Below are 288,358 nucleotides of genomic sequence, written 5' to 3'. Positions count from 1 at the left end.
CACGCTTCCATCCAGGGATGGGGGAGAGGAGGTGCCCTGAGTTGCGTCTATTGAATAAGAGAGCAGAAGAAGAGAGAAGAAAAGCGGGTGATAAGAGTTAGTAGTGAAAGGTAAGGAGGGTTGTTAAAGGTAATGAATCTATAGTGCTGTGTCTGAGCACTATTGTTGCACATAATTGCTGTGGTGTTCTATCTATCTATGGCTAGTCTCTCTCTCTCTCTCTCTCTCTCTCTCTCTCTCATCCACTTTATCCCGCTCGCCCAGAGAGGGGGCCACTCACGCGCCAGCGCCAAGCTGCTGATATTAAACTGACACTATGATGCTAATTAAAATGGAAGAAAGCCTTCATTCAGCCCAAATCAGAGGGAGATAATAACGGTCGCCGCATGCGGGCGCGGGAATAAACCGCAGCCTTTTGTGCACCCTCATGCCGCCTTTTACGGCCTGTTTACATCACAATGGCGTGATTGGGATCGTCACTCAAAATGTAATGTCGCTTTATTGTTCCGTTTGTCTCAGGTGGTGGATCTCCTTGTGCCCACGTTTCAATAGAAGATCAAGATGGTCACGTGATCAAAAGTCACACTGACACGTGAGTTCATGCAGAAAAACTTACTGTTTGTGCTTGCGCTGCCTCTTACGAACATATCTCTGTGCTGGCGTAACTCCAGTTAACCCTTTAAGTACTCAGTCCCCATATAATGGCTTATTAATTCTCGTATCTTTACATACAAAACTGAACATGTGGGCTGCGTTCTGTGAGCACTGATGATCTGTGACCCTCTTGTAGGCTCCAGAAAATGTACAAGTGCTGAAAATCCAGATTAACAGAGAAATGTTGAACCAAAAGGGGGGTGTTTTTCAACGCCAATTGACTCATTGTTGGAAAATCCATTAACAGTAAAATCCAGAAATCAGATATGAGATTGAGATTAAAGAATCAAGTAGAACGAATAACTGAATTAATGAATAAAGTTACACTTATATAGCGACTTTCTAGAAATGTACCAATACATTAGAGGTGTGCCAAAAAATCGATTCACATAAGAATCTTGATTCTCATTTACTACGATTCAGAATCGATTTAAAATGTCCCAAAATCGATTCTGAGGGGCGGGTTTTAGACTGATTTTGGGCTGGGTATTTTTGTTGGACCTGGCAACCCTGGGGATAGCGCTTGTCCTTTCAAACGGAGATCTTCCAGACACACACAGAGCGTAGGTGTTTGAGAATCACCGGTAAGATGGCAGAACAAGCACTATATTACATTAGATTAACGTGTAGTTTCAATGTTTTATGGCAGAATGCTTCATAACAAGCATAAAAAAGATCGCTAGTAGTTAGTTTCAGTAACTGTTAGCTAGCTAACTAGCTAACTTTCCAGTTCCACCTTAAATAACGCTACAGGTGGCAGCGGGCTGCAGCATTTAAGGCGGAACGGAAAAATACAATAAGCTAATCAGAGCTAATTTCAGCTCCTCATCACAGAGGAATTAAGGAATGGACCATATGAATTAATTTCTCCACCTCCTGCCCCCTTTCTGAAGAAATACAACGACCTTAAATTAACTAGTTAATCAGCAGCTGCTCCTGAACTTTAGCGCTCCACTGCTATCATCACATCAGCCCAGCAGCGTCACCTACACACCACCGCTAGTAGCCTGGTAATAAAGCAGTGTTATTTATTATTTATTTATTGTTCATTAACGTCATTGTGATATCCCAGTGATTCCTCTGTCACTGAGGACCCACATTCCTGCACATTTTATTGTTTTTGTAACACATTACCTGCTCCAGGACCAGTGTATATTATGGAGGGTTTTGTTTCAATAAGATTCATAAGCCAGAAGCAGAAATTTTTATAATTCAAATCGTTTTGAATCAAAAATCGATTTTGAATCGAATCGTGGCCCCCAAAATCGGAATCGAATCGAATCGTGAGATAGTAAACGATTCCCACCCCTACAATACATACATAAACAAAACAATTTCAAGTATTCATCTGTATCTCCATGTTTTTGGACTGTGAGAGAAAACCAGAGTCCCTGGAGGAAACTAACGCAGACACAGACGCAGACACAGGGAGAACCTGGAAACTCCACCCAGAAAGGGACTTAAACCCAAGACCCCAGTGCTGGAAGGAGAACGTGTTAACCACTAAGCCACCGTGCCGCCCAGAATGGCAAATGAGTCAGTCTGAACCAGTAAAAAGACAACTTTTTAGCTAAGAAAACTTTACCCCCAAGTAAAAACCCCTGGACTAGAGTATGACCAACACAATATTTTTGATCTACAAGGTGGAGCAGCTAGGTAGGAGTGTCTAATAGAGTGGAGGACAGTGAGTGACACAGTGTTTAAGAACTCCAGCAGCACTGCTGTGTCTGATTAATTGCCAGTACAAGACACACCTAAAGCTGGTTTATACTTATGCATCAATTTAATGCATTGCGGCTTCTATGACTCTGCGTTCATGCTTCAGTGCAAACCCGAGGCACAGCGGACCAATCACAGCTGCTCATTTCTGAGGTGTAGTTATATTTTTGTGAAGGTGTGCATCAGGATACAGCATATGGTACACAGCTACATTCAGGGTATGCAGTTACATATAGGCTAAGCTGTATGTTTGAAGCAGAAGTATAAAGTGGCCTTAACATAACACTAGCATGTCAGTGCAGTCACTGCAGTGCTGAGAATAACACAACACCCAAATAATAATATCTGCTCTGTGGTGGTCTCTCCTGTGGGGTCCTGACCACCGAAGAACAGGTTGAAATGAGGATAATATGGATAATATAATAAGTATAATACCATAATACATATATATATATATATATATATATATATATATATATATATATATATATATATATATATATATATATATATAAGAGGATAATATAATAAGTATGCAGAGAAACAGAAAAAATACAGTTTGTTATTGTCATGTCCTGGCCCTGTTTCCTGTCTGTCCTCATGCCTGTGTGTGTCCCACGTGACCTGTGCCCCTGTGTTCTGTCTCAGTAGTTTTCCACCTGTGTTAATTTGTAGCTCCGCCCCCTAGCCCCAGGTGTTTCCACTTCCCGTGTGTTTTAAATAGGCCTCCTGTGTCAGTGTCTGCTGTCGGTCTTTCTGTCAGAATTACTCAGGCAGGGAGACGAGGAGGCGGACGCAAGTGCAGGTAAGGGCGTAAGAAACAATAATTTATTAAATAAATAACAAAGAAACAAACAAAGAACAAGAAAACAAACCAGTGAAACAAGAGAACATAAACTAAACAAACAAGAGATAATAATAATTAGAAACTAAAACATGACAGAATAAACTAACAAGTAGGCAAACGAAGGAAACTAATAACTATAGCTAGATAAACAAAACAAAACAGCTCAGGGATATATATGTTTAAATATATATATATATATATATATATATATATATATATATATATATATATATATATACAAGGAGACACAGGAAACTAGAAAATAACAAGGATAACTTGGAACTAGGGCTATGAAATACAAGGAAACGCGGAATATAAACGAGGAAACGCAGAGAGACAAAACATGGGAAGGTGCAAAGACCGACGAAGGACAAGTGACAAAGGAAGGCTTTATAACACAGGTGGAAAACTACTGAGACAGAACACAGGGACACACACAGGCACGAGGACAGACAGGAAACAGGGCCAGGACATGACAGTTATTATAGAACTACCAAATGTCTTTTATAATCAATAAAGCTCATAAGGTGGACAATGAGCGTAGAAACAAGAAGGTGGTCATAATATTCTGACAGAACTGCTTCGATAGTATGAGTTAAACCTGATCTTAAAGAGTAACGCATGTGCTGTAGGCTCCAGAAAAACAGTCTACCATTGAGAGTGCCAACAAGAGAGAGAGAGAGAGAGAGAGAGAGAGAGAGAGAGAGAGAGAGCAGGCAAAAAAATGTTATGTTGCGTTTGGTCGCAAAATGCACCTGCTTGCAATTACTACTGCATAGCAGAAAAATGTGAAAATACCAGAGCACTCTCTTTCTCTCTCTCTCTCTCTCTCTCTCTCTCACCCCAGGCTCTCTAATTAAAGCTCAGAAACCTGAGGAGCTGTCAGGATCAATCTGAACTCCGTACACGGCAAAACACAGCCAGGCATTTGTTTACATTGCAAACACTGGCCTGCTACCTTGCACACACTCTCACTCTCACACTCTCTCACACACACACACTGCAGATCTCATTTATTAATGTGTGTGTGTGTGTGTGTGCCAATCATACAGCTCTCTTTAATTACCTCCTCCTCCTGTCCGCTCTGGGAGAAATTGGCGGTTACTGTAAATATTATTCCTCAAAGGAGCGATCACTGTGTAGAGCCTGTAACACTTCAGCGTAGCGGCTAGTTCTGCTGTACTGCTGATACTCAGTGCACTTATTAAAAACACACAGTGTTCTCTATAGCACTGAAAAAAATTGTTCTTTGTAGGGATGCATTAAATATTTGGCAACCAAGCATATTCCGCTAGTAAGTAAAAAGTCCAAATAATTTATATTGAGTTATAATGACTCATTTATTGTAGTTATACTGTAGTGTTTAGCAGAGGGGGCAGACTCGGACAACCCTGACCCCCAGCAGTACTGGTTTAAGTTCATTTTTTAAAACATAAATGACACTAAATAAAGCATTCACATCACTTATCACACTTTTCTTTTTTTACCAAATGACTGACTGACTTTCTGCTAGCTCTTTAGCAATCGGACTGTAGTCTGCGTGTTAACTAGCGATGCAAAGGTTCTCTGTATTTTATCGAATCGTTCGGTTCGGCCTGTTTGGTTCGATACAAATGAATGGTCAGGGGGAGGGGCTGCTGAGCGCGTGCTGTTGGGGGGCGGCGGTTGGTAGTTGCAGTGAGTGCTCCTCCTTCTCCACACCACTAATTGTCACCAAAATGATCAACTATGAGTGAGTGCGAGAGAGAGAAAGACAGAGAGAGAGAGAAAGAGAGATATTTATTTTCTCATATTCTAATCCCATTCTGCAGCTTCTCCGTTTTTTCTGACGTTATTTTCAGCTAGCGCGAAAGCTATAAACAAGAACTAACGCCACGGACCACAAGGTGCCGCCGCGCTGCTGCCGAATCCGGCTCCACTTCATGAGCAGAAAAAATGCTGTATAACTGCTGGAGTGGAAACAGCGCTTATAAATAAATGATCAAACACAAAAATGAACGTAATTTTAGTTCGTTTTAGTTTGTTTTATAAACTCTCTATACAGTTCCAGTTAGTTACCTTTTTTTCTTTTAATTACCGTTTTTATTAGTTTCAGTAAATGTGAATTTTGTATTTAATGATAATACTTGTTTTTTTGGCTATATTGTGATTACCACGCCTTAATTAATTTCTAAAAAAAAATTTTAAACATTAAAAAACAGGTGCCTATGTCACAGACTATTTTTCGGGTTAGGGCAGAGAATCTAAGCTTTATATTGATATATATCGAAACCGAACCGATACCGTGGCTCAAGAACCATGCTACAAACCGAACCGTGGCCACACTGTACCGTTGCATCCCTACTGTTTATCATGTTAAAACATGCGCTATAGCTGATAGCAACCTGGCTTAACAGAACACTATGAGTTCCTCAGTGTAGAGCTGTCAGGAGGCATTTCCTAGCGCTAGACGCTGCTAACTACAACTAGCACTGCTGCTATCCACGCTAAAATACTGGAAATCTAAGCTTATTGTAAATAAACAGAAACGCTTTACTCACCCACACAAACAGTTTTCAGGGGGAAAATCTGTGTAGATTAACATGCAGCGCTCGTTTGACTTTGAAAGAAAATTATTTTTATTTTTTATTTTTTTTAGGATTACTGTTTTGTTTACTTAGGTATACCCACCTAGCAAAAAACCTGCTGAATAAGAAGGGAAACATGGCGACACCATTGTTCCTTACTAGTGTCTCTTTAAATGCACCTTACAATACAGTGCCTTATAGTGCGTGAAATGCTGTACGATAAAGATAAATGTTATTGCATAATCACAGTAATTTTGAATAGTGTAGCAGAATGATAGCAATACCTGAACTCTTTTATGGGTGAGGGGTTTTAAGATTAATCCCATTATTTGCATTTTGGACTTGATTTTAGTGGAATATAAGAAATTAAAAAATGAAAAAAAAAAACTTCTATTTTTTTTCAGTCTCTCAGAAATGCATAAATAAATGAGAAGTAAAGAAAAAAAAAACTACACATTTACGGTTGTTAAATAACGGCCCATTTTTTCTGAGGATCTTTTATGTTTTTGGGATTTTTAGAGCTGGCAATAGCCGGATCACAGATCAGCAGGAAATGAGTTTTAGCGGGATTTGGTTGGAGGATTTAAATGTTTGATGGGTTTACTGGTCAGGATGAGAGGGGAAAGTGCTGCTGCATGAATTACTGAGATGTTCTGAAGCAGAGCATGCTGGGATAGAGTGTGTGCTGGATCAGGCCTTCCTTTTTAAAAGAAACAATCAACTTGTTGCATGTGCTTGATTTAATTATTCTAGATATTTTCATTGGATAAAATACATTTGAGACAGCATACACAGACTGTGTTACCTCATCATACAAAGGCATGTAAATAGTTATACCAGCTGAAAAAGACCAGTGTCTGCTGATTTTGGAAAATCTAAGCTGGCCTTTGACGGTCAAGCATCCAGCTCTCAAACAGCTCTTTACAAACATAATATATGTTGAATTAGATTTTGGTCATGATTGGCCGATCTGGACATGCTGGTCAAAAAGCTTGGATTTGTTGGTGATGCTGGTCATGATGATCGACCAGGTTGGTCATGCTGCTCAACCAGCTTGTTCTCAATGATTATACTGATCAACCAGCTTGTTATTCTAGGTCATGTTGTTCAACCAGCCTGTGTTGGTCAAATTTGTGGAATTCTGAACACTACTGGGTCAGTTGTAAAAAATAGTCTGAAGCTCTGTAATGTCCCATTGTACAGTGTTTTTCCACGGACGTGGAACTGGCATCGTTTTGGTTTGTGAACCTAATTTTACCTAATTTTTACACCAGCAAAAGTAGGTTCTGGAACCAGGAAGGTTTTTCAGCACAAACTGTGACAGTTTCTGCCCTCTGTTAATGACGTATGATGTGACGATTTGGCGGTTCCACTAAAACTGGTGGAAACACTGGCTGGTTTGCTGAGAAGCACCACGGTTCTTATAAGCCCACATGGAACTGGTTCAAGAATCAGGGCGTTTTCACACCAGCACTGTTTGGTCCGGTTAAAACGAACTCTGGTCCGTTTGTAACTTTAGTGCGGTTTGATTGAGCAGGTGTGAAAACAGTAATCGAACTCGGGTGCGGATCAAACGAACCGGACCGAGACTTGCTAGAGGAGGTGGTCTCGGTCCGGTACCAAACGAACTCTGGAGCGGTTCACTTGTGTTGAGAACATAATCCGGTCTCGATCCGACCCAGCTATCAAATATACTCCATTTATCTGAGCTAAACTGCTGATAAAGTGTAGTTTAAACTGATGTATTAGCCAGATAACGCTGATTACCACGGCTATAAACAAAAGCTGTGTCCATGCACATGCGTGGTCTGTGCTGCGTTCACTGCTCACAGCCGCGTGACTCAGTTTACTATGTGTACATCTGCGCTGCATGTAGAAACACTGTGTTTAAAAGCGCAGCATTCAGCGTTCAGTGTTAAAGCACAGATATACACGCTGGAACACACAATCTTCTGGCTATATTTACTTTTTTCCTATATTTATATTTACTCCCACGCCAGACAACTCTGACCAATCAGAGGACACAGCCTGCTTGCGTGGTTTGCGTGGTTGGTGCGTATTTTGGTGCATTTAGGTTTATGTCTGTGTGAAACCAAACCAAACAGAGGAAGAAAACTCTTCAAGTAAACAAACTCATCAACTGATTCAGACCAGGTAAATAACTACAGGTGTGAAAACACCCTTAGAGTTCTTTCGGTGGAAAAGTGCTCACTGTGTCAGTTTTAGAATTTGCTAGTGAACCCAGTGAGGGCCTTTATGGCATATCTGAACACTTACAGTACATATCTGTACTGTAGATTTAATAACCCCCTGTTGTACGTAGGTGTGGGCAGTGTGGATAATGTTAACCCTAGTGTTAGCATTAGCCTGGTTAATGGATGTGGATGGTGAGACACCCTAATAAGCAGCTAATTAAAGCTAATAAGAGGAATTATAACAGCAGCGGCTGTGTGGCAAACACAGCGTGTATGTGTGTGTGTGTTTTCTTGCTTTCTGTCCTTTTCTTTCTGTTCTCTCTCTGTTCTTTTTTCTTAGTTTCATTCTTACTTTCATTCTTATTCTTTTTTTTCTTCTCTCCCTGTTTTTACTGTCTTTCTCTCCTTTCTCTTAATATTCCTGTTTTTCTCCCTCAATTTCTTTATTGATTAGATTCTCAGATCAGATCTGTTGAGATTAGTGTCCACAGTGTTTTTCACTATAAGTGATCAGATCAGATTTGCATAGTCGGACATCATAAGCATATCTGCATGGGTTTCTGTGATATCAGGACCCCTGCACTTTTGTCATTCTGGATCTGATGAGGATAATGTTTTTTTTAGACGTGATGAAATATTATTACAAATCTGACTTAAACCACATTTGGATGTGATTTGCAGAAATCGGATTTCATGTAGTTTCTGGCTGTCCAAACTATCAAAAATAAATCTGGATACAATTTAGATAAGTCTGAACATAGTCTTTATCACTCTCTCCTTTCTAGCAGTGTATCCTTTCTCTCTTACTCATTCTCTCTTCATATCTTTTTCTTTGTCTTTTTCTTTCATTCTTTCTCTGCTTTTCTTTATTTCTCTAAACATTCTCCGACCCACTCAGAGATTTTCTCTACATACCTATTTTAGCTTCTCTCTCTTCACTCTTTTCACATCCTTATCCTGATTTTTTTCTTCTCCTCCGTTTGTCTGTCTGTGTGTCTGTTGTGTTTACTATATTGAGTTTGTGATTGGGGGAGGGGTTTCTGGGGTATTGTCACCTGATGCTCGGAGGTAATTTAGTTGCAGCTGCTGAGACAAACTGCACATTCTACAGAACACACACACACACACACACACTCAGACGTACACAGTAAATTATCTTATGCTATAAAGCCATTAATTGTTTACAGCAGCAGCAGCAGCAGCTAAAAGCTTCGCTAGCCGCAGCCGCTGCGAGCGCGAGCAGCGTAATCAGGATTCACGGCAGCGGATCAGGCGCAGGCGTGACGGGGTGGTTATTGATTTAGTGTCAGCGAATGGGTCGTGCGTGTGTCTGAGCGAGGGCGTTATTGAAATGTAGCATGCGGGGTAATTGCATTAGACACCTCCTAACGCTGCTTTATGCACATAACGAGCATGTAATCAGACTGGGTGGCAGCGGCAGAGATCTGCTGAGTCATGCTTAGTGTCGATGATGTCATGTCTCAGAGCACCGAGGACATGTGAAGGCTTCCACAGGGCTGCACAACCGTGTGTGTGTGTAGTGTAGTGTGTGTCTTTAGGGAGCAGGTGGAACTATCAGGATAATTAAATGGAAAATAGAACAGAAGTGATGCCGCTGCACAGTACCTCTACATACACAAGAGTTCCCACTGATTTCTGGAGTGTCTGAAGGTGGCACAGGGTGGGCAGAACAAACTTTTTTATTGGGTTTTGCTAGAAGAGTACAGAGATAACAGGGTGGTTGTAGATGCCGTACCTGAACAAATCAATGCTTTTTAAGAGTGGTGTCAGCTAAATAATTTTAAAATCAACTATACTAAAGAGACTGTACTGTGTTATTGTGCTAATAGCTACTCTCTTTTAATGTGCTCCTTTCAAGACACATGCCAGTCCTGCTTAAATTTTTTCAAAACAATTTCAAACTGTTAAAAATGCTTTTATTATAACAAAGAGACGTTAAAACGATGATGCCAGATGACGTCGTTTTTACCAGCATCTTCCGCACGTTCAATATTGATGTCCCCCAGACCTTTAGATAAGGGATCAATCTAGTCCAAATTAAGTTGTTGCAGACCTCTTTTCTACGTAGAAAAGACGTCTGCAACGACTTAATTTGGACTAGAATTAGCCCTTATATGACATTATAGCCCATATATGAAATCACATTAATTACCCCTATCGTACCACTGTGTTGATTTTAAATGGACTCCTCTAAAACAGCACATTTTAATTATGGGCAATGTTTAGCTATCCTTAGCTAGCTAGCTCGTTAGCTAGTTCGCTAGCTAGCTGCCTAGGAAAAGAGGCAATAACAACAAGGTTGATAAATTAATATAAAAATAATAAATATATTCTTTAATAATGTATGTCCCCAGGACGTTCAAATGTTTAACTGCATATTGACGTCCAATTAGGGTCATATTTAGATGTCCAAATAGCGGACCTAGTTTGCACGGCGTGTAGAAGTGCAGAATTGGTATTGGACCGACGGACGCAATATAGACATGATTTGCACGTCTATAAGACGTCTAATGTTTAGTGGGCTCTGCGGCGCCCTCACAGGTTCAACTGTGCTATACGTGAGGATGGCTTGTCGGTGTACTTTGGTACTCGGACACATCACAATATGCAAATTAGTCAAACAATGATATCACCCCCCTTGTGACATTAAACCATCTGTGACTCGCCGCTGTCAAGTGGCACACTGCTGCTGCTGCTGATGATGCAGAAGGAATATCTGCGCTGACGTAGGCAGCTAGATTAGCAAAGATAGCCATTTCGCTAGCTAGTTAGATTAATTAAGAATAATGTTTATTCTTTTAATTTTTGTTATTTAAATAGCTAGCATGATCAGCCTGCATCCCAGGTGTGCAGTTTGCTGAGATGATCAAATCCTTAAACATACAGTATAATTTAATACAGACTTCAGAGGTTCAGAGGTGAGTATTATCATCCTGCAACCTGCTGCTAACACCGGCAAGCACTGCTGGAGCAGCATTTGCATCATCCGCTAACTGCGCTTAGCACTAGCTCTTTCGCTGCTTAGAGGTGAGTATTATCAACCTGTAGCCTCCTCTTTTACCATGTTAAAGTAAGCTATTTGGGACTAATCGCAAGCTAATATCGCCTGGGCTTACAGGTACCCTCAAGGTTAATCAGTGTAGCATAACTGCGGCTAGCTCTAGCAGTTAGCTGCTAATGCTAATACACCATGCCTTAGTGGAAATCTAATCTTACTGTAATTAAACGGAAGTGCTTTACTCACCCAGCTAAACCGTTTTTAAGAGAGAAATCTGTGTAGATTAACATCCAGTGCTCCTTTGACTTTAAACACTTACTTACTAGTGTTGCGTAATGCGCCCTTATAATCCAGTGCGCTCTCAACATTAGAATAAGCCTTTGGTTCTTTTCCTTCTTTGATTTACAAATCGTTAATATTAGTCACTCATCCGTGTTATTTGTTACTTGAAATACAATTTTTCCTTGGTTGCATGAGTTTCTGTTTTTCACACACTTGCGCTGGTCAAAGCAGAACCAAGTTCATCATGGTAAGTGTTACAACACTTTTGGAGTGGGGGTCAGCGTACAGCGCTGTGGCTAACACGTTTTTACATTACATTACATTACATTTCATTTGGCAGACGCTTTTGTCCAAAGCGACTTACAATAATGAAGTACAAAAGTAATAGGAATTTAGATAACCCATTTTTAGATAGGGCTTAAAGGAGGTCGAAGGGAAATAAAGGGATAGAGAAGTGAAGGAGGGGAAGAAGGAAATGGGGTTAGAAGTAGTTAGTGTGTTAGAGGTGTTAGGAGAGTAAGTGCTCTTTGAAGAGCTCTGTCTTCAGGAGTCTCTTAAAGATAGCGAGAGATTCTCCTGATCTGGTAGTGGAAGGTAGTTTGTTCCACCATTGGGGAACTCTGTATGAGAACAGTCTGGATTGCTTTATGTGAGTGTTTGGCAAAGCGAGGCGACGTTCATTGGAGGAGTGCAGCGGCCGGGAGGTAGCGTAAGCCTTCAGGAGTGAGTGCAGGTAGGAAGGAGCCTGTTCTGTCATCACCTTGTAGGCGATTGTAAGAGTTTTGAGTTTGATGCGAGCATCAACTGGTAGCCAGTGGAGCTCAATGAGCAGCGGGGTGACATGTGCCCATTTTGGTTGGTTGAAGACCAGACATTCTGCATCATTTGGAGTGGTTTTACTACGCAGGCCGGGAGGCCAGTTAGCAGGGCATTGCAGTAGTCGAGGCGTGAGATGACGACTGCTTGTACCAGGAGTTGGGTGGCCTGTTGCGTCAGGAACTGTCTAATTTTCCTGATGTTATAAAGCGTGAAGCGGCAGGATCGAGCAACCGAGGCCACATGGTGCGTGAAGGAGAGCTGGTCATCAACCATAACACCCAGGTTCCTAGCAACCTTTGTCGGTGAGAGAGAGAGAGAGAGAGTCGATGCTTATAGAGAAGTTGTGTTGAAAAGATGGTTTTGCTGGTATGACCAGAAGTTCAGTCTTTGAGAGATTTAATTGAAGGTGATGCTCCTTCATCCAAGAGGATATGTCAGAGAGACACGACGATATCCGTGCAGAGATTGAGTTATCTTCAGGTGAGAATGACAGGTATAGCTGGGTGTCATCAGCAAAGCAATGGTAGGAAAAGCCATGTGAGTGGATAACCTGACCAAGAGAGGCAGTGTATATTGAGAAGAGAAGGGGACCCAGTACCGAACCCTGGGGAACCCCAGTGGATAGGGAGTGGGCTGAGGACAGCTGTCCTTGCCATGACACCTTGAACGAGCGCCCAGTGAGGTATGATCTAAACCATGACAGTACATTGTCTGAGATCCCCATGTTTGAAAGTATAGTTAGGTTTGAAAGTATAAGTAACGTTTAATCTGAACAGGGCTCAAGGCTAATGATTGGTGAATCTAAAAACGTGTAGTCAGAAACTGCAAATAAACTATAAATATAGTGGCTATTAATGAGTGTCTGAACCTCTATAGGTCCATCTAGAGGTTGAAACATGAAATGCTCCTGTGACTATGGAGATCCTGCAATGAGCCTCACACAGTGCTGTTGTAATCCTTAACTGCCTAGGATGACAGGATAAATTAGATCTTACAATATCGTACAAATATTTCGGCTGAAAAATTGGCCACTAGCTTTTAACCAAAAATTGTCAAATCCTCAAAGCGTCTACTTAGGACATTCTGCCTCTCTCTCTCTCTCTCTCTCTCTCTCTCTCTCTCTCACTCTCTCTCTCTCTCAGACCAGGCTGTGTCGGGGATGAATCCTCCTCTGAAGGGTACAGAAGAGACCATAAAGGAGTGTGGAGAATCTTCCAGGCGTCCTCTAAACTGGATCAGTCAGCAAATCCTGTGCTTGAGGCTGAGGGGTTGAGGATAAGGTGTGTGTGTGTGTGTGTTCCACATATCTTCCCCAGGTGCAGAGCAGACAGTTGGCCTCCTCTCCCTCATAACCCCCCCCCCCCATCCACCCACCTGGGGTGTTGTGGGCAGGCTGTATGGGTTTGGATGCCAGGTGTGATGGGACCCCCCCAAACCTCTCGTCCCACAGAGCTCAGCAGGGCAGCAGTGAGGGGCAGAGCTCCAGAGCAGCAGGAGGGAGAGAGCGTGTGTGTGTGTGTGTGTGTGCGTGTGTGCGTGTTGGGGGAATGGCGGGCGGTCAGTGGTGTGGAACATTAGAGGAGAGGTCAGGGTCAGTGACCCCTTAAACAGCAGCCTTTAAATACAGCCATTCACCTTCCGCCTGGCCAAACACCGGCCATGTGCTCAGGGACCAGAGACATGAACAAACACTGCAGTCGCTTATATATTAGCATCCCAGCTATTAGCATCAACCTCTATTTGATGACCCAAGTAGCTCCATGGTTGTAAAAGCATCACAAAAGTACACTTTGCTATATATATATATATATATATATATATATATATATATATATATATATATATATATATATATATATATATATATAAATATACATATAAAAACAGTTATGTGTACTGAATAATCCAATCACAAACTATTTCCAAAACGCAAAGCTGTTCAAACCTAAATGTGTAATCTAATATTGCTTGTACTTATATTGTAAATAATGTCCACTGGAGAACCTACTTCCTCTGGTGAAACTGTTACTTTTATTTTCTTACTGTGATCTTTATCCGACATTGATTAGATTGGTCTGAACAGTTCACGCTCCTAAACTGATGATCACGCACTAAAGAGCAAAGCTCTTAGTTTCAGTTTCAACTTCACAAGCGCTATCAAGCAGTTGCAGTGTCTACAGTTAGGCTTATCACCAAGAATGTCCACCTTCTTAAGAACAATTTATACTTCTGCGTCGAACCTATGTCGTAGCCTACACGTATCCAACGAGAATGTGCTACACAGCAGAGTGCATTTATACTTCTGCGTATGCGTCTCTGCGTCACTCTGCAGTTTAAACTGCGAAAGTCAAAAAGTGTGGGTGGGAACAAGAGGCTTGGAGGACCAATCACAGCTGCAGCTTTCTGTGTTATGTAGTTACATTTCCAGGGAGGTGCGCTTCACGCTACGGTGTAGGGCAGGGGTGTCCAAACTTTTTTTGTTGGGGGCCAGAAGGAGAAACATATTTGAAGTCACGGGCCACAGACTCTTTAATAAAACAAATAATGAAATATACCAATTTAAATAATACTTTTTTCTAATTATTTCATTTACACACCATTTTACTTGACTTACTATCTTTATCTTTGACAGTGTTGTGTAAACTAAGATTTTTCAAACTGATGTTTAATTTCATGATGTCTCTTAATATTAAACTCCTTAATTACGGCAACTTTTACACTCTTTGGCCCGTTTTTCTGAAAAGCGCACTCTCTCCACTTTTAGACTCTTTGGCAGTTTTTTTGCGCTAGAAACGCGCACTCTCTCCGCTTTTAGACTCTTTGGCAGTTTTTTTGCGCTAGAAACGCGCACTCTCTCCGCTTTTAGACTCTTTGGCAGTTTTTGTTTGCGCCAAAACTTCACTCTCACCTCTTTTAGACTCTTTGTCCCGTTTCTGACACCTAGCGTTCAAACTTTGAATCTCACATTATAAAAACCTGCTTAACAGCGGGCCAACTTACATTCTATTTCTAAAATACCTCGCGGGCCGCTCCAAAAAAGGAAACGGGCCGCAAATGGCCTGCGGGCCGTAGTTTGGACACCCCTGGCGTAGGGTAAGCGGTGACACGTAGGCCAAGGCAGAGGTTCAACACAGAAGTATAAATTGGCCTTCAGTTTGCATCTTTGATTACTTAATACTCCTATTTTTCAAAAAAAAAATATTTTCTTTAGATGCTGCAGTAACTCCTCCTGTGGACATTGGGTCATTTCATTAATAACGCAGAGTGGTTGCAACAGGAACTTCCTAATATTATTGGAACAGAGACATCAATCCAAATATTAACCAGCTCTGTCACCTTACTATCCCACCACTGAACCCCTCATCCACTGCTGTTGTTCATTTTTCCTTCTACTTCCTTCTACTACTGCATTTTTTAATTTAAACATTACAATGATTTTGACCTGGAGGTTCAGACTAACTGACATTGTGATGAAACTGAAGATATCTGAATTGTGTTCTCTCCCTAATTAGAAGCACATTTGGCTGCATATTTGTAAGGTTAGACAATGCTGGGCTTTTTATGGGATAAACCAGCTTCTGCTTTCCCTCAGTCTCACTCTACCTGTTCCAACGTCCACACAGAATAGGAGCTTCTTGGCTGTGACACAGTTCTTTTAAACCGATGAGAAATGCTGTCAGAGAGAGAGAGAGAGAGAGAGAGATAGAAAGTACAAGCCTAGATCTGCTGTCTGTCCCCACATTTCTCCACAGCAGTTGTTTCTCCCTTGTTCACCCCAAACCAGGTAAAGTTGGTAGCCATCCCTCAGTCCAGCTGTTCTCTACTGAGACAGATAATAGCCTCAATATGTTTTTGTATTGTGGACATAGACTTTTTATGTAAATGAATTCCCATAATATTTGGCCCTTTTGGTGGAGCCAAGGTTTATTGCAAATTTAGCTCTGGAAAAAAATTAAGAGACCAGAGAGAAGTTTTTTTTTAGTTTCTGAATCAGTTTCTCTGATTTTGCTATTTTTAGGTTTATGTTTGAGTAAAATGAACACTGTTCTTTATTCTATAAACTACTGACAACATTTCTCCCAAATTACAAATTAAAATATTGTTATTTAGAGCATTTATTTGCAGAAAATGAGAAATGGCTGAAATAAAAAAGATGCAAAGCTTTCAGACCTCAAATAATCCAAACAAGTTTATATTCATTAAAATATAAGAGTTCAGAAATCAATATTTGATGGAATAACCCTGGTTTTTAATCACAGTTTTCATGCATCTTGGCATGCCCTCCTCCACCACTCTTACACACTGCTTTTGGATAACTTTATGACACTCCTGGTGCAAAAAGCCAAGCATTTGGTCAAATCAAAGAAACTCATTGTTTATAAGTGGTCTCTTATTTTTTTCCTGAGCTATATGTGCATTAATACATGCTCAATATCAACATAACATGCCTTTCATGTGTTTGTAGCATATTTGCTTAAATTTCATGCAAACCCTGTGTAACATTATATTTTTCAATATTTACTCAGAATATGCACATTATTACACATATAGCGGGATGTCAACTTTCATTTTGAAGAACCTTTTGAACTTCATACAGTTTTAATTGATGTGGGGAGTTCATTTTTTCACGTCTACAGTGCAGCTCAAAGTTAAATAGTCCTGTGGGTAAATTACATATTTTGAAAACAAAAATGATATTTTCTTAACGTTTTGAAGATGTTTTATTTTTTCAATCATTTATGCATTTCAATTATTCACTTAAAAAAATATGAAGCTACTTAAATGTTCAAGGATTCAGATGTGACATGATTCTCTGTCCACCCTGTGATTTTGGAATAAATGCCCAGATAAGAAAGTAACCATTTAAATCAGTGGCCTCACAACATGCACACTGTAATATTTTATGTTACAGAGTGAAGAGTCTTTCTGCTAAGCGATTAATAAAAATGTATAATAGTTCTTTATATATTGTTCACATACTTAGCTATCCACTCTATCATGATAAAATATGACAGTAATTAAAATATTTGTACTTTTATAAATTAAAAAAAATTTATAAACTAAAATTGTCCACCCTGCCATGCAGCCTACCATAACAATAAATACAAAAAATATATACAAAGTGATTAAGATGGGAAAATATGATTTCTCCAGACAAATTTAGTTAAAATCTTAAGTTATGTTTTAGTTATGAGACTTTAAAATTTTCTGATAATGACCTACACAGCAATTGTGTAAAAGCTAGATTAGGCTATATTAAGGAAGTAAGTGTAAGTTTTTTTTATATTAACTTTAATTATAGATACGTATATTATACCACCCATCCTACCCATACCCCTCCCACCTCACCACAAACGCTGTCTTTCTTATGTTCATTTGTTGTCAGTTGTCAGCCTTATTTATGCTTTGCACCAGCCATAAGCGATAAACTTAAATGCATTAACTTGTTATTATAACAGAACTTTTTTTTTTGTTAAATAAAAGGGCTAAATTAAGGTACCCATCATCTGCCAAACTGACCAAACAGGTGCTCATAAACAGCAGAAATGAACAAACGCTGCAGCCGTTTAGCATCTTAGCGGAGCAGCTATTACCAAGCCGAGGTTACGCGCTAGTTTGGAGAAGTGAATACGGTACACGTGTTGCAGAAAAACGGCCCATTTCTACAGTACCGTCTCATTATCTCATCTCGGTTCCTTTATTGCTAGGCTTTGTTCGTAGAACGGCGCAATTAAAAGAGTCCATACAGGTAGAAAGGGCCTTTGAGCCTTCACTGTCAGTCACCCGGCGGCGGCAGCGCTGTGTGGTCTATCGCAATGTAAAGCGAGGCTGACTGGGCTTTGTGAGTGTTAGCGGGCTGCTGTCAGCGTGATGCTACTGGTGAAATCATCATTATGAGGCATGAAGCGACTCTGACTCACTCTCAGCTACTAATTAATTGCAGGTTCGGTGCGGAGCGAGGAGGAGGAGGCTGGATGACACTGCAACTTGATATGTGGCCTACACGCTACAGATTTAACGCAACAGTGGCAGCGATAACGCAGAGGTGGGCGGGAGACGGAGCCTGGATGCATTAACTGTACGCGAGAGCGTTTGGCTGCGTGCGGAGCGGCGGCGCCACCGTCACGGCCTTCAGCGCATTTGTCACAGGTTGTCCTTCAGACGATTTAACAAAAGCTTAAACACAAGAAGGCAGCTAGGCAGGCCATCTTCCACTCATACTAACACACACACACACACACACTCACACTCGCAGCAGCTCACGCACAGCGAGTGAAATCACCGTAATCAAATCGGCATCCTACCTGTTTGTCTTGATGAGAGGTGACAATATGAAGATTTAATCAAGGTTATAATAACGTACGCTCTCTGATTAAAAGGACAGACCATCAACACACTCGCCTCACCTTTTAATCACTTACACAAACAAGCCCGGCTTCTGTCTCAGAGCTAATTATTGTACAAAAAAAAAAACCTCAGTCTTCTCTATTCTTCTCTTTTTATTGTTTTATATGCATGGCTTCTCCACTGTAATAAAAAACATATCAATACTGTAAAGCAGCTCTTATTTACAGGACATTTTCACTTATTAAATGACCTCTTAAGTGTGTTTTACAACTGACTGCTGATTAAGAAGCATTGAAATATATTTTGTTTTTATATGTTATATATTATTTGTTTCATTCATTCTAATTTTAAATGAATGAAGTTTATCTTATATAGGGCTTTTCTAGAAACCTTTTCTAGAAAGGACGCTTTACAATCCACATGTTTTACACACAAGCACATTTCACATCAACACACCGGTGAGACGCGGCAGCCAATAGCGCACAGCGTACTCTCAACCGGAAACGACCGTCCACCTGGAGGACTGCAAGGAGCACTGTGCCAATCCATATCTGGGCACAGTCATACATACATTTACACACACACATATACAGTGCAGGCCAAAAGTTTGGGCACACCTTCTCTTTTTCAATGCGTTTTCTTTATTTTCATGATTATTTACATTGTAGATTCTCACTGAAGCCATCAAAACTAAGAGTTTTGTAATTAACAAAAAAGGTCAAATAACTGAAAAAATGTTTTATATTCTAGTTTCTTCAAAACAGCCACCCTTTGCTCTGATTACTGCTTTGCACCCCAAACCATCTGGATTGGGTTCAGGTCAGGTGACTGTGGAGGCCAGGTCATTTTTTTGTTAAGTACATAAAACTCCACATGTGTTCATGCATAGTTTTGATGTCTTCAGTGAGAATCTACAATGTAAATAATCATGAAAATAAAGAAAACCCATTGAATGAGAAGGTGTGTCCAAACTGTTGGCCTGAAGTGTTTTACATATTCTAATTTTATTAATGTTTTATAGTTGTATTTTATCCAAAAATGCAGGTTAAAGCTGTAGAAGGTCACCAGCATCCAGGACTGGCCGTCAGCCATCTCCCTTGCACACTGGATTTGGTAATATTATGGGCTGTAGATGGTGGTATATTCAATGTCTTTGCAATTTTATGTTGAAAAAAAAAAACATTCTTCTAAAATTCTTCCACAGTTTGTATACAGTAAATACTTTTTGGGCCATCTTTGCTTCTGAGAGACTCTGCCTGTGTAAAATTCTCTTTTTATAACCAGTCCTGTGAGTTTTTGTTTCTATTAGTAAAACTTACGTTTCCTGCCTTTTGTCACCCCATCCCAACTTTTTGGATTATATTTTGAGATGTTATAGATATGTTATAGATACATACAATGGTGTTACATTGCACAAGTGATGCATAATCATAAAATCTCTCTCTCTCTCTCTTTCTCTCTCACACTTTCTCTCTCTCTCTCTCTCTTTATCCCCCTCTCTCTCTCTTCCTCTCTATGGTTGTTACCTGGAGGAGGGTCTAGGCCAGGTGAATGATGACACCGTGTCAGCCGCAGCTCATTAGGGGAGCTGTCAATCACGGGCTGGCTGGGGGGAATGAAGCGATTGCGGAGGGGTCAGTCATGAAGATGTTCATTTTCTATTCATCCATCAGCGTCTTCTCCCCACCGAATCAATTTACAACACTCGAGCCTCTCCTGCCCAGACAACACCGCCGCCGCCTCAGTGATTATAAAAAAAAAACAAAGCTAAATAAAAAGAATCAGACATTCTGTTTGGAAAGGAGATAAAGAAATCTACCGACTACTGATCACAGATGATAAACACTCCTTCACTAAAATACATACTTCAGACCTACTACAGCGTGTATTGTATGTATATATGCTATGCTCTATATATATATATATATATATATATATATATATATAGCTATGTTTCACATCTATTGTTGTATGTGACTGAGGGGTTGAATAATGTATTTAATGAGCAAATTACAGAAAAGGACATCTGTTGGTATATATTAGAAAAAATATTGTTGTAATTTAAGTTTCATTAGTCTATTATATAAGTCATTTGTTTAATCTGATAGAAAAATAAATGAATGTTAAACTTGCTAAAACACTTTACTGCAATGGAGGTTGTATCATTTTGACCACAACTTTATATACATACACAAGTCGAAAGACTGACATGCTTTATATAGAAACAAAATGTGCTCGCTTTCAAGACACAGGCCTCTTACCCATTACTTGCTGGGATATTTAGGTCATTTTCTCTTTTACTTTGTTTTCCTTTCTGTTCTAAAATAAAAAGGGTTTCCTGTGACGTATGCAACTTACCCTGTATATACAGGGGTTGGACAATGAAATGGAAACACCTGGTTTTAGCCCACAATAATTTATTGTCCCGACAGACAGTTCTGGTGGAAACAGGAGAGATGAGGTGTAGATTGAATTCTGCCGTGTTTTTTTGGATACAAAAAAAAATTATCTTTTAGACAGCTTCCTCTTACAGCGTCCACAGTTAATCCTGTTGGATGTGGTTCGCCCTTCTTGGTGGTATGCTGACATTACCCTGGATACCGTGGCTCTTGATACATCACAAAGACTTGCTTGTCTTGGTCACAGATGCTCCAGCAAGACGTGCACCAAATATTTGTCCTCTATTGAACTCTGGTATGTCACCCATAATGTTGTGTGCATTGCAATATTTTGAGTAAAACTGTGCTCTTATCATGCTAATTGATTCTTCACACTCTGCTTTTACTGCCACCAGCCACCAGGCTGCTCCAATTTAGCCATGAAACCTCCCACACTGAAATGACAAGTGTTTCGGGTTCATTGTCCAATCCCTGTATATATATATATACATATATATATATATATTTTTTTTTTTTTTTTTTTTTGATGCAATAACTACAAGATGACAGTCAATCACCTCATGGGGTAAGGATGATTCTGCACTGGCACTTACCATCCACAAAGGGGGGCCCAAATAAAATAAGTTTGAGAACCACTGATCTATACTGTAATGTGAAGTGTTATTGTATTACAGTACAGAGAACACTGTTGGATTACACACCTGTTTGAATTATTGATCTTGTAGCATTCAGCTGCATCCTTTTACCAGCCAATGCCATTGTAACATACAGCTATGGCGCTTATTTTATCTGGAACACGCCCACAAACTTCCCTTCATTAATAAAAATCATGATTGACTTCACTGTTAATCATAAATTCAGGAGATATTTACATCTAGATATTTACATCTATTTAAGTCTAACAGAAATGTATAAAAATCAGCTTCACAGGTCCTGATGACAGGTTTAACTCTTTTAAATGTAAGGACTTGCACAGTGAACTAATGGCTAGATGTTCTGTTGGGTGGGACAGTTCAGTTGAGTGAATTGTATAATACATTGTGATCTACAGGACAGAAGTGGTTGATCATTTGGGAAACAGCAGACAGTTGTACAATCATTTACAAATTTATTATCTTTATTATCTTTTTTGCTGTTTGTATAAAATGAATGAGAAATGTCTTCTGTGATTCTGTGCACACAAGTGAATAAATAAAGTTAAACAAATAGTTTTGAGAAATTCTTATCTGAATTCTTATCTGAGAAACGCTTCAAAGTAACCAAGAAAAACTGTGTTTATTGCCGAACTAACAGAAAAAAAAACAGCATGTGATGTCACTGATGTCACTGTTACTTTCTTAAAAGGTACGATAATTGTAAGATGATAGGGTGGACAGGGAATTTGTTAATTACCTTGATATATATATATATTTTTTTTTAAGTTTGCTAAATGTATTGAATAACAAAAATACCTAAATCATCTTTAAAACTTATGTAATTCGTAAAAATTTACCCATTTTTTTTATAATTATCCAACTTAATCAGGCAGCATTGCTAACATAACTGACAAAAACCTGACCACCCACATCAAACACAACTGTATAAAATGTATAACAGGTCTTTAAAGTGAAGGTTAACTTTCCTCTTTATGTGTGATAATATGTTAATTCAGAGAAAATGTTAAACTATGTATTGTTACACAGTGTTTCAATGAAAACTTGTATAATGCAACAGTTCTTGTGGAAAGAAAAAAATCTGATTCAATCTGGCTAATCTGCAATGTCATAAATCTGACAATGCTTTATCATGGCTTAATTTGAAAATGTATCACTCCTTTTTTATTCTTTGTCCTCTGGTGATCTGGCTCAAACCAGATTCTCAAGTGTCTGTGAGAGATTTTAAAGAATGCCTAGTTTTCCCACTAAGATTACAGGATCTTTGTTATTCTAATATTCCTACTATGTGTAGTAGATAAATAGCTTATTTTCTCTCAGTCTGGTGCATTGTTGAAAAGCTTCCTAAATGTTAAATTCCATGACTCAAACAGTCTCTATTTTAAGACACTCTCTGCTAATCTGCCATTTAGCATAGCATCTTGGCAACAGGAAGGAATACATGTGTTGGATGACGTGTTTGGTCTTCCTGGCTTCTCATTTTTTCTTTATCTTCACCTTGGATCTTCCATGCATGCTTATGGTGTCCCATGGCATAATGCTATACCTATTTACCCCTGCCACAGTTTTTGAATAACTCTGGTACAAAAGGACTGGTTTCTGTAGTTTGTTCTCTGTTCCTCTGGGTTTTTATAAACCTCTTACAATCCAATAAGTGGGCAGATTGTATGGAAGAACACTGCAGACGCATACATTCAGAAACCCAGCCACCAGCTTATTCATATTAATTTTATCCACAGTGTTTAGAATCTTTCTCTACAGCACTCACAATATTTTTCTCATCAACTGCTGTGAGTTTCCTTTGGTCGTCCTGTTCAACATCTTTTACTTAGTACACCAGTGACGACTTTCTTCTTCAGGATATTCCATAGAGTTGTACTGGCTATGGACTGGTTTCTGTAGTTTATCTTATGTTTACTCTGGGCTTCCTATACACCTCTAGTGTTAGAAACCTCTAAAAAAAAACTCTTTGGGTAGATTGTATGGATAGACACTACATCTGCAAATCCATACATCCAAAAACCCAGCCACCAGCTAATTCATTTTAATTTTATTCTCAGGTTTTACCTAACTCTATAAAAGTGGTCTTTTAAGCATCTTTACTCCGTTTATTTATGTTTATTTTTATTCTGGTGACAAAGTTGGTACATTTCTGCATATGTATTGGGAAGGCTCTGATATGTCTTGTCTGTGGTCACACATATCAGATATTCTTGAAAAGAATTCACTTCAAGTTCTTCTTTTAAAAGACGACTATTTAGAGTATTTTCTTCTCTGGGTGTAATGTGTTCAGGTGGTATGTTGGTGGGTGAAGGTATTTTGGCTTGGAGAAGTTATGAATAATATCCTTGTATCCTTAATCCTTCTTTAAAAAAAAATACTTGATCACAAAATAAACTCTGCTGCGTAACAAAATGCACATTATATTAAAACTGACCTGTATAACATAATAACTAAATATTAACCTAATTCTACAGTGGTAAGCTTGGTTTTAGAGTGCAGTGGTTTTCTTTGTGCACACTTCAGCAGCAGAGTCTATAGCTACTGGGACTAGAAGAGTGTAGTCTCTCTCTCTCTTTCTCTCTCTCTCTCTCTCTCTCTCTCCCTCTCTCCCTCTCTCTCCGAGCTGTCTTGGCTTCTTATGTATTCTCTTTGAGATGCCGTGTCTGACAGTAGGAAGGCTCCTACTTGATATGTGCTGCACGCATTAATTTAGTTGTTGGGTTCCTGCAGATGTCAGCACAGTGGTTCATTAACGCTGTTTGTTTTATATAAAAAAAAAGAGGAGAAGATTTTTTTTTTGTTGTAAAAACGCAAACGCACACACACACACATGCAAACAAATCAAAAAGGAAACTCGGTAGGAGAGAAACAGGATAAACTGCAGAGTTAAAATGACCACGCTGACTCTAAACCGCAGAGACGGCTGCTGAAAGTGGGAAATTATTTAACCTTTTTGAGGATAAAAAACAGTTTATTGAAACATTTTAACCAGAAAATCAAGATAGATAGATAGATAGATAGATAGATAGATAGATAGATAGATAGAGGGTGAGAAAGAGATGGGGTGTGGTTTCATTCCAGAAGATGTCATGCTGTCGGACAGGGCCGTGCAGGGGCTTCTTCCCTCTGCACCCGTGTGTGCCAGCCTCACCCGGCAGATGCCCCTCCATCTCCAGCCTCCCAGACAGCCGCCGCCGTGCCAGCAGAATGGATGGATGGCAGAGACGGATATACAGAGAGGGCACAGGCTTCTGCAGAGATGCCAAATATAGCGGCGACTCTCGCCATGCCGCCGCTCGCTCTCCGAGAGAAACAGACGCACTTGCCTCTCCACGGCACTGACACCCCCGCAGGCTTTCTGGAATATTCCAATCCCTCTCTCCACTGCCATTATCTGGAGAACATGTGACATGTGAATTGTAATTAGTAGCTGTGGGGTGAACGGCAGAGCGAGGCCTCCGCACACTTGGGGGGCTTACATGACAACTCCATGAGAGTGGAGACTCCCTCCAAAAACTCCCCATCCAATTCAGACACCCCCCAACCCGGCAAAAACTCAGCCATTTAACAATGTCCAGACCCCTTTTTCAAATTAACCCCTTTGCTTTTGTTGATTTTCCATTAACTAGCAGCCCTACCTTTTTGGAAACTCAAGTCAGGTTCACTATTCCAACATGACAATTTCAAGAGCTTGCCTTTATACCCACCAACCCGGCAAAGAGCCAGCCGTTTACCAATATACAGTACAGACCTGTACTTTTTTATGGTGGCCCTGAAGGGCAAAAACACGTTTAAAAAAAATAGCAAGAAAATAAAAAAGAGGTGCACTTAATAAAAGGAGTGATTAGAAAAATATCTTTTCTTTTATTGCTGCTCTTTTTCTATAAGTGTCAGATTTTTATTTTATTGCTGCTCTTTTTTTTATAAAAGTGTGTCAGTTTTTTTTTATTTTATTGCTCATCTTTTTTATAAAAGTGAGTCAGTTTTTTTATTTTATTGCTGCTCTTTTTTTAAAGTGTCAGATTCTTATTTTATTGCTCCTCTTTTTTATAAAAGTGTGTAATTTTTTTTATTTTATTGCTGCTTTTTTTTAAAGTGTCAGATTCTTATTTTATTGCTCATCTTTTTTATAAAAGTGTGTATTTTTTTTATTTTATTGCTGTTTTTTTTAAGTGTCAGATTCTTATTTTATTGCTCCTCTTTTTTATAAAAGTGTGTACATTTTTTATTTTATTGCTGCTTTTTTTAAAGTGTCAGATTCTTATTTTATTGCTGCTCTTTTTTTAAAGTGTCAGATTTTTATTTTATTGCTGCTCTTTTTTATAAAAGTGTGTCCGTTTTTTATTTTATTCCTCATCTTTTTATAAAAGTGTCAGTTTTTTTTATTCATGCTCTTTTTTTGTTTGTGCGCTCCTTTTATTAAGTGCACCTCTTGTGTTTGTGTTTTTGCACTTCAGGGCCACCGTAGTTTTTTAACTAACCACTTTGCTTTTATAGCTTGGATGGCCTGGGCCTTCAATGCACATTCCACACTATACCAACAGCACAATGCTCGTCTACATACTGCTGCTGCCTCAAGAACTTTCCGTGAAGACAGATGCTATACCACGGCCAGCTGCTTCACCAAACCTATCCCTGATATTATGGGCAGTTTCTTCATTAGGGCTCAGGTGATCAGGTGATCACCAGCAAAGGGCGAGGGGGGTGGTGGAATGTGTCTACCACATTTGACTAGTGCTACACATATGTATTAAAATAACCGCTCCTGCTTTATAGTCCAATCAGCGTTGAGTTGTGTTCCCATAGATGTGTTCACTTTTTTTGAGTAATTTGAGGCTGATTAAAATCTGATTCAAATCAGAGTTATTTGATGGGGTTCTGGGTGGGATTGCACATGTATGCTTTTGTCCACAGACGTAATTTGTGGTGGGGGGGCGAGGGGGACATGTCCCCTGCACTTTTTCAAAAGCCACTTTTGGTCCCCTGCAGTTTTTACAGTTAAAAATAAGTGTCCAAGCAGAAAACCAAGCAGAAAACGGAAGCCAGTTTCCCTTTAGAATTAATTAAGACTTGACCCTCCCCCCTAAAAAAGGGGGTAAAAAAACAGACACCTTTATTTATCTTTTTCACGTAAAATGTTAAATATATCAATAAATGTAAAGTATTTAAAAACTTGTATTATGATTTTAAAACACCCCGAAAGTGGATCATACCATTCTTTCTTACCTATCCTCTGTCGGTCTCACTTATATTATTGGTTCAGTCTTTACTCTACTAGAACCAGCACAAGCCTCAGAACTAAAGTAGCTGCTATCTAACTTTCATACATACACTTTATTGTCTTCAGTACATCACTCACATGAAGATGTTCGATTGTTTGCGTTTACCATTCTACCTTAATGCTGCTAATTTACCATTCCACTTTAAATGCTGCCAATTTACATACTTACATGCATCTCACAAATCCTGAAACATATACGTATATATATATATATATATATATATATATTGTGGCGCGCCCCTGGGGATGGGGGCGTGACCACTGTGACCCGGCAGCAGGAAGCGCAGATAGACACACAGACACGAGGAGTGAATTAACTCAGAACATACCTTTATTTCGGCTTTAAAATGCCCTCCACCACACCCAAAACAAACTTAAATAAACATGGCCCAGTGGGGCTCTAGAGTTTATTCGTTTCTTCTTCTTTTTAGAGTCTGTGCAGCCTCAGCCCTCTCAGCTCTCCAGTGCAGTCTCTCGTGCCGTTCCTCCCGAGTGAGCTCAGGCTGAGTTGATATGCCTGTCCCGGCTGATCTGCTAATCAGTCCGGACCGCAGATCAGCTGGGGACAGGCAGAACTGAGCGTGTTGGCGTGGGCGGACCAACTCCCCCGCCTCCTCACGCCACAGTCCCTCCCCCTAAGCTTCCAGCCACCAGGGTCGAAGGTGAGGCGTGACCTGGTGACTGGAGCGAACGAAGAGAGGCAGGGTGAGGAGAGCGGGGGACGCAGTTCGTTCGCTAGGGCCCCCCTCTCCAGAAAGGGGCCCGGGGAGATGGCAGCCCACCTCCCAGCCTCTGAGCCAAAGGCTCGCGCCGCGGTAGGAGGAGCGGCGGCTTTGGGCGCCGTGACAGGCGCAGCGGCGGCTCGTGGCACCGGGACGGGTGGAGCGGCTGCTCGTGGCACCGGGACGGGTGGAGCGGCTGCTCGCGGCACGGGGACGGGTGGAGCGGCTGCTTGCGGCACGGGGACGGGTGGAGCGGCTGCTCGCGGCACCGGAACGGGTGGAGCGGCGGCTCTCGGCAGCGCCGTGGCGGGAGGTGAGGCGGCTCTCGGCAGCCCCGCGGCGGGAGGTGAGGCGGCTCTCGGCAGCCCCGCGGCGGGAGGTGAGGCGGCTCTCGGCAGCCCCGCGGCGGGAGGTGAGGCGGCTCTCGGCAGCCCCGCGGCGGGAGGTGAGGCGGCTCTCGGCAGCCCCGCGGTGGGAGGTGAGGCGGCTCTCGGCAGCCCCGCGGCGGGAGGTGAGGCGGCTCTCGGTAGCTCCGGGGCTGGATGAGCGGCGGCTCTCGGTAGCTCCGGGGCTGGATGAGCGGCGGCTCTCGGTAGCTCCGGGGCTGGATGAGCGGCGGCTCTCGGTAGCTCCGGGACGGGTGGAGCGGCAGCTCTTCGTGGGCAGGCTCGCGGGGCCGGGCTGGGAGCAGCGGCGGCTCTCTGTAGCGCCCAGGCAGGCGGCTGAGCGATGGCTCGCGGGGCCGGTCTGGGAGCAGCGGTGGCTCTCTGTAGCCCCAGGGCAGGAGGCTGAGCGGCGGCTCGCGGGGCCGGGCTGGGAGCAGCGGCGGCTCTCTGTAGGGCCCAGGCAGGCGGCTGAGCGATGGCTCGCGGGGCCGGTCTGGGAGCAGCGGCGGCTCTCTGTAGCGCCCAGGCAGGCGGCTGAGCGAAGGTTCGCGGGGCCGGGCTGGGAGCGGCGGTGGCTCTCTGTAGCGCCAGGGCAGGAGGCTGAGCGGTGGCTCGCGGCTCTGGGTCGGCCTTGTGGCCGTTCTCCCTCCTCCACGACTCCGTCTCGGCCGCCGGCGGGTCCCGCCGGAGAGGCAGGGCGGAGTCAGGCCTCCGCCCGGGCAGAGAGTCGCAGAGCTCGTCCTCCTCCTCCGGGAAGACGCAGCAGCAGCAGAAGTCCGGGCCGGTGTGAGCGCAGTCCGCCTCTCGGTGTCTGGGTTGAGGACACCACTCACACCAGCCGAGTTCGGGGCGAGGCGTCCACTGCCGCTGCCATCGCTCCTCACGGCCCTCCTCAAGGCGCTGGTGGAGCCACTCCGAGAACCCCGCTGCCATTTCCCTCGGCACGGGCTCCTCCTCGAGTAGGAGGAAGGCGAAGGGGAAATCCCCTGCGTCTCCGGAGCAGAGTGGTGAGTAGCCGGGGGCGGGCTTCCCTCTCTTTCTCCCGCGAGGCATTTTTTTTTTTTTTTTTTTTTTGAATTAAATGGCAAAACAAAAACTGCGGGGTGGCTTCGGGCGGCCAAACAAAGGTATGACCTGAGCTCAACACAACCCCGCGCCGTGCTCCACTCCGCGGCTTCCTGCCCACCGGGTCATTGGACCCCGCCCAAAAGGGGCGGTTCCCGCATTCTCCACCAATGTGGCGCGCCCCTGGGGATGGGGGCGTGACCACTGTGACCCGGCAGCAGGAAGCGCAGATAGACACACAGACACGAGGAGTGAATTAACTCAGAACATACCTTTATTTCGGCTTTAAAATGCCCTCCACCACACCCAAAACAAACTTAAATAAACATGGCCCAGTGGGGCTCTAGAGTTTATTCGTTTCTTCTTCTTTTTAGAGTCTGTGCAGCCTCAGCCCTCTCAGCTCTCCAGTGCAGTCTCTCGTGCCGTTCCTCCCGAGTGAGCTCAGGCTGAGTTGATATGCCTGTCCCGGCTGATCTGCTAATCAGTCCGGACCGCAGATCAGCTGGGGACAGGCAGAACTGAGCGTGTTGGCGTGGGCGGACCAACTCCCCCGCCTCCTCACGCCACAATATATATATATATATATATATTTGGGATGCAACATTTTGGGGTATTTTATAAACCTTTCGATTCCACCTGTTCGGTTCAATTCTGCATGACCAGGGGTGGGGCCACTTTACTCGCCATGGCTGTTGCCACAGATGAACACAAATAAAAACACATATCGTCTTCTCAACTCAATAGCTCAGCTATGCCTCTATATATAAACATAAACCTTAAATGGGTAGAAAGACAGCCTACAATTTCCGTGATTCCGGGATCTGTGATTAATCCATTGTAGAATACACTCAGAAAAATAAGAGCTCCTTCAAAATGTATTTCAAAGTATCTTTTTGTGATTCATTTACTGCTTTATTTCAGTTTCTGTCACAAACAGGCAGTGTTGGGCACGTTACTTTGAAAAAGTAATTAGTTATAGTTACTCGTTACTTTTTCAAAAAAGTAACTGAGTTACTAACGGAGTTACTCCACTATAAAAGTAATTCGTAACCAGTAAAAGTAACTATAGCGTTACTTTTTATTATTCGCCCATCAAAAAAAAAAAAAAAGGAAATCAATTATGCATTTACTATTATTATTAGAAAAATAACAAACGAAAATAAACCCAAAATGTTGACAAAAATATAATCTAACAAATTTCAAAAAAATAAAACGAAATTCTCCACACAGCCAAAGAAAATTACTAAAACTTGTAATACTGAAAAAAGCGGAAAAACGCTTCTGGGGATGAAATTAAACAAACCAAGCCACACTCAAAGGAAATATGTATATAAATAAAAAAACAAAATAAAATGGTATTAATATAACAGCTTCACCAAAAGAGAGTAGAGCTTAGATCGTGCTCAAAAAATCCGACCCGACCCAGCCCTAGCCCGTGCACATTCTGCCCGAGCCCGACTCAACCCAAACCATGAACTGTCATTATGAGCCCGACCCGATCCGCCCCATAAACTGTCTGTTTTCGGGCTGTTTAAATGAGCGAAATATGATTAGAATTATGTTAATTAACACGGTAACATAAAAGCATATTATAACTATTATTTAATTTAAATGATTTTTAAGAACAGCAACACACAGTGCTGCAAGTCAAACGCGGAGGCGTTCACGTGCGCCTAGAGCCATGTGATTCCATTTTTCATTTTTATTATAGTTTAATTTGATTTTGTTTTTATTTTTTCTGTTCAGTAAGTTTTTAGGGTGGGCTTGCTAGTTTTTATTAGTTTTTACACATCTCATCAGAGAGATCAATCTAAGAAACGTGAGAGAGAAAGGGAGAGAGAGAGAAAGAGAGAGAAAGACAGAGAGAGAGAGAGAGAGATTTGCGTGTTCTGGTGTATGAGCTACTCACAGGTAAATGTTCTCACACACTGTATCTCCTGTTTCTCTTTCATCTGCCTGGCGCTCATATTGTAATCCCATTCATAATTCTGCAGTTTCTCAGTATTTTTTTGTCGTATTTTGCGGCTATAGCGCGAGCACTTTACACAAGAACTAACGGACCATGAGGTGCCGCGCACTCGGCACAACACCGCCCGCTCCGCTGTACAACAGCACTTATAAATAAATTAAACACGAAAATGAGGGTATTCTATCAGTAATTTCAGTTCGTTTTTGTTAGTTTTATAAACACAAAATACCGTTTGAGATGTTTTTTCCTTTTAATTACCGTTTTTATTAGATTCAGTTAACACAAATGTTTTTTCACTTTCAGTTTTCGCTGTTTCGTTCGCTTTAGTGAACAGTAATAATTGGTTACTTACCAACATTGAGATTATCACACCAGAGCTTTATATAAAATAAAAATAGGAGCCTGATTTCGGGTCGGTCCTCGGGTCAGGTCGGGTTCGGGCAGAGAATCTAAGCTCTAAAATAGAAAGCAGCAGCACCACAAAAACCGGAGCAGCTAAAAAGAGCTTAACGTCCTTAATTCGGAACTTGGGCTGTCCACGGCAATCACTGAATTGATTAGAGCACGCAAATCGTCACAATTTTGCCTCACTTCACCACGCCAAACCACAGGCACAGCGGCCAGAAGCTCAAGTTCACCGGAAAGAGGAGGGGTTAAACAGGGCAAAGCGAAGTAAAAAAAAAAAAAAGTTTATAGAGCAGCTAAAGTAACGCGCATTAACGGGGTGTTTTGTAAACAATATTTTAAATCATTTAACTGAGTTCCATGATCCAAATAATTTATGATTCTGATTATTACCCACAGCATCGTGTAAGTGTCCAAACATTACACAGATCACATGATAATTCAATAAAATTTCAGCCAATTTAATGTTTATATGCCCCTCCAGCTTTTAAATTACTTATTTTCTGTTTTCCTCTGTCATTCAATGATCGAGTTAATAAAAATAACTCTGTCTCACAATAAATCTAAGCTTTGATCCCCAACAGGAGCCTTCAGGATTGACGACATCACTTGGGAGGGGTTTTTTCAGCTTTCAGAGACAAACTGACAATATTTGATAAAACATGGGCTGATTAATCCAAAAAACAGTTTTACAGTTTTGTTTTAGGCGCAATAAAGACATATTTAAGGAGCCTTGGGTTTCTTGAAAATAACAATATCTGACATGTGACTTTCTCCTATAAAACCTTTGTAATTTCTAGGAGTTTTAGGGTTATTAGTTCATACTGCACCTGCTGTGTGTTGGGCGATATCAGGACTGTTTAGGACCCAGAGGATGTGTTTTCTATGTAGTTCTGCACAGTGTGTCGCTCCACAACCATGCAACAACCAATCAAAATTTCCCTGAAATTCACAAGAGCCAATCAGCGCTCTGAATGCAGACGCTGGGAATGTGAGATAAAACTACACTTTGCCAGTTACTAGGCCTTTAGTTGCATGATCATGGTAATTGAAGGCAAGACAAAGAAAAAAAAGAAAGAAATTTAAAGAGGCACCCTCACCTAATAATTTTACTGTGTGGGTCAGTTTGGCAAAGCATGGTGTGCTGACAATATGTGATGTTTAAATTAATTAAATAATGTTCATGTTTGCATTTTACATTATTTTATACTGCACTTTATTATATGTATTATTCACTGTTTTTGACAGAGGGCAAGAATAAGGAATCGTTTTTTTTTTTTATAATAAACTGTGAGATTGACTTATCTGTGTCCTTTTTACATTTAATATTGAATATTTTCTCTGTAAAGTGTGAGTAGAAGCACCTTGTTGATTTGAAATAGAAAGGGCAAATAACCCACTGTATATTAGAGCTAAGATAATATTGATTTATCAAAACTGAGCAGTTACCATAGCCAACAAAACGTGATACAAACTGAACCGGGGACACACTGTACTGCTGCATCCCTGACTTCCACGAGTACTCTACAGTATGTAACTGCATTTTTATATTGCCATGCAGTGATTTCTGGCAGTAAACTGTTAATTTACCTATTGAACAGCTCACTGTAACAATTTATCATCATAACATTTGAGAGATTTTAGTAATTCTTGCCTTGGTTACTCAGAATAGAATTCTCACCAGTTTTATTTCAGTCATATGATGAATATAACCAGCTCACATTGAGAGTGAGTCAGGTTCTGGTACAGCTGAAACCAGAAGTTTACATACTCTATATAAAAAAGACACATAGCATGTTTTTCTCTCTGTCTGACATGAAATCAGAACAAACCTTTCCGGTTTTAGGTCAATTAGTATTACCAAAATGATTTATATTTGCCAAATGCCAGTATAATGAGAGAGAGAGCATTTTCTTTTTTTAGTACTTTCTACCAAAAGTCAAAAGTTTATATACATTTCATTAATATTTGGTACCAGTGTTCATAGGCTAAACTGTATGGCTTGGGTTAAACATTTTGAATATCTTTGTTACTGGTTTAATGAAGTCATGTTTGTAAGTCGCCTTGCTTATACCTGCCTTTTCAGATTTGCCCATTTTTTAAAATAGGATTAAGATCAGGGCTTTGTGATGGCCACTCAAAAATTGACTTTGTTATCCTTAAGCCACTTTGTAACCAGTTTGGCAGTATTCTTCGGGTTATCCATTGTCCATTTGGAAGACCTATTTGCATCCAAGCTTTATCTTCCTGGCCGACGTCTTGAGATGTTGCTTCAGTAATGCCACATAATGTTCTTTCCTCATGATGCCATCTATTTTGTGAAGTGCACCAGTCCCTCCTGCAGCAAAACCACCACAAAAGATGATGCTGCCACCCCCGTGTTTCACAGTTGGGATGGTTTTCTTAGGCTTGCAAGCTTCTCTCTTTCCCTTTTCTGGTCATTATTGGCAAACAGTTTAATTTTAGTTTCGGCAGACCCCAGGACGTCTTCAAAAATGAAGGTCTCTGCCCCTGTGTGCATTTGCAAACATTAGTCTGGCTTTTTTATGTGTCTTTTTCGAGTAATGGCTTTTTCCTGTAATCCTAGTAATCTTAGTGTAGCAGATTACTGTGACATACTGCATAGTTCAAATTTTAAAAAATACTGTCTGAAGCTCTACTGACAAGAGCTGCTAGTGGTTAAACTCAGCATGTTTCTTTAATATCTGATAATGTTATGAGTTACTATAGAAAGAAAATGTTCTTAATGCTCCTTTAATATTGAACAGATATGAGTGTTTTGGGCTCCTTTAACTGCATATTGTCCTTTTTTGGAGTTCCTCCTCTGCTGCTTGTAGATGTACTTCACCAGGGCTGCCTCCAGAAACTCTTGCTACTCCTCCTCTTCTCCTCAATCCTTCCTACTGCTCCTCTTCTAACCCGGAAGCAGGTATATGAATCAAGGAGAGTGGTAGGAGGAATCGAGGAGAGGAGCAGTAGGACAGGGACAGAGAAGAAGTAATTGGGGAAATGAGACAGCTGATCCATTTTTATTATGATGTGGACTTGGGTTGCAATGGTACAGTTTTCGGCCCACAGTTTGGTCTGCATCACAATTTAAATGGAAAAAAAGCACGGATGAAGTCAAATCAAAAAATTTGTTATACAAAAAAGGACCTCTTATTCTTGCCATGTCAAAAACAGGAAGTATTAAATAAAATGCAGTATAAAGTAATGTGAAACGTGAAACTTGAACATTATTCAATTAACTCAAACAGCAGATATTGTCAGTACACTGTGATTTGTCCCTGTGATTTTTCCTTGCTCATCAAACTGTTCCCACACGGTGGATTTATAAGATGATGGAGCCGCTTCAAACTTTCTTTTTTCCTGTTTAATGTTTAATTTTTTTTTGTTTCTCCTCATATCTTCAGCGTCTGCATTCAGAGCACTGATTGACTCCTAGGAATTTCAGGAGAATTTTTATTGGTTTTTGGATGATTGTGGAGAGATACACTGTGCAAAAATACATAGAAAACACATATTCTGGGTCCTAAAGAGTCCTGATATCGCCCAACACACAGAACATGTGCAGTGTGAACTAATAACCATGTATTAACCCCTAAATTCTCCTAAATATTACAGAGTATTTATAGGAGAAAGTCACATGCCAGATACGGTTATTTTCAAGAGATCCTAGGCTACTCAAATATGTCTTCATTTCACCTGTAAATATAAAAAAATGGTTTGGTGTGCATTAAGTTGCACACAAAGAGATTGAATTTTTTAACAAAAAAAATCAGTTTCCTGTCATTTTTTTCCCCTGAAAATGTATGAAAAGAAACACACACACACATTTTGAGGATTATTGAAGAGGCGTGTGTGTGTATATGTGTGTGTGTGGGCAAAAAAAAAAAGTATGTGTGTAGGTGCACACTGACTAGAACTAGGAAGTGTGTGGGGTGTGTGTATGTGGTGTGAGTGTGTGTATAAGCCCCACAAAAGCCGAGGCAGGGCATCTCTTATCGATAACCCTGCGGTGAGCTCTACAGAGCAGCGTGATGGGGCCAGACTTCAGGGACTGCAGATAATGGGATGGCGCTGGTACTTAAATCTCAGTGAACCAGCGCCGAACAAGTAATTAGCAGCAAGGCTCCACACTGGAGGTGCTAATCACGGCTGCTGCTGGCCACGGCTAACCTACAGACCAGGGAAGCCGTCCCCGCCGTCCGCCCTTCAGAGCCGCATCACACGCGGAGAGACGGCCAGGACACCATCCTCCCCTAGATCCCTCCGGAAAAAGAGAGAGAGAGAGAGAGAGAGAGAGAAGAATAGAATTCTAATTTAGCTGTGGTGTCGAAGGACAAAGATGGAGTTCTGTCCTGTCATTGAAGGTTCATTAGAGGAACAATAGTGTCCTGACGATTTCATTAGCAGAGGTTAATAAGCAGGAGTGGGGCAATTCATTACCCAGGATGCTCTCTGTTGTGGGGAGACGGGGCCAGGAGGTCGCAGCTTCAGACGGTGCCGGCCGCCTCCTCTTGCCTCCTTCACCGGGGGCAGATTCACACTGATACTCACACAGCTACGTTTAACCCTTGTGAGGTGTTAATATTTTTGTTACTCGTTTACTTTGTTACTTGTATTTAATTCAGCAAAATTAAGCAATTTTACATTAAAATGCTTTACACATGCTTGCTTCACCTAAATTGCAAGCAATATAAACAGCTTACATGGTTAATATTTGCCCTTTACCTTTCTTATGTTACATTTCTTTTAAAAAGTGCTACTCTTTTTTTTATTAGTTTTTTAATAAAATGTAAAAGAAAATGAATTAAACTCAAGATATGAGTAGAAAATTTGTTTAGTTTCAAATTTACAAATGAAGCAATGTATATTAGCCCTTGGCCAAACATACTGTATGTAATATAAATGTGTGTGCTGTACAGTGTGTGGTTATCGAAAATGTGTTTTGATCTATGTTTTTCACAAAAAATGAGCCAATGCCAATGAGTTTGAGTTAGAAAAAATATTTTTTTTGTATCATTTGATGAAAAATGAAAAACGAGTCCCACAGACCCGAACACCACACAAGGGTTAAATAGTCTGTTTAAGCAGCACATTTAGATTTAGATGTGGGTGTCAGAATTATTGTCTAAGCACATTCTAAGGGCAACCAAACTGAGGTTCATGTGTTTGCTACCTTGTAGACATTGGAGACTGTATTTAGTCTGGTTAATTTGGGTTTCACACTGTAGTTAGTGACTGAGCATGCTGAAGTATTTTACTACATCCTGCCATTATCACCTTTATAAACAATTAACCTGACCAAGCTATGTAACCAAACGACCAAGCTGGTTGACCAGCATGATTATCATGACCATGCTGGCAGTTATATTTTTGGTTTTGTTTATTTAATCGTTTATCTTTATTTTAAATGTGTGAAAAAAAATCAGTTCCTATGAACTTCCCTAAAGCTTTAAAGGAACCATTAGTAATAAAAGCGAGTGAGTGTGTGAAATGGCTACACACTCCAAACACTGGATAGAGCTGGATAGATTCTGCCTCACCTTCTCCTCCCCAGAAGTGAAGCGTAAGCAGGTTGCAAGATTGACACACTTTGACACATGACGAGTCTGATTCTGTATATATATATATATATATATATATATATATATATATATATATATATATATATATATATATATATATGTTTTAAGGGTTGGAGGCTACATCCCAGACAGATTACTGTGACATATCACATAGTTCAAACAAAAAAATACTGTCCAAAGCTCTGCTGACAAGAGCTGCTAGTGGTTAAACTCAGCATGTTTCTTTAATATCTGATAATGTCATGAGTTACTACAGAAAGAAAATGTTCTTAATGCTCCTTTAATATTGAACAGATATGAGTGTTTTGGGCTCATTTAAGTGTATATTGTCCTTTTTTAGAGTTCCTCCTCTGCTGCTTGTAGGTGTGCTTTTACCATAGGCTGCCTCCAGAAGCTCTTGCTACTCCTCTTCTTCTCCCCAATCCCTTCTTACTGCTCCTCTACTACCCTGGAAGCAGGTATAGGAATCAAGGAGAGTGGTAGGAGGAATCGAGGAGAGGGGCATGAGGACTTATTATGATGTTGACTCGGTTGCAATGGTACAGTTTTCGGCCCACAGTTTGGTTTGGAAAAAAGGCACATTTGAAGTGAAATCACAAAATTTGTTATACAAAAAAGGACCTTTTATTCTTGCCATGTCAAAAACAGGAAGTATTAAATAAAATGCAGTATATAGTAATGTGAAACGTGAAACTTGAACATTATTCAATTATTGTCAGATATTGTCAGTACACTGTGATTTGTCCCTGACAGTCGTTTTTCCTTGCTCATCAAACTCAACACTGAAGACAAACTGTTCCCACACAGTGGATTTATAAGATGATGGAGCTTCAAACTTCCTTTTCCCTGTTTAACGTTTAAGTTTTTATTGTTTCTCCTTATATCTCCAGCATTTTCATTCAGAGCACTGATTGGCTCCTAGGAATTTCAGGAGAATTTTGATTGTTTTTTTGAGACACACTGCGCAGAAATACTTAGAAAACACATCCTCTGAGTACTAAACAGTCCTGATATCACCCAACACACAGAATATGTGCAGTGTGAACAATAACCACGTATTAACCCCTAAATTCTCCTAAATATTACAGAGTATTTATAGGAGAAAGTCACATGCCAGATTTAACTAGTCAGGTATTAAGGAGCAGGTATTAAAGCCACTTCACTGAAGTACAGTGTTATAAAGGAGTTTCAGTTTGGTTCTCCAGCACCAGGGCTGGAGTAGCATTAGCATTAGCCGCTAAGTGCTATTTCCCCATTTAGATCAACTAGTACTGCTGGAACGGCATTGGTATTACCCGCTAACCGCGCTAGCTCTTTAATCGTTAAGAGGTGAGTATTATCAGCCTGTAGCCTGCTTCTAACCCCAGCTAGCACTGCTGGAGTTGAATTAGCATTATACGCTAACCGCATTCTCTATTTTCCCGTTCAGAAGTGAGTATTATCAGTCTGTAGCCTGCTCCTAACAGCATTACCCGCTAACTGTGCTAGCTATTTCCCCGTACAAAGGTGAGTATTATCGGTCTGTAGCCTGCTCCTTACCCACCTAGCACTGCTGCCTTATAGTGGAAAAAAAACAATAATTGGTGTCAATTGCCTTAATGTTTTTAATTGCCAATTGTTTAATACTGAAGACAGTAAAGCTCTTAGAAACACATATGTAATTATTTAGTGAACATAAAGCATCTTAAGCAAACAAGAATATGTTTTATAATTTAGATTATATATGCGCTTCTAGGAGCAGTCTTGCAGCCCCAGGCCATAATGCTACCACCACCATGCTTGACTGTAAGCAGGTGACATTTGGCTTGGTACTCCACATGAGGGCGATGCCACACATGCTAGACACTATCTAAGCCAAACAAGTTTATCTTGGTCTCATCAGACCACAGGAGATCGTTCCAGTAATCCATGCTCTTGAACTGCTTCAGCAAACGGTTTGTGGGCATTTTTGTGCATCAGCTTTAGAAGAGGCCCCCTTCTAGGACAGTGCCATGCAGACAGAGTTGATACAGAGTTTAGCATATGGTCTAAGCTCTGCAGTAATGCTGGCAGCACTCATATGTCTATAATTTAAAGCCAACCTCTGGTTATTATGTTAACGGAGGCCTGTTTTGTACTGGAAAACTGTTGAATGATCTTGGCCATTGTGCTGTATCTCAGCTTTAGGGTGTTATCAAACTTCTTATCGCTTAGGCTGTCTCTGTGAAAGCAACTATTATGTTTCTCACATCCTCAGACAGTTTTCTAACCATGAAGAGCCATGTTGAATATCCATTGGCAAAATATGAGAGGACTGGACCCAAAACACAAAATTTACACCTGAGTTCCTGTAACACCAATGTGTCACATGACACCAGTGAGGGGAAATTAATAATTGATAATTTGGACATTTTCACTTAATGGTGTATACTCACTTTTGTTGCCAGCGGTTTAAACATTAATGGCTGTGTGTTGAGTTATTTTGAGGACAGCAAATTTACACTGTTATACAAGCTGACTATTTGTCATATTTTCAGTGTTGTCCAATTAAAAGGTGATGAATTAAAATAAAATATATAAAAAAAAATTGCGAGTACTCACTTTTGTGAGATACTATATATATATATATATATATATATATATATATATATATATATAGGAAATACCACAGTTGCACTTGAAACAATTCTCTGTCATATCTAAGCTACATTATGTGTCCTCTCTTGAAAGTGTGTGTGTGTGTGGTGTGTACTGAATAATGGTGTCATTACCATTACTCTCTCTCTCTCTCTCTCTCTCTCTCTCTCTGTCTTGCTCGTTTTGGACCTGGGAAAATGATTGTGTGCATGTTATGTCATTTCCGCGCTCGCTGAGGACGGCTTCTGTAATTTAGTTGTTTTAAAACAACAGAGAGACAGGGCATTAGTATTCTCCTGATCTGTGTGGAAAGGTTGCTGCTTTACTAGCCGAATATCAATGATGTGGACACACACACACACACACACACACACACACACACAGAAACGTGTACGCTCTAAGGGACCTGAGACAGCTCTTTGATGGTGACAGCCAGGCTGGAGTAATAATAGTGATGGCGTTGGATGTAAAAACAGGCCATGAAAGGGCTAAAATTCAGAATACTGACCACAACAGTGTACACTCCTCACAAACACAAACAACAGAAGAACTGCTGCACTCTGTGCTTTATAATCATTATAACCCCAGTGCATTTAATGTAACTTCAAAACAAAATCAGTGTGCAGAGGTCTGTGTACACTCACAACTATATCATCCATCCTTCACTCCGTCAGTGTGTGATTGTTTTTCATACAGCGCTGCAACCAGTCACAAATATAAAATATTTTTATAAGTAGTATAAGTGTAATTATAATTTCAGTCTATATGAGAAATTGCAGCTGGCAGTATTTTCCAGTACCTTTTCTGTGTGTAACAACATATATACATAATCGAGTGGAAGATGGATGAGCACAAGCCATCAAATCAAGCTAAACTGCTTGAATTTGTGCACCAGGAGTGAGCAGAATAAAGTTATCCAAAAGCAGTATGTAAGACTGGTGGAGGAGAACATGATGCCAAGATGCATAAAAAATGTGATAAAAACAGGGTTATTCCACCAAATATTGATTTCTGAACGCTTAAAACTTTATGAATATGAACTTGTTTTCTTTTCATTATTTGAGGTGTGAAAGTTCTGCATCTTTTGTGTTATTTCAACCATTTCTCATTTTCTGCAAATAAATGCTTTAAATGACAATATTTTTATTTGGGAGAAGTGTTGTCTGTAGTTAAAAAAAAACGTTAATTTTACTGAAACATCTACCTATAAATAGCAGAATCGGAGAAACTGATTAAAAAACAGAATATATATATATATATATATATATATATATATATATATATATATATATATATATATATATGGAAGTGGTTTTGTTTCTGGACAAATGACACTGAGTTTTGTGTTCATTATATTTTAGAAACATCGTAATTAAAGAAGCAGCATTACAACTTTATCTCTTATTCTCAAACAATATTATGCAATGTGGTTTATTTAAGTGAAATACCATCATGATCGAGATGCAAGTTTTCTTATATATTGTCCAGCCCTAATCAGCATTTAAAGCTGCACATCTGATTTGTTCGTTGTTTTATTGTGTCAAGGTTTATTAATTTATTTTTTATTTTATTTATGTGTTTATTATATGTACATTAACCTTTTATATTCTCATTTGTATTACTTGTGTAGGTATTGACCAAGCTTATTGTCTATTCCATACATGAAACTGTTGGCTTGTGTGTTTCTGAAGAACTGCTATGTATCTATGGTGTATATGATGTAGTTATAATTACGTTTTTTATGGTGTTTAGGGTCTAAAGGGTTAACTCTGCCTCCTAACAGGACTGACACATCTGAGAAGCCGATAGTCAAACATGCTCCTCTTTTCTCACCCAACCAACCAAACACTGCCAACTTTCCTCATTCAGCTCTGACTGACAGCGTTTCTGCCGTGTCCCGTTCTGCCGGCGTCAGAGCCGCCGCTGGTTTGTTGTGTACTGAAATCAGAAGTGTGGAGGAAACAGCAGCGTTTTGTCTGTTGTCGCGAGCTGGGTTTGATATGCTGCGTTTTTCCTTTCAACCTATTTCTTACTCAATTTCCCTCCAGTTTACTGTTTCTCACAATGCATTTCATACACAGAGCGAGAGCTGAGAAATGTAGCAGTACAGACGACGGGGGTGGAGGAGGCTACGAGGGGAACGGGAGGAACGGAGGGGGGTGAGTAGAGAGAAAGGGGTACAGCAGCAAAATGAATGAATGAATGAATAAATAAAGACTTCTCACACTCTGGAGAGTTTAACCTGAAAACAATAAAAACAACTAATTATCAAAAATGCATTAAAAGTTAAAGAGAAAAAAAATATGCTTTTTATGGTTAGTATACGTTTTTGAGTACTATAGTATAGAAAAAGTTAAAGAGAAAAAAATATGCTTTTTTTTTTATTTAGCACGTTTTTGAGGGTTAAAGCAGCAGAGTGGCTGAGTAGTGGGGGGTGCAGAGGTTACTTGTCTGCGGATGGATGTTATAAAGTTTGTTTTGTGTTGATTTTTAGCTCTACTGGATGTTTAAAGCTGCTATATTTATGCTAATAAAACTTTGAAACTTTTATTTTGTTGCAATTGTATGCTCTTGAGATTAAATTAAATAGTAAATATTTGTGTAAAATATCATTATCAAAAAAATACCCTGAAATATATATATATATATATATATATATATATATATACCAGGAGTAGTTTTAGATCTGACTGAGGGTACAGCAGTAGAACGAATAGCAAGTAAAGTTAGAGGATGTTGGTGCAGCAATACTTAATAATACTATTATTATCTTACATAAATATTATAACCTACATTTTTTCTTTTAAAAAGATAAGGTCTTTTTAATGCGTTTCTATTGGTCTATTAATCTTGAAATTACACATAAAGTGAAGGACTGGTGCTGTGTTTAAAGAATGTTGTCAAAAGTCAAAAGCTAGCACTTTACCAATGTAAATAAATAATAAATTAATGTAATAAAATAAATAAATTACAAGAAAATGCATTCAAATGTGAAAATGGTACATTTTCAATATTATATTACAGCATTAGAATGAATGAACAGCAGGATTGAGGGTCTTGTGTTGTAATAACGTGTTCTCATTTGCTGATATTATGTTTTTATATTATGTATTTTCTTCATTCATTTTCTCGTCTGACCATGAGACACAAATCAGGACAAGTTAGAAAGTGTTGAGAGTTAAAACACAGGGATAGATGGTGAGGGAGAGGGTGAGTGGGAGGTGAGTTGGGGGTGGTGGGTGTAGCAGTAGGGTGGGAGGGTGATAGAGAGGTGGAGAAAGAGGGAATAAAGAGGAGAAAAGAGAGAGAGGGAGGCTTTGTGTCAGGTGGCGCTGAAGTGGGCAGCTGCACTGTACACAGCCTGCGTTATTACCCCCCTCCACACATACACACACACACTCTCACAAACACACACACACACACACACACACACACACACACACACACACACAAATACACACACACACACACACACGCACAAATACACTCACACACACACAATCGCACACACCAATCCATTTACTCCACAACTTGGATTATTACTGTAATCAAGACTCACATCTTTCACTCTCTTGTATCTGTGTGTGTGTGTGTGTGTGTGTGTGTGTGTGTGTTACAGATAGGGCTGAGCAGTGTGGCCAAAAGCCCCAGCACGATATACTTTTTAAAATAATTATTGTAGAAATTATTATATTTTATCATTCATTATGTATTATTAGCCATATCAATTATCAACTTTACCCAGAAAAAAAAAATCTTCTCAACTTTCATTAGAAGTCAATGTAAAAAGATTTACTTTCAAGTCATTCGTGTGCATTTCTGTTGGTCCACATGTACAGTATAAAACAACAGCTGTATTTAAATGATGCAGTAAACTAAAAATATACAAATTGTGTTAAATATTTACAAAACATATATATAATAAAAAAAATAGAACACTGGTTCATATTTACCCTACATAACTACAATAGCTTATAATTATAACCATCATCAACTAGTGATCCTAGTGCAGAAGCTATTGGGAATGGGGGAGTTCCACAGGGTTCTATTGAAGGGCCTGTGAAGAACTGATATGTCTCTACCAGATTAACCAGCAAGCACACACAAATATAATGGTTCAAATAAAACCTTGATTTAAAACTAGATTTTAATCATTTTGTGCTTGCAGTAAATCATTCTGGTATATTACATTGGGATGTTTTGTGTTCCACAGTTTGAGAGACACTGTAATAGATAGATGATTTTATTATTTAATATTTTGCTGAAGTACTGAGTCACTGAATCACTAGATCATTCTGTTTTTGTAAATACATTTAGTTTATTTACCTAATAAAAATTTTTAAAACCTTTTTTCTATTTTTCTTTTTTAAAAAACAATTGATCATAAACAAGTTAAACTTATTTTTTAAAGTTTCTCAGCAGATCCCTTGTTACACCAGTACATTACAGCTAAGTGTGAGAAATCTGTCTGATTTTAATGAAAGGTATATTATCTATATATGTTACACATGTCTTCAAATAATCAGACTCAAATCTGATTGCTGTGGAGGCAGACTATGCAAATTTGGTCACTGAGTAGCTATTTTTTTTAGCTGTACTGGTTGTTAAATATGTTTAAAAGAGTCAGATGTGTTTATACTGTTTAAATATGTCTTAGACCTGGTTTGAGTGATCAGTGATTTCCCAAAATGTCCGTAAGGCTAAAACCTCGTGCTGAAGAAGTTCTTATAATTATTATTATTTTATAGTTAAAATGATCACTTATAATCACAATCTGACCTGCTGATAATGTGAAAAATGTCAGGTGTTGCCAAAGACACTTTTCTGCGCATGGTGTGTACATATAGAAAACACACATTCATTGCAAAACCTTTTCCCAAAACTGTCCTTTCTTTGTTGGGACTATTTTAGTTTAGATTAGAACTATTTTGATTTAAAATATTATCAGACATGTTTGGCCAGACATAGCACAGCTGGTCACAGCAGCAGTTATGCAAAAATGATAAATAATGCATTCTGCGTATATTTCAAATTGTTTAAAGGTATTGTTTTAATGTATGAAAATAAGGAAACATTGGTAACACTTTCTATGAATGTCATCTCTATAAGACTCTATAAACATACTCGTAACACATTATAATGCATTCATAAGGCATTATAAACATGGCTATACATATTTATAAAAATGTATCATTTATCATAGCCGTGTTTATTATCCCTCATGAACTGTGATTATAATACGTGAATAGCTGTGTTTATAACATGTTATACGTCAATACCAAGAAACTCTTGCAGACTGTATTATGACTAAAAAAAGCTTCCAACTTACAAACACACCCTCAATAATCCTATAAATATACAACTTGTGAATTATACTTGCCTTGAATATAATATTACTTATAGTAAATTATAATGTATTATAACAGGTTTTTGTGCGCTCTAAGTAAAATGACAGACTTTCATTGTGGGACTTGATTATTAACGATAGATATATATTATTTTAAGATATATATTATAAGCACAGCTTATAGTATATTATGATCAGAAGTCATAATGCTTAATAAATATGGCTATAGTGAGTTTTTTATAGATATCTATAGCCATGTTTATAGTGCCTTATGAATGCATTATAGTATATGATAAATGTGGTTATAAAGTCTAATAGAGATGACATTCATAGAAAGTGTTACCGAAACATTCTATACATTTCAAATATATTTGGTATGGAGCCAAAATAATATACTTTTTCAGCTTTCAGACGTCTTCATGTTCCAGCATAGATGACGTAATCAGCAGGAACTGAGTTTCTAACAGCAGGTCTACATCTGTAGCTGGAAGGACTCAGCTAAACCGTGGTGGTTGCAAAGGTTTGATGGAACTACAGTTTTGGGAAACACCTAGTAGTTTAAGGACAGTTTGCACAATGTCAGTTACTAACGTGTACTAATCCTCCATAGTTCCAACTACACTATTATGAAATACCTGCATCACAACTGCATTGTTCTGGCTATATAAATTGCTAACACACTTAGCAACTACACTTTTGGCAAGCGCATCTCAGAACAGCAGAGACGGTCGTTTCATTATTAATTCTAAATTAAATCTTTAAATAATAAACTGCTAAGCAGATACAGCCATAAAATAAACAGCACCAACAAAATAACATAACAGCAGCATAATAAGGAACAATCAGGATCAAATCCAACGCTCAAATCTATGCATTCCAGACATTTAGAAGATTTATAGGCTACTATTTAGCTTTTTGAGCATTTGCATGTAAAGAACCAGTCAAACATTTGGGCACGCCATCATAGTCAATGTTTGTTTTAAAATTTATTTATTAATTGATTTATTACAGTTATTTTTTACATTGTATATTATTTTTTTAATAAAGATATTAAAACAATTAAATGACACAAATAATATTACCTATTAAACAGTAAAAAAAAACGTGTTAATCCTACACAATCCCCGATCTAAACCTGATGAACTGAGATGGTGATTTGAGGTGATTTAATTGGGATGAGCTGAAGCTTCACAGCGTGAAGGAAAAGCAGCAGTAACTATTGTTCAGCACCTCCAGAAACTCCTTCCTTCAATACGCTGAGAAAACTATTCCAGGTGACTCTCCCTCATGAAGACACTGAGATTAAAATACCAAGAGTGTGCAGATCTGTCCTCAAAGAGAAATGTGCTACTTAGAAGAATCTAAACAAAATAAAACATATTCTGGTTTGTTTAACACTTATTTTTTTAGTTTTTAATGTCTTTAATATTAAATTTAAAATATAAAAAATGATAAATTTGACACTTGACATTAAAATGCTTGTACAGCCAAAATAATCGAATTTTTCAGCTTTCTGGCTTTAATTCCAGCATAGATTACGTAATCAGCAGGAATTAAGCTTCTAACAGCAGGTCTACATCTGTAGTTGGAACGAAGGTTTTGGGAAACACTTTTTAAGTTTAAGGATAGTTTGCACAATGTCAGTTACTAACATGGTTTTACTCTGTAGTTCCAAGTATACTTTTATGAAACACCTGCATCACAAGAGCATTTTTCTGTATTAGGCTATATTAGATTAAAATACTAAGAGTGTGCAGATCTGTCCTCAAATATAAACGTGCTACTTCTAAAAATCTAAAGTATAAAACATATTGTGCTTTGTTTAACACTTGTTTGTGTTTTTGTATAGTTTTAATGTCTTCAATATTGTGTTCAATCGTTTAAAATATAAAAAAATATATAAAAAGAAAGAAAAAGAGGTGTGTCCGAGCAGTCCGAATGGTACTGTAAAAAATTAAAATAACTTCCACTCTGTGGTGGCATTTTTTTTTTTTTTTGTAATACCTGTTATTGAAACATTTATCTGTTATTGGTCTTTATAAAGAACATTTCCCCAATGATACTTTTGTGTAAATTGTAAATGTAAATTGGTGTTTCAGAATTGGTAGTCCACAGAACTTGGGAGACTAAGAAAGTGTTTGGGAAACAGGATTCTTTCTTAAATTAGTTTGTAAATCACTAACATCATGTGAGTGATCAGATTTGTATCTGTTTTTTGTGTATTGGGTGTGTTTTCACTTGTATTTGACTGTGATTTGGTCTTATCTAGATATAATTATACTACTGCAGATATGTTGTATAATTTGTATTAACACCCAAATTCAGGATATTATAGTTATAAAAAAATGCACTATTCCATAGAAAACACTTTCCTAGTACACGTGAGTGACAAACCTCCTTTATATACAACTCCACTGGATCCCCTGGGCTTTTATCCGAAAGCAAACTCAATAATAGAATCAACAATAGAAGATGAAAGGTGGACTGATGTGGATAAGAAAACAGTTCAGACCTTTTTCCAGTCTGATTGCTGTGCGCCGTAAAACCCCAGTATACCCAGTATGATGAGGAGATCTCTATTCTTGTTGTTGTGTTGTGTTTGCCAGTGTCAGTGTACCAGTCTGTGTAGGACAAGATGGGATGCTCCACAGTCCTGCTGCCACTCCCCCCAACCGCAGGGGCAGACCACAAACCTGCAGCGCCATCTAGTGACCACCACTACATCATCTGCTGTGACTCCTACCGGTTCCATGACCAAGACTGTACAGTGAGTACATCAGTACTGCCATCAAAACTGCCACAAAAGCAGAAGCTCAGAAATTACGCTTTTAGTTTTCCAGAGAGAGATCAGGCCTAGTTTTAGACTGCACAGCACTGTGAATGAAGATTTACCATTAATCTAGCTCTAGGCTTAATCATAGTCTGAGAATCGAATATATAATTGTTTAAAAATATATATAAATAAATATTACAGAAAAGCTGAAGAGATGCTGCAAAAGAATGAAACTGTATTAGTGTAGTGATGCATGAATATACAATTTACAATCACATTTAAAACTACACTGAAAATAAAAACTAAAAACTAAAAACTATACTGGCTGTCATTTACTTTACACAAATGTGAAGTACATCACTTCCATGTGTATATCATCACTGTCCAATGAAAAAATAAACAATTATATCCAAAACCAATCACCAAAACCAACTTTACAGGAGAGAGAGAAAAAAAACCTTCTAAACTTTCAATGGAAGTCAATGTAAAAAGAGTTTATTTAAGATTATTTTAAAGTATTTCTATTGGTCAAGAAATTTTGGCACAGTGTAAGAGACAGCTTAAAAATAATTAAAATAATGTAGTAAACTAAAAATCGACAAAATGAGAAAAGGAGATACTTGTTTTCCATTGGAAAGTGCCAATATAATATACCACATCAACACAGTTTGGTCCGACAGTCAGCTTTCAGTGAGCAAGTGTATTAAACAAAAAATTTGGTAACACTTTATAATAACTTTCATTAATATATATTTTAACCAATGATCAGTAGATTTAAAAATAGTATTAACATATGCTCACAGATGTCACTTATTTATCAACATGGATATTTATATTAAAAATGTTAGCAAATCATTAGCTCATCAGAATTTGAACATTAATAAATTGCTAGTAAATACGAATTTTAAACCAGGCAAATGTTTATCAAATGTATTTACAAATGTGATAGCAACTTTTTAGTTTTTTAAAACATGATAAATAACAGTTATTAATAATTAATTAATGGAATATTAATGATATTAATGATTATTATAAACGTGTTACCAAAAACTATAAAATTTTTGACTGGATAGTCCAATGATAAAAGCACGTTGCTACATGTAAAATTTCTTATCAGGTGAATTTATTACATTTATATTTTTTGGTGTTAAGATGAATATTGCAGTTCTTCTGGAATGGATTTTTTGCACAATGCACATTAACCAACATCTATAACCAAATAGCTGAGAAAAACAGTCCATTATTCACAACACACTATTTAAATATTAAATTAATTGAACACCAATTATTATAGAAATTACAACACATAACATGAATAGATGCTATGCTGATAAAGTTATGTGTTCAGTAACAGAAGTTTTTTTTTTTTTTTGAGAAAAAAATAATTGTCTAGTGATAAAAGGACATGGAAGGAAAAATCTGCCTAACCAGAAACACTTTTCCTCAATGGTGCTTTTCTGTCAGCCGCCTCCTATAGTCAACCTAGTAGATTTATTTGTGCCTTTACACAAAAATCTTCTAGCACTGGAGAGCACTAAATGATTTGAAATGGCCCAGCTTAACATATTTTACTATGCCAATAAAGTACAATGATAGTGATGATTTAATTACATTATTTTCTACTGAATAATAAAAAAGATATGTTTTACATTTAAAAGGTTATTTTGCTGTGCTGCCTTCAAAAATTAAAACAAAAAATGTTAATATAACAACAATCTATATTTAAAATTTTGTTATATTATTATTTGTAGTTTAGTAATCATTTTTGAAGTTAAAGCAATTTTTTTTATGTACAAAAGAGCTCTGTATCTAAAATTAATTTAATTTTTTTTTTTACTTTTTTTAACAATCTGAGGTTTAATGTTTTATTGCCCCTATTTATTTATGTATTTTCCACAATCTAAAACACTATTTATTTCAGTGAACAAAATTGTAAAAGTGCATAATTATAATGCTGTAATCTACTTACAATATGAATAGAAATTTAACAGACGAATAATTAATTAGGGATGGGTGATTTGGCCCTAAAATAATATCACAATATTTCATGTTTTTTTTTTTTTTTTGATAATGATAGTCTTGGCAATATGAGAAAACACTGAATAAAAAAAAATAATATTTAAAGAATACACTACTGCAACAAAATGAAAATTACATTTTATTATTGCATACGATAAGATATGGCACAGCCGTAACTGAAAGATAAAAAAAGAATACAAAAATTTTATCAGATTTGTAACAGAAGTCAATGATCTGGAATGTCATGATACTAATAATAATGCACTCCAAATATCTCCATATATCCAGGATTAAAGTAAAATAAATGATACTGGACAGATATTATCTGTCACTAGTATATATATATATATATATATATATATATATATATATATATATATATATATATATATATATATATAATGGGAAATAAGAAAAGCATGGTTTTTGTTTTGTTTTGTTTTTGCTTAAAACAGCAATAATTAATTACCCAGATGTGATAATTAGGGGTGGGTGTTATGGCACAATATATCAGGGTATAATATCGTTCACGGTATATAAAAATGTTGGTGATATAAATGCGTATGATACAATATAGCACACCACTACTTCAATTGCTCTCAATAGCCTTAATATTTTAAATCCTCTTTGTGAATTAAAACTTTTTTTTATAATTTTGGCAGAGTCAAAAATTGTGAAAGAGTGGTCATTCTTTCCTTGGTAGCACATTTTGTTAATTATAATTTTTCTGACTCATATTAGAAATGTATTGTTGCTCAGATGATTGTTAAAATACTTAAATAAATATATAAAAAATATAAAAAATAGTAATTAAATACTTTTTCTAAGTTTGTTTCAGATTGAACTATATATATACATATATGTATATATGGTGAGTCTATATGTTAGCATGAATGTCCGCATGTGTGGTGTGTTTAGGGTTTATGCCAGCCTGAGTGTGTGTGACCCCGTCCGTATGGCTGCTGAGGGCTCACAGCACAGCAGCATGCAGCGCATGCTAGTGTTTATGTATTAATGTGTGTATGTGTGTGTGTGTGTGTGTGTGTGTGTGTGTGTGTGTGTGTGTGTGTGTGCCCCTCACCTCTCAGTAATGAAATCATGCGGGTCAGTGGGAGCAGGCAGGCATGGCATTCGGGCAGGTCACCCACCGACTCGGAACTAAGCTGCTCTGACCCAGCCTGGTACTGCCTGCCAAACAAACACACACATACATGCACAGGTTCCAGGCCACTACCTAACACAGCCGCCACAACGTAAAGAGATTTGTGTTTTAGTTAATAATACACATCATATTATCAGTATAATCAGTTTACAAATCATATACATTCATATTTGAGTCAGAAATGTTGTTTTCCATATTACTGCATTATATCAGTGTGAATCTGCAACATTACAGAGAATTTTTGCATTGCTAATATAATTACTTTGCAACAAATGGATTTAATAGTAAAATTGCCTCAGCGAACCACCCCGAAATGACTCTGAGCACTTCAACATGCAAAACATGCTTATTAATATTTCATGAATGTTTTACTAATGTGAGCAACAAAGAAGCAATAAGATAATTTATTGTCATTTTAATTTCATATAATTATAGACAGTGCTACAGTTCATAAAACCTAAAGAAAACATTAAAAAAAAGCTTAGCATACATGCAATAATAAAGTCATGATTCTTATTATCATCGTTATTTTTTTTATAATATTATTGCTTTTGTTATTGTTAATGTAAAAATAATATTAATAGCATTAGACGTATGTGAATCATCTATTATGTGTGCGTGTGTGTATATATATATTATTAATTAAAATAGTCTAATGCTATTAATACAGATGATACATAGATGATTTACATATGTCTAATGCTATTTATATATATATATATATATATATATATATATATATATATATATATATATATATATATATATATATCATATTTTTTGTGATGGTGTTTAAGTTATATTTATTATCATATTAATTGTTACATTGATTTTGCGTGTTGTATGTCAAACAGTACAGATATAATAAACTAATTCATTTTGTACTGGAAAGTGGCGTCTCCCAGTAATAGAATCATGTGGATATCAGACATCACCGAGGTTATGTTTGTCTTTAATTATAAATCCATGCACAGCAGTTTAAACGCACAGACGTGCACCCAGTAATCCACCCAGTGACTCCCACCCAACCACCCTGCGCTGTGTTGCGGTTAAATGAGATGCATGAAGCGTTCAGCTATTTACAGCACAGTAATGATTAGCTATTGATGAGCTGGTTTTCATGGACACAGCAGATCAATGGGTAAGCGCTACTGTCCTGCTGGATAATCCATCACTGCGGTCAGAACTGCGGTCAGAGGCGTAATTAATACGGATGAGGGGAGGCCGGCACTGACGGGACCCTCTGCTCCAGTATGTGAGCTGGGTGGGTTTCCCCCGGTGATGCTGGTGGAGAGGGCGGAGACGGGCGAGGGCCAGATTACGTACACAGATATTACTAACGCAGTTGTCTGAACACGGGCCGGGCGGCGGTTTGGAAATTGACTTTTTGATTATTCAGTTAGTACCGTAATTAAATATTCCACGCCCAGGGTTCCCAAAGCCACTGAACCAGCAGGATATTTAACAGGGCCTGACAGATGTTTTAAATAATGTTTATTTATCAATACAAATATACACAGCAAAAAAAAAATGGAGCACTTCAGGCCGTGGCCCATCGGGCCTGCTGCACTTTTACATGCATTTTATGCAAAAATTTATTTGTGAAAATTTGCAATGTAAAAGCAGAAAAGTAATAGTAAGACACACAAAAGTAAAAAGAGGTAACAATATCAGCATTAACAATAGAAACATTCAAAATAATAAAATAAAAAAACTCAATCTCTGAAAAAATATTTCCATCAAATGTCTATTGCCTATATTGCACAGTTAGATGTCGCACATTGTTGTGGTACGTTTATATATAAATATTAAAATAATAATGTTATGTAAAGTTATGATGTGTTTCAATATATAACAATAATTAATTATGCCTCCTGTAAGTATATATATATATATACAGCTCTGGAAAAAAAATAAGAGACCACTTAAAAATGATGAGTTTCTTTAAATTTAACAAATCAAATAAAACTTCTGGAATATAATCAAGAGGAAGATGGATGATCACAAGCTGTCAAACCAAGCTGAACTGCTTAAAATTATACCAGGATTATAGGGAATAAATTTATCTAAAAGCAGTGTGTAAGACTGGTGGAGGAGAACATGCCAAGATGCATGAAAACTGTGATTAAAAACCAGAGTTATTCCACCAAATATTGATTTCTGAACTCTTAAAACGTCATGAATATTAGCTAGTTTTCTTTGCATTATTTAAGGATCTGAAAGCTCTGCATCTTTTTAGTTATTTCTGTCATTTCTAATTTTCTGCAAATAAATGCTCTAAAATGACAATATTTTTATTTGGAATTTGGGAGAGATGTTGTTTGTAGTTTGTAGAATAAAACAACAATGTTCATTTTAAATAAACATATACCTATAAAAAGCAAAATCAGAGAAACTGATTCCGAAACTGAAGTGATCTCCTATTTTTTTCCAGAGCTGTATATTTATATATACACTTTTACATACATGTTATGACTTATACTAAAAAAGCAACCATGGACATAGGGTAAAGACTCACTTTGGCATTTTGTTGTGCTTTATCTATTTAATTTAATTCATTTTAAATATATTTAGATTTTCCTGTTCCTGTTTTCCATTTAACTTGTTTTTTTCTTTTGTTCCTCAAATGTATGAATGAATAAATTAATACATGAATACACAAGCATTCCTGAACTAAATTCCTCAACATCTAATCAGACGTATGAATTAATAAAATAATACATAAAAATACAGTATTTAATTCACAATCACCACAGCACTGTGTGCCGGCCTGCAGATGCATTCATCTTTTATTATGTGGTTGTGTAATTTAATTACGGCTGTTTTAAGCTGTAATATCTTTATGTATAAACGTCTGAAAATGTCAGTGCTGTATCATCAATGTACCATTTGCAATTATAAACTGAGGCTCTGTGTTTATAAGAGCAGAAATGCTGGACCTGCTGGATTTTCAAAGTTCCGGTCCAAACCAGGAGGAGCAGCGTGGCAGCGCACCTGTACCACACACACCAACAACCCAGAGTGTTCAGAGGCTGGACGTGGTGTTAGGGATGGACAGCTGATCATCTCGTTACTGGGAGGACACCAGAGAGCGTGGGACAATACTGGAGCGATGGAGCTTCCATTCATCTGAGAACCCGATACTCTGCTTTAGTGAGTAACTACCAACAAAGACACTCTTCTCAACCATCCCAGTTCAGTTAAACAGCGTTTAGTACAAATTCCTTCAACAGAACACATCCTGATAGCAGGTGGTGGTTTAAAACATAAAAAGACTGTTTTTAAATTGATAACTTAAAACAAGAAAACGACAAGAGGAAGAGCAATTAATTAAATGGTAATTTAAAATTAATTACGTTGAATACCACTATGTCAAATACTATCTACAATTTTGATAGGTAAAATAAATTATAAGTTAAATATGAGCAAATATTTTAGCAATTATAGCAATTAAACATAGAATTATAATAATAATAAGATAAATAATATTTCTTTACCATTTTGTTGTAATCTTAAATCTTTTAGAATTACATTTTAAAACAAGAAATATTTTTTACATTGTTTGAATTGTTTAAAAATGGTAGTGTTAAAGTTACGCTGAATATTTTTTTACACTAATTATGTTGAATAATGATACCTAACATATTGCTACATTTAATAACAGCAAATAATTAACAAAAGCAATTGAACATAGAATTAAAATGACAATAAGTATTCATTAGTTTGTCTTTCCTAAAAATGGGTAGCAGAGAAGCAAATACAGTAATACAATTGTTTCTTAGACTTATTCTTCTTAGTAATTAGAATTTGGAAAATTTAACGCAAAAACCTTATATTTCTGTTTTTGCCTTTGTTGACTTTCTGTCCTATTATGAACCTGGCAGATGTTCATGTAGCTTCTAAAATATCTTAATTTCATTTTGAATGGACCAATAGAGATATTTTTAAAATGTGAGCTAAGCTTGCAGCAGGTTGTGGGTTCTGGTCTCAGACCTGGCCGTGTTAACTTTTGTACTCAGGTCGTTCTTTATGAGCTGCAGTCTGAATAGATCTCCCTCTCACACCCAGATCCCCCAGACCTCAACTCATAACTCATGACAAATAATTAAATAATTGCATCAAAATACAGAATATGGTGCATCAACAGGTCCTCAAATCAGTTTTTATACCAATAGAAATTATTGGAAATTATAATACAAATTTTAGAAATAAATTGTTTGAAGATTAAAAAAAAAAAAAAAACATGTCCTGAAGTGAAATTTCTCTAAAAAAAAATAAAAATAAAAAAAAGAAAACGATCATTTTAATCAGAAAGGGCTTTATATCAGAATGACCTGCATTTTAATTTTTCAAAAATTCTAGAAATAAACAAATAGTGGTAATTTGAGCAAATATCTTTATCATGGGACACTATAAAAATTAAACTTAGATATAACTATAGATTTACATTCCTCTGAATGTAATTGGCTGGCAATGCAAGTGAGAACTTCTTACAATGAAGATGCCACTACCATTATTATCTAGCACTACTTTAATCCTTTCGGGCATTGAGTTGCCACTGGAATCCACTTCCACTCCTCCATGATGATATTACTCAGCTGGTCAGTGTTGGAGAACTTGCACTGCTACACCCTCTGCTTGAGGATGCCCCACAGATGCTCAAGTCATTATCATGTTGGAAAACTGCTGTGCATCCCAGTTTGTGCATAGCAGCTGAAGGGAGAATGCTTTTAAAAGCTTTTTTGGGGAGTTTTCTTTTTGACGTTTTGTTTTTTAGATGTTTTTTACAGTAATGATGAAAAAGAGTAACCTGGTGAAACAATATACTGGTGACATTTTTCTGACTGGAAAACAAAACAAACAAACAAACAAACATAACAGTGGTTGATGCTCTGCTTCAGAATGTCACAGTGCATGTTGGAACGCTTTCTTTAATAAACTACGCTCCCCAATGATGGCAGCACACAAGAAGCCTGGGATCATGATGCTACCACCACCATGCTTCACTGTAGGCAAGGGACAGTTGTCCTTGTACTCCTTAACAGGGAATTTTTGTAAGGATTTATACAGTGTTGCAAAACATATCACATCAGTTAGTGCCATCAGCAATTGTTAATTAATTTAAACACATTAATCATTTTACACATTTTGACCTCAACTTTTGGCTGTAATGGCTTAAAAGTTCAGAAAGTAGATTACTTTTTATTTATTTTGAAATATAGAATATGGATATTATTCACTTTCCCACTCGTTCTCTCTCTCTCTCTCTCTCTCTCTCTCTCTCATTTTCTCTCTCTAATTTTCTCTCTCTCTCACAGACAGGTTAGCTATAAAAAATTGACATTTTTCCTCTTCTGTCTGTCTAACCATCCTTTTTTCTCCTTAAGAGAAGTTTTTTCAGTTGGTATTTAAATTGGTAGTTGAAGAGGACAATCTGTGTTCTAATTTAAAAAGTTAAACAATAAATAAAATCCCACTGTTATAACCTTACATCTTTTATTTCACGTTTAACTATAAATTAGTTACATAAAAGGAAAAAATGTGATTAATTGTGATTAATCAATGCAAAATGTGCAATTAAATAGTTAAGCCCCAATATGTGTATATATTTGTTCTTACACTTTTATCTTAAATAGGAAAGACAATCAAAGAAGTGAAAGTGTCTTCTAGACTTCTAGTGTGTGTGTGTGTGTGTGTGTATATGTGTGTGTGTGTGCGTGTGCGTGTGTGTTTAGCCACCGGATGGTTGGAGTGTGTTGTGGAGCAGCATGCTGAAAAATAAACAAATCAGAAACAATTAGTACTGAACTCTCATACAATATTCATAACTCAAAAACCCCTCGCATGACAAGCCATCACGCCACCTACGTCCTCTACCATCCCAGCGCCAACACCCCCACCCACCCCCTCACCCCCGCCCTTCCACCACTAACATCCATGTCCTGAACACATGATGTGGCTGCCACTTAAATCAAATTACTAATTAGCAAATTGAATCAACAATTAGAGCAAAAGAGCTACATGGAATTATCGTCAGCGCCGCAGCTTTCCTGTCAGGCTGTCAGTAAAAGTCCAAAAATGCCTTTCCTGAGGTGCTGGAGTAGCGCTGGTGGTGGTGGTGGTGTGTGTGTTCGCCACTTTGCCCCTTTCTGCTGAACCACTCTCAACATCAGTGCCCTCTGTGTGTGTGTGTGTGTGTGTATATATACATATATGTATATATATATATGGGTCATATTCAGAATATTTTGGCTTTTGGCCTTTTCAAAACTTCTAAAAAAAACAATAATTCCATTTTTTGTTAAGATTTTTAGGACTTTAGATTCCAGTTTAACCACTTTTTACTGTCAGTCTTTATTTCCGGTCATGGATTTCTCCACCAGGCACACCAGGCTGGACATATCTGCTAAAAAATTGGTATTTGATAGAAATGTGGTTGATCTTAAGTTGTAGAAATGTTGAATTGTCCATAGTGGTCTTAACTTGTTTCAAAAATACATTTAGATTTTAAGAAAGTATTTGATTTATTAAAATATTGTACCTGCAGTGAACCAACATTTATTCACTGTTTATTCCCTGTTCCATCAAAGTCATAGTATTTTGCAACATTCGCACGTAGTTTCAAAAACAATAAAAATGGTCCACTCCAAAATAATTAGTATCCACACATGTGAAAAGGGCATTAACATAAATATTAACAAAATATAACCATACAAAATGCAGGATTAAACTAAAGAATTAAAAAAAATGAAAACATATTTTAGATATTTCAAGCAGTCACATAATCAAAATATAGTTAAATGCTTTAAAAATCATAATAATGATATTTGTATTTTCACAAGAAAGATTCCAGGTTAAATGTTTGATTAATTTCGAGTTGCAGACATGGTGATCTTGTTTTATTTCAAGAAAGCATTTAAATTATTGTGATAATTTACCACTGCAGGAAATATAGTTTGGTATATTTTTTATGAGAACAAATACATTAAAAATAGATATGTCATTGTCTTAAAAAAAACTCCCTCCCTCTCTCTCTCTCTCTCTCTCTCTCTCTCTCTCTCTCTATATATATATATATATATATATATATATATATATATCCTCTTAAAAGTATTATTATTTAATTACTCAACTAAAGCAGGCAGCACTGCAAACATCACTACATCACTGCACCATTTTACCACATGTAAGAAAACTGTACGAAATAAAGAAAAAGTTCTCTAAAGTGAAGGTTAACATTCATCTATATGTGTAATAATGTGTTTATTTAGAGTAAATGCTGAAGAATGTAAGGTACCACTTTAAAATAAGGCTCCTTTATAAAGGGTTTATAAATAGTTTATAAAGGAGTTATAATTAGGTTACTTACTAGGTTGTAAATACTTAATAAATATATATATGTATGTATATATATATATATATTTATGTTATGTGTGTGTGTGTGTGTGTGTGTGTGTGTGTGTGTGTGTGTGATCTGGCTGCCCTCACATCTCTCTCTTTACCCCAGTCGGCGTTTCAGGCTGTTGCTGGATGGTGGCTGCACTCCGAGTTGTGGATGTCAGAAGCATCGCTGGTGGAGACGGGAGGATCTCTCATTATGTAAATGAGGCCTGGACTGATAGGCATGTTCCGTTTTAGGGAATTACGCCCTGTTGTCAGGAGTCGGGTCGGATTTGAGTAACTTTACAGCTATTGTCAGTGAGATTTAAGGCTGAGCGCCTCCCGTGCCACTCCCGATTTTGTCAGTGAATAAAAATAGACATATGTTTGTTCTTCAAAAAGACTGAGTGAAGCCTCCCGAAGAGCAAGTGTTCTCAGGGATGCTTAAATAGTAATAAAATGAAATATTTAACCTTTGAATAAATCCATCTCAGATTGTTTTATAATGAAATATGGTAAAGAGCGCAGTTTACTGTATATCTGAACGTGTTCACCACGGAGAAACATGACAGCTCCTCCTGCTGAGAACATTAATAATCATCTCTTCAAACTCATGGAGGCAGATTGAAGTGGAGGAGAAGAAGAACTTCTCAAAGGGAAAAATTCATGCTGGGAGGTCGGTGTCAGATTCATGCTGGAATTATTTCCTCTTTTCCTTGCCTCCCCTCCTCTCTTTCAATACCTGCATGGTCCCAACAAGCACCTCAACATTTATTCAAAATGTATTCACTGTTTAATCAAAATCATATCAAGTATTTTGCAACCTTCGCACTTAGTTTAAAAAAAATGTTTTTTTTTAAATAACAATAATAATTAGTACCCACACATTCAAAAAGGACATATAATATAAATATCAACAAAACATAACAATACAACATGAAGGATAAAACTAAAGAATACAAAATTAAAACACATTTTAAATATTTTAAGGAGTCTTCTGATCAAAATATAGTAAAATGCTTTTTTAATCATAATAATGATATTTGGATTTTCACAACAAAGACACTGGGTCCTTTTGTACACCCTGTGCAAGACACTTTGCGATGCTCTTTGCTACCTTACACCCCGTCAACTGTCTATTTTCACACCTTGTGCCCACGTCATTAAAATAGAGTTCAAAAAGAGTTAAAAAGAGTTTAGGAATAAATCTACGCTGATGGGCTTTGTGGTCTGAAAGTGAAGTGAGTGTTCAGGTAAATTTCTGGTGTATTGCTATTTTGGTGGCGAGAAACACAGAAGCTCCACTGACTGATTAAAACCATGATAAGAGTCCACTCCTACAGGTGCACCATGCACACCCCCGCTCGTAACACACACACAAACAGACACAGACATTCAGAACACAAAGCCAACTTTTAACTCAACAATAAACAGAATAAAGAATAAAATAACTCTGTTGTTCCCTTAAATGAGCTGTTTGCGTATAAGATATGAAAGTAGTCAGAGTGCACCTGCCTCTTAAAGTGAATGACTACTGGCACACTGATTGGTTTATTTTAGTACATGCATGTTTCAAGCCATGCAAGGCTTATTTTTTTGCGTCCTCAAAATACCAAAGACACACCGACACACCATAAATCAAGCTATGTGATCCACAATTGACTGGTGTGCTGTAGATCACTAAAATAGGACCCATTGTGATGATTTCGGGTTACATTTTAATGTTAAACTATAAACAACACTGAAACTGACATTATTTTAACATTGAAGGTCAGACAAAGAGAAAGAGAGAGAGAGAGACAGTGAGAGAGATTGCATGAGAGAAAGATGGAGAGAGATTTTGAGAGAGACAGAGTGAGAGAAACATAGATAGATAAAGAGTGAGAGAGAGAGACACTGAGTCAGTTCTCTGACAGTTACAGAAAAGAAGTGGAGGCAGAAAATCTCCCCACCCCTAAAAAAATAGTTAGAGCTTATTTCAATATTCATGAATTTTCTATGAGCTCAGTTCAGCAGTTTCGATTAAGCATTAATTAGCAGCCAGAGGGGAAACCAAACAAAAATAAGGAGCTGAATCTCTAATGAACAGTGTTCCTCTCCGGGCTGAGAGCTGGAGCTGGATCAGCGCTGGTTCTAGATCTACACTGAGACAGGATCAGCTGTTCTAACATCTCTTCAGTCCAGAAACGGTCTAAACGATTATTCTTGTGTTACAGCAAGTCCCAGTTCATCTGATTCAGAGACATGATCAGTCACACTGTAAACTACTGTGTGCAGGTCTTTATGTAGTTCTATATGCAGTTGCTGTCATGAAAAATCCTGGTATATTAGAACAGACACTTTACAGGAGAAGGAAACAACTTCAAAACCTTAAAATCCTTCAGTGCAATTCAGTGTAAAAAGATTTCTACTGGTCCATTTACCATGGAAATCTGATACAATATGATTAATAACTACTAACATTTACATTATGTCAGTCCAGAAACAGTTGAAATTAATTTGGGAATTTTGTTGTGGCAAGAGTGGCATAAAGTTATCCAAAAGCAGTGTGTAAGACTGGTGGAGGAGAACATGCCAAGATGCATGAAAACTGTGATTAAAATCCAGGGTTAAAAAGTTTTAAAAGTTTATGAATATGAACTTTGCATTATGTAAGGTCTAAAAGCTCTGCATCTTTTTTGTTATTTCAGCCATTTCTCATTTTCTGCAAAAAAAAAAAAAAAATCTCTAAATGACAATATTTTTACTTAAGATTTGGGAGAAATGTTGTCTGTAGTTTATAAAATAAAACAATAAAGTTAATTTTACTTAAACATATACCTATAAATAGCAAAATCAGAAAAAAACTAAAGTGGTCTCAACTGAATAAAAAATAAGTACTAGGATAAATAATTATATAATACTACTACTACTACTACTAATAATAATAATAATAATAATAATCCCAAAGGTGTCACTCATGTCGCCTGCAGTATATGACAAAATAAAGTATTTATTTTTATTTTATTTATGAATGTCATAATATCAATAGTCTTTAAATTGCACTGATTAAAACATAACATAACTCAAGACAGTAATTATGTTAGAAATGTTTTTTCCTGTCCAAAATCTACTATATCACTGCATGTAAGACTACCTGTTATTGCAATAATAATAGTAGTAGCGGTTTACTGTCTTTTTGCAGATGTCTTTAGGAAAGCTGGCATCCCAAATATTACAGTTGTTTGCACCCATTTGTCGTCCTTGTCAAAATATTAAAATCACTTAACTTTTCACAAGTCAGTTGCTAGACTGGAACCCCTGTGAAATATTATGCTTACCCTGAGGAGCAGATTATTGTGTGGGGTCATTAATAAAAGGCATTATTCATTAGTTCTACTTAATGCATTTCGCAAAACTTAAAATGTAAATGCAGCCGTTCTTCTTTACATGTAAGATCTGATGAATACATTTGTGAAATCTGAATAAAGTGCCTCAGCATTTGGCATAACATTTTAATGCATCACTGTCAGCGGCACAAAATGTCAAAGCAAACAACATTTACATTGTCGTACGCTGCTCATTTGCATGCATAATTACTCTGTGTAAACAGGTAGTTTGCCTGAAATGTGGAAAGAAAGATTGTTATTGTTATATTGTTATAATAACAATTATTGTTTTATTGTTGTCATGCTAAATATCCTTTTCTGCTCATCTTTTATTATTCAGCCTGGAATTTAAAAATGCCTAATAATAAAAGAAAAAAAACATACAGGTGTGTGTGTCTAAATGTATGTATATTTGCAAAATTAGCAAAATTATGTCTGAAAAAAGGCAAATGAACTGTTTATAAATATATATATATATATATATATATATATATATATATATATATATATATATATATATTTATATATTAGTGCTGTCAACAAAAATTAATGCATGTTAATATATAAAATTCATCTGGAACGCTGTTTTATGGATATATGGATTAAATCTCATAAATAACTCTCACTCTCAAACCCCTCCCCTCTTTTAAGTTAAAAAGATACAATTAAACAAACATATTTGAATCTAAATAAAATCCCATTGTGAAGATTTTACACTACTATAAAATGGCATTATTACAAAACTCTTACTTTATTTTAAAAGAAAAGAAGAGATGCGTCGGATTTCATTGTTGCAGCTGTAGAAACAACGCAATATAAAAACAGCGCGGGCTGGTTATGGGATCTTTATCTGTTTGGCGAGGGGTTTATGGGCTTAGTGCCCAGTAAGAGATGGATAAAGAGTACAGGCAGAAAAATAAATGATATTGTTACTGTGGCATTAGCTGTAAGCCTGGCTGCGGTCTTTGAATTGTATTGGTGAATTGTAATCAGGTATTTTAGCTAAGCGGAGCTCAGCCGGGCGGCGGGGGCGTGATTGGGGTGGACCGGCTGAGTGAGGCTTTGGATTGGGGGGGGGGAGGGGGGGTCGGTGTGAGGGGGTGAGGGTGTGGGTGGGGGGTGTATGTGCAGGATTGGGTTGGGGTGTATAGTGGGGTGGGTTCGCAGCCCCTTCCACTTCCTTTAAAATCTCTAAAGCTGCAGATTGCGATGTGCGTCCACGCTGCCGAAAATCCCGAGCAAACACGGGATGCATGACCGAGCGACTGCTGCGGGAAACAGCCTGCTGAAGCTGCCAGCGGGGCGGGTGGGGGGCTGGGGGGTGGTGGGTGAGAGGGGGGGCACATTTATTTTGGATGCTGTGAGAAGAAAGCGCCGGTATCTGTGGAAATTGCATGGTGGCATTAAGGAATGCTTCTGTTTGTTTTATTATATTTTGTGATGTGTGTAATATTTTCTATGCTGCTGATGCTGTAGATCTAAAGGTTATACAGTATTGTCTATAAAGCTACACAGCACAGACTGGCACAGGCTGGCAACAGCAGCAAGCAAGCTTTAAAATATCTGCATTTATTCTATATTTATATAGAACTTATATAGAACTATGCTTGTTTTTATTTGATGCAGTTATTTTAATATTTTAACTGGTTTAACTTGTGAAGGTTTAATTATTATTATTATTATTATTATTATTATTATTATTATTATTATGACGAAGAAGAAGAAAAAGAAAAACAAGAAGAAAAAGAAGAAAAGCACACCACCAAAAGTAAATAGGGAATTCACTCTCTCATGCATGTACAAAACCTCATTAATATACTGAAATGAAATGTAGACAATTTTTTATATTGAATATATTTTTCAATATTTCAAACATGAGCAAAGTATATGAATTGTATTTATATGTATCTATGTCTGAATAATAATGATATATTAATACATTATTGTATTATTAACAATAATACAATTAATAAATATATCACATTATTAAATAATAAAAGGTGATATGATTTAAAAGCACATTTCCAATATTCCCACACAGACATTATTTACGACTGTCACTGACTAATGGTCATGATAGAGTTGATTACATTAATAATTACAGTTCTAATCATTATTTTTCAAAAGTTTGTAGGTACAGATTATATGCATTGGCAGTTTTTCAGTTTTTTATTCTTCATATCAATATTAGAATTACATTATATTAAAAGAAAGTAAGAAAGATATTTTGATATAACTTTTGGATTAATGTATGTTTGGCTCTATGTGACTTTATGTATTTAATATCAGAATAAAAAACAAATGATACTTGGCATATATACAGTACCAGTCAAAAGGTTGGACACACCTCCTCATTTAATGTTTTTATTTATTTATTTATTTAATTTATTTTCTACATTGTAAATTAATATGAAAGACATTAAAAACAATTAAGGGACATATATGGAATTACGTAGTAAACAAATAAAAAAAGTTTTTTTCCTCCACATTAATCCTCTGATCTAAACCTGATGAACTGAGATGGTGATTTGAGGTGATTTAATTGGGATGAGCTGGAGCTTCACAGCGAGAAGGAAAAGCAGCAGCTATTGTTCAGCACCTCCAGGAACTCCTTCCTTCAAGATGCTGAAAAAAACTATTCCAGGTAACTTTCCCTCATGAAGACACTGAGATTAAAATACCAAGAGTGTGCAGATCTGTCCTCAAAGAGAAATGTGGTTACTTGGAAAAATCTAATCTATAAAACATATTCTGGTTTGTTGAACACTTTTTGTTTATAGAACAATTCTGCATGCGTTCCTGTATAGCTTTAATAAATAATAATAATAATAATAATAATAATAATAATAATAATAATAATAATAATAATAATAATAATAATAATAATACATTTACAATGTTCAAATTATAAAAAGAAAGAAAAGATATTAAATGAAAAGGGTGTCCACACCTTTTGACTGGTAGTGTAATCTGGTATATATGAAGAATGAATTTGCTGAAACAGATAAAGGTATAGTTGAAGAATAAAGTCTTATCATATGTATCAAGAAAAATGAAAATTAAGCAATTTCCTTTCATTTTAAAAGATTGTATTTCAAGATATTTATGGAGCATTCATTACAAACTGTTGACACAATGTTAACAACTGTAACGGCTGCCATATTTTAAATGTTATGTACTGTATAGGTAAAAAACGATATATTTTTGTATACAATGCTGTTAGTGGTAAAATCAAATGCCAAAAAAAAACATTAAAAATGATTTTAAAAAATGTTTGTCAGGAATTGTAAAAGTAATGTATTTATAAGTCTTATTGGCCTCTTTATGACTGTAAACAATTTTGTTTGTTTGGAGTCTCACATTTTAACATTTAAGAATTGATGGATGTCTCTTTTCTCAGTGTAACACTCCTGCAGTTTTGTAGATATCAGCACTATTCCAACTTCAGATTGTTTGGTCTGAATGTGTGACCCGGGCTTGTGTGATTTGAAAGCTTTTTTTTATCAATTTTGGAATAGTTAGCATAGCGCAGAATGAGTTATGCTTCAGAAAACCTGGAAAAAATAAGGTTAAGATAAAGGAATTGGATAACAGTACTGTTGTGCATGATGATATAATGGCTAAATATATTATATTTAGCCATTTAGATCATCTTTAATGATAGACGGACATGCAACACCAATCGTACAGCTTGCTTGCCTGCCCCCCACCCCCACCCCCCTCCACATCACTAGCACCCCACACCCCCCTTCCAGTGGCCTCTCCCTTTCTTCTTCTCACAACCTATCACAATCCATTACAACAAATTAGGCCTCAATAAAATTGCTATTCAGAGATAATTAGTGGCTGGTTTTGTGTGGCTGGCCACCGGAGGGTGGTGTGTGTGTTGGGGGGTGGTGGGGTCGGGGGTGTTGTGGTTGGGGTCACGGTGCTTCTGCAGTCGGGGGAAGCGCAGGGCGAGTCGGGCAGCTTGACCCCGTCTCAAACATCCCACGATCCCCCGCAGCGCTCGCGCCCACCAGGCCTCACCTGCCCAGACACCGAGCAGCTCCAAATTAAACAAATTATTTCAACCTTTCAACCCCCCCAACTAGTCCGACACACAACCCCCCCCCCCCCCAACCCACAGCTCCACCCTCCGAACGGGCACAATGAAAAACACCAAACCCAGAGCCGCGGTGAAAGGCGACACAATGAGCGCAGGAACAGCCATGATTAACAGGGTGAGGAGGTACACACACACACTCATACTAATACACACTCACACACTCATGCGCACACACTGAAAGATGTGCACTTAATTGGCAAAAAAGCTCGTCTTTCATTAATTAACACTTTCTGGCTAACGCAGGGCTCCGATCCGCGCGCCGGCGGAGGAGTGAAATATTTTTTTCTGGGTGACAGGATATCTGCCGGAGTACAACCACGTCTAATTTACAACAAACGTCAATTTGTTCCATATTCCAGTTACTGACCGGCCGAAGCGTGTTAATTGCCATAAAATTCCTCATCAGTCATTTCCGTAACACTACAAATCACTGTAATAATAAACATGTAATGACAGAACACATTATAATACATGAAAACTGAACTGTAGACATTCAATCCTTACAATAATAACTCCACACCCACACCCAGTCCTCAATATTATTATTAATGATATTATTACTGTTATACATCCAACTGCTGTGAATCACTTTGATTCCACTTTAACTTTAAACATGATAAAATTGAAATGTTTGAAAATGTATGGATGTCCCTGAGCTGTCTTGATAATTACATTATTGACTAATTGTACAAAACATGGACATAAACTAATATAGCACTATTAGTAATATAAAATAGTAAAATAAATAATATTGTTTTAGTTGTCAAATAAGTGACAGAATACTTTATTTCAATAATAACTATAAATCACTGTAAAAATCAACATGTAATGAGAGAATACATTATAATACATTAAACCAATCAACTAACATTTCTTACATTAATAATTACACAATCAATATTGTACAGATCAGACTGCTCTGAATTATTTTGAACACATTTTTTTTAATTGAACTTAAATTCAATATCTCTTTTGCTGACCTCAGTTTTAGACATGGTCATTAACTTTAACATTATAATTTATTTAGGTTTTCATTGCATCTCATCATATATCACCCTTTCTTGTAAACAAAACGAGGTGAAATGAGATTTTAGTGGAATATTTAACAACCAAAAATAGCTAGAAATCAGCAAACATTGATTTTTAGCCAAATAAGTAAATAAACAAAATAATGTACATCAAATAATCATAACAAATTACTGCAAAAATAAGATGTCATATATAGGACACATAGTAAATTAATCGTAAATTAAGCCTTAATATGAAGTCTGCACTGTAGAAAAAAAACAATTCTTCCAATAATAATAATAATAATTGCACAAACAGTCATTGTTATTAATATTGTTACACATTAGATCACTCTGAACCATATCCATCACATTTAAAACATAGGATTTATTGTATAATGATTTTATAATATATATTAAATCAAATATATTGTGTTTAGTGCAAAGTGTGATGGTGTAAAACCATTATATTAGGAGTTAAACCCACAACCCTTTAAATTATTGGTATTAAACTATTAAATTATTGGTATATTATGGATATTAAACACACAACTTATTAAATCTATAAAATCTCTTTAAAAACATTTACAGTCTCTTCAATTCTCTTTATCTGTATCTGTGGTTTGAGTCCCAACTACAATACTTTAAAATTCTCATCAAATGTATTTAAATATCAATGTGAGTTGAGAGCCTAATTAATCCAATCAAATTCTGTTACCAGATGTTTAAATGTCTTGATGGGAACTGAACACAACAACCCTTTAAATAATCAAAAGATGTATTTAATACTTTTATCCTTATAATCCTTGCTATCATATAAAAAAACTCTTAATATTGGCAAATATTGTACCTACAGCCATGTAATTTCTCTTAAACTCAAATATAGTGGATACAAATCTATTGGTTAAAAAATAGGAGGCTCATTGTTAGGAGTAAAGTAATTTATACATAAATCTAGATTAACAAAAATGACTGTATTGCCACATTGTTGCATTGGACAGGGGTATTAAGTGTATTATGGTAATTAGAAACTAAACTTTTGTTCTATATATTATTTAATGTCATAATTTAAAAAAGTATATATCAAATATTATTAAATGTACAATGAATTACAAGCAAGTTTCTGTTTTTCTAATTTCTACTTGTTATTTTTAAATAAGGAAATAACAATATCTATCACAAAATAGTATTTTTCATAAAATGATGAAAATTATGTTTATTTTTCAACTGCAGAGAAATTGTGAATGAGTCTAACTGCTCTTATATTAGTGTTTCTCAATTCTGGTCCTGTCACCCCTCCTGTTCAGCACATCTTACAGAATATTGGGTTTATCACCACTGCTACACTGACAGGGCTTATTAATGAGCTGATTGGATGATCAGGTGTTTAATATTTTATATACAGTGCCCTCCAAAAATATTGGAACAGTGGGGACAATCCTATTATTTCTGCTGCAGAATGAAAACATTCAAGTTTGACATAAAAAAACTTAATACTATTAAAATATCAAAATATCAGATTTTTTTCCTCAAGTATTTACATCTGGATCTGAAACACAATTCAGAAGATAGCACCTCCCATCTGAACCCGCCCATTTTTATCGTGAACAAAAGTATTGGAACATGTGACTGTCAGGTGTGTCCTGATACAGTGTTCATTCAAACAAAAAACAGTTTAGGTCTTCACTAAGTCTTGTAAGTAGATTTGGGTTTTATCTGTGCATACTGAGTGTTTAACTAATATGAAATCCAGGGAGCTGTCTATGGGCGAAAAACAAGCAACTATGAAGCTGAGAGAAGATCTAAGATTTAAATCAATTAAAACCATTGCAGAAACATTGTCCATAGCCAGAACAACATATAGGAATGTCCTGAAGAAGAAAGTCATCACTGGTGTACTAAATAACTGATGTGAAACAGGTAGACCAAGAAAAACAACAGCATGAAAGACCACAAAATATATTTTAATGACATCAGCAACAATTTCCAGGTAAATAGGAAGACCAGGCTTGAATTCACCAAAAAGTACAGATACTGATTATAGACTGATGAGACAAAAATGAACCTTTTCCAATAAGATGGAAAGACTAAAGTGTGGAGAAAGAAAGGATCTGCTCATGATCTCAAACATACCATCTCATCAGTGAAACATGGTGGAGGTAGTGTCGTGATTTGGGCTTGCGTGGCTTATTCTGGGATGGGCTCGTTAACCATCATTGATGTAAAGTGATGTAAATATTATTCACTATTTGGTATTGTCTTTAAAATGTACATCTCAAAAAAGATATACACACAAAATATATCATGAGTCTTGATTCTGACTCACCATGTCCTGATCTTGGCCTTGACCCTTGACTCAGCATGTCCCTGTCCTGTTCTTGACCTGGACTTGATGTGTCGTGGTCTTGGTTTTGATTGAGCCTCAACCTGCCCTGGTTCCGGTCTTAAATAAAACTCGACATATCGTGGTCTTAGTCTTGAATTGAAATTGATGTGTCCTGTTCTTGGTTCAGCATATCCTGGTCCTGGTCTTGACTTGGATTCGACATGTCCTGGTCTTAGTCTTAAATAAGACTCGACATATCCTGGTCTTAGTCTTGACTTGTAATTGATGTGTCTTGGTTTTGGTTTTGACTCAGTCTTAACATATCCCGGTTTTAGGCTTAACTCTGGCTCAGCATATCTTGGTCCTGGTCTTTGTCTAAAATCAGACTCAACATTTCCTGGTCTTTGTCTAAAATCAGACTCAACATTTCCTGGTCTTTGTCTAAAATCAGACTCAACATATCCTGGTCTTTGTCTAAAATTAGACTTAACATGTCCTGGTCTTTGTCTAAAATCGGACTCAACATGTCCTGGTCTTGGTCAAGACTCAGACTTGACTTATGCTTGTGTTGGTCTACATTCAAACCTGACATATCTTGGTCTTGAATTAGATTTGACATGTTACAGTTTTAGTCTTGCCTTGTAATTGATGTCATCTGGTCTTGGTTTTGACACAGTTTTAACATGTTTATTCAGTTTAACATTTTAGTCTTAACTCTGACTCAACATACCTTGGTCCTGGTCTTGAATCTGACTTAAGATCTCAGACTTAGTCGTGACTTGGCCTCAACATGTCCTGGCCTTGGTCTAGACCTGTCCTGGCCTTGGTCTAGACCTGTCCTGGTGTGGTATTGAATCAGACTTGAAATATCCTGGTCTTAGTCTTGACTCAGACTTGATTCTACACTATTTAACACATTATTTGATGGAATAGAAAGACAGAGTAATTGGATAGAGAGATGTGGTCGAAATGTGTTCCCTCTCTCTCTCTCTCTCTCTCTCTCTTTCTCTCTATGTGTGTGTTTGTTGTGTGGTTTCACCCTGACATGCCCTAGGTGGTGAGTGCTCAGCGGTCACTCTGCATCAGCGGTCCGGAGGAATGTTTGCCCTGAATGCGGACAGCGCTGCGAGAGAGGAGATGTAGGTGGTCAGTCAAGAGGGCACAGTGCCACCCACAATCCACAATCTAGTCCTCTTCCAACCCAGGGGACATCCACTCAAAGGCCTGTGGGTAATGTGAGGACCTCATGCTAGAGCAGCCAGCACACAGAAAAGAGGGAAAAGTGAGAGATAGAAAAAGAGAGGGCAAGAGACACCAAGACACAAAGCGAGAGAGAGAGTGAGGTGGGGGGCTTCTGGAGGGCAGCTGCTGCAAAGCAACAAACAAGTCACATTTAGACGCCATGAAAAGAAACCCCACACTGCTTGGGAAAGGTAACCCCCGCTACACGCAGTTGTCAAGGACAAACGTACGCGGATACGACACACGCTAACTCGCTAACAGGGTCGCCTTTCACTTCGCCTCCCTGACGGAGGTCTCTCGCACTGCAAACAGAACAGCATGGGCGCACTGATCGGTAATTACACACTTACGAGCTTTCACACACAGGAAGTCTCCAGAGAGCCCTGAACCTCCGCAGGAAGGCACTTCCCTCTTTCAGCGAGCCAATGGCGGCGCATGCCGTTTATACTTATAGGCATTATTCATACATTAAATGCCAGTCACACAATCGGCTATGTATTCAAACCCGAGCCTCTAAAGCCTCTATAGCTGCTTCGTTGTCTGACTCTATAGGGTCATTCACGTTACCCCCCCGTAACGCCGCCAGTCATTCCAGTGCCGCCGTTCCCCGTCTCCTATTTAAAAACACATAAAGTACTTCCCCTGCCTTTTCGCCTCAGCAAGGGTCAATCAATTTCTGAAACTTATTTTGGCACAGCATGTTAATTACCCTGCCAAATTAAAGCACGTTCGATTTTAGCTAATTACGAGAGCACTTTAAAGTTCGGAAAATGCAAATTGCCATTCATCTCTCTCACTGATGTACTAATTTACCACTTTTTAAAAATGTATATTAATATGGATAAAATCTCTTTAAATGTCTCCATGGGTTGAGGCCCATCCTGAAATTATACATTCAGAATATTAAGATTCCTATTTACAGGTGTATCAAGTCGAATCAGGGCCGGGTGTAATTTAGCAGCACGTAAAATGCAATCTCTGAGCAAATCTCTGTGAGTGTTGACCAAATTTGAGCTCTTTTAGATGCACTTAAAAAATAACATGAGCAGGAATTAATATGACAGTAGACATCCACTTCTAAATATTTACCACAGAAAATAGCAGGTCATCATGAAAAATCACGAGAAGTACAAAATTCAGACGTTCGTCATTATCTGGAGTGATTTTTGTACACACAAAAACAACTTTACCATTTTTTCACAAATACGTGTCAAATTTGTCGGAAATCAAGAAACCGCAGGAGGGAAACATTCGCTTTTAGTAGGCCTAATAACATTAGCAACTGTATATTGACCTGAATATTTTTCATTATATTGTATTTGCTTCCATGCTTGTCCATGTAAACATTGATATCACTATTTTTTTAACTAAAATACGTGGGTCTGACAGAGATAAAAGAGGTCCCCTATATTTTTGCCATTTTGCCATATACAGTTGCTTTGTTGAAGCAGAACAAACGGACAAGCTTAAGAATCTAAAACTTTGACAAGAACCAATCATTTATGTTCTAGACGACTGGGTTGGAACATCTCCAAAACCTCAAAACGTACAGAACTTAAAGGGCTGCTGTAAGGTTAAGCTTGGAACCAGATACCACAGAACACTTTTAAAGGTCTTGTGGAGTTTATGAGTATGTTTTATTAATAAACTGTTTTGGTGGGAAGGTGGAGATAAAACATCATGTATTAAATAAATTGCATTTTATTCATTTTTGTTTATTTTACACTTTTAGCTTACAACATAAGGTAAAAAATCACTGTATAAACAAATATAAAATTTAATGAAATGCTAACTATGTCATACATGATGATCTCCATCTTGCCACCAAAACAGCTTATTTCCAAAACATATTTCTATACTCCACAAGACCTTTGAAAGTGTTCTGTGGTATCTGGTAACAAGAAGTCCCCCATGAGGTTTTGGAGATGTTCTGGTCCAGTCATAGAACATCAAAGACTGGTTCTTGTCGAAGTCTTAAGCTTGTATATTTGTTCCTGCTTTAACAAAATACATGAGAATATATAAGATTTCCATCCTGGAATCTGTAATGATAATAATACACCTGTCCACACCTCAGTCCAGCACTTTCTACTCCTGCCCTGATCTGTCTTTACCAGCGAAATGTAAAACTGGGCTGAAGCGTAACTCCATCCCACAGCTCCATTGTGGAACTGGAGAAGTGAGGTTTAGTTGCCGCTGCTTTTCGGAGGGCCGTCGTCTTTGTTTACGGGTCTGCGTGAGAGAGCGCCTCTCTTCTCCTTGGCCTCGGTGGCCTGGACCGGCCCAGAGAGACAGGATGAGCGAAGAAGAACCCTTCTGAACTGCACTGTCCTATTCATACTGAATATAAACCCCCCAGACCACCCCTGTCCCATTTGCAACTGATGAATGAGGTTCATTTTAATGCAGAAGAATGTTAAAGATGCAGTCACGCCTATTGTCTCAGTGCACACTCAGCCAGGATGCTGCGCTGATACAGCACAAATTAGAGACATTATCAGTTTTAAGTAAAGTGAAAATTATAGCCCCCCACACTGCAGTCTCCTGAGACCACTGTTTACTCAACCTTTACTGCAGGTGTCCTTAACAATTATGTTGAGGTACAGAGTACACTGGATTATCCAACAGCTTTTAGAGCCACTGTAAAAAATAAAAACAGTAGACTTTAAAAATAATGTCATATTATTTCTAAAATATGTGTAATATTAGAATTAAGTTATTATTAGTAATTGTCTTAAGAATACAGATACTTGTGGATTCCCACAGAGGAAAGAAAGTACAGGCACCCAACCGCAAATGGATTTGCAGCAAAAATGGACATTCCCCTTGAATAAAGGTTTACTATAAACTTGCCTCAATTTGTAGCATTTCATATAAAAAAAATGACAATGATAAAACTCTGACCCAGTCTCACAAGACCACTAAAGGAGCCCTGTGACAATCCGACTCCAAGACTAACATTAGCAGCAGATCCTATAAATTGTAAGTTGGGGCCTTCATGGATCCCACCAGTGAGTCCTGGGTGCCCGAGTTAACCAGTTAACCTCAACTTACCTTAACATATGTAATTTTAACATCAACTTACCTCAACATGTGTCATTTTAACATAAACCCCATTAAAATGTGTAATTTTAACATCAACTTACCTCAATATGAGTCATTCCAACCTCAAATTACCTCAACATGTGTCATTTTAATCTCAACTTACCTCAACATGTGCAATTTTAACCTCAACTTACCTCAACATGTGTTATTTTAACCTCAACTTACCTCAACATTTATAATTTTAACCTCAACTTACCTCAACATGTGCAATTTTAACCTCAACTTACCTCAACATTTATAATTTTAACCTCAACTTACCTCAACATGTGCAATTTTAACCTCAACTTACCTCAACATGTGTTATTTTAACCTCAACTTACCTCAACATTTATCATTTTAACCTCAACTTACCTCAACATGTGTAATTTTAACCTCAACTTACCTCAACATGTGTAATTTTAACCTCAACTTACCTCAACATGTGCAATTTTAACCTCAACTTACCTCAACATTTATAATTTTAACCTCAACTTACCTCAACATGTGTAATTTTAACCTCAACTTACCTCAACATTTATAATTTTAACCTCAACTTACCTCAACATGTGTAATTTTAACCTCAACTTACCTCAACATTTATAATTTTAACCTCAACTTACCTCAACATGTGCAATTTTAACCTCAACTTACCTCAACATGTGTAATTTTAACCTCAACTTACCTCAACATGTGTAATTTTAACCTCAACTTACCTCAACATGTGTCATTTTAACCTCAACTTACCTCAACATGTGTAATTTTAACCTCAATTTACCTCAACATGTATAATTTTAACCTCAACTTACCTCAACATGTGTAATTTTAACCTCAACTTACCTCAACGTGTAATTTTAACCTCAATTTACCTCAATATGTATAATTTTAACCTCAACTTACCTCAACATGTGTTATTTTAACCTCAATTTACCTCAATATGTATAATTTTAACCTCAACTTACCTCAACATGTGCAATTTTAACCTCAACTTACCTCAACATGTGTCATTTTAACCTCAACTTACCTCAACATGTGTAATTTTAACCTCAACTTACCTCAACGTGTAATTTTAACCTCAATTTACCTCAATATGTATAATTTTAACCTCAACTTACCTCAACATGTGCAATTTTAACCTCAACTTACCTCAACATGTGTCATTTTAACCTCAACTTACCTCAACATGTGTCATTTTAACCTCAACTTACCTCAACATGTGCAATTTTAACCTCAACTTACCTCAACATGTGTCATTTTAACCTCAACTTACCTCAACATGTGTCATTTTAACCTCAACCTCCCAGAACATGAGTCATTCCAACCTCAACTTACCTTAACATGTGTCATTTTACCCTCAAATTACCTCAACATGTTTAATTTCTACTTAAGCCTACCTTAACATGAGAAATTTTGCCTCAACTTACCTTAACATAAATAATTTGTACCTCAATTTACCTTAACATGAGTAATTTGTGCCTCAGCCTACCTTAAAATGAGTAATTTTTAACTCAACATGTGTAATTTTTACCTTAGCCTACCTCAACATGTTTAACTTCTGCCTTGGTCTACCTCAACATATGTAATTTTAACCTCAACATGTGTAATTTTTACCTCAGCTTAACTTAACATGAATTGTTTGTACCTCAGCCTACCTCAACATGTGTATGTTTTACTCTAACTTACCACAGCATGTATTATTTCTGCTTTAGTCTACCTCAACATGTGCAATTTTAATCTCAACGTGTGTAATTTTATCCTCTGCATGTGTAATTTTAACCTCAATATGTGGTATTTTTACCTTAACTTACCTTAACGTTTAATTGTTTAATTTCTTCCTCAGCCTACTTCAACATGTGTCATTTTAACATCAACGTGTGTAATTTTAACCTCAACATGTGTCATTTTTACCTCAACTTACCTCAACATGTTTAATTTCTGCCTTAGTCTACCTCAACATGTGTAATTTAATCTGAACGTGTGTACTTTTATCCTCAGCATGTCATTTTTATCTCAATATGTGTTATTTTTGCCTCAGCTCTGCTCAACTTTTTGTACCTTTGTACCTTTAAACCTCACCTTTACTTAAAATGTGTATTTTTTCTCAACTTTCATCATTTTTATACTTTTGTAAGCATTGTGAAGCGAGTCTTTTTGCTCTTCTGGTGTGCTAAGCCTTGAGCACTCTGGCCTTTACAGAAGTCCTCTTTGGCACATGTCTCGGCCGCCATTGTACGGCAAAGTCAAGGACGGCCTCACAGAGTAGCGACGGGCCTGGTAGCAGAAGGCACAGATGAGGATGAGTGACAGGCGACAGTTGTTGCACGCTGCAGTGGCCTTTGCAGTCACACCTGTCAAAAATCAATCTGCTGCCATCACCCGGCAAAACACCTCGCGCAGTCGGATCAGTGGCAAAAGTGCCAAACATGCCCAGAGAGGTGCGGCGCTGGGCCTTTCACAGCCTCTCGGCAGACGCTGCGCAAAGAGGGCCTTTCTGCATTTCCATACGGAAAGGTCACAAATAGCCTCCAGGCTCTGTTCTAATTAGCGAGTGCTTAAAAAAGACAGAGAGAGTGAGAGAGAAAAAGAGAGATATAGATACGCTTAACAAGAAAAGCTGAAGTTATATAAGTCGTTTTATCTGCAGCTGACAAAGTGGATGAAGGTATGAAGCGCCGGCGTCTCCGGGAGGATGCTTCATCTCCTCCTGAAGAGGAAGTGAGATCGGAGAACAGGATGACAGGGTCTGGGCGTGCGAGTGACGTTAACGCAAGGCTCAGTCAGGCTGTGAAACGTCCCCAGATCTTACAGTTTACTTTTTTTTATTTCATCCCCAGAAATTCACGGTGTCTGTCCTGCCTCTGCGGATGCTCGGCACAGCTAGCTCCGGCTCCCTGCACTGGAGACGTTGACCATATGATGCTGTTCAGATGACCGAACTCTCATGATCTCACTTAGCGGAACAAGCGAATCAACCTTTATAATTCAATGTGACAAGCTGACACTGAAAATGAGTGTAAAATTTTATACTTATATGAATTTTTGTGTCAGACTGCCGTCTGTGCACTTGTTTTCCTCTCGCTCCATAGCCGAGGGCTGCTTTGTGCCCGGTGCAAGCGCACTTTTGTTTGCGGGGCCTTCAGACAGATCGCCCTTCGCCCTAGTGAATTTGCTGATTAATTTTGGACGCTTCCCTTAATTAGCACCCCAAAGGAAGGGGAGACTTTGGTGCCTGCATTACTGGAAAAAAAAAAACAAGCAAGGCTGAGGAAGGATAACCCTGAGGAGATAGACGTGCTGATGTCCGAAATGACATTACAGGAGCAATCTGACTCTCTCTCGCTCAGTCTCTCGCTCGCCCGCTCTCTCAGGACGTTTGGACATGGATGCGGGCGATGCCCGAGGAACTCGCAGGCCTTTTAATCAGTGGCTGGAAACAAGCTTCCTATTAGTCTAATTTCATCCTCATTGTCGTTGACAAAGACCAGGCCTCGGAATCGCGCCACACCAATGCCTGCGACGCAGCACGTGCGTGCCAGGGCTGGTGCCGGCAGGCTGTAATTGGTGGCGCTTTAACTTCCAGGGAAATTGGCAGATGACGGACAGGGGCGAAGTAAAAATGTGATTCGTTTTCGAAATCAGAGGGAATTTCGCTAATTGGGTCTGTCGATGCCACCGTCTCTGCCTCTGACAGCCAACTCAAGTGCACGGCCCAGCTCCGGGCGAGGAGGGCCGCGGCCTCGTGCCAACTTTGAAGACACTGACAGGAGAGGTTTGAAGAAAACGGAGAAACAAAGACAGACAAACCCAGACAAAAAAAAAAGTGCAGCTGACCATATGACATACCCAGGAGAGCTTTCAGAAAACTGGGCTGCCTCACAACCTCACCAACCTTCCTGACTTTGCCTAAGAGTGACATAGCCCACAGTGCACTAGTCAGGCTCCAGTCACATGCACTTAGGCATCACGACAACATTTGTTGTTGTGGCAAAGACCTTAGTCATGTCCTACAATAAACAGCAACAGTATTTTTGATTCTTTTTTTTTGTAAATTCAGCAAAAAGGTCAGCATGGTTAAACCGTTGAGCAGTTTCACAGTGTGAGCATATGAAGTGGCCACTATTGACTTATCCTTTGTGGCTGCTTGTTGATGCTGGATTTTTTAAACTTCTGTAAAACATTTTTAGGAAGAAAGAAAATGAACTATTCACATATTTAGTATCATACACTCTCAAAAATAAAGACGCAAAGGTTTTATGGGTGGTGCCATTTGTTTTACATCAGGTGACAGTTCTTCTGTCAAGTGTAGGTTCCTCAAACTCACAAATCACATGGCTCTTGCAGTTGCAATGCTTCTAACACTGAGAGGGCCGAGACAAGACGAGGGCATGTCTCCTCCAATACATGTACATAATCATAGTAACAGCGTCTACATCTTTTCTTAACATGGTCTAAATGGTCTTTTTGCCACTGTTCGCTGCCCTGAATGTCTCCACGCATTTCCCAGCACTCTCCTCTTCAAGCTGTATAATGAGCAGTATACTGGGTGTAGCATTGTCTTGTTTGTTTAAAAAAGAGAGGGAACGATTCCTTCACGTGCAGGCAAAACTACAGCTGCGCAACATCATGACACTGACTGTATTCCAGAACACCAGGGATGATAAAAAATATTTACTGTTGTAATTAGGCTTGTATGTACATTAATGTGTCTGCACCTGTACTTGCAGTCGGTGCACTGCACGCTACAGGACTCAGTGGCTGGCTAATGATATGTAGTGAGCCGTTGAACTATTTTACAGTGCGCAGTACATTAAAGATAATGACTAGACTGCATATGTCTCAGCAGAGGTGGCGGCGGTTGCGGCTGGCGAATGGGATCTTAAGCGAGCGAGAGAGGACAGCATGGAGGCAGCTGTATAAATGACAGTTTACATAACTCTGGGCCTATTACCGGACTCTACTGGGGGCCATTAAAAGCTGGAGGTAATTATCCACACATGCGATCCTCCTGCTTCCTGTAAAACAGACATGCCTGTTTGAGCCGCCAGACGCAGGACAATCATCTCCTTTGTTCTCGGGAGGGAGAGAATGAGAGAAATCCAGTTACAAAAGGACATGAAGTGCCTGTGTAATTGGGATATTTGGGGGCGTCCTGTTTCAGGGCAGCGGGCGGCGCGGCTGAAAACGAAGCCCGTAAGAGTAGCGGAGCCGGCTCGCCCGAGTGACTCGCGGCCCCCCGGAGTGTCTCGTGGACCCCGTCGACAGGGTGACACGGCGGGGGCCTCAGCCGGGGACGGGTCCGGCAGCGATAGTGGCCTGATCGTGAGGTATAAGTAACAAATGAGATCAATTAAGAAGTCGAAGAGGGGCACCTGGCCTGAGCTCCGGTTGCACTAAATCGATCCCACCATCTTTGTTTCCTCTTGGAGGATCCCATTTGCAACCCCATCACTTTCCAAAGCCGACAATGGCCCGGATTGTTCCCTAATGCGAGGGAGAGGCTCCGAGAGACGGCCTCTTCCCCAGGACCTCCGAGTATCGCTGCCACCGGGGCCCCCGGGGCCGGGGACGCTGGGGGCGAGTTCAGATACACTCGCTCCGAAGTGGTCCTGCCCCCTCCGTGGCCCCCAGCTCAACGTTTCAGGATCTCAACCAGCTTAATTTGTCACGAATTTGTAACTTCAACTTGCTTTAATTGAGGCAAAGTGGGCCAAACAAGGGGCTGATTGAGGTGAGTAATAGCACCTTTGGGGATATTCCACAGAGAAACAGAGACAGCAAAACAGATAGACTGAGAGAGTGGGGGGGGAGTGAGAGAGAGAGAGAGATGAAGAAAGAAAGAGAAAGAAAGAGAGAGAGAGAGAAAGAGAGAAAGACCAGGTCACTGGCTGACCTGTCCATCTGCATCCTGCTTACTGACCTGAGACTCAACACAGATAGAACACAGAGATACACAGATAACAGGCGACTCAAATGTGCATCCAGAGTGAATTTGAAATGCAGCCATGATATCTGATGTCAGCCCTGACCACCGTATGCTTTTTACTTCTCTTTTAAACAAGACATAAAACCAGTGGACTGGGAGAAATGGTTTAAAATCACCGGAGGTGTTAAAAGTGTCAAAATTGCATTTAAGGAGTATTTAAGTTGTTGTTGGATGTGCAAATAGTCCATGAGTTGATTTGGGAAAAAAATACAATATTCTGTGGAAAATAAAAGTAAGTTTTTCAGGTAGTGTGTTAGCATTCTCCCACAAATCTCATACACAGAAGCTTTAATGCAGGAAATTAAGGCTACCTCAGCACTGCTCACACCTCAAATACAAAGTATTTATGACATTTAATTCATGTTTTAGCAGAGACAAATACATTCTGACCTCAAACATCAACAACAATGTGTTTACATTGTGTAATAAATAAATCTGCTCAAACATCACCAGTCTCTGTAAAAGCAGTGTTTAGTGGGGTAAATTTGTGCTGAACTTGGTAAAATTATCCTTATCATTTGCGTTAGAAAAAGAAACCCGTTTCCATACTATTGCATTAACATTGCATTGACACCTAACGAATAGTAGGTATTTGCCTTTCAGTCATAGCAAAAATGCCTATATGCTCTTTTGTAAGCCTACTTACAACCCTGTTATTTTTTCTCAGATATAAACATGTTTATTTTATCATAATTTTATTTTTCTTTAATATGCATGTTAATACTAAGTGTATGCAGGCTCATAGTCACTAAGCTAGCTCATACAATGTCATTTAGCTAGGCAAGCTGTTAGCCTTTTTTAGCCACTCTGGAGGCCATGTATTAGCTTTTAATACTTTTAGCCTAGCTTCCATTCTTCAGAAATAGCTATAGTGGTCTAGGTATATGTAAATTTGAGGTTGTAAATTTAATTGGTCCGTACTGTTATGTTACAGTTGTGAGGTTTTGTAATTGGTCCATTTTACAGATGTGCTTTATTTGGGTTTGCTTTTGAGTGAATACACAGCAGTGTTTGATGTTTACAGTATATCATCTCTATGCACCAACCTCTTTTTTCCAGCATAATTATGATCAATACAGTTCTGCATTTTAAGACAACGAATGCTGTAATATGATTAGTTTACAGTAGATGAGTCCAGTTATTTTCCATGGTGTAGTATCTGCGTCTTTAGCCGTTTTCACACCTGTAGTTTGTTTCTATGGTCTGGAGTAGTTGATAAATTTGTTTAATTATAGCATTTTTTTTCACCCTCTGTTTGGGTTGGTTTCACACAGGCATAAACCTAAATGCACCAAAATGTGCACCAACAAACTACAAGAGCACATTGTCTCCTCTGATTGGTCAGAGCTGTCTGGCGCGGGAGCAGGAAAGTAAATATAGTGAGAAGATTCTGTGTTCCAGCACATACTGTATATCTGTGCAGTGTAAAGCTGCTTTAAAACAGAACACTGAAATGCTGCACTTTCAAACACAGTGTTTTTTAATAGGAAGTGCAGCACAGATATACATGTAGTAAATGGAATTATGCAGCTGTGAGCAGTGAACGTAGCTGAGTTTACAGACTGCGCGTGTAAACAGCATGGAACAAAGACAGGGGTTTGTTTATAGCTGGGGTAATTAGGGGTATCTGGCTAAAATATCAGATTAAACTGCACCTTATCATCAGTTTAGCGCTGTTAAAAATATTGGTATATTTGATGAGCTGGGTAGGATTAAGACCGGATCACATTCTCACCAAAATCGAACCGGACCGAGACCATCTCCACTAGCTGGTCTCTTTCTGGTTGTTTTGATCCGCAACTGAGTGTGATTACAGTTTTCACACCTGCTCAATCCAACCGCACTACGAGTAAAAACAACCCAGTAAGAGTCCATTTTAACCAGACCAAAAAGTGCTGGTGTGAAAACTCCCTTCAAGGCAAGCTCTTGATGTGGCAGCAGTATGTGGATGAACATTGCCCAGTTGAAATAGCATACTCTGAGTGTGCATTCAGAAAAGGTAGGGGCACTGGCTGCAGGACCTTATTACATTCATTAAAATTTGCATTTCTATCCCTGTCAGTTGATTCTGAATGCAACATTTTTTTTATAGAGATTACTACACACACACAGCTGTTATTCTAAATGCCCCCACTTTCAAAAAATAAACCAGTCTACTTCAAAACAAGTTCACGTTATATATGTATTTGTGTGCTGTAATAATCCACAATCACACTCTTCTTTTACAAGGTAAAGAAACGAGTCGTGGTGGAAGTTGAGGCCTGGCCCGAAATCACTGCAGCTAAACGCACAATTATGAGGAGAGATGGTACGAGTGACAGGCGAGTGTCTGTTTGAACGGCCTGTTGATTGTGATGGTGATGCCACCCCTACCTCCCCCCCCCCCCCCCCTTCAATTTGTGCAGCTCACTCTGTTTACTATAACCTTGTAATCAGTCCACCTGACAGTCTACCATTACCTATGGTAACAAGGCCTGGCGTAATTTCAGGGCCCGAGCGTGGCGGCGCGGTCTCGGGCCACGGTGGATGAGCCCGATGGGTTATTGATGGAGCGCCATTCTGTTATCTTTGGGCCTAATTTGTTTTCAAGAACTGTGATTTACATTTCAGTTGGATTAAACCTTTTAATGCATCACAGCCGTGAAGTGGGCCGCGCTGAATACCGCACCCCCCCCCCCACCCCAAACCCCTTTCCAGCAACACCCCCCCTCCCCTTCCCCCAGTCTCCGGCACGGATTTCAAACGGCGCATTTCCAGTCCTCAAGTGGAGAGGATTACAATGACAATTAAAAATCAAAAGCCCAGCGTCCATCTAACAACTGGACATCACCCTTTGCTTTTACTAAACCGGCTGCTGAAGAGAAGTGGTGGGGGGGGTGCGATGCAGCCAGATGCACCACAGCTTCTCCTCATCATTAAGCATCACCGCCGCTGCTCATCAGAATATTACGCAAGCAGTGTTATTTTAAATGAAAGTAGCAACACTGAATGACATGCAAATGGAAGTCATTTGGCAGCAGGTAAAAAGAACACAGCCGGGCCTCTTAAACACAAAGCTGCAGCCTCTTACTGAAGACGGTCCTCAGCCTGGCCGTGCTCTCCTGTGTTCAGATCCACCTACAGCAGATCAGATACCTGGCGATTTAATATATTGAAATAAATTACATTAAACTGCTTAAGAAAAATTTAAAAAGTAAAAAAAAAAAAAAAAATATATATATATATATATATATATATATATATATATATATATATATATATATATATATATATATATATATAAATAAGAGACCACTTCAGTTTCTACATCAGTTTCTTTGACATTGCTATTTATAGGTATATGTTTCAGTAAAAAGAAACGTTGATTTATGATTTATTCTATAAACTACGGACAACATCTTTTTATTTATTTCTGCCATTTCTTATTTTTCTGCAAATAAATGCTCTAAAATGACAATATTTTGTCATTTTAGAGCATTTATTTGCAGAAAAATAAGAAATGGCAGAAATAACTAAAAAGATGCAGAGCTTTCAGACCTTAAATAATGCAAACAAAACAAGTTCATATTCATAAAGTTTTAAGAGTTCAGAAAACAATATTTGGTGGAATAACCCTGGTTTTTAATCACTGTTTTATACATCTTGGCATGTTCTCCTCCACCAGTCTTACACACTGCTTTTGGATAACTTCATGACACTCCTGGTGCAAAGAAGTTTGATGGCTTGTTATCATCTTCCATCTTCCTCTTGATTATATTCCAGAGCTTTTCAATTTGATAAAATCAAAGAAAAACATCTTCATTAGGTGGTCTCATTTTTTTTCCAGAGCTGTATATGAAGAGTTTTAAAACACCCCTATTTTTAGTGGTCTAGTGCTGTATGGCCCAGACAATTTATATTTTTATTTTCTCATCTTATCAATGACTTTATTACTGCACTTCATATACTTATTCTTTTCTTTACTGCTAAAACTGAGACTTAGTCCAATGTTAAGCTAAGCTAAAGGCGTTTTATATATATATATATATATATATATATATATATATATACTTCAATTAAATATAATTAATTAATGTTTTTATATAATTTATATATTTTATATATAATTTACTGCTAACTTTTGTACTAAATACATTTACTGGATTTTGTACAATTTCAGGTTTTATTTATATATATATATATATATATATAAAAATTTCATCTTTCAGATTTAAAGTTTATTTGTATAAGATAAGATAAGATAAAAAGATAAATAGGAAAATATAAGCTAGAATATCTAAAATATTTGTCTACAGCAAAAGCAATGTACAGAATAGAAAGAATTGATGTTGGTTTGTGGAAATGGGTGTTGTATAGCAGTTTTTAAATATTATTTTCATACTGTATATTCTTTATTTGTATATTTTTTATATATTTAAATAATATATTTCCAAATAAGAATTACAGTATGAGCATTTTAAAAATAAAGAAGAAAGGAACAGAAAATAAAACCAAATGGAAAGAGAGAACCCAGCAGATGAGTTGTTTCTGGTGATGTATGCTATTCTGCAAAATTCCCATAATTCAGCTCACAAAGTTTAGAAGGACTAACATGATTCTAATTCTATATCTATAAAAAAATATATATATATTATATAAAATATATCATATATCATCTTAACAAGGTAATAAAATATGAATATATAATATTATGTTTATGCAGGTTACCATTTGTTTGCCATTTGACTCCAAATTATGTAGTAAAAAAGCTGTATTACCACATTTTTTTACTCATACGTCATTCAGTGTCATATTGTATATTATATTGCATATTATGCTATTGTATCATGTTTATATTGTTATTTCTCTTAAGCATGTAGAGTTTATTTAGTCGTATTGCCCAGCCCTGATTCTAACAGGAATTTAAAGTGACCAAAACAGTGTGTCTGTTTCTTGGTGGCATCGGAGCTGCTTAAGATTCAGCTCATCACATTCCTGGGGACCACACGCCAACTTCATATGCAGCAATAACCTGTGATGGAAATCATGATATTTACACTGTCTGCTGATTATTCATGATTATTCACACTTACTAATTTCATGAGAAAGACAAAATGTCATTAGAAATACAATGGGCAATAACATTATCATAATATTTAAATATTTTGTTACTCAAAGGCTATTTCATTACAATATGAAATGAGCAGAGGGATAAACCAGAGTAGCGTTCACTCGCCTATGAATAGTCATTCTTCACTCTAAATGGTTTTTTTTTTTTTTTTTTTTTTATGAATATTATTTATATATCATAATAGTATTTTTTATGTTGCAATTTTTGAATAGTATTTCTAATTCAGTTAGAATATTACAATAATATAAAATATTTAAAATTACTGCATAGGGCGGAAAAGACAATAATAATTTAGATAATTAAACAGCAACAGTGGTCAATTAAAAAAAAAAACACTAAGCTATAATGACACCAAATAGTTTTTTGCTTACTTTAACTTCACAAATACAACTTATAACATATGTAATGCCTGTAATTGGATTAAAATATCATATATCTATCATTAGTACTTTATTTGGTGTGTGTAAATAATAATTATCTAATACAGTATAAGTGACTATAAGCTATTTTAATATTTAAGGGAAGTATATGTAGTATGTAGGGTTAAAGTAATTAAAGCATGGCTCATTGTGTGTTTGTAAGTTGGCAGCTTTGTTAGTCATAATGCACTATGCAGGCTGGGAGTTACTGATACTGATGAATCAGATGATGCATTATGGTCACAATACATAGTACATAATAAATATGCCAATAGTATATATAATATTGTATGCCTTTATATATATATATACATATACCCATTTATTATAACAATGCATTAAAATGCGTTGTGAACATGTTAATACTCTTCTATACATAATATTCAAAGAAAGCCTGTAAGACTAATAAAATTACACAGTAGACGTATATGAATCAAATAGCAATAAATAAGAACTAATTCCAACAATATACACATACTATAACAATTATGCACATGATATTATAACAACTATACAGCTCTGGAAAAAATAAGAGATTTATACCAAATTGAAAACCTCTGAAACATAATCAAGAGGAAGATGGATGATCACAAACCATTAAACCAAACTGAACTGCTTGAATTTTTGCACCAGGAGTAAAAGCATAAAGCTATCCAAAAGCAGTGTGTAAGACTGGTGGAGGAGAACATGCCAAGATGCAAAGATGCAAAGCTGTGATTAAAAAGCAGGGGCCTGAAAGCTCTGCCTCTTTTTTGTTATTTCAGCCAATTTTCATTTTCTGAAAATAAATAGATATAAAAAAGAACAGTTCATCCTGCTTTTTTGAAGCAACTGTCTCTAATACCCAGAGAGAAGAGGATATCTACTAGATTTTGGAGTACTGCTGTTAAAATTTGATTGCACAAGAGTAAGAGTAAGCACTCATCTCTCCGTGATCCCCAACTGCCCAACTTAAAAAAAAAAAACAAAGTTCCAGAGAACACAGTTCCACTACTGCTCTACAGCTCAACACTGGGGGCCTTCCAACCCTCCTGTAGACCACATCTCACATTAGATACAGTGCCAATAGCTTCAGAATAGTGTCTTATTCTCACATCTGTTAAAGTGTGTTAATTAGAAGGAGTACCCACAAGTATTTGTATATATATATATATATATATATATATATATATATATATATATATATATATATATATATATATATATATATATATAATGTATATTGCATGTCTATTAATGTCTATTTTAGCAGTGCATTATTAAAGTGATTATCTAAAATGTATATAAGTGTATATAACAAGACGTACAGAACATAAGAGTATATAAGAGAATTATATCCAGGTAACTAATGTAGCAGCTTCCAACAAAAGGAATTTTTCAGGGATGTTTCCTGTTTTTATTATGAACAGATGTTGGTCTGTGGATATCCCCTGCAGTTCCATTATCAGTGTGAGCGCTGTTGAAATGTATGGGGCAGTGGAAACTTAACATTAGCTTTATCCAAGCATATGGACATTTCACAGAAGGTTACACACAGTAGCGTGTAATAGGCATGTCTGTCGATAGCAGGTGTGAAAGTGTTTTAATGCTGCTGCTGCTGTTGCGTGTTCTGGTCACTAGGGGCTTTTACATGAAACCAAGAGTGTTTTAATACTTACACTGTTTGGTCTGAACTGTCAGAATATTCAGTTTGGTCTGAACCTGTAAATGATGATTACAGGATGTGATGAAGTTCTATAATGCACTAAAGCCACTAAACTAATACACATTATACAATGTATAACACACACACACACACACATCATCACACCTTCAGACTCTAGTCCAGACTTTTAGTTGTAAAAAAAAAAAAACACTAAAGCATACTAAGCACTGTTACACATGTAACGCTACTACATTACTGCTAATTACTGCACTATAATACTGATAATTACTTTATTTTAACACTGTAGAATATTCTCAGTATTGAATAACAAGTAATTACTATCATATTCCTCTAAGGCCCATGTTTAAACAGGGCTTATACTGAAAGTGAACATGTGCATCTGGGCCTCCTGGATGATGAGCTGATGCTGCCCAACTCTCTTGTCTTTTAGCGACATCTAGTGGTGGCACAGACACAGACTGGTAGCCTAATATCTGATATCAGTGTTTTAAGTTGATTACAGGTTTAAGCTTAAAATCAGAAGCAGCATTTTGATTAGTTTATAATAGTTAAATCATAAATGTAATTTTAACAATGCTATTTGTGATTAAATTTGTGGTTATTGGTAAAAAAAAAAATACTGTTGAAAAATATATATCTACTATTACAACTGCGGAAGCAAATGTGTTAGTTAAAAAAGTTAACATTTTAACAGAACAAAAACAATACATGTATATTATAAAGAGGATGTTTACAAATATCTAGTCTTTTCCGGATAAAGTCTCTTTCATAGGCTCCGTTTGGTCTTGATACCTCTGGATTCCAAGCGGGACCAACCTGGAGGCGGTGGAGAAGAAGGTTGAGGAGAGTCGTCAGCATCTAAAAGGCGACAAAGGTACTGAATGAGTTTTCGTTATTTAAAGGAAGAAAGAAGCAGCTAATTGGATAGCTAATTAGGCAATGTAGCTTTGGAGTCTATAGTAGAACTTTAATTTCAAGATAACTTATAATTTTTAGATTAAAACATTCAAATTCATAAATTGATTTGATTTAAAACTAAAAAAAAAACAAAAAACAAATTTGGGCCGGAGGTGAAACGTTTGTTAGACAGATTGTAAATTAAAGATCTGAAAATTAATGGATCTGGTTTTTTAGACATAGATATTTTGATATTTGATATTTTGATTGATATTTTGAAATGTTTTTTTATACCACCTCTAAAAAAAAACATTGGTACATTTTATTTATGAATTACATTATTTAATATATTATGTTGATCAAATTATATTAAAATCAACAAAATGCAGATTCAGATACATATATCAGATATATTAAGCCTAAATATAAAAGCAAAAGGTTTGAGGCTTTTTTTTTTTGCTTTTTCTTTATAAATTGACATTTGTCTCTTAATTTTTTGCATGTATTAGCATGTATTGTATAACAAGTTTACCATTACTTTCTAATCTGCTTTAATCTGTCTTCCATTCAGTTTAAAATAAAATTAGTCATCTGTGCATAAAATAAAAGATTTTTAGAATTAGTGAGTAACTACTTTTAATTTAACTTAATTTTATAATTATTGAGAATGACACATATGCCCCCGATTTTCACTTATAGTGAAAATTTACATACAAATAATAATAATAATAATAATAATAATAATAATAGTAATAATAATAATAATAATAATAATTATAATAATAATAATAATAATAATAATAATAATAATAATAATAATAATAATAATTTAGAAAAATAATAATAAAGTTAAATTGGTCTTTTTGTGCGTTCAGTAATCCTTATACACTGATTTTAGAACTGGTCATTTGATCCTAAAATCTTATCAGAAAAGACATTGGGTCAGGTTCACAAACAGGGATTAAGCCTAGTTTTAGACTACACACCGGTTTAAATGGAGATTTTCCGCTGAAAGAAAAATATAGTGTAGGACAAGGTTGAATCTCTGTTCAGGAAACTGCATCATTAGGATTTGCATTTCAACTTTTAAAATGTTTTAGCATTACAAGAAAATAAATGAGTGAAAAGAGAGAGTAGAACTAATGTTCAGCTCTGTGGCTTTCTTAAACACAGCAGCCAGTCTTTGTGCATCAGAGAATATTTAAGGGTGTTTTTAACCCTGAAAGTCCAGACCAAAATCTAAACCCAATGTCTCGTGTTTGTTATATTGTATAGTTCATTACTCCAGTTAATTTTATCTAGTTTCACCCTGAAGTTTAGTAACTGAGGGCAATAAAGAACTTTACTACATCCTGCCATCCCTATCTACATGGGTGGAGTCTCTATGAAAGTGCTGTAAGTTCTGATATAGACTTCAATGCTATGTCACCTAATTACCTATCCAATCACCTGCTTCCTTCCTTCAGTACCTTTGCTGTTTTTCAGATGCTGATGGCTCGTTCTCCCCATCTTCTTCCTCACCTCCCCAGTTTGGTCCTGTTTAGCTCTGCCCTGTCTTCCGTGTATGACAGGATCTGCAGAGTCCAGACGTATCAAGACATGGGCCGATGACGGGGCCGACTCCAAAGACTTTATCTAAAAAAGACTGTTTCTAGATATCCTCTTAATAATATACATGTATTTTTGATCAACATTAAATATTTCGACTAACACGTTTGCTTCCGGAGTCATAATAGTTGAACTATACTTTACACAGAATGGTTTGTAGAGTGTTTTCTGTTTCATGTGGCCATGTGTTTAATGGGTGCTGATAGCCTGCCTTAACCCTTAAAACCGTATGGACAGGTTTTCCGTCCAAAATCACACCTTGTGTTCTCAGCTTAATTACTCAGGAATCCCTTCACACATAAACATAATCCATATATGGTTAGAAAGGGCGTAACTTACTCTTTCTAAAAATAGTGATGACATCCCAGTGCGGTAAAGTATGTACAAGAAACCCATTGAGAAAAACACCTGAAAAAGTGAGATCTCCTTCCCCAACCAATATTATTTACCTTTAGTGCTTCAAACATATTTATATGATGTTTCAAACCAAATAATATCAGTAAATAAAGACTCAAAAGTGTCCACAGAAAAAGTGTGAAACTACCTGCTTTACTCAAACTAAAGCTAGGTATTCTGTGCACTACTTTTTTTTTTTACTAGTTTTTATTTTACTTGCACATTTTTACTAAGTAGCTATTTTGCACTAAACATTTTTATTTATTTAGACTAAAAAGTTTACATTTTTGTATATAGTTTTCTTTGAGTGTCCTGATCAAAATACTGAAAGGCATAGGCTGCTCTGAGTGTCAGGTTTTTAGTATCTACATGTATCCTAGAGGTGTGATTATTGATTATCAAGAAAAATAAGTCCGCCTGATGCCCTTCATGTATTTTGTCAAAGTAATAAACCATGTAATAAATTATCATCAATATTCTTATGTTTTCATCTCATATACACTCTAGTCTAACCATTTTTGAAAATATATCTTAGGTTTGAATATATTTAAAGTCTATACATTCAAAAATGAGTAAACAAAAACAGGCGCTTGGTAAAATTTTGACCGAAACATGATCAGTTCCAGGAAAATATAACAATTCTGCTTCCTTTTACATTTTAAATGATTATATTTTTGAGCAGCCGTATGTCTTCTGGAGTAAAAGAGATCAGGGCATGTGTCTGTCTGATATAATTACTGTGTTATAAGACCTGAAAGAGGAAATTACTTCATGTAACTTATATGAATGTCTAAACAATCCAAAAAGTGTTTTCACACTGCAGACTGACTGGACCATAGTTCAGCTGATGAAGACTCATCAGGAAGGAATTAAGAGATATGCTAATTATGTTAATAAACGTTTAATCTTTGCTAGGACGTGATTGGTCTGCTAGGCCTTGTTTAAGAAAATTGACCTTTGGTGTGCTCATGTGTGTGACCTTTTGGAGGACTAACACTTTTTACTGTTTACTACGGAAATTCCATATGTGTCTCTTAATCGTTTTCATCTCTTTAATATTAATCTACAAAATAGAAAATCAATTAAATGAATAAATAAAGAAAAACCACTAAATGAGAAGGTGTGTCCGAAGGAATTAAGGTGTGTCAGGATTAAGAATTAAGAGATATGCTCAAATTGGCCTTTGATGTTGTAAAGTAACTTTAAATAAACCTTAATTTTGTAATTTTGTATTGAATTGTTCTAGCTTTTATATATTATTACAGTTTCTGAGATCAAAATATACTGTTTTACTCCAGTAATCAATGGCACATCCTGAAATATATGTACATATATTAGTGGAAGCATTACTGTCATGGTCTCGCTTTAAAGTCACTTTAAGTAAAAACTGGCACAAATCACCCCACACTCCTCTACTGTATCCCACAGGTCAGTGCCGTGTTCTTTAGCTTCCTTGAGACATGGCAAAAATCATGGGACACAGTCCTAATGCTAAGAACATCAGTGTAATACAAGCAAGAACATCATCGACTACTATAATAGTTTTAAATCTGGAACCTCTGTCTTTATCCTTCATATCCCACCTGACCAGTGTTCCAAAAAGGTCTGAGCGCTAGCGTCCGATGTTTGCTCTCATCTCATCTCGCCACGCCGCCACTTTGGTCCTGATTAAGAATAACATTGTGTGACAGTAAAGGTTTGGAGGCGGACGGGAGACAAAACAGTGCGGCACTTCTGATGTCTGTTAATTGAGCTTTTGTTGCACAGAGGAGGCGCTTCAAAGGTGCGTATCATAACGACAGCGTTTATATTAGGACACGCTGCGGCCTTTGATGTGCGACGCTCGCGCAGCACCTGTAGCTTTGATGAAGACGCAGCAGCGGGAACAAGAACTGGAGCAGCTGAATAGGACTCTCCACACGGCTGCTCCAGAGCTCTTCACATCTCTCCTGCTGCCATGGAGTGCTTTTCATATTAGCCCAGACTGAGTTTTTAACGACTCTTCACTCCAGGAGTTATATAACTACAGTAAGACGCTCAGACAGTCTGCAGCAGTAGTAGCAGCAGCAGCAGCCACGTCCTGTTGACACACTAACCCACAATGCACATGTTTAGATTACTTTTATGCCCAGCTCAGACTACAAGAATTTAGCCCGATTTTGACCTGATTTTTGGAGACGACAAATTACCTGCGTCGCATCCGAATTTCAGTGTCGTGAGTGACAAAGGTCCGTGTAGTGTGACACAGTCAAAGAGCAGTAATTTGACATGTGCGATGCCTTCGAAGCATCCGACGGAAAGACTAGCATGTTAGAATTTTTTTTATTTTATCGTCTATTTTGATATTCTCCGCGACATGCTCTCTGACGCTGACCAATCGGAAGACAGAGCATTCTGTGGTGCACAGATGTAAACATGGTGAAAAAAATGGGCGGTGCTCCTGGACCAACGAAACAGAATAATAATCTAATAATCATCTAATAATCTACTTCATTCATGAGATATTCTGTTTACAGGCACTGAAACCTAGATAAAGTAGCTACATCTTTACCTCAGGTTCTTTCTGGAGTACACAAACCCCGTGATGTCCTTTTTGGGTCACCCAGGAACGAACCCACAGTCGCTTCTTCCTCTTCTTTTTGCGTTTTTCTGAGAACAAAAAGTGCTACCATCACTCAAAGCCTTTCTTTAGCCTTGGTTGTCAGATTTTACTCTTTTCCCCCCGAGTTGACCTACGAACTCACGCAAGGGCATGGGCGATGATTGTTCGGTGACTAACATGTAGTCTTGCCAGTTCCCCAAATACGACACAAAACGGAGATAACTGCTGTGAAGATAAATGTTGTGTAGTCTGAGCTTGGCATAAGACACGATGAGCAGCTGATCTGAGGTGGGTGATGGAGAAGAGCTGACTTCAGAAACTTCCATCAGTCTGGCCGGACAGGAGACATGAGATCCTGAGGGTCCAATATACATCAGTATCAGGTCAGACAGGTGGGCAGTCAGTAACTCGGAGGAAGGCAGAGAGATGGTATTAGTTTTGACTGGATTTATGTAAAACAGAGAATATAAAATATTATCAGTAATTATCTAATGACTCCGGCAGATCTGAATAAAACAGCCTAACTAAAGGTAGAGAGCCAGAAGGTAACATAGACACGGAGGCTCCCTGAAACACCAGCATCCACCCACTCCACCCTCCACAAACCTGAGTGAGCGTGTGCAGTGGGAGAACAGGACCACATTTGAAAGTGACTCAAATCTGATTTGAAAAATCTGATTTGGCACGTTCACACAACCATGAAAAAATCAGATCTGAGTCACATTAAGCAAAAAATCAGATTTGAGTCACTTCAGCCTGGTGAAGTGTGAACCTAACCAAATAGGCATATGAATAGGAGATCAAAGTAATCACTAATTGAGACAGTGCAGAGTGTTCTGAGACACTATCATGAGAGAAATAAAAAGTGCAGTACAGAAGAAGAACAAAGTGAACAGAGTGGGGCCCACGATTAACCCCTCCTGGTAAAATCACTGACCTGGTATACTGTAATCACTGAATGGTAATGGAACCTGTGGAATCAGGTTTTGGATTTCGGTTGGGCTACCCATACAGACCCCACATGAACAAAACTATATAATCAAACACGCACAAAATTTCACACATCAATTTATATACATATTAACCTGCATTAAAAGTGCTCTTCCACATATTCTAATCAGAGAGGGCTCTAAATCCCCAAAACATATGGACTGTCACTTTAATATGATAATTTTTATTTATTAAGCGTCCTTAAAAATACTTAAAATTGAAGGTCTTTCAGGTCATCTCAAAACAGATACTTTAGTGTCTCTTAAAAGTCTTCATTAAGGTGACAGATAGCAACCTTCTGTGAAAGCACATGAGCTTGATGGATTCTTTTTGGTGCCGTGACCCGATATTAGCGTATATTACACTGACGCAAAATCAAAGCTTCACCCCCTGTATTGTCCTTTACGTCAGGTGCCTCCTAATTCTTGTGGCTCTTTCCCTTTCAGCTTTTTGTTCTTGGAAATCAAACAGACGGACTTTGCTGGAAAGGAGGCTCACCTTAAATAAAGTGTAAATCAATGATTCGTTGTGATACTCAGCTGGAGATGGAAACTCCTGCCTGAGCTCTTTGCTAATCCACTGGGTAAGGAAGAAGATGACCTATCCAGCACACTTTGAGGGTAGGAGGTGGGGTGCTGCCATTGATTTCCAAATCTATAAAAGTGACACTGACGGACATCTGAAGCTGTGGCAGTGTCTGTTGTATTGGATCTCTAAAGAAAACAATATCACTGTACCTCTAAATCTGGGACTATATCATTTTACACCTTTAGTCTCACTGCATCTACAGTGGGTACGGAAATTTATCAGTATTTATTTAAAATGTTCACTATTTGTTTCATTGCAGCTATTTCATAAAATCAAAAAGTTTATTTTATTACTCAATAATGTAAACTCAGCACCCCATTGTAACAGAAAAAAACAGCAAATGCAAATGTTTTAAAAAAGACCCTCTGCTCAGAATTAAGTAGAAGCACCTTTTGAGCTAGAACAGCCATAAGTATTCTTGGGAATGATTCAACAAGGATTCACAATTGGATTTAGGGATCCTCTGCCATTCTTCCTTGCAGATCCTCTCCAGTTCTGTTAGGATCGATGATAACCATTGGTACACAGCCATTTCCAGGTCTCTACAGATATGCTCAATTGGGTTTAGGTCAGGTCATTGTCTTGTTGGAAGCTGAACCTTTAGCCCAGTCTGAGGTCCAGAGCACTCTGGAAGAGGTTTTCTTGCAGGATATCTCTGTACCTGGCTGCGTTCATCTTTCCTTTAATTCCAACCAGTCGTCCTGTCCCTGCAGCTGAAAAAACAACCATCAGTCAGTATGTGACATTTTACAACATTATTAGACGGTGTATTCCAGTGTTTGGGGGGCTTTATAAGAGAAGGCTCTTCCCCCTACTGAAGCTTTTAGAATATGGGGAAACCCTGTGAATGGGTTCTGTGTCTGTGTGTGTTTGCTGTGTATAAATGTTAATGTAAATGTGTTAGTGTGCGTAGGTATGTTATCGTGCTCTGAGCAGCAGTGTATGCGTCTCGTGTAAAGTTGTGCAATGTTACAAGGCTGAAGGTGTGCGGCGTAATTAGAGCAATATCAGCACCGCCGCCGCTGTCGCTCGCTCTTCTCCTCCGCGATGAGCCATGCTGCTGGGGTCTGTCTGATGTTGCCTATTTTCCACTAACAGCAGCCGGTGTAATCACACACCCCAATTAGCCGCCCTGCTCCCACTTCCCTCAATCGCTTCCTCTCCTCGCCTCTCCTCACCACACCGCCTAATGAGCTTTCATCTGTCGCGGCGCTGCGCCGAGCCAAGAGGAGCACCTGAACCACCAAACAAATACGCAGAACCCTACGAGAAACTGAAGACATACTGAGATCCCACCTGTTCTTTACCAAGCACAAATATTGGCTTCGATTCAACAGTGGACACTGTCAGGAACCTCACCCAGCTGTAAACGTTGGGAATAAACTTGCTACCTGCATCTGTGTGTTGGGCCTTTCATTTTTTGTGGCATGTGAAGGCCTCTAGTGGATGATATTTTAAAACATCACATGTTCTTTAAAGAATGTTTGGAAGGCCATATCGCATATTTCTCCCTCTACAGCCCATAATATCATTAAACTAGTGGTGTCATAGCAATATTCTATGATTAACTGCGATTAATCACACATTTGTTCTTCTTAAGAAGTTTTTATAGTGGATATTTAAACAAAAATAAAAGAATGAATGTAAAAAATACATGTAAATGCAATTATATTTCTATTAGTGGTGTCAATTAAAATACCAGTATATACTTATATGTTTGAGGGGAGATACAGTGAATGTGGGGTGCTGAAGTAAAGAATGCATGATAAAATGGATAGAGGAAACTTTTTTTTACTTTTTTATAAACATCTTGGCTTGGTTGTAGGGATTTCTGGATTAGAACTTAATTTGCTTCTAAAAGGGTGTTTTACACCTGTAGTACACCTGTAGCTGATATTTGGTTTGGTTTCAAACAGGCATAAACCTAAACAGACCAAAATGTGCACCAGTAAATCACATGAGCACTCAATCGTCTCCTCTGATTGGTCAAGCTGTCTGTAGCAGGAGCAAGAGGGTGTATATATTGTAAAAAAAAAATGCTGTGTTCCAGTGCGTACATCTGTGCAGTGTGAAACTGCTTTAACACAAGAGGCTGAAATTTTGCCGCTGTGCTTCCAAACACAGTGTTTTTAATGGGACGTGCAGCGCAGATGTCCACGTAGTAAACAAAGTGTCATGGCTGTGAGCAGTGAATGCTGCACAGACCGCACTCAGTGTGTAAACAGCATGAAGCATCAGAGACAGCATTTGTTCATAGCAGTATATTATCTGGCTAATACATCGGATTAAACTGCGCCTTATCAGTAGTTTAGCTTAATTAAAAAGAAGTATATTTGATAGTTAGATCAGATCAGCTCGAGACCTCACCACAAGCGAACTGCTTCAGAAAACAAATCTGCAAAACTTTGAAAGCCCTACATTAAAGCACTCTAGAAATTTGTGAGGAATTTCAGTGCGAAAAGGGCAAGGGCACAAGCCTAAGATGAACACCCATGATCTCTGATCCCTCAGGCTCACTGTATCAAGAGCCGCATATTAACAATAGCTGACAGAATCAAATGGACAAGAGATTTTTTACACAACCTCCAGATCAAACACCGGACACTGTGTAAATGTTTAAACCAGCATGATTTTCTTCCATAATTTCTTTAAATAAACCTGAAAAATAACCTGAAAATAATGAAAGCAAAATATACAAAACTACCCTGACTCACTGAGTAAATCAGGAGAAAATGTAGTCACAATAAAAAGGCACTCACTCTGTACATTTACCCAGGGATACTGTAAATGAGAAACTGTTACAAAACTATCATACAGAGTTCCCCACCCATCCTTCACACGAACTATTCTCCCTCCTGCCTTCGGGAAGAAGGTACCGCAGCATCCGGTCCAGCACGGCCAGATTCTGCAACAGCTTCTACCCCCAAGCCATCAGACTCCTCAACTGCAGAGACTGAACTGATGTTTTTTCTGTACATGCACACACTCTTACCCCACTTACCCCAGAAAATGGAAAGCACTAAAAACCCTACTACCTCACTGGACTCTATTGCACACTGTGTAATAGAGGTAATTACTACCTCACTGGTCTTTTTTGCACACTGCATAATTTGCACACTGTCTTGTTATTTATTATTCTTTGTCTGTATTGTGTTGTATTGTCTGTCTGCACTTTTGTACTGTTTGCACTTATTGTTCTGTCTACACTGTGTTTATGTGCACCATGGTCCCTGGAGGAACGTTGTTTCGTTTCACTGTGTACTCTGTATATAGCTGAAATGACAATAAAAACCACTTTGACTTGACTTTGACAATAGTGGAACAAACTACCTTCTACTACCAGATCAGGAGAATCTCTCACTATCTTTAATAAAATCCTCAAGACTGAGCTCTTCAAAGAGCACTTACTCTCCTAACACCTCTAACTAACTACCTTCTACTACCAGATCAGGAGAATCTCTCACTATCTTTAATAAACTCCTGAAGACAGAGCTCTTCAAAGAGCACTTACTCTCCTAACACCTCTAACACACTAACTACTTCTAACCTCATTTCCTTCTTCCTCTTCTCTACTCCTCTATCTCATTATTTCCTTTTGACCTCCTTTAGGCCCTATCTAAATATGTTTTTACCTTTAACTTCTATTACTTTTGTACTTCAATATTGGAAGTCACTTTGGACAAAAATGTCTGCCAAATGTAATGTAATGTAATGTAAAGTAAAACTATCAACTCTCAGCATGGAGAAGCTGGGTTGGCCTGAGCAGGATGTTCTTCCAGGTCAGGAAAAGGGAGGAGCCCAGGATATCTCCCCTTGGGACAGGCTTTCCAGGTTATTTTATTATGAGCTTCCCTGGTGGCCAATCTTGGAATTGCAAAATGCAAAACATTCATAAGTAAAGGTGCTACATGCAGACACAAAGCAATATTAGGACTGGGGTTGTAACAGAAGGAATGGCGACATTACAAAGTGCTAAATGCTATACTGTTTTGGAATATGTAGCAGGACTGAAATGCTATCTGCAATAGAAATAGAAATCAAATCAAATAGTTAACACATGTGTACTGGTCTGAATTGGTTTCCATGGCCAAGCAGCAAGCTTTTCATCACTAAGCGCAATGGAAAGTGTAGACATGAGAGACGTTCTCTGAAGTGAGGAATCATGCTTCTCCATCTGGAAACCTGATGGACAAATCTGGGTTTGGTGGTTGCCAGAAGAACAGGACGTCTATGGCTGCATTGTGCAGTGTGAAGGTTGGTGCAAAGGCAGGTGAGCAAGTACTTATGGCAATATAGGGTATAAAGAGAATTTAACACATAACTTACAGTATACATACATTACATACAGGGTGATTGGAAGTTCCAATAGATGAGTTTCATAGATGAGTGGAGTTTATGGTAGACTGTGGACTGAACACTGCTATTGGCTGAGTAACAGAGAAGAAACTATCTCTGATCCAGCTGGTCCTGGTCTTTATGCTGGGCAGTTGTGTAAACAGACAGTGGGTTGGGTGAGTCCTTTATGACCCTATTGCACTTCCTCAGTCTGCAGCTGGTGTATAAATTCAGTATGTTTGGTAATGCAGTCTGACAAGATGCTCTCCACAGAGCAGGTGTAGAAAGTCCTGAGGATGCAGAAACTCATTCCAAGCCTCTTCACATATGTGTCCTTCTAGTCCAGGTGGAAGAGGGTGGTGTGCAGCGTCAGGGCAATTGCATCACTCTGTGGGTGCAAGCTAATTTGCTTTAAAATAAGAGTAAAAGCAGTAATATTATAAAAATGGCATGTATATGGAGAAGATTGAACCTCATTTCCATGGTATGTTTGAGCTATAGCTTCAAATTAGGGTAAACACAAACTGTTTTAGTGGATACTACATCCTCTATCCATTTCCCGATGAATGAAGCCAGTGATGAGAGGTGGTTCCTGTTTAAGCCTCTACCTTTAGATAAGCAGGATGGAGGAGTGATCTGATATGCTGAACATATCGGGGGAAGGCTTTTTACAGATTCCCAGAAGTTTGTATAGCAGTGTAATTTCTTGAAATAACTTTAGGCAAAAAAAATTGAATTTGCCTTATTAACATCTTCAACAACAACGAGTGCAACTTCTACTGCTTGTTAATTGTCTCATGTAAAGTTTGTGTCAGCCTGTGGGCTTTTTACACAGCGTCCAGAACCAAATTCCACAATCCCTCTTGGTAGCTACGCCAGCATTCATGAGATGATCAGGTTTTCAAGGTCCAGAGAACAAAAAGACTATCTCTTTTTCAGAAAACATACAATGTCCTTTATTCTGTCCGTGCAGTGCAGTGAGAACACTACAGGCTCAATTGTATTGTAGGTGATCTCCACAGATAACCAGATCTCTTGCAGATAACATAACAATCCTGGGTTTTTCACTGGAAAAAGACCTATGCCTGGAGTTTGCTCAGTATGTTATTCAACGACTGCGCATTTCCAAAAGAAAACTGTGGAGAGGCAGACAGTGAGGATGCCATTGTAGCCTAACTAGGACCCCAGATCTCTAGGACTAGGACCACATGGCCTCTCTTATGGTATCTACAGTGCTGTGCTAAAGTGTTAGGCACCTAAGCAAATTACACTAATTCATTTATCTCAGCAATACAAGTGTTTTTGCCTGAAAAAACCACTACATATGATTTAAATGGATGCAAATATACATAAATACAGTAAAAAAAAAGAAAACAAAATCTCGTTTTTAGGTAAGTAGGTTGTATCCTGAGCCAAGCTATAGAACAAAGTTTAGTTACAGCTACAGTTTCTCCTGGACACCCTTAGCCAGCATGTGAATGTGTTCAGTTCCATCAGCAGCTCACCTGATTTAACAGCAGTAAGATTTGATTTACCAAACCAGGTTTCGATATAATGAGAACTAGAAATAACTCTATTAAACTCTTATGAAACTTAGAGATTAGGAGATGTTTTAAGGAAAACAGGGCTGTAAAAGCTCTGCTTTTTGTAAAATTGCTGTTTGTTTTTATTGTAATGCTCAGTGTTTTACTGAGCTAATAAACACTTACTTCACAGATGAGAAGCTTTTTCTTTACATAAAATTCCCACAGCTGCCTAAAACTTTTGCACAAGACTGTATGCATCATCAGGCATGCTGCAGGTCAGCCCAGATGAATAAAGTATCAGCAATTTAAAACTCAAAATCTGATTTGTTGAGGTGTTTGTCTGCATTGGGTGAAGGTGCTAGCCACGTTTAGTGCAATAAAAGTGATGTACAGACACACAAAAAATTCAAAAATATGCTACAGTAAGAGGGAGCTTGCGATACTTCAGCCATGCTTGGCTCCATCTTGGAAAGAAGAGTAAAGGTAAGAAAGACAGCATTTTATACTTGTACTCTAGTATTTTTCTAATTTAGGGTTGTGTGACTGGATTAAACTCAGTTTGCAGCAGCTTCCTGCCCCTGACGAGAAGAGCTAAAAAGCCTACAGGCTCTGGGAATGAAGGTAGTTCCACTAAACACGCTCTTCTGATTTGTGATTATTAGTCCTTTTTATTACCTTTACTGTACGTGAGATATTTTAATAAAAGCTGTGGTTGTAGGGCACTGACACAGTCACCTGTAGCCCCAGCGTGACGAGTGCCTGTGTGTTTGGTGAAAAGTGATGTTTGTAAAGATTAGCATCTTTTCACGCTGCATCTCTGAATTGAGAAACAGGATGTTTGAGGTGAAGCAGCGGTAGCACCTCCTAAAACCCGCGGCATCCACAGGTGCAGTCACACCTTACAGGAAGGCAGAGCGTGGCTGTTTCTCTAAAGTGCGCCTGGCAGGTGAGCTCTGGATGTCAAGCGCATGCTGAAGTTTCCTCACACAGCGAGACAGCTGCTTCCCCACTCCACTGGAAAATCTGCAATATTCCTCAATAAACCGCGACCATGTTAAAATGATATGCTAACATGATGCTGGTGCTGAAGGCTGCCGGTGTTTGGTTCTGGGCCGGGCGTCGTCGCTGTGTGTGTACACTGAGTGAAATGATGCAAGAATCATTTCGCCTTGATTTGACCATGAATATGTATTTGTCGGCAGTGTTATTAATGACTTGTTGTTACAAGTTCTGTTGAATTTCAAATTTCCGTCGCCTTTTCAGTAATAACGAGCAAGGGCAAAGTTTCTTCACAAAGTTTTAGCGGGTAATTGTCTGTCAGGGGTAATGATGGTAAACAGATGTATGTGACAGAATCAATACAGCACATCTCTCCTAAACAGGAAGATCGTACAAGACATTCAACAGACATTTCTCTTGATGTGTGAATATAAAGAAAAGAAAATGTGATCAAATTTTAGTTCAAGTAATTTTGGATAATATTATTATTAGTTCATACATCTTGAAATGTTCAATAAATATATACTGCTTGGCTTAATAAAATTAAAAGGAGCCACCAAAAAAAATAAATCACACTCTAATATTTAGTTGGAGCGCCTTTAGCTTTGATTGCTGCAAACATTCACTGTTGCATTGTTTCAATAAGCTTCTGCAATGTTACAAGATTTATTTTAATCCAGTGTTGCATTAATTTTTCACCAAGATCTTGCAGCAGCATTGATGATGGTAGAGTCTGACCACTGCACAAAGCAGCTCTTCTCCATCCAGCACATCCCAAAGATTCTCAATGAGGTTAAGATCTGGACTCTGTGGTGAACTCTTTCAATCCATGTGTTAAAATAATGATCTCATGCCCCCTGAATCACTCTTACACAATTCCAGCCCCAAGAATCCTGATATTGTTATGTTGGAATATGCCCTTATCATCAGGGAAGAAAAAACCCATTAATGGAATAACCTGGTCTATATTCAGTATATTCAGGTAGTCAGCTGACCTCATTCTTTCAGCACATACTGTTGCTGAACCTAAACCTGCAGACCAACTGCAGCATCAACCCCACATCATTTACTTACTTTAATCCAGGTGGAGACTTTTTTTTTTGACCAGGCAGTGTACTGAAAGCATGATTCACACGGACATGCCATGTCATAGAACATTAGTATGTAAAAAACAACTTCAGAAAGCCCTCAGCTGTATATGTTGTGAAGTGTTATCTAGTGAGTGAAGGTAAACACAGGCCAGTGTGCTCATGGCAAGGCCATATGAATTATGGGAGTCAGGTCTGATAAGTGGGTGTAGATGGATTGGGTAATTTAACATTTATGAAATACATCATAGAAGGCATTACCACCCACAGTGGACAGTTCAGTGCAATGCAAAATACCCCACACACATATCCCACAGGTTAGTGCAGCATTTTTTAGTTTCTTTTTGGCAAAATTTATGAGACACTATACTAGTTCCTGTCCAGTGACTTAGATAAAATATAAACTGTTCTGTGGTCAGATGAATCAAAATTTTACATTTTAAAGTTGAATTTAACCCAGAAAGACAATGGCTGTGACCAAAATGGCTCTCTATTTGCTATTAAGGGCACTATTGAGTACATCGGCTATTTTTCTCTGAGTGTCCAAATCAAAAGGGGGAATTCAAACATTATTTTGAGGGCACTATAAAATCCCACAATGCATCATGATTTAGAGTAAACATCGGTGCTTACTATCAACAGACAGCCTAACAAATGGAGACGGCATACCATCAGCGTTGCCAGATTGTTACAGTGGGATTAAGTAAACCAAGTCAATGGGTAAACCACCAAAAACAAAACAACTGATGTTCAGCATATCAACAGTAATACAGGGTTTATTCCAACATGATCTTAAACAAAATACCTTAAATATTTTAAATATCACTAATTAAAAAAAAACGATATTTAAATGATTTCATCTGCGTTTGTATTAGATTTGTGTTTGGTGTATTATATGATAGGGTATGACAGTACATAGAAATAAACTTGCAAGCAATGAAAGAAATAAAAACTCATATATAATAACCTACACAAACACTGCTTATTCAAATTTTCAACAGCAGGACTCGTTCTGTCTCTGCCAGGTTAGCTGTCTCACTAAAATACTGATGAGTTCAATTTCCAAAGTCTTAATACTGGTAGTTTTGTCCCCCTGCTCAAGCTCAGCTTGTGTGTTTATGGAGTTTTAAACACAGTTCAGTCCTTCAGGTGTTTATGTTTAAATGACCAGTGGGAGAATAATAATAATACGGAGGTAGTGTCCGAATTTACTTTTGTTTCAAAGCTACTTAGTGAACTACATAGTCTCTCCCTATCAGTCATGGCAATAACGCCGTTACTTTTTTCAGTAACGAGTAATCTTACAAATTACTTTGAATGTAACTATAACGCCGTTACCATTTCCGACACCCCGTTACTGCACGGTACTTAAGCGGCTCAATAAACTTTTTTTTTTTTACTTCGCGCATACAGACAAAGACGCAAGTGTGTGTGTGTGAGTCACAAGGGAGGGCAGGATGAGATAACCGCCTAAGCAATGATTGGCTAAGGTATTGTAAGATTATGTCTTCAGCCAATCAGAGAAAATAGGTGGGTGGGTGTTTAGTGCGCCTGCATAGTGGTGGGGGTATATATACAGCGCATAGCAAGATAACGAGTGAGGAGGACTCCAGTGGCAAAACAGACTTTTCCAGATGGAAATACCAACACTATTTCAAACTCACTGAGGTCAAAGGTAAAAATGTGCACATCGAGTTCACATTATGTCCCCAAACAAACAAAAAATTCATGGACAAACCTCTATGCAGATACTTGACTTTGCTGTCGTGCACTCTATTCATCTGGCTTATGAAACACGCTCTGAGATGGTGGGGGTTACGAGTAACACAAAAGTAACGCAATAGTTACTTTCAGTGGTAACTAGTTACTTTTATAATGGAGTAATTCAGTTAGTAACTCAGTTACTTTTTTGGAGACGTAACTAGTAACTATAACTAATTACTTTTTCAAAGTAACGTGCCCAACACGGCTCCCTATATAGCGCAAGCACTAATTGAGGGAGTAAGGAACCATTTCGGTAACAGTGAACATTTCTTGATGGTATTGACATATGGCTTTTTCTCTGCACGATCCAGCTTTAACCTGCATTTGTTTATTGCATAGTGAAGCGTGTTTTCAGACAGTCATTTCTGGAAGTGATCCTGAGCTCATGCAGTGATATACAGTGTTTTAATTCAGAGCTACCTGAGGGCCTGAAGATCACCAGCACACAATACTGACCGCCAGCCTTGTCCCTTACACATAGAGATTTCTCCAGATTCTTAGATGTTTATGTTATTATGGGCTGTAGATGGTGAGATATCCAAAATCCTTACAATTTTATATTGTGGAACATTTTTCTGAAATATATATATATATTTTTTGTCAGATTGGTGAAGCTCTGTCCTTTTTTGTGTGTTGAAATCAAAACACTTGAAGTGGCTTGAAGTGGTTGGACGTGCTGAGCTGCTTCTCCAGAAGTTTCCCTTTTCCTCCTCTATTGCTTCAGACCATGCATGACACCATCAACAACGGAGGCATCGGGACGCAAGCAGCATCACAAGGCACCAACCTTACACTGCTAACCATACATCACACACACACACACACACACACACACACACACAGCACAGCTCTCTGCTGAGCTGTTTGTTTAGGAATCTCGGCCCGAAAATTGTATTCCATCGACCATGCTCGCTATCAACACACAATTATCTGGGTTAATCATGTGGAACAGTGGCGAATTCACCTGGGGCTTAGGAACTAATGACATTCGCGTCTGGCCTGCTTTAGTGAAATAGCCTCACACCTGCAGCAGGAGAGGCGAGATTGCCAAAGAAAATTTGGTCTCATTTTGCCACCCCTCCACCCTCCTCCACCCCCACCACGCCCCACCCTCTTCCACCCCTCCATCCTTTCTTTTTTCTTTTTCTCTCTCTTTTTCTGTTTTTTTCTCTTCTCTCTTTAAATCTCCTCTCGCTTTGCTGCTTTTTTGTCTCGCCACCTTCCGCTCCCTCGCATTTTTATCTTTCCCCACTGTTTTGCCCCCTCTTTTTCCTTTTTTGTCTTTCCTTATTCATCATTCTTTCGCTTTTTTCACACCTCTACTCTCCCTTGGTTTCACCTCCTCCCCTCTCCCACCTCCAGTTCCTCCCTTTCTGCTCTCATCTCCCACCAATAATATTATGTACTAGATTTGGTACAGTGTACACTGTGTATATTATTGTGTTATTATACAGTCCATACACTATGTGGAAAACCAGGTTTGTGTCAGTGCTGAGTGGATTTGGACGGAAAATTAGGTATACATTTAGCATCCCTTTCAGTAACATGTAATATTAGGTCTTCTTTATCCTCTCCCATTTTTCACATTGTAATTCCTGTGATATCAATGTCTGCACTTCTTTTGTTCTCTCTTTTGTCTTTTTATTGTTTGTTAATCATCCACAGAGTTTTGCACAGAAATCTTTGGACAACGTTTTTTTTTCTAAACCATGAGTAGAGTGATAAATCATAACAAGTCATTTATTAAAAATTTAATGGTGAACATTTTGTTTTAGATTAGAATTTAGATTAGATTTGAGTTAGATACAAAAAATAATTTTAATGTAAAAAGATTTTTAATATAAATAATAATGATTAACAGATGAACAATATGAACTGACAGCAGCTGGTAATATTCATAAGTAAATAGTTTTAGTCACTTTACCAGATTAAATCCTATTTCAAAGGTGGAATAACTACAACAGTTAGAAACCAATTTGTAGCACTTGAATTTAACTCCTTCATTTTTCATGGTGGAAAAATCATATTATAAATAGCTGGTGAAAAATAATTGTATAACAGCTGCAACACTTAAGGTGGATTGTGAAAGAAGCCTGCTTAATTGTTTATTCTCCAGTTTGCCGCTTTGTGTCGCCTTGCAGTTTTCTTACAACTGCTAACAAGCGCTAACCAATATTTCCGATACTTTCTCTACATTGTAAATACAGAATCACACATACTTTATGCAGTTAACCAAATAATCCATTTCCTGCACAAAAGCTCATTTTGTCATCACAACACAAAAACACAAAAACAGTGAATAATATCAACTCATTCTTTCTTATTTATTTTATCTTAAATGTGTTTTGACAACTTATTGTCTAAAAGTGATTGATTCACGTTTATTATACAAAACTACAGAATAGATAAAAACAGTCTGTGACACTCATTTAGTACAAAACTGCAAAGACATTAATTTTTTTGCCAAATTCAACAACTTTGCACATTCATTGCACATCTGCACTTTGTTGTCTCTATTGTATTGTTGTTCCAGGTTACACCAATGTAATTTCTTTGCACTGTCTACCTGAACTCAGATGTGATGATAATAAAAGCGTCCTGACTTGACTTGAACAAACACCTAATCAGAAACGGCATTAGCCTTGGTTCTATATTTGTAAAAAAAAAATAATAATAATAATACACAAATACAAAACTAATTTGTACTCTTCTTTGAACACCACCATCCATCTTTACCCCTCTCCCTCTCCCTGGTTCTAGACTAATAATTCCTCTTCCTTGTCCTGACATGATTTTCCTCTTTCTGCTCCCACAGCCACACTAGCTAGACTTAGTCCAAACAATCCACTTTTAATGTGTCTGAGTCACTGACAGAGCCTGGCTGTGTCTAATAGCAGAATTAGCTGTGTTTGGCATATCATAGCCTTTTATTTAAGTGATCTCGGTTTTTAATATCTTAAAACTTGCTTTTGTTACAGAAGTAGCTGTTTTATATTGTATTTAATAGTATTTTGTATTTAAAGTTTGGACCATAAAATATTAAATTTTTTCATGCTGTAGGTAAGCAACTGTAAATAAGTGTCACGGATTACCCAGGCAGGGAGACGAGGAGGCGGACACAAATGCAGGTAAGGGAAAAATGAATGATTTAATAAATAAATAACAAATAAACAAAGAAACAAGAAAATGCGTAACAAAGATAATAAACCAATAACCAAAATAAACAGTGAAACAAAATAACATAAACCTAAACAAACAAGATATACTAGAAATAAACTAACAGGGCTAGGGGAATATATACAAGGGAATAAACTAATAAACACAAAGCAGGGGTATCTACAAGGAGCCAAGGAAGACGGAAATAAACAAGAAACTAGAAACATGAACAAGTGATAAACATAGAAACTACGACGTGAAGAACAGAGGCTATGAAACACTGAGAAACTATGAAACACAGAGAGAGACGAAACAACAGGGGAAGGTGCAAAGACCGACGGAGACAAAGTGGCAGAGGAGGGCTATTTAAAGAAACAGGAAACACACTATAATTAGAAACACCTGGGGAAGGGGCGGAGCTACAAATGAGACACAGGTGGAAAAGTACTGAGACGGGAGACACAGGGGAGCACAGGTCACGTGGGGAAGACACACAGAGACACGAGACGAGGCCAAGACGTGACAATAAGATAAGACAGATCCAGAATTGTGTTAGTGGGTAAGCTTGTGTGTACATAAAATGTAAGCCTGTTAAAAACATGTTAATTTAATGCAATTTAATTGTGTGATTGCAACATGAATTTTATTAAAGGTACAGATTTAGTGTTAAGTGTAATTAGAGTGTTGAAAATGTAATCGCATACAAACACGTGAATTGCTGAACTGCGTTAAAAATTCACAAACACATACACACAAACGGAGTTCTGAATTAGAGTTAGTAAAACCGCTGTGCTGTGTCACACTCCCCACACCTCATTCTCACTCTGCTGTTGAAGCTTCAAACTACATCACTCTTATGAACTCCACATTGCAGGATGCACTGCCACACCATGACTGTACATACCACTCGGACTCTCCTGATTACTAATTAGCCTCACCTGTTTAGCCATGTATTGAAGCTGGTTTGTTTGTAACGTTCTTTGCAAAGTTTTGTTCCTATGTTTCAGTGGATACTTAGCATTTTTTATTTTTTGTATTTTGTTATGACCCTTTTTATCTTTGGTTTATTGTCTTTTGGTTTTTCCTTGTTTGATACTTGTTGATTGTTTTACTACTTGGTGTGGACCTCTGCTTGAGGACCTCTCTTTCACTTTTTTAAATCCTTTCTTGTATTATGTTTTGTCTTGGATATTGCTTTCCTGGACTGTTCTCTGGATTTCTCTTTTTGTAATAAACCCCACAGATTGTTTTTACCTGCGAGCGTCTGTTACATGCTGTTGTTCATGGAGTAATCTCTGATCTTAACGTAACATAAGCCTCACATTAATGAACTACATGACAAAATATGTCAAATTCCAGGAATGTTGCCAGATTGGGTGGTTTCATGCCATATAGAACTGGTTGGGTTTGCCAAGAACCAAAACTTTGCTGTGCCCAAAGTAGATGGAAAATTTGACTTATTCATGTTCTAGATAGCTAACCTGGTAGAGACATAGCTGTTCCTGCTTTTGGGAACTGAAATGAACAGTGATGCTCTCAGTTATTTGTATGTGTGTGTAGTTACTTATTTTATTGCTGGTTAGTTTTTATTTAGCTGCATTTCCAATTGCATAATTGCAAGGCATTAAACACATCATCGCTGTCCTATAAAAAACACTTATCTCCATTTTTGTAGATTTTCAGTTTACGACATAATTTGAACAGACAAACTGTCCCTCACACTGTGCCAACATTTATTGATGAACAGACCAATAGAAACTCTTCAAAATGACCTGAAATAAACTCCTTTTACATTGACTTCCACTGAAAGTTTACCCTTTTTTTTCATTTAGTTTTTTTCTCTCTCCTGTAAAGTTGCTGTTTTGGAGATAAGTGTTTTTTATTGGACAACGATGACATACAGTATATAATACAAAAATGCAGATAATATAATTGAAATGTTCTTTTTTTATTTTATTATTTATTTATAAGATATTAGAATTTTATTTTAATATGCTGAACATTGACCTGTTTTGTTTTTGGGTGGTTTTCTTTGCATTTTAGTGGATTTGTAACACATTTTACCTGGATGCCAATGTAAAAATCTTCGTTTGTTCTGCTGTCAGTTGAAATATTAAATATTAGATATACTAATATTAGATATTAGTAAATATTAGACTTTAAAAAAAACATGCATTTAATTTAATTTAACATTACAAACAGTAAAATAAATGTGCTGTAAACACTGTTTTTATCCCAACATTTTATTTATCAAATTATTTTCAACTTTTTAAAACATTTATTATTTAAACAGGTATTGAATAAATTAAATTTTAATGGTTTAATTTTGTAAACTCTTTATAATTTGTAAAACTACAACACTGCTGTCCTGAACAAAATCATAAAACGTTCTTTCTTTAATTAATTTGAAGTTGAGACATACCTAATAATTTCACAATGTTTATTTCTGTCATAAGTTCTGATTGGAGGAAAGGAAACACACATTTGCTACTATGAATCAAAGCTTACTATATCCCCTAAAATATTATCCTCTCAGTATTTGATTCCAGTGGCCCTAAATTTCTAATTTACTGTATGTAAAGTGACTTTAGAAAATGTTTTAGAATTACAGTAAACCGCAAAAAAATAAACAAAATACAACATTATCTGTACATCAGTTTTTTTTACGTGGCATTGATTTCTACAAAAATTAAACTAACAGTCTAACATCTGGTTTACATTCATATATAAGATTAAATAAAAATAAACTGTATAAAGGAGATGAGTTTTAAGAGTGATTTTATTAATTTGTCATATATCTTTACTCATGTGTATAAATTGTTTTGGTGGTAGAAAACAGTAGTAGAACATGTGAATAAAATATTATATAAATATAAAATAAATGTCTGAAAATAACAGTTGTAAAATCATTTATTGTTTGGTCACACCAAACTTCACGTTTACACACAGTCCACTGCTCCATTACTGAGATACTGAGATAACACAGTTTTACTAAACTTTTACACAGTTTTACTTGCTCATTTTCAAATGAATCCCTTGAGTTGATTATGTTGATATGATTCAGAGCTCTCAGGCTCTACTGTTCCTCTGCATTGTTTTAAAATGTGCTGCAAAAACTGTTTAAACACGTCTCTCTCTAAAGATTATCAGGTTTTGGAATGGGGATGTCCTTAGTGATTTCTTGTGTTTGCATTGGCCAGTTCTACACAAAACGTAGAACCAAATCCACCAATTACAGTGGAGAGAGTGATGACAGACAAACAAATCCACTAGCCGGTGCTATCTCATGATTGGATGCAGTGGAAAAAAAGGTAGACTCTACTGATTCAGGAAGTATATGAAGCGTATCTGAGCTCTGTCATAAAAAAAATGATTAATAGACACAAAGAGAAAGTGGGCCTTATTTTACACCATGCGCAAGGCGTGTCGCGATGCTCATTGCTATCTTACACGCCACCAATAGTCTATTTTCATGCCTTGTGCTTGCGTCATTTAAGTAGCAATGGAGCTCATGAATATGTCAATGGCTGTAATGATCTGGAAGTGAGGTGTGTTCAGGTAGATTTCTGGCATGTTTCTATCTTGGCAATAGGAAAATGAAACGAAACTAGACAACAGTCGACCGTCAACAGATGTTCATTGTTATCTTGACACGTACACCCTCGCTCATCACACACACAGCAGTGCACAAACCCAACAAAATAAAATAACATTGTTGTTCCTGTAAACAACCTGCTCGCTCACCTTTGCAGAGTGAACGAGTTGGTCAGTTTCCGCTGGGTTAAAACACCAATCTTCCAAAGTTAGAGCGCACCTGGTTTTGAAAAGAATGCCAAGTGACATGCTGATTGGTTGAATTTAAAACACACCCATGATCAATTACCATTATTAATACATGCTTTTTGTGCATTTCAAGGCATACATTCCCTGTCATTATGAGAGCAAAGACACACTGGCATGACCTTAAATCAGGGTATTGTTTTATATATCTTTTTTTTTTTCAACAACAACAACAGCAGCTAACTTTATATACACAGACTCATACTTTCTACATACATCAAAAAAGACAAATAAACTCAAACTAAAAGGACACACATCACACATCTGATGGAATCCCATGGTTAGTGAGTGAAGGAAGTCAAAGTTGAGTCTCAAGTTTTTTAGTTTTTTTGGTCTGGCTTCAAATAATCAAATTTTTGACTCGATTTGGACTCAAAGATACACATCTGGTAACATCAATAAAGTATCAAATAAATACAACAAATTGCAGCAGTTATTTTACTCATGTGCCTGATCATCATGTATTATAAATGTATTCTGAATATGTAAATTAGAAATGTTATTAACATAAATTGTATGGATTTATACTAAATGCATTTGGATGATGTATTCAGTATTATCTCATCAGCACTACTTTGTCATTCTGTAGCTGTCATGTACTGTATTTTCTTTTCAGGTATCTCTCTTATTTTTGTCTTTCCTCCTGTTATTTTTTTTTTCTTTTCCCCTTCTTTCATCTCTGAACAGCGAACATGCTGCGGTGCTGCTGTGAGTGGGTGCATTCCTGTATACATCTGATATGAAATGCATGGGACGGGTGGTCAGATGTGTCACTGGATGCCTGTGGATGAGTTCACGCTGCATAATTTGCACCAAAAAAAAAAAAAAAAACCTGAAAGAAAGATGCCGCCACGGCAGACGCCGCTCACTTTATGAAGTCATTTCAGCCAAGTTCCAATACAGGAAAGAAAGTCTCTCTGCTCATAATTATTTATCGATACTGACACACTCTGCTCATCACAGGTGGCATCCATGTGTGAAATAGCGGCGTGGGGCTGGGAGGGGGTTGGAGAATCATTACCTGGGAGATTATAAAGAGGCCTATGTGCTCTGTGGATCATCAACATTGCAATGCTATAGACCGAGCTGCCACTCACTACACGCCGCTGAATAAACAGTAGGCAGTTCCTGCAGAATCACTGGGTTGTAGAACGGCAGTGTTGGCGGTGTTGGCACACCCTGTCACATGTGGGCTGATTGTTGTAGACACTAGCGTAGCCAGTTTTCTCCCTTTCAATATTTTAGTACTTTAAATGTTTTAGAATTTAGAGCTGTGTAAGCCATGAGAGGCTGGATTAATGACACCTATGGAGCTTAAGGGTGTTTTTATTTTTAACCTGGAGTAGGTTTCTCTGGTGTGAATGAGTTAACGAGATTGTTAACTTGGAGTTTTTTCCCCCTTGATTTGGTTTGGTTTGATTTGGTTTGACACAGCCCTGCAGGAAATTTGTAATCTGAAGTCATGACCAATATTCAACCTGAAATTAACATCTATTGACGTTGGTGGCCAGCTGAGAGGGAAATCCACAAGTGCACCAAAATGTGTCACAAGAAACCATATGACAGATTCCTCTCTGTGATTGGCCAAAGCTTAACATTTATTTTTGTTTTAATTGACTTATTTCAATATATCATACTCGCAACCTTCTCATAATTTTGCCTGATATTATTATTATTTTATTTGCCTTTTATTGTTTTACAACTTTTATTATTTTACGCTATTTAATTTTCTATTATGTCTTATCTTAATTGTTAATTTTACTATACTTTTACTGTTATTTTTCTTTTCCATTTTTCTTTTTATTGATGTTCTGATTACCTCTCTGTACGTACAGCACTTTGAGCTGCATTGTATTGAAAGATGAAAGATGCTATATAAATAAAGTTTATTATTATTATATTATTATTAAAATGCACTGAGACCACTGGGACCACTCCACTCAAACAGAACCAAGAGTGAAAATGAACGAGACATTTATTTATCTGGACTGGATTAAAATGAACTGGATTCAAATTGTCATGGTGTTTTTACACCCACACTATTTTAATTTGCATTCTGTAGGTTTGAATTTAACTGACTGAAAATGTTTAAATCAATTAGAAATACTTAATGATATAATTCATTAATTATATTTAACGCTATTCTAACACTATTGTGGTAAAATATGAGGTGGTAAAAATTGCTGTTGACAAAAACACATTTTAAAATAATAGAATTTAAATATGTTTTAGATAAAAAAAAACAATGAATCCATAAGTAGATCTAATCATTCAAATCTATTGAATTAAAAATGCAGAAATACAATTGATGAATAGTGAATCTGAACATCTGAAATTGTTTTAAAATTAATTTTTAACACTTCACAATTTTAAAACAAAAAGCATTCACATAAATGCAGGTTAAGAGACCAAATGCCACAAAACTGTTATCTAAGGTATATAATATCATTTAATCTGTATAATTAATAGTCTGGTTTTACTATGGTAAATGTTTATTATGTCCTTTTACTCATTAGAGTAAATAAGTAGCTATTATGGCTTGATTGTTATACACCGTTATAAAGAACTCTCACAGAAGAGCACAGAAGTTAGCTAACTAAGTTAAGTAACGCTAATCTGTGCAACCAAAACCGTAATAAAAAAAAAAACTTTATTTTAAAGTCAAACGAGTGCTGGATATAAATGTACACAGATTCCTCTACTTTATTTGGGTGAGTAAAGCACTTCTGTTTATTTACAGTAAGCTTAGATTTTCTAATTTCTCTAGCAATAAGGCTGAAGCATTAGCATTAGTGGCTAACTGCTTCAGCAGTTAAAATAGCAGTTAGTGGCTAATGCTAATGCTACTCCAGTCTCAGTGCTGGAGAAATAAACTGAAACTCCTGTATTACGCTGCACTTCAGCAGAGTGGCTAGGATTAAAGGATTTTAAAGGATTTTAAGTGCGCCTTATAGTGCGAAAAATACGGTACATCTTTTCCAAGGTCGTCTGTGCATTTTTTAACAACACCACATTCTGCGCACATTACAGAGGCATCTTTAAAGAAAGATGGTATTGGTACTGCCCTGTCTGCAGTACTAACCTGTCCCCAGTAAAGACAAATACCCGACTCACACACACTTCCTCTATGCCGCTTACATCCAGAGCCAATATCCTCTGCATTAATTGAAAAATGGCACTAAGAAATAATCAAATTTAGAGCTTAAAGATGCATTTTATAGCACAAGGAGGGAGAAGGCGCATCGGGGTGCATGCCGGCATGATCCTCCAAAGTCCATGACATGGTTTAACACTCTCACAGAATTCATAAAACGCCCCTGAAGGCCCCCATAATCCCCCCTTTCTCCCGCTTAATGGGAGATAATACAGCCACGCGCCCAATGAGTCAATATGCAACAGCGGCTTTAGTTTGATAATTAATACGCGGCACTTGGAAATAGATTTGCGATTTTGGCAGCGCAGGTCCCGGCACAGCACGCACCCGCTCCCGCCGTAACCCGCATCCTTTCAGCTAATCTCATTTCTACGTTTTTTTTTCTCCAATAGTGTTAATTCTTCCGCTAAAGCCTGTTATCTTATTTAAGAGGGGATGCCACGGGATCCGATGGAACTCTGACATCTGTATTCATTTGCCTCAAAATTAGTCCTGACACAAATTTAATGAAAAAAGGAATTCTCACACAGTCACACACACACACACATGCACGCATGTTAAAGATGTGAAATGCAGGAGATTAGAAAGCAGGCCAAGAATATCTGAAAAATGCCTTTCTGTAAGTAAGGGCTTTATTCATTTATTAATAATATTTTTATTATTTTAATTTGAGATTAATAACAGTGAATGTTAATAGTGCTGTCTCTGGGGGGAGGGGTTATTGGGTCAAATATACAGAAAAGAGTCTTCTTTTATAAAACACTATGGGACAGTGAAAGACTGAACTAGGATGTAGTGATTTTGTTTGTCACACTGGACACAACAATCACTGAGATAAAGCCCAGGACTGGATCTTTATTAATCTATCAATGCCTTAAACTAGAGTTTCTCTATCCTGGTCCTGGAGTTACACTGCCATGCACATTTTAAACTTTATCTGCTCCCAACAAATATGATTTATCTAATAATTCATTAATAAGCCCTTTCAGAATGGTGGGAGTTAAAACAGGGAAACCTCTAAAATGTGCAGGACAGGGGTGGCATCAGGACCAGGGTTGAGAAACACTGGACAAATGCTACGGGCCTAATGGCCTGATTAAGTGCATGTTGGACGGTACGTCTCTCCAAGGTGAAAATTGATCCCCTGACTTGGTTACATTCATGTGATTTGCGTGGGAGGTTGGAAAAAATGAAAAAAAAAATTGGATTTTTAATTGTTCTCTTAAGTTAAATAACAAAAATGTTGTGAAGATGTTTAAAAATTGTGGTACTATTAGAATGGGCATAGCAAAAGTACAGTACATGTTTGATCTTTTATCATTGTTTACATTGGACAGCATTTCTATCACAAATCAAAAGATTTTGATGTGTCCGACTTCAGTTTCTGACTTCCTATTGGGAATCATTGTTTTTCCAATAAAACTGACACCATGTGAAAGCAGCATAATGCCCTGAGGGTGTGAAGTTTGACAAACAATGCAAATACATAATATGACAAAGCAGATTAACCAATAGTAAGGTGGTCCATAAACCAGAGCACACAAGCGAGAGCAAACGTAAAAAAACAGTATGATCAGAAAACTAGTTATCGAACATGACAAAACAGCAAAAACAAAGGAAGAAGAAGAAAAAAAGAGAAAAACAAGAGAAAAAAGAAAAGGCAAAATTTATTTTAGACTATTCACACTATCTTTAAATGTGATCTACAGTACCAATGAAAAGTCTGGATACACCATCTTATTCAACGTGTCTTTATTTAATTCATTTTCTATATTGTAGATTAATATTAAAGACATGAGACAGTTAAGGGACACATATGGAATAACAAAGTAAACAAAAAAGTGTTTGTCCTCCACATTAATCCCCTGATCCAACCCTGATGAACTGAGTTGGTGATTTGAGATGATTTGGGATGAGCTGGAGCTTCACAGCGAGAAGGAAAAGCAGCAACTATTGTTCAGCACCTCCAGGAACTCCTTCAAGACGCTGAGAAACTATTCCGGGTGACTCTCCCTCATGTAGACACTAAGAATTACCAAAATACCAGATCTGTCCTCAAGGTTAAATGTGGTAGAATCTAAAGTATAAAACATATTATGGTTGGCTTACTACTTTTTGTTTACAAATTAATGTGAGACAATATGTGATCCTGTATAGCTTTAATGTCTTTAATATAAAATTTACAATGTAAAAATTAATAAAAAAAAAGAAAAGATTTTGAATGAGAAGAGGTGTATCCAAACCTTTGACTGGTACTGCAGGCATAAAAGGGCAAAGCTTCACGTGAAGTTATGGTTTCATCATCTTCAGATTCACAGGAGCTATCAAGGAGTTCCAGTGTCTGTGGCTATATGCTTATTACTGAGAATTCATTCCAAATTTCTCTAAAAAGAATTTGGCCACGCCCACTTTTTACATTTGTGTTCTTGGTTTCATTTTTAAGTGCATAATTGTCCTGCCTGCTGCAGCTGTGCCCTACTGTGTCAATTTTTTTGGAAACACTAAGCGGTTGCAACACAACCCTTCAAATGTTATTGGAACAGCGACGCTGGTCTTTTTTCTCTTCTTCTCCACATAAAAGTTGCAGAAACTGTATCACATATGACCAAACAAGTTTAGACCACTTTTACACAAGACAAACAGGTTTAAATAAAAAAGTAAGGGAAAAACAGGATTGCATTGGGTACCTATGATCCTGTCATCAGATTTCCCTTCCTTAGAGACCTTTTGGAAAGTACTGACCACTGCATACCAGGAACACACCAAAAGACCTACCTAAAGTTTTGTAGATGCTCTGACCCTGTCGTCTAGCCATTAGGGTTTGGCTCTATTAGATACTTGCAGATTCTTCTGTGTAACAAGATATAATAGAAACAAGGTGGGGTATATACGTATACATATATATATATATATATATATATATATATATATATATATATATATATACGTGTATGCGTTTATACAGTTTCTGCTGTTTAATCTCCTTTTTTCTGTTGTTATAGACTGTACAGGCAAAAGTATTGGGACCCTGTAGTAACTGTAGTAACATTATAGTAACTTTTACCATGTTTTACATATGGAGTGAGTTTTTTTTCCACTAATATAGAGTTGTGCATTATGTGCCTTTATCTAATAGGCAAAGCATCTGTGAAATCCCCAATTACAATTTTATCTTCTTAACTGAAACACCTTTTGCCTGCTAGCTCCTGAAGAAGTCATTAATACAGAGATTTACCTACTTTTTTAAGCCAACATTGACAGTAGTTTAGTCAAATTGATTTTTTTCTGTAATTTTCTTCTGTTTTTTTACTAATCAATTACCAATACGTGTTAATATTAAAATCAGAATAATAAATCTAGTTTTCGTAGGGATTTACTGAATCAGTCCTCACATACAGCCATGGAAAAATCGTCATCTGCTACGCTACTTTTCCACTCATTATATCTCTTCTTCATACATCCTGTTAAAACGCTCGTTCCCCTGCTCCTGCTGGTTGGAGGAGGCGGTGTGAGGAGCCGCACTGATAATTCTCTGCATTTGAAAAAAAAAAGAAGACATGAAAGCAGCCATGGATGAAAGCAAGTTGGATTTATCTTTCATTCCGTCTCGCTTGCTCTTCCAGTACACTGTGTCGATCGTTTTCTCTGGGAAGAGCGTAAAACGCAGGCGTGTGAGCGGACGAGGGGGAGGAAGACGAGGAGACTATTTTGATGGTGAAGGAAGAAGGAAGAAGAGGTGGGAGAAACTGCTGGAATATAATCCGCCCCTCTCTAATGTATAGAGCAACCTAATAAAACTCTGATAATAAAGACTGATAAAAAAAATATATATATATATATATATTTCTATATATATATATAGAAATGTTACTGCCCAGGTCCAGAACTCCCAGTACAGATAGGAGACTAAATATGTTCTCACACCTGGAAGTCAGGACCAGAGTCTGAAGCAAGTTTGCATGTTTATTACATTGTATACTGTACATTTATTCTGGTTAGATTTGGTTTCACACTGCAGTTTATTGACTGCACCAGTGGAGGCTGGTCAATACTTGGGTCAGGGGTGCCAACCCATCAAATGATCTAGAGAAGAAAGCTTTTAGCACATCAGAAGTGAACTAATGAACTAGATCCTGTCATCATCACCTAAGTGAGCAGAGTCTCAATTGTCAATTGTTAAATTATAATTGTTGTTTTATTCACTTAAAAATAAAATAAAATCATGATTCATTTTTTAATGCTGTAATTTCCCAGTATTATTGTGAGGGGACAGTAATACAAGTGTAGTGTGATTTAGGTCTGGCAGACTAGATCATTTTGTGCTGTATTATAATATCTGAGAGAAAGAGACAGCAAAAAAGAGAGTGAGCGAGCAAAAGAGAGACAGTACGAGCGCCTAACCCTGCAGGCGACTATTAGTTTCCTATGGCAGGGCAGACATTTAAATGAAGAGCTCTTTTCCAAAACGCTATATATCCATTTTTATCAATTTGAGTAAAAAAGGGTTTTCTTTAGCGAGAAAGTGGTAGGCGGAAAACCACTGTTTTCTGTTTCAAACTATCAAATACCATACTAAGGTTAAAATAACACAAAAAAATCAAATCAAGATTTTAATATTTAAAGATTTATTTTTTTAAATAATTCGTTTTTTTTTTTTCTCTCGCAAAACGCAATAAATCCATGCCAAGTTTTTTTTTAAATGTCTTATATATCCTTTGGCATTAATAGAATTTTTTTTTTACTAATTATGTGCAAAATACAATAATAAATAACAGTAAATTGTACATCTGAAAATAATAGTTTAACCATTGGGCCTAAAAACACAAATTTCAAAACATTTCTTTTCGAAAAAGTGCAAAATTTCATTAAAGAACAAGACATTAACACTATAAAATCCCCAAAATCACGTTACATTAATGTGCTGTAGTGTAGTGTAGTGTGGTGTAGTATAGTGTGTATTGTGTGTGTGTGTGTGTGTGTGTGTGTGTGAACTGCAGAAGACAGCCGGCATTTCCCCCCCTCCTGGATGCCTCATTTTCTTTACCTTTTCACGTACATGAGACTCTTTTGATGGCTTTCTCTTTTTTTTCAATAACTGCTACACGAACAGGCTCCTCTAAGCTGGCCCCTCATATTATTAGAAATGAAATAAAAATATTTCCATTGGTTAGTGCTACGTTTGTGCTGGTTTGTGCAGCAAAAATTAACGTTTGTGCTGTTATCGTTTTTGAGATATTAAACATTTAATTTTCTCACCTGTTATGTAACCCAGCCCCTCATTTGTGGCCAAATCGCACCAAAGTGGTCTCCTTGGTTAGTGCTACGTTTGTGCTGGTTTGTGCAGCAAAAATTAACATTTGTGCTGTTATTGTTATTGACTTATTAGGAAAAAAAATATTGAATAGGTGTGAAGCTGGCCCCTCATATAATCAGAAATGGAATAAAAATATTTCCATTGGTTAGTGCTACGTTTGTGCTGGTTTGTGCAGCAAAAATTTGCGTTTGTGCTGTTATCATTATTGAGATATTAAACATTGTATTTACTGTTATCGTTATTGAAATATTTAACTATTAAATTTTATTACCTTTTATGTAACACAGCCCCTCATCTAAAGCCAGATTTCATCAAAGTGGTGTTGTGTTTCTACTGCTGTGTTTGTGCTGGTTTGTGCTATTAGAATAAATATTTGTGCAATTTATTTATTAGAGTTATTGGATAAAAAAAATATTTAATGGGTGGCATTACCCAGCCCCCCAATAAAGCCCAAACCACACCAAAGTGGTCTCGTTCAGCAGTGCTGTAAAAATAAATGTTTCAGGTATTTTGATTATTCAGCTACAGGGAAAACAATATTTATCTACACACACCACCCAGCCCCCCTCATTCATTAGTGTTGTTAGTGCTCGTAAAAGGCACTTAGCCCGGTTAAAAGGCATTAACAGGGCAGTCTGTTAAATATATGCTTTCATAATGCAGGAGCAATTTTTACCATGGTAAATAAGTTTTTACCATGAACAGTCATGTCACCTGAAGACATTTTTCTGTGCTTTATTATATATAAATATTATATATAATTATTTTACACATATATATTAGAAATATTTTACATAATTTAAGTGTTGTTTTTGGGATATGAACCACGCCTCAATTTCCCGAGCTCCTCCCCCTGGTCCTATATATATATATATATATATATATATATATACCTTCCAGGTGCTCACCTACGTGATTTCGACCTCGCACCCGCCTACACCCCATCACCACCCTCATCTTCACCCTCATCTTCATCACTCATCTTCATTACTCCTAGCTGCGGGGGGGACCTGGCTTGAGAACCATCTCAAGCTGTTCTGAACTGTACCCCAAGCAACATCATCACAGTTCCCCTCCCCGCATCGCGTAGGCGGGGTTCATTATAGCAAACTACTATCTTAATAAGGCAAATTCTGGAAAGAATAATATATTAAATTATATATTATATATGTAAATTTAAATTTGTTTTTGCCTGGTGACAGTCTGTTGTTGGGGTAATGTCAACAGTTATTTTTGCATTTTTATTAAATAAACCATTCTAAAAGGAATGTACATTATATGGTAGTAGGTCAAGTGGGTGAGGTCAGTATAATAGGTAAAGTGCACAGGCTTTATTGTGCATATATTTATTTATTGTGTGTGTGTAAAATATTTTTTAAATATTTTTATATATTTTTGCTGCACAAACGTAGCACTAACCAATGAGACCACTTTGGTGCAATTTAGCCACAAATAAGGGGCTGTGTTACATAACAGGCAATACATTAAATGTTTGATAACACCTCAATAACAGTAAATATAATGTTTAATATCTCAATAATGATAACAGCACAAACGTTAATTTTTGCTGCACAAACCAGCACAAATGTAGCACTAACCAATGAGACCACTTTGGTGCAATTTAGCCACAAATAAGGGGCTGTGTTACATAACAGGTAAGACCTATTATGTTAAATATTTCAATAACGATAACAGTAAATATAATGTTTAATATCTCAATAATGATAACAGCACAAACGTTAATTTTTGCTGCACAAACCAGCACAAATGTAGCACTAACCAATGAGACCACTTTGGTGCAATTTAGCCACAAATAAGGGGCTGTGTTACATAACAGGTAAGACCTATTATGTTAAATATTTCAATAACGATAACAGTAAATATAATGTTTAATATCTCAATAATGATAACAGCACAAACGTTAATTTTTGCTGCAAAAACCAGCACAAACGTAGCACTAACCAATGAGACCACTTTCGTGCGATTTGGCCACAAATGAGGGGCTGGGTTACATAACAAGTGATAAATATAATGTTTAATATCTCAAAAACGATAACAGCACAAACGTTAATTTTTGCTGCACAAACCAGCACAAACGTAGCACTAACCAATGGAAATATTTTTATTTCATTTCTAATAATATGAGGGGCCAGCTTCACTCAAGCGCTCCACTATACCATCAAAACCGCTCATTTTCATGGACTTTGAGAGTGAAAAACGAAAGTGAAAGTAGGCTACACGGAATACCGGCCGGCTCAACAAGGCGTGTGTTTACATTCTATAGCTCGTGGAATGCTGCCCTGTGATTGGATGAGTGGATATGTGGCGTTCTGCAGAAAATCAAGACTGGCGTTTATCGCATTTTGGAAAGAAAGAGAGAAAACAGGGCAGTATTACACGGCGGATGGGTCGTTTTGATGAAAATTGAATATTGGCTTTTCAAGAGTGGTCCCATAACATTCTGATTCTGGCTCTAACTCATTTTTTTTTAAAATGGCGTTTATCGCGTTTTGGAATCAAACTCTTCAAATGATCTGTGTTTGTGTGCTCGCTCTCTGCTTGTGTGCTCCAGTTTCCAGTCACCATACTCAGCCCATGTGCTCAGAGCTAAACTTCTCAGGGCAGGCTGTCAGTAGCAAGTTTGCTAATAGCAACAGTGCTACAGCTACATAGGTTCCTATAGACTGCCTGTGCCCATGTATTCATAAAGAATACACATACTGTTACACCCCTACTTGACACTGCTTGGTTTGTTGGGACCACCTCGTTTGGTCAAACCAAATTTTGGTCCTTTGGCCCGGACCGGCAACTTCCAGGCCTGCTTTCTTGGTTTAAACTAAACAAGGTAGATGAAAAAAGTACCCTAAAGTACCTTAATACCGCATTTATTAGATAATTAGAAGGGGTGTCCACAAACATTTGGACATATGGTGTACTTTGAAGAACCACAGGCCAGATGACACAGGCCGGTGCCAGGGCAGTAGGCTGAAAGCTCGGAGTGTGATCAGCAGCTCAGTGTGTGTAACGTGTTTAACAACGGCATGCTGATCTGTCCAATATTCATTAACCTGCCATGGAGCCGAGGGGGGTGATGGGCCTGGGCCACAGGGGTGCACAGCAATCACAGAACTCATTATAGACTCAAAAAGAGCTGGCCAGACAGAGACAGAGAGAGAGAGAGAGAAATGCAAAAAATTCAGAATGATCAAAATGAGCAGTATCATTGGAACTTACAGTACAAAAGAAATGGACCATTTTCTTTATTTCCCTTCAAGAGTTTCCACACATTAAGGGCCTTAATAGCTGTTGTTTTTCTAACTTCTTCTCTTGGAGGTCCAATACTAGACTATTTCATAAATTTCTAATGTTTTGCCCCTCCCTCCCCATGACTTGACCTGCTCCTTCTTAACAGATCTGCTTAACAGAGGTTAAGATCAATTTGTGTCTGAGTGCCGGTGCCTGCCTTCCCTAGATCATACCCGTCCCGTGTGAATTCACCAGCCTAAGCCCAAAGTTTTTCCTTTCATTATGCTCTCTCTCTCTCTTTCTCGATCTCTTTCTCATGCATTGAGATGCCCTGTTCTTCATGTTCTGTACTTTTTAGTCTTGGCTCCTCCCAAGGTATCTTTTTTTCTTAGCCATTTTTCACCAACGTGGAACAGTTTTTGTTCCAGCTTACGCATCTAATTTTAAACCATTCTGCGCATTTTGACAAACAAAAATAGGTTCTCAAAGAACTAAAGAAAAGTAGTTTTTTCAGTGTGAACCATTGTGGGTTTGTCTAGCTGTACAGCAGCAAGGAGCAATGATGACACACCAGAACACTAGGTTCTGAGGGAGTTTTCCTGTCACTGTTGCCTTCATGCTTACTCTAATTTGCCCTGGATCCTTTTCTCTGTAAAACTGATTTGTTACAACATTTCTTGTGAAAAGTACTATTGAAATAAAATTTAATTAAAAGGAAAACTGAACTGAACTGGATTCAAATTACAAAAAAATCCTTGTGTGGGTAGACATTGTGTATCTAGACAGTAGCAAGGCAAAAGTTCTTAAAGTTGATTTTTAAATGCTGTAAACAAAAAATGCTTATTTTTGATGATTAGATGAAGAATATAACCAAATACTGGTACAACTGAAAATGATGTTGTACCCATCCTAGATTATTAATTTAATGTTACTAACAGTTCCAAACTGTTTATAAAACATTTGCTTTGGTTTGAAATCAAACCAAAATTAGTGAAAGAGGGTGATATATGTGAATAGAAGTTCTGCAAGATACATAAAATAACTAAGGTAAAAAAAAAATGGACCTTTAAACTTGACTTTAAAAAATCACTTTATCTTTTTGGTAGTATTAACTGTGTTTTTGATAATGTTCGCATGTTCATTTGTTTATTATCATTGAATGAAATATGTTAAAGTAAAATAAAGTAACATGTAATGCAAAGTGTGAAACACTGTGTAGTGTGCTTTATCTGTATCATTAATCATAAAATCATAAATAAACTATAGAAAGTTAATTAAAGCAATATGCAGTAAGGAGTATTTTTTACACTAATTAATATATCCTTTCAGTTGGTATTATACATATTGTGGCTGGTATTCATTTTTGTCTGGTTAGGGTTACATGCATATGAATGTAAGCTTTTTGTTGTTTGTTTTGTTCTTATTCACTCCTTTTTTATTTTTTTCTTACATTTGAAATAAACATACTTTTTTGTAATTACGCTTTATTATTGTTGTTTTTTTACATGTGTCTGCCATACAGTATACAACAAATACTGTGATACGGGGTAACTCAACAGGTACAGTTAAAAAAATAAATAAATGCATATTTGTGTGTGTATTCATGCAGTTAGTTATGACAAGGAATAAAATAAATAAAAAAAAGAATAAAATAAAAAGAGAATTGCAACTTTATTTGCTGCCTTGTCCTGTCATTTCAGTTAACATCCAAAATAAACTTTAAAACTAAAATCTAAAACAAATACTACAAAAAATACTTAAAAACTTAAAAGTAAAACTAGATAGATAAAACTAAATTTGATTAGCATCAAATGCTAACTTGTTAAAGAGCCAAAGCAATGTATTTCAGGTAAAGAGCAATGTATTCATTACATTACATTCATTCAATGCATGTAATCAGTGACCAGCATGCAAAAAAACACATCTAGACGTCTGTCTGGTAATAACAGTGGTGTTCTGGTCCAGACATCACCGTCCATTTCTGCTGTTTGTATGAGAGCAGTCATCCAGTGGCCACTCTGGGGACGACCCGAAGAGCCGGGGGCCACAGAGCCGGAGTCCAGACGCCATCTCACAGTGTGACCTCCAGAGGGCCCACTCATAAACAGAGACAGTGGTCCAACAAGGCCGGCGGGGAGAGGGTGGGGAGGGGTTTGGGTAATTGTTGGGAGGGGGCAGGGGGACACTGGTCCAACAGCAGGTCCCCAGGTTGAAGGTCCTGATTCCAGAAAGTGTAATTTCCTCTGCTTGGCTGAACATGGGTGTGTGGTAATTGTACCCCTTGGGTAGCTCCCCAGGACAAACTGTGCCATCCAAATAAGGCTCGGGCTGGCAGTCTGTGTGCTGAAGACTGCCACGCCTGGACTGTTTAGAACAGGAACAAAGCCTGAAACGTCAGCGTGCCATATTTCCCTCTATTTATTAGAGAGTATCCTTTTTATTCATTATTCTATTCAGCAAAACCCATCTGACCAGGATAAAATAGCAGAATTTTAACTCAAACACTAAATAACCCCAAACTAAACCCAAATCGTGATTCTTCAGGAATGGTTTATTCTTCACATATTAATATTTATAGAGGGTCCATTAAACATAGTTCAAAAATAAAACATTTACCTAATACAAGTTAAAAAGCTAAATCATTTCATGAAAGCTCAATTTTCTGTGCTTTTTTCAACATATGTTCACCAATGTCAAAATAAGCCCCACCCATTCCTCTGGAATTGATAAGGAGTGTTTCATCATGAATGGCTTTCTGAATAAGGTGTAATATATAACAACAGGGGATGTTTTCATATTTGAGTCTTAAAGACAAAGCAAGAAAATGGTTTATTTCTAACAATTAAATGGAACCTGATAAATTAGGGTCTTCAAAAGTATAATTATATATTAAAGAATGCATTTTTCCTAATATAGTCTAAGCAGAAGAAGTCCTGTGTAAAACCTTTTAATATACCTTGTGAGTGTGAAAACATTTAACACCACTAACTGGATCCCTCTCTCTAGAGTACATCACTCAGCCCTGTACAATCAGTGTCGTCAGCAGAGCTACAAACACGACAAAGCCCACACCCCCACATCAAACGCTGCTGACTACAATGTATGTAAATAATGAAATAATGAAATTGCATAATGAAATGTTACCTCATCTTAAGTAACAATTAGCAAAAGTTCATTTGAAGAAATAAGGAAACTACATTTAATGGAAAAAACAGTGCCAACTGTGAAGCATGGGGGAGGGTGTATCATGTTTTTTTATAGTTGTGTTGCTGCCAGTGTCACTGGACATTTTACAAAGGTGGAATTAAGTATGGTTTCTGCAAAATACCAGCAAAACCTCAGTGAGAGAGAGAGAAAGAGAAAGCGCTCATTCAGAAACTGGTGAGGGAAATATCTTACCAGAATGTGAGAGTTATATATAGTAGTCAGTCTTGTCTGTGTAGTTACTATATCTAGTTTTTAAACCATTTTAATGCAGATACATTTTGTGATTTTTAGTTTAAGATGAAAACAATTGTAATGCAGATTAATATAAATAAATGGCCTTGTAAAATAGATGTAATATATTTACAATATAAACTGACAGTAGTAAACTACTTTTTATCCACTTTGTTCAACTTGTAAAGGTTATCTTTAGATAATTCTCAAAATGTGTCAGTCATTATATTGAAACTTTATAAAACCATCTAAACTTGAAATGAGTAAGTCAAGATAATCAGTTCCCCCTGATAACAGCACAAAGTATTGATTAATAACAGCACAGAAAAAAATTAAACGCATTATGAATTATAGTTAAAAGTATTAAAAAGTTACGATCATCACCATCAGCAAATATAACTGTATAAAGAATTCTCTCAGGTGTTTTATTAGGCAGTCCCTTATGTTGGGTTTACAGAAAGACAGTGAGGCTAGCTCTTGAAATTTTCTGAGAAAATTTCTGGTTTTACAAACAGGCAAAAATTCTAACTGCTAATTCATTTACATGTATCTAACCACAGTAGGTTAACTAGCTAGCTACGGCAGCTACACTATGTTACAGGTAACAACATTTTTTTAGAAGCTGGCTAGTAATACATGACGTATCTCTTTCCTTCCAGCAGTTAAAGGCTGAGTATTTTCTTCTGTTGTCTCCATTGCTCCAGCAGCTCTCATATTTAGTGTCCTTAGTATCGGAGCGGTTGCTTATTAAAGCAGTGTTGAACCCTCTTTCAGAGACTGTGTGTCCCAATTTTATTTTATCAAACTATTTTTGTTTAATAGAACATTTTGCAAACAATACAATGAACTTTCATCTGTTCATTTAGTCTGTCATGTCTGGATGTTCTTAAGCCCCATCCGGATAGGATTCGTTTCTCAGGGGGTCCTGGTGTAATTTTCTCTTTTATGGAGGGGGTCCTCTCTGATTTTATTCTCGTCCAGAATGACCATGTATGTGTTTTTCTCAGACGTCCACTGTTTTTTGCTGAACTCTGTGGTCCTCCAGTAATTTTATTCCCGTCCAGACTCACATCTCTTTTCGTCACCTCACGTTTAATAAAATAGCTATTTGTCCGGTGCCAAGCACCGTAATTAACACTTTGGGCGCGCGTTTCCACGGAGATCCACATGGAGGAGCTACTGAACATGAGGTCATGTGACCGAGAATGCCTAAAAACTCACTGGTCTTCCTGTTTTTCAATTGCAGTCTGGATGCAAGAGTTTTATCACTGAGTAGAAGTGTGAAATATTTTTCACAGACTTAAGAATGTTTTTATTTTTAGCTGTGAAACATTGCTAAACATTCTCATAAATTTCTCTGTTAGCTGAAATGTGACTTAAATACAAAAAGACAGATGATGTGGCCAGAAAAACTCCCACAAAACCTATGCGACATCACTGTGGCTTAGCAAGGATGGTTGTGGAAGCACACTGGACACATTAATTTGAATATTTTCAAATTACCCACTCAGGAATACTACTACTTTCAGTTTGAAAGGAAAAAAAATGATCGGTCAAACAAGCTGTATATGTGCAATGCAAAACACATCAAATCACAGTATCACTTGTGCACTGGTAATACATCACAGAAGGCATTACCACCATCTACAGTGGACAGAGCAGTGGATACAGTGCTAATGATTGTGACCTGCTGCGTCTGGCTAGAATTGTCCATGCAAACAGATAAACGACTCTGGCAGAAATCACATCCACATTCAATGAAGGAGACACCACACACATATCCCACATGTCAGTGCGGCGTTCTTTATTTTTCAAGAGACATGGGACATGACAGTGGTAGATACTAGTATACCTACAATGGTATATTATATAATGCATAATATGCATATTTGCTTGACTTTTTTAACACTTTTTTAAGGCTGTAGAGGCAAAATATTACATATTTTCAGCTTTGTCAATTTTTTAATGGTTCTAATGATCTAATCTCCAGAAGAAACTGAAAAGATTTTAAGGTCAGTTGGAATAAAGCTAGCTTTGATTTTTCCTCTCAACTAAAGTCTAAATGTTCTGTGACCATCTGACCAAAAGAGGTCTGTTTATCCTGTTTAGAAGCATCGTCAAAGGTCAATTTTATGGCCACAGGGGGCAGAAAAATAGTTCGTTTTTATTTGATGTTCTCAGTACGTGATATTTTGAGCTCTGTTCCTGAACTGCTGTAATGGTATCTCCTGGAGAAACTATGAGGAGATTAAAAGGCTGAGCACCGTGTTGTTAAAGCTCCTGAGGTAATTGCTCTGGACAGTTCCATCTCTCCGGGACAAAGACCCTGATGATGAGGGGAGCAACAACGTAGGTGGCAGCGGGGCACGAGGAGGAAGGGGGGGGGGGGGTTGGTGTCTGAGCCAGAGCGGGGGGGCATGAACCGGTAATGAATCTGCCAACAGATCCCCCACCATGGAGGAGAGAGAGAGAAAAAAATTGAATCTGAGAGATATGACTGAATGCGACTCGCCGTATTCATTAAAATCTACCTTAAAACATCAATTCGTTCCAGGGGTGCGGCGAGGCTGGCATTGACAGAGATGTTTAAGCCGGCACCGGTGGAGAAAGTGAATGTGACAGGTTCAGGTGGTGTTACAGGCTGAGAAGAGGAGGAGGGGGAGAAAGAGGAGGAGGGGACGAGGAGGATGGAGGGCAGACATCCAAGATGTGGAGATGCGCCATGTTGGGACACCTAGTCAAACTCAACACCACATTTGCCTTTCCCAATTAGAAAGGTGTGAACATACACAGGTTATGATAAAAAAAAATATCCTCAAGTAAAATAAATCTCATTACTTCAGAGAGGAAAGTGTAAAAGTTGTTGGTCCTTGGACTTTTTTTTGTTCCATCTGATCCAAAATTGCAGGTGTTAAAGGATGGTTTGGACCTACAGACCAGGAAGTTGAGGCAGGCTATTGTCACCCATTAAACTAGAGGCCACATGATAAACTGGAACCATTTATGAAGGGCTGAACCAACAGATTGATCTCGATTTGATTCAATAATAACTTTATCTACAGTGGCTTGCCAATGTATTCATACCCCTTGAACTTTTTCACATTTTGTCACTCATTGAAATTTGAAGTGATAGACCAACACAAAGTAGCACATGAATGTGACGTGGAATGAAAATGATTCATGGTTTTCCAAAATCTGAAAAGTTTGACATGCAAAAGTATTTAGCCCCCCTATTTCACTTTTAGTACAGCTGCAAGTCTTTTGGGGTACCACTGTAGCTCCAGCTGTATATTTAAGGCCATTGTCTTGCTGAAAGGTGAATCTTCTTCCCAGTCTCAAGTATTTTGCAGCTTCCAACAGGTTATCCATCTTACCATTAACTCTGACCAGCTTCCCTGTCCCTGCTGAAGAAAAGTATCCCCACAGCACGATGCTGCCACCACCATGTTTCACAGTGGGAATGGGGTGTTTAACAGTGTTACTTTTCTGACACACAGAACTTTGCATTTAGACCAAAAGTTTCAACTTTGGCTTGAGGCAAACTGCAAACGGCACTTGTTATGTCTTTCTTTCAATATTTTTTTTTCTTCTTGCCATTCTTTCAAAAAGGGCAGATTTGTGAATCCATGAGTGCATGACTTATCCATGTCCTGTGGACAGATTCTCCCACCTGAGCTGTAGATTTCTGCAGCTCCTCCAGAGTGACCATGGGCCTCTTAGCTGCTTCTCTGACCAGTGCTTTTCTTACTCGATCCGTCAGTGTGGGTGTACGGCCATGTCTTGGTAGACCCTTGGTTTGCAGTTGTAGGATACTTTTTCCATTTTTGGATGATGGATTGAACAGTGATCCTTGGGATGCTCAAAGCTTGACATGTTTCGTTAACCTAATCCTGCTTTAAACTTCTCCACATCTTTATCTCTGACCTGTTTGGTGAGTTCCTTTGTCTTAATGATGCTGTTTGGGCACTAGTGTTTTCTAACAAACCACTGAGGCCTTCAGAGAACAGGTGTATTTATCCTGAGACTAAATTACACACAGCTGGACTCCATTAACTAATTAAGTGACTTTTTATTTAGAGATTTTAGAGTAAAAGGGCTGGTCCCTGGAGGAACGTTGTTTCGTTTCACTGTGTACTCTGTATATAGCTGAAATGACAATAAAAACCACTTTGACTTTGACTTTGACTTGACTTTGAAATAATTTTACACAACGGCCTTTTCAGATTTTTAAACTTAAAATCTCAATCAAATACATTTATGTTTGGTTGTAAGGTGACAAAATGTAAAAAAGTTTAAGGGGTATGAATACTTTTGCAAGCCACTGTATGTAGAAGCTGATGTGTTGAACTAAAATAGAACTGGGTACAAAGATATCCAAACTAGTGAGGGACACACATGGAATTACGTAGTAAACAAAAAACGTGTTAATCCTCCACATTAATCCCCTGATCTAAACCCCTGATGAACTGAGATGGTGATTTGAGGTGATTTAATTGGGATGAGCTGGAGCTTCACAGCATGAAGGAAAAGCAGCAGTAACTATTGTTCAGCACCTCCAGGAACTCCTTCAAGACGCTGAGAAAACTATTCCAGGTGACTCTCCCTCATGAAGACACTGAGATTAAAATACCAAGAGTGTGCAGATCTGTCCTCAAAGAGAAATGTGCTACTTTTACAAATATAGTTTAAAACATATTCTGTTTTGTTTAACAAAATATTTATTTTTGTATAGCTTTAATGTCTTCAACATTAAATTTACAATGTAAAAAATAATAAAAATAAAGAAAACACTTTGAATGAGAAGACATGTGTCTAAACTTTTGACTTGTACTGTTCCTAATTACTTATATACAATTAATTATATATTTAACAAAAATAGATTATTTACCCCTTAAGAACTGTATAAAATGTAGGTGTGGGGTGAACCCTATAGACTACATGAGCTAAAATATTTTATTTATTTTTCCTGCACAGGTTTAACAGCCACAGAACTGTGAACTACAGCACATTTCTAAATCAAGATCTAATACAATACTGCCCTCTAGCGCTCGGTTTATATAAATTAATACAATAATACAGTGCATAGACATTATATACATAGACGCCTCATTACGGGCTGGAGCGTAATCCAGAGCCACCGCCATATTGGTTGGGTCTCCTAAAGAGAACCAGAATCTTGTAAATGAGGAGTTGAAAGAAAAGCTTGACATACACTCAGGTAAAATAAACTAATAACACAAGATTTAATGTTATGTTATGTTATGTTTACACTATTTGTCTAACTTTATAAAGGTATTATTTCAAGAGAACTTGCTAACTAGTTTGTATTAATTGAATTTCAGATCTTCAGATAAACCACGCCGCGTGAAAACTGGGTAAAAATTGTTTTTGAGTTGTGATTTTTATGTTTGTATTAAACACCTTTCTCAGTACTAATAAATGCACTTGGGGGGGGGGCATGGGAGACCCATCCAATACGGCAGCCGCATTGTGTTAGCTCCAATAGGCAGCGTCAGTCTATGAGGCGTCTATGTATATTATGTCTATGGCCCATGGTCATGATAATCCCAGGTTCACTGATTCAAATCCTGGACCATGTTGCTTCTCCATCAGCAGCCGGAGTCTGAGAGAGATCCTCACTCCCATTGTGATGTTGGCTGGCACAGGTTTCTGTTGACTATTATTTCAGAGCTGAAGACCCGGTACTTTCCTCCGATCATGAGGGCTGTGTATAGATGCTGCATTGGTGGAGAGGCGGAGTCTGACTTCACGTGTGTTGGAGGAGGCATGAGATAATCATAATTCTAGTACCTACAACACTGCTAGTTATTGCAGGAGTTCATATGCTGTGGATTGAATAACTGTCCTTTCTCCAAATTGAAGTAAAATGGAGAGAAGAATTAGAAACAAAATATTAAAAATAATAAAAATAATAATGTATTTAAAAGTCTGGAATGCTGATGTATTTACAGTCTTCTTTTGCAAAGATTAACTTCCAGAGTTTCAGAGATGCCACCCAGCCACTCTGTTCTTCTCAGGAAGGAGTCGTTTTTTTGTTTATTTCATTATTTATAGCGTGCTGACCTGCCATCCCTCCTGCATTGAGGGTGGGTCACAGGCTGGGACGATGCTCTCGGCTCTGGGGGCGTTCTGGGCGAGGAGGATCAGCAGGCCACAAAGCAGGCAGAAGCAGGAGGCGGCGGGGGCCAGCATGAAGGACGGGCCATAGTGGACGCTGAGCTGGAGGCCGGGGCACACAGAGAGCCGACGCTGGAGAACATACTTCTCCAGAGAGGACGAGTCCTGCACCCACGCCACATACGTACCCACCACCACCATCACCAGCACACCTACACACACAAACACACACACACACACACAATCTGTGTAACAGCAATTTTTCTTCTCTCAATTTTCTTCTCTCAATTTTTCTTCTCTCTTCCTTTATAGCATTTAAAGGAATGTTAATCTTCATTTTAAATAACCTTTTCTACATTTAATACAATTTTGATGTGGGAGGTGTCCGAGAATTCCCTTCGTCTTTTTGGAATAAAGACACCCTTTTTAGAAAGTACATTTACAAAAACGTCACATTGTTTTACTTCCAAAGGACTGAAGACACTTGCTGCATGTTCACTAAAATTGTCTATCCTGTCATTGTCCACCTTGTCATGCAGTTTGCCATAACAGGGTGGACATATACTAATAAAAGCATTAAGATGAAAAATATGATTTATCTAAAATATAGAATAGGTTGTCTGTCTTGTTGTGAGTGATCTGTACTGATCTGCATTTCAATCCACCTTTTAAAGCCACATTTTAATCCATGTGGCTTGGATTATATGTGATTTCTGTCTGTCTAGACTATCAAAAATCTATTTGACTTCAATCTAGATATAAAAAAAAATCTGATGTGGCGTCCCTTATTACTAGTGCCACACTATACTACCCCTTAGTTTAACCCTGAAGCAAAGAGAAACTCCAAGAGAAAAATACAGACAACTTTATTAATGTTTCTGAGGATTGCAATTAAAAAAACATGGAGACACTGTCAGTTAAGGTTTTAAATAAGTCTTTCTTTAAAAGAAACTAGGGATGTTCAATTACACAAGTGATTATATTCTCATAAAAAGAAAGAGTCAGCACAGCAATCGCACACTATAGTACACTGCACAAATGTCACACTAGTGAGCACCCAAAAAATATAATCCCAATCCAATCAGTACCCCAACTTCACAAGATCAGAAAATCTGGATATTAAAATAAATAAAATTAAAAAACAGAATTTAGTGCTTCTAGATAGCAACTCAAACATTACTTTAGAAAAAAGGCCCAGATTTACACTGAGTAAATGAGTCAGAACACTAATGTTTAAAACCACTTAAGCAACAGCATTAGGGTAAGTTTGACAAAAAAATAAAGGTAGAGAAAAGCAGTGAATCAGTTGCAAGATCGATCAATTCAGTTAACAGGATAATCAGGCTCAGGGGAGAGAAAACACAGTTGTGTTCACCATGTACACAAACACTGCTGTAATATCGGCTTCATGCTCCAAACAGTCCACACACCTAGCTTATGCCCACCTTGTCTAGCTCTGAGGACTCCGGGTGGCCATATAACATGCCTGACTTACCAGATCAGCTACTTGTATAATTGCCTGACTCCTCCCATACTAACAGATTCTCTCCAGCAGAAAGGAAAAGTTACACTGGGCTTCACTGATTTGGGCTAGCAGTCTAGGCATAGCCTTAGAGCAGGAAAATCAGCTAACTTTGCTAGCTAACCCCCTGCCCACCCGGCCCTATATAATTAACTACTGATCTATATATAAAACTACGACGTCTACACCTGCATATTATTGTTCAATTTCTCAGGAGATACATTGCATGAATACATGAATAAATGAATGAATAAATGAAGGAATGAATGAGTTAGTGAGGGAATGAACAAATAAATGAACGAATGATGTACCTGCAGTTATGAAGAGAGCTCCTCCAGCCTCATAATGACGTCGGCTGGCCATTGGGATTCCACAGATGGTGACAAACACACCAAGCATGACCATAGTAAGTCCCAGTACAGACATAATGCACCAGAAAGCCCTGTGTACTGAGCACAAAATCACATATCACTACAGTAGGCCAGGCTGTAGTGTAAAACTGGAAATTTGACTAATTTATTAAGGTTTTATTAGATTTTGAAGGAGAAATTCTCACCTGTAGTAGAGTCTGAGGTTAGAATACCTGAGAGAGGAACCTGAGGGAGGAAGGCTGGGGAGCAGATCTTCTCTAATGGCTGGTTAGCTGTTAAAAATGTATTTTCCTTATTAATGACATCTTATAAAGGACATTACAAACGTAAATGGGATTAGGACCAATATAACATCCCTAATCCGTGTATCATTCTTTCATTTGTTATTCAATAGAGAAATCGGAAAATGAAAAAAACAATTCATTATTTTGTTCTTGAATATAATACCAAAAAACAAATAACAGAATGTATTTTATGTTTTTTTTTTTATTTGATGAGCCAAACAAAAATGGGAAATAAAAAGAAACAGACCAGAAGCCGAATTTGATTTAGATTTTTCTGTTTTAGATTTCCGTTCTAACTTAAATTCTTACTGCAGTAACGCGCAGACAGTCATCCTGCATCACTAAAAGCTTTATTTCCTTTATTAATGACTGAACTGTATTGTATTTATGTTCTTTTTGTTGCAAAACCCAAACAAAAATGCAGCAAGTAAACCTTCACAAAATCGAGTTTAGATTCTCTGCCCGAGAACCTGAACTCAGTCTGAGTGTGGCCGAGATTTCTCATCACTTTCCTCAGGCCGGGCCTGGCCAAACTCAAGAAAATGGTCTGTAAAATACAAGTACGTAGGCATGTCTTCTATTTACTAAAAAAATGTTGGGTTTAAATCTGACTCTGGCTTATAATGACAGTGTATGGGGCAGGTCAGGTGGGGCTCAGGCAGAAGCCCGATCTAAGTTCTACCGTGAAGTAGTATTATCTAACTGTAACACTAGAGCATTAATAAATAGCGGATTTGAAATGTAGATAACTGATTGTAATTACAGCAGCCATGTAACAAATCATGTAAGGAAAATGCTCAGTTCTTAAACTGCAGCCCAAACAGTTAGAACTTCATTTCCATCAAAATGCTACGACTTTATTCTCTCTTAATATTACAACCTTAATCTTGTAATATTAGGACTTTAATCTCTTAATAATACGAATTTATTTTTTAAGTGCCAAACTCTTTTTATTTGGGCCACTCTCAAAATAAAATAAAAACAGTTCACTTTGAGAATAAAGTCGTAATATTACGAAAATAAAGACATAATATTACAAGATTAAAAAAAAACATAATTTGTTACTATGCTATATTGTGATTATCACACCATAGCTATAAATAAAAAAATTAAATAGCATTAAAAAACAGGCACTTTTTTTCATGGCATTATAGTCAAAAACAAAAAAAATAAAAAATATATTAAAAAAATAATAATAATATTACACTTGAATATCAAATGAACAAATGATACACGGATTGTCACTAATTATCCCTAATTGAGTTTTTAAAGTTATATGACATACACTGTATTTCCATTTCCATGTTTTAGACACCCTTTCCAATGAATGCATTCAGCTAGTTTAAGTAGCACCTATTTCTAAAACAAATGTCTAAGGCACACACAGCTTGTCTAGTACTGCCAATAGAATAGGACATTCTGGAGCAGATAAACATTAATGTATTGGCAACATGCTTAGGCCCGAGCTAGAGAGGTATAAATCCCTCAGTATTGAGCTGCATTGCAACTCTTTTCCTGATAAAGCTCTTCCAGTGCTTTTGGATATGATGATTTGGGGAGTTGATGATGATATGGTGGGGTGTTGATCCTGATATACTGATTGCTGAATACAATTCAATCCTCACAGCAATGCTACATTATTTTATGCTATTTTTAAAAAATCAAAAAATCAATTAACTGAAAAACTAAACACAATTGGCTTCATTAGTGTTTTAAGGCAAATCCAACCAAAATAGGTCCTCTTTTAAGGTCCTAGGTTCTTACTGTTAACTGGCATCATACCAGGTTAGCATTATTAGTTACATGGGTGTAGTTAACTTTTTATAGCACCCCTAAATTGAGTTCTATAACCCCTAAAAGCAAAAGTTTTTTTTTTTTTTTTTTTACAGAGGTGTGTTTCCAATAAAAATGCACAAGAGTAAAGCAAGTACTCTTTAAGTCCCCCAAACGTACTTAAAAAAATTAATTCATGGAAGCTAAAAATGTATAATTTTGGATAAAAATATGAAGGCGAATAGACAGAATTACTAAGGGTGATAATGCACCGTCTGAAATGTATGGACCCAGATTAAAAATGTAGCCTAAAAAGCAGCCTTTTGTTGCTAGGTATAAAAAGTAAACCTACTGATCCAAAACTCCAGCATGCTGTCATCTTCTCTGCCCATCTCATTCCAGTAGGAACATCTCCAGAAAATGCCTTCATGAAAGGACAGCACTGTGATTGCAGAGCCATCCTGTTCTTCTGGCCTGTTGTCCTTTATAAGCAGAACATTATAAAATTAAAAGCGTCTGACAATAGATTAGGAATCATTCTTAAAAACAGAAATACTCAATAAATAACTTTTTGTTTGGAGAATAGATGTTGCCCTAAGTAAGAAGATAACAAGTGCAGAATAAGTTAAATTTTTACCTAGAGACCTTAAATTGTTAGTCATTAAAAAGTTAGCATAGTGCAGTGTAGCAGTCCAGTGTGAAATGGACCTGGGGTGTATTGAAACATAATGAAGAGTGTAAACTTTTGTTGAATAGCCCACCTCTGTTCACCCTCAGCATTCTGAAATACTTTTAGCCAATACTCCCAATAGATTTTGAATGCTAGCGATAGCGGGGTAGAGTTGCTTATTCAAAGAAATCACTATTTTTACAGGATAAACAAGCTTAAAGTAGCTTCACATAAAGATACTGAATGCCTGAAAGACATTTAAAACAAGGCACTGAGAACTTTGAAAGTTCACAGGTAGTTTATTAAAAACACTATTTATACAAAAAATACCTTCAGGTAGTCTCCATCCTGAAATTAAGTCATGATAAGTGGACTGTCACATGAATACTTGCATTAGTTTTGAACTAGAGTTGGTACAACAGGAGTTGATGAATATTTAATAGATAATTCAAATCCTTTGATTGTCCCAAAAATCATCATTGAGCCTTTGAGCCTTATAATCCATTGCGCCTTAAATAATCCATTGTGTGTATGAATTTTACCAGTCAGGTTGTAAGGAGCAGGAAAGCCACTCTGCTAAAGACCAGCATTATAGTTTAGTTCTATAGTTTAGTTCCCCAGCATGGAGACTCAAGACTGGAGCAATATTAGCATTAGCTAAGCGCTAGATCTTTTGCCATTCTGAGGTGAGTATTATCAGCCTATAGCCTGCTGCTAACCCCGGCTAGCACTGCTGGAGCAGCATTAGCATAAGCTGCTAACTGCGCTAAACACTAGCTACCTCTTTCGCCTTTCAGAGGTTAGTATTATCGGCCTGTAGCCTGCTGCTAGCCCCGGCCAGCACTGCTAGAGCACTATTAGCTTTACCTGCTAACCGCACTAACCACGCTAGCTCTTTCGCCGTTCAGAGGTGAGTATCACTCAGGGTTCCTCAGTGTAGCTCTGTCTGTCTAGCCTTAGTGGAAATCTAAGCTTACTCTTAATAAACAGAAGCATTTTACTCGCCCAAATGAACAGTCTTCAGGAGAAAAATCTGTGTAGATTAACATCCAGCACTCGTTTGACTTAAAAAAATAATGCGCTTTATTATACTGGTGCACCTTTTGTATGAAAATAGACCTTAATTGATCGGTGCGTAGTATAGTGCGAAGAATTCGGTATTCGTTTGTACTTATCAGTTGACTTATTGTAAATTCATTTCAAGATGGCAGCGCCCAGAGAACTACCTGAAGATTGTGTGTATAAAAGGGAACGCATGTAGAATTTCTTAAACAAAAAGTGTTAAACAAACCAAAATATGTTTTGTACTTTAAATTCCAAGTAGCACATTTATCTTTGAAGACAGATCTTGGTATTTTAATCTCAGTGTCTTCATGAGGGAGAGTCACCTGGAATAGTTTTCTTAGCATTTTGAAGGTGTTTCTGGAGGTGCTGAACAATAGTTGCTGCTTTTTCTTAACGAGGTAAAGCTCTAGCTCATCTCAAATCACCATCTCAGTTCATCAGGTTTAGATTTGTTTACTACATAATTCCATATGTGTCCCTTAATTGTTTTAATGTCTTTAATAATAATCTATAATGTAGAAAAAGCACTTTGAATGAGTACATGTCTAAAATTTTGACTGGTACTGTATCTTGGAGAAATAAACAAGGTCTTTAGAAACAATTCAATGTGTCTGCAACTCTAGGTCAACCATATTTTCAACAAACAGTAAAATTTGCAATAGAATTGTCCACCCTGTCATGCAACTTGCCATAACATGAAATGCAAATATAATGCTGGGAAAAAATGTATGAATCTTAAGTTAAATTTTGCCACATGCTTTGAAGGCCAGAAAGTCCAGTATTCTTAAAATGATCCATTTAGAGTAGCTTAAATACAAAATCTACATAAACATGTTCTTCCTTTACCTCTGCAGTGACTCTCTGGGGTCTTGCTGTGTTCGTGTCCGCTGTATTACAAGACTCAGAGGCTAGGAGCCAGTAGTCCGTCCCAAGAGTAAGCAGAAGAAAGATTGTTCCCAGAGCTCCACAGAAACCTGCCATGAACTGCAGCACAGCTGAGCGCATGGTGTACGAATCATCAACTAGATCATTCTGTCTGCACTTAGACTCAGGTCTGTGTTACCCTCTGCCTTCCAGGATCTGAGTGTCTGTCTGTCTGTCTGTAATGCCACCCCACCACTCCAGTTACCATTACCCAGCCCCGTTTTAAAACAGAGGTGTGGCATGTTTCAAAAAATAACAGGCACTGAAAGGATGTGTTGGACGTGTGTGATTGACAGAGGCTGCCTGCCTCCTGCTGGGTGCTGGGAGTATCATGCTGTGCTATAAGTACGGCATGAGTTGGATGGATGAGTGCAGCTGCATGCTGGAGATGATGTAACGTGAGTGAAAATAGAAGCTGTCTTCATGTGCTGCTAGCTTCTATAATATATAGTTACAATCATTTGTTACAAAACTTAGAACGAGCCTACTGATAATATTAATTCAGACCTGGCAGTTGCTCTTTTTATTGTGTCAAAATATTACCATTAGAAATGTGCTCTCTCTCTCTCTCTCTCTCTCTCTCTCTCTCTCTCTTAATTACTTTATTCAGTCAGGTACATAATAAAATTAGACACTGGTAGATTATTTTTGTAATATTGCCTCTGTATTCCACCACACTGGAACATTGCTGTGTGTACAGCCAAGAAATGCAGGCAACATTCAGAGTACCTCAACTGATGTATCCTTCCCAGCCCTCGATTACTCAGAGTTCACTACCCAACTCCAACAAGGACAAAAACACCAGAAAAACTGTCAGAAAACAAAGACTCAGAGTGTCACATTCTTGTCCTCTTTAGTGTCTCTCCTGTTTGTCTCTGTGTTTTTTCTGCCCTCATGTTTGTTTATTTACCTTCCCCTGCATGTGGTCTTGTGTGTTCTTCCCATGTCTCCAACTTAGTGTTTTCACGTGTTCATTTGTAGCTCCGCCCCCTTGTTACCAGTCCCCAACTGTTTTCTGTATTCTGTCCTTTTCTGTGTGTGCGCGTGTATAGTCCCTTTTTTTTTCAGGGTCTCTTGTCGGTTCTTGTACGTTGTTACGCTGGTTCAGGGGGCTGTTCCACGAAGCAAGCTTAAAAAAGCGGCGTTTGTTTAAGTAAGCCTCGCTTGAGTTAGACACACAATTCACTTCCAGCTAGTTCCGTTCCACTAACGAAATCCAGACTCAACCTTTTCCTACTAATTCAAGCAAGGCTTGAATTAATCAAGGCTCACGCACATGAACAGGGTATTTAAACAGCCTCAGTAATTGAGCCCTAAGAAAGCCGAGAAAAATGTTGAAAGAGGTGAAGGAACGTGCTGCTTTTTTCGCTCCTGCTGAACAGGAGTTACGTCTATTTGATGAATATAACGATAAATGGATTTTTATTTCATATGCAATGCAATTTAACACAAAGTTACTGATCAAACCAACAACACTTCTTATGAATACATGCCAGCTGTTTTGTAAAAGGCTTCTTTTTTGGGAAGGATGCATTTGTGACCAGTGAATGTGATAAATATACCGTTATAGACCGTTGCCTTACTAAAATCCTCTTTTTATAGCCTACATTTTTTGCTAATTTATATCACCTGTATGCAAGTATTGGTAAGGTAGTTGTCTGTATCCATTCACTTTTTGCATCATTAAGTTAACCAAACAATTATAATATTTATATTGAACAAATATGATCACATGTCAATTGATATCATTTGTATAAACACTTGAATGAATCTGAACAAGAATTATAGGATTACAAATATACTTAAAAGTAACTTCATCTAAAGTACCCGGGCATCATTAATACTAATAAATGTGTTTTTGTGATACAGAGTTTAAGCAAATATATCTTGTGAAAATTAATTGCAGTTAAATACTGGATTTCATTTTACACTGGCCTGAATTTGTTAAGATTGAACCAATAAATTGCAATGTGCAGACACATTTCCTATATAGTACAATACTCAACTAAATGTATACAAATATTAAATGATATGCTGCATCCACTGCAATTTATTGGATAAAACCGTGGCGGAACCTTGTTCCTTGATTTTGTTTCCCACCCGCAAGGTTATGACGTCACACGGCTCATCCAATAGAAGCGCTGCAGCTAAGCTAAGCGTAAACTCTAGCCTGGGACAGAGCAGGTTTGTACAAATGTATATGTTGCTGTAGTAACTGAACGAGGCTTAAGTCTAGCCTCTTTCGTGGAACCAAAATTTGAGCAAAATGAGCCAGGCTTGCCTTAATAATCCTGGCTTACTGAGTTAGCTCGCTTCGTGGAACAGCCCCCAGGTTGCCCCCATTCTTGGTTTTCTTTTAGTCCTTATGTTTTTGGTTTATTGTTTGTTTTCTTTGTTTGCTATAAAATACTTGCATTTTGCATCTGTCTCAGTATGTCTCTTGCTGCTGCAAACCTGACATTGAGAGTCCAGAGTTCATTTGAAATGTTTTAAAATGATTTATAAATGATTTCTGTAAAGATGAAACCTTGTCAGATTTTCTATATGTGTGACCAACAGGCTACTAAGTCATAGGACAGATACGTCAAAGTCCACTGCAGCCTAGACTGTGAAACGCAGCTTATGAACACAAAGAGCAGTGACTTTAGAGAGGGGTCGTGGCTTTATTCTCGGCTCAGGGTGCCCTTCAGTACTACTTTAAAGAGAAATTAGTTGATTATTAATGTTTAAACTGTAGGACTTTGAACCATTAAAAGAGGTCTTATGTTATCTGCAAATTCTTTAAAAATAAAAAGATACTACGTACAATAAACACAGTTTTGGTTTCATGATTTGGTTTCATTGCATTTCACAATTTCCAAACTTGATATGGAAGTTCTGCCCTGCGATGGATTGGCAGCCTGTCCAGGGTGTTTCCTGCCTTCTGCCCGATGCCGGCTGGGATAGGCTCCAGCACCCCCCGCGACCCTTAATGGATAAAGCGGTTGATAATGACTTGACTTGACTTGACTGATATGGAAGTTGGCTTAGTAATTAACTGACAACAGACTTGTTATTAACTTTAAAAAAACTTGAACAAGAGACCCAAAACAAACAGGGCGGGAATGTAAGCGTGATACCGTTGATCTCCAATTATTTGAGTATGTTAATTCAACTATGATTCAAAATTATTTTATATGTATTGATTGGATTAAACTTTATCTAGATATATCTATATCTTGTTTGTATTCTATGCTTATATCCTGTAATGTGTTCATGCAGTTTAGAAATTAATAATATTAATTATTATTTTCGTGCACAGCACCTTAACCTCAAAGCCTTGTTAGTGTGGAAGAGCACCAATCATTAGAAACCTTTAAATGTTATAATTGCCTGGTTTTTAATCACAGTTTTCATACATCTTGGCACGTCCACCTCCACCAGTCTTACACACTGCTTTTTGATAACTTTATGCCACTCCTGGTGCAAAAAATCAAGCAGTTCAGTTTGGTTTAGATGGCTTGTGATCATCCATCTTCCTTGTTTATTATATTTCAGTGTTACGGCCTGGAAAACCAGACCAGTAACATAAGCTTGGAAGACACACGCTCACGCATTTCAAGCCCAGACCAAAGAAATGCAAGCCAAAGTGATTTATTTTAAGTTGAAAGTAGTATTTTCTTTAGTTATAAGAATGCCTAAAATAACAAACAAACCAAACTAACTAATTTTTTTAAGATTAACTTACCTAACAATTAAAAAAGGAACAAAAATACATAACAGTACTCAGTGGTGGGGAAGGGCCTCAGTGAAGATGTGCAGTGTCTTTGTTTCAGCTCCCCATGTAGTGCAGCGTGGACAGTGTTTTATGCCTTGACACTGTCCAGGTGTTGCTTAAAGGACAGTGCTTTGTCTCGTTTCACCCTTGTTGACAATGTTGACATAGTCCAATATCATGTTTCTTTTTGATATACAACGAAGCCTTAAGCATGGTGTGCCCCACCCTAAACCTAGTCAGAACTGCCTCCGACCATACCCCCACTTCCACCCAAACCCACCTGTGACCGTATAGCAAATAAGGATGGGAAATCACACCTAGTCCGCTTTAAACATTGTTTTGCAGCAATATCCACAGTCTCGTTGCCATCAACACCTAAATGTGCAGGAACCCATAAGAAAGTCATGTGCCATGCATATTTCAAGCACAAGATCCTGTCCTACAATGAGAAGAGAACGACTGAATACTTTAGAGGGCAAAGCAAAGCACTATTCTCAGGGGACACACTTCTTTAGCCCGCTGAAACGCTAGCAGAACGGCGACCAGCTCTGTAGTGAATACCAACAAATTATCCGTCAGTCTTCTAGTAATAAAGACCTGAAATTCCAGAATATAAACAGCAGCTGCTGTGATTCCCCCTGTAGGATTCTTTGATCCATCAGTGTAAATATCCAGAAAACCATAATAGTTTGTCATTAGATGTTGATGGACCAACACAGAGGCAGGTGGATTCCCTGGATCATCAAACTCTTTATCAAGCAGTGTCAAGTCTACTCTGGGCACCGGAAACAACCAAGGTGGAATATCCAATCTAGGTACAGAAATACCAACAACATAGGCCCCCAGACCCATGTCACCTGCTTCAGAGGCTCTGACACAACCAAAACTTCTGGCTGGACCATGAAGCTGGTCACTACAATCATGTAAAATAGCTAAGCATCAGTCAGTGCCATCCACTGAAAAACTAGAGGCGTTTCTCCCGTCTCTACCTGAAGAGAAGCCACCGGGAGGACCTGACCGCACCACAACAGATTTGCAGTGCCTGAGTCTGTAGCACATCAAGCCCCATCATCTACATATAAAGACTTTGCTATGTTTGGACAAAGCTCCGAGAAGATATCATTAATCATGATACTGAACAATAGCGGGCTACACACACTACCTTGTAGAGTACTATTGTATAAATAGTAGAAAAGGATGTTTCCACCCTAACCTGAAATGATCTATTCATTAAAAAGTCCAACACCCAGTTATACAATCTGCCACCTACTCCTAGTGTAGACAGTTTAATAAGCAATCTTCCATACCATATCATAAGCTTTTTCAACATTAAAAGATCACAGCAACAACCACTTTTTTATAGAGAAGGGCTTGACAAATGTCAGATTCCAAACATAAAACTCAATCCATATTCATTCTTCCCTTGCGAAATCCACTTTGTCAGACCTTCAAAGCTTCAGCATAAGAAATACCCTGAGTAACATGGACCCGCAACTCTCTTTCTCACCTCATATCCCCCATAAGCAGCTTTGTGATCACCAATATAATTGCAACACTTGGGTTTAGTACCTTCTTCACAAAGACCATACTCATGTTCCCCACCACAAACACCACATCTCTTCTTTCCTCTACAGGCCGCAGCCACATGGCCACATGGCGAAAACACCGTACAGGAGGCGGGATGTAAACTCTAACCGGGAAACTAACAAAACCCAGGCTAAACCGGGCTAACCCTTTGAGCATGAAAGCGTCTATCATAGTGCTTCACACCAAACTATGTTTAACCTGATCCATAGACACATCCAAAGGTACTCCTGTGATAACCCCTCGTAACCACTGCACATCCTTAAACAGACTAGTCAAGACTTTCTTACCTCCCAGAGCCTTCAGTTTTAGCTCTTTATCTCTCTGTCTCTCATCTTTACAAGTAAGTAAGAGATTACTTCCAAAATCTTAACACCAGCCACATGCCCTAGTGCTGATCTGAGTTCAGAACACAGCTGAATTGAATTGAGAACACCATCAGAATCAAAACGAAATTGAATGAGAACAAGGTACTCTTCCTTCTGACGCTTCACAATAATATCCTGTAACCCACTGCCAGAAGAATCCCTTTCCTCGGACAAACGCCTACTTTTTTCACGGAGGACAAGTTTCCACTCACCTCCATCTGCCCCGTTCCCGCTCCTACCACCCAACAGGTCTGGCTCACTACTGGAGCCACTGTCACTTCTGACTTCTGTTGACGCCCACATTCACATATGTATTGAGTGACTCCTTAAAGTAGTGGAAACACGGGCCAGTTTTTAAAAGGTTTGCAGGTTCGCAGGAACCGGTTCCGGCTCCAGCACCAGCACTTTGTTGATGGAAAAGAGGTATCATTAGTCCCTAAACGTTGAACTCCACGTCTGCCAGCGCTTTATTGTGAAGCAGGATCAGGATAAATCAGTCAGCTCCTCCTTCACACAGGTAACCTGCAGGAGTGTTAGATTGAGAGTAAAGGAGAGCGCAAGAGTGAGGTAGCTCAGAAAGGGAAGGCAACAAAGAAGAGCACATAAAAATCTCACTTCGTAACAGTGGTTTTCAATTTGGCAAAATCAAAGAAACTCACAATTTTAAGTGATCTCTTATTATTTTGCAGAGCTGTACATATTATTTTCGTATTGTATGCAGCATGTTTGTATATCATGTTAGATGGGTCCAATTTTTTTTTTTCCGCCACATATACCCATCCTAATCTTTGGCTTTTTGACATTACTCACTGCAAATGTCCTTCTGAGGTTTGACTTACACAAAAAAAGATCTCCTAATAATCCTCCAGGAAAATCTTTATGGAATGAGTAACATAGCTGCAGTTGAAGATAATCCTCACCTCACCATGTTTAAAATTACTTCAGAGTATTGTGCCAAAGTCATCCTTAGAGCTTATATAATCATTAATAGCAAGAATTAGTAAGTAAAAGTACATTTACAATTTGGGCCTTTCGCAGATGACATTATCCAGAGTGAAAAAAGATGTTCAAATGTCCTTAGGTAGTTTGTAGAGGCTAGAGACAAAAGATTAATCAAACAACATGCTGCTAAATAAAGTCTGTATGGATACATAGAAGTGCTAATTTAAGAACTCTTCAAATAGATGGGTCTTTAGTCTGTGTTTGAAGAGAGAGAGTAACTTTGCTGTACAGACACTGGAGGTTCATTCCACCACCTTGGCAGCAAGACAGAGAAAAGTCTGGATGTCTGTCTTCCATGGGTCTTGAAGGATGATGGGTGGAGCTGAGCAGCACTGGAAGCTTAAATAGCTCTTGGTACGGATCTGGCTTTGACCATTGCCATTGACCATTGTAGGTCAGTGTCAGAGTTTTGAATCTGATGCGGGCAGCGACAGGAAGCCGGTAGAGGGAATACAGTAGAGGTGAAACATGACTAAACTTAGAAAGACTGAAGACAAGTCATGCTGCTGCATTCTGATTTAGTTTCAGAGCCTGATGGCTTGCAAAGAAAAACCAGCCCCAGGGGAGTTGCAGTAGTCAAATCTTGAAATAAAGCGCAAGTACCTGGGTGACTCCCCTAGTGAGATATGATCAAATTCTCTGAATCTTGTAATAATCATATTTGAACAATACCATAATTTAAGCACAATACTAGGTCATCCATAACTACCCCAAGGCTCCAAGCATCTGCCAATGGAGTGAGTTCTCAATAAGATGGAAGGATGATGGTGAAGACCTGAAGTCTCCTGAAAATAAGTGGGTTTAAGTGGGAATAAGCGGTTTCAACCAGGAGTCTATTCAGGAGAATGACCGGTTCATCTATGAATTTGCCCAGTGGGTATGCCCAAACATATAATCCTACTGCTGTAATGTGCCAAGAGTTGCCTTGACAATGGCTTTGAACTTCTAGTTTTAGAAAAAAAAAACTGTAATTATTTTTATGTTTTTATTATTAACTGATATTTTTGTCCATTACATACACAGACCTACATAACAAAATAAAACATCTTAAATTTAATTTCCCCATACCTGCAAATAACCTGGGGACTCATGTACTAAAGGTGCGTACGCACAAAAACATTATGTACGTCATATTTCATGCTCACGGTCAGATGTACTAAATTTGACTTGAACGTGAGAAAGTGCGTTTCCCCAAGGAACTTTCATTTCAGGCGTACGTATGTATTGTGTTTTGTCATTTGGCGACACTTAAAGGCGATGCATCGTTCAACGTGTTTCCACTTAGCCTAGACCATTGACCATTATGGCTTTTGGCCTATGATGATGACTGGCTTAAAAGCCGTTTCAGATTTCCAAGAGCATGGTTGGGATGAGATTACAAACTGAGTGCGTGACGGGTGGCTTTTCCGTAAGCAACTCATTTAAAGCATTTAAATAAAAGCATTTATTATCCAGCTTAGGAGAATTAATTTAAAACACCCTTGCAACCCTTTTTGACAGGCATATTATTATTATTATTATTATTATTATTATTATTATTATTATAACATTATACTCTGCGTAATTGAGGAAGGAGACATGGCAGGTGTGATGTGTTTGTGCACTTGCGCTTAATTTCAAGTTGATTGGGATGTACTAAGAGAAAGTACGTGGGATTCATTCAGATTTCTTTTGTTTTTACGGAACTTTTCAGCTCTGAACATAAGGAACAATTTAGTAGGAAGTCCATGCAAGTCTTAGTAGATGAGGCCCCTGGACTTGGAGTTGATTATAACTGTTGAATTTGGGAACTCTTGATATGTCATCTATTACAGTGTTGATGTAGGTGATGGAAGCCACCATTAGGATGAAAAAGAGACACAAAATACACATTACATTGACAATGACTCAATCTGTAAACTAGAAACTTATGCCTTTACAGTAAGTGTGAGTGTAGTGTAACAAGTTTTTATCATTAAAAAGACAACAGTCCTCAAACATATTTACTTTATTAGTAAACATCCCATATTAAACCAGGACTTTAATTATTGGCATTAATAGGCCAATTGTGTATTAATAGACTCTGAATTGTCTTATTCATATCAAGTCAATCAAGCAGTTTTATTGTCAGTACTGCATATGTACAGGACAAACAGAGGATTTTTAATGATGTTACTCTCCTTCCCAAAGTTACAGCAATATAAAAATATAAATATAAAAGAATGAGAGACATTATATGTACAATACACCAAGGACACATATATAGACCTATGTGAGAAAAGAGACAGTGCAACCAGTTGTGTACCAGTTAGTGTACCAGTGTCCCAGTTAGGAATGATGGGGGGATTAAAGATGGAATAACAGTACCGGTATAAACAAAACCCAGAAACATTGGTAAAACTATAGAGGTATAAAAGCTTAAGGCTGGTAAAGTGAATGAGTGCATACATTTGTTTAAATGTCATAGTTTTAGGGGAAGTTAAAATGGGTATTATATTGAAGGTATAAGCAGTAGTGCAGGTGAGTGCATTCAGTTTTTAAAAAGTTTTAGTACTGTGTTAATTACATTGCTAAGTTTTAATACTGTGTAGATTCCAGTACTAAGTTCCAGTACTGTGTTGGAAGTTCAGCATTCTCACAGCCTGATGGATGGAGCTGTCCCTCAGTCTGCTGATCCTAGCCCCTAGACTCCGCAGTCTCCTCCCTGATGACAGCAGGCTGAAGAAGCTGTGTAGTGGGTGGGAGGGATCTCTTGCCAGACGGAGGGCTTTCCGTGTGAGGCGGGAGCTGTACAAGTCTTGAAGGGAGGGGAGAGAGGTGCCAACGATCTTCTCAGCTGCTCAAGATGCGCTGGAGGGTCCTGCGGCAGGATGCTGTGCACCCGTACCACACGGTGAAATTGCTGGTCAGGTTCCTCTCGATGGCCCCTCTGTAGAAGGAGCCCATGATGGGGGTGGGGGCTCTAGCTCTTCTTAGCTTGTGGAGATAGCAGAGTCGCTGATTTGCCTTCCTGGTCAGTGATGCTGAGTTGGTGCTCCAGGAGAGGTCCTCTGTGACGTGCACACCCAGGAACTTGGTGCTGCTCACCCTCTCCACAGCAGTTCCGTTGATGTACAGAGGAGTGTGCTGTGTGCAAGTTCTGCTGAAGTCCACAACAAGCTCCTTGTTTTTCTCTGTATTCAAAGAGAGCGATTGTTGTGTTTGCACCAGAAGGCCAGGCGGCTCACCTCACCACCGTCGTGTCATCTGCAAACTTGAAGAAGAGGTTGGAGGTGTGTGCTGGTGTGCAGTTGTGGGTCAGCACAGAGTGAATAGAAGGAGGCTGAGCACACATCCTTGAGGAGCCCCTGTGTTCAGTGTGGAGATACATATATTATTGTGATATGTATTAATGGACGGTGTCTGAGTGCTAAAAGTAGACCATCTGGCAAATCAGAGAATACCCTGGTCAAGAACTAGTTAACAAGCTAGCGAGAAATAGAGTATGTTTTCTCAAAATTTTTAGCAAGGTATTTTAAGCACTCAGACACTCTTCATTAATACTTATCATTGCCCTATTAATGCAAGCCCTGGTTTAATATGATAAGTAATGATATGTGACCAAAATACTCCCATCTAAAACAGATAAACATTTTATTCGTATGGTGTCATTTGATTTAACTGCCACGCGGTGGCAGCAGAGATTTAACTGAAACACAGACATGGAGGTTGTGTGGTGTACATTAGTTTAACAGCGTTTATGATATAAAGTACACATACAGACTTATAATATCTTGGTATTTAAATATTTAGTCATAAAATAAATGTTTTACACTAGTTAGCTCTCTTGTTTATATATATATATATATTTTTTTTTTTTTTAATGCAATGTAAAGCGTCTTTGAGTTTCCTGAAAAGCTTCAAAAAATAAAATGTATTATTATTATTATTATTATTATTATTATTATTATTATTATTATTATTATTATTATTATTATTATATATCCATTTAAATAATAATTTAAGTTAATAAGTTAAACATAGAATTAGATTTTCTTTGTACTTAGAAATTAACATTTAAATGTAGTCATTTGATAAATGATACGATCTGCATTGTTATTTATGTTGTTTCTTAAGCATATATATTTTTTAATATTCCAATTCATATATCTGATTAACCTTAATAACGAAATAATATATAAAATAATAAATAATACTAATAATCATTATGTAGATAATATATTGATATTATAGAATGTACTAGAATTGTATTAAAATGACAGTAACATAGTTTATTGCATAATAAGAACTTTCTGTACAACAAATCCTCTGAATAAAACGTTATTGTGTACATTAATTTCATTAAGTTAATTTTTTTTCTCCTGATTAAACTGTGTCATTTTTACGTAAAAAAAATATTAACAGTAAACACGTTTATACCTTATTGTTATTATTATTATTTTTTATATAAAAAAAAAGAAAGACAATACATGCTGCACCCATTTATTATATAAATATATAGATTAGATGTGTGAAAAGCACAGAATGGAGAGAAAAAAACTGTAAATACATAAAAACTGTTCATAACATTTCATAAGTCTTTTTTTTTGGTGGGAGCTTTGATAATATGTAAGGGAATTGTGAGTGAATTAGGTAATATAGTAGTGTATACAGTATTTAATAATTTGTTTTTAGTATTACTATCTATTATTGTATTATCTAAATATAAATAAAATATGATGTCAGCTGCACGTGTGGTTGCAGACGGAACGTGCGCGGTGGGCGGGGCCGGACCTGGTGATGTCACGCGTCAGGGCGGGGCGAGTCTATGCAGTGGCGCAAGAAGCAGCAGAAGCAGAAAGTGAGGTGCTGCTGGAATATCTGCCCTCAGAGCAGCGGGCAGACCTGGATTACTACTGCGCCTTCAGAAATGGACTGAAATTAAAGCTACAGGAAGGTAAGTACGCGTTTATTAAAACGTATGTAAGATGTTAAGACGGTCCGCAGGTGTTATATAATCGTATAGTTCATTATTAGCTTTGTGGAAGAGGTGGAAGTTGGCTTCTTGCGAGATCTCGTGAGTCCACCTTAAATAGTGCAGCAGTTCCATTCTGGCGCCTGGGGCGCCAGAATGGAACTGCTGCACTATTTAAGGTGGACCGGTGAATTCGCCAACTTCAGGTTCCTGGGCTGTTGTTTACTTTTACTGCTGCAAACATATAAATATACCCAGTGCCTTAATGAACATATGAGGTGTGTGTGCTGCTGTATGAGGTATGTTTTGTATGTATTTTGTCATTTTAGGTGAGGTTTTAATGCCAATTAGCTAGCCTAGTTAGTTAGCTTGTTAGCTGCCAACCAAGCTAAATAACTATAAAACAAATTAACTAACCTAGGTTAATTTGATTTAAGACTTAAAGTAGATAAAATACTGATAAAAATTACGTCAGAAAGGCCGTAAAGGCTTTAAACATGTAGTTTTTGCATTCTTTATTTAAGTTACTTTTTACCTAGTTGTTAAGGCTAACTATTTTTAGTTTCTTTTTATACATTTTTGAGTAGAACATTTGATGAACAGATAAGGCTCAAACTGAATTTCCTGTCTTCCCACAACCTGTTAGTTCTGTCAGTAAATCTTGTCAGATTAAGATATAGAGGTCAAATTTTAACGCACCCATAGTTTGATTGTTAGAGTTAAAACTTGAGATATGTAAGACATTTTACTATATTTTAATTAAAAAAGGTTCTATGCTGGATACAAGATGAGATACAGTTGGACACAGATGTTGTCTATGGCCTAGATAGCAGCTGGGCCTGTAGATCCTGAACACTTATGGGTTGCCAAAGCAGCTGTTTTGTAGGGTGGTGTGGTGCAGTGGATAACACTACCGTCTGCCAGTGAGCTTTATTTTATTAGCTGTTTTATTTATTTATTTATATATTTATTTATTTATTTATTTATTTTAAACAGGGTTCACCAAGCTCGCTACTGATTTCTTTAAAGCTTGTTTTGAAGAAAATGTTCATAAACCATTGACACTACACATTAAACTATGATAATAGCTACTGGTTAGCGTATTAAAAAAAAAAGAATACCAATGCTGCCAACTTGCAAAAGCTGATCCTCAGCTCTCTGTTTTGAGTGTTCCTCTGAAAAATCTCTGTTTGAAGGGATATATCCACTAACATTTAACCTACAATCCTAACAAGAATCGGGATACCCTATCTCTAGGTGTGCCCATGCTAAACAGAAGGGTTGGGCCAATGGGTGGAATGAGATTGTGTTCTTGGCAGTTTTCCTATGGCTTTTTATACTATTCACGTAGATATCAGTCTCAGAATTATGTTGTGTTGATCAAAATAAGGAAATATACAGTGGCATACCAAGGTTTGGGGATCCTAGTTTAAATTATTAACTAACAAAAAAACATTTGGGCAAACTGAATGGTTAGTACCTAGTAGCAACACAGTATTTCAGTTTATTTTTGTAGTGAACCAAGAGTCTCTCAATTCTTGTTTGAGGGATTTCATTCATTCTTCTTTGCAAAAGTCTACCTAGTTCTGTGACACTCCTGGGCCATCTTGAATGCACTGTCATTTCAATCATGTTCAGATTTGAGGGCTAAGGTTAAACTTCCAGCTTGTGCCTTTTGAAGTAGCCTACTATAAAGAATTTGCTAGAATTTCATTTAATCTATTTACCCCTTCACCGTGGACTCTCACCTGTGCCACTGGCTGAAACACAACTCCAAAGCATAATTGATCCACCCCTATTCTTAATGATTTGTGAGTTATTCTTTTCTTATTCTTTTACTTGCTTCTAAAGTGCATCATGTATGTTTAGATGTTCTTTTTGCGATCTTCTGACACTGTAGTTTGTGGTGAGACCACAAGAGAGGTTTCTTCTGATGACTCTTCCATGAAGACCATGTTTATGCAGTTTTTGCTGAAGAGTAGAATAATGTTTCACAACTCCCGGTTCTGATAAACCTTCTGGAAGGTCATTTGCAGTCAGGTGAGGTTCTGATTGGCATTTCTAGCAGTTCTACAGGCAGTTCACTGAAAAAATGTCTGCAATGTAGTAATTTCATTTTTTCACAAAAAATAAGTGTAAAATCAAAATAAAACACTGATATTTCCTAAAATGTTAAGTGTATGTCATCTTTAACTTTATGCCTTTGGGAAGTCGCATTTAACTGTTTACAATAACAGCCATTATGGGTCAGCCAATGGGTGCCCAAACTCTTGGATGCCACTATATTGTGATCTTAGTGTTACATACATATCATCAAGCTCAAGTGGTAGCAGACAGCAGGTCAGATTGGCCACAGTTTGAGGCTAAAGCTGGTCTGAGAGTTGTTCATGATGGTTCAGAGGCAGGCAGGCTGTTGCATAATATGTTTGAGAAATGTTGTGTGTTTGTGGGGGATTTGAGCAAGTTATTCTCAGCTGGAAGAAAAACACCAGGCTTCCTGTGTGCAAGTATCTCTCATGCACACAGCAGATCCCTCACATCAGGCTAAAACTGCTAATTATCTGTTTAGCCTAATCCGTTTAAATGGATATTATAGGGATGATTGCCTCTTATTCAGTGTACATTGTCTTCACATTTGGCATTATCTTGCCTAATGAATAGCTTAATTTAAACGGTAATGGCAATCAGTCTTTTATCTTTAAATATCATATCATACTTATTACACCTGTATGTAATAACTCTAAAGTACTGCCAGTTGCCAGTACTTCTTCAATACGTTGAAGTGATTCCCTATATCTTGTAATCCTCTGAATATCTGGTTTCTGGTTCCCTGGTATTCATCTCCTCCTCAGTCTGATATTTCTGAAGATATTAACTCACACAATCTCTCAGTACTGGACCTTAGCCTCATTAATAACTAAACAGGCAGTCAAACTCTTACTGACAGTTCTCCACTAACCCAAGCTACTAAAACAGGTAAAAAAATAAATAAAACAACTACTACGCAGGTTAAATACTATAGACAGTATTAAACTGGATGCATAATTAAACTAAAGAATTATGGTAAACAATATCAATATATAAAATCAATATTTAACATATATTAATATATGTTGCAATTAGAAGTAATTCAGTATATAATTTGATATAATTTTAAAGTCATTTTCTTTATTTCACTCTGGACCCAAGAGCCACAGTGACCTGGCAAAACATTTTTTTTTTCTTCTTCAATATTTTTCAATATTTTTTTTTTCTATTGTCCCACCCATTTAGCTGCTACTTAGCAGTATATCCCCCATCACTGTTGATGCAACAACATAAGGAGGGTGAAGACTAGCACATGCCTCTTCCCGACATGTGAAGCAAGCCACCACCTCTTTTTGAACTGCTGCTGATCACAGCACACTCGGAGGAAAGCGCAGCGACTCGGTTCGAATATATCAGCTCATAGACACCTTGTGCCTATCGACATCACCCTTTGGAGTGATAAGGGTAAAGAGGGCCACCTACCTGCCAGAGCGAGCAAGGCCAATTGTGCTCTCTCAGGGCTCTGGCATAGCATGTCTAACTATAATTTTTTTATTATTTTTTAGCAAACTGATTTACAGCAAACTAACAAAAAGGCAGAACGTGCAAAACACTAATGAATTCTGTAGCCTAGCAGTGTAAGTGTGTGATGACTGACACCGCAGGAGCTGGCTTTTTTAGTGTTTAGATCCGTATTGTAACTGTATTGTATCACCCGAAAGTCTGAACTATATTATAAAATAAATTCTGGTCACACCGCCAAGCACTAGTTACGAGTAAAGGGGACTATGTGTTTAACTACAATAAGCCCGCTTACTGGACAAGCATAGATTGAGAACATGTTTGCCTGCATCTCTAAGCGAACTGTGCCGTGTCCTCAGTCCTCAGGAATTGGCACAGTGCCAAGTCTGTTTCTAGATCAGCCTTCATATGTTTTTAGATACAGTGGAATAACTCTTTTTACTTATCACAAATGCGACTTAAGCTTCATCACGGACCATAATGAAAGCAAAGCCATAGACTGATCATTAAAATTATGTTTTTGGAGATCAGGACATCTTTTACTCAGAAACCTACTCAAAATAAAACGATATGCTTGGACTGTACACCAAATCGTTCTTTATTATTATCACAATATGAGCTTTTTTGATAAACACATGGAAGGAGCTGTGATAACGCTTTGATTAAAAGCATAGTGTGGCAGAACTGGATAATGTGGTAGAGCGCAGTAGATGGTAGGATGAGGGAGCGTGAGGTAGAATTAGGTAAAGTGGTAGAGATAGGTAGGGTGTGGTAAAGTTCACGTCAAGGTTCACATCAGTATCAGGTTATCAAACAGGGTAATTGGACATAAAGATGAGATAAGTGCCAGCTAAGTGCAAGTTGATGGAGAGCCAATATTAACTGTTTGAAATTGTGAATACGCAAGTATTTCAAGACAGTAAAATGTATCAGAGCTGGGGCAGAACACTCTTATCACATAATCTCAGTGTCTCTCTGCTCTCCTAACTATCATGGTGGCTGAGTGCTTGCCTGTAGTTACACAACCTTGTTGTTGATTATTGATGAGCGTGAGTAAACTAGAGAATGGTTAGTCCACGTGCGGGACGGCGTGCAGTCAGCCCATCTATCCTGAACGAGGCTCGGTGTGTGCCGGCAAATGTGACTGTGGAAAGCATCCCAGCTCGAGTCGGTGGTGGGGAAATGGTGTTGCATAATGCTGGTGCTGATGTTGAGAGTTTTCTGTGAATTGGCTTAAGTAATCGGCTCTGCACTCTTGTAGTAGCCTGGAATAGATCTGGGAATCAGGAGCTAAAGATGGTCTTTAGACTGTTATTATTTTGGCCAGCTAACTCGTCCTGCAGTTTTTCAAGATGCTGACACCATTCCAAGCTCAGGTTTTTTGGGCTATTTGTGTTACGCTAGTAACACTCAGCCAACCACATCGAGTACCACAGCAACCCCTAACAAGAGCTAGGACCACCTTAGCAAACATCCATCCCAAACAAACAGAAAAAACACCAAGGCACTCACCTAGGAACACCTTAGCAAGATTTTTAAAATATTTTTATACACTTTGTTTTTACACTATATGAAATATATTTTTATATACTATAATGTTTGTGGACACCCATTTTAATGCATTCAGCTCCATTAAGTTGCACTTGTTGCTGCTAACACATATGTGCAAATGCACACACAGAAGTACTGCTAGTAGAATATGACTGTAAAGGTGTGGAGTAGGGGTATAAATTAGAGATCCAGTCCAATATGGGTGTCATGTCTGATATTACTGTAATTAACATATTAGATATTGAATGGACTGGAGTGATTTACTTACCAATACAGATTCCCTTCCATAAACTTTGTAAAAAGAACATTGTTTGTTTGGAGATATTTTAGTATGATAACTTTCAATTAAGCACCTTAATTGAACTGCTTAATTTACTATATATTAATATATTATACTTAATTAACAGCCAGAGATTTTGCAGTCTTTTGGAGCAATTTTTGCACAAGAGAATACATTTACATTCTGTGTATTTGTTTATATGTTTTATCTTCTATTGGAATGTATTGTGTTGTTAGTTTCAGCCTCATGATGTAAGCCCAGTACCAACAATAATAGTGATATACTAAGTATTTTAAAAAAGCAAAGCAATAAAGTACTTGTATCAGGAAATGCTCTTGTATAGGGATGTGTGTTGGCATCAGAACCTGCGTATTGCAATTGGATTCGACCAGTGTAAAAGGTTGATCGGTCCCTCACCAGTATAAAAGCAATGGAACTGTGTTCTCTGGAATGAGGGTGCTTTTTGATGAAAAGGGAGTCTGGGGATGAGGTGGGCTGGTGAACATCCACTGTCCTACCCTTCTGTCGCTGCTTTTGCCCAAAAGCAAGCAAATCCATACATTAATACTCCAAAATCAAATTAAAAGCCTCTTCTGCGCAGTAGATACTGTTATTCAATCTAAAGCAGGATAAACTCTTTTTATTAAACCTAATTTCAGAATAAACTATGAATGAGCAGGTGTCCAATTGCTTCATATGGTGTAAATGGAGATATTGCCTATTTTTATAATTGAATGAACTGTGTGATGATTCAGACATACCACACATTTTACAGTGCTAAGCACATACTTTATATAGTTTTTTTTTAATATTGATGTGAAATGAAGATCTTGAATTAGTTTAAAGTTTTAATAAGTAATTTTTTTTTCACCAGCACTTGGCTGACTCTTCTTCACTCTACCTAACTCTACCTCGCTCTACTACTCAGTTTGGACATTTCACCATCAGTCCAGTTGTTTCCTTATATCACAGAGCACAGCCGATTGTAATGATTCAGGGGCAGTGGACTTTATTGATCAGCTGCTCATCATCGCTGCACAGAGCTACTCAGAGCTCTAAAACAGCAGAGCAGGTTATTATACAGCAAAACTGCACTGTCCCTAATGCACCGGGGAATGTTTTGGGACAGTATTGGTTTTAGAAAATGGCTAAGCTTCATTTACTGTTAGCCTCAGTAAACCAGTCTAGGGTCTGGCGGTATTCACTTTTTAAATACCTTCATACCGTGTCAAAACATTATGGAGGGCAGGGATTTGCGTAAGTTTACGTGGCTACAATACAATCAGTTATTTTTAAACTGAAAAATAATTCAACACAACATTCAGATTTTTAACACTGCACACACAGAAACTACTTATAAACACATAGATAATATTAATAGACTGGATAAACAGAGGGCACAAATGGCGTGTTTTTCTGCTGTGTTGAGTTCTGAAGCTCACTTGCTAAGCTAACCTCCAGTTCTGAGTATCAGACAGCTCAGTACAGATGTTTTTGACTAGCTAACCTGTGTACTAGTGATACACACTTGTTGATGAGAGAGTGACGTCTTCGTTAGTAAGCTAGATAGCAAGAAGAAGTTGGCTAGCAAGCTAACCATTAACAGGCTAATCGTGCCTGTTCGCTAATCACTGATGAAGATGGGAACCCAACCAACACCACAAACCCAGTTTACAAACAGTGTTACAAATCTCTGCAGAGCATTTGAGAAGTGGAGAGTAATTAATTAATATACACTCTGTTATTTAGTTAATATACACTCTGTAGCTTTACTTAGATTTACTAGCGACTGCTAATTCCACTGTTTAAGCATCACAAATAAGATAGACAACCGTCTTGCCGTGTGAACTTGAGATGTTTTTTGTATGTTTCCATAGCTGTTGATTTAATAAAAAAGAGCAATAAATGTTTAAATTAACATAACATTACTAAATGTTCTTCTCACTATTTATGTTCCTTCCTTGCCACCCCTTAAAGTTCATATAGTCAGGCTACCATTATATCTGTGCTACACAGACACAGATAAATACATCTGCCTGTATAGTAACTTCAACTTCATGTTCAGACAATTTTATTGTTGTGTTTTTTTTTTCTTCTTCTTCTAAGTATCGTTTTGGTATTGGGAATCCTGATACTACAGTTGGTATCGGTATCGAAGACACAATTCTGATATCGTGACAACCCTAATTCCCATCATACTACCCAATCCAGTCAGTCATGTGGAGATCTATTAAGCTTTTCAGTATTTACTTTGTGTGCATTAGTAATAATACACTAATGCATCATAGTGTTCATGTGTATTGCAAATAACAACCAGCATATAAAAATGATCCTCTGTTAAACAGCCTGAGGGTTGAATGAATGAATGCTAAGTGAAGATAAATATAAATAAAAATGCTTTTATTTTGTCTTCTACCACAGTGAAATATGAGTCTGTTACATTGCCAGTGTCTGTCTGGGAGCCATGAGTAAATGCCCTTTGCTGTTGACCTTCACCATCAAAGCATCCTCGTCACTGTTAATATCTGTCACAGACTGGCTCCTCTGCCTTTATGGTAGGGATGGGCGATATGGTAAAATCATTTCTTCTATTGAAGACTAAGCTTTAAATAATGGGTATTTAAATGTATATAAATCGAATAGAATCTGTGTTGGATTTTTTTAAATAATCACAACAATGTTCATTAATACATCATGATTAAAAATTTATAAATGCAGTATGCAAGGTGTGAACAAGGCCATAGGCTGTATATTGTGTAAGTGTGGACTGGACATACAGCAGTTCAAAAGGTAAGCCATAATACCTCATGCACTCTCTGGGGGCATAAGTAGTATTCCTTTTTTGTGCATTTTCTGTTAATACTGAGAGCTCTGCCCACACTAATTACCAGTGAGTAATATGGACAGATCCATATGCTCTGGCTCTAATTTCCCCATACTGTACAGGCCTTAATAAGATGGCAGCTTCCATTTTGGCCACATTTTTCCTCAAAACATCATAGAAATTAATGGGGATGTATGGTCCACTTAGAAGACCTCTTTCACAGCTTGTGCTCTTATTCCTTTCAAAGGTAGCAGTTCTATTGGACGGAGACACGTGATTAGTGACCCACAGAAAACACTTCATCTTCATTCCTCTAGTCCAGTGGTGACATGTGCTTTGTATTGCACTAGGTGATAAAAGGCATTGAAATCCATTCCATGTAGCTCTCTACACCTTTGTTCCTGAGCTTATCTATCTTGAAGTTTGGAGGTATGTAGTGATTGACTCAGCAGAAAATTGAAGACATCTGAGCACTAGGCACATTAGCCTCTGCTTACCAAGCTCTATCTGCTGACTAGGGGTGCAAATCTCTCAGTGAAGCTTTTTAACTGTACCGCGGAGCTTTTAAACTGTACCGCGGAGCTTTTAAACTGTACCGAGGAGCTTTTAAACTGTACCGCGGAGCTTTTAAACTGTACCGCGGAGCTTTTTAAACTGTACCGCGGAGCTTTTTAAACTGTACCGCGGAGCTTTTTAACTGTACCGCGGAGCTTTTAAACTTTACCGCGGAGCTTTTAAACTACCGCAGAGCTTTTTATACTGTACCGCGGAGCTTTTAAACTTTACCGCGGAGCTTTTAAACTTTACCGCGGAGCTTTTAAACTGTACCACAGATAGGCCTGAACGATTAATTGCATTTGCGATAATCTCGCGATATTTTAAAACGCGATTCTCTAACCGCACTGTCTGCGATTTGACTGGTCACGTGACTTGGGAGCGAGCCAAGCCGAGGACGAGCGGAGCATACCCAAGCAGAAGGCAGGGAGGTGGAGAAGTGAAGTCAACACCGCACAGGGCGTTTTCACACCAGCACTATTTGGTCCGGTTAAAATGAACTCTGGTCCGTTTGTAACTTTAGTGCGGTTCGATTGAGCAGGTGTAAAAACAGTAATCGCACTCGGGTGCGAATCAAAAGAACCGGACCGAGACCACCTCCTCTAGGTACCAAACGAACTCTGGAGCGGTTCGCTTGTGGTGAGAACGTGATCCGGTCTCGATCGGATCCACCTATTAAATATAAGCCATTTATTTGAGCTAAACTGCTGATAAAGCAAGCATTAGGGGTGGGAATCGTTTACTATCTCACGATTCGATTCGATTCGATTCCGATTTTGGGGGCCACGATTCGATTCAAAATCGATTTTTGATTCAAAACGATTTGAATTATAAAAATTTCTGCTTCTGGCTTATGAATCTTATTGAAAAAAACCCCTCCATAATATACACTGGTCCTGGAGCAAGTAATGTGTTACAAAAACAATAAAATGTGCAGGAATGTGGGTCCTCAGTGACAGAGGAATCACTGGGATATCACAATGACGTTAATGAACAATAAATAAATAATAAATAACACTGCTTTATTACCAGGCTACTAGCGGTGGTGTGTAGGTGACGCTGCTGGGCTGATGTGATGATAGCAGTGAAGCGCTAAAGTTCAGGAGCAGCTGCTGATTAACTAGTTAACTTTAAGGTCGTTGTATTTCTTCAGAAAGGGGGCAGGAGGTGGAGAAATTAATTCATATTGTCCATTCCTTAATTCCTCTGTGATGAGGAGCTGAAATTAGCTCTGATTAGCTTATTGTTATTTTTCCGTTCCGCCTTAAATGCTGCAGCCCGCTGCCACCTGTAGCGTTATTTAAGGTGGAACTGGAAAGTTAGCTAGTTAGCTAGCTAACAGTTACTGAAACTAACTACTAGCGATCTTTTTTATGCTTGTTATGAAGCATTCTGCCATAAAACATTGAAACTACACGTTAATCTAAGGTAATATAGTGCTTGTTCTGCCATCTTACCGGTGATTCTCAAACACCTACGCTCTGTGTGTGTCTGGAAGATCTCCGTTTGAAGGGACAAGCCCTATCCCCAGGGTTGCCAGGTCCAACAAAAATACCCAGCCCAAAATCAGTCTAAAACCCGCCCCTCAGAATCGATTTTGGGACATTTTAAATCGATTCTGAATCGTAGTAAATGAGAATCAAGATTCTTATGTGAATCGATTTTTTGGCACACCTCTAGCAAGCATAGTTTAAACTAATATATTAGCCAGATAACGCTAATTACCACAGCTGTGAACAAACACTGTGTCCAGGCACGCGCTGCATTAACTTCTCTGTTTATTATGTATATTTGCTAGTATTAACCCACGCCCTGATGGAATATGATGGAATATGGGGGGGGGAATTCAGTGGATATTTTGGGCTAGAGTTCGGGCCAGCTACGCAAGGACGCGAGAAGCGTTCTACCCACCCCCCCCCCCCCCCCCCCCCCGAATCAATAGCTCGAATCAATTTTTTCCTGCACCCCTACTGCTGACCCTGCTCTATCAGTTTCTGCCATTCCTTGCCACTTTCACTTCCCTGAGTTGTAGAGAGCGACCTATTCTTTCACTAATGTTTGTAGAAGTAGTCTGCATGCCTGGGTGCTTGGTTCTATACACCTGTGGCTGTGGAAGTGATTGGAACTTAAGTAAAATGATTTGCATGGGTGAGTAAATAATTTTGCCAATATTGTGTAGCAATGAAATAAAAGTGCTGTTTTAACTAGAATAAATAAGGTATATCAAAACTATGATGATTGTTATCACAATTTATGTTTTCCCCCTACTTTCAACCAAGTTTACCTTCTCATACATGTTATTGGGTCCTGCATGCTAACAAATACAACGGGCAATACTGAGGACAACAAATTTCTTTGTTTTAAATGGTCTATTTTTAGCAATATACTCACATATTCAACACATACAGATTAGGCCTTTCACAAAATGCCACTAGTTTCTTTTTTGCCTGGTTTTACTGTCACTGACTGCTCTGAGATGCTTTTACACGCTACAAAATAGTGTTAAGGGAGTGGCTGTGCACTCTGTGCACTCCCTGTGCTGGATTCTGCAGGTACAACACTGTGCAACACTGTGTTTGAAGTGAGATTTGAGCTGTCTGTGTTTCACCACAGAGACTTCCTGTTATTCTCAGATTGTAAGCTGAAGCAGTGTTGTCCCCCCACCTGGCATTACACAGGAACTCATGCCGCAGTTTCAGCTTCGGGTTCAGCAAAGAGGAACTACAGCTTTCTTAAGTCAATCGGCCGCTGCTCACCAAAGGAAGCTCTGCCTCCTCGCCGGACCAGCCAGTCACTTTCCACTTACCAGCCTCTTTCCCGTCAGCCACTTATAATAAGACCCCTATATTATAATATATAATATAATAAACTAATCTAAAATTCTTATGGCTACCCCACAATGCAACATTTTCACCATACCCGTTAAAATGAGCCGGAGTACAGTTAATACAGAGCTGAGATTTGCTAAGTGTTAAGATATGACATGGCAGTTTATTACTTCCACAAAAAAATGGTTTCTCTTATAATAAAGTGTGCAAGCAGTTCTGATTACTTCAGACTGTTTAATGATATAAAACAGATCAGAGAATTTCTACATATATATGTTTAGAAGTAGGTAATATAAATCAATAATAATATAAATGCATTTCAGATGCAGTTTACAGTTTACAAGTTAAGTAGGAACAGAAGCTGGAGTAAAGTTGATTGTCTTCAGTTTTATCTGTTGTCTTCAAGCCATAACTGAAATATACAAAATGAGTACTTTATTAAAGTACTGTTCATGATGTATATAAACACACATGCAAACATTATCCTCATGAAGTGCTCAAAAATCTGTAACATGATAATAAAAAACTTGCAAGCAATGATGTCCAAGACACAAACAAAGATGGAAACTCTCAGCTAATACCAAGGAAAAACAAGATGGCTAACCTACCAGAATCATCTGATTCTTCTTATTAGTAACATTTAGAGCTTATTAAAAAAGTAAAATGATTGCAGTTTCCAACACAACATTGACTAAATTTACATAGATTTTTGAACAGAAAGTATTCAATGACTGGTTCATTTGAAACTCTTCATCTTGGATTATTGCGTGTTCTATATTGACCAAGCATGTAACACAACTGATGTTTCAGTTACATTGGCTCCCTGTCACAACAAATTAATTTTAATATATTACATTTAAAGCCATTCAAAATGTTTATCTTGTCTATGTCCCATAGATTAATAAAAATAAAAAAAACCCGACCAACTAATAGCATTGTGTGTGTAAAAATCACTGAGCGTTCTGAAACCCATACTGCTGGACAGAGGATGACCGCTGCTCATTTTCATCTGAAAGGGTTACATCTGCTGCTTCCTTTTAAAGAATTAATCACGCTCCGCTCTGAATAATAGCTCTCTACAAAGCAGGGTACTCCTTATTCTGTTGTTTAAACACACACATACACATACACAGTGTGGTTCAGGGAGTGCATGTGGCTCCAGTGCATTGATCAGTGTCTGCCCGGTGGTGCTGATGCCATCTGGAGAGGCTGTGTGTTGGAGAGAGTCTGTATTTAGAGCAGCAGCACAGGAGGCCTTACTGCACCGAGCTGCAGGCCAGAAACTCAGGCCTGTGAGCAGCAACACGGCCTTCAGCTGAGCCTCTGATGCTAACATAGTCGCATAATTATCAAACGAGCTGCAAATATTACTTCAAAATCATAATAAATATGTACTGAACAAAACATGTAACCTTCTAAGGCTGAATTATACTTCTGCATTAATAGTTTAATGTGAAAATTAAAGATTGACCCCGAATTTGTTGACCAAAATAATTAGCAGAATTATTGAATTAGAAAAGCAATGTACGTATTTTGGCCTTCATCAATACTCCCACAGAAACACTTAGCATGACTCAACACTGCTGACTCACTCCAACTCTCGTGTATGGTTAGTCAGCAAGCCTCCAGCACACAGTAAAACATTACAAACAGTGGTTAGATGGCTCATTTGCTATCAGTAATTTATTTTCTATTTTTCTATTAACCTAATCCCTAATATAGCAGTTGTTTTAGATGTTTGTGTGTGTGTGTGTACTGTGGCTTGCAAAAAGTATTCATACCCCTTGTAAAGATTAAAAACTAAAAAACTTAAATTATATGTGGTTTTCAGAATTTTATCAAATGAAACACTGAAAAGTTTGATGTGCATAAGTATCTCAATACTTAAAGCCCCCTTTTCTCTGCAATTACAGCTGCAAAGTCTTTTGATGTAGATCTCTATCAGCTTTTCTCATCTGAGATTTTTGCCCATTCTTCTTTGCAAAATACCTCAAGCTCAGCCAGGTTGGATGGAGAGCAACTGTGAACAGCAATTTTCATGTCTTTTCATAGAAGCTCAGTAGAGTTTAAGTCAGGACTTTTACTGGGTCGTACTAACACAAAAATATTATTTAATCTAAACCCCTCCACTGTAGCTCTGGCTGTATGTTTAGGGTCATTGTCTTGCTGGAAGGCAATTTTTTTTTTCCCCAGTCTCAAGTCTTTTGCAGCCTTCAACAGGTTTTCTTCTAGGATTACCCTGTATTTAGCTGCTTCCATCTTCCCATCAACTCTGACCAGTATGAGTACTATTGCAATCCACTGTACTACTTGATGGAGCATGGCTGTGTCCCAATCCTCACACTTTTATACTGTACTTACTGCATTAATGAACACACTTCTAATGGCGGTGCACTGTATTGAATATGCTACTTAGTGGGTTTGTAAGAAAATTTACAGTCAGTATTGCCAATACTGATACTGAGTAAGTACCAGTCTCGTCCAATGTTAATTGAGTATTAATAACGGTAAAAAATTTAATCAGAAAGTATGGTGATGCTGAGGCAGGGAGAGATACAGAGATGAGTCAGAAGCATCCTATTCTTGTGAAGTAGAGCTACTCTGACAGGTAAAGGCCCGAACCATGCTGCTTCTCTCCAGGCAGAATAGTGTAGTGTAGCAGCATGTGAGGGAATGTTGCCTGCTCTTACATAATCTCATACTCAGCACTGTAAAGGAAGCAGCTGGGTCTGTACAGTGTAGACCATTCCTCAGCAGGATCAGGTGCCCTCAGCTCCGTCCTGGCTGTTTTATAGCACATGCAGACAGCACTCAGTTAAATAGTTAAATAAGACATGTTGTTTGTGGTCCGGCTGCCATGTGACTCCAGCAGCTGTGAGTGTAGAGCCACGCAGCCATGTGGAATGAGAGATGAGTCAGTGTGTGATGGGTCTTCTGCTATGCTTCTGAACTGCAAGCCCGAGAAGCTAATGCTGCTTTCATTTTTAAAGATGAATTCTATTTTTTATAAGTGTTTCCTTATGTAGCGTGTGGTTTTGACACATTTATTAACATGGCTGTGTTCAGTATAATTAAAGTAATTAAATTTCCTGTTACCAAAAAAGTTACATCCCCTTCCTGCTATTATAAAGAAAAGCTAAAGTAAGAGTTCCTCTTATGCTTGATGTAGGCAAGACATTACATTGGTGTCTAAAGCTCTTCAGGCTAGTTTAACAAACAAGTAGGTCTGTCACGATCATTTTAAAAGTCTATGTATGTTAATGAGCCAGTAAGTTAACTTTTTTCACCTCTACAAACATTTTAGCTCAATTTTTAAAGACTTATTTACCACCACTTGTGGTCCATAATATCATGAAAAGATTCAGAGAATCTGCAGAAATCCCTTTGTGTAAGGGACAAGGCTGATGGTCAGTATTGAATACTGGTGATCTTTGGGCCCTCAGGCCACACTGCTTAAAAACAGGCTGTACTGATTCTGTTCTGGATGGGATCAGTAACACTGTGCTGGAATCCACTAATGCAGTTTAAAGGTAGATTATGCAGAAAAGAATTGAAAAGAAAAGAAAACAATTGTCAGACACTGGCCATGATACTTTAAAATCCATTAATTTAAGCTGCTTTTATAGTTATAAACTGTTTTTTTTACTGAGGAAAAAAGGATATTTTGTAGTAGGCAGTGCTGTGATTTTATTTTAAACTTTATCGATTTTATTGTTTAAAATGAAATAAAATATAAAATAAACTATAAGAGCTTATTTTATACATAAATACATTGCCTGCCCAACATTACAATCTGCTCTCCACACTTTTATGGTTAAATGGCTTATATGAGAATTATTTCCTGTGTGTTGTGGAGGCTATTTTTAATGTTTTGGTTGTTTTACACGATAGATGGCGCTGCTGTTTGCACACTTGTTTATTGTACAATAAATCAATAACGTAAATTATCGGAACAGGCGTACTTAATGTTATGGTTTGGAGAAGTTTCATATTCAATAAAAAAAGTTGATCAAAGATATTGATTTGATATGAATCTGTGTGTGTGGGGTGGTGATGGTACTGTGTGTGGGCTGAAGGAGTACAGGGTTGTGCAGGAGAGAGTGGATTGTGAGAGAGATGATGGAGTTCGGTGCAGTAGCTTTTGGTGTGGGAGTGTTTGATAAGAGCTGAAAGGTCAGATCTGAGGGCGGTTGGTTCGAGTTACTCTGTCCCTCACTGCCTCTCGTTGTTAGCATGTGTGTGAGCAGGAGGTTGTGAGGTTGGCAGGCTGACAGATGGAGAAAGTGGGTTTGCCCTTTTATGGACTTTAGGCTCTAGACTCTCTGCCTCTAGAAGCCTGCGCAAAATGAGGCTCAAACAAATACCTCCACGCTTTTTAGTTCTCAGCTGGATATTTTAGTCAGAGAGAGCTTCTGAGTCTGGAGCAGTGTTGATGTTTGTTACATTGCATAAACTGTAGTGCTGGGTAGGGGTGGGCGATATGGCCCTAAAGTTAAATCACAATATTTTATGGTATTTTTGCGATAACGATACTCTTGGCAATATAACAAAACATAATAATAATTTAAAAGAATTTTATCAGATTTGTAACAGAAGTCAATGATACAGAATGTCATGATACTAAAAAGGCACTCCAAGTATCTTTATACATCCAGGATTAAAGTAAAATAAATGATACTGGACAGATGTAATCTGTCCCTAGTAGATATATCATGGGAAATGAGATCCGTAGTACCCTGATGTGATAATTATGGGTGAGTGATACGGCACAATATTGTAGGGTATAATGTATCGTTCACGATATTAAAAAATGTTGGTGATATTATCGCGTACGATACGATATGGCACCCCTAGGGCTGGGTAGTATGACCAAAAAATTATATCACGGTAATCTCAAGATTCTGACGGTTTTGCGGTACATTTTTATTTGTATTTTATTTATTTTTTTATATAGGCTTTATATAGGATATAATATCAAACACTAAGGCAAAATTAATTTCTTGATAAGCATTGAGTTTACTTTGTTCTACAAAATTACACAAAATATGAAGAAATCAGACTTCATTAGTAAGACAAACAGCTGAAAATGTAAACAACAGACTTTAAAAGAGATATGTCACACTTTAACACTGCTTCCATTTCAAAACTAAATATTTTAAATAGTTCCATAAACTATAAAAAGGTTACACCTCGTATCCAAAGATTCTGGGCTCGTCTGGGGCAAGAGAGGAACTTTTTTCCGAGCTGTGAATTGATTGTGCAATTCCATTCCTCTCAATACAGTCACTCCTGTGTATTGTCTTGTTATGCTAACTGGTTAGCATTTAGCTAGCAAGCTGTATCTGCTACTTCAGCGGTTTTGTTCCACACAGCACTCCAGGAGCAAAAAAAAGCAATGCTGGTTCAGTTTTCTTCTCCGATATACTGTATGAACCGGAATACCACCCAGCACTAGTTTATAATATTTAAACCTTTTCATATTTCAATTCCAATGTCTGCATATGTAGTCTATAATAACATTACAATAAAATTGTTCCTCTCATTTATGTCTAAGACAGTGTATAGTAGAGAGAAGTAGGTTATTGTGACAGGCCTACTTGAAAAGCCTATAGCTCAAGCTACTTTGTCTACAAATGTATTTAGTGCTTTTTTTCCTGTTCCACGCCTGAAGTGATGGTCTCCAGTTTAAATGTGTGCCGTTTTTGGCAGGTCACGTGAAAAGTGTGTCAGGTGTTCTGTGGGGGATTGGCTCTCCCCAGCTTCTTGTTCTAGTTCATGAGACTCTGGAATCTGTAGGGACTCCAGCCCCTATATATGGCCCTCCAAATTATTTCTAGTTTTTCTCTCATTAATCCTCAGAGTTATGTTTTAGTTATAGTAAAAATAGCCCATATGACCCAGCCATGGCCTTCCCTCTAGCTACATACCACCCTGCACACTAACAGTGTGTACTAGAATAAACAGATTAATATCTACATATTTCATCTGGGATTCTGAACATCCATAGTCCTTATGTTTTAGGTTGTTTTCAGTTTGTTAACTTGGTGTGTTTTCATCCTTGGTTTGGTTTGGTTTAAGAGGTCCTTAATGTCACTGTTTTTTCAGGGCTTGTTGGCAAAGCAGTGAACAGTTCTTACAGGAACAACAGTGTCCATGGTGAAATTCAGGTAGTCATATGTGCAGTTTTTACCTCCTCAATGTTGCAAAGGCCCAGTCTGAAACACTACAAAAACTACAATAAATGCTGTAAGCAGCATGTTCTGATTAGTTTCTGTGGGTCACAGGGGGTTTTGTATGTTGAAACTAGGACCGAGGCAACTATCATTTATGGAAATATGTCAATTTGCATTGGGAATGGTCAATGAATGTTTTTCCATACGCTGTAACAAATGTTATTAATGGCCATTTTAGTTTTCTCTTCTCAATGGCTTCCATTTATGAGAGGTTTTACTTTTAATGAAAGTCAGTGTAAAAGTATTTTATACCAACTTTTATTTCTACTAGCGCTTATGTATCTAGCATTTTGATTGGTCCATTTGTGATGAACCCTGCACCCAATGTAAAGAACAAGTGCCAGGGGTCTGGAAATAAAAAAAGCAGCATAAATGAAGGTACAACTCAGTTAACATGCTTATAGGGTAGATACGTTTGAGTGCTCCGAGGTGCCTGTATCATTGTATATGCTTTAAATGCACTGGTGGCATTGTTCACATATTCTGTCGATGCCCAAAACCTCCCTTGGTAAGTTATGAAATCTTCAATGTTTTCTTGTCTTAACTCAATACAATCTAAACATCACCCTATACAACAACCATTCAATAAATAAGAAGACATGAAACGCATTTAAAAACAAATGCATTCAAAAAGAAAAAAAACTCAAGCAGGCCTATTTGCAAATCCTAGCTGGTTCCAAGTATCAACCCATATTCAAACCAACTTAGCCCACATTTAACCCGTGTGAGCCCCCCGCATGTTGGCTGGAAGGTCTGACAGCAACAGTATACCACTTAACATATTAAAAATGTCAAAACAATGTGTTTACCAATTCAAACTTCCATGCTTAACAGGAAGTGCACTGGCGAATCATGAATCGATTGCACAGATCCATGCCTTACCCTGCGTTCACACTGGAACGCGACGAGTCGCTTGTGTCGCCCAGCGTTTGTCGCTTGTGGGCGTGTCAAGCTCAACGCCCGCGTTTATCATGGTCCAGCCTCCGACAAGAAAAAAGGCACAAAAAAAAAAGAAAAAAGGCACAAAAAAGGAATCACTTGGCCACTTTATTCTCCAGCTATAACTCCCAAACTTGCTGGACTCTTGTGCGTTTCTGTGATTTTACTGCGCTGGAAACGCAGCCGTTCCCACAGACTGATGTGGGTCCACCCCGTTCAACAGAAAGAACCGGGAAAGAAACTAGAAATTCAGAGGACGTCGAACCACCTTGTTTGTGATTGGTCCAAAGAAAAGCTAGGAGCCAATCGGGTTAGAATGTCGCTTCACCGCGTCATAACTCATTTGCATAGAGTTGAGAAAAATTCATCTCCGTGTCGCTTGTCGCTCTGTCGCTTTGTCGCCTCTCGCGTGTCGCGGCGACAAATCGCGCCCTGCCATAGGAAATGAATGGTCGCCTGTCGCTTTGTCGCTTTCCAGTGTGAACGCAGGGTTAGTTTCTGCGTTAAATCTTTGGCTGTTTGCTGATTTTTTTTATTTTTTTATTTAGCTGAGATATAAACACTCGAGCAGTGAGAAGCAGAACTTTTGGGGTGCTCTGCATTTCACATCACAAAGCTCTGTTTAGCAGGAGCTCCTCTAAACCAATAGTTGTTCTATATGAGAGTTCTATATGATATGAGAATACACTCAGCACGAGTACTCTGGACTGCTCCTGGGCTTCAAAACAGCTTACACTCCACCAAACATCCCAAACTCACAGAGCTCACAATACCAGGTTTGAGAGAAAAACACTAATGTGGAAATGTCCTCAGTGTCAAGAAAGATCTTGTTGGAATTAGCGGTGAGATTTTTTTGCACACATTTTACAATTCCTGAACTGAAATGCTTTCATATTTTGATACTTATCCCATAACAGTGATATGTCAGCCTCCTGACAGGCGTAGGCTGTGTGTTTTGATCAAGCTCTACAGACTACAGAGCTGTTTGAGGCTGTGGAGATAATGAGCAGGCATGGGAGCCCATTATTGTGTAACATTTGTGTACAGCACTGTTCTGTTTACGCCTCTCTGACGATAAACTGGGGTCAGATAACTGTGGCACTCACAGAACATTATCTGTATAGAGAGATAAGTAGTGAAACAGACTGATGTGAAGTGTTAACTTGGAAAGACTGCATGTTTAAAACTAGAGATGTACAGATACTCAGAAAGTATGAACTAGGCATAACCTGTTCTGTACTGACAGGAAGGGCCCTATTTTAGTGATCTTTAGATGAGCTGTCAACCGTGCACCATGTAGCTTGATTTGGGGCGTCAGTGTAGCTTTGCTATCATAACGACAGGAAAAGTGTGCTGTGTGCATCTCAAAGGCTGTACTTATTCTATGAATTAATTATGGGTGTTTTTGGGAATAAGTGCAATAAATCAATCAGCGTGTCACTTGCCATTCTCTTTAAGAGCCAGACAGCTGTTTGTGCACTGCTGGGTGTCCATGTGTACTTAACATGCGGGGTGTATGTGAATTAGGGGTGTGCCTGTTGAAAATTTCTCTGCCCAAATAGCAATGTATGTCTGACTGTTGATGTCTTTTTTTTATCTCTGAAACTCCACAGTGTGTGGTCATCTTTATTTCTTTATATCCTGCTGTTGTACTTATGTTTGAGTAGGTGAATGCAGAAGTAATTGGAAAAATGGAGAAAGAGGACGATTGAAAGGAAATGAATGGCGAAACAAGAGCAAGTGTTCACTGTTCTGTTCTTCTGCTGCGGACACGTGCCTATAACCGTCCATGCAGGAAATGGGCCATCTCTCTCTCTCTCTCTCTCTCTCTCTCTCTCTCTCTCTTCTCTGCTATCTCTTAGACTCACACCCCTCCACGCATATGTAAATGATGTGCTACCCTTAATGCTCTTTTTTTTCCTCTCTTTTTCTCTTTTTTGCTTGCTTTCTTTTCTCTGCTTCATGTCTGAGTCAGAGGGGGTGCTGTGGGCTGGCAGCACTATATTCATCATCCTCTCTGCATAAAGAAGGAAATACGTGTCATAGCAATATGGCCAATGGCTCACAAATTATTCTGGAAAGATCTTTTCAGACACACTCACATCGAAACCTTATTTCTCCAAAATGGCAACTTTAAAGGAGAAGAAATAATAATGTTGTTAAAATCAGTGTAATACAGTCTGTGTAAACAGATACAAATAATTTTGCAGGATTTATATTGGTACCTTTTGTGAAGTTTGGCACAGAATAAAGTCAGCTTAACATTAAGGTTTTTGCATGGAAGTGTCAAAAGTTTGTTTCTTTCCATTTTGTGTTAGAATTTTCAGTCATTGGCGGCACAGTGCTGCAGGGGGAAGCCTGTCACCTCACAATAAATAGGTCCTGATTCTATCCTTAGCTGGGTCAATCGGGGTCTTTCTGTGTGGTGTTTGTACATTTAGGTGAATTGGAGGTGTTCAAAATTGCCCCTAGGTGTGAGTGTGTGTCTGTCTGCCCTGCGATGGACAGGTCAAGTGTGTATCCTACCAACCCCTCGAAGATTGCTGGAATTGGCTCTGACTCCCCCGCGACCCGAAATTGATTAAGCAAGTTTGACGATGAATTAATGAATTTTCCGTCATTTCATCTGAAATGGTTGTAAAGGTTGGTCGGTCTAGTTCTGGGTTATTTTAAAACTGAAAAAAGTTTAGTTTGTTATTGGGTCACTAACTAGGTGAAATCTGTACACTTAATCAATCAAACCAAAGCCAAATATTAAAGCGTCAGTCTTTTAAAGTTGAGCTAAATCAGCTAACCAAGGCTCGAATCAACACATTGAGAATATAAATTCGAAGAGCACAGTAAGTGAGTCGAGTAAGTAATCTTTGGAATGTTTTTGATCGATTTGTAGACTGGATTATCCAAATGTGTTGCTTTCCTCGATATTTAAAATTTGCACTTATGCTAAAAATGCTAAACATGTTCAGTAAACTCACACAGCACTTCATTCCTGTGACTATCTTAAATGCACTTGATTATGTTATCTCTGTACTCTAGGCATGGGGAAGTGTAAATTTTATCACAACCGGTTGGATAACCCCAGTTGCATTGGAGCCTATTTTCAGTGTGTGAGCAGTTCCTTAATTGTTAAAGTGAAAGTCTTATTTTTAATTTCTGTGTAACTACAGATATGCTGTGTTCCTATGAAAATATGTTCCTATGAAAATGTGCTAAATTCTCAGTCTGTTCACCAAGGTGTTTGTCAGCATCCAAAAGTGGACCAATGATTCCCTCTAGATTACTCAGTGCATATTGGAGGAGTGTGTTGGACAGTGGCCTTCACACTGACACCATCTGCTGTGCTCTGTTGTTTTGTTTTCTCCACACAGGGGTACATTCAGCTTACTCTACAAGCCAAGTGGGGTTTGATTTATTCAGCTTAAAATCATGATGATCATTTTCTCATGACTGAACTAGGCAGGATCGGTCTGAAATGCTCTGGATTCAGGTTGCAGATTGTTTTGATAGGGAAATATACAAGGAACTACTGTGGGAATTCCTCTCTTGTTGTCTTGGCCCATATTTTAATCTAAGTTTCTTTCCCTCTTGTGTGTCATTTCAGTCATCTAAGCAGGGACCTGCCCTGTACCAGTGTGTGGTTGGGCGGGTGTGTGTGGCTCCAGTTCTCCTAAATTCTGGGTTAAAAACACACACCCCCCCCCTTCAGGATGTCTACGAAGGAGCGGCAGCGGCCGTGGTCTGTGTACAGGGCCTCTACGCTGGACATTTCCTCAGAGATGCTGAATCTGGCACTGGCAGGTCAGTTACATTTGCAGTACATCATAATGCATTGTTACAAATAAAGCCAGAGTTCACCCCATAATGTTCCAATATGAACTTTAATGTAAATCAAAATAAATTAACAATATAAAAGCTACAGAAATACTGCAAAGGTCATCCACAGCGAATGTACAGTACAGGCCAAATGTTTAAACACACCTTTTCTTTTTTTAATGCGTTTTCTTTATTTCCATGACTATTTAGATTGTAGATTCTCAATGAAGCATCAAAACTATGAAACTATGAACACATGGAGTTTTTTATTTAACAAAAAAGGGTAAAATAACAAAAATATATATATATATACAGGGTTTCCCCCAGGATTTCCTTGAAGGTGCGGTGGCAGGACCCCCCGGTTGGGAACCGATAATTTATATCACGTTAATGATATCACGATATAACACAATTACACATGTTTCCAGTTATTTTCTTTATTTCCAACTGTCACTGAAAAATGCCCACTTAAAACAAAAAGTTGCAAAAAGTAGGTTTCTTTAAAATAAATCCTTATTGTTCTTTTTTCAGATACGGTAAACGTAAAAGTGTGCAACACAAAATGTTAAATTATACATAACAGAGGAGAAAGGGCACAACAGACATGTTTTCTATACAGTATATCACCCAGCCACATTCAGTGGCACATCTGGCAGGCTGGCTCAGAGCATTTAATCCTCCTGGATTTTTTAAAGAACAGCTCAAAGGCCTTCTGGTATGGGAACTCAAGGACTGAAGGTCCATTAATACTGATGCGCATGCACGCAGCCAGGTGCTCCCCCCTTGCTTTATGACAGCTCCAGAAGCAGAAACCTAGCGTGATTTTCACTCCACCAGGTGAGTGAGCCTGAGTGGACACCTGCGTAAGTTGAAGCTGTTTAATCACTGTTTAATTCATCTCTCTCTCTCGCGCGCGCATTATGTTGCGCGCTCTCGCTCTCTCTCTCTCTCTCTCTCGCGTTATGTTTCAGTCTCTCTCTCTCGCTGTGTCCTATACTCACACTCTCTCTCTCGCGCGCGCGTTATGTTGGCACTGCATGACTAACTACCGATTTCCACCCCCGAAGTTCCACACATGGCTGACGGAATTATTCCCCCCTAAATTTAGCTCCGGCAAATTTAAGACATTTTGGTTGAAATTTTAAGACAAAATAAGACTTTTCAAGGCCTTATTTGACAAAAATGAAATTTAATACCATTTAAGACTTTTTAAGGACCCGCGGCCACCCTGCTACATGTGCAGGACTGGAACACAGCTGTGCGTTTAGGAATTACGGCTAGAGAAGCCCTCACCTGTAGCCTCCCGAAATAGATGCAACATGCGAAACCAGCCGTGTTGTGTAGGCTACGTCTACAACATATTACCGATATAACCCTTGAACAATGTTCAACAACTTGTTCACAAATATAAAAAAACATCATTTCAGCGCCACATACCTCGGATTCAGTTGTCCAGTTTGACAGCCGGTGTCCTGTCGAGATGATCAAATTCCAGTGTCAGAAACGAGAGAGGGCGGGGCAACGCTGATCAAGCGCGGGAAAAACGCCGGGCTCCGAATTTTCACGAAGGGTGGCGGGGAAGAACGAAGGCGTGGCGGACCGCCGCACTGAAATGAACGTGGCGGAAACCCTGATATATATATTGGCATCATTCTGTCAATGAGCTTCAAGAGGTGGTCACCTGATATGGTTTTTCAACAGGAGTTCCCAGAGGTGTTTAGCACTTGTTGGCCACTTTGCCTTCACTCTGGATTGGGTTCAGGTCCGGTGACTGTGGAGGCCAGGTCATTTTTGTTAAGTACATAAAACTACACACGTGTTCATTCATAGTTTTGATGCCTTCAGTGAGAATCTACAATGCAAATAGTCATGAAAATAAAGAAAATGCATTGAATGAGACTGTACGTACCTACAAACATTGAAAGATTAATGTGCCAGTTAGGTTAGGTTAGGTTTCACATTAATACACCCCCCCCAATACAGGCCATTTTATATCCCAATAACAATATATCACGATAAAGCACTGGAGGTGAGGTGTGGTTTCTGGTGTATTGCCATTCTTAGCAACGGAAAACACGGATGCTCCACTGACTGATTTTAACCCTGAAACTTGCATTGCTATTTTGGTGATGCACTGCGTGCTGTGCACTCTTAATGTGCGTACACTCCCCTGCTTGTTACACAAGGACAAGGACAGTGCACAAACTTTTAAAACAACAATAAACAGAATACCAAATAAAATCACATTACTGTTCCCATAAATAACCTGCTCATGCACCTTTACATGCAGGCCAGTTTCCTCTGCTGAGGAACCATTAAAATACCAATCCCCAAAGTCAGAGCGTACCTGGCTCTTAAAGGGAATAATAAGTGTCATACTAATTAGAGTTTAGATTCCCACCCTCTTCCTCGGGCTGGGTCAGGCTCAAGAAAATAGTCTTTTTTGATGTGATAAACACAATATAGCAAATTAATAAATCAAACTTTGTTTTAAAAAAGTTACACGCAGTGTGCGCAGTGCACACTCCACTTGTTCATATTAAACTACTAAACTAAACAATTGTCATTTGGAACAAAAGTCATTTAGACTTTCTTGTTGCCTAATTTACCGATGTCTAGGCCTGTGGATGATTGTTCCCATTGTTCATGTTTTAAACTTTCGGAGAGCTGTTCTTAATAAATATTTTTTTCTTCAGATTTGCAGTGTCAATTAACATCTTTCTAAACAAATTTTGCTTATTTAAACAGCCCGAAAATGATTTTAAAAAGCTCAGTTTTAACGCTCTACTTAAGCTAGTCAAACATTAATGTCAGCAGTGCAATTTTAATCATACATTTACTACAACAAATGGCTATGGCTAGGTTAGCCTAGTCTTGCACAGCTTGTTTTTTTCAGCTGCTAAAGTCAGTTTGTGCGCAGCTTTTTATTTTAGAGCCGAATAGAAAGAAATGTATAAAATTGGTATTGGGTATCAACCACAGGGAGGTGTTTTCAGATTGGTTAATGTTTTTTTTTGTTTGTTTGTTTGTTTTTTTTCTTTTTTTTTTTCCTTGTTCTGGAAAGTGTAATGAGACATGCCTTGTTTTTCCTTATAGGGAACAGTCAGGATCCGGATGAGCCTGTGCTGGAGTTCAGCATTGGTCAGTGCTATATTTTATCAAATTACACCCCCCAAATTACGCTTCCCTTTTCTGGTTCAGCGTAGAGGTTGCAGCCAGTCACACATTTGTTTAGCCATTAGTTGCGAGCTCTGGCTTCTGTCCATCTGCTGTCCGACACTGTACAGAGTTCTAAATTCACCTCGAGGCTCTAATGGATACGCTTGTGTCTCAAAGTGTTTCTGTTCCACAGCAGCTGTGAGGCGGTATGTGTGTGTGGCAGTGCTAAGCTAAAAGTTTCTGTGTTTCATTTCTACTTCTCCAAATTCCTTCTGGAAACAAGTAGGCTATGTTCAGGATGCCAGCCAAAATCTGATTTTTTGGTATAGTATCTATATTAAAACCAGATAGATTCTTGCTTGTGTAAACAGTCAGAAACTATATGAAATCGTCACACAATCATTCCAAGCCACATTTGAAGGTGGTTTAAACTGTGATTTAATCAGATTTGTACAGATTTGTGCATGTCTATTGTGTCACTCACAACTCAACAAACAAAGACCTAATTTAATCCAGATTGATAGAAGTGTGGGGATCCAAGAACTGCAGCAAAGCTTAGTAACTGATGCCAAACTCTATACCACAGCAACCCATGTAAATGCACTTTGTGATGCCCGGACAGACAAATCTGATCTCATCACTTACAAATAACAATGCAGACAGATATGTAAAAAGATCTGGTTTGAGAAATTAATCTGAATTGCCTGCAGTCTGAATATAGGCTTAGAGTCCGATCCTGTTTAACATTAGATCTATGAAAATCCCTTTATATCCAAACTAAAACCTGTTACTGGAACTGAAATATCCCTAAAGGAATCAATGTCGAATTGGTACCTTGTGAATCAGAACAAAGTATATTTAGAAAATCAGTGGTAATTATAAATATCATGAACTCCATCAGCATTTAAAATGTGTTTTTTCATGTTATTAATGAATGTTTGTTTAGGAGTTTTTTTTCATGAAACTGTGTTGAAAGGTGTTCTTTTTTTTTAAGGTTTGAAAAGTGTTAAGAGATGTTCCTTGTTTTAGCCATATAGGGAACCATGTGTGTGTGTTGGCGTGGGGGTCTCAACTTCTCAAAATGCCTTCTGGAAATCTAAATAGAGTCTGATCCGATCTTCACTCGGACCTGCTCCACTGGAGCCACTCCATATGGTTATTAACAGCTGTGTCTGTTTTGTGTATACTGGACCCTTTATGGAAAATCTTCACCCTGTCCTGACCTGTGTGTGTGTGTGTGTGTGTGTGTGTAGCCTGCAGTGAGCTGACTACTCCGAATTTGGACCGTAAGCCAAACAGTTTTGTGTCTGTGAGCTGTACCACTCCTCCTCAGGCCTTCTGGACCAAACACGCACAAACGGAGATAATTGAGGTAATATGTTACTCCCAACATTATTTCAGTGCCATCTGGATACATCTATAGCTTACACTACCTCCCGGCCGCTTACACTACCTCCCGGCCGCTTACACTACCTCCCGGCCGCTGCACTCCTCCAATGAACGTCGCCTCGCTTTGCCACACATTCACACAAAGCAATCCAGACTGTTCTCATACAGAGTTCCCCGATGGTGGAACAAACTACCTTCCACTACCAGATCAGGAGAATCTCTCACTATCTTTAATAAACTCCTGAAGACAGAGCTCTTACTCTCCTAACACCTCTAACACAGTAACTACTTCTAACCCCATTTCCTTCTTCCCCTCCTTCACTTCTCTATCCTTTATTTCCCTTCGACCTCCTTTAAGCCCTATCTAAAAATGGTTTATCTTAATTCCTATTACTTTTGTACTTCATTATTGTAAGTCGCTTTGGACAAAAGCGTCTGCCAAATGTAATGTAATGTAATGTAATGTAATGTAATCTGTGTTTACACCAATCATTCATAAAATTTTAACCACGTCCTTGCTTCCATACCTATTACCATATTTTTCGCACTATATGGTGCACTTAAAATCTTTAAATTTTCCCAAACATTGCCAGTGCCTTTTAATCCTGTGCGCCTTATGTATGAATTTTACCAGTCAGATTGTAAGGAGCAGCTAGCTCTTTCACCTGTTGAGAGGTGAGTTTTATCGGCCTGTAGCCTGCTACTAAGCCCGGCAAGCATTGCTGGAACAGCATTAGCCACTAGCCATGCTAAGTGCTAGTTCTTTTGCTGATTAGAGGTGAGTATATCGACTGTAGCCTACATGCTCACCGTGTTAAACCAAGCTACGAGGGACGAACCGCTAGCTAATATAGCCCTGGCTTACTGTAGCGCTGTCGGTCGGTCGGCATTAGCTGCTAACTGCAGTTAGCGCTAGTGGTTAGCCGGTAATGTGGCTGCACCCAGCTATAGTAGAAATCTGGAAGTCTAAGGTTACTGCAAATAAACAAAAACACTTTGCTCACCCAAATAAACTGTTTTTAGAAAATAAAAGATTGTAGATTAACATTCAGCGCTTGTTTAACATTAAAATATATATATATATATTTTTTGGAATTACAGTTTTGTTTACTTAACTAGAACCACCACAGAGCAGCTATAATTTGGGTGGTTGGACATTCTCAGCACTGCAATAACACTAGTTGACTTGTTAGGGGTGTGTTAGTGCGTGTTGTGCTGGTACGAGTGGATCAGATACAGCAGTGCTGCTGAAGTTTTTAAACAGTGTGTTCACTCATTGTCAACTGACACTCAGTGGCAACTATAAGCTAAACTACAATACGATACACTACAATAAGCAAATTAGATGAAATAGTCGAATATAAATTAAATAATGTAATGTTTCCACTTACTCACTCACTCACTGTTGTGGCCTTTATGTTTCAGGGCACGGCTAATCCCATGTTTCTGAGCAGTGTGGCGTTCTTCCAGGACTCAATGATCAACCAGCAGACCCAGATTAAATTCTCTGTGTATGACGTAAAAGATCGCTCACAGGCCACGGTGAGTTTCGCTCATGTATAGGGATGTGCCATACTGGACATTTCAAACACTTAACAAAAAATTCTATATATTTTGATAATAACTGTATTTTATTATTGTCATGTATATGGATATGCTTTATTGTCATTTATAATTATACAAAAAATATATATTGTGATAATAGCTATATTCTGTTTTGAGTCCGTTTTTTTATTTGTTTTGCTATACAATCGGGAGTTTGGAGTTTTGTTGTTGTTTCTGTTTCTACTAATTGTTAGCCGTGCTTGTGCATGTAAAGATGTCAGTCTTTATCTTTTTCTCTTGCCTTCATCATAATTTTGTTTTTTCTCTGTATAGATGTATTTATTAGGCTCAGCGATGTTCCCAGTAAAAGAACTACTGCAGGACAAGAACCACACACTGCAGCTTCCACTCAGGTACAGCCATGCTCAGACTTTCACTATAACTAAATTAGAATTAATTTAAATTGAATACTTTCTATATGCCGTCCACCCAGTCACTTGCTATTAGCAGGCTGAAATCTCCATAAGTGGGAAATATTAGCACACATGTGGCTTGCGTTTATCACTGAGATAAAGGAAAACAGAAGATCCTTCTTGATATTTTACTGACTCAGGTAACTGCACCCGAGTGTGGTGTTTGATATGGTAAAATAAAGTAACCCGGTTAATTTTTCCCCTAATACAATTTTTTACATAAACATTTAAACAAATGATCTTTGGGATGTGCTGGAGTAGGGCTGCTTTGTGCAGTGGTCAAACTCTACCATCATCAACACTGGATTGAAATAAATCTTGACATTGCAGAAGCTAATTAGAACAATGCCACAGTGAATGCCTGCAGCAATCAAAGCTAAAGGTGGGCCAATGAAATATTAGTGTATTAGTGTGTGTGACCTTTTTTTTGGTGGCATCTTTTTTTTTTGGCCTGGCAGTGTATGTTTAAGCGCTATATTATAATATTGTCATTTTTATGTCTTGTATGGAAATAGTATCAAATATATCGATGTAATGATATGCTCAGACCTAGCATGAAGTAAAATATTATATTTAAAATAAACTTGCAAAACATGAACCTCTGCCTTGGTTTCAGTATGACAAACTTTTACTAAAATGGAAAACAATTTACTCACTTCACAGAGATACGATATTTTAGGTGAGGGGGCGTGGAGATGATCGCAGTTTGTAGCCTGGTGCTTTCTGTCAGTGACACTGTGTAAACATGTTCTAACCAGTATCATATTGGACTTTTTAAATTCACAAACAGCCTAATAAATTTGTTGTTTTTCTGTGTTTGTACTTCAGCTCAGCAGACAATAAGCGTGTTGGCAAAATCACAATCACCGCCTGGCAGCTGGAGGAGAAGCGGGAACAGAGGGCACCGATTGCCTGTTTACCCGGCACTATCAATGGCAGGGTCAGTCAGTCTGCTTACACAGTGCACATGTGTCCTGTTTTATTTCAGTCAGTGCATCACGGTTACAGCCCGTCTAGGGGTAGGCCACCACAACCTTCCAAAACCTCATCCCATCAGACAAATCACACACACAAAGATACTAGTCTCAGCTTCAGGGATAATCTCTTTAGGGATCATTTCTTCAGGGATAATGTCAGCTCAAACTAACTTATCCTTAAGAAAGTAAGAAAAGAAAATAAACATGACCCAACTCTATAATCAAAAAAATAAAACAAACCCCAAAAGAAATAGGCCCTACAGCTTCCAATCTAGAAAGTTCAAGATTTATTTTTAAGAGTTTACATACCACTGTAGAAATTCAAATAAATCACAAGAGTTTAGTTCACATGGAGTGTAGTGATGGGTCATGCTGTGCCTAGGCTTCGGAGCGTGTGTCGAAAAATCAAGGCTTGTGTTATAAAGGGAAGAAAGATGTCACTGATGATGTCTGAGGTCTCGCTGGTTCAGGAAGTGATTCGAGTTTGGACCAATTTGTGCGCATGTACAAGCTTGCTGTGGGTTACTTGTGGGCCCCTGCCTCATCAGTAATGTGTGAGTGTTCTCCAAAGCTTGAGAGGTCATTTAAAAAAGAGGAATAGACTGAGGACAAGTACAGTGGAAAAAACATTATTTCTCAATTAAAATAAATGGCCATAACCAGTACAACAGTTTTAATGTTAACATATTGTGTCCTATTATATTTATTTATTTATACTGATAAGTTTTACTATATTAATAGATATTTACTACCATTACCCACACATCACAAACAGATTAGATGTAAGAATGAATAAAACAAACTCAAATTAAGTTGTTTTTATACATTTTCTTGGCAGTGATTATTCTTATACTGGCACTGTTGCAAAACAACCAGGAGACAATCACATGCAGATGTGATAACAATAAAGGTTTTGGCCAGCAGGACGGTTTGTGTGCACATGAAGCTTTAAGAAATGAACCTTTTCTTGGCAATCACACCTGTACACTATTAGCGAAAGGAATAAGGGGGCTCAGGAAGGAGAGGCTAAACTGGGAAAAAAAGACAAATATAAACAAATAGTTTCTGCACATAAATGATAAATCATAACTTTTCATTATGTTGGTTTTAAGTGATTCTGATGTCAGAATATATAGACGATATATATATTCAAATGTTTGTGGACATTCAGCTACATTAAGTTGCACCATTGTTTGTCTGCACAGCTTATCTTGCCTGTAGAGAAGTACTGCTTATAGAATAGGACTAGATAAACATGAACCTACATGAAACATGAACCCTAATATAAGACGTGGACTAAGGGAGTATGAAGCCCACAAGCATTAAGCAGGTGTCCCTAAACTTTTGTCTTTATAGTGTCTTTCTTTCACGTTTTTACAATCTAATACCTACCTCTAATTATTCTCTTATAGCATCAAACCTCTTAATGTGTATTTCTGCCCCTTTTTCCATAGACTGTTCTTGCTGTGGATGAAAGTCTTACAGAAACGATGGGAATTCGAGCCAAATACGCATCTTTAAGTAAAGACACCTTTCTGCGATCAGGTACACAAAAAGTTTAATCTGTCTTTAAATTTGGTCTTCTCATAGGTTTTAAAGATGTCTTTTACTAATTCAGTCATTTGCATTTTAATTGATCTGTTTAATGAAATGTCCAAGCATTTTCTGTTCACCCTGTCATCTTGGGATAACCCTGCCCTTTTAAGAAAGTAACCTTGGATGTCATTGTCATCACATCCAGCACACTCTTTTATCAGACTCAAGCGGCCCCACAGCCGAGAAACGTTATGAAGCCCTCACTACCTTACAGGCTGTAAGATGGTGATCAATCGTCGCGACGGTACAGATCCATGTTTTAATTTCAACCTGGTAGTTGGAGAAGTCAACAAATGTAAACAGATAACACTGGAACGAACTTGTCTCGCCATGCTCCTGTAGCTCTGAGCCAGCGGTGCTGTGTGGCTTTAGCTCGGCCTCTAAGTGATCCCGAGCCAAAGTGGGCGAGGCCAGGAATACTTTTTCATCTGGTTGGCGTCGACACCCTAACGTCTCTCTGACCAGCTCATATTTTTAAAAGTTTTCTTTAACTAGCTCCTGCAGACATGGAAGGCTGAGAAACAGTTTCATATGCAGCGTGCATATACAACTCAGAGAGACCTGTAGTATTATACAAAGAACAAGAAAAATGGATTTGGGTGGAAGGAGACCTTTAAAGAAATGTGAGATGTGTGTGTGTGTGAAGGTTTTTTTTTCATTAGATTTGGGCTTTTTTTTATTAGATTTGGGCTAGTCTAGCTACAGAAGCCACAGCTTTTCCTGGTATTGAGATTTCTTTTACTATTACCTGTAAAAGTGTTCCTGTGTGTTTATTCCAGTTATCCCTGGGTTTTGTCAGAGAGTTCTGTTGTAATTGGGATCCGAGAGCCAGTGTTTATGTTGGCGCAGGTCCAGCACACTAAATTATACACAGCCTAACATCCACAGAGCCCAGTGTTTAGACAGGAGTTTAATCAGCATGACCTTCATAGGTTCCTGTTCTATTTGTGAATGAAATGGGAAAAGTTATAACATGGTACCTAGCTTTAATTTATAAGTTATAAATAACTAGCTCTCCTAGCTTTAATTTATAAGTTAAAACTAGCTAACATAGCTTTAAATTATAAGTTATGACTAGCTAACCTACACAAAACACTGCTATGAAATGTTTTATGGTGGTTTAGTGTAAAACAGTAAGGCTATTGTTTTTGTGTTTTATAATTGTGTTTCACTTAGACCACATTCGGTAATGTTGATCTGTGATCCTCCATGTTGCTTCTAAGTTGGAGACCATTTCATTGTATTGTACATTAAATTAAGTAAACAAAACCGAACCACGCCACCAGCCTGTCTCTGCTGTAGTATTCATGTTCTAAAATCCCACAATGCACTGCGTTGTTCATGTCTGCTGACATCATGATCCTGATGAGTATCATCAGTCTGTAGCCTGCTGCTAACCCCGGATAGCACCGCTGGAGCAGCATTAGCCGCTAACTGCACTGAGCACTAGCTCTTTGGCCGTTCAGAGCTCTGACGGGTGGCATTAGCTACTAACCGTTAGCGGTTAGCCACTAATGCTAATGCTCCAGCTTTAGTGGACATCTGTAAATCTAAGATAACTGTAAATAAACGGAAACACTTTACTCACCAACTAAACATTTACAGTACACTGTGTGGAGAGACCTAAATAGTGGCACATAAAAGGCACCTTATTAAATAGACGTTTATTGATAGTGCGCCTTATCAATTGCGCCTTACGGTGCGAAAAATACGGTAAAGCATTCTAAGTTCACCTTGTTTTTGTAGCGTGGTCAGATAACCAGTGTTTTTTTCCTACAATCCAAGAGTTGTAGTGATACAGTTAATGTGGGCGGGGCTTTTCTGTTAGGGACGCGTTGAGAAGCTTTGGCGTTCACACTACAGTAATAGTGTGGTCATATGCGTTGCTAATCACCTCTAAATGTGATCAGTTTGAGTGATTGAATTATGTTTTTCCTTGACACATTGTATTCTTTTCACACCTGTTCTTTGTGCTGGACTTTTTTGATCAGATCACCAGGGCGCTTGATAATGCCAGGTGTTAACACAGCCAAAATGTTTTCAGTTTATGTACCAGAAAGAACACCAGTTGCTCAAGCGCTAAATACTGTGTTTTGTAGTGTTTGGGGGAACCATGTCCCGGATGTATCGCTTTCCCACCACTGACGGGAATCACCTGCGCATTCTGGAGCAGATGGCTGAGAGTGTGCTGTCGCTGAACGTTCCACGCCAGTTCCTCAAACTGCTGCTAGATGAGGACGAAGCCAGGTACCACTACACATCTGCAGCAGTACCATCACTTATCTTATCCTGTCAGATATAGCATAGATAGGTACGAATTTACAGTGTACGCAAGAAGTCGTTTGTTTAGCTAATCTTGTTAGGATCCCTGTGAGCATGTCATGCTAACTGGTGACAGATACTGTGTGTAGCTTTGATTTATTAAATTATTATTAGTAACATTAGTTTATGGTTCTTATTCACTGATATACCAAAAGTCACGGGCTAGCATTATGTAAATCAATATTTTTTTTAGGATGACTTGGGAATACCTACCCCTGTGTAAGCTGTGAGGTGTTATCTGGTCAGCATTTTTATGACCAGGAGACCGTGGCTTGATTTCCTTTTATTTTTCTCTGATTTAAACACACTGTTTTTAGTGAATGCAAGAATCTGCATTTTCTGTGCTGCTTGTTGTTTAGTCATGTTTGACAAAGGGGTCTAAATCAGCTCTTAAACGCCTGTGTGTGTTTGTCTGTGTGTGTTTGTCTGTGTGTGTTTGTCTGTGTGTGTTTGTCTGTGTGTGTTTGTCTGTGTGTGTCTGTCTGTGTGTGTCTGTCTGTGTGTGTCTGTCTGTGTGTGTCTGTCTGTGTGTGTCTGTCTGTGTGTGTCTGTCTGTGTCTCTGTGCCTATCTGTGTCTCTGTCTCTTTGCCTATCTGTGTCTCTATGTCTCTGTGCCTATCTGTGTCTCTATGTCTCTGTGCCTATCTGTGTCTGTCTCTGTCTGTGTCTGTGTGTCTGTCTGTGCCTATCTGTGTCTGTGTGTCTGTCTCTGTCTGTGTCTGTGTGTCTGTCTGTGTCTGCCTGTGTCTCTGTGTCTGCCTGTGTCTCTGTGTCTGCCTGTGTCTCTGTGTCTCTGTGTCTGCCTGTGTCTCTGTGTCTGCCTGTGTCTGCCTGTGTCTGCTTTGTCTCTTTGTCTGCCTGTGTCTGTCTGTCTCTGTGTCTGTCTGTCTCTCTGTGTCTGTCTGTCTCCCTGTGTCTGTCTGTGTCTCTGTGTTTAGGGTGTGTGAGCTGGAGGACTTGGGGGAGTTATCTCCATGCTGGGAGAATCTGAGGAGGCAGATAGTGACGCAGTACCAGAGCAACATTCTCACCTATCAGGAGACCCTCAGAGACCTGCAGGATTATAAAGGTGTGTAGATGGACTGATTAATTATATGTTAAACTGTATTATGTTTACTACCAGTAGTTTGTGGCTATGGTCAAGACAAGATAATCATATTTAAGGATGCGTTTAAATATTTTTTGTGCTAAAACCAAACAAAATTAAACAATAGACTGAAAGCCAGACACAAAATACTGTTTTTATTTTTGGTAGGGCTTGTATTTTTATTCGTAGGGCTTTTGTAATTGTCATGTTTATATAAGTTTAATAGCCTACTGGTAAATGTATTTTTGCTCTAAATAAAGCAAAAGAAAACTTGCTGTTTATTAAACATTTGCAGAAAGAAGATTTTACTTGGTTTAAAACGGTTGAAAGGTTTTATGCACAGTGTTATTATTATTGTTATTATCTAGACAGCTCTTGAACATGATTTTGTTTTCTGTTCTCGTTTTAGGGCCGTTATTTAAAGCGAGTAACCTGAAAGCAGAGAAGAAGCTGGAGTTTATGCCGACTAACCTCCACGTGCAGAGGATGAGAGTACAGGACGAGTCAGGCTTCGGTAAACTTCACTTCTATTGATAATAATAATAATAATAATAATAATAATAATAATAAAATAAAAATTACTTTTTATTTATCACGTATTTTATTACTCCTAAAGAAATAACTTATATATTTTATTAAGTAGTTCATTTAAAATATGACACTATTGCTAGTTCTAATGGACCCTTATTAATGTCTCTGGACCGTATTAACATAATATTGGGCTGTAAAAGTTCCTGTAATGAAGACCAAAGGTGATGTAGCATTGTGTAAAGTTGCACCCCAAAAGAGGCCTTATGGATGTGTGACACATGAAAACAAACTGTTGATCTTGGCACTAACCAGATCAAAAACATCAGCTAATCTTGAACTTGATGCAGCAACACATCTCAAAACGTTGGGACAAGGCAACAAAAGGCACCTGGTGGGGTATAAACAGAGCATACCAGAGGGAGAATCTTTAGTCTTCTGGCCCTCAGGCAGCACTTGCCCACACAGTTTTGGCCCTTTAGTAGATAGTGGCGTTTCTGGATTGTGGGGACATATGGCTTCTTGTCTGTATGATCCAGCTTTAATCTGCATTCATGGATTGCAAGGTAAACTGTGTTTACAAACAGTGATTTCTTGAAGTGTTCCTGAGCTCATGCAGTGATTTCCAGTGCAGAGTCAGCACAGCCTGTTCTTAAAGTAGTGCCAACTGAGGGCCAGGAGATCACCTGCATCCAAACTAGTTATGTAATTTGCTGGTTACATTAGTACTGGGCAGTATGACAAAATTGTAACATATATCACTGTACAGGAATGTTTACAAGTACAATAATGTTTCTTTATAAAGGTTCCCTTTGGAGTTAGTTACTTTTAGCTTATATATAGCTAATTTGTGTTGTTTTGTGTGTGCGATGGTGTTGTAAACAGATCACACCTACGATGTGGTTACGATCGGTGCTCCGGCAGCCCACTGTCTGGGCTTTAGGAACAGTGGTCTTCGCAAACTCATCCAGAAATTCGAGGATACCAAGAAACAGTAAGTGAAAGTGAAGCTAAGTCTGGCCTGTCAATGCAGTACTAACTGCGTGTGTGTGTGTGTGTGTGTGTGTGTGATAGACATAAAATTTAAGAAAAATAGGTATGTCCCTGATGAATATGCTAAAACTACTAATCTATTGATTTATTTAATTATTTATCTATAATTTGTCAAAGATTTTTTCTTTACACTAATATTACCTAAATTCTATTCACAACAATATTAATTGTACTTAAGCTTAATAACCTTTTTATTTACTCATATTTACATTTATACAAAAGGGTGAATGTGGTATGTGGAATGAATGTGTTACTAATAATAACTGAACAGTTTTCTACTGGAGAAGATAAATTAGGGAGATTAATAGAATCTGTATATAACCCATAAGAGACCTATATAAAACCACTCAGTGGTAAATAAACGGGTACTATCTATAGCCTGATTAACATAGATGTGGTTACTCTGCTTATTTCTGCACTCTCTACAATTAGGGCCTTTTTTTTTTTTTTTTTTTTTTACCTGAAAAGGGGCTTTTTTCTTTTATAATTTTGGTTTCTCCCTGTTCAAACAGATAGGAGGCTGGTCTTGAGTGTAGTATGAGTGTAGATAACTGTCTGCTTACACTGGTAGTGAACTGATGTGCTTATAAGTATGTGGGGCACTCTCTGCATTGCTACTGTGGTTGATCAACCCTTCACATCTAAACAGAGCAACACACGCTAACTACAGAGATAATTATAATATCAGTGGTGCTGATAAGATTGAAAGTGAGTTTAGAAACATGACTGTGTAGACTAGACTGCGTATATAGCCATTAATACAATTTAAAGAGGTATGTACAGTGTTAAGGATTATGTGTGTATGTGGTGTGGAAGTCATAGAAACAATTACTATCAACAAAAAGTATAAATAATAGTGTGTCTGTCTCTGTGTGTATGTGTGTATGGGAGAGAGAGAGAGAGAGAGAGAGAGAGAGAGAGAGAGATGGATGGAAGGAAGGAAGTAAAAACTGTCCTGCTGCTTCCTCTGCCTGGGAAAGACCCTGGCGTTTGCCTGCACGCCATCTAAATCTAAACACTGCCCACTCAGCACTGCTGTGGTTTAACATCAGCAGGTTTCAGATTCACAGCTACTGACCTTAACATGCAGCGTTCCATTTAACAGATAACTGCTGAACACTATTTTGCTCATCAGACACAGTGTTATTTAGACTACGTTCACACAGCAGGTAAAAGTTGTTCAAATCTAAATTTCTTACCTAAGGTGAAGTTTTTTTCAGGCTGTTTTAATGTGATCTGTGTCTGACAGTGGTCTAAACAGTTCACACTCCTTTGCTGACCCTCATGCACTGAAGAGCAATGCTTCACATGAAGTTTCAGTTTCATTTTCTTTAGCATCACAGGAGCTATCAAGGAGTTCCAGTGTCTTCAGCTTGACTTATTACAGAGAATGCATTCAAGCTCTAAAAAGAACACATTATTCGGCCACACACTTTTTTAGTCTTTTCTTGGTTCTTTAAGCTTTTAGTTATTTGACACTGCTGCAGCACCTTCCTGTTGCTGCGTTTAGTCATTTCATCAGAAACACGGAATGGTTGCCTTCTAATATTATTGCAATGGAGACATCAGTCCAAATATTTATGAGCTCTGTTACCTCATAATCTCACCACTGAACCCCTCACTGCTGTCCTCTATTTGCCCATCTATGACCATTTTTTATAATGGATTCTAATCTGGCTGTTCAGACTGATCCACATTTCCACAAATCAGATATGTTTTAGAAGTGTTTCAAATCAGAATTGGAAATATCAGATTCAGTGTTTTTGTTGTTCACATTACCACACAGATAATACAGCTGTGTCACATCATGTGAACAAAAAGATTAAAATTGGGCCACTTTCAGCTGCAGTGTGAACGTAGTAGCCATAGAGGGAAAACTTCTTTAGTGGATTTGCTTTGTACACCCTGCTTGACCATCCTCATTACATATCATGTACTAGGGCTGGGCAATATTGTAAAATAATTCTCGATATTTATTAAAATTAATAAGGCATTCTCAATTATGATTTAGATTTTAAGTTCTTATATAACAACATTTTTTTTTTTTTTGTAAACTGCAGAACAATTTAAATTGACCGAATCAAAAGGGTGGATTCGAAAATTTAGGGCACTAAAAACACAAAAAAAAAACCTGAATGTGTCCCAGAATGCATTGTGATTCTCACTACCAATATTTTAAATATTTTATCTGCATGTTTGTATTATGTGTTTTGTGCATTGTATGATGGGACACACAAACCAAAGAAAAGTAATTAGCTTACAGTACCTAAAAATAAAGTACTCTAACACAAACACTACTCATTCAAATTTCCATCAGCAGGACTCGTTCTCTCCCTGCAAGGTTAGCTATCTAACTACAACACAGAATTCAATTTTCAAACTTTTAACACTTTTTGTCCTCCCATCAAAGCACAGCATTTCCTCCAGTCAGTTTCAGACACAGCTCCACATTTGGCATAAAACCACCCAACCTGGCAACATTGTGAGTGTACGCTGTTAATTCGGATGTTTCTCCATGTATTTCCTTAGTGTCAGGATTATATTTGTAAACAGCGTAAATGTAAGAGAGATTACTCCATGATCAGCTCAGAGCTTCACTAACTTTAATTCAGAGCTCAGTTCAGGGTGTTTATGGAGTTATAAACAGGGCTCAACCAATCACGTGTGTGTGTGTTTATGTGACCGGTGCTGGCGCATGATAATGATGAGGTAGTGTCCGAATTCATTCCTGTTTTCACAGCTACTTAGTGAACTACATAGTGTCTATATAGCACAACACTAATGAGGGAGTAGAGAACCATTCTGGTCACAGCCAGTGTATATCTACATATAGAAGCTGCCAGAGGGTATCTCAGTAAAGATGTACAGTTCAGATTATCCTATTTTGAAAATTGCAATAAAACAGTAATTTGATTAATCAAATTGATTCAAGTAACCTCCCAGCCCTTTCATGTACATATATATCTCTAGCAGTTGGCAGTTGTATTGTAGTTTACTGCATGTTGATTATTCTGATTTCTTTGCCAGTATGTAGCCCTGTCACAATAATTGCATTATCAAAATTACCTCAATATTACTAGAGATAATGGAATAAATCTTAAGTCTTAAAATGACAATAATATTGTTTATCACAGGTATTTCTGGGACAATATATTAACAGAATTGGTTATCGTGACAGGCCTATGAGTATGTAATATTTTATGTGCTACCATTGCTGTGTTTTAGTTTTCGGGCTGCTGCTTTTACATGCTGTTTTTCCAGGAAAAATAGCTGCTTTAAACTCCTAGCATCTGTTTCCTGTAGAGTTCAATACTTTTCTTTTAATTTCTGGCTCTTTAATCGCCTTTTTGTTTTCTAATCAGCATTTATGAGGAGGAATGGTGAGTTCCATTTTTTTAAGTTCCGTAATTGGTCCTTTCTGTGTCTGCATGAAGTTTTATCATGGGTCCAGCATTTTATTGCACTGTCCACACAATATATGTGTGTGTGTATGTGTGTGTGTGACACACACACATATGTATCTGTGTTTTTTTATGTTTGTTCTTTCCCTGGAGTGTAAACACATCCACACATTGTTTGGCAAACACTGTTTACTGCGTTCCACCTTTTAACCACATTATAATTATCAATAAGGATCAATAACTAATAATAATGACTAAGAGCCCATTTACACCTGCTCATGACGTGTGACCTTGTGTCTGGATTGTGTCCCGATAAGATATTAACCACATGCTTTTATACTTTAAACTTGATAATGGAAATTCTATCAGGTTAGTCAGGCTGTATGTCTCTGCCAGACTGCAGTTGAGCATTTATGGGACAAGCTGCAATGCCGGCTTTAGGAACATATCAGTGTGCAGGATCTACAGGCCCATCTGCTTCTTCTGTGGGCAAATGGGCTGCAGGACAGCATGTGAAACCTTTATGCCTTCATGTCCAAATGTATCTTCTCTTGTAAACTACGTTAAAGATGACCCAATGGCCCTTTTTTGACAATGAGTGTTTATGCCTCAGCCTTATCAAAATATCATCCTGATACTCAAGGGCATATGAATTGACCAGGTGTGAATAGGTCTTATATTTCACATGCATGAGGAGTCGTTTGAAGAGAGGTACATCCTTTAAAAGGTTAATTGCTTGATTAAATGGTTCTTCTAAATATCTGATAAAAAACTTTTAGTAATGTTATTTAAGGGTTCTAGTATTGTTAAATGTCAAGCCCCCCTTTTTAGTGCTATCCCAGTTAACATTCCCATGTGGGGTCTGAATGGGTGGCCCAAAATGACAACTAGAATATTTTTTCAAAAGGTTTCATGTTGGCACTACATATGGACATCCACTAGGGTCAGTGACGGGACCTGGAGGAGTTACACATGGACCCCATCTGGGTGGGCAGTAATAATGGGGTCCATTTGGAGAGCCCATCTGGGTCCCAGTTACAGCACATGTACAAACCCACTTAGAGCCCATGTGATGACCCCATATGAATGTGTTGGCTGGGATCTATACTGCAATAAAACCTTAGATTTGATTACTAGATTAGTCCCCTGGAATGATAAAGGTCATTTGAAAACTAAAGTGTCTAAACTCAGCCTAACTCTGTGATCTTACTGGTTCCTGCAGCAGTTCTCTGACCAGCTCCCAGTCCATCGTATACATCCCTCAGGACATTGTCCATGCCAAAGAGATCATCTCGCACATCAACACTCTGAAGACTCAGGTCAGCTACTACGCTGAGCGCCTCTCCAGGGCCGCTAAAGAACGCTCTTCCAACGGCCTGGAGAGAACCCTCACCATACTGGCAGATAAGGTGGGTACATTGCATGCTTCAAAGAACACTCTTTCCTCTGATTGGTTAAAGTCGATGAACATGTTTTAAAACTAGGCGTAAAAATCTGAAAAATATTGACATGCTAGACAGTTTATTGGTATGTTGTGCAGCACTAATCTGATCTTAACTTGATCCAAGTGTATTAGCAAATATAATCCACCTAAAATATAAAGAGAAAACGAAATATAATCATTCATGTCATCATTGAGAACATCCATAAAAACTGCGTAGTGATAGTGAGTAAAGTATGTGAACCCTTGATTAAATTTCTTAAAAAATGCTAATTGTAGTCAGTTGTTAGTTTGTAGGTGTGGACTAGGGCTACTTTGACTGATAAAAACCAATTAAACCTTTTGAGTTTGCACAACAGATGAAGGATTTTGGCGAGCGTTTTCAGAGGATTATTTACGTACAGCTGGAAATTGTTACAAAATGATTTCATAGATTTCACAACTGTACAGTAAGGCAAACAATCTACAACTGGAGACAATTTGTGACTCTGGTTACTTTACCATGAAGTGGGCACCCAGTCAAATTGACCCCAAGAGCACAATGGAGCCCAATCTATGAGGTAAATAAACAACCCAGAGTGACAGCCAAAGATTTGGAGACGATGATGGTACAGACTAGCATCTGTGTTCATGAGTTTACAGTCCATAAAACCTTGAACAGGCAGGGGGTCTATGGCAGGACACCAAAAGGGAGCCACTGCTTACTAAAAGAACATTGCTGCATGCCTGAAGTTTACAATGGTACTGGCAAAATGTTTTGTGCACAGATAAAACTAAGATCATACCATTTGGAAAAAACATGCAGTTCTATATCAAGTGTAAAAAAAAAAGGCGCTGCATCAGGGCCCGGCCCTCTTACAATCATTGAGAGGATGATAAATTCCCAAGTGTATCAAAAAAAATTCTACAGGATAATGTGAGAGTCTCTTTACGTCAGCTGAAACTCTATAGAAGTTGGATGATTCAACAGGACAATGAACCAAAACAGCAGAGCAAGTCCACAACAGAATGGCTTAAGAAAAACTAAATCTGACTTTTGAAGTTGCCAAGTCAGAGCCCAGATCTCAACCCTGTAAAGATGCTATGGTTTGATTTGAAGAGAGATACGAGAGGCATTAAAGGAATGTGATGAAGCTAAAGCAGTTCTGCCAGAAAGATTGGGCTAAAATTGATCGATGTGCAAGTATGGTCCACAGCTACAGGAAGTGCCTGGTTTAGGATGTTGCTGCCAAGGTGGATGAACCAGCTATTGATTTGCTTACATTTTCCACTAACATTGTTGAATGAGTTTGTTCAATACAGACCTGCACAGCACTTGCATTCCTTGCATATGCTCTAAGGTTGATTAAATGGCAATGTCCCACATTCTGCAGTTGTTCGCTATGTCTTGTATTGAAGAGTTTATAGAATTATTTATTGTTTGTTAAGCAGGATAATAAGGTGAACTGTAAGTCATTGATTTCTAAGGCACATGATTCTTAGTCTAACTGAAGTTGGCATGGCTGATGGGAGAGCAGAAAATCCTAGGCAGCTGCTGACACTGTGTTTACACCAGCACAGTACATTCAAAATGATGGAATTTGTCATCTGTCTGCTGTACTGCACACTTTTCTTGGCATCATTGTTCTACTACAACATATTTTACAGAGTAATGACAAGTGGCTTGGCAGTCACTTGTGGACAGTTTTGACTAATAACTCTCACAGTCTCTGACACCATAAAAAGTGTGTATTATTGGAAGATCTATTTTATGCTCTTAATTTGTATGGACTTATAAACAATTCTTTACATCTCTTTTCCCACCCCCTTCTCTCAGACACGACAGCTGGTGACTGTGTGCGACTGTAAGCTGCTGGCGTCAGCTGTGCAGGCCCTGAATGCTGCCCGGCCCGAGTACATCGCCTCCAAGAGCTCCCCATCAGCCGACCTGGAGCACGTGGTGCTGCGGAATGACCAGGACACACTGCTGGCCAAGTGGAGTGGTCGAAACAGTCGCTCTTCCTTACATGTCGACTGGCACGAAGAGGAGTGGGTAAGGCCTCCACCGACCACTTGGTGAAGATACTTCATCTAGTTGTGTCAATTCATCATTTAATCACATTAATATTCTATAATTATTGATGATTACAAGTTAAAAAACTACCTTGTATTTGTGGGAGGGAGAATAACGAATAAATGTAAATTTTAGAATGCCTTGCAGACTGGCTATATATATATAGTAACTCCATGTAGTTTGATTATTTTTAATTAGCAAGATCACAATCTGCTGAGTAAAAGTTTTAGGTAGAGTGTGTGCATCAAATGTGACAGAGTTCAGACACATAGGCTTAAATGAAGGAAATAAACGGTGTTAAACGGTGTAAACACTACTTCCAGAGGCTCCCAGAACAACCAAAACTCCACCCAGTAAAACTGAACCACCAGTAAAAATTGTTGTAAAATTAGAGAAATTGTCTGCCAGAGTTGCATTTGATGGCCATATGGCTAATGCATATGGCTAAAATCAGGATACAGTTCAGTTAATAATCAGAAGAGGGGACCAGGTGTAAAAGGGGTGTTGTGTCGAGTTGTCCAGTGATTCTTAATATGCAGCTATTTAAAAACCTATGATAACAAATGGCTACATCAAACAAATCCTAGGGTCAGTTCTAGCTGGGAGAAAATTGGCAGAATTTTGGTCTAACTCATGGTACAAAGTCCTGCTCATCTTTTCTCTGTCTTCTATGTTACTAATCCATCAACTGTAATTTGAACATTGATATCGATATGATTCAGAAATAACTTTTCCTCTCTTTGTTTGTGTTTTGGTCAGGAGAAGGTGTGGGTGAACGTGGATAAGAGTCTGGAGTGTATAATTCACCGGGTGGATAAGCTCCTGCAGAGAGAGCGGCTCCGCAGCAGTAGCAGCTCTGAGGACATGTTCCAGACTGACCCGCAGGGCGGCGCCCCTAAGAAAGGTAACCTGAAGAACAGATCAGCGTTCTGGATTAATCCTGCCTGCATGGACCAGTGTCCCTCCCCCACCTCAGTGGACCAGCCTTCATCTTTACCCTCATCATCATCATCTTCACTGTCATCTCCATCATCATCATTTTCATCACCTGCTGATCTGAACCCTGCATGCCCCCCTAATGCAGAAACACAACTCTGTACGTCCCACTTTTTTTCACACCCCTCTCTCTCCTATTTTTTTTTTATTTCTTTTGTACTGTCTTGAAACCATGACCACTTCCCTGTTTCTACACTCACTATCTTGCCGGCTCCAGTGTTCACATATGACACTTCTATAATTCTAGTTCTATAATTACAGACTCAGAAACAGAGTTCTTTCTGTTTCTCTGCATACTTTATAATCCTCTTCTTTGACTTTGTTCTTCAACGGTCTGGACCCCACAGGACCACCACAGAGCAACTATTATTTGGGTGGTGGATCATTCTAAACACTGAAGTGACACTGGTATGGTGGTGGTTTGTTAGTGGTGTTGTGTTGGTACTAGTGGATGAGTTTTTAAACACTGTGTTCACTCACTGTTCACTCTATTAAAGTCTTCGACCTAGCTGCTCAGCCTTGTAGATGTAAAGTCAGAGACAGAAACTCATCTGTTGCTGCACAGTTGTGTTGCTTGTCCTCTAGTCCTTGATCAGACCCCACAGGATGCCACCCACATGACTGCAGGATAATAAAGTATCAAGTCAAGTCAAGTCAAGTAGTTTTATTGTCAATACTGCATATGTACAGGACATACAGAGAATTGAAATGACGTTACTCTCCTTCCCAATTTTACAGCAAGTACAGATAATAGATATAATAAAGGAGAATGGGAGACACTATGTGTACAATACAGCAGGGACACAAATAGACATACATGAGACAAAAACAAGGTGCAGTGGTGTGGGGGAGGAATAGATATATAAATATAATTAAATAAGTAAAAATAGATATATAATTATAATATAAAAGAGTGGGAGACACTATATGTTCAATACAGCAAGACACAATAAACATACGTAAGACAATAGTGCAATATTGATGGTGATTGAGATGGAATGACAGTAAAAAGAGTAAATAACAGTAGTGCAAATACGGTATATGGTATATAGCTTAAGGCTGGTAAAGTGAATGGGTGCGTAAGTCCCTAAAGTTCACAGTTTAATTAAGTGGAATTAAAGTGCGTATTGACAGTGCAAGTATATCAGTAGTGCAGGTGTTGTGTAGTGCAAGTCCGTTTGGAAGGGACCAGTACTTTGTGCATTGTAGTGCAGAGTTTCAGTACTGTATTAGTGGGGGGTCAGGATGCTGAGTGAGTGTGTGCTGGGGGCAGGATTGGGATGGGGGGTAGAGCAGGAAGAGAGTTCAGCATCCTCACAGCCTGATGGATGGGGCTGTCTCGCAGTCTGCTGGTCCTCGCCCCGAGACTCCGCAGTCTCCTCCCTGATGGCAGCAGGCTGAAGAAGCTGTGTAGTGGGTGGGAGGGATCTCCTGCCAGACGGAGGGCTTTCCGTGTGAGGCGGGAGCTGTACAAGTCCTGAAAGGAGGGGAGAGAGGTGCCAACAATCTTTTCAGCTGCTCTCACGATGCTCTGGAGGGTCCTGCGGCAGGATGCTGTGCAGGCCCGTACCACACGGTGAAACAGCTGGTCAGTATGCTCTCGATGGCCCCTCTGTAGAAGGTGGTCATGATGGGGGTGGGGGCTCCAGCTCTTCTCAGCTTGCGGAGAAAGTAGAGACGCTGATTTGCCTTCCTGGCCAGTGACGCTGAGTTGGTGCTCCAGGAGAGGTCCTCTGTGACGTGCACACCCAGGAACTTGGTGCTGCTCACCCTCTCCACAGCAGTTCCGTTGATGAACAGAGGGGTGTGCAGTGTGTGAGTTCTCCTGAAGTCCACAACAATCTCCTTGGTCTTCTCTGTGTTCAGAGAGAGATTGTTGTGTTTGCACCAGGAGGCCAGGCGGCTCGCCTCGCTCCTGTAGTGTGACTCATCGTTGTTGCTGATGAGACCCACCACCGTCGTGTCATCCACAAACTTGACGAAGAGGTTGGAGGTGTGTGCTGGTGTGCAATCGTGGGTCAGCAGAGTGAACAGAAAGGGGCTCAGCACACATCCTTGGGGAGCCCCTGTGTTCAGTGTGGTGATGCTGGATGTGCTGCTGCCAACCCGCACTGCCTGTGGTCTTCCAGTCAGGAAGTCTAACAGCCAGTTGCACAGTGAAGTGCTCAGCCCCAGACTGTCCAGTTTGTGTATGAGCTGTTGGGGGACGATTGTGTTGAATGCTGAGCTGAAGTCAACAAACAGCATTCTGACATAGGTGTTCTTCTTGTCTAGGTGTGTGAGGGCTGAGTGGAGAACAGTGGAGATGGCATCATCGGTCGAGCGATTTGACCGATAAGCAAACTGGTAGGGGTCCAGGGAGGGGGGGAGCAAAGACTTGATGTGATGCATGACTAGTCGTTCGAAGCACTTCATGAGGATGGGGGTGAGTGCAACTGGACGATAGTCATTGAAACAGGGTATGCAGAGAAACAGAAGGATTACAGTGTTAATATAGAACTACAAAGTGTCCTGTATGATCAGTGGAGCTGATAAGATGGACAGTAAGTGTAGAAAAAGTAGGTGGTCATTATATTCTGTCTGGGCTGTGTACTTGTTGGTTCTTCATCTTTGTCTTTTTCTTTTTTTGAGTCTCTTGTGCGTGTGGAGTATCACCGGGTTATTTTATTTGACGCCTCTGGCTTTAGTTATAGCACCATTTATCCACACACACATACACACACACACACACACACACACACACACACAAGCTGTTTCATTATGCTGTGCTGTCTCATGCTACCCCCCCTGCTAAACAGGGGAAGGCTGCATACTGCCATGGCAACAGGCTTCTGCATAAGTTCTGATTTGTTATTTTTAAACAAGCTTATTTCATATCTCAGTCTCTCGCCTCTTAACCCCACCCCCATCAGCCCCCCACCAACCTAACCACCCCCAACTCCCCTACCACCCCGTCAGGTGTGTGTGTGTGTGTGTGTGTGTGTGTGTGTTGGTTGCTGTGTCAGAGTTACCGGTTAATCTGTTTACTGTTGCTGGGTCTTGTCTCTGCTCTTTTGGATCGTCTCGTCTTTCGTTTCAGCATATGTGCCTATAGTGTTCACATGACCGACTGTGGAGTCTGTGATTGGTGATTGGCCACACTCTCTGAGACTCTCTCTCTGGGTTCCTGCCTGTCTGTTTGGCCTGTGCCAGATAGCAGGCTGCCAGATACAGACGCCATGCATGCTGAAAAAACGCAGATATGGACTTCTTATCTGAACTGGTGTAAAAGGTCACAGATTAGATCATTACAATTAGCCCTATTATAAGACTATAATATGAAAATTTGTTCAGGATTCCGATACAGTCTGATAATATGACCCTTGCCTTGGGCTGGGCAATATGACTTAAAAACTCATATCTCAAAATGTTTCACAAACATGGTGATATATGATACAATATTATGAAAACCTTAATATGTAATCATTTGTACACAATCTGTTCAAAACTGAACCCTGTCAGGTGTCATGCACTCCAAAACCAAACCAAACCACTAGTTTATGCTGCCTGACAGCACTACACCGATGATCCTTGAGTATTGCGGGCGTAGAAGTCAGGGCGCTATTGCCCCATGTAGCTTGTTTTAACACGAAAAACATGCAGTATCCTCACCTGAATGGCAAAAGAACAAGCACTAATGCATATTAGTTAGTGGCTAATGCTAATACTGCTCCAGCCAAACTCCTTAATAATGCTGCACTTCAGCGGAGTTGCTTTACTGCTCCTTACAACCTGACTGATAAAATTCATACATAAGGCGCACCAGATTATAAGGTGCACTGACAATTTTGGGGAAAATTGGAAGAATTTTAAGTACACCTTATAGTGCGAAAAATATAAAATACAAAAATTTTGCCTGGGCCTGGACTTTGGTCTGAGCTTATGGATGTGAAACCCCTCACAAACTTTTTTCCACACCTTTATAGTTGAGCTTTGGCAAATAATCTGTGGTTCATGTGTGCAGTAGTCCATGTGCATCCATACAGACCCTTCAGCTACTACCTACAATTTTTTCGTTCCGTTTATGCAATACATTTATTATCAGACTTAGGGTTGCAGCGGTAACCGGTTTCACGGTATACCATGGTATTAAAATGCACGGTTAATATACCGTGTGTGTTTGCTTATTACCGGTAAAAGGCAAGCCAGCGGAGAAACTCACCCGCGCATGCGCAACTCTGCTCCGCTTCAGCTGCTCAGCACACAGCGGTGAGAACAGCAGAAAGTGCATCAGAATAAACAAATCTCCGTCCGCCTAAAAAAAGGCTAAACTAAAATCAGCAGTGTGGGACTATTTCAGATACCCGCCGAACACACCCGAGGATGGTTATCCGATTTGTAATCAATGTGGCCGTAAAGTCACAGCTAAAGGTGGACATCCGTCAAACCTGTTCTCCCATCTCCGAGAACACCACCCCGCCGAGCAAAGTATGTGTTTAGTTTATAATTTTAATCTGAACATAAATAAAACCTCTTTGTAGTCGTGCACAACCCATGCGGTAAGCGCCCGCAAAAGCGCTGAGTTATCCGAAATTTGGGCACTCAGGTACAGGCGTGAAGTGCGTGCTACGACGGATTCACATGTCCGTGTAAAGGTGCTCGCCGGACTGGATGTGAAAGACGCCATTCATTTACATTCGTTCATTTTCAAATTCTGACGTGCCTGTTTTTCATGTGTTAAAACCAGACTCAGAAATAAATCCCCTCTATCTGGTTATATACCAACTTGGCAGTAAAACGGACGTTTACAACAGTTGTTGATCAGACACTGACCCAGGCTCAGTTTATCAGATATTAAATAATTTAAACTTAAATAATTGTACTGAATAGTTTAAACACAGGATCTTTACTTCTTAGAGGACATGTAATGTGTGACACGTGTGTGTGTGTGTGTGTGTGTATATATATATATATAATTATATACACCCTTAATGACCTTAAGAGTAGTGGAAAAACCTGGTTTCCTTCACCTAATGGTGTACAGTTTATTTTTTTTTAAGGAGACATTATCTATATAGTTGTTCCAGGTTTCTACAATAAATAGTTAATTGAACAAAAAACCTTTGTTGTAATTTCTTTAAGGGTCAGTTTAATAATATATGTAACAAACTGTGATACCGTGATAACCGTGATACCGCGGTATTTTCTGAGACGGTTATCATACCGTGAAAATCTCATACCGTTGCAACCCTAATCAGACTATAGGGATGCACAACATTTTTGGCAACTGAAAATATTTGGCCAGCAATAGTGGGGAAAAATGATTTGGCCAAATAAGTGAAAACAGTAAAATCATTTATACCGAAACTAAAGTTAGCAGTAATCAGCAGCTGAGTTTAAGCTGGGCCTAATATTTCATTTTGTTCAGTTTGGCATTGATCATGTCTGAGACACATATGTTGATCATTGGCTTTGTCTCTCATTTGGTTAATAGTGCCGAGTTAATTAGCCTTTCTATTGCAGCATGGTCTGCTTACATTAAAGTGTCAGTGCTCGGGTCAGAAACAGTTTTACTGTTGTTTTATCATGAGCCATAGTGGCCATAGGTGCCTATGTGTTTGTCTGTTGCTGTGTGCGCTTTGTGTGCTGCTTCCTAACTGTGCATGTTACACCTCCACCCCTCTAGATGGCAGTAGCAGCAGAGAGGAAAGCTACCCAGGTAAGAGGCCCCCCCCAGCTCTAATTCTGCTAATGCGCTAATGCTTAATGTTTAATGAAATGAGTCAAATCATTATCATCATTTCTGTGTTTTGTTTTATGTGGTCTGATTTTCCTTGTGTTTTTCTGTTTAAGTTGACAAATATTAAGGCAGTTATGAATATGTTTTATCGTACTGTACCATATTTTGATGTACTATTGAAGAAAGGCTAAGTGTGTGTGTGTGTGTGTGTGTGTGTAGGCGAGTGGAGTGAGGCTCTGTATCCCCTGCTGACGACGCTAACGGAGTGTGTAGCGATGATGAGTGATAAGGCGAAAAAGTCGATGGTGTTTCTGCTGATGCAGGACCGAGCACCCACCATCGCCATGGACCTCAATCTGCAGTACCGCAGAGACGTGGTCTTCTGTCAGACTGTAAGGAAAACCACACGCACAAGTCATTTTGTATTTTAATTTAAAGTAAATTCATCAAATTAATTGATGAATGTTGTGAGGTACATAGAAATAATGGTAATAAACTGATACATTGTAGCAAAATATTGTTATAAAATTAAATTTATCGGAACATCAAGACAAGAAAAAGACTCTTAAGACTTCACAGATTGTATTTCAACATTGAAAATTAGTCTGCAACAAATAGGCCAAACATGCTGTTTCTCTAAATAGTAAATGGAGAAAAAGAACTGAAATCCGAAGTGCCTAAATCCCTGAATATCAAAATAATTGATAATCACAAAGAAGAAGGCCATAAGAAGATAGAAAAGCGATTTAAACTAGCTGTTTAAAGAATTAGCATTGTGTTATATTTTAATATTTCCTCTCTCACTCTATTTGTGTCTCTGCAGCTCACAGCTCTTATCTGTGGTTTTATTATTAAACTGAGGAACTGTCTCCGTGATGATGGCTTCCTGAGACAACTCTACACCATTGGACTGCTTGCTCAGTTTGAGAGTTTACTAAGTACCTATGGTAGGTAGAGTGTGTTTGTATACATACTCACACTGACATGCCAAAAGTTATGGTACAGGAATTTGTATCATATCATTTGTATCATATCATTTTACTATGTTCCATGAAGGACATGCAGATGAATAGATGAAACAAATATCAACATTTTATATTGGGATCTGATCCACAATAGCACCTTTTTAGCACCCATAGCACCCATTTCTCTTGTGATCAAAAGTACTGGAACATGTCACTTTAAGGTGTGTTTTTTTGTTGCCTGTTGCATTGATTATTCAAACAACATTTAGCGCTGGATGTCTACAGTGTATGGGTGTATATGGGTGAAAAACATGCAATTGTAAAGCTGTGAGAAGACCAGAGATATTGCAGAAATATTGGCTATGACCAGTACAACTGTTTGTCTTGAAGAAGAAAGTCGGCACTACGTACGTACTGTACTAAGTATCAAGAAAAAAAACAGCAGCAGTTGATGACAGAAACATTTAGGTTGCTGTAAAAAAAAGACCCTAAATCAACTGTAAGTGGCATCAGCAACAACTTCAAAAGGGCAGGAGTGAAAGTATCACAATCTACTGTTCACAGAAGAGTTTATGAACAAAAGTACAGAGGCTTCACCAAGACCAGGCTGGAATTCTGGGATAAAGATTTATGGACTGATGAGACTAAAATTAATCATTAATAATGATGTCATATATAATGCGAACAGTACAATTAACTGTAAACTCTACATTTGTATATCAATTTAAATAAAAATGCAACCAAATTGATTGGGAGAACCTTTATCATTCAGCAAAATCATACTGCCAAAACTACAAAGGAGTTCATCATGGGGTAAGAAGTGGAAGGTTTTAGACTGTCCTAGTCCATCTCAAGACTTACCCTATGCCCCATGCATTTTAACTACTAAAGAGGAGTCTGAATGGGGGTAACCCCCAAACCAAAAAAAAAACAATACAAAGTTTTATTAAGTTTATCCTACTTTAAGTTTATTTGTTTCAATACTTTTGTTTACAAGTAAATATATAGGCTCAGAAAAAAATGTGCTTTCTTCTGGACTGTGTCTTAGATCCAGATGTAAATACCTGGAAATAAAAACTGAATCTCTTAATGTTAAACCCAGTTTTTTTTATTATACAGGAGAAATAAAGCTCTTAGCAGCTTATGAAAGTCTCTCTGTTTCTGTGTCTGTTTGTGTAGGAGAGGAGCTGGCGATGCTGGAGGATATGAGTATAGGGATTATGGATTTGAGGAACGTGACGTTTAAAGTGACTCAGGCAATCTCTGCCTCGTCCCTGGACATGCTGCCAGTCATCACAGGAAATCGTGACGGCTTCAACGTCCGCATTCCTTTACCAGGCACCATGTTTGATGCGTTGCCGCGGGAGATCCAGAACGGCATGCTTCTGCGTGTACAACCAGTTCACTTTAACGTCGGCATCAACGAACAGCAAACCCTCGCTGAAAAGTGAGTTCTGTGTTACACAGCACAGTTACAGCAGCACACCTTCCAGAAACACTGTTCCAACTTAATTACCAAAGCCTGGACAAAGTCACACATCATTCTTTTTCTCATTGTAAAACCTCATATCTCTACAACTGCTATTTTTTTTTATAAAAGAAAAAGAAAAGTCTTAAAGCAGTAGTCTGAATCTGTATGTGCATACCCATGACGTGCATCTGAGTCTAGTTAAATAGAGTGAATCTAAAAATCTAATTCAGGCGAGTCGAGCAGAAGAGTGAATGAGTCAGTTTGATTCAGTCAAAGGGTGACTCTGGATAATTTCAGAATCTAAAGGCTGGATTGAATTAAACACATTGATTGCTGCATGAATGAATAGGGGCATATTCCCTGCAACAAAGACACCTTTAAGCTCGCTTGCAGCACTTAGCAAAGCTGCCTGTAAATCCATATCCTATATATTTTCTTACAGTAGCGACATTCACGACTCATCAAGTATAAACCAGGCATTGTTTTTCCTATAATTAGCATTACTCATGACCCTATTTAAACAAGTCGTTGGAAAAAAAACACAACATAACAACAGCATTAGTACTGCATTATCAGCCTTATAGTGTCCAAATGTCTGTAGAGAAAACATCTAACAGGAAAAAATATGTTTGAAATATATGAATGTAGGATATGTATAGAGCTTTAAACAAGTTCAATCACATTTATTCCACCTGTACAGAAGTGTCTGAATTTACTAGTGTTTTTACTTTAAGTTTTTTGTTCATGTCTGACACAGATGTGTTGTCAGTGTGGCAGCGTTAAAACAGCACAACACACTGAATCTGATATTTACCATTCCGATTTGGGTCACTTTAGTATGTGCTAATAAAACCTGATACATGTTCGAATCAGAATGTATGCGTCTTTTACACCCAGATGAAGAAAAATACAAAAATGCATTTCTGTTGTGTTGTCCCATGAAAAGATATACCGGTAATAATATATGTTTAGAAGTGTGAGGCGTGTACTCACCTTTGTGAGATATTGTAGTTAGCTAACGTAGTTTCCCCCCATTTGCTGTGAATAATTGTTGGTTTAGCACAGCTAGCTATGGTCAGTGATCAGTGCTAACAGCAGGAGCTACTTCAGACTGCTTTCTCTTTAAATACTGAAAACAGAGACCATTTAACAGGAACTGGAAATTCTAATACAAATGTAGAAACCTCTTGAATGTGGGCGCAGCAGAATAAGGTGGATAGTGCAGTACCAATAAAAGGAAAGGGATATATTTTGATTACAGCTTTATTATCAGATTAATGTGTTTCTGTGCATCTGTCTTTTTGTCTTCAGGTTTGGGGACACTTCTCTGCAGGAGCTCATTAACATTGAGAGTCTGGCTCGTCTGAATTCATACTATGAGCAGTTCAAAGAGGTTTTACCAGAGGACTGTGAGTCAGCACCATCTCTTTATCTCTCTTTCTCTCTCACTGTCTTTCTCACTCGCTCTCACTTTCTTTCTCTTGATTAAAAACAAACAATATTAAGAGGCTTAAATAATAAATAAGAATTATTGCCTTAAACTCACTTTTTCCTTCTTCATTTAGTGTACAATGACACTGATCTTCCTTTTGTTTCCTCTTTCTCAGGTCTCCCTCGTTCCCGTAGTCAGACGTGTCTCCCTGAACTCTTGCGATTCCTTGGTCAGAACGTTCACGCCAGGAAAAACAAGAACGTTGACATTTTATGGCAGGCTGCAGAGGTAAACCGCAGCACATTATGAAGAGCTTACGAGTGGGCAGTGCTCATTTTTACACTTGTCAAAAATAAGTGAGACCACACCCAGGACCGATTCTGCACTCACACACAAGAACTCCTTGGATCAATTGTGCAGTGCCATGCATCAGTTTTCTTTGGAGTGTAGGATCGCTAAAGATTTGTCCGTTCGTTGCTTTTTATTGTTTAACTGAGATATAAACACTGGAGTGGTGAGAAACAGGAGCTTTTGTGCCACTCTGCATTTCATTGTGCAGGAGCTTCTCCAAACTGGCAGTTGAACTTGAACTTAATACCAGACCATTGGTTATTAGGAGGACCATGTTATTGGTTTTTAGCAGGACATGTACCCATGACTTTTGCCCTTTAAAAGCTAAAGAACACTACACAGACATGGGATATAAGTGTGGGGTCTCCTGTACTGAGTGTGGATTTCTGTTCACACTGAAAATTAGCCACTTTTGGTCAGCCACTTTTGGTCACCATTATTGCCACTCGCAAAATTGAACAGGATGGACCCCAACTGCAAAGCTTCGCCCACATTAACCATGTCACCACCCCTGCTGGAACATACATAATAACCGCTTTACCACAATGACCACTGTCTACACAGGTTAGCTGAGCAATACTACGCAGGTTAGCTGAGCACACTACAGAAACAAGCTAACAGATGAGGAGCTGGAGCAAAAACTTACTAACTAGATGCTTTATCTGGATTAGGCCTGAGGACTTTGTAAGACTCTTAATGTAACTGGCCCTCCTCCAGAGGAAATGAAGTGAAAAATCCCATCACAAGCATCACAGGAGACACATTTGAAGTGTGTTAAAAGCTTTGCATTTCGTTGTTGTAATCTGATCACACATGTTAATATCAGCAGTGAATGGGGTTTAATACTTGCTCTGTAAATTTTGTTTGAATAGTATTGTGTAAATTACAACGCTTATCATTTGTCTGGTGTTTAGATCTGCCGGCGGCTGAACGGAGTGCGTTTCACCAGCTGTAAGAGTGCAAAGGATCGAACAGCCATGTCAGTCACACTGGAGCAGTGTCTAATTCTGCAACATGAGCACGGCATGGCCCCCCAGGTCTTTACCCAGGCCCTGGACTGCATGCGCAGGTAATGCAGCTACACAGCTATCAGACCAGTAAAGACAAATTAATAACTAGATACTATATTTAATCAACACTCTGAAGCGAGCACTGGTCCCCAGTACCTGGCCAGTGTTCAGTATCACTCACAATATAATACCCAACAACTTACATACAGTTAAATTCCAATAAATAATTGGGCTAATAATCTAGGACAGTGTCAATAACAGGACACAGTCTGAAGGGAGCACTGGTCCCCAAAACCTGGTCCTGCTATTTTGTTTTTGGAATGTTTTTGACAGTACTCTGAACTACACAGACATTCCAAATTCATGGAGCAGGAACTAATATTGTGTCCCATGATTTTTTGTGTGTCCAATGACATTTTCCAGTTACTTTTTACCTGGTTTTAGGCACCATACACTGGAACCCAGTACCTGCTGTCTTTTTGCTCTTATGTCTGGCTTGCCACTGCTGTGTGATTTGTATGCGGATGCACTAATGCTGTTCTCACTGTCATTGTCATTTTTGCTCTTTTATTATATGATCTGTGATATTTTTCTGCCACCCATCCTTATCCTCATCCTCTCTGCCCCTCCACCTGCCCTGCTGTCCTGTGCTTGCTAAAGGGACAGAAGCATAAGCTGAGCTGGCACATACTAAAAAATAAACTGTGTTATAACTAAGCAGAAAATCAGGGTGTAAAGAACTGGAAGAACTAACTGCCTGCCACACCTCTGCTGTGTTTGGAGTGTATATGCTGAATGGCTTGGTCCCAAAACTCTCTTTTCTTGCCTTCTTGCTTGTCGAAGAATAGACTTAATTAAAAACTGTGATTATAACCTGGACAAAGGAGGCAATGAAAGGGCTGTTTTGCTGTGTGACCTGTTTAGGCTGTATAGATATGTGACCTGGAGGTTATTTCACAAATATAATTTCTCAGTTAACTGCGTAACTTATGCCTATTTTTTTTTTTATTAAACAGGTTTACTTAAAATGTACTTATGATGGAAGCATCATACCTAGAGTAAAATAAATGATTCATAACATCAAAATCATAATTAAAGTCATGAAAATAATGATAATGATAAAATATGATAATTAAAATCATAACTATGACCTCTATTAAGATTGTATTTTGAGTCAATAGGCTAGATTAAAAAAAACACCATGCAGAAAGTCAGAGTGACTCAGTGACTTTAGCTGAACATCTGATCATAGCTTGGTTTTAATAAAAACTTCCCCATATGTTTGGTTTAAGAGCTATTTTAAATGAGTGCATCAGTCAAACTACCTTTTAAAATATCTTTACATTTTATACAGCTTAACTAACACTATGTGTTAAATCCTTCTTAAAAATCACTTTTTTTTTTACAAACAGAAATTTGAGCTGTCATATACACTAAGAATATACTGTATAGTTACCAAAAAATAAATAAATAAATAAAACTTTAATAATGTAGCTAGCTAACATTGCTTTTCCAGCTTTGCTTTTCCAGCATTTGAGTTAGCATCTGTTTTGGTATCATTGTTAACATTATCTGTTAATAAATTGCAGTCAGATAGTATGGAGACCCAGTTTAAACTCACCCACAATAACTTAAACAGATAAACTGAACAAACACAAGGGACTCAATTTAAGAGAATTCAGTTTTATCGAAATCTGTGTTGCTGTAACATAACTAGTTAGTCACACAAACAATAACTGCTATTGTGGAGAAAAAATAACGCAAGCTATTTTGCCACTTAGTATAATACTCTGTATTTATAATGAGTAACGTTCCTTTCTGATTGTAATGGTTTAAAAATGTCATCCTAAGTTCAGTGCTGGGGGCAGGATAGATTTTACATCATAACCTGTGATAAGAATTGTGCTCCATTGCATTCCTGCTGCAGGATATTAAATCACAGATATTAATCAAAGAGGCAGAAGTACAGATATTAGGTATAACACAGCACTAATTAAAGATAGATTATTGCCTGTAGTAACTGGCCTTATATTATAGGTGTAGTTGTAAAATACTGACACACAGTTGTGTGCACATATTGCACATTACAATGTGCAGAAGTAATTTTGTTACATTTGACTGTATCTTTTAGGTACCTGGTTAACTGACCAAATTCTGTTTGTGTTCGCACCAAACACAGTCTGTCAGTGCTCTGTGTATTACTATAATCACCACACACACACACACACACACACACTGTCTGCGATCTGACGTTCAAGCCTCCTGAAGGTAGTCAGTCAATATGATGTGTTTTGTTTGTTTTTCTTTTGTTTTTCTTTTGTTTTATTCACAAATAATGGCAAAAGGACTCCGTATGCGAGCATAATGCCACTGTATGGGAAGATAGCGTGAGTGTGTGCGCTGTGCCTGTTGCAACTGTTGCATGCAGGTGTTGGTGCATGCTGGAGCTAGGCCTGTCACGATAATTGTATTATTGATTTATCATACAATATATGGACATGACACAATTGGCGATATTGAGTCGTCAGCAAAAAGATTTACTTGGGTTTGCTGACTTTATTTCTATTTATTTATTTAGGATGGTTAAAAAAACAAGGGAAATTCTGCTTTTACCAACTTTTTGTTAAGGTGCCACAACAATTTTAAATAAGACTCATTCTGTGCCGAAAAACCTGACGAAGGCTGGTTAAATAAAGAAATTTATTTTTGGCACAGAGAAAAGGAGGCATCATTCTTAATGACAAATAAAAGTAAAAAAATGCATAACCCAGTATTATTTAGAAAAACAATTCCGTGCTAATTCCGTGTAAGCATGCAATTGCATGGATGATTATTCCATTCTATTATTATTATATTAGTGGCATAAACATTTACATTTTATTTTAACAAATTATTCTTAATAGCATCACTAATTGCAAATATTTCCAAAACAATATACTGTTAAAAAAAAGATTATGGTGACAGGCATAGCTGGAACTGCACATTCCTGAGCTTTGATCACCCCTCCACCCTCCTTCACCAGTGTATACTGGTAACACTGGAACTGTTGCTGCTATAACTGCGCTTCTGATTTACACTCTGATGAAGAAAGACACCATTTTAAATTTCCTCTTCCTATTTTCTCTTTTTCTTCTTTCTCTTTGTCTTGTTGCTCGTTTTTTTCTGTTCTCTCTCTTTAATTTGGGGATCCACTTTTACACTTATGTAATTTGTTCTGCTCTTTTAATTTACTCCGTTCTCTTCCTCTTCTTCTGTTGTTCGTCTTCTTTTAACATTTTTTTTTTCGTCACAATTTCTCCTTTTCATTGCCTTTGCGCTCATTTTTTCCCACTATTAACAAATACCTGCATTAACCCTTTGTTGTTTTCATTTTAAATACAAATCCAATTCTGCTTCTTATTTATTTATTCACCTTCATCAATGTTGGTATCGTCCCCTGTTGACACGATTCATTACCCTTTGCGAAAAATAAATCCCACCCTCCGACGTCGCCCTTACCCACCCTGCCCGCCCCCCTGCAGCATTGGCACCAGGGAAGGGGTGACTCAGAAGAACCTGAGCGGTCTGCTGCCGGTGAGGGAGTTCAGACTGGACCCCAGTCTGCTGTACTCGCTGCCCCTGCTGGCCCTCAGCCCAAACCTGCTCATCGTCTGGCTCTTCCTCAGCCTGGCCTACCTGCTATCCAAACTCCGCTGCAGCTGAGCCACCACACCTCCTCTAACTTTCCACTATCTCTCTCTCTCTCTCTCTCTCTCTATCTATCTTAATCTATCTATCTCATTTAAACATACCTTCTCTCTTGTTTTTTTCTTCTCTTTGCATTGTTTATTCTAATCCTTCACTACTGTTCAAAAGTTTGTAACAACTGCTTCATAGACCCTAACTGATTGCCAGTAGTTTCTGCATTAGAATTTATAGAAATATATGAAAAATAATTGATCTAGGGTTCAAAGGGATGCCATGTACCTGCTTTAGATCATTAAACTGTTATTTTTATCCGTCTTAAGCATTCGGAGATCTCAGACCTGAAGCAATAATCCAAACAAGACCCACACAGTACCCCCAGCAGGTGGGGGTTAGTTTGTTTAATTATATTTGAGTCTGGAAAAGTGAAACTTTAACTCTGTTAAAATGACTTTAACTCATAAACAGATACTGCATTTCAGTTTTTACACTGTTTGAATTAAAGCTGAAAGTCTATAAATCTTGCTGTAAAATACAGAAGATATATTAAAAATGTATACCAGTATTTTTATTTGCTGGACTTCCTTGAATTGAATTTGAAACTGCACTGTATAATTTATTTTAATTTTAATTAGTACCAATTCTACATTATTATTAAGTGATTCCAAACCTTTGAACAGCAGTTTCTACATGTTTTATAAACCCTCTCTCTCTTTTTCTTTCTTTCTCTCTTTTTTCCTGTCCTTTGTGTTTCTTTCTCTCCTCTGTCTGCTGAAGAGAGTGTTTATTGGCTACATTTCCTCTGTGGCTCGCCTTTTTCAGCCAGTCTAAAGGTCTATATGCCTCCTGCAGTCACTCTCCTCTGCCTTACTTCCCGACTTTCTTAAAATACTGAGGTGTGAATTGCAAGATTTGTAAATGAACTTTGTGAAATACAATATGTTAAAAAAATGTTAATTTATTTTAGCTCTCATCTTAAAGCTCTATATATATGGATCTATATATACATATATAAAATATAGTTTAATTTAATAAGTATTGGACATTGATACAATTTAATTTGTTTGTTATTTATATATTTATTTATTTATGAGCACATGCTAGAACATGATGGCAGTATTGAATACACTATATTATTATTGTGGAGTTTTTTTTGTTTTGTTTTGGGGTTTTTTAACCATGTTTTACGGTTGATTGAATTTGTATTATGTCTTCCGTGTGTTCCTATCCGTGACTGTATATAAGCATAGACGCTGTGGTTCCACTTCCTACCATTCCGCCGTGTTCCACCATTGTAGAGACCAGAGGCGCAGCCGGACTCGCCTACTAATTTGGTAGACCCATCACTTTCAGACCAGAGACCAGAGCTGCTTTCCAAAATCTAGGCTGTAGCTGAGATTGGCTGTATTTTTCACCCACTATCCACATAGACTAGGGGTTCTTAACCTAGGGGCTGCCACACCCAAAGAGGGTTATCCTTTCACTGAATCAGATGACTTCACTCATGCACTCTGTGCGGTTTCGAATAAATTTTTTTAGGTTTTTAGAAGGTAGAAATGGGACATAGAATGCTGAAGAAAATGAGCAGAATTTCTTTATAAATCACAGTTTTCTGCAGTAACACTTATCTATAACACACAATTACAGTTTTCATCTTACTGTAGAAGATGATTTGTGACTGTCAATAAGTGGTTTAACAAATATAATTATAATTCTTGTATTTTTAGAACGCAGTACTGCCAATTATTTGTATTTATGACCTTCATATACAGCTGAGAAATGCATTCCATTTCTAGATAAATAAAACCAGAATTATCCAGAGGCAGAGCCAGTCTCGCCTACTCAGTTGGTGGATCTGCCCCTTATCCCAAACTCAGTGTCTCAGACTGCCTTCCTGGAGTTTACAGCATAGCCTAAACGGCCAGAAACAGAGCAGATTTTTGCCCTGGATCTTCAGGCTGCTTTATCAATGAAACATATGGGTGTGGGTGGAACTACACTTCATACTGCCACCAGTCAGCAGTGGTGCATGTCCAGTAGTGGCTTCACTTTTGACAGAAGTTGTGATGTCTATGCTTTTATACAGTTATTGGTTTCTATTTTAATGCAGAGTTAATGTTTTTAGCAAGAGCTCATTTTATCCAGCCTCTTGTTTGCATCAGAAGTTGCTGCACTTTTCCAGCTCGTTTGGTTCTTGTCTTCCAATCTACTTCCATAAAAACGCCAGCGCACTTTTAATGATGCAGGTTTAATATGAAAAAAAATGACTTAAGTATTTAAGTCTGCATTCTGTAAATGAAATTACGTTCAAAATACACACATGAAACCTTTCAGAAAATTGAAAAATTTAATAATAATTAAAAACATTTGAATATTAACAATTTTTCAGATCCATAAATTAAAATTAATCCATAAGATGTTCACCATTTTGACCTTAATTCGTATTCGTATATAAGACTTAATTTTTTTTTTTTATGAATCAGACTTTATCAAGTTATTCTTTGCAAATTTTACTACCCAAAAAAGCATTAAATTAAAATTGTAATTTATGAAATATTCCATCAAATGTTTATTGTTAGGTCAGTTTAATTTACAGGTTCAAAATGCAGATTTAAATACTTAAATCAGCTTTTAAGCTCCATAGCTTGCTCCTGCTCGTAAGAAGAAATTAATTTAGACTATATGGGATTGTACTTTAGGTAAGGTGAAGCTGATTATGCAGTAAATATAGCTACATATTTTTAAATATGATTATTTTTCTTAGCCAGAATTGTGAAGAGAAACATTTTGAACAGATTTTTTCTGATGAGTTTTAAATAGGTTAATTGCAGTAGGGGTTGTTGTAGTGTTTGAAAGTATTGAATCTGTATATTTTTTGATGGGGTGTTTTAGAAGGTGTGAGCCTAAATATGTTGCTTTAAATTAATGCAAATTATGCAGGAGCTGTATGGCGAATGTATCTGCTAGTGCCAAATATAAGATTATTGTGTTGCTTTCTTTGTGCCATATGATTCAGGTCCTGAAGGGTCAGAGCTCTTCCTTGGGTTTCCCAGCTCTGTTTTTTCAGATAGTCTTTATTATTTTAATTTATATTCACATTTAGTTTGCTTACAGATCTAAGTGTCAAATATTTCTTATTTTGTGCCAAAAGAGAAGATTATTTTTGTGCAATTTATTATCTGTCCATCTCCGCATGTCGGCCTGGTACATATGTCTAGCTGATTAAAGATGTGTACTTTAATGACCCGTTTTTTTTAGGGATGCACCAATTATTATTTATTTATTTATTTATTTATTTATTTATTTTTTTACAAAAATCAATATTGAACAAAATGAAACATTTGGTCAGAGGCCAAATACTGAATGCAATATTTCACATTTCACACCGGATATACAGCTATTTTACCCTATGGTAACATTTGTGGATCTAAGGCTTTGTCACTTTATTTAACTATGCCAAGACTATGGCTTAGTTTCTTTCTGGGACCTAATGAAAAAATTATTAATTTTCAGATAATAAGCCAGATTTATATGGCACTGACAATATATGCAGTATAAATAGTTTTTATGCAGTAACTAATATTTAAGCCTTTTGTTCTTGGATGGATAATCTTAACAGTCTTTGCTCATGATAGAAGCTGTTATGTATGAAGTATCTGTTAATCAGTTTATTCCTAAAGAAAGATTCCTGAGCTACCTCTAGTTTGACTGAAGGGTGAATAGAGTGAATCGTTACGAGAGAGGCTGAAAAAACACAGGACAGACATGTATTGTCTAGTGTAAAGTCTTTGAATGGGTCTGTGTGTTCTGGATTAGCTGTAATAAGACAGTGGAGTGTTTTGAAAAGCATCGCTCTCCCCCACCGTGACCTCTGCAGTTGTATAGTGCGTGTTCCTGCATGTGGAGTAGGTTTGTGCAGTGGTGGACTGGAGCGCACCCTGGTGGTGGAACAGTCATTAGCACCTATGCTCTGACTTTAAGATGACCGAGAGGCTTCTGTTATACAGTTAGGGCTTCTGTTATACAGTTAGGGCTGGACAGTAATTCAATATCTATATAAACTGCTATAGAAAATGTTTCAAAAACACATTTCTGGCATCTCAGTAAACAGCAGTGTTTCTTAAAAAAAACACTGTAATAGTGATAAAATTAGTAAAATAAAAGTTCTATCCAGTCAGTGGGATCTGACGTGAAAAAAAAACAGATCCAGAAACCAAGAGCTCTTTGAGCTTCCAGTACAGCTTGGCTTAAACCACCAACCTTCAAAACCCACAGAAAGATTTTCTCTGTCCTGGCACCAAGGTGGTGGAACAAAATTCCAATCAGTGTCCAAACAAGTCGCTTGCTTTGTCTTCAAACACAGAATAATGCTGCCCTCAAATCTGGAATTTACTATATGAGAGCACATTAATGCCACCACAACCTCGTATTTACCAGTGAGAAGTTCTGATTTTTAAATAACCCCAAGTTTCCCAGTTGGGGACCTGTCAGTAACATAATGTCATGGCAGCTGCCAGTATGAATCCCGCTCCTACAGTAAACTGTAAAAACTTTAAGCTTATTAGCAATAGTTTTAAGCTGTACAGGTAAAAAAAAAAAAAGTAAAAGTCTGGTATGATTCATGGTTCTAATGGGATAAAAAACATCACTCAACAAATGTGTGTCTCATTTGCTTTATTCTCTTGGAGTATGCCAAAATAAACCTCCTGTTTTTTTTTATAATAATATACCAAATATATAAACAAAATAATTTTCCTAATGGCGTCCATTTCCACACAAACAAAAACACTCAAACACATGTCAAGTGGTAATTATGACCTCCAACCTCGTAATAGGAATTACCGAGGAAGACTTGAAGGCAGCATAAAGGCCCGTCTTTTCACAGAGTTCCTAAGTTAGCAGTTATTTTTGAGGTATCCATATAGACTTTATTTAGAATCTAGTCTGATGTATCTTTTAATTCTATCCTCTACAAACTAGGTAAAGAGGTTTTTTATGCAGAAGAGACACATCTAGTACATGTGCACAGTGACATTTTGTACAGTTTGGATATTGACGTTCTAATGAAGGCTTTTAGTAGCACCAATAAGAGGAAGGCCAGGTTTGGGGTTTAGTGAAACACCTGGTTCAGTTTGGCTGCACAGAGACGGTAGGACAGTGGTTTGTTCTCTATGTTAATTAGCTTGTGTATAAGTGGATTCTCTGTGTGTTGTATTTGTAGCCCATATTGTGCAGCCCTTGGTGTGAAGATTTGGGCACAGGAACAGCTGACAGTGTTGAATCAGGGGTTATGATGTAAATAATATGCATTTTATATTTCTTCCACTGACATGCAGCCAGTCCAGTTTGACTGACAGATTTCTCAAAAGCAGCATGTGTCAAGATTTGTTTCTTTTGAGATAAGCGGGTATTGGTATTAGTCCTGTCACAACAATCTTGTTATTGATTTATGGTACAGTATTTGGCAATTTCTCAATAAATTCTGCTGACCTTAATAGTTCCTATTGTGTTTACTAAGCAAGAAGCAAGAACAGCCCAGTAATGTGAGCCAAATTTGCCAAATGTCAGTGGTTTATTTTACTGATGGTTCATTTATTTAGGATGTTTGAACATTTTATTTAGTTTTTTTATTCAATTAGATTTTTTAAATAAAAAAATATAAATAATTAAAAATACAATTTACCATGACCAATCTTGTTTCAAATGGTCTTGAAAGGACAATATTATTATTTATCGCAATTATTTCTGGGACAATATGTTATCCAAGAAATTGGTTATTGTGTCAGGCCTAATAATAATAATAATATAAGGGTATAATATCATTGTAATACTTTTAGCAGTTTCATATTTTTTTAAATAATGGTTGTTTATTTTCAGTTTAATTGCTAATATTAGAAGCAAATGAATGTCCATTAGTTAAAAGTTGGAGGTATATTTGTTTATTTGCTGTTATTTGTTTATGTGATGTTATTGAGAAATGTGGCAAGTGAGAAGTGTAGCAAGTTGTGCTCCCATCCTAATTCTCCTAAATAGAAACCAGAGTGCAGCTTTTGCTGTTGAAAATCACATTTTACTATTTCACACTCTATTTCCACTATTTACCCATTGAGAAACTGTAAGGTATTAAGAGAAATTAGAAGATAATAGAACATGTTGGGAAATATGAAAGATATTGGAAGAAAGTGGGAAATATCAGAAGGAAATGGGAGATAAAGGGAGAAATTTTGATATATTGGGAGAGGATGGGGAAATACTGCATTGGCTCATACTTTTTTCAGCTTGTTGTTGCTCCTGCTCATTTATTTACCTTTTCTTTTTTTCTTTCATTTGTATGGACCATTCATCCCATTCATAGCTTATCCAGTCCCACTTTCACTGTCCGCACGGGATGTAATGATTTTGAATTCCTCTCAGTGTGATGCATTGTTATCTCGATTCAATTCAAAACAGCAACATTAAAAGTACTTTAATTTTGTATTTAATCAAACCGCTTGCAATGTTGTAGCTGTCCTGATGCTCTAGACACTAATGTGTTATTCTTAAATTCGTTCATAATTTGTATGAATGATTCGTATATTTATTGTTACATCTCTAATGTCCACCTACAGCATGCGCTTATCATTCCTCTGTGCTGCTTGATTATCTGGATTTTATTTTTGCTCATGATCTCTAAACACAGCCCCTTGTTTTTGTTCTTCATTTTTTGTTTTGCACTTGTTTCCATCCCCTGTTCCCCCAGTGAGGGCTGCCGGCGCGAGAACACGCTGAAGAATGTGGGCTGCCGAAAGTACGCCTTCAACTATCTGCAGCTAAAGGCCTTTCCTAAACAATACCGCCCCCCAGATGGAACCTTCGGGAAGGTGGAGACATGAGCGAGCAGACCGGGCTTTAGGGTAAAACTGGGATCTGGGAAATAGCCTTGGCACTAAACTACACCACAGGGACTAATCACTGTGTAGCTGGAGTTTATTATACGCTGTAGTCAATCAAAACCACATACTGATCACACTGCTGTACACTTCCTCTCATTTAAAATATTAGCTATAAAATATTTACTAGTAATAAAATCAGATTTACAGAGCTATAAACACATTCGGACTGGTCACATGACCAGCATCACATATCCTTAATGTAGTTCTGACTAGTCACATGTTACCATTCATTTACTGGAATTTCAGTCTCCTCTAGTAAACCTCTGGTTATTCCAGAAATCCCCTATGTAATTTAGACTTTTTGATAATGTTATTATTATTATTATTATTATTATTATTAATAGTAGTAGTAAAAAGTTCAAGTCAACATACAAATAAGAGTAGGAGTGAGGGTTATGTAAATCAGCGGTAACATTGATTTGACTGATAAATGACTGATAAAAACACAAATTGTTCATATTCAAAGAGCAGAACAGTTCCACAGGTCCACAGCTCTTATAAATTTCTAATTTGGCTTTCAGATTTTAATTCACTGAACAAATGTGAAAAAAAAACTTTTACTAGTTAATGGGGAAAGGGGGAAAAAAAAAAAAAAGAAAAAACATTTTTCCGGGTGTTCTGGCAGCACTCTACTTCGCTTGTGCTGACCTCCACTGACCCTCGTCTGATCTCTGCACAACCAGCAAGCTGCTTGGCTGAAGTTGTTGATGGGCAGGACTTGTAAACACACAACAAAAATTCCTATTCATGTTTCTACTAGTGTCCAGTCTCCTCATTATTAAACGTCTGGCTGTATTTCCATCTCTTTTTGCCTCTATGTGCCCAACTGCCATCCCTGTGTACAGTATGTATATATTCCATTAGCACTGTCGCGATAGTCATTAGTCTACATAGCGTATCCAATGCATAGCTTTTTATATATACTGCCGTCCAGCACCAGTATTACTGTAACAACCTCAGCTGGCAGCAGTCAGATTAACTGTGAAATGCAGTTTCACCATTGCTGCACTCATTATGTGTTATTTTGTTTAGGAGCCTTTACCTGATTTTCTAGTATTACTATTATTACGATATCAGATATGCTGCCAGTCTTGTTGTTTAATTTTTTATTTTATTTTTCGTACAATGTTCTGAATTTCTATACTTTGAAAACTGTAATGTTTTATTTAAGATGTTGCGCTCATGGATATCTGGATTGAACTTGATTTGTATTTATTTCTATTTTACTGATCTTACACCTTTTACTAAGCCCTCTTAGATGTACAATGTCTGTTTAAAAAAAGTAGTTCTGCTGTACAATATGCTGTCATCAATATCTGATGCCATTAAAAACAGACCTCAACTGCTGTTTCTGGTCTCTCTCTCTCTCTCTCTCTCTCTCTCTCTCTCTCTCTCTCTCTCTCTCTCTCTGTGTCTGTGTGTCTGTGTGTCTGTGTCTGTGTGTGTTTTTCCTCATACACAGAGTGTCAGTGGACTTTGTTGCTACATTGTTTTGTTTGTGTGAATTTTTAAATGCGGCAGATATGAAACAATGGTGCTCTCCTCGCTGGCAGCAATCAGTAAGGTACAGTAAAGTCTACAGTGTATAATATACTCTACAGTATGTAATAGTCATTTTTATTACAGTTACAATGACACAAAACTCTCATTAGACAGTTAGACTATTACTGTGATAATTATAATTATTAATTTGTTTTAAAGGGCATTCATTTTAACATTTGTAACATTTTGAATGGTAAAATATTTATATACTGTAATTTCATAGCACAAGTACACTATTTTTTTTTTCCTATCCTGAACGACCATGTTTATGTTTTTCTCGGACATCCTCTGAGAACATTACAGGCTGGATTACTTGCTGTTTTTCGCTGAACTCTGTGGTCCTCCGGTAGTTTTAGTCCAGTCCGGACGCACATCTCTTTTCGTCACCTCGCATTTAATAAAATGTCTATTTGTCCACTGCCACACAACGTAATTACACTTTGGGTGCGCGTTTCATGGAGATCCACATAAACACAAAAGCGAGTGGAAATGGAGGAGCTACGGAACGTGATGTCATGTGACTAAGAAAGCCTAAAAAATCCCTGCTCCTCCTGTTTTTTCAATTGCAGTCCGGATACAAGAGTTTTATCACTGAGTAAAAGTTTGAAATATATTTTACAGACGTTCCACTGAGAAATTAATCCGGTCCGGATAGTGCCTTTTGGATCATACTTTTTTAAGAAACAATAAATACAATTTATTCTTTCCTTTGATTAAATACAATTCCCACCTCAAGCATGAAAACCCATTCATTATTAGACATTTCTTATTCCTAATATTTGTGTTAAGTTTAACCTCATCATAGACTGATTATGATCCAAAGAGATATTCAAGATGATCACCTGTTACTTGTAGATTTCATATTTTATCCAACATTATGCATTAAGTTATTCTCAGGCTTTTTAAATTTTGTCTAGAAAATTATTCATAAATGATTTTTACACTCATTTTCTTCTTATGAAAATATTAATAAAAAATCTAAACTCACTAAGTGACAGGGTTAAAAATAATGACAGGGTTGAAGGGACACTCCACATTTCATTACAGTATAAAACTATTTACCTGTACAATTAATAACAAACAATAAAAAACATGAAATTTAAGTTTTAAAAAGTGACACTTGCTACTACCTGCAGTTTGTCCTTCCAGAAAAAAGTAGGGTGTCATTTCCTCAGTGATTATGTCGCTGCCTAAAATAAACCTTGCTGTGTCCCCTCACACCCCTGGGGGATTGTGGCTAGAACTGAGAACAGATGGAATAAATGCAGGTTTAACAATGGGAATGAGATTAGTTTTAAAAAGCTTTAACATTATTGACAACAGTTTACTTTGTTTTGTACATCAAATATAGTTAATCTTAATGTTAGGGCACCTACAGGGTGCCACATCATGTTTTCTACACTAAAGGGGCTTCCGTTACTAGGGCACAATGTATTTTTTCTTAAGAAATGGCAAAACAGCAAGTACTTTTTTGCCATGCTAGTGGTTACTTTAGCCTGAAGTTCCTTATTTTCCTTAGAAAATTTTGCCAACCCTAATACAACCTCAAAACCAATGGAAAATGCAAAAGAAATAATAATTGCTGTGTTTCTTAGACTTACCTTGACTTTTCTTTGATCGTAGCCATCTTTAACCCCAAGATATTCCATGCTTTATATGTCAGTGTTACTTTGGCAGACCTTTGCCAGGCACTACACAGTTACATTTATAAATGCCGAATACCGAAAAAGAATAGCCTTATGCTAGGTGCCCTCCATTTCTCTGGGCTCAGAGGGATCTTTGGTTAACCATCACACAGTGCAACATGCGCTCGGATGAGATAAATTAGTAATCAGTACACGCAGGAATAAGTCGTTAAGCAAAATTAATATTATCAAGCACTGAACATTCAGCAAGTGTCTCTTAAAAATAAAACTGTGTGAAAGTTCTGATTTCACTGATGTCAGTGGTTGTCATATTTAAATAGATTAAAATTATGAAAATTACTAACGAATTATTGAAATATATATCTAAAGCTGTTAAAATGATTTATTATTATTTAACTTAACCACTTAATAATTAATTAATATTGTGAGTTTAAGCAGGCACTGCAATAAGTTTGATTCGGCTCTTTTTGAATGTAGTTTGTGCTAAAGTTTACTGAACCGAGTCTTTAGAAATGTGCGATTCGGATCAGTTCGAAATAACACATCAGACTCTTGCAGTAACAATGATATTCATTTTTTAATAGTTTATATTATGAGGTTAAATAAGGCTGATTCTTAAGTCTACAGTTTATGTGCTGCTAAGCTCGTTTCTTGTGAATCGCTTCATGTAATTTGTGGAAAAGATCCGAACCATATGGTTTAAGATTCGCTGACTCACGATTCATTGACTCTCCACCTCGCGCGCGCTCTCTCACTCACTCAGAGCGGGCGAGCGCGCGGGCGAGAGGGTGCGTTAGCGGCGCGAGGCGGCACACGGCTCTGAGCGGCGGGAAACCCAGATCACCGAAGCTGGAGCAGGCAGTGCGCAACCCGCCGACCTTTCAGTGGGCAGCGCCCGCCGGGCAGCCCCCCGTCTGGACCGATGTGCTGGCGGAGATGTCCCGACACATTTACATCAGAAACAAGATCGGAGAGGGGATCCAGGCGCCCATATTCCAGGTACAGGAGGGAGGAGATGTGCAGCCCGGCGGCCGGAGTCAGTCTGAGGGGGAGAGTCAGGATTAGGGGCAGGTTAACCGTGTTAGAGCTGGTTAAACTTTACTGAAGGGGAAATTCAGAGAAAAAACTTTCAGCTAACTTAACTGACTGCAGTTTAACAGAATTTATCTTCGGAGTCTCTCCTTTTAATTTATATTTAACACTTTAATTTCACATTTACTCTGGAAACTGAACCAGCGAGCTAACGATAGGTTATATTTGGGAGAAAAGGAACCTAAGTTAGTTAGGTTATACTTTCATATGTTTAGCGTTACATTTCTCATTCAAGCCCAAAGAGAAGCTAGTTATCTAGCTTAGCTAACGTTAGTTAACGTTACTTACGGCTAGTTAACTTTACGGACATAAATTTACACCCGTTTTGTGTATTTAAGCAGAACTTTGCATCGATATATTGATGTAACTTAGATTTTACAATTCCTTTTTACTAAAAGAGAAGCTAGTTAGCGTTAGCTAACTCATTCTTATGTTATCTAGTGACCCAGCTAACGCTAACTAATTAACGTTAACGTCTACTGAGGTAATTTAACTTAATTTCTACGTATTTAAACAGATTTTTGTTCTTATATTGATAGATAGCTGTAGTTTTAAAGTAATTTCTTAATGTCATTTCTTTTTACATTTTACAAGTAGTGTTATGTAACGTTATATTTGTTAGAAAAGAAATGTATTATTAAATTAGTTCAAATGCTGTTAACCTGGATAGAGCTAACTTTACTGAGGCAACTTAAGCTTTCATCAGTTCTTCGTATTTAGGCATAACGTTAAAGTTACCAGTTTTAAAATGTTGGTATGAATAATTTATATATATATATATATAGTTTTAGATTTACATTAATGATTACACAAATACGTAGCTATATTTGTGAGGAAAGAACCCTACTTTTTACATAGTATAGAGTTAACTTCCTCAGTGAAGCCCAAAGAAAAACTAGCTAGCTTAGCTCATTTCAGCAATAAGGCTAGCTATCTTAATGGATATGACTTAAAAACGTTTATATCATTATTCTTGAGAAAATAGCAAAACTCAATACAATATGATGAAAATCTCAACCATAATCTTGCAAATATCAATATTCATTGGAAACACTAACAGTACAGCATGCAGTATATTTAAATAACAGCTAACATAAATATCTAGGTCTGTATCTGCTATGTTTACTTGTATTTTTTATGGCATAATTTAGCTAGATAAGACTGTATTCGAGTGTCATTCCTCTGGAAAACCAGGTAATTTCCAAACAAAAATAACCTACGCACATTCTTTTCTTGAAATAATTCTCACACGGATGGTGTATAGATGAAGTGATACTATGATGGGTTCGTTTTTCTGTATCTTATAGTGCTGGGTAGTATGACCAAAATGCATATCAAAGTATTTTCAAGGTTCTGACAGTTTAACAGTGTATCACTGTATTTTTTAAATTATTATTTATTTATAGTTTTTTTGCATGGCTAGGCTTTAATATAGGGGTGTGACATACTCTACTGTTAGTACATATCATATAAAACACTAAGCTTTAAATTAAGGCTTTGATTACTATTGGTTTTACTTTGTCCCGCAAAATTACACAATATATGAAGAAATCAGACTTCATTATCATAAAACTGCTAAAGAATGTGAATAGACCTTAAAACAAGATACGCCAATAACTTTAACACAGCTTCTTTTATAAAATTCAATATTTTAATCAATAGTTCCATAAACATAAATGAACCTAAAATACTCAAAATTGAAGTATTCAAAAGATATACTTTTCAAAAGCTTTATTGCACAAGTGAAACAAGTTAAATATTAAATTACTATATATTATTATTTTAACTCTAAAGCCATTAGAGACATTACAGTATTGAAGCTGCTGTTCATCAGTTTATCAAAGTTTTCTTCGTTCTCCAGTTAATAAATACATTCACTTCAGTGGGCATTAATATTATCCTTCACTCTATAGCATTAATATATGTAAAAGGGCTACAATTACTCATTTTGTAAGCAACAGCAGAAGCTCCAGGAGTTCTGTTCTCATGTTTCTCCAGGCAGGACGGCATGAGACTGAGTGGAGCTGCTGTTAGTGTGCTTTTTTGACAGCGTTCCACAGCGCCTCTAGCGATATGAGAAAAACACATACTGTTCTAAATCCCCCTCCGGTATACTGTATGAACCAGTAACATAGCATGAAATACATACCTAACTTAGATTCTGATTTTTTAAATAAATACCTGTTTGTCATTTTTTCTGCCATTACTGTGCCCATTATATACAAACCAAACAGCTCATCTGCTTTCTGAATTGAACTCTCTGCATGGTAACTGTGGAAATGTGATAAGATAACCCCAAAACTGGGATTGAGGACCACTGCATTTGGGAAATCCTTGTATTTGCCATGCACCATGCTGTTAAGTCGGCCGAGAACACAAATAAATGACCACAGGAGGAACAACCTCTGTGACGCCCTTTGTGAAATGAGCACACTGACCCACTTTGAGATGGCCCTGTTTAACAAACTCAGAAAAGAATGAGCAGCCAGTGTCTATGCTCACAGTAGCGAAGAGCCCAAGAGAGTGCCAAAAATGGATCAAATCAGGACTTACTAATTAACCTATCCCACAGAGGTTAGCATTGCTATTCATGGACTGACTATGGGTTCAGGTGGGGGAGGGAAGGTACTAGGATTGGCTTTATGTTAAAAACTTTTTACAGAATAAAAGGGGAAAAACGGTATCATTCGACTTATTTACTGAAGTAAGATATGTAAAAATACTTAATACTATTTTACTATGTAAAATGTAATCTTTTTTTTTTTTAAGAACCTCATCTACATTTAAGGCATTAAGCAGACACTATTACCACCCTTATGGCTAAATAAAAGTCTGTATGGATATCAAAAAGAAAAGTGCTAATTTATTCTGTGAATAGATAAGTCTTTAGTATTGATAGAACAATTTAGGGCCCCAGACTTAACACCTGGGGCCGATAAAAAGATTCAATTCATTTCAATTGTATTTATATAGCGCTTTTTACAACAGAAGTTGTCACAAAGCAGCTTTACGAAAAACAGGTCTACGCCTCTTATGAGCAGCACCACAGAGATGCCAATTATTGTGGTGACACAGTGGCAAGGAAAAACTCCCTTACGTTAAAGGCCTCCGCATACTTCCAGCAAAACAATGTTCGTGAGCATTGCACAAAGTTGGGCGCGCTTTAACGAGCTTCCACAACTGCAATGACCAATCACAGGCGTTGTCAAGTAGTTTCTGCGGCCGTTGAGTTCGCCCACGACACGGCGAATGAAGCCCCTGTGCGACGTCTTCGGCTGTTTGTTTTCTCCACAATTACGTCACATTGTTTGCTAAAGCCACGCAAACGTCTTCGCATGAAGTATGCCAAGGCCTTAAGTGAAAAAACTTTGGAAGGAACCAAGACTCAGTCAGAGGAACCCATCCCACTCGGGTCAACCCGCTCAGTCGGAAGAAATCGGATAAAACATTTGTTTGCTTAAAGAGTAATTAAAAATAAAAAGAATAATTAAGTTAAATTATTTTTAACAAGGACTTCTTGTAAGTATCAAAGCTATAGGGAATTAATCAATAAAAAAGGCATAAACATTTGCATTATGTTGTGCATCTTGGTTTCTGAACAGCAGAAATGTTGTCGGTGACATGTATTTGTTTATAAACTCCTCAGCGCTGTGTTTACCTACATAAAGCCTGTATTAAGTCCAGAATTGTCTGTTTTTATAAACTAACCGCACATTAGACAGTATTTCTAATAGTTAGCACTCCACAGCGCTGTCGTTATGTGAGTAGGGTACATTAATGTTAATCTCACTGATTTGTTATGAGTTAAATTAACCTTCTCTCGGCTCTACCGCTAACGTGTCCTCAGCTGAGACGGTGAAGCATTAAACACGTGCTGTTGTGGGAGGCAAGAGCGAACACACTCTGTCCAGCCTAAAAAGCTCCATTATTATTGCCCTTTTTCCTCATAAGTTGTCACTCTTTTCCCTCACGGCTTTAAAATACCATCTTCTCAACTAAAACCTCCGCTGCCTGCTCCTTCTTCCTGCGCACGGGTGACTTAACGCTAAGCGCTTTGTCACATTAAAAGCATGAATTACAGATTTTATAAATTAAATAAACGATTACTCGAGGCACAGAAAATTAATCGATCAATATTTTTAATCAAGTAATTCGAATTACTCGAGTAATCGTTTCACCCCTAATAGGTAATATAGAAACAGATTCTGAGTGTGTTAATGTTGATCAGTGCAGGGTTGTAGAGCAGGAATGCAACACAGCAGGCATTGGAGAGCCAGGCTGGGCAACATCAGGAACAGAGGAATTAAAATAAAGCAAACAATAAGTGCAAACCACAACCAGTCATATTAAGCCTATGGTTTGTGTTTTTTTCTCCTAAATCAGTCATATTAAGACTATGCTTGAAGTGAAACAAAGACATTTTTTAATACAGTACAGAGCTAAGGTATTAGTACAACTGCCTATGAAACAGTCACGTGCAGGATTTACTTACAGTATTTACATATGGTTTGTGTCTTGTTGGTCACTCTGGTACCATTTATTGTTTCCACTTGAAAGCCAAAATGCAGCCAGATATACAACTTAAAAGTAGCAGAAGCATCATTTATACAAATACCCGAATTTTCGTCTTCTGCTGAGAGCTGCTCTCACTGCTCAGCCACCACACTCGCTGTATCGCCACTGGGTTGCCAGATCCCTCTTAAAAAGTCCACACTAAACTGTTTTTTTTCCCCGCGAGACAGATTTAAGCTATACCTATATTAAAGCCTAGCTATGCACTGCACAGTCATTAAACCGAAATAGACCAAGAACAGAAACTTAATTTGCTACTCTAATATAATTAACAATGTTTAAGACTATAAAATACTTTCTGAACAAACTTTTTGTTTTGTTTTTTGTTTTAAAGCAAATAGCCTTAGTGCATAAAACAGCAATTAGCTTGGCCGGCTTGCGCAGTGGAGAAGCCGTGCTGTGGGTCAGCAGAAGTTCCAGGGTGAAAACGTTGGTCAGAGCACGCAGTTTTTTTATGAATATTCAAAAATTAGCTACAAATCAGTGCTGAATATCCGGAGCTCAGAAAACACTATTCAGGCCAGCACTAGATTAGCCACACCAGATAACAGAGAGGATGTGCTATTTATCTGTTTATATTTTCCGGAATGTTTTCAGTTTTGTTATCAAAGAAGTCCATAAAGGCATTGCTAGTTTGAATGAATGGCTGGAATCTGAGGTTCAGTACATACCTGGTTTTTAGTCAATTTGGAAATAACATAGAGAGATCTAGGATTATTTTTATTCATCTCGATCTGTGAGGCCAGATACGCTGAGCGGGCTTTATTAAGTTCTTTTCTATATTCAAAAAGACTGTCTTTCCAACTGAACACTTCCAGTTTAGTTGATCAATGATTACGCTCTAAATTTTGTACTAACTGCTTTAAGGTACGAGTTTGATCATTGTACCACGGTGCAAGCTTTTTCTGTCTCTCTTTTTTATGCTTAAGGGGTGCTACACCATCTAAGGTAGAGCGAAAAGTATTTTCTAAAACTTCAGTTAGTTTGTCTAGTTCTACTGGGTCTACAGGAGAGTACATTGTAGTTGATAAATCAGGAAGTGTAGCTGGGGGATGAACGTATATTATGACTAAGATGTAATTTAAATGAAATAAGGTAGTGATCCGAAATTGTTTGAGGGAATATTTAAGTTTATTTAGGTTAAAAAGAGCACACATTACGGGATTTAAGCTATTTCGGGGAAGGAGAAATTTTATGCAGTAAAACCAGCTATAAGCAGATTTTGAGGACATGTCTACTGGTTGAAATATGACTGGGAGTTGTCTGTTTAGTCCTGTATTTCAACATACAGCCAATCAGCTTGCTGGTAATGCTGCAAGAGGGGGAGGGTCAATGTGATGCTAGTGGGAAAAGGCCCGAAAGGAAAAAATTGTCGATTGCCATGTCGCTCAACTGGGGAGTGTCAAAAGTAATCAGGGAAAGTGCACAACTTGCTTGCTAGCTGCAGACCTGAGATCATGAGCCACTTACAGAAAACTAGGGCATTTAAGAACAGGATAGAGGAGTAGCTATATATCATCATGAAATCAGACAATATATATATCATCATAAAATCAGACAAAAAGGCCATCTAAATGTGTCACATTGTGTCCTTGTAAAACGCAGCTAATTTACTGCAGAATATGAAAGTAAATTTATAAAAAAGGTTATTGGCTGTATGTATATATGGATCATTGACATGATACCTACATTTTCTGTCCTAAAGCATTATTTTTAATTAAAAAAAAAATTATGTTTTATGTGTTTTTCTTAAAATAAATGAGAAACAATGATTTATGTTTAAAATGTGGATAATAAAGTGTAAATGTATTTAAATAAAAACCAAATACATTAATGACCATTTTAAACCTGTAAGAAAATATGTGCACAGTTGAAGTATCAGTTGAATAATCAATATAATATTGTATCATACTTAATCTTGTTATTTACACCCTTTGTCTTTAGTTGACAAAGTTCTGTATGGACACTCAGTGGAAGTTTGTTCCACCACCTTGGTGTCTGGATGACTGTCTTTCTTGGGTCTTGAAGAAGGTTGGGTCAGGCCGAGCTGTACTGAAGGCTCAAAGCACCCCTGGAAAAGATCTGGCTTTGACCGTTTTCATCAAGTATAAGGGGGCTGATCCATTCTTGGCCTGTAGGCCAGCATTAGCATTAGAGATCTGATGAAGGCAGCAACATGAAGCCAGCGGAGAGAATTAATGTGCACTTTTAATTTGTAATCAGTCAAGTTAATTAAGGCATTTCGGACACATTTTGGTGGTATTCCATTTTAATTATTAATTCATACATGAACTAATGCAGCACTAATACACACTCCGTGAATTTAGCATAAGAGTCTGTTAAAGGGACAGTGTATACTGTAGCAACCGGCTGGACGTTTAAAAAAGGAAAGATAAGGCAGTTTTAAGTCGATGTATTGCCAACTTGCTGCAACCACGCCGAAAAACAACAAGAAGCTAGTGCTAACTCCAGCACTCACTCAGAACACTCACGTTTACAGGCAGCCTCTCTATCTCTCTCTTTCTCTCTGCCGCACACACAGAGACCCGCACTTTCCTGCCCTGCTCCTCATCCATTTACAATCCAAATTTATCATGCATTCTTTATTCCAGCACCCTATGTTGATTTAATCTTTCCCTTGAACATAAGTATATACTTTTATTTAAATTGACACCACTAATATACATATAATTGCATTTTACATTTCTTACATTCATTCTTTTATTTACATTTAAATATCAACTATAACAATTTGTGTCTGAAGAAAAACAAATGCGATTAATCGCAGTTAATCACAGAATTTTGTTGTGATTCATCTGATTATTTTTTTAATCGATTGACACCACTATTTATAACATAATATATATTTTATGATATAATATAATTTACTAAATAGTTCAGATGATCTGGTCCAGCCAAAACCACTAGAGGCGCTACGGAGCGCTGCTTAGAACAGCATCACCAAAGAAGCATTTGGGTACAGCTAGCCAGTAAGCATAACAACAGCTTAGCTCTGTGGAGTCAAATGCTTGTCTTACTCTGTCCTACCTAGAAAAAAAATTAAGAACAGCACTTTTTTCAGAGGAGCTCCTGCTGCTGTTCCTCACTGTATAAGTGTTTTTATCTGAATAAAATAGAAAAACAACAGCAAACAACTAAAGCTTTTGCAGTAATTTACACAAAAAAGAGAGGAAAGCAATTGCACAATCGATCCACAGCTCAGAAAAGAGTTCTTCTCGTCCCCCAGATAAGCCCAGAATGTGTCCAGGGTGTAGAATCATTTATTTAGCACAAGTGATTAACTACCGGATATGAGGTGCAAAGGAGCAGTAACTATAGCCCTTTTGAATATATTAATACTGTAGCTTGAAGAATAGTATTAATGCACACTGAACTGAATGAATTTGTTAACTGGAATACCAAGTGAATTGTGACAAACTGATAAACTGCTATTTAAATATTGTAGTTACTATAATGGCTTCAGTAATAACATTGTAATTTAATATTAAACAATATTTAAATATGGGTTCTGCATGTTCATGTGTGTAGTACTAATGTACCTTGTTGTGAAAAGAGAATAAATGAATTAACCCCACAAACCAGATAATATCTCTCTGTATAGTTATTTTTTTGCATACTAGAGCTAGATAGCCAGCTAAATATTAAAAACACACTCCTTAAATACACTGCTCAAAAAAATAAAGGGAACACTCAAATAACACATCCTAGATCTGAATGAATGAAATATTCTCATTGAATACTTTGTTCTGTACAAAGTTGAATGTGCTGACAACAAAATCACACAAAAATCATCAATGGAAATGAAATTTATTAACCAATGGAGGCCTGGATTTGGAGCCACACACAAAATTAAATTGTGAAAAAACACACTACAGGCTGATCCAACTTTAATGTAATGTCCTTAAAACAAGTCAAAATGAGGCTCAGTATTGTGTGTGGCCTCCACGTGCCTGTATGACCTCCCTACAACGCCTGGGCATGCTCCTGATGAGGTGGCGGATGGTCTCCTGAGGGATCTCCTCCCAGACCTGGACTAAAGCATCCGCCAACTCCTGGACAGTCTGTGGTGCAACGTGACGTTGGTGGATGGAGCGAGACATGATGTCCCAGATGTGCTCAATCGGATTCAGGTCTGGGGAACGGGCGGGCCAGTCCATAGCTTCAATGCCTTCATCTTGCAGGAACTGCTGACACACTCCAGCCACATGAGGTCTAGCATTTTCCTGCATTAGGAGGAACCCAGGGCCAACCGCACCAGCATACGGTCTCACAAGGGGTCTGAGGATCTCATCTCGGTACCTAATGGCAGTCAGGCTACCTCTGGTGAGCACATGCAGCCCGTGCAGCCCTCCAAAGAAATGCCACCCCACACCATTACTGACCCACTGCCAAACCGGTCATGCTGAAGGATGTTGCAGGCAGCAGACCGCTCTCCACGGCGTCTCCAGACTCTGTCACGTCTGTCATGTGCTAAGTGTGAACCTGCTTTCATCTGTGAAGAGCACAAGGCGCCAGTGGCGAATTTGCCAATCCTGGTGTTCTCTGGCAAATGCCAAGCGTGAGCTGTGAGCACAACCCCCATCTGTGGACGTCGGGCCCTCATACCATCCTCATGGAGTCGGTTTCTAACCGTTTGTGCAGACACATGCACATTTGTGGCCTGCTGGAGGTCATTTTGCAGGGCTCTGGCAGTGCTCCTCCTGTTCCTTCTTGCACAAAGGCGGAGGTAGCGGTCCTGCTGCTGGGTTGTTGCCCTCCTATGGCCTCCTCCAAGTCTCCTGGTGTACTGGCCTGTCTCCTGGTAGCGCCTCCAGCCTCTAGACACTACGCTGACAGACACAGCAAACCTTCTTGCCACAGCTCGCATTGATGTGCCATCCTGGATGAGCTGCACTACCTGAGCCACTTGTGTGGGTTGTAGAGTCCGTCTCATGCTACCACGAGTGTGAAAGAACCACCAACATTCAAAACTGACCAAAACATCAGCCAGACAGCATAGGTTCTGAGACGTGGTCTGTGGTCCCCACCTGCAGAACCACTCCTTTATTAAGTGTGTCTTGCTAATTGCCAATAATTTCCACCTGTTGTCTATTCTATTTGCATAACAGCAGGTGAAATTGATTGTCAATCAGTGTTGCTTCCTAAGTGGACAGTTTAATTTCACAGAAGTTTGATTTACTTGGAGTTTTATTGTGTTATTTGAGTGTTCCCTTTATTTTTTTGAGCAGTGTACTAAGCCTATGCTTCCTCCGTGCTGTACTGTTCATTAAAATCATTCAGAATTTGCTCATTCAAACAACTCTAAAAATGCGGGGTTTAAATTGGGCGTGGCCTCATAATTACAATTTAATGTTATTATTAAAATAATAAGTTATATATATGTTAACAGTAAATATTTTATGTAATAAGATGACTCTGGAAAACAGGTGGCTGATGTTGGAGTATCCATTCTTGAGGTTTTGGCATCTAAGTAAACAAAACAGCACTTTTTTTTTTTTTACTAACTTTAATTTAGAACTCAGTTTGTACAGAGTTTGTACAGTTTGTACAGAACAGAGTTTTAAACAGTTCAGCCATTTAAACATGCAAGTATTAATCCATGTTAATGATGAGGAAATTTCTAAATGAACCTTTTTTCACTTTCACCACAACATAGTGAGCTAAACAGTCCCTCCCTATATATGGTACAATATAAGTGAGGGAGTAAAGATCTATTTTGGTCACAGACCAAGTTATGCTTCTCCATATCATGGGTGTGTCTATTGCCATATCAGTCATGCACATTTAATATTATGGCCAGGCCCACACAGTTCTCAAGTTGTGATTTTAATGGAGTGTTTTATCTTATTTTTGCTTTATGTTTTTTATTTAAGCTAAACGCTTCAACATAACACCCATGTTTGGTATTGTACAAACTAATCAATATATAACAATGGGTTCCAAGATGCTTTAAACTCCAAAACTGAAAACAAATAATATAAAATGTTACAACACTCTCAATAAAAAAGCAGGTCAAAGTAGTGCTGGACGATATGGCCAAAATTTATATCACGATATATTCCATAATTTCGGTCGATACGATATAATTTCGATATCGACATAAATATTTTGAAGTCTTTAAAGCCTCCTTTCAAAGAAAACTATATAATACTTTAGAAATACAAAATGGTCAAAATAAACCAATGATCACTTTTAATCACTTATAGCAAAATAAAAACATGACATCTCTGTTAAACACATGCCTATAACCTATATACAGTACAAAGCAAAGGTTTGGACACACCTTCTTATTCAATGCGTCATGAAATGAAAGAGTCATTAAAATAAAGAAAACGCATTGAATAAGAAGGAATGTCCAAACTTTTGGCCTGTACTGTACATATTACCAATATAAATAACTTTACATTTACAACAGAGGCAAAGCTTCTTATTCTTCCGTAAACAAATTTAACAGATCAAAACAAAAGTGCTTCAACCAGGATAAGGAAAAAAAGCCTTTATATACATAAAAGGAACATGATATCACAGTCAAATAAGCAAACCTATAGGCATTTATAACTATAAATAACTTAGATATAACATAAACTACAAAAGTGTTTCAGCCAGAATAAAGATTTAGGAGATTCTAAAAGGAGATTTTAGATGCTGGAGCGCGGCCGAGTTTCAGCGCGAGAGATTTTCAGCGCGAGAGATTTCAGCACGAGAGATTTTAAACGAGAGTTTCAGCGCGAGAGCTTTTAGATGCTGACCGGAGCTCGGCCGAGTTTCAGCGCGAGAGATTTTCAGCGGGAGAGATTTTAGATGCTGACCGGAGCGCGGCCGAGCTTCAGCGCGAGAGATTTCAGCGCGAGTTTCAGCGCGAGAGCTTTTAGATGCTGACCGGAGCGCGGCCGAGCTTCAGCGCGAGAGCTTTTAGATGCTGACCGGAGCGCGGCCGAGTTTCAGCGCGAGAGATTTTAGATGCTGACCGGACCGCGGCCGAGCTTCAGCGCGAGAGATTTCAGCGCGAGAGGTTTTAGATGCTGACCGGAGCGCGGCCGAGTTTTAGCGCGAGAGATTTTAAGCGCGAGAGATTCTAGATGCTGACCGGAGCGCGGCCGAGCTTCAGCGCGAGAGCCTTTAGATGCTGACCGGAGCGCGGCCGAGTTTCAGCGCGAGAGATTTTCAGCGCGAGAGATTTTAGATGCTGACCGGAGCGCGGCCGAGTTTCAGCGCGAGAGATTTTCAGCGCGAGTTTCAGCGCGAGAGATTTTAGGGGCCGAACGGAGCGCAGCTGAGCAGTGTTTCTGTAAATAATACATATCGATATGACACAAAAATGATATCACCGTTATTGAAACATTTCTTATCGCGATAAATACCGTTATCGAATTATTGTCCAGGCCTAGGTCAAAGTACTGTATCCTCCAAAAGTATAGGAACAGTGAGATCAATCAGTTATTTCTAGGTATTTACATCTGGATTCAGAAGATCAGCACCTTCTGTCACCTTCTTCACCCATTTCTATTGTGAATAAAAAGTATTGGAACATGTGACTGTCATGTGTGTTTTTTTGCGCAGGTGTGTCCTGCTATATTAATTATTTAAACAATAAACAGTCTATGTCTTCACTTAGTTTCAGATTTGGGTTTTATCTGTGCATACTGAGCATTTATAGTTAGAGGACTAACCAACATGAAAACCAGGAAGCTGTCTATGGGCGAAAAACAAGCAACTGTGAAGCTGAGAAAAGTTAGAAAATCAATCAAAATCAATGGACAAACATTGTCCATAGCCAGACCAACAGTGTACTTAATAATAGATGTCAAACAGGGAGACCAAGAAAAAAAAGCAGCAGTTGATAACAGGAATATTGTGCTGTGAAGAAACCCTCTAAATTAACGGTTAGTAGCAACCACCAGAGGCCAGAAGTGAAGGTATCACAATGTACTGTTTACAGAGGCTTTACCAAAAGATTAAAACCACTATTAACAAGGTAAATAGGAAGACCAGGCTCGAATTCACCAAGAAGTACAGAGAGACAAGCCTATGGACTGATCATGGACAAAGATTGACCTTTAGCAATGTGATTGAAAGACTAACATTTGGAGAAAGAAAAGGATCTGCTCATGATCTCAAACATACCATCTTATCTGTAAAACACAATGGAGGTAGTGTCATGATTTGGGCTTGCAGGGCTTATTCTGTGATGGGCTCATTAATCTTCATTGATGTACAGCAAACTCAGAAATCTACAGAAACATTTTGTCAATTTGTAAATTTAAATAAAGCTGGAACAAAACTGATTGGGAGGTCCTTTATGCAGCAAGATAATGACCCAAAACTCACTGTCTGGAAAAAGCATCACATAAGAAGAATGCAGAAGTTTAGTGCACAGACATGATGCAGTTACTGCAAGCAAAGGATTTCTACAAAATATTAAGGGCCATATTTTAGCAATCTTTAGCACATCAGTCAATTGCGGATTATGCAGCTGGATTTAGGGTAGTGTCTTTGGTATCATGAGGGCGAGAAAAATTCGCTTTGCGCTGCTCAAAACTACTACTACTTCTACCAGTTCTCCTAAATGATAATAGGTGGTTGTAACGTGAAATAAACCAGTGTGCCAGTTGTCATTACTTTGGTGCGTTTGATTCTTAACAGCACAGTGCTTTGCAGGTTCATACTGTGAAAATAGCAGCTCATTTAAGGGAACAGCAATGTTATTTTATTCTTTATTCAGGGTGTATGCTAGGGACATCTTTTTCAGTCTTTTTTACTTTTAATTTACTTTAAATTTAACTGTTCCAATACTTTTTCTCATAAGAAAAATGTTTTATTAGACAGAAGGTGTTCTTTTGAACAGTGTATCAGATTCAGATGTAAATATCTGGAAATAAAAACTAAAATATTGATATTTTCTCATATTCATCTTTTAATGTCAAACCCAAGTGTTTTCAGTCTACAGCAGAAATAAACAGATCAGCCTCACTGTTCCAGTACTGTATGTTAAATATTGTGAATAATTATTACATTACATTTTTATGTCTTGTTTAAGTCAAATCAGATCATTTAATGATTTCACCCTGCTATACTTATATTACATCACCAACCATGACAAACGTTTCATTAATTAAACTCCTTTCTGTCTGTCATTGCCAAATATAGAAACATCAGTCCTCTGATGAATGAGCTGAGATGCTTTTTGCTGCCCTCCACAGGTAAACAGAGGGACATACTCAAGACGGAGCCGACTGAAGCGCTCAGATGGCAGCACCACTTCCACCAGCTTTATCCTCAGACAGGTGAGCACATCTTCTGCTGTCTGTCAGTGAATGTGAGTTTTTCCTTTTAATAAATGAAATAATGCCTGACCGGGCTCATTATAACAAAGGAAACAGAGAAAGTCTCTGAATGCAGGTATTGCTATATTCAGAATTCAGGAATTTAAATTACTGTTATTAATGTGGCCTGGGTTGGATTCCCAGCTGCGGTGACCCGGGTCTTTCTGTGTGGAGTTTACTCCGGGTTCTCCGGTTTTCTCCCACAGTCCAAAGACGGCACGTTCAGGCTAATTGGAACTTGATTTAATTTGTCCCCTAGGTATGAGTGTGTGAGTGAATGTGTCTGTGTGTGTCTGTCTGACAGTTGACGATGATAAGTGAGTTATTATTGTTCCAGTAGGTACTCCAGTGGGAAACCCAGGTTTCTGAGCTTTTGTGGCAAGATATTTGTTGGTGGCTTGTTGAGTTCTCTGTTTTCTTCATGACTAGTTGTTTGAAAAAACAGGATATTGCACATGATTTGAGACCAAGAGAGTAACATAGATTCTGCAGATCATTTGGAAACTGATTTAGTGTTAAGACATAAAGAAGCAAGTTTGGATATTTAGATTTTTTTTTTTCTTAACATTTGGTCTGTTTAACATTTGGAGGTTGTAACAAAACTTCACCATACTAGACAACAAGTTTTCAGGAGTTTAGGGTTAGAGTTTAGGGTGTGTGGATGTATGGAAAACTGCTCGCTTAGAGGAAGCTGCAGTTCCTCATTCAACCACAAGCTGGAGCAGCAGCAGGAACCCTGCTGTCTACACCCACTTAGTGCTACAGCCCAGCTACAAGCTACAAACTACAGGCTGAGCTCAGCTCAGTCTGGAGCGTTTTTACAGTTTCTGCAGTTCATATGTGTAGAACCAGTGCACCTCGCAGTGAAAAAAAAAAAAAAGTTTTAACCCCACTAACCACATAATACCGCTCTCTACAGTTCATCTTTCTGCGCAATCAGTAAATAGTTAGCTCACAAGCTAACAGCAGCAGCAGTCACGGAGCTAGTGGACAATAGTTCAGACTGTTTTTAGAGCTGGATATGCAGAAGTTTTGGTTTGTTTCCTCCCTGACCTCCACACTGCAGTTTCTGTGTGCACACTCGAGCTCCTCCACTCCGTATTGGTTTAAACAGAAGGCCCTGCGAAAGCTGCAGCTCTTCTCAGACAAAATTAAAGGTTTTTAATTTGGTAAAAAGCTCAGAATTATAACTGCGGTTTAGTGGACACGGCTGCCAGGTAAGACTGTTTAAGGCTACTGAAGACTATTAAAGGATGGATGGATGGATGGATGGATGGATGGATGGATACTGTATTGATCCCCGAGGGGAAATTCTTGGAGGTTATTGAAAGGGATATTGGGGGTAGAAATCAGTGAAGGCTGGTTACATAAGTGAGAATATTCATGTCCTCGCTGTGGAGAATACACAGCGCTGTCACAGTATCGTAAAAGAAAAAAGTTTTCTTCCATGTTGTACTGTTAATTAACATAATCAAAACAGATTTCACTCATTACAACTATTTGGGAATTTAGTTAAAAGCTTGCTGTAACATTACTTACTAAAAAATGTGGAGTTTAAAACAGGTCCCCGCTCGTAATAACAATTTATGAGGGCAGGCAGAGTCAGGCTGGATTTTTTGCAGAATCTAAGCTGTAGCTTGAGCGTTAGATTACTGTTGTTCTTGTTAAAAAATATATATTATTAGTTACATATATACAGTAAATATGAGCTATTTTAAGCAGGAAGCTGACTCCAAAAAACAGGCTGTGAGGCAGCTGATGTTGGGATACACATTCCTGTGGTATTGGCATATAAATTCTGTTGTCTTATAACTATTTACACATATATCTCTCCTGAAAAGCGTTTATTTTTGCCCAAGATATCGGAGATCGGTCGATCGAGATGAAAGACGATCGGTGATCGAAATGGGTCCCAAAAACACTGACTGGTCTATCTCTAGTTTTAAATTAGGGCAGGATTTGCAACATTTTGCTCAATATCAAATAAATTTTCGCATTAAGAGGTTAAGAGTTTATAATTATTATTAAAATAATGGCATATTCAAAGCTGAATGTAAGGTGGACTTTTGTAGCTCCACAGGTCTTACCGCTGGGTGGCGCCGAGTTAAACAAAACTAAAATTCTTTAAAGAATATATATATATATACAGTGAGTCCAAGAAGTATTTGATCTCTTGCTGATTTTCTTTGTTTGCCCACTAATAAAGACACTATCCTTCTGCACTTTTAATGGTAGATATATTCTAACATGGAGAGACAGAATATCAAGACAAAAATCCAGAATATAATTTTAAAGAATATATTTTAATTAATTTGTATTTCAATGAGGAAAATAAGTATTTGATCCCTCTTGCCAAACACACTCAAAACTTAGTGGCAAAGCCTTTGTTTGCAAGCACAGCGGTGAGACAATTGTTGTAGTTAACCACAAGTTTAGCACACACACCAGGGGGAATTTTGGCCCACTCTTCTTTGCAGATCCTCTCTAAATCATGAAGGTTGGCGGGCTGTCGCTTGGCAACTCTGACCTTCAGCTCCCTCCATAGATTTTCGATCGGATTGAGGTCTGGCGACTGGCTGGGCCACTCCATGACCTTAATGTGATTTTTCTTGAGCCAATCCTTTATTGCCTTTGCTGTATGTTTAGGGTCGTTATCATGTTGGAAGACCCAACCACGGCCCATTTTCAGATCCCTGGCAGAGGGGAGGAGGTTGTCCCTCAGGATTGTGCGGTACATGGCTCCATCCATCTTCCCAGTGATGCGGTGAAGTAGCCCTGTACCCTTGGCAGAGAAACACCCCCAAAACATTAGGCTTCCACCTCCATGCTTGACGGTGGGCACAGTGTTCTTGGGGTCATAGGCAGCATTTTTCTTCCTCCACACATGGCGGGTGGAGTTGAGGCCAAAAAGTTCAATTTTGGTCTCGTCTGACCACAAAACCTTCTCCCAATAACTTGGTTCATCTTTCAAATGATCATTGGCATACTTGAGGCGCGCCTCCACATGTGCTCTCTTCAGCAGGGATACCTTTCAGGCACTGCAGGATGTGAATCCATTGTTGCGCAAAGTGTTGCCAATTGTTTCCTTGCAAACTGTGGTCCCAGCTGCCTTCAGGTCATTTGCTAACTCCTGCCGAGTGGTTGCAGGACGATTTCTGACCGTTCTCAGCATCATTGCCACCCCACGAGGCGAAATCTTCTTTGGAGCACCGGGCCGAGGTCTGTTGATTGTCATGTTATACTCTTTAAACTTTCTGATAATTGCACCAATAGTTGTTTCTTTCACATCCAACACCTTACTAATCTTTTTGTAGCCCATTCCAGCTTTGTGAAGGTCAACAATTCTGACTCTGAGGTCCTGTGACAGCTCTTTGGTTTTACCCATGTTGGAGACTTGAAATCTGTGTGATCTGTCTGATTCTGTGGACAGGTGTTTTTCACACAAGTGATTAGTGAGAACAGGTGGCTTCAGGTCAGGTAACAAGTTGATTGGGAGTGTCTAACTGGTCTGTAAAAGCCAGAACTGCTAATGAATACTAAGGGATCAAATACTTATTTCACTCCATGAAATACAAATCAATTAATATATATTCCTTAGATTTATTTTCTGGATTTTCTTTTTAATATTCTGTCTCTCCATGTAAGAATACATCTACCATTAAAAGTATAGAATGATCATGTCTTTATTAGTGGGCCAACGAAGAAAATCAGCAAGGGATCAAATACTTCTTGGACTCACTGTATATATATATATATATATATATATATATATATATATATATATATATATATATATATATATATACATATATACGACAGATGCAACAAAGTTGTGACCATTTCTCCTTTTCTGCAAATGTATGCTCTAAATAGAGCCTATCCCAGCCAGCATCAGGCGGAAGACAGTATACACCCTGGACAGGCCCGAAAAATATCAATATGACTAAAAAGCAAAAAAAATCTGTAGGGGGCAAATACTTCACAAAAAAATCAAGTTTATTCCACCAAATATTGATTTCTGAACTACTCTTAATGACAATATATTTATTATATTTTATTATTCATCAATATTTTATAGAATAAAACAACAATATTCATTTTACTAAAACATATATCTATCTATAAATAGTACAATTAGAGAAACTGGTCATTTTAAAGTGGTCTCTTATTTTTTGTGGAAATGTGATTTCCTTTTTTTTTCTTATTCATGTGCTGATCATGTGATCTCATCAGTATTATTTTTGGCTGATCTAATTATAGAACAATACCCTGTTCATACGTAATACGATTGGGTGTATTGGTGAATTGAGGGGGTCATTGAGGATGGAAAGATCGGATAGAAGGAACACGTCGAGAGAATGAGGAGTATTACTGTACATTCAAATCACATAAGGGTACAGAGGGGAGCAGAACGGCGGGGGGAATAATATCTAAAGCTCCCAGCCAAGAAGAATGCACGTCAGCACCAGCACTGACTGGGAGCTGGCTCGGCCAATCAGCAGCCGGCTAGCCAAGTGTGTCATCGGGCTGAGATTGAGGAAGGGTTCTCTCTCTTTTCTCTCTATACCTTTTCTCTCTCTCCCTCTTTTCCTCTATCTCTCCCTCTGTTTCTCCATCTCTCGTTCTCTCACTCTCTCTGGTGCGCAGCTGAGCCGTGCCTTTCGCCTGTGCGAGCGTGCGTGCGCGCGGTTGTGTGTATTGAGGGATGATGAAATGCCAGCGTCAAGCATCCTCCGGGGACCTTCTCCCAGCCTGAGGATGTGAAAGAATCGAAAGCTGAACGAGGGATCTGCTCCAAACTGCAGGCCAAGCCTTCTGCACGGGCCTGCTGTACCTGCCTTAGCTGCCTTTCCTTTCTCTCTCTGTCTCTCCTTCTCTTTCTCCATCCCTCTCTTCTCCATCCATCCCTCTATCTCTCCTCGCTCCCTCAATTGCTTGTGCTGCTTTTTTTCTCCTCCCTTTTCTTCCTTCCTCTGGTGAGGGAGAGGATCGTCATCCCCCATCGATCCTTTTCTTTTTTTTTCCTGGTGGTGGTGGCTCCCTCCTCCCCCTCTCTTCCTCTCCACCTCCTCCTCCCCTCTCTCTCTCATTTTTCTGTTCTTGAAGAGGAGCTCTCTGGAATAGCAAACCTCCATGTATGACAATTTGTACCTGCATGGATTTGAAGACTCGGAGGCGGTGAGTGTTGGCGTTTTCTTTTTGTTTTTTTGTATATTTTTCTTCTTTCTTCCTTCCATTCCTTTTCACTTCTGCTATTGCTATGATGAGCTCTGGCTCGCTCATCTGTGCTGCACACACACAGACATACAACACACAGGGCCTGAGAGATTCACCGTAGTGCAATGTTCAGAGATGCAGCAGAACGATCACTATGGTTGTACTGGGGGGACATGTTTGACACATTCTGCCTTGTGTAAGTGTGTGTACATTAATATGTGAGTATTTATTAATATTACACAATTCCAGGTTACACTAACCACATATATGTAGAGTGTGTGTGTGTGTGTGTGTGTGTGTGTGTTCAATTGCTATACACTCTCACAGGCATTTATCTGTAGCATCACACCAATGCTGGTGCTAGCGTGGGGGGAGTGTTCATTTGTATTCTTCATTTTCTTTATTATCTCAGGAATACACTCATGCATACACACACACACACATATATATATATATATATATATATATATATATATATATATATATATATATATATATATATATATATATATATATATATATACACACACACACAATGGTACAGGATCCTGTGACTGCAAGCTGCATTTCACACTGGCTGTATTAAAGGGCCAGCGTCTTGTTTCTGACTCTGCTAGTCACCTAGCCAGCCAGTCAGGCAGGTTCAGTGATGATGTGTAAAATGAGTCACATGGTTTAGGTGGCCCACTTGAATGTCGTGATGAGGAACAGAAAAGGGCAGCAGCCTCTACGTCAGTGTATGGTCGTGCCTCACATGGCAAAATATACTATTTTCTGTGCCAATTCCCTGAATTGTCAGGGTGGAATTGATGTGTAATCTATAGTCGCTGGCCAGGATTCCAAAATTCTGATTTCTTCTATATGACTCTTTTCAACAAAAAAGCCATTTTAATGAATAACTGTATATCAACCATTTTCCCCAGCTGAATAAAGAAATATTAGTCTCGATAAAACACATTTCATATATATTTTAGAAATAAGATGTATCTGTCTTGATAATTGTGGTATTGACTTGTCTTGTATGTAGACCTCATTAGGTATTTTAGATTATTGCAGTTTAGGGACAATATGCAGTCCAAAAGAAAGGTTATTGTGACAGACCTAGCTGTATGCATGGCCTCACACAAAGTACATGTACACATGTGTATTTTTTTTTTTTTTGTGCGTGTGCACAAATTTTAGCAGCATTTGTGTGAGCACACAGTGTTTATTTGTTCATTGTTTGTTTGTTCATTGTCTTAAACATGGCATAGATTGACTGGAGATTACCTAAACTGCTGATTTTGTTCACAGATTGTTATTTTTTCACAAATGTGCACCAAAGTACAACATTTTCTTATGTGGGTCCTTAACTTATCCAGTTATCATTTTTGAATGTTAATGAAAAGTGACTGTTCATTCTTTCATATCTAGACCTGGACAATATTTCGATATCAATATTTAATTCACAGCTGTGTCTGTTCTTACTGGTTAAACTTGACTGAAACTGTGTGACTGTAAATCTTTTGAATTTACAGACATTTTGTAAGTTTATTTATTTATTTTCATTGCATTTTGCTGTTACTGATTAAACAGCACACTAAACTAAGTGGAACCACTGGCATTGTTAATGGCTCTAATGGGCCTGCTTTTAGCTAGCGAAGATGCTTATTCGGTAACTGTAGGCATGGGGGTTTAGTAAAAGTAAAAGTCCTGTAAAAAGGATTAGATTTAATTTCCCCATACCTGCAGATTTCCTAATTTACTTAACCTGTTACCCACACTTTGGGCATCATTCTGGCATTCTATATTTAAGAAGGATTAAAAGAAAGGCTTAACCTACACTGTGTTGCCAGAAGTATTCACTCATCTGTCCAGATCATCAAAATCCGGTGTTCCAATCACTTTCATGGCCACAGGTGTATAAAGCTCCTAGGCATGCAGACTGATTCTACAAACATTAGTGAAAAAATGGGTGAACTGAGCTCATGAGTACAGTCATAAAAAAAAATCCTCGCTACTAAATATCTGTCAGGTCTGGGGTTGCTGGTGGCCAGGACAATGGTAATCGTCTGACTGCACTGTGCCAGTTGCAAAGTTTGGTGGAGGGGGGATTATGGTGTTTGGTTGTTTTTCAGGACTGGGGCCCGCCCCTTAGTTCCAGTAAAAGGAACATTTAATGCTTCAGCATAACAATAGAGTTTTTGATCAATTTTAGGCCCCAACTTTGCGGAAACAGTGTACAAAGCAAGGTTCATAAAGACATGGATGAGTGAGTTTTGGTGTGGAAGAACTCGACTGACCTCAACCCAATCCAAACACCTGAGAACAAATTAGAGCGGAGACTGCGATCCTCTCATCCAACATCAGTGACCTCACAAATGTGATTTCGAAGAATAGTCAAAAATCTCCCATAAACACACCTTCCCAGAAGAGTTGAAGCTGTTATAGCTGCAAAGGTTAGACCAACATCATATTAAACCCTAATAAAAATAGGATGTTCATATGCCTGCAAAAGCAGACAAGTCTATATATATATGGCAATATAGTTTATCTATCCTATCTATCAGGGAGCAACACCAGCTAAAATCTTGTTTCCAGAAATGACATCCCAGTTTAATTCCAGTACCTGTCAACTGGTCAGTAACATACCGAATTTCACAAAAGTGATATTTTATGATAACTTTTTATAGGATAACACTCAATAAATGACACTTTGATACAATGTAGTCTGTGTACAGCTTGTATAACAGTGTAAACTTGCTGTGACCTCAAAACACTTAACACACACCCATTAATGTCTAAACCACTGACAACAAAATGAGTACACCCCAAAGTAAAAATGACCAAAGTGTCAATATTTTCTGTGGTCACCAATGTTTTCCAGTTTACTTGAGCTTCACAGGTCTACTGGAATCCTCTTCCACTCCTACCATGAAGAAATCACAGAGCTAGTGGATGTTACATACTTTGCTCTTTTCGAACTTCCGTTTGAGGATACCCCACAGATGCAAGTCCAGCACCAATATCTTCCGTTTCTTTAGTGGTCATCTTAGAGTATTTTAATGGAAAGGGATCCCAAACCATCTTTAGTACAGACTGAGCCCTACACCCCTTTAACCTCTGCAGCAATGCTGGCAGCACTCATACATCTATATTCAACCATTTATGTTTATTTATGTTCAACCATGTCGAGGCCTGTTCTGATAAGAACTTGTTCTGTTAAACGGCTGTTTTGTCTTGGCCATTCTTCTGCAGGTCAATTGCAGGGTGTTGAAAATCTATTTATAGACTAAGCCATCTTTATGTAGACCAACTTTTTAGATCCTTAGAGAGTTCTTTTCCATGAGGTGGCATGTTAAACGTCCAGTATGAGAGAGTGTGAGAGCAACATTACCAAATTTAAGCTGCTCCCCATTCACACCTGAGACATTGTAACACTTATGATCTTATGATCCTGTGGAGGGAAAATTGCTAAGTGGGTATTTTTGTTGTCAGTAGTTTACACATTAATGGCTGTTTAAGTTATTTTGAGCACAGCAAATTTACAGTTATAAAAGCTGTACACAAGCTACTTTACATTGTATCAAAGTGTTATATTTCTGTGTTGTCCCAAAAACAATATAACTGCAAAACGTGCTCGAGCACAAAATACAAAAAAGAAAATGGTACTTAAAGCAAAATGAACTTTGCTTTTATGTCATCTGTTGATTACCAATTAAACAAACTAAAGCTGATTTTACATATATCTTGTTTGGTGCAGACTTTAAGACTTTACAGTTGGGTCTGAACCAAAAAAGCAATGAAACCTTGACTAAAAGATTTGTTTGCAGGTTTGTTTGCAGGGTATTAATATTTTATTTTTTTTGACAGTTCACACTTTTAGACCAATTGCACGAAGTTGAAGCAGGCTAAAAAAGAAAAACTCACACAGCAGTAATCACACAGCAGTAGTGGTACAACAGACTATACTGGTGATTCCTGTATCTGTAGATGAACCCTTATTTATAAACAGAACTAAAATGAATTATAGGGGAATCTGTTAATTCTGCTGCGGGACGTTCCTGCACTTGTAGGGAGTCAGACTCTAAGCACCCGGCAAGGCAACTTGTAGAACCGTCAACATTCTTCAAACCAATCCGTGTGAAGTATAGAGAGGCCTTGCCCACATAGGTAATGGTGACAGGATGTAATAAAGTTTTTACTGCACTCAGTCACTAAACTGCAGTGTGAAACCAAAACTAACCAGCATAAAAACAGTATACAGTGTAACTAATGCACCAACCTTGGTGCATATTTTGGTCAGGACAGGTGTGAAAACGCCTTTACAGAACGCCTTACACTCGTGAAGCATGTGGAAGGCATTAATAAGACATGAATACTTTTTTTCTGTGTTTTTGCTTCTAATAATTCTGAAAGGATGTCACGTTGAAAAGTTTTACATGACTTTTTCACTGACCCTTAGACGTTTTTTTTTTTTTCAGCAAAACACTGTTATCTCATCCAAATCGAAGATGAAAGGCATTCATTTGAATTCCATTTTTTTTCTCAGAATCATCACTTCTGGGGGGGAAAGATAAGCATACTTGTGCATTTCTTGTTTCCCGAATCAGGCGTTTTGTGATTGGACTTGCTGGACTCAATTGGGTCCCTGCTGAAGTAAGCCTGTGTGGAGAGGCTGCTGCAGCAGCAATAGGAAAAAAGTGCTTTGCCATGGGCAGTGTGTTGGAGTGTTTTTTTTTTTTTTTAAGACAACTGCAAGGCTTTCTTTCTCTCTAATGCGATATTGACCCAATCGCTTCTTTCACCGACTTGGGCTAATGTTGTTTCCCGGCTGGATTATCAGAACCAAACTCCCGCACTGTACTTCATTCGGGGGAGCAGTTCATATTAATTGGGATCTGGTGTGTTTGCTGCTGGAATATCTTTCTGGAAGTTCTGTTTTTGTGGGCCAGTTCTGCTCATCTGTCAGAGCACGATGATGGAGCTTTCTGAAGACCTGATGGATATTTCTGATGAAAACGTTCAGATTTTGTTTTGTGAGGTCTTTCATGGTCCTGGAAAGGTATTGCATGTAATGGATTTGTGCTATTGTGAATGCTGTTTCTGTTTAGGTCTGGAGGTGAATTTAGTTGGCTAAAAGGTATGCTGTTAATTTTGTTGCTTGTAAGATCTTACCATTAGGTTAAAGTAATACAATTAAATGTATTTTACAGTTTCTAAAAGCAATTTAATGGCCAAAAGATTAAACTTGTGCCATGTATAATTTAGAGCAGGGGGTTTTATCCTTTTTTTTCTATGCTATATATTTAACATAATATATATTTTTTGTTAATTTGACATGGCGAGGTCACGTTGAGAAAGTTACAGAGATTATTTTTTGTGCTTTTTTTTTTTTTTTATAACGATTCCTAAAATGCCAGTCGCTGCTGAGAAGAGACCCGTGAGCATTGCGGAATTGTGCCTTAGTCTTGGTATATAGAGGTTTAGTTTAGTAAAATAAAATCTTATTAAAGATGGTAGTTATAGTTTGAGTCATATTTTATGTGACTTTCGTATTTCCATTACTCTTGCAACCCCCCAGGGACTATGTCAGAACTACCTTGGGGGTCATGAATGGCAGAATAAGATCCTCTGCTTTAGAATTATGCATTTTACACTTTTTATAACAATTTCAGAAATTTGCAGATAGTTGCTGAATTTTTGAGCTTTTGAGAATATTACAATCTGATTTAGTTGGAGATCTAGGAGTGACTTTTTGATGCTGTATTTGCTGGTGCCAGTGTTATATGAATAGAAACCGTCATTATATATTATATGCTTAAGCTGTGTATTTGAACTACGTTTTGTGGTCAAAGGTGGGGGTTTGCAAGCATGGCCAAAAAAGTGTGTAAAAACTGAAAAACACAAATTATTCCTTCCTTAAAATATTGTGAGTGCAGAATTGTTACTTCTCTCTGGTGTGGCTGTGACTGAAGAAACATAAAAAAGGAACCTATAATTCTCAAAATTAAATGAAATGTTTTTATCATCATTTATCACACTCAATATCAGTTCGCTCAATGCAATTCAATGTAAAATAATAAACACTATTTTATAGTGCAGTATGATATAGTAATTCACTACTGGATGCTCTTTTTTCAGGGTTCAGCTGATTCCTACACTAGCAGGCCATCAGACTCGGATGTGTCGTTGGAGGAGGAGAGGCAGGAGGGTGGGAGCCAGGGCCGGCAGGAGCGAGAGCAGCAGGCCGCTGTGCAGCTGGAAAGGGCCAAGGTTAGAGTACACTGTACTTATGTGATACATTTAATGAGTTCTAACAGGTAAAGGATGCTGGTCAAATGCTTTAAACTGCATGAATTCAGCAAATAGCATGCCACAGTACCACACTGCTATTGCAATCTGCTTTGCTGTATATTAAAACATATCGAATAACCTTTGATGATTAAAGATTGGTCTGCATTACTTTGTCCACTGCCTTACGTGCCAAAATACCGCTTTGATTCATCTTAATCTTAACCCACAAAAGCTCTTGTGAAATATCTGTGCTTGTTTAGAAATAATATAGTACGCAAGCCTTTAAATTGTACTGCAATTTGCAGTGCTTTTGAATGGTTGAATGGAGGTTCACACTGTCATGTAGACCCGTGTTTTACACCTGGTCACATCATGTGATTTTAACCACATGCATTAACACTTGGTAATCATATTGCTGTGTAAGGCTAGTAGAGATATACTTGCTGATTGGCTATGCACAATATGTCTGTCTATAACTTTTTACATAGGAAAGTAAAATCAGATCTTGTCTGGTTACACAGGAGACGCGTTTTAATGAGTAGTGTAATGTTATGTTAATGCCAGGTTCAAACAGACACTTGTATTTCATGGGAGCAGGTGTAAATTTAGCCATAGCTGTTTAGAATGTGATTGTTGTTATAATAGCATTACTGTATTAATAAGATTCTATGGGTTCACAGGCCAAAGCGGTGGCCTTTGCTGTGAAGACGAATGTAAGTTACTGTGGAGCGCTGGATGAGGATGTGCCTGTGCCAGGAACAGCCATCTCATTTGATGCTAAGGACTTTCTGCATATCAAAGAGGTAGGATGGTCCAACTTCTCATTTATCATCATTTCATTGTCAGCAAACCTTTTTTTTTTTTTTTTTGGTAAATTCATTCAAAGTAATCAGTTTTAGGTGACTGGGTGCTGTAGGAGTTAGCTTTATCACTTACTATGGCTGGGTGATTTGACAAAAAAAATCATATCCTGATAAGCTAAAGACATTTGAAGATATATGATGTGCTATGTGGTAAATTTCATACAAATGTTCAGATTATCAAATTAACTTAAATATTAGACAAAGATAACCTAAGTAAATATAAAAAGCACTTTTAAATTATCATTTATTTATTAAAGGTAAAGAAAAAATCCAAACCAATATAGCCCTGTGGAACTGCTTTGGATTATAGTCCTGCTGCAGAACGCCAGTACAAGTTTGTGGTCAGATGGCCAGACATTCTCCTTTAGGATTGTCTAGTAAACACCAGAAGTCCTGGTTCCATCTATTATAGCAAGTTGTCCAGGCCCTGAAGCAGCAAAGCAGCCCCAGACCATCACACTACCACCACCATGTTTAACATTCAGTATGATGTTCTTTTTCTGAAATAATGTGTTGGTTTTACACCAGATGTAACAGAACACACACCTTCCAAAAAGTTCTAGGGATCACCAGGATGTTTTTTTTTTTGGCAAAAGTGAGATGGGCCTTTATGCTCTTGTTGGTCACAAGTGTTTTTTGCCTTATAACTCCTAATGGTAGAATAGATACCATTCTCCATTTGTGAGTAATAGCACATTGTGGTCTGCTGAAGTCCCAAAGCCTTCGTTATGACTTGGTATCTTTTTTCAGACTGATAGATGTTATTCACTTTGTTTTACTATCTGGTTTTGAATTTCTTGAAATTGGGGCATAATGTGTTTTGAGATATTTTATCTGCTTCATGTTGTCAGACAGGTTCTATTTAAGTGATTTCTTGATTCTACAGGTTTGGCACTAATCAGGCCTAGTAGTGAAATTAAACCCAGCTTTACAAAAAGTAATTAATCACACATAATTAATGGGGGGGGGGGCAAACAGGAGGGCTAAACTGGTTTGGATAGTCTTTTTCCCCCTTAATACATGAAATCACCAATTTTATTCAGGTTAAATTTGTCTGATATTAAAGTTTGTTTGAATATATATATAGTCAAATAAGTCTAAAAAAATCAAGTTTTAATTTTTTTTTTCCTTCAACTGCAAATTTTGTCACCATACAAGTATATAAATGTATATAAATTACTCCATTAGTTTTTTTAATTTAATCAGAATTCAGGGTTCAAAATATTAAATGTAGATTTTAAGTACTTACGTCTGTGTTTAAGCTCCATATGTTATTATAATTATTATTGATAAAGGTCATCAAGTACTAGTATTAAGAGAATGGAATGGCATTCAAGTAGAACCTGCTGAAATGAGTTTATCCAGGATAGAAATCTTTTGTGCCAGACGGAAAAATTGCAAGATTTATTGTGCTTATAGAGGTGAGTTTATAAAAGCATTTCCCCAAAGTACACTGTTAATAGTAAAAGCTCCTTGATGAAATATTGGAGATTCTTCAATTTTAAACTTTGCTTTGGGGAACCTTTAGGAACATTTCTAAAAAACGTTCTAAAAAAATGTATGTTGAAGGTTCCTCAAAACATTTTAGGGGTTCCTCCATTGATTCAAACTTGAAGAACTTTTTGTTTAACAGTGTAGATCCCTTCTTTGTTTTCTCACCTCGATCACCATCAGAAGTTAAATAGTGACTGGTGGATCAGGCAATCCAAGGTGGTACCCCACCAAAATAATTAATAGCACTTGTTCTAAACCCTGCAGGCACGTAACAGTATTACACGTTATCTTGACGTAAAATGTTTGTCATGTGACGTAATGACCAACATTAAACCTGAAATTAACATCTATTGATGTTGGTGGCCAGCTGGGAAGACTTAAGCATTTAATAGCTTTAACATGATAATGTTGACAGCACAAAACAAAATCAACATTAGTCAGGAAAACACAATGTTTAAATCTCAGTGTTCTTTATTTTTTCCTGGTGTAAGTGGAGTGGTATTTTATTCCAAGACCCATTCCCATTTTTCGTTAGAACCCCTACGCCGTGTTTTTAAATCTCACCCCCCACAATGTGCTTTGAAGAATCTTCAGGAAACATTTCTATTCTAAAAAACTTTTTTTGAAAGTATCTTAATGATTCCCTTTACAGTTTTAAATTAAAGAACCTCTAAAAGGCCCTTAAGGAATGTACTTTTTAACAGTGTACATTCCTCTTTTATTCCCTTGCCCTGATCAACTGCAGAAGTTCAATAATGACTGGTGGATTGGGCGACTGGTGAAAGAGGGCTGTGAGATTGGATTCATCCCCAGCCCTCTGAAGCTGGAGAACATCAGAGCCCAGCTAGAGCAGAAGAAAAGCCGTGTTCAAGGGTAAGCAGCAGCATGACAGTACCTGGCTGTTCAGCTAAGTATTCAATTAGAGCATTTGGTTTTCCATGATACTGTGGGGGTTGGTGGGTTAATTATTTGGCATAAGATTTTCTTGTGGAATCTGGCTACCTTTACCAAACACTTGCTTTGTACTGTTATGTAATGCATTTTGCCTTAACGTAGAGCTGGACTATATGACAATAAGTGATGGGACCGGTCCAATCCAGTAAATGCATCAGGTCCGATATTGATGTAAATAGGGTATCAGACATCTGGCAACCAGGGTCAATCTTCTTATCAATCCATATTTCAGTTCGCTGCTTGCACTGAACGATAAACTCGCTATAAGTCTGCAGTACCATGAACCTACTAAGCCTCAGTGCCTGTGAGCAAAGAACTAGCAGTTGCTTTGACTAAAAGAGTTTATTTAGAAATATTTTAGTGTAGGTATGCTCAAGAGGAAGAGAGTTACTTGTAATGTCAGTAAAGCCAAGGTAAGACTGCATTGTATATTTTAGCCAGTTTAATCAGCCGAGTGCCAGATATGCTAGTCAACAGAAAGGCAGCAAACTCTTGCTCATGCTTCCAGAAAACTTCCAGCTGAAAACCTGAAGGCTAAAGGAATTACAGAGAACAATTTCATTTTTTGTTATTAAATAACAATCATTTTTAAACACATTTTTGATATTTCAAGTTCACACATAACCCACCCGATGGCTGCATTAGGCCTGGAATTACATACTGGTGTTCTCACCTTCCTAACTGAAGACCAGAGTGGCGTACAGACATTATAAACATGTCAAACAACAAAATGTACCGGTATAGTGCCATTAATTTGTTATCAAATATCATCTTTTAAACTTGGAATACAGTTACAGTTAGCCAAACTGTCAGTAATTAAACGTTACTCTTTTCTTACCAAAATAAATGTTTTTTAGGAGAGAGATATTTGTAGATTAATGTCCAAGAATCATTTAACTTAAAAAGCCATACAGACCTGCTGTAAATTTTAACTCATGCAACTCATGCAGATACATAGCGGATTGCCCAAATTTCTGAGATATAGTTACAGTATTTACAGGGCACTGTTGTCTGTTTATTGCTTTCAAGTCAAACAGAAATGGCAGAACATTAAAGGCTTTTTTAACCTGGTAACATCAGTGTGTGTGTTCCCCACAGGAAGTGGCTTTTATGCTGTTGATATCAAAATCAGGATTGTATTTACTAAAATTAAGAAATATATTGTGATATTGGCCATATCGTCCAGCACTATGCCCAGCCCTACCTTAATGTCATTTACTGAATGTCATTTGGTTGCAAATTTGAATGTTTTCCTGGTTTTTGTTTTTGTTTAATTTAAGTTGATTTAACCCTTTTTTGTTGTTCAACTAGATGTTTTTCTGTTCAGTTTTTAAGTTTTCATTTTGAAGTTCTGCAAAAGTAACATTTACCTGGCCTTTTAAACATCTATCCTTTGTTTCATTGCCAGAAAATCAAATGCTCTATTTAGATATAGTAGTAAGTATAGTAGCAATTATTATACAGAAGAAAAACAGTACGAGCATAAAGCATAAGACAAGTGTCCTTGTATACAGATTCATATAATCAATGTTATTTATTAGAATTTAATTTAAGACACATACTTACATGTCCATGCATTTCATGTTTAAAAAACGTTTCTCATCAAATCAGAACACAACACCTCTGTCACCTTTGACCTCTTGAAACCCCTTAAACCCCTTGTAGTTTTAACCTTTTAAATTCGATGTGTATTTTTCTAGTTGTACATTTAGTGAGTATTGTTACTCATATAATTATTACTCGTATAGTACATAACTTTAAATTAATTATGTATTATACAATGTGGAGGTTATACAGTGAGGAAAATAAGTATACACCCTGCGACTTTGCAAGTTCTCTGCATAAAGACACCTGTCCACCCCACACAATCAGTAAGACTTCAACTCCAAGACCAAAGAGCTGTCCAAAGACACCAGAGACAAAACTGTATACCTCCTGTATACCCACATGGCTGGAAAGGGCTATGGGGCAATTTCCAAGCAGCTTGGTGAAAAAAGAGAAATTTTTGGAGCAATTATTAGCGTATCAATAATCCTAAGAAAGGTGAGGAATCAGCCCAGAACTACACGGGAGGATCTGCTCAATGACCTGAACAGAGCTGGAACCACTGTTTCCTAGGTTCTTGTGGGTAATACACCAAGACGCCATGTTTCCTCTGCTTAAGTCAGCACACGTTGAGGCCCATTTTAAGTTTGTTTATGACCATTTAGTTAATACAGAGGACTTATGGGAGAAAGTTCTGTGGTCAGATGAGAGTAAAAAAGACCCAAGTGGCTCTGTAAGAAGCATATCCAGATCTAAACCCTATAGAAAATCTTTGGAGGGAGCTCCGACTTTGTGTTTCTCAGTTACAGCCCAGAAACCTGGCTGATCTGGAGAAGATCTGGTTGGAGGAATGGGCCAGAATCCCTGCTGCAGTGTGTGCAAACCTGGTGAAAAACTATAGGAAACGTTTGACCTCTCTAATGGCAAACTAAGGCTACTGTACCAAATATGAACGTTGATTTTCACAGGTGTTCAAATACTTATTTGCAGCAGTAACACACAAATAAATTACTGAAAATGATACATTGTTATTTCTGGATTTTATTTAGATTATGTCTCTCACAGTGGACATGCACCTAATATGAAAATTTCAGATCCCTCCATGATTTCCGAGTGGGAGAACTTGCAAAGTCGCAGGGTGTTTAGATACTTATTTTCCTCACTGTATGTTTAGAAAAGTAGCAATAGAGTCCTTCATTAACACCACAGAGCATTGAGGTAGTTAAAATGAAACTGGAATTGTCTTTTTATGTATATATAAGGCAGTGGTTCTCAAACTCTGGTTCCTGTATCACTAGTGACACACTAGAATACCACCAAAAAACATTTCAAAAACAAAATAATAGTTTCTTTAAAGTATGCCAACACTGAAAATGGAAAATGTAGGCAAAACTTGAAACAGACCTATATATGTAAGTATTACTTAAAATATTAATGTGATTAAAAATATTTGTGTATATGTAACAGGAGGCTACATTCCCTACAGATAAATGTTAAACAGGTTTCATACTCTTTTTGTCTGTTTGTTAATTTATTCTTAGGATCATTCTCTAAGAAGAGAGAGAAACGATTCATCTCTGTGAGGTGTGACTAGAGTTGTTTAAAAAGTCGTTCTTGTGGCCCATGGGCCATCATGTTTAACACATGGGGTCGAGCCAGTTGGGGAAAAGTAGATTGATAAGTCACACACTGAACTGGTGCAAATGCAAACGGACAAGAAACTGAAATATCTGGATTTTCATAGTTATAGATTAGAATAAGTGTAATTTAAAAAGTTTGAGAACCACTGATATAAAGTAATTCCGCATTTATTAAATATAATTTAGTATTTGTAGATAATAAGACTATTAATAGTGATAAATATATAAGTGTAGATAGTTAATAAGTTTAGCATGTAAGTGTAGATAGTTTATAGAGTAGTCCACTATTGTGTTTGATGGGACAATCTAATACTGGGCTTTTTTCTCTCTTTTTATTCGCTCATCTCTTTAGTAAGTCCAGCGGAAGCTCCTCCTCCAGCTTGGGGGATGTAATGTCATCAGGTGAGCCTGTGGTCTGGAGGGTGGGGCTTGGGGAGATGTAGGTGGGGGTCACAGGAATCTCCACGAAAAACGGAGTCGTATGCATTTCATCAATGGGAGATTTTACTTCATCACTGTCCTGCGTAAGGCTAAAGAATGAACAAGCAGCTTCTTGTGAGCATGGGACAGTGAATTATGATTTTATGATGGTTCGTATTCATTTTCAGCTTTTTAGAAAGTTAGACTAATTTCTACCTTTTCTCTTTCTTTTTTGCAGGCAAGCAGAAACAAAAAGTGGTAAGTGGTATTTATCTTCACTTCACTTAGTTCTGCTGTGCAGCACATATACACTGACATGCCACAGGAATTAGTATTGTGTCCCTTATCACAATATTTTTTTGTTTTGCCACACTGAATCAATTTTCCAGAACAAAAAAATGAGTTTAGATGTAATGATTGTTGTCAGGCAGTGGTTCATTTAGTGTGGTGTTTAAATCCCTCCCACTAGACAGCAGTGTTGTACTCTGTCACTAGATTCCACTTTTCTGATTAATAAAAAGTCATCTTTACTTTTATAAATATAATAGTGTTTTTTTTTATATATAGCGTTTTACATAAAATCTGATTAAAACATTTGTAATACATTACCTTTTTTACAGTATCACAACATATATATTATGAAATATTAAAGCATAACCACTGTTTTGTGATCTGTATGTGATTCTTGCCAATATAGTCTCTTGTTTATCTACATGAGCAGTACTAATCAGATGCTGCTGGTCACGATCATTACCACTATATCCACTGCACTGTCCATTGTGGGTGGTAATGCCTTCTATGATTTATTATTGGTACACACCTGACACTGTGGATCGATTAATGTTAAAGGCCCCCACTTTAATTTCGGAAATGGAGAGTTCGATTAATCTATGCACACCTCTATACAGACCTCGCCACAACTTGCTCCAGAATTCATACTGCCTCGCCATAAGCACTCTGGACAGTGTTCAGTCTCACTCACACCTTTTTCAGGTATGAACATTGCCAAGCCATTTCCTGAGGTAAAATTTTGTGATGTTTATCCACTGCTGTCCCGTGACATTTGGCATGGCTTACATACAAATTACATATACTGAGCAGCCATGACATTAAAACCACTGACAGAGTGCGATACAGAGCAAGTGAACAGTTTTCAAATAAAGTTCCGGAAAAACTGGGTCAGAAACTCTCTAAAACATCAGGCAGATCTTCTGGGGTGTTCATGGTTGCAGTTCTCTAAAAGTTCTCCAAGGAGGACAACCAGTAAATAAGTAAAAGTCTTAAGTTCCAAAAGTGTTTAAATCTGATATATCTGAATCTGATATATCTGAAGTATTTGGTTCTGCATTTTGAATATATGAATTTAATTTACCTTTAATCATTGAAATACATGAGGTGGTAAAATGTCCTCTTGAAATAAATCTAATTTTTTTATTTGGGATCAATAAAGTATCTGTCTATAAATCATCCATCTACTCACTGGAAATAAACATTCCTTATAGACATTCATTGATTTTTTTTTCTGCTTGATTTTCACAGGTTTTTTTTCTTTTATATATTTGATAGAAGGAATTTTGTTATTTTTGTCTGAATTTTTTTTTTTTTACTATACTTAAAATGACTGGACTACCTTTGCATTTATGTATATTTACAATTAACACTGTAATAATAATATGTGGTCAGTATGTATAAATAAACAAATCTATCATCTGCCTGCCTCTTTAATATGTATAGTATATTCAGTGTTTAAGGAACAGTCCTTTACAGTTGTATTAAAAGTATTGATAACATGTCTGTTAAATTGACTGTGATTCTTTTGTAGACGGAACACGTTACACCCTATGATGTCGTGCCCTCCATGAGGCCTGTGGTCCTGGTTGGCCCATCTCTAAAAGGATATGAGGTACAGTCTGTTTTTTATTATGTAATAGGTTTAAGCCCAGTTGTTGCTATTAATTATAATATAATTAACTTTTTTTGCAGTATCTATTTCATATGTGAAATATTAAATATGTGTACCTATATTTTCATTTTTATCTGCTTTTCGCTACAGTGCGCCTCACTTCACCATTTTTTGGCCCAGTCCCATTTTTCCTTCATCCTCTACCACTAAGCCCTACCCCTCCGTTTTATCCTTTGATGCCTAGGAGTAGAGTGTCCTGATTTGTCTTGGTGTAGAGATGTTGAGTGTCCCAATTTTTGTTGCAACAGAGTAATCTGACATACTGGGTCATTCACAATAACGGCTATAATGAGATTAGTGTACTCAGAGTTTAAATAAAGATTGATTGATTGATTGAAATACACATTTAACGAAAGCACAAACATTACAAATAATAAAAACCAAACAGGCTTAACATTACGACCACCTCCTTGTTCCTACAAACATTATCAGACAACCACTACAGTCTGTAATCATAGAACTGCAAAATGGTCCTAATGTTGCGCCTGATAGGAGTGTGGATCGATCACAAGCTGAATTTAAGGTGTTTAGTATGTAGAGACTCTTGTCTTTTGCCCAAATGTTTTGTGTTTGTTATCTGTGTTGGTAAGATACATGAAAATCGAATCTGTTCTTCTCACTGCATCTTCTCTCACGGACAAAACAAAAACATGCTCCCCCTCTCTGCCGCTCGGTCGCCATGGCAACAACCTTCCGGGGTCCAGCAGACGTCAGCGGTAGAAAGTAGAGCAAGGTTTGAAATTAGAAAAAGAGGGAGAGAAGAGGAGGAGAGATGAACAAAAAGAAAGATGAAAGAAAGATAAGGAGAAACCAAAAGTGTGAATGAATGAACTACCGACAAACAGAGAGAGAGAGAATTCAGCACAGACTGGAACAAAGCCAAATGGATGGAGACTGTAGGTATTGGGCTTGGGGTGTAAGAAAATATCAATATATTGAAGTATCACAATATTCAGTTCTGCAGTACTGTATCAATTTTGAATTATTCATTTAGATGTAACGATTGGTGTCAGACTGTGCTTCATTTAGTGTTGTGTTTAAAACCCCACCCACCATTGCAGAGCTGTAACCTGTCATTAGCTCTCACAGTTCTGAACTTTTACTCATACATATGATTTTATTCACATAATAGTGTTAATTTCTTTCCCTTTATTTTACTGTAGAACCCCTTGCTTACAGTATCTTGAACCGGGATTTCATGATTTTCAGCATAAATTTGCCATTAAATGTAAGCTGATTTTAATCCAAGTCAAGGGTATTGACAAATATAATGTTCCTAAAATAATGACACCAAACAATATATGATAATCCATGTCTTCATTAAGAACAGCCATGAAAACCTTATTATATTTGTCAGTAGTCTTTACTCAGATACATACATGCAGACAAATACATGCAGAAAACCATGATATTCCAAAAGATTAAAATACCTTTATTGCCACTGTAAATTGTGAAATAGTAAATTACAACATATATATTAGATACATATTGTATTGCCAAGTTCTTGCCAACACACAGCCCTACTTTCCAGGCAAACTGAGAGAGCCATGAATACCCATACACTGTGGAGCTTAAAGTGAAAATAGCTGCTTCTTCAGCAGTTAAAAGCTTGTTATTCTCCATCTTTTTGGCTGCATCTGCTGTACTATAGGTGGTGGTTAAATGTAATCTTATGCGTTTGCTGGTTTGAGTGGTCAAGCTACTCACTGTAAGGAGCCAAGCTTAGATTTGCAGAGGTAACTGGTTTCACAGTATACCATGGTATAAAAATGCACGGTTACTGGTACTGGTGAAAAAGGGAAGCAAGCAGAGAATCTCCCTACTCATGCGCATTTCCCCTGCGCATGCACATCATCTCTCTGCCTCGACCACCCTGTTTTAACACAGAGCCAAGAGGAAACTGATGTTACCTTCATCTTCTACAAACTGACCCTAACATCAGCAGTATGGGGTTACTCTTGTACCCCTGCATGAACTCAGGATTGTTTTTGAAGAGAGATATACAAATATATATATATTAAATTAAAATAATTAAATTCAGTACAGCTTGCATATATTTCAGAGCTTACACAACCTCATACATCTATATTTACTATTATCTGCCATTAGTGTATACATTTCCATCTTCTACCTCCAAAGATCCCCCCAGACCACCGCCTCCGAGTCCCACAGACAGCAGACCATCACAGCCGAGATTACCTCCAGACCCTCAAGCCCCACAGCAGCCAGTAGACCAGATTATTGCCAACCCCCCAAGCCCCACTGCAGTCCACCCACCTACACTACAACCCTTAACAATGACCGTGGTGGAAGCGCATGCCCAAGCTGTAAACACGTGATTGTTTAGAAGAGGCACCTTTGCTATTGTTCTGTATCAATAACTTGGTAGAAGATTAGTAGACCAGTGTGTAATTCATGATGACGAATACATTAGTACATCACTAGTGCTCTGTAATTAATAAATAATAATAATTAGTTTATAATAATATTAATAATAAGCATTAATGCAATTAGTGCTAGAAACATAAAGTGTAAACAAATCTTAAGAAAAGTATCAAATACAAAAATACACTTATATTTTTTTGTGATGCAGGTAACCGATATGATGCAAAAGGCTCTTTTTGACTTCCTGAAACACAGATTTGATGGCAGGTGGGTGGAGTAACAATGAACCAGATGCGTAAAGTGCAGTGGCACTGAAAATAGCATGTGATACTTGCATATTTGATCGTTCATAAACAAAGATAATTCTGTGGATTAACTTGATGGGAAATCAATGGTAAAAAATGCCTGGCAGATTTTTTGTTAATTTATGTGTATTTTAAATCAGTCTTGATGTGTACGCACACTTATACACACTAACCTGCCAAAAGCTATGACTTGTATTGTGTGGTGCCTCTTACATTGAAACTTATATAGGTTCCTTATGTAGTCCCCTGAGAATACAATTTATGTATATTTTACATACTGTTGTCCCAAGACTTTTGGCATGTCAGTGTATCATTGATATCAAAAATCACAATTTTTCGCATGATTTGAATCTGATAGTTGTTCTTTGTTGTTGTCAGTTGTTGTAATGAATACACCAATAGAAATGCATTCAATTTATAAGAAATTTATTTTTACATTAGTTGAAATGTTTTTCTGTTAAGTCATTTTAGAGTTACAAGGATTTTGCATTACACTGACATTATATAAAACATATTTAATCTGATTAAACTTTACTTTGCTAAAGTTTATATAGCAGGCACAGGGAGTCTGTTCAGTAATTCTTTGTATAAAAAAGTAGCATAAATGACAGAAAAATATAATATATTTTTCCCTTTATTGTAGGATATCCATCACACGTGTGACTGCAGATATCTCCCTGGCCAAGAGATCTGTGCTGAACAACCCCAGCAAAAGAGCCATCATAGAACGCTCTAACACAAGATCCAGTCTTGGTAAGATATAAACAGATGTAAACAGGGCCAAATCACAACTGATCACGGTTCCAGTGGCACAGTTTCTCAGACGTTAACAATATAGTGATGTAATATTTCATTCGTTTTCATACTATTTGTATTAGGAATGCACTGAATATTTGGTAATTTAAATATCTTTTTTCTAAAAAGTGTTTTAAAAAGAGGAGCTGTATTGTAGAAGGACCTAAATAAAAGACAAAACACCCAAATCTCCAAATATCTGCTCTAACCATTCCGTGGAGGGAAACTCGTCTCTGAAGCTGCTGTGACACAGACAGATCGGGTGGTGTGAGGCTGTGGGAGAAGCTGTTAGCCTAAAGAGCTAATCTACAAGCGTGGAAGCATGAGTGCGTGTAGCGGGTAAACCTCACAATCATGCCCAATGTGTCTGCTATACCGGAGCTTCCGTATCGAGCTGTTTCTTTGTGTTAGGATATTTTGGTGTTGGTTTGTACTCCACAGAATGGTAAGAGCAGACGTATGGACATTTGAATAGATTTTTTATTTTTACATTTAGCTCCTACTTTGGAAGGTGGTGGATATTAGTTATATAGACCTCCTCAACATTGTGATTTTTTGTGTTTTTTTCAAAACCTCGTCTTTAAAAACAGCATTATGATGACCAAGGAACTCACCGGGCCGGTCAGAGAAAATATTGTGAAGAAATTTAGAATAGGGTTAGATTATGAAAACATATCCCAAGCTTTGAGCATCCCAAAGAGCACTTTTCAATCCATCATCCAAAAATGAAAAACTTTAACCTGGCTGTTAGCATCACAGCTAAACCCCTCCAGCCCAGCCAAGTCCTGCAGCATTACACACTTTTAACCTGGCTGTTAGCATCACAGTTGAACCCGTCCAGCCCAGCCAAGACCTGCAGCATAACATATTTTAACCCGGCTGTTAGCATCACAGCTAAACCCCTCTAGCACAGCCAAGACCTGCAGCATTACATACTTTAAACTGGTTATTAGCATCACAGTTAAACCTCTCCAGCCGAGACCTGCAGCATTACACACTTTAACCCGGCTGTTAGCATCACAGCTAAAGCTCTTCAGCCCAGCCAAGGCCTGCAGCATTACACATTTTAACCCAGCTGTTAGCGTCACAGTTAAACCCCTCCGGCCGAAACCTGAAGCATTACATACTTTAACTGGCTGTTAGCATCACAGCTAAACCCCTATAGCCCAGTCGAGTCCTGCAGCATTACATACTTTAACTGGCTATTAGCATCACAGTTAAACCCCTCCAACTGTGCCAAGCATTACATAAAGGGTAAATCAAAAGGCGTAGGACCCCCTCACCCATTATTTGCTGAGGTATTCAAATGTCATTTTCCCTTTAGTTTATAAAAATCCAATTTTTTACTCACCCTGTACCTTAACCTGGATGTTTGCTGCTGTGTCAAAATATCCTGAAAATTATTTATAGTAAAATCACTGTATTGTGCTTTATTGGTATGTTTGGTGTTCATTAAATATTTACAGATTGTAGTGTTGTAATTTACTTTTCTTCAGATTAACAACACAAAAATACATTTCAGTGATTGAATGTATGCAATAGTGAAGAAGAAACAAAATAAATGAAAACATTTGATTGAAGGCCGAATACAAACACTTTTTTTTAAGGTTTCATTTTGTGTTCAGACACATGCCAAATTTTGTCGTTATAATTCTACATCAGTGTTTTAAAGTCTTTTGGAAAGGGTTTAACTGTTTGTTTTGTGTGTGTGTGTGTTTGTAGCTGAAGTGCAGAGTGAGATTGAGCGTATCTTTGAACTGGCCCGCTCACTGCAACTGGTAGTGCTGGATGCAGACACCATTAACCACCCTGCTCAGCTGATGAAAACATCACTAGCTCCCATCATTGTCCACGTCAAAGTGTCCTCGCCAAAGGTACTCTCTAAATAAACACACTAAATAACACACTGCTCATAAGATGACATACTTAGCATATTGTTACAATAGAATAGAATAGAGTTACAATAATGAGGAAATAAAGTACACCTGAGACACCTGCTCAAAAGAGTTTATTCTGATTTTGTAACTGTATAAAAAGATTTCTATGGCGCGAATTTTGTGCCAAACTTTTTAAACAAAAAATTAAATCCGTAATCAGTTTTTTAAGAATCAAAAGGATAAATGGTATTTTGCAAATTCAAAAGAGAAAAAATATATAGCAAATACATATTTTTAAATATACTTAGTTACTTTATTATCCTTTCCATTTATTTAAAAAATATTACTGTTTGAATTTTGACAGTCTTTGCTTTTATTTATTGTTTTTGTGAATTTTCTGTGGATTTTTTTGGATTTTTCTGTTAAAGACTTTTGCTTCTGGAATTTCTCAGTTTTTTGCTTCTGAGTTTTGCCACACTTTGCATGGGTGGGCGGGGCTTAGAAGAAGGCGTTCGCCTTGAATCTCCATTGGTCAGCTGGTTTTGGACTGACGGGTTCTCTGAACCCTGGTCTGAAACTGACTACGCCCACCCTGCCAGCTTCAAGCGTCCTTCTAAACACGGAGAGCGAACGGGTTCCGGTGCACAACAGCAGCAGCAGATACTTTTTCAATTAAATTTCATACAAACGTTATGTTATATTAATTCTCTAAGCACGTGTTTCACTACATTAAAAAGCTCATGTTAGCGAGTTTTGCTAAATATTCATGCGCAAAGTATGTACTAATTAACTTACTAGCTCACTAACTAGGTAACTCACTAGTTCACTGACTAGGTAACTTAGGGCGTTTTCACACCAGCCCTGTTTGGTCCAGTTAAAACAAACTCCGTCCGTTTTTAACTTTAGTGTGGTTCGATTGAGCATGTGTGAAAACAGTAATCGCACTCAGGTGCGAATCAAACGAACCGGACCGGTATCGGTCCCAAAAACAACTCTGGAGCGGTTTGCATTGGTGAGAACATAATCCGGTCTCGATCCGACCCAGCTATTAAATATAGTCCATTTATTTGAGCTAAACTGCTGATAAGGTGCAGTTTAAACTGATATATTAGCCAGATAACGCTGATTACCACAGCAATGAATAAACGCTGTGTCCATGCATGCGCGGTCTGTGCTGCGTTCACTGCTCACAGCCACGTGACTCGGTTTACTATGTGTATATATGTGCTGCACATAGAAACACTGTGTTTAAAAGCGCAGCATTGAGTGTTCAGTGATAAAGCACAGATATACGTACTGGAACACAGAATCTTTTCGCTATGTTTACTCCCACGCCAGACAGCTCTGACCAATAAGAAAACACAGCCTGCTTGCGTGGTTTATTGGTGCGTTTACATTTATGTCTGTGTGAAACCAAACCAAACAGAGGGAGAAAACGCTTCAAGTAAACAAACTCATTAACTGATTCGGACCAGATAAACGAACTGCAGGTGTGAAAACCCCATAACTCACTAGTTCACTAAGTAACTTACTAACTCACTGACTAGGTAACTCACTAGCTCACTGACAAGGTAACGCACTAGTTCACTGACTTGGAAACTTACTCACTAGCTCACTGACTAGGTATCTCACTAGCTCACTGACTAGGTAATGCACTAGTTCACTGACTTGGGAACTTACTCACTAGCTAACTGACTAGGTAACTCACTAGCTAACTGACTAGGTAACTCACTAGCTCACTGACTAGGTAACTCACTAGCTCACTGACTAGGTAACTAACTCACTAGCTCACTGACTAGCTAACTCACTAGCTCACTGACTAGGTAACTTACTAGCTCACTGACTAGCTAACTCACTAGTTCACTGACTTGGAAACTTACTCACTAGCTAACTGACTAGGTAACTCACTAGCTCACTGACTAGGTAACTAACTCACTAGCTCACTGACTAGGTAACTCACTAGCTCACTGACTAGGTAACTAACTCACTAGCTCACTGACTAGGTAACTTACTAGCTCACTGACTAGCTAACTCACTAGCTCACTAACTAGGTAACTCACTAGCTCACTGACTAGGTAACTCACTAGCTCACTGACTAGGTAACTAACTCACTATCTCACTGACTAGGTAACTTACTAGCTCACTGACTAGCTAACTCACTAGCTCACTGACTAGGTAACTCACTAGCTCACTGACTATGTAACTTACTAGCTCACTGCCTAGGTAACTTACTAGCTCACTGACTAGGTAACTCACTAGCTCACTGACTAGGTAACTAACTCACTAGCTCACTGACTAGGTAACTTACTAGCTCACTGACTAGGTAACTCACTAGCTCACTGACTAGGTAACTAACTCACTAGCTCACTGACTAGGTAACTCACTAGCTCACTGACTAGGTAACTTACTAGCTCACTGACTAGGTAACTTACTAGCTCACTGACTAGGTAACTTACTAGCTCACTGACTAGGTAACTCACTAGCTCACTGACTAGGTAACTTACTAGCTCACTGACTAGGTAACTCACTAGCTCACTGACTAGGTAACTAACTCACTAGCTCACTGACTAGGTAACTTACTAGCTCACTGACTAGGTAACTCACTAGCTCACTGACTATGTAACTTACTAGCTCACTGACTAGGTAACTTACTAGCTCACTGACTAGGTAACTCACTAGCTCACTGACTAGGTAACTAACTCACTAGCTCACTGACTAGGTAACTTACTAGCTCACTGACTAGCTAACTCACTAGCTCACTGACTAGCTAACTCACTAGCTCACTGATTAGGTAACTCACTAGCTCACTGACTAGGTAACTCACTAGCTCACTGACTAGGTAACGTACTAGCTCACTGACTAGGTAACTTACTAGCTCTCTGACTAGGTAACTCACTAGCTCACTGACTAGGTAACTTACTAGCTCACTGACTAGGTAACTCACTAGCTCACTGTTATGCTCCTCCCCTTTTGTCTAGGGGTGAGGAGGAGTAACATTAATGCATGTGATGGGGAGGAAGTGGGAGGACAACAATTGGCGGTAAAACAAAAGGAAATTTATTACAAAAGTCAAAGTATAAAACACAAATATACAATGGATCAGAAAATAAGTGAATAAACTGAATATAAAGAGAATAAAGCAATTAAGTATGTTGATAAAACTAGAAAGTGTATCGTAGAGAAAATAAATCAACAGAAACTGTAATATCTAAAGGTGGAATAAAGGACGGTGCTAACGAAAAGAAAATAATAAAACCAAACTAAACTGCCTAACCAAAAAACTAAACTAACCAAAATACAGAAGTAGCACCCGCCCCTAACCTAGTGTGTTTAAACAAAAGTGCTCCTGCGTGTGTGTAAATGTAGGGCGCCCATCTTACCTGTCCACACAGTAGACAAACAGAAGTGAGGTACAATAATTAGTGTGCTCAAAACAATGTGAGTTGTTACCAAAGTTTAGATTTAAGAGCTAGAGTGTAGATTTAAGTATACATAGGATCAGAATCAATAAACTCAGCACAATTGGACTAGAGTGCAACAAAGGATCTACACAGGATCAGAATGAACAAACTCACAGCACAACTGTTCAACAGGACTACCTCAACATTAACTGGGCAGCAAACACACTCACTCAGATGCACACACTCTTAAATCGCTCTCACTCTCACAACCAGCGTTTGTATCTGCCGCCTCGGACGCGCTCACACCGCTCCATGCTGATGCGTACCATGCGGCTCCCCTCAGGCTCCTCTTACACTGTAAGGCCCGCCTCTTCCTGTCTCAGCGCAGAGTGTGATTGGCAGCTGCAGCCAAGCTGGAGGAGGATCTTCATTGGTGCTCAGCCAATCACCTCTCTCCATTAACGTAACCTTACAGAAAGACAGAGAGAGAGCGAGAGAGAGAGAGAGACACAGGGGAGGGAGCAAATAGAAAAAACACACGTGCACTCGTTGCACGTAACACTCACTGACTAGGTAACTAACTCACTAGCTCACTGACTAGGTAACTTACTAGCTCACTGACTAGGTAACTCACTAGCTCACTGACTATGTAACTTACTAGCTCACTGACTAGGTAACTTACTAGCTCACTGAATAGGTAACTTACTAGCTCACTGACTAGGTAACTCACTAGCTCACTGACTAGGTAACTTACTAGCTCACTGACTAGGTAACTCAGTAGCTCACTGACTAGGTAACTTACTAGCTCACTGACTAGGTAACTCACTAGCTCACTGACTAGGTAACTTACTAGCTCACTGACTAGGTAACTAACTCACTAGCTCACTGACTTGGTAACTTACTAGCTCACTGACTAGCTAACTCACTAGCTCACTGACTAGGTAACTTACTAGCTCACTGACTAGCTAACTCACTAGCTCACTGATTAGGTAACTCACTAGCTCACTGACTAGGTAACTTACTAGCTCACTGACTAGGTAACTCACTAGCTCACTGACTAGGTAACTTACTAGCTCACTGACTAGCTAACTCACTAGCTCACTGACTAGGTAACTTACTAGCTCACTGACTAGGTAACTTACTAGCTCACTGACTAGGTAACTCACTAGCCCACTGACTAGGTAACTTACTAGCTCACTGACTAGGTAACCCACTAGCTCACTGACTAGGTAACTTACTAGCTCACTGACTAGGTAACTCACTAGCTCACTGACTAGGTAACTTACTAGCTCACTGACTAGGTAACTCACTAGCTCACTGACTAGGTAACTTACTAGCTCACTGACTAGGTAACTTACTAGCTCACTGACTAGGTAACTTACTAGCTCACTGATTAGGTAACTTACTAGCTCACTGACTAGGTAACTCACTAGCTCACTGACTAGGTAACTTACTAGCTCACTGACTAGGTAACTTACTAGCTCACTGACTAGGTAACTCACTAGCTCACTGACTAGGTAACTTACTAGCTCACTGACTAGGTAACTCACTAGCTCACTGACTAGGTAACTTACTAGCTCACTGACTAGGTAACTCACTAGCTCACTGACTAGGTAACTTACTAGCTCACTGACTAGGTAACTCACTAGCTCACTGACTAGGTAACTCACTAGCTCACTGACTAGGTAACTCTTTAGGCTTTTTAATGGAGTGAAACACTTGCTTAGAGAATTAATATAAAAATATAGCCGCAAGCGGCAATCATCGGGTTCAAGCACCAACTTGCACAATGGTGCCTACTGGAGCATTGAATGGTGATGTGTAAGAAGGTCTAATATGATTGGAGATGCCCTGTCACATTTAGAAATTATCAAGTTTTTCACCTGTTATTAATGTTGAGCAGAGGCCTTTCAACCTGATCAGTGCTTAAATTCACATGTAAATCTAGTGAACTTTGTAGGATATTCATTAAGTGAGTTAGAACTAGTCAAAAGGTGTCTACATGTTATTGGTATTGATCAGGTGGCTTCAACCAGAATGTTCACAAAGTGGTATTCAGATTGACCTTTGAACCTTTGCAGAACAAGCTGAAATGTTTGACCAAACAAGTTTAAATTAACACAAAGGAGTGAATGTTCTGATATGACATGTAATTACGAAGTTATTATAAATCTAGTTCTGAATTAAATGGCGCTTCATCAAGCACCAACTAGCACAATGGTGCCTACTAGAGCATAGGATGGTGATGTGTAAGAAGGTCTAACACAATTGGAGACATTCTGTCACATTTAGAAATGATCAAAAGTCTTTCACCTGTTATTAATGTTGAGAAGAGGCACAAAGGAGTGAATGTTCTGATATGACATGTAATGTCAAGTTATTCTTAATCTAGTTCTGTATTAAATGGTGCTTCATCAGAGTGATATTGTACAGAGGTCTTTTTTTACAGCAAATACTGCAGAGTTACAGCAATTTAGGTTAGAAATTCCAAGGACGCACAGATTGCTTGATGCCTGGAGAGTATTGTATGTGAAATTTTCACAAATGTTTTTAATGAACATTTACCTAGAGACTCTACAGTGTGCAGCAAGACTGAAATGGAGGTGATAGGCCAAATATCCAGAGAGTAGTTTCAATATAGCTATTTTCAAACAATTAGCAATTATGAATGAACAAATCACTTTTTAAACATAGTTGTATTGAGAAATTTGTCAGAGCCACTGTACTAAATATGGCAAAAACAATTAGATGTCAAAATAGTACAGCATGATTGACATATACTCGTTTTTTTGGAACAGCGCCCCCCAGTGGGCGGATTGTTTCAGCACTTTGCAGGTCACTACAGTGTCTCCACCTGAACATAACTGCCAAATATCATCCAGATTGGGCAACATTCAGCCTGCCAAAATGTCTGCTGAATGCTGATTGGCTGATGGTGTTCAGCCATGTTGATTGGTTAAGTTGCCCTTTGAACATCCTTTAGAGGCTGTATGATAGATTCTGCATGCAAAGTTTCAACTTGCTAGGTTGCACGGTTGCTGAGAAACAGTGCTCCAAATTTACCTCTTGAAGTGAATGGGGCATATATCCGGAAGGACTAATTTGCATATGGCGGCCATATTGTTTACATATTTCAACTTTTTCTTAATGAATATTGAAGCGCATGCTCTCACGAGTGTTTTGATACCAAACATGCCAGGATTGGTCAAAATTCCTAGGACTAGTTTGCAAAAGTACGTTTTGCATATTATGCAAATTAGCAAAAAATCTATATAGACGGAAGTGCATGGTCCAAATTGACCCAAGGAATCCATCAAAAAAAGAATTTTGAATGTAGGTCTTATGGTTTTTGAGTTATTGAGAAAATTGTGAAAAATGAATTTCCTTGTTTATAGTGCCACCACTTGACCAATCGGTGCCATTTTTGTTGTCCACCGAGATGCACTGATCCTACATCTACCTACCAAGTTTCATTTCTCTATGACTTACGGTTTAGGCTGCACAACTGTTTTTACAGGAGAAAAAGAATAATAATAATAAGAAGAAGAAGAAGAAGAAAAATCTTAGCAAAAACAATAGGGTTCTACGCACCTTCGGTGCTTGAACCCTAATTAAACATAACGTTTGTATGAAATTTAATTGTCAAAGTATCTGCTGCTGTTGTTGTGCACCATTAGAAGAATGCTTGAAACTGGCAGGGTGGGCGTGGTCAGTCTTAGACGAGGGTTACATTTTTTTCCATTTTCCTGTTGCAAAAGTAGGCTTTCCTATGAATGGTATCAAAACATTTTTAAATATCTTACATTTAATTTACTTGCAAATATCTCACATTTAATCTACTTGCAGATACCCTGAGTAGTCTTGGTGTCTTGATTTTCATGTTTATATCTTTGCTCCAAAGAGTCTATTATATTAAAAATACTCCTCTTCATAGAGTAGACAAGCTATGTACACTCATTTGAAGGGAAAAAACGTTTGGACATATATTTCTAAATGAGGTAGTGCTGTGGTTTCTAAGTGTGAAAACCTTTCTCTGCTCTGTAGGTCCTCCAGAGGCTGATAAAATCCAGAGGAAAATCTCAGAGTAAACATCTCAATGTGCAGCTTGTAGCAGCCGATAAACTGGCACAGTGCCCGCCGGTGAGTTACTTCAGTCCCTTAAACAGACGCTCAAATTAAAACCAGCCTACAGTTTCTCATGCCGCTGTATATCTCCATTTACAGGAGATGTTTGACATCATTCTGGACGAGAATCAGTTGGAGGACGCGTGTGAACACCTGGCGGAGTACCTGGAGGCATACTGGAAAGCCACTCACACCTCCAGCAGCACCCCGCTAAACCCACTGCTGGGCCGGAACCTCGGCCCTGCCGCTCTTGCCCCCTACCCATCCACTATCTCCGCTCTGCAGGTCCGTGACCAAAAAGATTTAAATACTTGTCAGCTTTTATTCTTCATAGATTTGAGAATATTGGTTAATCAATCATTTGTGTTTTATTGATAAGGTTTGTTTATATCTCTACAAAACCTCAAATGTATTTGAATTGTTCTAATTTTTAAAGTTCTCCCTCTCTCCTTCTTAGAATCAGCAGGGCCAGAGAACACGACACGCCAACCACACAGGTGACCACTCTACGCCCAACGAGCGACGCAACCTGATGGCCTCAGATGAGAACTACCACAACGAACGGGCACACAAGGGCCGCAACCGCGGTTCATCCGGCTCACAACACGGAGGCGGTGGTGGTCGAGATCATCACTACATGGACGAGCAACAGGACCCCTATCAGGACAGCTACAAGCCTCACCGCAACCGTAGCTCCCCGGGCAGCTACAGCCAGGACTCCCGCCACCGGCTCTGAGCCACTGTCCCCGCCCCTCTCTCTGCCCAGTTTCACCGTCCAGGCCTGAGCTGCAGTTCCTCCAGAGCTGAGATGCCATCCGTACTCATCTTCCATCACGTTTCTTTCAGCAGGGCTTCTGGCGTCATGGTGGACGTCATAAGCTTCTCCTGAACCCGGGTATCTGACCGAAGCCTAAGTGTCCATCTGCGAATGCGTGACTCGAGATATGTGGACAGTTCATACCTCAGATGGAGGAGAGACTGCTCCGCTGCTTGTGTATTCTCTTGACCATTCATATCCTTGTTTCTGTATCAGTTCTGTTGCCAAAGGGTGAGTTCTTTCCAGCCAAAACATAACAAATCTGTAAGCAGATGTCCAAAAATTTATATCAGCGTGATGGAAAGCCCTAAAATCCATTGCTGGAAAAGAATAATGAACACACACAAAAAGAAAAGTCTAGGCCCAGAACGGATCAAGGACAGCCAAGTCTGTGCAGGCACGTGTATGTTCAGGTGTGTTGTACCAGTCTTGGTACTGGTCCACCACTTTAACATATTGGACACACGCCAACCTCAGCCATTACTTACTACTACTATCCTGCGAACACACAGCGGTGAATCAGTGGATGCAACTGTGACTTGTCTGAATATAACGTCACAGAAGCTCCTCTGACACTACAGTCAGGCTTATATTAATATATAATATACCAACCCACTGCCAGTGATATTTTGTTACACTAACCGAGTGCAGATCAAATTCTGTAAGGCCAGGGTCTTGGAGTCTTCCGAAGCCTCTGGATCTTTTGATGATGAAAGGGATTTTTTTATACAGCTGAGAAAACGGTAGGATTCATTCAGCTTTTGTGCCTGCTGCTCGTAGTGGCAGACAACAGTACACTACTTACTAACCCGTGCAGTTCTACGTACTTCATACTCGTGTTCGTTTATTTAGGAGAGGAAGGGTAACTTCTTTGAAAGCGCTGCCTCATAGCTTCCAGGCTTCTCACAGCCCTCTCAGCATAGACCATTATTATCACGTGCTATTTAGAATGGCTGCTTTTACAAGAGACGCACGCACACACCAGTTAGAACCACTGGTGAACAAAACAGCAAACAGTAGTGTTGCTCTGAGCTAGTTTACAGTACACATAGATGACATCGCTCTGTAGGCTTTACTCATCTTCATCTTCATAGTTCAGTTCATCAGTCACCACAAGTAGACCTCAGAACAACAGATGCAGTCCACAGCACTTTAGAAAGTGCAGGTTTTTAAGTTTTAGTAGGATGTATACTTCATAGGGTGCTGGATGTCAACAAAGATTTTCCTCAAGATCAGGTGGGCACTACATTGTCCCCCCAGTAGAATTGCCTCAACAGAGTAATAATAGCAGGTAGATTCTTTGATCACATGTGCTGATCATTCGCACTAATCGATCACTTGATTTAGCAGAAGGTAGACAGCAGTCTCTCCTCAGCTCAGCTGCTAACAGTTAAATGCAGAGGTTAGCTGTCTCTGTTCTGCTCCTCTGCCCTTCTGAACGTGGGGCCAAGTAGAATTACAATGCAAAACTGTGGAAGAAAGGCTTTATAAGCATGTACGACGAAAGTATGAACTTGGAAGTCAAGAACCTAACTCCCTTCCAATCCATGGATTTTCCCCTGCATAATCCCACCCCTCATTAATTTATGCTAGTTTGTGCATTTTCAAAAAGATTTTAAAAGAAGAAGAAAAAAATCTTCAGAAAAAATGACTGGAAGAAGTATTCAAACAAGTACATTCTGTATGCAGTTGTCTATGAGCATGCTTCTCTGTTAATACTGTAACTGAGGATGAATGAACAAAAAAAAAAACCAGATTGAAAGTCAACGTCCATTTAACCATGAACCGAACTGAAGATTCATCTCCAACTTCGCTGCTTGAGACAATCAGATGGAAGTTATCTGTTCATCCGGAATCATCCTTCATTCCTTCCCAGCATCCTGCTGTCCTCCTTTCCTCCCCAGCTCCATCTGAGCACCAACTCCGAAAAGAAGAAAAAAAAGTGTCCATTTTTTCCTTTTTTTTGTGAAAGTCGAAAAAATTAATGAGGAAAATGCAAAACTGCATGCACAAATATGATTTTAATTTATAAAAACAAATTTGAAAGAAAAATGTTTTATGGAAATAATTGTGTAAAAGATCTAGCAGTATTTAAGTTTTCTTTTACAAAAAAAGAAAGGGGAAAAATAAATGGCCATTTTGAAAAATAGATTGGGTCGTTTCTTGGGGACTTGTGATCATGCTTGTTTTGTTATGGAGCTTAAAAACTGACATAAGTGTTTAAATATGCATTTTGTCTATTTAAATTCAACTTATGAGGTGGTAAAATGTTTTTTTAGATTTCAAATATTCAGATAAATATTAGTTCAGATCCATACATTTCAATTTGTCTTCCAAATTTCACATCTAGAAATTCCTGTATCTGAGTTTCTAATCAGATATATTTATGGATCTGAACTTTAATCCAAAAATGTAAGAAGAAGGTGTTTTAAAATGTTTTTTTAATTTCAAAATTCACCACCTCACATACAAACCACAATCAAATGTATGAATTATGCCATTAAAATGTCAAGTTAATCTAAAGTCAGGTAAATTAAATTCAAATATACAGATTTTTAAAAAGCAGTTTTAAAGACATTGTCTTTTAAGCTCCATATTGGGCCACAGGAGCAGAAGAAAATTGTTGGTAGCTGGTTTGTAATTCCTTTAATGTACTACTAGGTGTCACTGCAGTTGTGCTTTTAAATAGGCTGCATCCAAGACTGCACAGTACCATGCTGGGTATTATGTAAAAAATGTGCACCGCGAGTGCTTTTATTAACTGTGTTCAAGGAGATCTGCAGGGCTATCATGGTGTAGTAAGTTATATGTTTATTTTTTTAATTATTCTTTAATAGAATCATTTTACCTACTGTACTCAAGTCAGGTCTTGCAGTAATACTTTTATGTTAGTTAGTTGTTTGATGTTGTTGCTGATAATTGGGCAATTACAACCCAACAACACATTCCATTGGTTAGGACTTAATAAGGTGGACGAAAAGCCTGATACTTCAGATCGACTACAAAACAAACATGATAAAATATATTCATGTGTGTTGTTTTGATGCCACCAGCGGGGGGCGATAATTCTCTTCCACTACAACCTGCCTACCGCTTCTCTTCAGCAGTTGGCCTGTACTGCTGTGTGTCTCCCCCTCTCCCCCAATCTCTCTTCTCTCATTCCTAGATTAAAGGCACTTTGTACTGGAGGACGCTTTTAAGATCAAGCCACTGCGTCTGCTCTTTCTCTCTCTCTCTCTCTCTCTCTCTCTCTCTCTCTCTTTCTTTCTTTATGGCAAACACAGGCCACACACAGGTTTTTATGGTAAGTTTTATGTTTATATATTTCACAACTTTTGCAACAGCCTACTATAAATTGTAATTTTATTATAAATTTAAAAAGGTTTTTCTAAATTATTTTTGATTGTTTGGACACATGTAATCTGGACCACTGCAGGCAAATCTGAATTATTTCTCAGATCAGATTTGTTAAGATAACTGTCTGCACTGTTGATCAGTTTCCAAACATCACAAGCATATTTTCATGGGTTGCTGTGGTATTGAGGTAGGCATCCGTAATAAAACATTGTTTTTAAACCCCCACACAAAGTAGTCACTCTGGATTTGACTCTGGAGTCTGAACATAGCCTAAGTGGCTTGAATGGGAAACAATTTAGTGAGATTTGAAATTATAAATACATTTTTCAAGACTTAAAGAAGAGGATATATGTTTTAATCAATTTAACCCCTCATTCCTATCTGAGGTGCAATTAGCTGCTGTAGCATTTATCTAGCACTGTTTTTTCCCTAAATTAGTTTGTGTAGCACTGGAAACTGACTTTGTTTATGTACACCAAAATTTCTTAAGATTACTAAGATCACAGGGTGCTGGATTGTTATTAGTTCCCAGAAATCAAAGGACTGCAGACGGGGGAGGAACCTTCTCTTTTGAAGTTTCCCATCTCTGGAATAATAGTCCCAAAAATGTTTAGGACATAGTTTAAATTTTAAGTCTATAATGAAAACGTTTAGTTTCCTTTTGGTAATTACTGTTTCCTCTTAGATAAAGGCTGTATATTCAGGGATTCATTGACATATGGAATTGTGGTAAACTGAGATGCTGGTGTCACACGATCACTCAGGTTTGTGGATGGTGTAGTTGGTGTATGTCATTGTCTCAGAGTGCCCTTGTGTCTGTTACCTTCTCTCTCTCCCTTGTGTTAGGCTGTTATAATCAGACCTGTCACACTCTAATCTGATCACATTCTGTGTTCTCTATAAATCAATTTCATTACCTTTCTCCAAGTTTACGAATGTCCGCTGGCCCTGCCTGACTCAGATGGAAGGCTGACCACGATTCTCTCCTGCTACCCGCATCGAGTGGTCTACCTGCACGCATGCTACTTCTATATTATTTGGACTACTTCCCTTATGTAGACCACTGGGCTAATTGATGTTTTTAATGGACTTTTTACATTTACCACTGAAGATTACCTGCTCATTTTAGTCTTTGTGGGGACTTGGTGGAGAAAATTTGTGTGCCCAATCATTTACACATTCTGGTGGATTTGTCCATCAAAACAATGCTCATCCACATCCTGCTGCCATATCAAGAGCTTGCCTGAAAGACAAAGATGCTGTGGCCTGGCCAGCCACATTAAGAACTATCCCTGATTGAAAATGTGTGGGATGCTCTAGGACACTCCACCTCTACTGCAAAATCTACAGGACCTCCTTAAAAATAGTTAGAACTACATGCAGAGATGTCTGAGATATTGTGTTACACATGCATTACAATCTACTTCTGTATGTGTAGCTCAATAAATATGGTCCATATCAGTCTATTTTAAAAATAATATACCATAATTTTCACACCGGATTATAAGGCACACTATCAATAAACGTCTATATTCTAATCTATTTTCTTACATAAATTGCACCGGATTATAAGGTGTATTTTATCCGACATAAGTAACTATTAGTCTCCATGTTTTTTTTTTCTAATTCAGCAGGTTTCACTGCTGGCTGGAAATGTTAAGTAAACAAAACAAATTCTTTTAAAAAAAGTAAAACAAGCGCTGGATGTTAATCTACACAGACTTCTCTCCTGGAAACTGTTTATTAGGGCTGGCCCGAATAGCGTTTTTTGAGCTCCGGATATTCGGCACTGATTCGAAGCGAATATTCGAATATTCGTTTTTAAAAAAAGAGGTAAAAAAATAAATTAAAAAAAGCAAATCACAGCCCCTTTAATCCACTGAAAAATGTTTAATTTGCTCTGACCGACGAGACATATTCACCCCGGATTTTTGGTGTTTTTATCCCCCATATTTTTTCTGTGTTTTTAGCTCAGATTTCTTTGTGTTTTCATCCCGGAATTTCTGCTGCCCCACACGCGGCTTATCCGCTGCGTAAGCAGGCTAGGAGGCTGCTGCTGCACGGTTTCTCCGCTGCGCAAGCCAGCCCAGTAAATTGCTGTTTGTGTTTTCACACTTAGGCTATTTGCTTAAAAAAACAAACAAAAAAAACGTTTGTTCAGGAAGTATTTTATATTCTTAAACATTGTTAATTATATTAGAGGACAGTCATTGTAAACTGTACTTGGTCTATTTCGGTTAAAGGATTGTGCAGGGCATATTACTGATTTTGTATTTTTGCACTTGGGCTATGAGCTCAATATTAAATATTTCGTTTGTTTAGAAATTATTTTATATATTTAAACCATGTTAAATTATATTAGAGTAGAGGAAAGTCATTGTTAATGACGTTATTGTACTTGGTCTATTTCGGTTTAAGCATTGTGCAGGGCATAGCCGTATTACTGATTTTGTATTTTTGCACTTGGGCTATAAGCTCAATATTAAATATTTCGTTTGCTTAGAAATTATTTTATATTTTTAAACCATTTTAAATTATATTAGATAAGAGGAAATTCGTTCAGACATCATTTTTGTAGGCCAGGCTTTTGTAACCGATTTAGCCCCTACTGTTGCCACATTACCCCTTACGTTTTATTATATAAATCAGTTTTGAAGAGCCTGCATTTTTTTTTATCATGTATAATAGAGGTCTGCGCGAGACTGATTTTTAAACCCACTCTTCCACGCTCCCGCGTTTCTGTCTCGTTACCGCTCCGCAAAAAAATTGCTTCTTTTAATCCCGCGCCCGCCCGCCACATAGTGCGGTCCCGTTCCTTACCCCAGTCCAAACACCATCGGTGTGTGCGTGTGTGTGTCGGTCCATCCTGCGCGTTGAGAGTTTTCTTTAGGTTTTTTTTTTTTACAATTATTACAGTTTTCTTAACTATTTATTAATTTGCTCCCGCATCGTCTGGATTAAACTCCCGCTCCAGCCAATAACAGTTCAGTTCTGTCCCGCGCGCAAGATATTCTGACGGGACCCGCGAAAACAGAAGTGGTTAGAGTGAGGTGGAACTCTGGAAAGGAGAAAAAAAATGAATATCCGAATACCAAAATTAAAAAACGAATACCTACTCAACGAACGAATATCCGAATACCCGAATATTCGGGTCCAGCCCTACTGTTTATTTGGGTGACTAAAGTGCTTCCATTTATTTATAGTAAGCTTAGATTTCCACTAAAGCTGGAGCTAGCTCAGTGGTTAGTGGCTAATGCTACCCGACAGTGCTACACTGAGGAAACCTGAGTGTTCCAGTAGGCCAGGACGAAATTAGCTAGCGGTTCATCCCATGTAGTTTGCTTTAACACGATAAATGCACAGGGTACAGGCCGATATACTCGCCTTTAAACAACAAAAGAGCTAGTGCTGTGCTTAGCGGCCAATGTTAAAGCTGCTCCAGCAGTGCTAGTCGGGGTTAGCAGCAGGCCGATAACACTTGCCTCTGAACGCGCAAAGAGCTAATGCTTAGCGCGGTTAGCAGCTAATGCTAATACTGCTCCAGCAGTGCAAGGTCATGGTTAGCAGCAGACTACAGGCCGATAATACTCACCTTGGAACGGCCTAGGAGCTAGTGCTTAGCACGGTTAGCGGCTAATGATAATACTGCTCCAGCAGTGCTAGCCGGGGTCAGCAGCAGACTACATGCCAATAATACTCACCTCTGAATGCCAAAGAGCTAGTGCTTAGCATGGTTAGCGGCAAAAATGCTACTACTACTTCAGCAGTGCTAGTCGGAGTTAGCTGTAGGCTGCAGGCCGATAATACTTGCCTCTGAATGGCCAAGGAGCTAGCGCTCAGCACGGTTATTGGCTAATGCTAATACTGCTCCAGCAGTGCTAGTCGAGGTTAGCAGCATGCTACAGGCCGATAATACTCACCTCTGGTTGGCCAAAGACCTAGTGCTTAGCACAGTTTTCAGCTAATGCTAATACTGCTGGAAAACTAATCTGAAACTTGCTGCACTTTAGTGGAGTCGTTTTATTGCTCCTTCATACCTGACTGGTAGAATTCATAAATAAGGCTTACTGGATTAAAAGGCGCACTGAGGATTTTTGGGGAAATTAAAGAATTTTAAGTGCGCCATATAGTGTGAAAAATACTATATTGTTCCTGGTAACTTTTATCTTCCTTCTGAATAGCATTACAATCCTACGCTTCCTTTCTTTTTTATTATTTAATGATTGGTTGACTGCATAACCCCAAAAATTATTGTTTTCTTGACAGGCCTACCTTAGTATAGAGAAGACTCTGAATGCTGGAGTTGTATTTGAGTAGAACTCTTTTTACGTCATCACTTAGTCTGGAAAACAATACAAAGTTTGCCTCCTTCTAAATCAGTTCCATTTTTATAACATGCATTTTTAATTGACATTAAGTAACCAGTACAAAAGGGCTATTTCAATGTTGCCAAGCAACAAAACATTTGCTCTCATTCAGTAAACCAACAAGAGCTTTTGATGTGCTGACAGTAGCCTACACTACACTGTCCACAGAAACAATACGACTAATGCTGCGTCATGTGGTGTTTCATCATTAGCGTTTCAGTACGTTAAGGACCAAATGATCTTTCTCAACTTTATAATGTGACTCAACGCAGAATAAAAACACTTAGCGATAATGTTTAATGAGTTTGTTCCTTTATAAAAAAAAGAGGAGTCTTTAAATCTGTAGTGGAGGTAGACCTGAGGATAAATATGGAAAGCGAGAGAGAAAGAGAGAAGTAGAGGGGGTGGGAGAAATTGGGAGAGTGTGAGACAAAAAATCAGATGAGAGATGGAGGGAGGGAAGGGGCAGAAAAAAGAAAGAGATAGAGAGGGATGTGGGGGAGGAGATGTAAAGAAATACAGATTGAGAGAAAAACGGCAAAGAGAGAAATAGAAACAGAAATTGAGTTGGGAGATGGAGGGAGGGGGAAATAGAAAGGGAAAAGAGCTAGAACAGAGGGAGAGATGGGGAATGCTTGTTGGATAGAAAAGCCACCTATTTGAACATTATGTAACTGAAACAGTGTACGTCACTGTTCCTGATTCTGTTTAGAACATGGCATAGACTACATTAAATCCACTCTTAACGCTCACACAGACAAGTCCACAGTCAAACTTTTTTTTTTTTAGCCCATTATTGTCTTTATTTTCTAACTGTTGCCTAAACACATTTAAAATAGACTACACTGATGAAAAAGTGGCATCGATAATAAGTATGACCAAACTACCATGTTGGTTGACAAGCATGAGCAAAATCAAATGCAGCAAACTCTGTGCTGGTCAAGAGCTGGTTAACCAGTTGGCCTTCCAGTGGTTAACCAGTTGGTTTACAACCCTGACGGAACTAGATAACCAATATACCAGCGAGACCAAGCTAGTTGACCAGAATGACCAATAAAAGGAAGACCTAGTTGGTCATCCAGTGTGACCAACAACATCAGTCTAATCAACCTGCAAGACTAAGCTGGTTGTGCAGTAAAATAAAATTAATGCTGGTCAATCAGCATGAACAAGCTGCTTGAACAGCAAGACCAAACTGGTCGACCAGCATTTTAAAAAAAAGTACTTTGAGGTTTTCTTTTTTTTACGAGATTATGTAAACCTAGAAAATCACTAGATAAGGGTCTGATTTTAGCAGGCCTGTAATGATCACAGTACTCCCAAAATAAAAAGATGTATTTATTTATTATGATCTAAATTCAGTACCGCCTCCGCTCAAGAGTGTAGACGGTGTTATATTTGTGATCTGCTGGCATGGCCTGTGTACCTGGTGTGCCTGCTGCCTACACACTGGCATAATTATCCACACTGTCAGTCTGTGCAATGGTTCCACACAGTTTTTAGCACATGTTCTATTTTTCACCCCTGTGACCAATCCCAGAAGTCCATCCAGTGACAGCAATGGAAATGTACCTTATCTTTACGCTATTACTGTTCAGCACTGTTGAGCTGCATCCAAAAACTAAGGGGTGGAATTCAAACATGTTTGGCTAATAGAACTACTGTATGTCTGAAAACCTTTGGCTTAATGGTGGAATGCAGATACCTTTGGTCTGTGTCCAGATAACCAGCTGGTGTGTAGGACAGCTGAATATTTCACCGCTCATTCCAATGTGGCAAAAAGTACAATGATTTTACAACAGTAAATCATATTTCTTCATATAGCATATAGAATAAAATGCTATTACTTTTATGATTCTGCTAAATATAGAATTTGTAGCTAAAAATATGATTTGTATAGTCGTTTGAATTTTTGTCTAAAAGTAAAAGGACACATTCAGTGCATTTCTATGGAGGAGTTTTGGCCACATTAGAAGGCTTCTAAGGCTATTAAGTACTGCCTACTAAGGACTCATTGAACTGTTCTGTGCTGGTTTTCCATTTTCTAGACACTAGACAGTTTTAGACAGTTTGCAGTGACATGGTTTGTGTTGCTGCTTATAATCCGTGTAAATGCTTAAAATTTATGTTATGTTTTCCAGGTCTGAAAAGTGCTGCAATTTTGGGGAAATCTCATATTGCGTGTGAACATAGGCAGGTTCTTAGCCAGGTTGATAGTCAGGTGACGCATTACTGCCTCCCCCCCTCCTTTTACATCCCTGATGTGTTGGAAGGGGTCACTGGGTACAATCAGGCATGTGACCATCTGTGCTTGTGTTTATATGCTGCCACTTAACATTAGTCCATATATGCTTCCAATTCTTTGAACATTATTGTTGTGTAATAGTGTTACAAAATTACACTAATGATCAATTCTTTCAAATATAGAATTGATTGACACAGACCCATAACCCAGTCAACATGCTCATGTGGGGCTCACATGGGAAAATGTAGACTAGGTGGACTTCAGATGGGTATCATGGGCTCTGAGAGGGTGTTTTCATGTGTTGTTACTGGGAGCCAGTTAGGCTTTCCAAATGGGCCCCATCAATACAGCCACCTTAATCCCATGTGAGACCCGTCTAACCTTTACATGCAGTGTAAACCCAGATAGAAATGCAGTTCTCTGTGAGCCTTTACTGGAGAACCTACACTCCAAACAAAAAGCATATTCAGCATGTAAAAAAAAAGAACATTTTATGTTACAGTTTATTGAAGGCCCTAAAAATCTCCTTAGGAAGTCATCATCAGTTAATGAGATCATGTTTCGGAAATAGTGGACCAATAAAAGTGGTGTGCTGATTGTTTGAAGGTGAAAAGGCCCATGTTGACATATTTGTTCAGAAAAACATCCGATTCTCTGGCCATAAAGCCATAAATGTTATAAAGGTCTGTCTGTTCCAGCTCGGTCAGGTTCCTCACGTCCCTTATTCCTCCAACTAAAGTGTTTCTGACTGTTATTATCTGTATGGCCTGTCCAGTGGCAATGCCCAAACAGACAGTCTGAACACAACTCTGGCTTAGTTGCTTAGTGACTGTCTGAAAATAGAACATCTTTGGAGGAAATTCATGTGTTTAAGGCCAAGAATATCTTTCATTGTTCACCCAAACACTCTTTTTGTCTACCAAAAACCAGCCTGCTCTGTTGGCTTTATTAAAGTGACAAATACTCTACAGTTATGCTTAGACCCTGTTAAACATGCGTTAAGCTGATTGTGCACAGTAGCCATGAGCTGTTTGTTACTGTACAAACTATTAATGACCTGTCTGATTAATTATTATATGAACTTTGTGAACTCTGCTGCAAGATATGTAACATGTCTGTTGTTCAGTGGCAGACTCAGGCTGTTTGAAGGAAAAGTGCAAAAAAATATATAACCTGTAACAAAAAATAGCAACATCCTAGGCTTCTTTTTGCTTTAGATTGGTAACTGTGACTGATGACTTGTCAAACTTTAATTACAAAAAAGGTCTTCATCCTTGATTAAAATAATCTTTTTTCCATCTGTTGGGATCTGTTGGCATCTGTTTTTCCATTTGTTGGGATAGAGGGGTATGGTGTGTTGATTATTGTTGGGATAGAGGGGTAGGGTGTGTTGATTCTTGTTGGGATAGAGGGGTAAGGTGTGTTGATTCCTGTTGGGATAGAGGGGTAGGGTGTTCAATTCTAGTTGGGATAGAGGGGTAGGGTGTGTTGATTCCTGTTGGGATAGAGAGGTAGGGCGTTCTGATTATTGTTGGGATAGAGGGGTAGGGTGTGTTGATTCTTGTTGGGATAGAGGGTAGGTTGTGTTGATTCTTGTTGAGATAGAGGGGTAGGTTGTGTTGATTCTTGTTGGGATAGAGGGGTAGGGTGTTCTGATTCCTGTTGGGATAGAGGGGTAGGGTGTGTTGATTCTTGTTTGGATAGAGGGGTAGGTTGTGTTGATTCTTGTTGGGATAGAGGAGTAGGGTGTGTAGATTCTTGTTGGGATAGAGGGTATGTTGTGTTGATTCTTGTTGAGATAGAGGGGTAGGTTGTGTTGATTCTTGTTGGGATAGAGGGTTAGGTTGTGTTGATTCTTGTTGGGATAGAGGGGTAGGTCGTGTTGATTCTTGTTGGGATAGAGTGTTGGATGAGCAACAAATGTCCATTTTGGGCTGCATCATAGCTTTTTAGATATTTAGGTTAAAGGTGTGTTGAAAGGTTGCATAGTAGTTTGAATTTGTAGCCTCTATGCTGTGGTTCAACATGTTTTGAAAAGCACTCAAACAAGTCAAATAACACATTTAAAAACTGATAAATGATATGTAAAAGCTTTTCAGATAGAGGGGTAGGGTGTGTTGATTCTTGTTGGAATAGAGGACCAGGGTATTCTGGTCCTTGTTGTGATAGAGGGGTAGGGACAGTGTTAGGGCTACATGGCCTCCATGGTTTTTTTTTTTTTAATTATGGTTATGAGAAATCAGGCAGGCCGTCCTAAAAAAATCACACATCACGTTTTTTAAGTGTTGTCTTACATTTCTTACAGGGAGAACTGCTGTTACTCGATTCCACAGTGTGACACTTGAAAACAAGGGGTAGGGTACATATGAGCAATGAGAATGGGAATTAATAATGCACTCTTTTGTATTTAGAAGGGCAGCCATAATTGGACACTCCTTAAAACAGCCAGTTAGTGACGTCCTCGGCTAGAGGCGATGGTAACGTCACCTCACAGTGACTTCTAACCACCATCCAAAAGGTCAGTCCTCTTTTTCTTAATTTTTTTTACCTATCCTCTGTTTCTCCTTCTTAAGCCCTCACTTTCTCTTTTTTCCCGCTGTGTGAGCACTGATGCATAGCCTGGGTGACATTTCAGAGGCACTTGTTTGTTTTCCCCACTAAGTTGTAAAAAAAGAAAAGACAGAGAGAGAGAGAGAGATAGCAGGAGCGAGAGAGAGGGAGAGAAGGGATGATCAAACAACAACATCAAAACAGGCTTGCGTCACAGCACTACTCACAGGTTATTGTAAAATGCCATCCATCATCTGGGGCAATTTGATGGAGTGTGGCTCAAGAAGAAGTGCCTCATGTGGGTTCTGAACACAAGCATTTGCCCACCAGACTTCAAGAGCAAGCCAAGTTAGAGCCTTCTCATACTTCCCATTAACCAAATCATGATTATAATCACCTGTTGGCGTCACCTGTTTTAAATAACATCATTATTTTGTTTTTTTTCCCCCTCATTACTAGCCTTTAAGCATTTAGCATTTCCCCTATCCCAGTCTTTTTTTAAATGCACTGCAGGTCTTGTATGTTGATAAATTAAATGAATTTGAGCAGATAAAAACAATCTCCATTCTACACTAACTTTAGTTTTAGTTTACTACATCGTTTGAACACAAACTACCTCTTTTATTTAATTATTGGACCAATAGATAATCTTCAAAATCACCTGAAATAAACTCCTTTTTATTGAAAGTGTAGAAGATTTTACCTCTCTCCTGTAAAGTTGCTGTTTTGGAGATACATGTTTTTCTTTGGACAGCGATGATATAAAGCATAATAACTAATGTATATAAGTGCATAAAATATAAGCTAAAAACATAATATTTACAAAATAAGATTAGATATATACAAAGACTTTAAGAATACACAGTCAAATAGGGATGGGTAGTTAAGTTTAAAGTGCACAATATGCAACATTATTCTGTGCAACGGAATTATATTATAATAATATATATATATATATATATATATATATATATATATATATATATATATATATATATATATATATATTAATCCCAGTGCATTTATTTTCAGTCTACTGTCACTGGGAAAGAACCAGTGGTGTGTGTATGGGTGCACATGTGTGTTGTTCTGTCTGTCTGGATGTGTGTCCCATCTTTTATGCTCTAGTTGCTTCTTCCCTCTATCCCAGCATGCACATGGGGCATGGGAGACATCAGTCTGGCAGCTGGCCTACTTTAGCTGGCTCAGCTAGCTACTGTTGGGCTTTCTCTCTCTATCTTTCTCTCTCTTTATCATTAGCATTAGGGTTTAATCAGAGCTGGAGGGGGTGTTGGGAGGGAGAATTGGGTGTTAGCTCTCACACTAACCTCAGGTATTCTCTGAAATAACCCCTGCGGTTGGAGCCTATTGGGCTTAATGTGGGTACCTGCGCAGCCCCGTTGGCCTCGGGCCAGAGAACGACTTCCCACCTCACCAACACAATGCCCACCCACCGCCTCATCAGCATGTGTGAACGCCAGCAGCTCAAGGCACAGGCCTGCTGGCCAGGGTGTAAATGGGTTCAATAGGGGAATGACAATGGTGAAGGTGTTAACAGACTGCCTCTGGACGTGCGATAGAAAGACATAAGTGCTTTTTGGCAGTACAGGCAGGGCAATGGCATCGGGCCTGTGCGGACCAGCCCTCCCAACATCTGTACAGGACCCTATAAACCTTCGAGTGACTTAATATACCTCAATCAGTAGGAAAGAACTCAAATAATAGACAGTAATTTTTATTTGTTTTACTTTAGAACAAAAAATAGCATCAGTTGCAATATTAAGCATTTATCAAATGCATTTGTGGTGATCAGACAGCTGTGTGAAGAGGTTAGTGCATGCAAAATTTCACAGAAAAGACTTATGCCTATGAAACACCTCTATAGGAGCCTATAAACCAACACCATCTACAGGTAACTGTTTGAAGCATATATGCAGTTAATGGCTGCTTATATGCTTCAACCAGTTACCTGTATTAAAGCACTGGTATATTATTGGTATTACATATATCACATATAAAATTGTCTTTTATTAAACAATTGGTAAGATCTTACAATAAAGTATCATTAAATAACAGTACCTATATTAGAATGTCACAACAAATTATTAATTGACACTAGTTTATAGTAGTGAATGATTAATTAATTATGAATCATTACAAAATGAGTAACTAATCTCTCAATTTATTACTATTTAACAGGATTAACAGGACACAACTTTCTTAAGCAATAACATTTAGTCATGTTTAGTAATGTCTTAACTAAAATGTTGTATCCTTTTAATCCTGTTAGTTGAATTTTGTAATAAGTTGAGATATTACTGAACAATTGAACAATATTGATTACTTTTATACGTACTGGTAATTGAAATACCTTTGTTGTAAAGTGTTACCAAATAATTAAAAGTAATTTCTGTGTTAAAGGTCCATTAATGTGTTGTTGTAATGTGCACTGGGGCTCATATAATCCAGGTTACACAGTATGACCAGCATGTCCAAGCACGGCCAAAATCGAATTCAGTGTACACCATGTTGGTCAAGATCTGGTTAACCAGTTACAAGACAGCAGCAAGTTGTCAGAGCTGCTGTTCTATGGTCAGATGAAGCGAATTTAGTCCAAAGAAGACGACAGCTTTTCTGGATGGTGATTATGATCATGACCTCTGGCTTCTTCTCTGCACGATCAAGCTTTAACTTGCATTAGTGGATTACAGCACAGTGAACTATGTTCACAGACATTGATTTATGGAAGTGTTGCTGATCCCATTCAGTGATGTCCAGTACAGAATCAGTACAACCTGATTTTTAGGTTCGTCTGAGGGCCTGAAGATCACTAGCATCCAATACTGACTGTTGGCTTTGGATGGTGCTCACAAGGCAGGCACGCTCACCAGGGTGTAAATGAGTTCAATAGGGGAATGACAATGGAAAAGGTGTTAACAGATTGCCCCTGAACGTTCGACAGAAAGACATAAGTGCCTTGGGCCAATGCCTGTGGAGACCAGTACTTCCAACATCTGTACAGGATCATCTAAACCATCTAAAATTATTTAATATACCTCAATTTGTTAAAGGTTACTAAGGATTACTAAAATGATTTAATATACCTCAAATATTAAAGCACTGGCATATGATTGGTACTACAAACATTACATTTAACAGTCTGTTCTATTTCTGTATTTGGAGGGCCATATATGTATCATGGCTACATAAAATTGTGAAGACTTTAGATATCTCACCTTCTAAAGCCATTATATAATCAAAGCTTTAGAGAATCTGGAGAATCACCTTGTGTAAGGAACAAGGCAAAAAAATCAATTAGTACTGGATGCTGATGATCTTCATGCCCTCGGGCAGCACTGCATTAATAACAGACTTAACTGATTCTGAAATCACGAGCTCAGGAACACTTCCAGAAATCATTAGTGTCTGTAAATACAGTTCACCATAATGTAATCAACTAATGCAGATAAAAGCTGGATCATGCAGAGAAGAAACCATATGTCCACACCATTCAGAAACACATTTAAACTTTAGTATTTGAATTAATCTGACCACAGAACAGTTTCACATTGAGGTTTCCTCAATCCATTTTAAAATATCCACTTGGTGAAGCGTTGCTGCTTGATTGATGCTGTGTTTGAGAATAGTGAAGGTTGTGGAAGAAATATAGCTAAATATACTCAGCACTGCAAAAACAGCTTGCACTGACAGACCGGCTCTCTGATAAAAAGTAGTGCTGTATTTAGACTGTACTCAGCTCTGTTTCCTTTTATAGACAGCAGCCGAATGCAGAAGCTAGAATTTCAGTAGGGCTGCAGTGCTATACCTTGTTACGATGCTCAGACAGAATGGGCAACCAGCTAGATCATACTTTTCAAGCTTGATCTTACTGGTTGTCTGCCATGGTCAGGATGATCATGTTTTAAACTCAACCATCTATGAGACACACACTGCCTGGGCAACAAAACAGTCGCCACCTGGATTTAAGTAAGTAAATGATGTGGGGTTGGTTAATGCTGCAGTTGGTCTGCAGGTTTAGGTTCAGCAACAGTATGTGCTGAAAGAATGAGGTCAGCTGACTACCTGAATATATTGAATATAGACCAGGTTATTCCATCAATGGATTTTTTCTTCTCTGATGGCACGGGCATATTCCAAGATGATAATGTCAGAATTCATGGGGGTGGAATAGTGAAAGAGTGATTCAGGGAGCATGAGATCATTATTTTCACACATGGTTCACCACAGAGTCCAGACCTTAACCTTATTGAGAATCTTTGGGAGGTGCTGGAGAAGGCTTTGTGTAGTGGTCAGACTCTACCATCATCAATGCTGCTGCAAGACCTGGGTGAAAAATTAATGCAACACTGGATTGAAATAAATCTTGTGACACTTCAGAAGCTTATTGAAACAATGCAACAGCGAATGCGTGACCCAATCAAAGCTAAAGGTGGTCAAACCACATATGTATGACCTTTTTTTGTGGTGACAGACCTTTTTTTGGCCTGGCAGTGTGTTATGTCATTGCATTAATTTGACTGCAGCAATTTAAACCTCCAGAAATGATTATAATAAAGTATGTGATCAAGCTGTTGATCAGTATAACCAAGGTGGTTGACCAGCATGACCAGCATATTCAATCTGATTGATTAGCATGCATGACTAAGCTAAGTTTACCAACATGACCAACATAACCATTTTGGTTGACCCGCATAACCAGCAAGACCTGGCTTGTTGATTAGCATAACCAGCATATTAAAGCTTGTTGATCAGCAAGACCAGGCTGGATTACCAGCATGACCAGCACAATCACCTGGTTGCAGCACGGCAAAAATCAAACGTAACATACACTTCCAGCAAATGCTGATGTTGACATGGATGTCATAAGGAGACAGTAGCTGTAGACATGCCACATTAGCATGCTGATATTATTTTAGCAACAGCAGTGAGAGTCTAGCCTAGCAGGACACGTCATGCTAACATCTGGAATGGCCTGCTTTGTTGCATTATGATCCCATATTGCACATAAAGGATGCAGTGGTTTCCAGTAAGATCAAAGCATACAGTGCTTATGATTCACAATCTGCCTCAGGAGAACCTACAGCTAATGGTATTATGAGTCAGTCTCTCTCTCTCTCCCTGTCTTTGTGTATTTCTCTCTCTCTCTATTTCTGTCTCTAGCTCTCTCTGTGTATTTCTTTCTCTTCCTTTCTGTCTCTACCTCTCTCTGTCTCTCTCTCTTGTGTTTCTCTTTTTCTTTCACTCCTTCCTCTCTCTCTATCTCTCTTTTTCTCATTATCTTCTGCCCCCCCTCTCTCTCTCTCTCTCTCTGCCCTGAGTCTCTCTCACTGTATTTCTCTCTTATACTTACTTTCTTCCCTCTCTCTTTCTTTCTCTCTCCCACCCTCCTCCCTCTGTTTCTATTTTCTCTTTCTCTCTCTCCCTCTCTCTATATCTCACTTTCTGTTCTCTCCCTTTCGCTTTTTTATATATATATATATCTTTCTCTATATCTCCCCTGAGTCTCTCTCTCTCTCTCTCTCTGTATCTCTCTCAGGTGTAGTCATGGCTACCGAGGTGGAGGTTGTGGGGATGTGTGGGTGGGAGTATCTGCAGTGAATGGCAGTGGGTGAATTAGGCTGAACTGTGCTATTGAAAAGCTGGTATATATATAGAAATGTGAGTGAATCAGTGTGGATCCAGGTGCTGTTAGTAGTGCTTAATCATGTCACTGTAACACAATGTGTGGCAGAAGCGTGAACGGCTGAATGACACTGTAGGAAATGACTGTGCTGAATAGGACGAAACCTTGAGAGATTCTGACTTGAATGCCTTGAATACTTAGAGGAAGTACTTGGATAAATGAAGATATTGCCTGTGATGCAATGATTTAGTCTAACAGTATCTGTTAAAATGAGTTTTAACAGATTAAAGTTTCTAACTTTATTTTGTTAATTAATTAATCTCATAGCAAAACTTTCAACTAGCATTTTTAAGCAGGATGGAAAAAAATGGAATTGGAATCAGATTGGAAAACCTTCTTGACCTACCGGGTTGCCAGATTTTTCACCAATCGACAATTTATGGGACCAGCTGGGACACTAGCTTTTTATAACTGCGCAGGATCTACAGCACCAACTACAACATCAGTGGGTAAATGTGCCATGGGATGTCATACAAAACCTGTGTGTCTCCATGTACAATTGTATCTAATCTTCTGTTCCGGCTTAAGGTGCCCAACACGGTAAAAGAGCCTTCTTTTTTGTCAGTTTTCCCTGAATAAATTATCTTTTAACTCAAATATTGTATTCACTCACAAATATGTTACCATCAGTACATTCACATCTATAAAGCTCATAGCCATCAGTGCACTCACCATGCTGCTGCTGCTGCTGCTGGGGTCTGTGTCAGTGAGGTATTTTTTTATGTGCTTTCACGACCGTGAGCATTGTGAAAGTGTTACATAACGGCGCCGTTTGAGGACTATGTTTAGAACAGGCCCCCAGTGAGAACAAAAAAAAGCCCAGTGATCAGATGAACACTATGGCAACATCTTCAATTTCAGGTTTCACTGAGCACTGTGACATGCATCTGAGTTAAAACAGGGCACGGGCTAAAGAAACAGCTAAATGTGGATTTTCATGGAATCAGCATTGTAGATTCGGTTAAAGACCCTGAATGTACAAAGATATTTGCAGAAATTTTGATGTACTCCTAATTGATTCCATATTTGTTCTTGTCTGCTTATTTTAGGCTGACAGAAAGAGAGAGAGAGAAAGAGAGAGAGAGCGAGAGAGAGAGCGAGAGAGAGCAAGAGAGAGAGAGCGTAAGAGATGACAGAACGATGACTCATCACCTTATTTACAGAAGGGCATGTAATATTCATGGCTTTAACACCATCATTGGTCATTGTAAAATCAGCAGCATGACTGTGTACCCAACAGATTATACGTATATAAGTATAGTTTAATGCAATGATGTAGCCAGTAGCACACAACCTAGAACTGGGCTATACTGGGCTATAACTGATCATATAGGACACTGTAGTCCTGTATCTGTTTCTCTACATACTTTATTATTATACACCTTTTACCCTGTTCTTCACTGGTCAGGGCCCCATGGAGCAGCTATTATTTGTGTGGTGGGTCATTCTCAGCACTGCAGTGACACTGACATGGTGGTTGTGTGTTTGTTGTGCTGGTATGAGTGTATCAGATACAGCAGTGCTGCTGGAGTTTTTAAACGCCTAAGTGTAACAGCTGGTATCAAATCCATAAACCTGTGACCCAGCCTGTGATGGTGAGAGTGCCTATCCTAATCACTATAGGAAGCACCAGAAAGCACTAGACCAACAGCATAATAATCTCAAATATAATGATATAATAGAAAATAGGTGTTACTGAAACTGTGGGGTTCTCAACCGTTTGCAGACCTTTTTTTTAAGAAATGGACACTATGAGCTCTAGACCAAAGACAAAAATTACCATTATTGTTACAAATCAATAAACCTTTTTTTGTCTATATAGAACCAATTTTACTACATGTT

General features: G+C 38.2%; 3 protein-coding genes across 14 annotated transcripts; 2 read left to right on the top strand and 1 right to left on the bottom strand.

Annotated features, from left to right (window-relative positions):
- Positions 1 to 129,659: 129,659 nt before the first annotated feature.
- tmem182b (transmembrane protein 182b) lies at positions 129,660 to 138,354 on the bottom strand. Its single transcript, XM_007232897.4, has 5 exons — positions 138,142 to 138,354; positions 135,913 to 136,042; positions 133,689 to 133,775; positions 133,444 to 133,581; positions 129,660 to 131,822 (listed from the first exon to the last, which is right to left on the bottom strand). The coding sequence occupies exons 1-5, from the start codon at positions 138,298 to 138,300 to the stop codon at positions 131,542 to 131,544; spliced, it is 795 nt and encodes a 264-aa protein (XP_007232959.3). The 5' UTR covers positions 138,301 to 138,354; the 3' UTR covers positions 129,660 to 131,541.
- Positions 138,355 to 149,714: 11,360 nt separating this feature from the next.
- Positions 149,715 to 217,367, top strand: inpp4ab (inositol polyphosphate-4-phosphatase type I Ab). 10 transcript variants are annotated; one of them, XM_049479182.1, is made up of 24 exons: positions 149,715 to 149,845; positions 172,224 to 172,420; positions 175,532 to 175,576; positions 176,848 to 176,966; positions 178,409 to 178,525; positions 178,862 to 178,941; positions 179,830 to 179,941; positions 181,433 to 181,523; positions 183,674 to 183,821; positions 184,836 to 184,966; positions 185,394 to 185,498; positions 186,398 to 186,506; positions 189,928 to 189,945; positions 191,189 to 191,375; positions 193,224 to 193,439; positions 194,220 to 194,364; positions 200,122 to 200,154; positions 200,395 to 200,567; positions 200,999 to 201,122; positions 202,320 to 202,587; positions 203,923 to 204,020; positions 204,219 to 204,331; positions 205,309 to 205,463; positions 215,828 to 217,367. In XM_049479182.1, exons 2-24 carry the CDS (start codon positions 172,330 to 172,332, stop codon positions 215,958 to 215,960), a joined length of 2,811 nt encoding a protein of 936 aa, XP_049335139.1. In that variant the 5' UTR covers positions 149,715 to 149,845; positions 172,224 to 172,329; the 3' UTR covers positions 215,961 to 217,367. The 10 variants fall into 10 exon arrangements, with proteins under 10 accessions (XP_049335139.1, XP_049335136.1, XP_049335137.1 ...); XM_049479179.1 differs by having other exon boundaries at positions 194,220 to 194,556; XM_049479180.1 differs by lacking the exon at positions 215,828 to 217,367 and adding an exon at positions 208,926 to 215,695.
- Positions 217,368 to 220,006: 2,639 nt separating this feature from the next.
- Positions 220,007 to 270,442, top strand: cacnb4b (calcium channel, voltage-dependent, beta 4b subunit). Of its 3 annotated transcripts, XM_007234559.4 has the most exons (14): positions 220,007 to 220,207; positions 234,094 to 234,177; positions 245,557 to 245,688; positions 246,390 to 246,512; positions 248,812 to 248,939; positions 252,558 to 252,607; positions 252,864 to 252,883; positions 254,448 to 254,528; positions 257,182 to 257,240; positions 257,922 to 258,031; positions 259,796 to 259,947; positions 267,396 to 267,491; positions 267,576 to 267,761; positions 267,934 to 270,442. In XM_007234559.4, exons 1-14 carry the CDS (start codon positions 220,145 to 220,147, stop codon positions 268,210 to 268,212), a joined length of 1,563 nt encoding a protein of 520 aa, XP_007234621.2. In that variant the 5' UTR covers positions 220,007 to 220,144; the 3' UTR covers positions 268,213 to 270,442. The 3 variants fall into 3 exon arrangements, with proteins under 3 accessions (XP_007234621.2, XP_007234622.2, XP_007234623.2); XM_007234560.4 differs by lacking the exon at positions 252,558 to 252,607 and having other exon boundaries at positions 252,865 to 252,883; XM_007234561.4 differs by lacking the exons at positions 220,007 to 220,207; positions 234,094 to 234,177 and adding an exon at positions 238,737 to 239,394.
- Positions 270,443 to 288,358: the final 17,916 nt, after the last annotated feature.

This window comes from Astyanax mexicanus, chromosome 5 (genome assembly GCF_023375975.1).
Source record: "Astyanax mexicanus isolate ESR-SI-001 chromosome 5, AstMex3_surface, whole genome shotgun sequence".
Classification (NCBI taxonomy): Eukaryota; Metazoa; Chordata; class Actinopteri; order Characiformes; family Acestrorhamphidae; genus Astyanax; species Astyanax mexicanus.
The sequence above is the reverse complement of the archived record's forward strand: the minus strand, read 5'-3'. Positions and strand labels throughout refer to the sequence as shown.

Excerpts from the sequence above, each read along its gene's own strand:
- inpp4ab (XM_049479177.1), top strand. The coding sequence starts at position 172,330 with ATGTCTACGAAGGAGCGGCAGCGGCCGTGGTCTGTGTACAGGGCCTCT. Across the intron at positions 184,967-185,393 it reads AGACCTGCAGGATTATAAAG|GGCCGTTATTTAAAGCGAGT; the intron begins GTGTGTAGATGG and ends TTCTCGTTTTAG. Across the intron at positions 191,376-193,223 it reads TCACCATACTGGCAGATAAG|ACACGACAGCTGGTGACTGT; the intron begins GTGGGTACATTG and ends CCCTTCTCTCAG.
- tmem182b (XM_007232897.4), bottom strand. The coding sequence starts at position 138,300 with ATGCGCTCAGCTGTGCTGCAGTTCATGGCAGGTTTCTGTGGAGCTCTG. Across the intron at positions 136,043-138,141 it reads CCCAGAGAGTCACTGCAGAG|GACAACAGGCCAGAAGAACA; the intron begins GTAAAGGAAGAA and ends CTGCTTATAAAG. Across the intron at positions 133,582-133,688 it reads AACCTCAGACTCTACTACAG|TACACAGGGCTTTCTGGTGC; the intron begins GTGAGAATTTCT and ends TTTTGTGCTCAG.
- cacnb4b (XM_007234559.4), top strand. The coding sequence starts at position 220,145 with ATGTCCCGACACATTTACATCAGAAACAAGATCGGAGAGGGGATCCAG. Across the intron at positions 246,513-248,811 it reads ACTTTCTGCATATCAAAGAG|AAGTTCAATAATGACTGGTG; the intron begins GTAGGATGGTCC and ends GATCAACTGCAG. Across the intron at positions 258,032-259,795 it reads TAACACAAGATCCAGTCTTG|CTGAAGTGCAGAGTGAGATT; the intron begins GTAAGATATAAA and ends GTGTGTTTGTAG.